This window comes from Prionailurus viverrinus, chromosome B1 (assembly GCF_022837055.1).
Source record: "Prionailurus viverrinus isolate Anna chromosome B1, UM_Priviv_1.0, whole genome shotgun sequence".
Lineage (NCBI taxonomy): Eukaryota > Metazoa > Chordata > Mammalia > Carnivora > Felidae > Prionailurus > Prionailurus viverrinus.
In genome coordinates, this window is record NC_062564.1 from 167,317,230 (window position 1) to 167,544,253 (window position 227,024).

Consider the following 227,024-nt stretch of genomic DNA (forward strand, 5'->3'; position numbering starts at 1 on the left):
AGCAGTTAAATGACCTACAAAAATTTTACAGGAACAAAATAGCACCTCCTTGCTTTCCCCCCAAAGTTCTGTCTATTCTTAACTTTGTCTACGTTAAGAATAGTTAGGTCATTACACTAATATTTTCATGTAGTCATTCAATGTTCCTACTGTATATTTGAAGGAAATCTCTCTATTGCTGCCTCCATGTTTTATTTAGATATCTATAACTTCCACCAAATAATGGTAGAAAAGTCAAAGCTCAAGAGTTCATATTCATCTGCAGAAAGACCAGCATACTAGAATTTGATTTTGAAAAGAATCAATTGTTTGACAATTGGCAGGAAATGATACCTGAATAAAGAATTCAATCTGCTCTTGTTTAATTCAATTTAGTTTTATCTCTGCTTTCAGGTACTTTGGTAAAACTTCAGTCCATGTGAATGATGGTTGTAGTTCTGTTGACTGCATTTGGTAAGTTAAATAGTAGAAATGTTTTAGGACAATTCTGTGACAAAAGAAAAACTGTGCTAAAACACCAGGAAATTCCTACATTGAGTGTAGGTAACAATGCACAGCTGACATCAACACAAGTATTTATAGAATTATCAGGTAGGAAGATGTTTATCTGTACACAACATATTTTTCCACCTCTTCAGGCCAACTTGTTTCAGGATATGACTGATGGCTGGTATAATCATACAGAATATCAATGTTCATTTGACCTAGTCATCCATCCATATACCCATTTATCCATTTTTTCAACAAATTTTTATTGAGAATTCATTACTGTGCTATACAGAAGGGGACACAGAAATAAATCATTCCACTTGAGGAGATGGGTGAACATGTTTTGCCAATGTAGTGTGATGATTTGAGCAGAGGGTGGTATGGGCACAGAGGGGAAGGGCATGCACCAATATGGAGGATGTATACAGACCTTTTATTTTAGTTTTTTGGTACAAATCACACATTCTTTCATCAAACTGTTTGTTGAAGAGGTGGTGACTGGTTTTTTTTTCTGTTTTTAATTTAAAATAAGGCCTACCATAGTGCTTTACATTTTAAAAATTGTACACAAAAATATTTTTCAATTCTTCTTTTGAAAAACAAAAAGATAACTACTTAATTATCCAAATCATTTTTTTGATACTGACTGAACAATATTTCCATAGGAGCTAGCTAGAAAGAAGCCTTTTAAATAGTAATTGTCAAAGGAAGATGTAAAAGAACCATCTTGTTATGCAGTTCAATGTACAACTCTTTCACTTAGTTCACTTAGTTCAGAGGCTGGAAAATTTTTTGTCTTAAAGGATCAGATAGAAATGTTTTAGGCTTTGTGGGCACATGGATTCTATTGCAACTACTGGGTTCTGCCATTATAGCACAAAGGAGCTATTAGATAATACATAAATAAATGTGCATGGCTATGACCCAGTAAACTTTCATACACAAAAGCAGGTGGCAGAACGTATTTGTGCAACAGCTATTTACTGGCTCCTGTCTTAACTAACTAGTACTATGGTAATTACTATAGTACCTCTCATGCTATAAATGTGTGCATGTACAGATATATAAATATTCCTTTAGTTATATATTTAAGTAGAAAACATTTCTCTGAACATACACTTGGATTTATAGGGATAAAGAACAGATGAACAGTTCATTTGACTCAAGACCTTAAGATATAGCAATAAGTGATTCGAAAGGATAATTATCATTTGTAATAAAATTCCTAAGAAAATTAGTCTCTTAGTAGATAAGGAGAATTTTTACAAAATAAGAATATATAAGTGATAAAAGGCATCTTATAGTTCATCCACTGCAACTCCTTCATGACAAAGATCTTATAGAATAATTGTTGATTTTGCATCCACATGGTTCAGCTACAGGGCAGCTAATTAGTCCTATACCCCAGCTAAATAAGAATGCATCATCCCATTCTAGGCAGAGAATACTAAGGCAAGGTTTATTGGAATTCTCTATTCTTGAACACTGGAAAATACATGTATATGGTCTTATCCTTTGAAGTTGAGAATCCATTGACCTCTATAATTACCAAACACCACTGGATAAGCAGAAACAGCCTTCCGTGTTGTGAACCAACACATTGTTAACTTTCTTATCATTTTCTTTTGCTGGTCTACCTTGATCAAACTACTTTCCAGCACCTTGCTATCAATAACATGTACTTTCTTCTCATTTCTCATGACATGTCTTCAGCCATTAATTCTCCATAGACTCTATGAATGTGGCAACAATCCAAGTGACTGAATTGCAGTATTTATTTTCAGGGATATGAAAAATTTTTAAATGTTTTTATTTATTTTTGAAGGAGAGAGAGAGAGAGAGAGAGAGAGAGAGAGAGCATGAGCGGGAGAGGAGCAGAGAGAGAGGGAGACACAGAATTCGAAGCAGGCTCCAGGCTCTGAGCTGTCAGCACAGAGCCTCATGCAGGGCCCGAACTACTGAACTGTGAGATCATGACCTGAGCCGAAGTCGGACGCTTAACCGGCTGAGCCACCCAGGCACCCCTGAAATGTTTTAAAAGTAACATTACACATTTAAACCTATGTGTGCTACACATTCATTTATTCCTTCATTTTTTTTTCACAACAGCTATTTATTGAGTGCTTACTCTAAGTCAGGCAGTGCACTAATTGCAGGGGATACAATGTTAAGTAAAAATAAGCATGGTCTCTGAACTCCTGTAACATATAGCATAGTTGGTTAACAGATGTTAATAATCACACACAATGATAAACAGGGACATGAAAGACAGACAAATCCCCAACAGAAAGTACATATAATAAAAGAATCTAATGGAGACTGGTAGGTAGAGGATATGTCAGGGAGACTTCTTGAGTAAGTGCTTCCTAATTTTTTATACGAAGGATGAACAGGTGTGCAGATGGGCCAGGAGCTTTCCAGCAGAGAGAACTTGTGCTACAATGCCTTATGGCAGGAGAAGAAATGACAGTAGGAAGCCAAGTACATTCCAGGAACTGAAAGGCTGGTGTTTATGGAGCAAAGAAAACAACGGTTCAAGGCCAGGCAGGAGTCAAGGCATCCAGGACAAAGGCCATGATAAGGATCTTCATCTTGACCTTACAAGAAATAGGAAATACCAGAAGGATTTTAAGTTTTGCAGTGATATGAACAGGTCTGTATTTTGGAAAGATCACTCAGACCACTGCATGGAGGCCAGCCTGGAACATCAACATGAATAAGGGGAAAACAGGAGCTACAGTGAACATTTATGAACTCTTTGACACATACTTGCAGTAATTTATTAATTTATTCAATTATTTATCCATTCATTTATTCTTCTATTAACACTTACTGAACCCCTACAATATGAGAAGCGTGGTAAGGGATAGAAAAAAAAAAAGAGAGACAAATCATAGTCCCATCTCTAGTCCCTCAAGAGCTTATTAAAAACTTATATAGTTTTCTTCTCACAATGTGAATGTTAAATTGTTATAGTGGTTTGTATTTGAATGATGTTGATGGACTATCTAAAAGCAGTTTGAACCTAGAAATTTTTGGTCCAGTGAGTTGTGTAATGACAATAGCATAATTCCTATTAAAATCCATGACTAACTAACCTTTCCTACCTTGTTGAAAAAATCTCTGAAAATGGCTTTGAAATTTGCGCACTCTATATTTAGGTCAGAGTCAATTTCTTTTGTTTTTCTTTATGAAATAGAGATAGGGAAATATATTCCTAACATGAATTTCTATTCAGAACCAGTCTTTTTACCCATCTCTCTTCAACTTGAACATCTAGCACTTGCTGGGCCAGTTAGATGTCTTTTTTCACCCCTTCTCTTTTTATCAATTTTCATTCCATTTATAGGACCTGTTGGATGTTTGGCAATGTGAGTTCCTGTTGGAATTTAATGAATACCACCACCCCTTTCTCCTGCCACCACCCCTCTCCCCTCAAAGTCCCATTGCCACCACTTTCAATGTCTGGCCACCATGGGGATAATGAACTATTTTGAACTATTTGTCAAAAATAACCTCAGACTTTGTCTCAATCCCTCTGAGTGCTTAGATACAGAAAGACAGCAAAGGACCATTAAGAGATGGAAACAAATCACAGATATTACCGAAGATCAATTGGTTCAGACTTAAGCAAGTGACCATTTATATGCTGTGATTTCAAGATCTTTAAGAAAGTCTCCTCTGCCTGAAAATATTTTATGTGCCACTCCATCATTCCATAGTTGGTATTTTAAAAAGATACATAGGGGCACCTAAGTTGCTCAGTTGGTTAAGCATCCAACTCATGGTTTAGAATCAGGTCATGATCTCATGGTTTGTGGGATCAAGCCCCACATCAGGCTCTGCACTGACAGCATGAAGTCTGCTTGGGATTCTCTCTCTCTCTCTCTCTCTCTCTCTGCTCTTCCCCTGCTTGCTCTCTCTCTCTCTCTCTCTCAAAATAAATAAATGGAAAATTCAAAAAGAAGAAGTAAAAAGACACACAACGAAATTTCCTTTTCATCTTTCAAAAGTCAGACCAAGTTATTTTGTGATTATATATCACCCCAAATTTTAGAGACTTAAAACAAATGTTTATTTGTAGTTCACACTATAATCCAATGAAGGTCAGCTAGGCCTTTGATCTTTGTTGTCCTCACTCAAGGTCCCACTGAGTGACCGACATATAGAGTTCTCACTGGCCACAAGCAGACAGTAGGGCAGGAGGCAGCACGGTGAATCTGACACTGGCTCATTCAGCCTCCATCTAGAAATGCCCCATGTCTCTTGCTTTTCATTGATCAGAGAAGCAAGTTCCATTGCCACCTGTAATTTCAAGGAGAGTGAAGTAATTCAATCTGTTCATACACCTAGGCTGCAAAATGGCACTGTTTGCTGGGTGGCACTAATGTCTGTCGTAAGTCTCTTTGAAAATATCTCTCTTCAAAAGGAAATCATTTTAAGTATTAATTTGTTATCTCCTAACTCATAATGCCGAGTTCCTTTATTTCTTGCTTCCAAATGAGCAGCATAAGGATACAGATACCGAGAAGTTACACATACACAAAAAGGAAGAGCAGCTTGTAACCATATTTTAATCGAGGGTATGACTAGGACGATAGCAGGAAGCTTCTATGTTGATTACTGACTATGGCTCTCTGCATATTACAGATATGGATCTCTTTTAAACTGAAGATTCAACATAGAGCAATTTCTTTGTTGCAGGCAAACCAGGAGCCCATTCAAAAGAAAAAGTCACCTGACTTTTCTATTCAATTCAAACAGCGAATCAATAAAATACACTTGAGCAGATTTGATACATGACTTACACAGAGACCTACACACCAAAACACAGACAGGGATGCCCATGCCTTGGCAGGGCCGGCATTCACATTTCTATGCCTAAAGAGACACCTCCTTATCCATATCTATTCTTCTAACACACCTTCTTCCATATGCCAAAAGACAAGCGTACACGCAAATGCAGACTTATGCTGTGCATGAATCTTACTGAGAAACGGAGAGGAAAAGGGAACGATAGAGAACTAATAAAAGAGGGACGTGCAGGCCAAGCTGGAATGAAAAGGAGGGCATCGTATACTAAAAAGAGGATGAGGAAAAAAGCGCAGGGAAAAAAAAGAGAGAGAGAGAATGAGGGAAATAATGCATTCATGAGAAAATAAAAGACACCATAAGAGAATGTGGGGAGATGAGGGTTTTGACTGACTGCTCTGCAAAGGTGGGCACGTGAATGTCACTGGGAAAGAGCGGACGGGAACAGATGGAAAAAGATGAGTCAGAAGATTCAATAAATTTAATAGCATCTCATCTCATCTACTACATGTCGAGGCAGTGAACTAACAGCTTTCAAATACTTCAGTAACATCAGCAAACACTGTGTAGTATTGTCTATGATCCAGATGCTGTCCTGTGCACAAATATTAACTTGCAGAGTATTCACAAAGATCATGTGAGGTGGACTCACAATTACTCTTATTCTACAGGTAAGAAAACTAAGGCGTAGCAAAGTGAAGGAATTAATCCAAGGTTGCATAGTGAGTAAGTAGTAGATCTAGGATGTGAACTAGGATGTGAACCTCGCACCAGAATCAGAATTCTTAACGATAACTGCTTTTTTGTACTGCATCTCATTTCCTTGGAAGAAAGTACCATGGTTCTCATGTCCATATGAAGGCACCGATGCTCACGTAGGCACTTATTTATTCATTTGGTTGTTCACTCATTCATTGATTCCTCAAGAATCTCTTGAGAGATGATATATGCCCAGTTCTGTGCTAGACACTTGGTAGGTAAAGATAATTGAGATGAGTTCATTGCTTTAAAAGGGCTTACAGGCTAATAGGGTAAGATAGAAAAGTTAGTAAATATGTTCAATGGGGTGGTCTTTAGGTTTCATGTTAAATGCCTGTACAAAGTCCAGCAGGAGTACAAAGGCTGGGGTGGGCAATTTTATCTGGAAGGGTAAGAAGTAGTTTGTAGGGCTGAGGTCTGAAGTGTCACCATGCAGACAGTGGCATATTCCAGTTGAAAGGGGGAATGGGAACCAAGAGCATGGAGGCATGAAATATTTAGTTGTTGAGAGAAACACAGACATTTTCCTTTGCAGGGAGCAAAGAGGACAGAGTGATGTTGAAAAATTAATGCTGGGGTGCCTGGGGGGCTCCGTCGAGTGCCTGGCTTCAGCTCAGGTCACGATCTCGCAGTTTGTGAGTTCGAGTCCCGCATCGGGCTCTGTGCTAACAGCTCAGAGCCTGGAGCCTGCTTGGGATTCTGTGTCTCCCTCTCTCTCTCTGTCCCTCCCCTGCTTGCACTCTGTCTTTCTCTCTCAAAAATAATAAACATTAAAAATTTTTTTAAAAAAAGAAAAAATAATGGTGATTATGGAGGGTGTATGTGTATACACATGTGCACATGTCTGACAAGATGTGTGCAGAAAGAGCAGAGTTGAGGCTGGAGATATAAACAGTACACTGGTGATATGCAAAGGAGCTCACACCTTATACTTTTATCAAGAAAGGATTTTAGATGATCAAATGACACTATCAAATTGGTTTAGGAAGACTCATGTTGGCCCTATAGAAAGCCAGTTAGAGAAAGCAGAGATTGGAGGAGAGAAACTAGTTAGTAAGCTACTGCTTACTTGTAATGCAGTAGTTCAAGCAAGGAAGGGGCTAAGGCTATGGAATTGGTAATGAAGGGAATGGATCAGAGACAATGGATTGATAGGAGGCATTATCTCAGCAACAGCAAATGAGTGGTGGTGGTGGTGGTGGTGGTGGGTGGGTGTGTGTGTGTGTGTGTGTGTGTGTGTGTGTGTGTCTGTCGACAAAAAAGAGTCTAGAATGACTCTCAGTTTTCAGGATTTTGGTGGCAGGATGGAGCTAAGATAGAGAACACCAGTGGAGATTCTTTTTGAGAAAAAAAAAATGTCTATTGGTGATGCATAGTGAGCTTTTAGAGATAGACAGCTTTGAGACTTTTCAGTAGATATTATAGCCGAGGCTACCCAAGGTCATGCCTCTGGTACCAAGACTCCCAATTTGTATTCTAAAGTGCTTAACTCTACAAAGAAATCAGCAATTATTTATTGTGCATCTATGAGCAAGTCCCTTTGGCAAATACAAAGAGATTTGTAGCAAGGAGAAATGATCTCCATATTATTATTTAAAATCACTTGATATCCATAATTAATTTGCCATGGCATTATTCACTTTTTCTTAGAAGTAATTGGTTTCTATTTTCTCTTTCATGTCTTTTTAACTGACCACTAAATACTCATAGCCTGATTATATTTTTAATTTATTTCTTTGCAATTCATATACTCTCTCTTCCTCTCAAGATGGAATACTTTTGATGCTAAAAATAATGCTATTGAAATAATCCTTCATTTGGGACCAATCTTAGCCCACTTGAAATGTATGTAAATGGGCTCAAATAGGGTCCTGGATTCCTTCTATCCTCTGATTTTGTTGTTTTTGTTATTAGCTTCTTCTGCATAATTTTGGCTGATGAGGTATTATTCAGAAAATATCCATACCATACAGGGGCCCCTGGTTGGCTCAGTCAGTTGAGCTTCTGACTTTGGCTCAGGTCATGAACTTGTGGTTTGTCACTTTGAGACCAGTTCTATGCTGACAGCTCTGAGCCTGGAGCCTACTTTGGGTTCTGTGTCTCCCTCTCTCTCTGTTCTTCCCTCTCTCACACTCTGTCTCTCTCTCTCAAAAATAAAGATTAAAAAACTAAAAAAAAAAAAAAAAGAAAAAAGAAAAGAAAAGAAAAGAAAAGAAAAGAAAAGGAAAGAAAAGAAACCATCCATATAAAACGGGAATTGTTTTCATTCTGGACATGAACTTTCCCAGTCCTGGGAGTTCTTAAGTGTCCTAGAAAATGCTTACTTATGTTCTTAGTAATCATCCATTTATTAATTATTATATGGGAACAACTAAATTTGTAAATCATTAATTAAATGTAAAGCTTCTTTTTCTCGCATTCTTTTTCTTAAGCTGCATGTTACTCCTTAGGGAAGATAGTGTGAGTTTTTAGAGTATATGTAGAAGCCTTGGTCTTATGTTACTTCATGCTTTTCAATTTGCTGTAAGCTCTCTGAGGGTAGAGACCATGCCTTAGTCATTATTATATCCAGAGTGGTACAGAATAGAGTGTCTGGTAAATTGCAGATACTCAGCAAGAATTGTTGAATGAATATTTGGCTATTATTCACAGACTTACACTGCCTTCATAACACCACCATGTTAACAGTTAAATATCTTGCCCAAAGCTTCAATGGTATGGTTGTTAAGCATGGAGACTATGGAGCCGTATTACTGGACTCTACCAGGAGGAGACTTTCAGCCAGATTCAGCTTTCTGTGTCTCAATTTTTCATCAGTGAAATGGGAATAATAAAAACCTAATCCTTACTTGTTAAGATTAAATAAGTAAATACACGCAAAATATTTGGAATGGGATCTATTTATTATACCAGTGAAGATATTTTAAGTTTATTTTTATTATTCATTACTGTAATTTTATAAAACATGCCTCAGAGGGAAAAGCTGCCAATCACATAGCTTCATGAAAGGCACAGTAAATTTTTGTTTTGCGTTACTGGAATGTTATCTTTGTTTTAGGAAGTAGTTGAATAACTTGAGAATAAATTTTATCTATAATTTCACAAAATGAAGGTAAAAGGATTTCCTTACAAATTACTCTTTATAAGTGTTTGATGTAAAGAGTTTTCAAAATCTCAGAAACCACCAGGATGTCCTGAATGCATTATATATTTGATTTGCAACGTAGGTAAGGATCTGCAAACTTACTTTATTAACAGAGTTACTCTGTTTGAAGAAGGTGAAATGCATACTATATCCAAGCTAGTATACATGATATATTTAGTTCGAATGAAATGTGATCTAAATGCATTGGTGTAAGAGAGTAGTTTTGGAATTATTTGTTTATAAGGCTGGTTACTCCCCCTTTCCAGCTGTTTCTTCTTTCAGAAGCTTGGAGTCTAGTGCACACATTAGAACCGTTCATCTAAATTCAACTTACAGGGAAAAAAGGGAGCTTGACCAAACCACAGTTTTGACCTAAGAATTACCAAATTGGTATTCGCTCTAGCTTTTGTTTGTTTGTCTGCTTGTTTTGTTTTTAATGATAATGTGGCCAATATATGAGAACAGACTAGTACTCCAAGCAAACTTTGAAATTAGTAAAGCATTCTGGGGAAACGTACAGGATAGTATTTAATTCTGTGAAAACAGGAAAATTTATGCTTTAGTTCTTAATTTTTCACAAATTTATATTCTCATTCAAATGGATGACACAGATGGGAAGGTGTAGTTAAAGTGTACATAAATTTATTAGAATACATGCTTAGAATAGAATAAATTTATTGTGGAATACATGCTTATATTTTAAAATTTGTAAATATAGTGAGAGGCTATTCTTGCTGAATTCTGGTACTTCTTTTCAAAGTATGTAAAAATCACCCTGATTAAGTTATGTTAGTGAGACTAAATGCATTTTGTTTTTTTAAATTTTTTTTTCAACGTTTATTTATTTTTGGGACAGAGAGAGACAGAGCATGAACGGGGGAGGGGCAGAGAGAGAGGGAGACACAGAATCGGAAACAGGCTCCAGGCTCTGAGCCATCAGCCCAGAGCCTGACGCGGGGCTCAAACTCACGGACCGCGAGATCGTGACCTGGCTGAAGTCGGACGCTTAACCGACTGCGCCACCCAGGCGCCCCACTAAATGCATTTTGTAGAAATGCGTTATATAAATGCTATTCTCATTAAAATGCTTATGCCTATTTTTATGAGTTTAGATACCTATCTTCCTACAGATAAATATCTGTATATCTATATGCATGTATTTGTGTATATTACATATATGTGTGTGTGCATTATATATAATATACACATATTACCTTATGGAACTTAAAGATTTATGAGGTCGCCTAGGGTATAGAGAGTGGTAGTTCCCTGGAACAGTAGTGCAAAGTCTATATAGCTGGGCCCTAAAAGGGAAAACTCCACAGAATGTCTGTTCAAGAGCACAAACGGTTTTATAATGAATTTTAAAACTGTACAATATTGTAAGATATCAGGAAAGAAAAATCAAACAAAACCAAGATCTCGCTAATTCCTTGCCTTTCTTTTATTCTTGTTCCTCATGTGGAAATCCTCTTTCAGATTTGGGAGTTAAAGATGAGGAATATCTAAGAAGTGACCCATACCTCCCAATCTAATCTGTAGGAGGGTAATTCAAACAAATTCAAACAGGAGGTTTTGCACTGCCCTAGCCTGGGCAGGAACAAATTTAGATTTACTGGCAACCAATTAGTTGTCAATTCTTCTACAGGATTGGTTGCCTTAAGACATGCTCCAGAAGGAGTGGGTAGGAAGAGCTTAGTCACGACCTACCCAGGCTGGCTCTCAAATCACAGTTCACTGTGCTCCATCACAGAGAGGAGAAAAAAATCAGACTGGATTTATTAGATATTTGTGGGACAAACCTAGAAGATATTCAGCTGGACTAGCAACACAGTGAAATACCAGTAAAGATACAGCAGTAAAAGTAGAGGTCCACTGCCTGCAATCAGCTTTTCTGATTTTCATGTCCTTTAAGGTGCTTTGAAGTTTAAATCACAGCTACCCAACTTCAGTAAAATTGCAAAACATTTTGTGGGGAAGAACTAAAAATTATGGTTTATTTTGTATTTTAATTTTTAAAATATTTATTTATTTTTGAAAGAGAGAGAGAGAGAGAGAGAGTGCCAGAGGGGTAGGGGCAGACAGAGAGGGAGACACAGAATCCCAAGCAGGCTCCAGGCTCTGAGCTGTCAGCACAGAGCCTGGGCTGGAAGTCATGAACCACAAGATCACAACCTGGGCCGAAGTCAGATGCTTAACCAACTGAGCCACCTAGGCATCCCTAAAAATTACGGTTTATAATGAAATTTTGGAATCTAGTTTTTACTGAGTCTGTCTCAAGTAAGTGCATAGTCAAATCTATAGCCAGTTCTAACATACAGTTAAAAAAGTAAACAAATGGTGAAAATCATCCCAAATAGCACGAACTTTGTCAAGTTCCATGTAAATGGGTCATATGGCAAGGAGATTACAAATTTATTAAGGGCGCTAAAGGGAAAGCCTAATTTTTTAGGACAAATCATTCAAATAGATACAGATTTTGAGATAAAACAAACCTAAATACTGTAACTCAGCATTAGAATCCGGGGGTTGGGGGGGAATACTACAGTGGTAAATATGAAAATAATCTATGAAGGTATTTATAAAAATTGTGACATTGATAAAAGAGTTTTGTTGGAGCATAGCAATTAAGGTCAGGAAGAAACCACGAGCTGTTCAACTTCCATTATCAAAATATAAACAATTTAGTAGGAATGTAAATGGCAAAGTGTTGGAGATCTTAATGAAGACTGACTTATAGAAATGGAAAATGGGAAAATACAGCAGGAAGTAAAGTGTTCACACCAAGTAGATGTTTAGATTCCCTAGTTGCAAGGTTTTAAATGGCAAGCTTTTTATCTTTGTGAATTTCAATTAGATTCTGCAACGGGCAAGTCAGGAAGGGAATATTAATGATGGAGAAAAAAGCTGGGTGGTGTTCCATTCTTCACAGAGCCAGCTACATAAGAGAGCAAATGTTTGTTTAGGCGGTAGCATATTCAATGCTCATTCAGAAAGTGGTGATTAATAGGTTAAAGAGAACAGCTTGAAATATTTACAAGGTAAAGGTTTTACTCTCCTCACATATCTTCAAGGCAAAGCTAAAATTGACTGTAGATTAGCAGTGCCCGTTGTTATAAAAGCTGCACCATCTAGGAAAAACGTCTGAATTTCTGGTTCATAACTAACGAAATTGAAGTGTTTGGCACATATTGACTCCAAATGTAATATGAGAAAAACGTATCAGCATACTTCTCTTTTTTCCCCTTTTAAAGTGTCTAACGTTTATAACAACTTCTTGAAGAGATAAACACCCGCTCTGTTTTGCCTTAGTAAGATACAAGCATAACATTGTTATGTGCAGTACAAAAAGGAAAATGTCTCTCTCTCTCTCTCCTTTTTTTTTTTTTTTGGTTTTTGGTTCAAGTTGCACGTTTGGATTTTATCGCCTCAGATAAAACAGAAGAGAAAGGAGACAGATCAAACACAACGCTCAAAGTGCACTGTAGGACTGGAATTACAACAGGTCCCTCCACCACCAAAAAGCCCTACAGGGGGAAAAACTCAAACCCCACTACACTACATCTCCTTCCCGCCCCCTTACCCCCCCCCCCCCAAAGAATTGCAGACGTAGTAGAAGCACAACAGGTACCTTTTTACTTGGGGTGGTGGTGGTGCGGGGTTGCAGAATGTAAACTTTTTTAGAGCTGTGGATTGAATTTGATCACCACGAAGGGAGGACGCCTGTGAATAGACGTTGGGGAAAAGAATGGTTGAGAGTGAGCGGGAGGTTTCCCCAGGTGCATAATCTGCAGACGGACTTTCCCGACCGGCTGGAGGGAGGTCTCCAGCCCTCAGGGCTTTGTAGGGAAACTGGTGCTGACTGCAGGAGTGTGAAGGAATGAGTGGTGTATCAAGACGGCTCAGGAAATCAAAGAAACTTCCTGCTGTCTGATTCCACGCAACATGCGTTGAACTTGCTCCTGCGTGGATGCGCTGATGACTAAGTACAGGCTGATTAGAGTCCCCTCGCCCTCCAGCGGGAGTGGTATCTCTTTACCTCTCCTCAGCAGCCACGTCGCTCCAGAGCCAGGGGATGTTGGGGGGCGGGCGGCAGGGCGAGGCCCCGGGGATCTAGGGCCGCACAGACACATTGCGTTCCCGACTCTGCACCAACACCCACCGGCAGCCGCCCCCCCCCCCCAGGAACCCCGGGGCCTCGGGGGGAGCCCCAGCGGGCTGCCGCCGGGAGCAGTCCCGGGTGGAGCGTGGGCTCCGTTCCTCCGGCGCGGCGTGGGCGCGGGCAGCAGCGCTCGGGGCGCACCGGGGAGCTCGCCGCCGCCCCGGGCTGTGCCGCTGCAGGTGCCCGGCGGGCGACGGGGCGGTTACCTTGGACTGGGGCGGGGGTGTGGGGGGGGTCCCTGCGTTCCCGGGAACCTCGCTAGCCCTCCTCCCGGGCCTGGCTCCTCCTCCTCCAGGCGTGGGGCTCGTGCCCGCCACTGCCGGCGCGCACCGCGCCTGGGCTCGCGTTCCACCCCCCCCCCCCCCCCCCCGCCCGCTCCTGCCAACGCTTCCCCTCCTCCTCTTCCTCCTCCTCCGCCCATCACCGCCACTACGGACGCCTTCGCCTCCATCTACTCCCCGCGCCGCGGCCGTCGCTCTCCGCGCTCGCTCCGGCTTCCACCAGCCCATCGCTGCCCGCTCGCTCGGCTGCTGCAGTCGCTCTCTCTTCTCTCTCTCTCACTCGCGCTCTCTGTCGCTCTCCCTCAAGTTTCCCGTCTCCTCAGATCAGGGCAAAGGGAGGAAAACACCCGATTCTGCCTGCTGTCTCAGGTAAGGTCGCGCACGTTGGCCCCAGCAGGGACCCCTTGGCGCCTGCCTTTGCCTCGCGTGCCTGCCTCGTCTCCCCCACCCCACTCTCCGATGTTCCCTGCAACCCGAGGCGGTTCAGCTCGCCTCCTCCTCCCCAACACGTTTAAAACATAATTTCGATACTCATCACCAGAAGCGCATCTGCAACTACAATAAGATCCTAGACGCCGGCCCGCCCGCCCGGCAGGCAGCGCGTTAGCCTGGCTCTTTTATAGTCTGCAACTTTGCACACTGTGATTGCCGCTGCCTGCCTGCCGGTGCTGGATCCGGGAGCCTCACGCTCCTGCTCCGATTGTGGTCTCGGCTCCGGAACAGCTGTCCAACGCGTCGTTTCGCAGCAGTTGAGCCGAACCCGGCTGCCTCCGAGACGTGGTCTCGGGCAACTGTGCACGGGCGGGGAGGGAGCTTCTTTTATTTTATTTTCTATTATTTTAGAGGGAGCGAAGAAGTGAAGACGCGAGGGCTGCAGTTCCCTGTAACGAAAAGAATAATAATCGAAAAAAGTGGGCTGCCTGCCCCTTGCTTTTCCCGTTGGGGTTGCGGGGGTGGTCTTGGTTGAGGGGGCTGTGGCACGGGGGACCCATCTCTCCTCCTCCTTTACACTCCCCCCCTCCTCCGGACCCGTTCTCTTCTCTAGCTCCTATGTCAGTCAGTTCAGGGTCCCGTGTGTTGTTGTTACGTGTGTGTGTGTGTGTGTGTGTGTGTGTGAGCACAAAACAGTGTTTGCTGACGATGGGGCTGGGGGAAGTTCCTGGCAGAGCAGTCTGATTATTTGGTCATCTTACTGCCAAGATTAAAAAAAAAGAAGAAAGAAAGAAAAGACTCTCGCCCCCCCCCCAACCCATTCATCACACCCCACACTGCTCCAGTGGAATAATTCAATAGCTTTAACTCCAGTTCTCACACCAATTGACATTCTTTTGGGCTTTCTGGGACTGAATGTAATTTTAAGTGTATTTTTTTTTTTCCATGGCTTTCCAAAGAGCGACAATGAAGACGAAATTAAACACCTACAACATGCATTTGCTTCTTCTTGTTTTCTTGCTGTGGGACCCAGCCAGGTGAGACATTTATTTATTGTATTTGACTTTTTAGATTCAGGGTAAAGGTGTGTTTCTTGAATGTCATCAATGCAGGGCTGGCCTTTGAGAAGCCGAAGTATTTTGAAGAATCAATTCTAATGAAGGGGAGAAAAAAAAAAAAAAGCTTGTATCAAGAAATTGAACTATGAAGTGGGAGAGACTATCAAAAAAAAGTTCACTGCTTCTGGATTTTAGTGATAAAATACGCAAGTGATCAGGAACATTTTCTTACAAAAAGAAAAGAAAATCACCCAAGAAAAGAATATCTTTTGGATGGCATATTTTTGCAAGTTTTGAAGTGGTTAAGTTGTATGCGTTTATAATGACACCAACATTCAGTAAAGAAGCCAACAGTGTTTCTTTAAGCCAAACAGAAAAGCAGAAGCTAAAATGGTTTGGTTGTTGATTTTTTGTTCCTTCCTTCCTTCCTTCCTTCTTTCCTTCCTTCCTTCCTTCCTTCCTTCCTTCCTTCCTTCCTTTTTTTCTTTTCTTTCTTCCTTCTTCTTCTTTTTTTTTTTAGTGGTCTATGCTCTTTAGTCCACATAGAAAACCCAAAGGATGTGTGAGTCTTTAACCTCTAGGTAGAAGTAGTATACAACTTCACAATTACAAACAATAAAACAAAGCTTGATTTATTCATCAACTTTTCATATTACTGATTTAGAGATCTTTTATTGCTAAAGTGGTCACTGTCATAAACAGTACTTATTTTAAACATGTAACTAATTTTGCTTTGCCTGTGTTCTACAAACATAAAATTAATTCTTATTGCTTTCCATAACATCATCTTAGTTGTAGTCTTTTCTGATTTTGTATTATCAATGGGCATTTTTTATTTTGTCTAAACTTAGGATATGATTTTCAAAATATTAGAGGGCTTGAAATATAAATGATAAGAATGTTCATCTAATCATTCCTTTTAAAAAATAATGTCTTTATTATATCTTTATTTGCCTTTTAATTTTTCATTTTCCTGTCAAGTAATTGTCAAAGAATGAAAATATTTTGTGGAATTGAGAAGAAATCTCTTCATAAAGGCTTATTTTTAGTTTGAAAGTAGCTCCTCATTTAACATCTTAATACTGAATTTAGAAAAAGAATTTGACATATGATTAAATACCACTTTTCAGTGAAAACCTCTGTGTGGAACTTTACAATTATTGTAGTGATTGGTTTTAGAATTAGCTTAAGGTAACATAGAAACTTTTGATGCTGGAGTTTTGATAAACTCGTTTGCTGACATAATTTTTAAATGTTTACCTGTATATCGGTGTTTCAGTATTTTCTGTGCTCTCAAGACAATATTTGTTTGAAGTTGGTTACCAATTTTTTAATGTGTTATGACTGTTTCTAGCTGTGTAATCATTTAAATGCAGATTGACTCCGTCAATGATACTTTACACGGTACACCTTGATCAGACAGCTCTCACATATAGTCTTTGATTTTAAAGGAGTGAACCTACCATGGTCGATTAGTAATCACTGAAGGTCCTCAGTGCTTAACCATTATTTCCCTCTACTAGTTTTCTGTTCTATATTTGACCAGTAATGCTCATGCCAGTATTTTATTCTATTATATAAATGATTCTTTTTTGGGGCCAGTAATTTAAATCTCTGAATCATTCTAGGGGAAAAAAAATGGCAGTGAAAAGGGACATTCTGTTTTATGCGCCAAATTGCTGGATGTCACAAAATCAGGTCTCTGGCTTTCTGATGGAGAAATAATGGAGAAAATCACTCTTTCTAACCCTTTTCTGGTGATATTTTAAGACCATTTGTTTTCTCTGCAAATTTATCACACACATACACACACACACACACACACGCACACACACAAGTAGCAAGATTTTTAATCTTTAGGTAACCCTTAGCGCTCTCCTCAGAGACCAGTCAAGAGGGGTATGCCTCCAGGGTTGTCTGTACCCCTGTATGTGCCCCTGCTCCTTTCAGAGCCCACTTCCACCACCTGGCTACAGTGGAGCCTGGAACACAGCCAGTGGAGTTTCCCTGATGTCTATATTGCACTTGGCCATTGGGTGGCGGTATACCCAAAGTAAGGAAATAATCTCTGAAAGAGAAAAACGACATAAAGAAAAAAGGAAAGGCACTTATGAGGAAGATAGAGAAATTTTCTGCCTCCAAGGAGGCAATTTATTCTCCAATTAATATTCAAATCGCTGCAGTAGTATTTCAGGAGTCGTTTTGTTATTGTACCTTTCTTAATGCAGAGTCACATTACTAACAGTGTCAGCATGTGGCCATCTACAATCATAATATATTCTAGGGGACGGATTTTAGAAAATGAATATTCCACACTGGGTGCTAAGTGGCAGAAACCTGAAATAAGTTTGACGTCAATCTTTCTGATAATCTAGTATTTAGTATCCATTTTCAACAACATATTTATCTTCTCCATAGACATGCTGGTATTTATAGAAGTGACCAAAGAAGGAAAATGGGTGGCCCTAATAGCTTAGAGAGACTTAAAATTCAAATCAAGGAAGTAGAGCATGTTGGTACTGGTACAACACACATACGTATATATATGTATATATATATGTACATATATATATATATATCAGCTTCTAAAATTATCTGTTTAGGTTGGTGCTGGCTAACATCCAAGAAGATGAAGCTAAAAATAACATTACCATCTTTACAAGAATTCTAGACAGACTTCTGGATGGTTACGATAATCGGCTTAGACCAGGACTGGGAGGTAAAAGTAGTTTTACTTTTTTTAAACTCTTACAAAATAATGCTTCTAAAAGTTAAGAGTAATATACATATTTTAATACACTCTATCTATGAATGCATGTATTAAATAACTGAATAATAGAAAGTAAGGTATATGAAATAAACATTATTTGTGTTTCTTTTCTACACACACAAAGTGTTTAACATATTTTTGTAGAATGCCTGAAGTCATATAGAGCCCAGACTTTCTGCATGAGGTTTTTAAATTAGTTTATATATAATGGCTAAGTTTTTAAAACTTAAAATATATTAAAATGAAACATTGTCGGGCAGACATGCTCGTGTAATATCTTCACATTTTACAGACGTTTATTTTCACAGCAGTACAGATATGAAGAAATGAGGCACATAATAAAAAGTATGTTAGGGTTATATTTTAACTAATACACAACTTAGGATTCTATGATGATATTTCTTTATCCATGCTTATGGTATTTCTAAAGTACAGCACAGGTTTGGCGTTATTGAAACTCTCAAAGACATTTCAGGTATACATTGGCTGTAGGCCTAAGTTTATTGGACTGGCATAGTTTGATTTCAGATTTAAACATTAACTTTCAATTCAGAAAAACAAATCTGTTTTAATCCATAAAGATAAAGGAAATTAGGCTTGGCTAATATATTAATTTTTTAAAATATGTTAAATTTTAATTAACTTCTATTTATCCTTAGGTGATACTAAGGAAATTAGGTAAAAGTAAAGTAGGTGTGTAATTTCTAAAGGATTCTGACTCAAAATATTGTTACTCTTCAATTATACATACACACATTTCACACGTGTATGTTATACTTATTTGGGTGTTCAGGTTAACCGTTAATTAAAAATAAAGGAAAATTAGTTGGACAATTGGTACTAATCAAAGATTTATATACTCATATAGTTAGCTAGTTTATTATGAGGCTGACAACTTTGTAATATTAAATTGCTTGTAAAGACGCATATTGATTAATGCCTAGGTGTTTATGTAAATACTTTCTTTGAAAAATCTAGGTTGTTGTTAATTCTATATATATTTGCCAGTGTATGGTTTGGATTGTCCAAGAGTCAGAAAAAGTCAGGAAAGACCCAACTTGTTGTTAAATAGTATACTATTTAATGCAGTTAATTTTTCTTGGAATCCCTGAGAGGTACCTCTCATTTTAGGAGAAGTACAGGGAGGAATAATGTTCAGAAATAAGGCCTATTGTATTTTTCAGAGCAAACTCAGTTGTTTATTATATACTTGGTTTTCTAAAAGGAAAAAAAAAAACTAAAAGGAAAATAATGCTTCTTTAGTAATTAATATCTCTAATGAGCATGAATATAAGGAATTAGTCTCCATGTTAGCATATGAAAATGAACTATTGCCAAGCGTAAGGCTATCCTAATTCAGGATGGTGGTTTATGAGGAAGATTACACTAAGGCAGACGTTTGTCCTAAATCATAGATTTTATTTTTTTAAATAAATTATGCACTGTCAAAAATCTCAATATTTGAGCAAGACCTTGAGTTTTGTCTCTGTGAGTTCTTAGGGGAAATATCTACCTTGTGGGTGTGTGGTTGGGGAGTAGAAACTACCTGTTTCAGGACGTGGCTATTGCCACTTAGCTCTTCATATTTTTTTCTGTAATATCTCTTACATTCTTTTTTACTTCCATTGTCACCACTGAAGCATAGATCCTTGTCACTGTATTATTTGCATTAATGCAATAGACTAAGCGGCTCTTCTTGTCTAGGGTCTTCCTCAATCCTTCTCTGATATTGGGCATATGCTAATATCTCCCATTCAGATAGTTTTCTTTTATTCTTACAATGCTTTCCACATATCCCTCTCTTTTCTTGATCATCTTTTCTTGATCCCCCATGTTTTCTGCACCAGATCAACTGTTTTTCATCTAAAAGGGCCATGACACAGCTACCTTTCTGCCTTACAGGATTATTGAGAGAATTCTATAAACAAAAAGTACATACAAAGCCGGTGCCCCATAGTAGGAATTCAACAAAGATCTAGTTCGTCCTTCCTCCCTTAGGTTCCTAGTTTGCCAAGTAAGGTTTTCTACATTCTACTTCCCGGCTTCGTTTGTATTTTGCCTCCCTTTCATCCTGCACTTCGGATGCATTTGTTCATCTTCTCTTGATAATCCATTCACATCTGTTCCCTTGGCCTTTGGTCGTATTATTTCCTCTCACTGGAAGTGTTTTTCTCATCATCTTTGATGATCGAAACCCTTCTTCTATAAAGACCACCTCAACACTGGTGCTCTAGTAAAGATCTTTCTTAAGTGAATTGAAACACCCAGATTCAATTTTCTCTCTGTTGAATTTCTTTAGCAGTTGTTGGCTCTGTATCTCATCTGGAACTTATTATGTGCTATCTTGGATTATTTATTACCTTTTTGTGTGCCTCTTGTTACCTTAACAAGATTGTAAGCTCGTTGAGGCAAGACATTGTATCATAAATCCTCTATTATCTCAGCAACTAAATATTGATTTGCATATTGTGGCCATCAAATAAATGTTGATTGCTTGACTAACTTTTCTATGACCAGTTCATCATCTGTAAAATGGGGTTATCCATATTTGGCCGACCTTTTGGTTAGGAATGTTGAGTAATATGTTGGGCAGCATGCTACAGGAAGGTAACGAGGCTTAGTAAAGACCTAGCTTTAGATTTTGGAGATTTAGGTAAAATCCCAGCTCTGGTCCTGAGCGGTCCAATGACCTTTCAATACTTTGCCTCTTTAGGTCCACATCTGTCATCTATAGAGTGTGATTACTCATACTGTTCTTAGAGCATTTGATGAATATTAAGTACGATGATATATGCTAAGAAGTTAGCACAGTGCCTGGCATATGGTAGAGAATTAATAAATAACAGTACCTAAAAGACTTTCAGAAACTTTCTAAATGTACTGCTGTAAATTTACATCATTATTGTGATTACTTCTGCATCCAAAATTCTTCTCCTGCTTGTTCATATGTCATTTCACATAGAAAGTCCAAGGAAATTACTTGTGTCATTATGTCCCAGAAATTAATAAGAAGGAAAATATGTATTTGATTCAGTTTTAATATATCAAACAAAACATCCCTATTGATGAAAAATCTGGATAATTAATTTCAATTATCATTTCTTTCCTTTATAACTAATACAAATCGCTATATAGGAAAGCACACTCGGTTTTGGACTGCGAGTTAAAAAAAAATTGTTCTTTTCACTTGGCTCGACCACTTACTAGATTTTACCCTGGCCAAGTTCCTTAGACATTCTGAAACTTGGGATTTCCCTTAGGAAAATGGAAATAATGGTTTTTTATGCTGAACGGAGGAAGGTAAATTGAGATTCATATATGTGATGAAGATCATACAATCCACTGAGTGAATGAAAGAGGCACCTGGGTGCTTCAGTCGGTTAAGCGTCTGGCTCTTGATTTCGGCTCAGGTCATGCATGATCTGGTGGTTCATGAGATCGAGCCCCACATGGGGCTCTGCACTGACAGAGTGGTACCTGCTTGGGATTCTCTCTCTCTCTGTCTCTCTCCCTCTTTCTCTGTCTCTTCCCTGCTTGTGCTGTCTCTCTCTGTCTCAAAATAAATAAACATGAAAAAAATTAAAAATACATTGAGTGATAAAATTTTAAGATATTTTATGATTAATAATGGAGTTTCTTTAAAATTTAAGTTGTATCATGCCATTCAACTGCTCAAAATTCTGCAATCGTTTCTACTTCATTCAGAATAAAAATTGGGTTTCTTGTGGTGGTCTCCAAGGCCGTGCATGATGATCTGTCTCCTTATTCTTTCTTTGACCTCACAACAACTCACCTTCTTGCTCATCCTGCTGCAGTCACACTGGCTTCCTTTCTGTTCTTTGAACACACCAGGATACTCTTTGGAGCTTTTCCTCTGACTATTCTCTCTTCCCTGGGTATCCTTTGATCTCTCCTCCTCAATGAGGCCTACCCTGACCAAACAAATAAATACTATAACCTGGCTACCTCTTAATAATTCTAATCTCCCTTACCCAGCTTATTTTTCCCCCTTATTTTAATATATAGAATAATTTATTTCTTTATTACTTTAGTGGCAATTGCTTATTTTTGTCTCTTTTGCTAGAATGTAGGCTCATTGAGGTCAGGGATTCTTGTCTATTTTGTTGCTTTATTCACTGGGGCATCATCTGTTCCCAGCATCTAGAACAGGACCTGGCATATAGTAAGCACTGAAATATTTCTTGAAGGATTTTAATTTTATTCATGTATTTTATTATCATCATTATCATCATCATCATCATCATCATCATCATCATCATTATTATTTACTGTGCTGCCATGAAAAGAATCAACTATAGAACTTACCTTATCCTTAAAATTGGTGGAGCAGTTATCATTTAATTCACACACTGACCTTCCACTGTTAGCATCAGCATATTTTGGGATGACATCTTGGTGAATTAGAGCTATTATAACCCCAGTTACTCAAATCCTGACTTATGTTAGTTGTGATTCTGCCTTTGAACTGTGTGATTTGGGGTGATTCATTTATCCCATATGTGACTTAATTTACTCATCTATGAAATGGCAAGAGAGGATCCACTTATTCTGTTTATATCTCACAGAAACATGATGTGGTTCAAGTAAATTAAAATTCTTAAGAGAGCGTGATGTGACATACAATTGATAAGTGTTAGTGTTGCTAGGAGTACGAGGAGAACTCTTCAAGAAAAACATCTTAGGAGGTAGTGTTCCTTGAAAACGTGCCAAGGAAATATTGGTAGTTCTTGTACATTTGGTAGGCTTACTTCTTTGTGAGCCTGGAAACCTGAGATGGGTTTGCCTTGATATCTTATCTGTTGAGACCATGCATTTAGATTAGCTAGAACTAATAACTGAATCAGTTTTTCCTCTTCATTTTAGTCATTAGAGCTAACAACTTGGAGTATAACACATATATTTTTATATTCCATAAGAAGCTTTCAAACTGTTAACTAAATAAAAAGCAGCATTTGTGTTTTGGACCAATTTTATGGGGTCATTGGAAAAATGAATGTGTAGACAGGCCTTGGACATTTATGACAGCTAGCATCCACAATGCTCAACAGTGACAACTATTAGAAATGACAAGGCTTGGTATCTAAATTATAGATCCAATCTGGAAAATCTAGATTGAGTACCATGCTTAACTGCATTTTGAAAAGCTCTTTCGAAGAGGTCGTCTAGATAGATTTTTTTCTTTCCATGTTCTTGTTTTATACTCTGAAACCTTGAAGAAACGTTATGCTTAAAGCTATGAAAAATATGACGTCAGATCGTAGGCTTAGGGTCTGAGGGTCGGTTTCCAGCTTTGCTCGTGGGTATTTACTGCAGGCTGTAGACAGGTGGATGACAACATGTTTCTATGGATTTTACTACTCTCCAATTTATAAAAAATAAAATATAGGCTATTCAGTGGGAGAAATTAATAAATAAAAATCTGATCTGTCCCAGAACCTAAGAGGGATTCTGTCCTCAAAACAGCATGGTATTACTTTATAAAGTAATGCTTAAGATCAATGCCTCTAGAGACTAACACCTTTGGATTTGAATTCTGTTGCCACTGTAAAATAACTACAAAACTTTCAGGATGCTACTCAATCTCTCCTTGCTTTGGTTTCTTTATTTGTAAAATAGGAGTAAAAATATGTGACTTTTCGTTTTGTTAGAGACTTTTTTTTTTTAACATTTAAATCCTTTGGACAGTATATGGCAAGCAGAGTAGCAACTCAATACTTGTAAGTGTTATTGCTGCTGTTGTTATAATAGAATGCGATACAGGGCATCACTCTGTTTCACTTAATCTACAAAAGCTATGGCTTCATAAAAAAATGATAAGTTTGTGGCACACATAACCCAGTTGTAAAGACAGGAGAGGTTGTATATTTCTTATGTGATTAGTTTCATTTTTGTAGACACACCCTTTGTATATGTACAGAATCTCTGAAAACAAAATCACTCACAGAAGAGGTATGACATATGTATTGCTCTTTATAATTTATTATCATGACATGTAATAATTTGGCATCATCAATTCATGGTGATGAATTTGCCTTTAGGAGAAAAAGATATATTTTACAGAGTAAAACTTTGCTATATAACATTAATGATGATTTTAGGGACATAAAACTGAAAGCATGTCCATCAATCTAACCTGGGATGTGCTAGGTACTTGGATGGCAATTGCTCTGGAGTGGGTCTTGCAGCCACAGAGTATATGTCTGATGCTTGACAGTGTCTTAGGAAGTGACGGGCGGTGGAGCCACTGGGACTGAAAGAACGCACGAAGAATAGTCTGAAATCTCTAGGTAGAATTGGAAGTTGGGGAGGGGGAAAAGTGGATTGCGAGATGAGCAGGAAAAGAGAGATTGCCTGTTAAGAAGTTCTGGTCTCAGATGGAGACAGAGTAAACGCCATTACTGGGGTCTCTGCTCTCTGTAAAGCTGTGATGTTTGGCATTCTCCTCATTCAGCGGCTGTGGTTGGGACCGACGTTCCCAAAGAGGCCTGAGGCAGCTGAGAATCTTATCTCTCTTCCCTTCTAACTCAGGCTCCTGGGGTTCCCTGCAGTGCTGGAGTAGGATATCCTTCAGAATAAGCTGTAGGCAAAAGAAGATTTCAGTCTTTCAGTGCTCTCGGCTACTGTCTTCTCCACTCACTTAAGTTTGCCTGAAGGTCACAGGGAACAGTGCATTTGATTATTTCATGAATGAGAAAATAGAAATAAGTTGGGGAGATTTCACACAAGTGTGGAAAAGAATTTTTGCTAAAAGTGCAGAGGGCCATTATCAATTGTCATTTCCTGTGTAAAGTTATCGGAGGCACGAAACACAAAAAAGCAGAAAGGTACTCGGCTGCCTGAAGTGGGGTGCTATTGGGAGGCTGGAAACTCTGGGTCTGACTTCCAAAATCAGTTCCTTCAATTTTGTTTGGGGTCTGTTTGTAGTGTTCTCCTTCTGGTGTGGACATAGTATGGGCTTCGCCACAATGCATGCTACCTTAAACTGGAAGCATGGTAATGTTATGTACAGGTTTCTGTATTCTTCTCAGTATTTCGAGGCAAGACCGAGGAACATCTTAGCATTTCTGCACACCCTCCCTAACGCTGTGCTGCTTGTCCACTCCCTGGCAGAGAATGCTATCAAGACAGGCTTCTTCAGAAATGGTTAGATTGAGGTAGTTTTGCAGAACTCTTTCTTAGTCCGTTATTTGAACTAGGTACACAGCTTGTGATTTATTTGATAGGAAGGCAAACTGGATACACGGCAGCAGAGGTATGCATTGGATTAGATGGTGGCATTTTCTTCCCAAACAGCATCTCTCCAGCAAAACTCATGGTGACATCACTGAAGTGCATGACCAAGAGAATACTGCTCATGTTTTCGTAAACTAAGGCTTTGTTTTCAACTTAAAACGTACTTGGTTAATAGCAGTTTGTTCTCTCAACCATCACTGCTGGAAAAGCATTGCTCTCAGTCATAATTTTGAGGGACTGTTATTTTTGCTTTTTCAGGCACAAGCATGCCTCTCACTAGCATTTAAGCTCAGGTGCAATCAGTGTTTCTCTTTGTACCCCCTTAACACAGTGGATAAATTGGACCATAAGCATGACCGATCCATTTGTTTTGGTGTTATTTTTTGATTGCTACAGCTCAATCATATTGTAGAAATCTATATTGGTAGTGGAGGTGGCCAAGTGAACAGCTTGGCCAGTCAGCAAATCATTACTTTTCAGTGTGTTAACATGGAAAGAGTCAAATTAAATTATTCTAGTATTCTGTTTCTTAATCCATGTCTATTGAAGGCTGATGATGTGTCAGACATTCTGCAGAATATAAAGATGTACAGGGTGAGGTATTGGTCTCCGGTGGTTGAAGTCCCTTGGAGGACAGATAAGGTAGATATACTATGATTCTTGAAATAGCTTGAAATAGTACAACATATGTTTCATTATAAGAACATGCTATTGAAATTTAGAGATGTAAGAAATCACTTTTCTTGTACTATAACTGGAGTTGGCCAAGTTCTATGTCTATAACATGATTCATGCATTCAACTATTTCTTGCTAACAGCCAAGTATTTTCTGGGTTTTATTTGAAATGCTGGAAATATTTTGATGAATAAGACCTAGACTTTGCGGAAATTCATTTCACACCATATTTGGGGGCTTTCTGCCTTTCAAGTGTTGTAGACATTGGTTTCTTCTTTCCCTGCCTAATTAAAAATACTGTATAACTACTCTGTGTTTTCTTTATTGGACATTATTGTCTTTTCTCATAGTGGCAAGAGTGATTTGGGGTATATTTACTGTCAGACTGAGAATTTTATCTGTAGAAGAGTATAACATCCAGAGAGCATGGCTTTCTGCGTATGTAGCAGAGGTGTTGAGGGTATCTATGTTAAGAAAAGCTTTCTCAGAGGTAGTAAGATAAGTGTTAATTCCAGTTGAAATTTCTGGACAATTCTCAGTTCTCTCTGTTTTGTTTTTTGTTTTTTTTTTTTTTAATGTCTATTTATTTTTGAGAGAGAGAGAAACAGTACCAGTGGGGGAGAGGCAGAGAGGGAGATACAGGATCCAAAGCAGTCTCCATGCTCTGAGCTGTCAGCACAGAGCCTGATGTGGGGTTTGAACCCACGAACTGTGAGATAATGAGCTGAGCCGAAGTCAGACGCTTTTAACCAACTGAGCCACCCAGGGGTCCCTTCTCAGTTCTCTTTGTAGAGAAAACTTTTCTTTCTGCCTTATTTTAATTTCTTTTGAGCTAGAGATGAGTTAAATAATAACTAGACATTTCCTGTGAAATAAAAAAATAAATTACATGATGTGTAATGTGATGAGTATTGTTTATTTCTTTTGAATTTTTAATGGTCCCGACCCAACACAGAATTCTGAAAACTTGTTTTTAACTTGAAATACCCTCATCCCTTGAGGTACAGAACTTATCATTTAAAAGTAATGTATAAGAATACAATTAATGTTTAAATCTAAAAGTATTTCATATAGAAGCTCGTAAAATTAAGGATATCACTTACCATAAAATGTAGATCTCTCAAATTTCCACTAGTTTATTGCATTTTTAGTAACTTCGATTAAGTAGTAATTTGATATCTTTGTATGTTTTCATTTTACCTTTTTAATAAACTGAAAAACTAGCATGTAGAAAAATATTAGTTCCTATGAGGTCTTAACTTGACCTAAGTTGTGATGTTGGTTTTTATTTTATCCTTTTATGTTCCTTCTTGTTTATTTCAATATTTAAAGTATGTCAAAACAAAAAAAAAGTTTTCACGTAAAATTAAAAAAATAGTGCTCTTATGAAAGCATCATTTTCAAAAGTATCTTTATTAACATTTGGGATCTTAGTTCTTTTTTAGGGGAATGAATGCAAAATGTAGTACAAAGATTGTTCCAGGAACATGTGTGGTGACATTCTTTCTGCATAAAAGTATTTCAGCATTCTTCAAGGATATGTTCAGTTAGGGCATTGTTAATTTGCTTTAAAACACAATAAAAGAAAAAGTATGGTTCTTCTTTTGATATAGTAGCCATAGGAAAAATATATGTCAAAAAGAAGATAACTGCTATTTCAACTATTTTGTGGAGGTGGTTAGTACATTGTAATCGATTTGGGGGATATTTCATGATTATGATATAATGAATAGTACAATTGAATTTTGTGTCTGAATAGAAGAGTAGAGTTATGTCACAAGGTTAAGGAAGGTTGAAGAAAGGATAAAAATTATAAACGTTGGGGCGCCAGGTGGCTCAGTCAGTTGAGCATCTGACTCTTGATTTTGGCCTAGGTGATGATCTCAAGGCCATGTTGGGCTCTGCACTGAGTGTAGAGCCTGCTTAAGGTTCTCTGTCTGTCTCCCTCTGTCCCTCTCCTGGCGCATGCTCTCTCACTCTCTCTCTCATAAAATAGTAAATTAAAAAAATATATAAATTTATATATATATACACATATACAGTATCTTTTAATAGCATCCCCAAGCCCATATTTAGATTATGTTTTTTGGGATGCCTATGGTATTTTAGCAAGTATTTGGGAACCATTTGATTTTCATTAAGAAGGTAAAAGGATCAGGTGGTTTTAGAATGGTATATGTTAAAAAGTTTTCTGGGACCTAAAAGATCTCCAAACTTGAACTGGAGGAGTGGTTTGAAGAGGAAGAGGGTGTCACTGGGGGGCTTTTAGAAAAAGATGAAAAGTCCATTTTACCTCTAATTCCTCATAAGAAGATTTCAGCATTTGAAGCAAGATGCTGACTTCCTACTCATATATTTGGGTTGGAGAGTCCAAATATATTCAATTATATGAATTCTTTAGAAGCCTTTACAGTGGAAGTTAAGCAAATCAGCCATAGTCAGAAAATTAGGGTACATAGAAAAAATTCATTTTTGTTACCAAGATTACATAAACTCTCCAATTTCTCAAGAAAGGACAGAGTGGGCTAAAATGCCAGCTAGGTTTACAAGGAAGATTAAAGTTTGGATACCAAGAGAGAGGAAGTCTTAATTAAAAGAAAATGGAATCACATGGCTGGTGTTCAGGTCGGGTAGAGGGGAATATGGGAGGGTAGATTTAATTAGTTATCTAGGGCATGTGAGAAGATAATCATTGAAGCAAAAAATGTGAGGCTGATGATCGTGCTTTGTAGAACAGCAAAATAATCCGTCCAGCAGATATCAGAAGAAGAGAAACTTTACACTCTTAGGAGAGTAAGTGGGCTGGTTTTAGGTGGTGAAAATGTTATAAAAGAATGGGGGTGAATGTAGACCCATTTAAAAAGAAGTCATCATGAGGGCATTGCTGGGAGAACAGCGAGTCCCTCGATACTAAGAATTAAAACTAAGCTATCCTTTCATCATTTTGAGTAGCTTTTGCCTTAATAAGGATAACAGAATTGTAGGATCAAAGATAACTAACAAGAAAGCTATATTTAGAACCATATGATTAGCAGTGCTTATATTAGAGTATGTCACCCTTTAAAATAGTTTAAATATAAAAAAAATGGACTCATTATCCTTGAAACAGATAAATTCGAGTAACAGTGTCTGAATTCTTAAAGGAGAGGACCAGGCAGATAAAGGAGTGAGGGGACTGTGGGTGCAGCCGACTTCTTTTCAACTTTCCTTGTTTCAAGGTTCCCAGATAATCTGAAGGGCTCTTGGAGGTATTTTTGGCTGCCACCAAGCTGATGGAATGACTCATAACTCTAGCAGGCAGGGTGGGTCATTTAAGATTTACATTACTCTCCGTGAAATACGGGGGGGTGATGGCAAGTCCCCTGGGACCCAGCTGCTGACTCAGAAATGCATACATTTCGATGCAGTTCTGTGTGTTACACTGCTGTTGCCCGCCTTTGTCACTCCTCTTTGACTGCTGCCACACCCAATCTAGACCTTGTCATTTTTGGTGACAGCTTCTAATACGGGCATCTTCCTCTCAGACATCTGATTGCCACCAGGTGCAGAGGGCAGCTGCAATTTCTGCTGCTGTTGCTGTTGCCTTGGACCAGCTGGGAGGTTAAGCAAAGTGGGCAGGTGCGTGTTTAAGTGAGTGGATATGAAAGTTAGTGGAGTGGAAAGCACATGTCTCTTCATCACATCCCTTCCTTTTAGGGAACTGTTTTATGGCCTGTCGTTTCTATCATTTGCCCCACCCGGTCAGAGAGGATGGATGACACTTTACGTGCTTCTGCTTGAAGACATTAGAGGAGGATATAGTAATTCCGAGTGGCTTTTTAGGGTGCAGATTTAATGCCAGTTGGAAATAAAGGAAACCTTGCTTCCTAGTGTTGGAATAAAACAATAAAATATAGGTGAAACAATATTATTATGGCCTTTATCAGTTAGGGATGTGTTTGTCGGAAATTAACAGAAAACTCTATCTATGGTGATTTCACTGGGAGTCAGTTTTTCCTCACAAAGGTCTGTAAGTAGGTGGCTCCAAATGAAGACTGAGTTCTTAAGTGATGGCATCAAGAGCCTCAAGAACCCAGATTGTTTTTATTTTACCACTTCCTCTTCCTTAGGGTTGGCTTCTGTCCTTATGCTGTCACCTCGTGATCCCAAGATGGCTGCTGCAGCTCCAGCTATCATATCCATGGTAAAGGCTGGAATAAAAGGAGGGGATGGCACTATCTCTGTTAGTTCCTTTCATTAGAAAAGGAAAGCTTCCCAGGTCTTGCAGCTGATTTCCACATTTATCTCATTGCTATTTCAAGCTAGGAGAGCGTCTGGGAAAATTGGAGATTTATTAAAAAGATGCGTTGGATATTCAGTAGGTATCTAGCAATGGCTGTCACATCTACTGATGCTAATAGAAAAATTAATCTCTTTGTGCCTCAATTTCCTGCTCTGTAAAATGGAAAACATGAGTTCCAATGAGTTGATTTTCCTGAAGTATTTAAAAACTTAATTTGCATATGAATAACTTGGATAGTGATTGTTAAACATGCAGATTTTGATTCCATATGTCCCTGTGGAGCTCAAGATGCTGCATTTGTAACAAGCTCCTAAATGATACCAATGCTGCTGGTCCCTGGGCTGCACTTTGAGTAGCCAGGAGGTACTCATTTATGGCTACCGTGTTGTACAACATTAGGGGCATTCATAAAGAATATAATGCAAGGTGGAGATTCTTTAAGTGCTCATTAAATGTTGTTTTGTTGTTGTTATTATTATTATTACTACTATTACTATTTTCATGCTTCACTCTGACAATTAGAAATTCATAATTTCTGTTTCTAAAGGTTGTGGTGATAAACCTTATTTTTATCAAAAGTATAATCATAGACCGATTTATTCCTTATCATATGCTTTCATAAGATTCCTAGTAAATTATTAGATTGACCACTGATTTCTGTGAATATGCTGCATAATATTAAGTGAAGTGTCTTTATCAGCTATGAGTATACCTTAATTCTACCATAGTCTATAAGTAAGAACGTATCCTTATATTTATTGAAAAATTAACACTAATCTCTGGTAATGCCATGATGATATTTGAACTCTGCTTCATTAAAATGTGTTGGATATTGCAGCACTCACTAGTTGTGGAAAAAATATTATTAATATGAAGGTTGTAAACTAAGGTAGTGTAAATAATTGATTATAAAAGAACTAATTTAATCCTTAATACAGAATTGTGGTAAATAAAATTTTACTACGTGTGTAATCTCCAGGGTAAAAATATAATAGAACCCTCTCCCTGTTGTACGTTCTATTTAAGATGCTTCAAAATTTTCTCTTTGGACAGATAAAAAGTGAGATTTCCTTTAAAAAATATTATACATGGTTTGTATTCTAGTGCCTGACAGAGACAAGGTTATAAACGTGGAGGATCCTAAATTCTTAAATAACTGTTTATATTTTAATTTAATTTAATTTTATTTTTTTTTTTTTTTTAATTTTTTTTTTCAACATTTTTTATTTATTTTTGGGACAGAGAGAGACAGAGCATGAACGGGGGAGGGGCAGAGAGAGAGGGAGACACAGAATCGGAAACAGGCTCCAGGCTCCGAGCCATCAGCCCAGAGCCCGACGCGGGGCTCGAACTCACGGACCGTGAGATCGTGACCTGGCTGAAGTCGGACGCTTAACCGACTGCGCCACCCAGGAGCCCCTATATTTTAATTTTAAAGACACTGAGGGAAAGGGCCTCTGCCTTGATCAGAAGAGGCTGTGATGGCAAAGCAGTGTATAAAAGCATAAAAACCACTATTTATATATGAAAAGCCCCATTTTCTAAAATAAAAGCTCTATGACCTTGAGCAAGCCAGTCATCATCTCTGTGTCTCAGTTTCCCCAACATGAAGAGGGAGAGACTGTAGCTGAGAACGGCACTGGCCCCGCCATCTGAAATTTCTCTCATCTTTTGTGGCTTGTTTCAAGGCAAATAGAGTAGAAAATAAGGTTCTTGGACCAGAAGTCTAAAACCAATTGTTTTCTTTATTGTAGAGAAATAGAGTACGAGCCCGCATACAAGCTAGCCCAATAAGGCTGCTAAACGGCTCCAGTCTGGCCTGCCAAGGAAAAGTACAAAGGCTGTTGGGTTTTCCCACTGCCAGCAATTAGGAGTTTGCACAAAACTAGGTAGTTCCATTGCATGAAAATTTCAATCAAGAGCTTCTCTTAAAGCTGGGTACGGTTTGATGAGGAAGTGACTGCCACAGTGAGGTAGCAATAAGTGTACAAAATTATATTTACCGATACTGTTGTTTACGTTCCTACACATTGCTCTGCACGCTTTGTGTCAGTGATACGAACCGTGGCTCCTTTCAGAGCTCACCCTCTGTGACTTCTGTGCTCTGCTTGATATCATAGATCTGCCCTCTCTTGAAACTCTTTCCTCTTGGTCTCTTTACCCTTCTGGATCTGTCTCATTCTTTGGTTTCTCTTTATTCTCTTCTTAAATGTGCTCCCCGAGGTTCTTTACTTTCAACACCTACTGATTAGCACTTTAATGATTTTCTCAGAACATTCTCATTAAATTCCATATCCTCAAATATTGACCCACATGTAGATTTTTCTCTGGTTCTGACGCTGTTTTCTGACGTGGATTTGCTTGTGATTGTCCAGATGGACTCCCATCTGTGTCCACCCACCACTTTCAGGAGCAAGTCTAGAGCACGTAGGGTAGTCAGTCCCTCCAGACTCTGGCCTCTGATCACCTTTCTGTCCTCATTTCTCACTATAATCACTACCTTTCACAAAGTGGTTTAGATTCACTCTCCTTGTTTCAGTTTTTATGTTTTAATACATTTGGCTTTCCTGAGTCTGTGGACCTTTACACAGGCTGTTATTTCTCTTGGGACATACATTTTCCTTTCTTCAGGCTCTAACGTAGATGTCACTACTTACATGACTCACCCTGTCATACAACACATATCTATGGAACAAGTCATCCATTACTATATTTGGCACAACATGAATGTACTGTTTTGTAACTCGGTGCCCCACCTATTAGAATCTAAGATCTCTACAGGCGAAGATTTGTGACCCCTTGCCTCTTGTTCTAGCCCCAGTACCACATGTAAAGCTTCGAGGAGGGAGATAGTAATCATAGTACCTGTTGCATAGATGATGAACTAATGAGGAACTGATAAACTGTGTCCTTTTGTATGAATTTCTTAAACTTCCAGAAACGAAATGCGAAATTTTGTCACCTAAAACTGGTTTTCATCCTGTAGTTCTTCATGGAGTCCATATTTGTCAATCTACAAGGGCTAAAAATCCATTGAGAACAATTTTTCAAATTCTCTTGACTTCTTTCCAGTCTCCCGGCTCCAATTCTGCTGTCCCCTAATACATAGATATAAACCCAATTGATTGGCTTATTTTTTTGTTTAAAATAAATAATCAACTTAAAGCATTTAGAAATCAGGACATTTCCAATAAAAATGTGGATTTCTGTCTTCTCTTTTAATAATCGCAGAGCTGCTGAGCCCAGGCTGAAATTCCTGATGACAGAAACTGAAATAGAAATTGAATTGATGACAGCAATTGAAACTAAGTAACAGCTTTCCAAATGGTGGAGGTATGTCCTTCACGTTTAGCCAGAGATCTCATTTAGTCCATGTCACTGAGTCAGGTCACCTGCCTGGCCAGTAAATCATGTGCTGTCCCCCCAACCCCAAACACTTGAGTATGTAAACCTAGCCCTAGTCTATCTTCTATATTTCCAGCTTTTTATTTTTCAGTTAAATTTGATTATGGAATTCTTTTGCTCAACATTCTTCAGTGATTTTCCTTTTTCTCACTTTCCGGAATACAATTTCCAATCTATAAACACAGCAGTCAGAAATCAGAATAAAGGAACCAAACTCCATTATTCCCTTGGGCAGGTCAAATAAAAGAATGAGTTGACATTATGAGCGGAGAACTGAAAGAACTGAGGCAGGAGCATGTCTTATGCAAAGGTGGCTGAGTTTTACGTAAGTGTTTTAGATAAGAGCTGCCGGATATTCTAGTTAGTTTTCAAAAGCTGGAAATACCAGTTTTTTGAGAAGTTTCTTAATACTTAAAGGCCAACCAGTTCTAATTCAAATCAAAACAAATAAAATCTTGGTGCATCGCAAACAAAACGCACCTGAGCATTATTAGTTTACAGCCTCTGGCCACACACCAGGATTTTTTATAAAGGTTATGAAGGAATCAGTTGGGGAATTTGTTAAATACCAATTTAGCAAATCCTCAAAGATTTAATCAGCTTTGGCTTAGGTCCAGGAATCTGCATTTCACGAAATGTTCTTGATTCTGATGCAAGTGGTCTGTGTGGACTCACTGTACTGAATCATGCGTCTTCAAGTGTCTGTTTAAAAATGATGGTATCTCTTTCTTTTCTCTCATAGTACTTTTTTGTGCCCTCTTAGTGAAAAGTGAGAAGTCAACGTGTGTAGGAGGATCAGTCTGTTACCAGCATTTTCCTCAATAACTTTCAAGAGGGGCTTTTTTGCACGACTGTTCTGAGCCAGCTCTGTTTTATAGGGTCAGAGACCTCCTTTTGTTTCCTAAGTGTATGAGTCTGAATTAACTGGCTTAGGTGTCATTAACAATGCTTAGCTTAAAACATCAGGTGTTATTCCTCTCCCATTTACCTTGCTCAGGACCTACCGCTGTTCACTGAGGGTGGATGGGTCTGTAGGGCCTGAGCCGTCCGAGACATCAGCCTCACTTAAGGTCTCAGGCTGCTGGACTTACGCCACCTAAAATATTGCTGGACGCTGTGTCAGGGAAAGGACGTGTGGTCCATATTGTTACTTAGAGGTTGTGCCCAGATGTGACACTGTGTCACCTCTGCTCAGATCCTTTGCTCAAAGGCAGGCATATAGACATGCTTAACTTCAAGGAGGAGGGGAAGTACAACTCAGAAGTAGAATCGAAGATCCTTGGCAGCTTCATATTTACCATAACTTGCAAGAAGTACCCATTTCTCAGGGCGCAGCTATCTTCTTCAGTCGTGACACACAATACACCATTTGGTGGCACAGGTCATATCTCCTTTCAAGATGTATAATTTATGAACTGTGTTTTGTGTATAACATACACAGTATGTTTTTTAGTTAATTGTTAATACTTTTTTGACATATTGACTTGATATGCCTTCAGGGCCTCTGCCAGATCCCAGGAATAGAGAGTTTTGCCACTTGGGCTGTAAAACCATAACCTGAATTGCAGGTGTTTAAGAGGAGCTAGTCATTGAAGTGTTAGCCTGAATTCTCAAACCTCTGTGACAGTAATTGCCAGGGAGAGTGCAATTAAATGGGCAAGGAGCAGAGGCCATGTCATTCCAGTTCATTACTAGGTCCTCAGGGGCTGGCATAGTACCTAGAATTCATTATTTGCCAATGATTATGTATGGGAATCCAACACTCATATATATAAAAATACATAGACACATCCTTAGGACAGTTACTTATTTTGGGTTCCCATATACGTTGTAGGCATTTAACAGTCAGTTTTATCTTTAAATTTTAGTGACTTAGACTTCTGACATCCCTTACAATGAGTCATCTTTCTCAGAAACAATGTTGATTGATAAATGGGTTCGGTGGCTATGCCGAACTTTGAATTCAGTAGCACATGAAGTTAGAACCATTAGGATGAGCTTGTACTTAATACGGTAAAGTAGACTAATGTAGTGGCCCTTGCTGTTATTGAATTGGGGACCATATGAGCGATGGTCATGGACAGAAGACGGCATGGGTTCTGTTTTCTGTAGTGCTTGGGGCGCTGCATTCTAAGTCTGAAACCAGAGCTCTGGAAGAGCCACTAGTTCCATAAGAAAGAAACAGAAACAAAACTGCAGAAATGTATTTCAAAAACCTGGGTAGCCTAAGTCTAAAATGTTTTTTGTGTTAAGATTATGCAACAACCATTATTAACATTATGCAGTCTATTCAGATTTCTCAATTGTCTTGTGGAGGTTAATTAAATATTATAAAATATTGCTAATCATAATAAATTACTACTAAAATCTAACATGTTTTGGGTAATAGGTAATATGCTAAGCACTTTACCTGTGATTTAATGCTCATTATTAGTCCCACGAGGTAGGTAATTTGGTGGCCCTTGCCTTCCTAGTAAGAAAAGGAGAACCAGAGGCCAAGTGTTTGCCCTTTGTCACATAATTATGTTGAGATAGTGTGGACATTCCAATGGATACATCTTTCTCCACAGCCTTTGATAAATCAGAAATCAAGCACTCCCAAATCCTGGGGCACCTGGGTGGCTCAGTCCGTTAAGCATCCGACTTTGGCCCAGGTCATGATTTCACAGTTTGTGAGTTCAAGCCCTGTGTTGGGCTCTGTGCTGACAGCTCGGAGCCTGGAGCCTACTTCAGATTCTGTGCCTCCCTCTCTCTCTGCTCATCTCCCACTCATGCTCTGTCGCTCTGTCTCTCAAAAATAAATAAATGTTAAAAAAAAATTAAAAAAAAAGAACTCCCTAATCCAACAAAGGTGCCAAATAGCAATGAGAATATCTCTGCTCTGGAAGCCGGGAGGTCATTGTTTATTACAATCATGCAACCATTAGCTTCTGGATAAGTACCTCTGGAAAGAGAAGGATGGTTTGCAACACTACTCATCTATTTGCTTGGGGGTTCTTATTATCACATTTCTTAGTCAGCCTTGACATTGACATACATCTTGGACTTGGATTTGGCTTTAGATACAAAGAGACAGAAAGAACATTTATTAGTAGAAAATCTCTTAGGGCATTGGTGAATTAAAGCCAGAATCTTTGATTTTCACTGCTGCTTTTACCCCTTACTTGATGTGAGTCAGAATTTTCCCTGTTTCTATGCTCAAGAGTAGCTAATGATGACACGAGAAAAACATGTGGTTTAGGTAGATAATTCAAACGTTATCTGATACATAGTATAGTGGTACTTAGATTATTTGTGCAATTAATGCAATCATTCATACACATTTCCACTTTAATTGGCTTATTGTAAGTTAAATTTAAAGAATATGACATGGTGAAGAAGGTGTAAGTCTATGAAAGCCAAAGGAATGAAGGATTATTACATGCAAGAAGCCTTTTCCTTAGATGCATTTTCTTTTGCCACTATTTGACTCATGTTAATCTTGTGAGGCAGTGCAGCGTACTTTGGAAAGAGATCAGGCTTTGGAGTCTGATAAACCTAGATTTCTATTCTGGCTTTAGAATGTTCTATTTATGTGGTTTTTGTACACATTAGTTACCTTCTCCGAGCCCCAGTTTCTTCATGGGTAAAATAGGTATTAAAATAGGTGCCCTACCATTGGGTGGCTGAGTGATTCAGTTGGTTAAACGTCTGATCCTGAGATCAACTAAGGTCATGATTTCAGTTCATGAGATGGAGCCCCAGGTCTGGCTCTTGCGCTGACCACGTGGACCGGACACAATCTGCTTGGTATTCTCTCTGCCCCTCTCCCACTCGTGCTCTCCCTCTATCTCTCTCTCAAAATAAATCAATTACCTTAAAAAAAAAACACTACCATTCACAGCAATGTTAAAAGGATTAAATGAAATTATGTGTGTAAAGTTCCCATAAAAGTGTCTGGCGTGAGGTAGGTAGGTGTTCCTTGGTGGCCAACTTCCCAGTTGCCCTTTGGTTTTTGCTAATATGTCATCCCATGGAGATTTGTTCACAGTTTAGGAAATAACAAATTTAAATGAGAGATCCTTTAAAAATAGGGCATGAGTAGCTATTTTTTAAAGAGAATTCATGAAGTTGGATGATCTTTAACTAGTTACCCTAGGGTTACTTGTGATTAAACTTTTCCTTTATGGTATACCTTTCCAGTAAAAGTTTCTTACAGAATTAAACTTTAGAAGTTTGTCAGAATCTGTGAATCACATGGTATTTCTTGCCACACATTGGAACCAAATGAAAAGGAATTTCTGGCTTTCAAGATTATGTCTATGGAAGTGTAGAACAAAGCAGGAGAAGAAGGTGTTTCTGGGAAAACATGAGCTGGCAGGTAAAAGGTAGTTTCTTCTGGATTTTCTTTAGAAATTCAAACTCCCATAAATATGTTGTATCTCCTGTGTATAAATATACGTAAACATTAAATTGGTATGACAACATAAGGGGCTTTATTAGGCTTCTCATCCTAATTACCTATTTCTTCGAAACTTAAAGAAAGGTAACTTTTTAAAAAGATTGAAAGTGTTATCCAATAGACAGTTATTAGGACTGTTACCACAACTATGGTGGTAGATAGAATTCTAAGGTGTCCCTCATTATTCCTGTAGCATGTTTTACAAGTCCTTTAAAATCCCTGGGACTGTGAACTTATCAGTCTCATGAGTAGACTTTGTTATATGGCACTTTACCTTTAAGAAAAGACAGATTATTCGGGTGGACTTGACCTAATTTTATAAGCCCTTTAAATCAGGTTCTGGAGGCCAGAGGTGCAGAAGTCAGGGAGAATTCAAACTGGATAGGGAGTTAATGTGAAGGAGAGTCTCCACTGATGGAGTGGAGCACACAGCAAGGAGCATGGACAGCCACTAGGGGATGAGACATGGCAGCCGGCGAGGATATGGGGACCTTAATTTTACAAATGCAAGGAACTGAATTTGGTGAACAATTTGAACGAGCTTGTAAGCTGATCTTTCTGTCCCCCAACTCCAGAAAGGAACACAGCCCAGCTTGATTTCCGCTCCATACACTGAGCAGAGAACACAATTACACCAAGCTGGGCTACTGACCTACACAGCTAAGAAATGTGTGTTGTTTCAAGCTGGAATAATTTGTTATGCAATATAAAATTAATACAATTCCTATTGCTAATTAAAATATACCATTTTTAAGAATTGTTTAAACTGTGCTAGACGGTATACTTTACAAACACCACTTTAGTTAGTTCTTATAAAAACACAGTGAGGTTAGCATTTCTATCTGTAAGAAAATTGTTAACACGTACAATTTAAGTAATGTGCACAGGTCTACAAAATTATTAGTATATAACTCTGATTTGAACTTAGATTTCTCTAAGTTTTGGGATACTATATGTCCACTTATTGTGTAGGAATGGACATTTCATGGAGGTGGTAACATGCCATGGATAGGATGAGATACGCATTGATGTGATACAAGATCTTCAAAATATCTTCTTTATGAAGCCTTAGCAAGAGATAAAGAAATTCCATTTTATTTTTTTATGTGACAAGATTACCAGCTGTAGGTGTTGTAGTTTTAAGCCATTATATGTAATGCATTTTTCTCTTAAAATTGTTCTGGAAAAGTTGAATTAGGTTTAATAATGTTTTTTAGATGTCTGTTGTTGCTCAGAATTGACATTCATCTGAATAAAATGACACCTTCTGAAATGACTGAGTTTTAAAGTGCATTATTGATAATTCATAGTAATTATTTTTATTTTTATCACCCTTGCCTATATTGAATAAATGTCTTTGGAAACCATTTTAAGATTGTTAATGGTTTTGCATCTTTATTAAATATTTTATGAAATCTCAGAATATTAATTTTACAGTTGAAAGGCTAAACTAATGCACATTAGAAATTCTATATAATAAAGTGCATTTTTTTCTTTAAGCATTCCATTGCTAAACTGATCTTTAAATTAGTTAAAAGTCATTATATATTCTCCAGTAGGCCATTATCTTGTCGTGTTATTATTGGTGCGTTTCTTCCTCTTTTCTCTCTGATGACCACTTACTTCTCTTTCTCCTTCCATCCATGTAGATATTTCTTACTCTCATTTTCATTCTTGATGGTGGTCTCGTCTATTCCCAGGGACTTAGCTGCTCTTGTGTGTTCATGTTTCTAAAGTCTTTTCTTAACTTGGAGGCTTCATGCCTTCTGCACCTCTGCAGGTGTAAACATCTCCTAGCTCTGCCCATTAATGCTTACCTATTAGCTATCTCCACTAATTTTTAACACTCTCCTTGCCACCTGTCTCCTTTCTGGCCTTTTGAAATACTTTATTCTTTAATTCCTTATATTCATTATCCATGCTTTATCATTTATCGTATCCATTGCTGCTTCACCCATTTTATTTATTTTTTTTTCTTTTTTTTTTTTCCTCCCTCCCACCCCCCATCAACCCTCAGTTTGTCCTCAGTTTTTAACAGTCTCTTATGCTTTGGCTCTCTCCCCCTCTAACCTCTTTTTTTTTTTTTTTCCTTCCCCTCCCCCATGGGTTCCTGTTCAGTTTCTCAGGATCCACATAAGAGTGAAACCATATGGTATCTGTCTTTCTCTGTGTGGCTTATTTCACTTAGCATCACACTCTCCAGTTCCATCCACGTTGCTACAAAAGGCCATATTTCATTTTTTCTCATTGCCACGTAGTACTCCATTGTGTATATAAACCACAATTTCTTTATCCATTCATCAGTTGATGGACATTTAGGCTCTTAACATATTTTGGCTATTGTTGAGAGTGCTGCTATGAACATTGGGGTACAAGTGCCCCTCTGCATCAGTACTCCTGTATCCCTTGGGTAAATTCCTAGCAGTGCTATTGCTGGGTCATAGGGTAGGTCTATTTTTAATTTTCTGAGGAACCTCCACACTGCTTTCCAGAGCGGCTGCATCAATTTGCATTCCCACCAACAGTGCAAGAGGGTTCCCGTTGCTTCACCCATTTTCAAAAACACCTGATTATGGATGTGTCTTGCAGTTAGTGCATATATAACTTGTTAGACTAGACGAGCCAAGGATGGCTCAAAGGATTTTGACTTAGGCAAATTTGGTGGAAAAAAACTGCTGACTTTTACTTAAATAGGGAAGATCTGAATTATTGTTATTTTTGTACATGCCTTAGCTTCCTGAGAAGATTACGAATTTCTTGACTGTAGGAGCTAAGTCTTCTTGATTGTTTCATCCTTACAGCACTGAGCACAACACCCTGCACAGAGTGTCACTCAGTAAATGTTTAATAATTGAATAAGCCAGTTTAACTTCATCATCTTTGTCTGTTGGCAAACCATAGCTTTGCTGCATGTGAGTCTGCTAAGACTTGAATTTCTCTCTTCTTTTTTTTTTTATTTTTTTAAAAAATTTTTTTTTTCAACGTTTATTTATTTTTGGGACAGAGAGAGACAGAGCATGAACGGGGGAGGGGCAGAGAGAGAGGGAGACACAGAATCGGAAACAGGCTCCAGGCTCCGAGCCATCAGCCCAGAGCCCGACGCGGGGCTCGAACTCACGGACCGCGAGATCGTGACCTGGCTGAAATCGGACGCTTAACCGACTGCGCCACCCAGGCGCCCCTTCTCTCTTCTTAATAATGACCAGCAACCATATGGTAGATGCTTATAACCAGTCATTAAAACTTTAGAAAGAATCCCAAATCATTTGCTTAGTAGCTTTTTATGGTTTTGTTGTGATGATACCATCTAAAGATTTTTGAATCTAGTTCTGTTTGTAAACTGTTTTCTTGTTGGATGGAATATAAGTTAACCTTTACCATACAAAACCTTTTTTATTTTTTAATGAAGTTTCTTTTTTCGAGCTTCAAGGAATGCCATCTTTATTATTGTTGGATTTCCTGAATGTATCGCATTCCCAAAGAGCTCTGAGGCACTGTATCTAGTTTCATTGCTCCAGTTTCATTCATTCACAACTGGTAGGACAGGAGAGGGGACTCTTGTTTTCCCCAGTTTTTCTTCTTTCCACCCCTATCTTTTCAGGGATGCGAATGGAGATCCTACTGCTCTTGAGGTCACTTATCGTTGCATTGTAACGTAAAAATAAAAGTCACTATGTGAGGAGTCCTTTCATGCTGAAAGTAATTACTTTAAAAAAAAAAAAAAGAATTCCCAACAGCAGAAAGCTCATCAGATGTTTTCCAAATATTTCTTGGTTTATTAAAAATATATTAGAAACAGGCAACTGTAGATACGTTGTTTAACATATAGAACACATAACCAAGTAGAGGATAGGACACTTATCGGTTGGTTATATGTGACAGGACTACTACTGCCTTTGTTTGGGTCCTACAGAGTTAAGAATAATGAATATCATGAGTGGCCACTATAAAAAGTGGGCTCTAAAGTGTCAGAAATGTTAAGTCCCATTAAGTGGTAGTTTAAGAATATCTCCTTAAATTTGAAGTATAAGTGGAGACAATGTATAAAAAGAATGTTAGGTATCATAAGGAATTTGTTCCACAATATCTTCTTAAATTTTCAGTGAATTATTTTCATTAGATTTTAAAACATGAATGGCCAGCTTTTGACAAAATTTTTCAGACCAGTGTCTGTACTTTGATAGACTTTGGGTCAGGAGGAACATATTTTAGTGAATGTGTCAGCTACTTATTATCTTTATGACCCCATGTACACTACAATATTCAAGTTCTCCAAGTTTTGATTTCCTGTTTCAAAATGAAGACAAAATTGCAGATCACAACATTTGGAAATAACAACACGAGTCTTGGTGGTTGAACGGATGGATGAAGAAATGAGCTGTGTTTGATAGTTAATCCATTACCTGTGAAAACAATTCATCAGTCCTTCTGTATAGAACATTAGTGTGGCTGATAAATAGATCTGTCACAGATGGTTAAACAGGAATCCAAATGGACGAATTCTAACAAGTAACCAAGCTACTACATAAGATCCTCATAACTGTCATGGCATGTAGATAAAAGGATTCTGAGAGAAAAGTATGCAGAGAGTTCCATCTGAGACAAATCTAGACCAGTTGCATGGGAGAACATGGCTGTACGTGGACCTAAGGTCAGGAGTGTGTTAGTGTAGCCATTTCTATACCAGAACCAACCCCGTATATATGTAAGTCTGGAATCCCTCACTGGCCAATGTGTGTAACTGAGATAATAATTAGAATACTCTTAAAGAAATGCCAGTTCTGTGTGCAAAAGTGCTGGGCGGGATGGCGGGAGGCCCAGGGGCTGCTGAGCTCTGTGATTGGGATGAAGCTTGTGAGAAGGAAGGGGAGAAAATCCATTGAAGCCTACTGACCTGTCTCTGCAATGGCAAAAACAACTTGAATGAACCAGTAATTGTACAAAGGCCTCTGAGATCTTCACCACCCCCCACCCACCAAACATCTTACTTCCTTCTCTCTCTCCTTTCCCTTCCCTTCCTCTCCCCTCCTTCTTTCTCTACACTTCTGCCTGGTTCCTTTGACAGTTAAATAAAGCCCTAGATCATGAGTGTAAAAAAAAGAAATGCCAGCTCTGTTTGTCAACATCCGCGTTGACTGCATGGTTGTGTGTTTATTTAGCAGTGCCCTACTGTCCTAAGGAGACTATGAGAGAATAATTTCTTCAATATTGCCACCACAATCCAATTAAAAGTATGATATACAGAGGATGTTTTACTTGAATGTTGCAAAACAAAACACACGCCAAATGAAAGTCCTGTATTTTCAAAGTCAGAAAAATATTTCCCCTGACCCAGCATGGTATATTAATCAACAGTGTCCTCTAAGGAGCCAAGCATAGGATTTGCAAGTGTAGTTGAGAAATCAGGAGTGAGAAGATATTTTCACCTGAGAAGCATCATTACATCCTGGGGCTCTGAAACTCAGAGATAATCACAGAGAAAGAAGAACGCATTAGTAGCAAGAATTGCTCAGTTAGGGTTGGCATTGCTTCCCTAACTGGAGGAAAGAATATCATCATCATCAAAGAAGAATCCCAAGAAGGCTCCATGGGGTCAGTGCAGGGACCAATATGGGGCTCAATCTCACCAGCCATGAGATCATGACCTGAGCCAAAATCCAGAGTCAGAAGCATGACTGACTGAGCCACCCAGGTGCCCCTGTAGGTGCATCTTATATACTAACCCAGTTAATCCTCATACCGACCATAAGTCATACAGCTATTTCCATTTTACAGAATGAAAGCTCTGTGAATGCAGACATTTTAGTCTGGTTGTTCATTGTTTGTGCTCAGACCCTAAAACCGTGCCTGGCACTTGTTATGTGTTCATTAAATATTAGTTGAATGCACAATTGAGGAAACTGAGGCACTAATTAAGTGAAGTTTCACATTTGGGGTGAAAAGTACATGTAATTGCTCCTGGCCAGCTGTTGAGGGTTTGTAAGGCCAGTATGAAGACTCTTTTTTTCCCCCATCCTAAATCCCAACTCAAAACCGAGACATAAAGAGCACAAAATATCAGTTTTGTTACCGGCAAGTCTAGATTGGAGAATATCGCTTAGGTGTTGGTCATCCTCAGTCTCCCTAATACTCCACCCTAAGGAGTATTTGGGCCTGAGGAGGCACACACATACCCCGGTCACCGTTCCAGGTGTGTAGAACCACCGAAAGTAGAACCAGAAGGGGACACTGTCAGCTGTGTCTCTAGATGACAGGCTTATGCCTGATGTACGCTTGTCATGGGAAGAAAAAAAAGAACACAGGATGTGGCTGTCCCGGGGCAGGTAGATGGTAAACCAGAGAAGGTGGCAGAGCTGATATCTTCAGTTCTTGCTCCCAACCTCACTTGCCATAAAAGTTACTTGTCTCTCAGGGAGGTATGAACACGTAGTGAATGGGGCTGGAAATGTTATTTCCTTCCCCACCCAGTATGCTTCTTTGGATATCGTCATCATCATCATATTTGGGTATAGTTGACACCCATGTTATATTAGTTTCAGGTATAGAGCATAGTGATTCAGCATCTCTACCCTGCTATCCTCACCAGAAGTGGAGCTAAAAGTGGTATTTCAATATTACTCCCACTTGGGAGGGGAACGTCCATGAAAATGTGAGGCATGAGAGATGGGGGTTCCGTCTAACACTAGATCAAACGACCGCAGGGCAGCAGTTTTGTCTTGATCCTCCTGCCTCCCTAGGAAATTAGAATATGCTAATTCAGAAACCATTAGATTTGTCCCTGATTGTCCCGTGACAATCTCTGCAGACCCAGGGTTCACGTAAATCTTGGTGATTTGGATATGCAGATTCCAGATCCCTCAAAGGCATACTTACTCTGATACAGCTGCCACCAGCCCCCTGTGACTGCCTGATAAACATCAAGGAGAGGAGCTGGTCGATTTCATAAATTTGGGAAGCTGGAAAGCAGTGGCCACTTTCTGCTCAGTGGGTTTGGTCGTATCCCCCAGGTAACTGTGAGGATGCTTTGTACCTGGGCAAGCATGTAAAGAATCTGTAGCAAACAGATTCTTGAATGGGAGATTTCAAGAAAGTCACAAAATTGACTAGCTGCCTGGCTTTGGCAGATTCATAGAGAAGGACTGGACAAGATAAAATCAGAAATCAGAGGTCTTGGGAAAAGAGATTACAACTGAGCAAAGGAAAGCAGATTTTGATTTTTAGAGAACTCCAGAATTGTTAACGTTTTGCGAGAAGCATAGTAGAACAGTGGTCGAGGAAATCGATTTTAGGAGCTTGAAAGGTGAATTTGGAAGTAAGTGGTATACTTTCATGAGGATTGATGTGGTCTGGAGCACTGGGAGGTGTGGTCCAGCCAGCAGCGAACAGGGAGATGACGTTGGAGATTTACAGGAAGCAAGAGATGTTACATTCGAGCAGTTTCAATGAAGCTGGAGAGAAGTGCTCATGACTCTTGGAATAGACAATGCATCGGTGCCATTATGAGAATAATGGAAGAGCGACGTAAACAAAAGTGTAACCACATTTAGTTCCAAGTGGTCTAATAAGCTGATGAAGCATATATTTAGAAAGAGCCGTAATGAGTCTTACTGTTGAACTGCCATTCTTGATTGACCTAGTTATATTTTAAAGTGATGCAGAAAATTATAAAGAAATGAAAACAAGGCAGAAAACTTGTAGCATATTAGACTGTGATGTAGTTTCTTCCAGTGGTGTTCTGGTAGTGCTGTGCCGAACATAGTCCTTTGTTCTGGTAGTGCTGTGCCGAACATTGTTGGAGGGTTCTTATGCTCAAGGGGGCATGTTTGGCAGTGGGAAAATCAGGAATCCTGCATATTTAAATGAGCCACCCTGCAGGAAGTGCTGTCGTGAATGCTTTGTACATGTAACAATTCATCTCTTATTTTCTTTAATTTAATAATAACTTTGATTTAAAAAGAAATTTGAGAATCCATTTAAGAAAAGTTATTTGCAATTAAAGGGTCTACTGGGGAGAAAATGGAGCATAGCCTGACCCCAAAGGATGTATTATCTCTTCACTGAGCTTGCGAAGGAAGGGACAACTGCTGTTTAAGGCACCATTTAGAAAGACAATCTGTTGAAGTATTTTTAAAGCATGATGGATGTTTAATCCTAAAAAAAATATTGTTTAGAGCATTGAAAATAGTAGGAGTCTATTGACTGCCATACATTCCTCCCTGTTTCTACTGTAGGAAGTGAACAATTGCAGTTATAAGGACTATTCAAGTTAAGGAAATACTGGCAAAAAAAAGAAAGCAAGAAATTGGGATTGAAGCATTTAATATAAATTGCCAGCACTGATATGACTCACCAGGCAAATGAGAAAGAAAGTGAAGTGTTGGTGTGGGTGGAGGGTGCCTCCGAAGGGAGTAGACCAGGATATTTTTATCAGAATGCACATATTAAGAATCTGCTCCGTTGATGGCTGCCTGTAAGGGATGTATCAAGTGAGTTAGTGTGCATAATTATAGTTAGGCCTCTCCTCCTCCAAGGAATTTTGGGATCTAAGACACAAGTGGTGCCAGGTCTGGCATGGATGGGGCGAAACTGGATGGCAGATTCAAATCTGAAATGAGATCATGTGCACAAGAAGAGGGAAGGTATAGATAGGTATGGGATTCACTGAAGGTCAAGAGCAGAGGTCAAGCATTAGAGAAAGTTAGGAATAATTCCCAGGAGAAAACTGAGAATCAAGATATAAGGAAATGAATTAAAAGGATAACAAATTAAAAATAATTCATGTTCCCAGTGTTTTTCTTGCCTTTTTCTATGAAACATTGTGAGCCAGTGTCTTGTTTTGAAAATTGTTGTAAATTAGGATTAGACTCTGGGAATAACCTATCTCTTGATAATTACTTTCCGCTTCCCAGTCTACGAAGCTTAAATCCTTTCCTAATCTAACAGAGTTTATGATTATGCAGAGCTGAGTAGTGAATCCAGTTGCTATTTTCAGCATGTCACAGTGCTAACATCCAAAGTCTCAGAGTTGGGCATGAGTTTCAATCCCAGCTCTGCCACTTACCTGCTGTGTAACCTTGGACAAGTAACAAACCTTTTTTTTTCTTTAATTTTTAAAAAAATGTTTAAAGTTTACTTATTTTTGAGGGAGAGAGAGAGAGTGGGGAGGGGCAGAGAGAGAAGGAGACACAGAATCCGAAGCAGGCTCCGGGCTCTGAGCTGACAGCACAGAGCCTGATGCAGGGCTCAAACCCACAGACCACGAGATCATGACCTGAGGCAAAGTTGGATGCCCAACCAACTGAGCCACCCAGGTGCCCCAAGTAACAGACTTTTCTACATGTCAGTTTCTGCATTTGCCAAGAGGAGGAATAGTACCTACCTCACGGGGTTTTATGAGAGGAGGCAAGATAATGTATGCAAAATACTAAGCAGAGCACTGGCATAGAGTATGCATTCAGTAAAAGCTATTTTTATTCATTCTTTCATAAATTTAGTCATTCATTTAATAAGTATTTATTGGGTGCCTAGTATTTATTACCAGCAATTGTTTTAATCCATTGGCATACATCAGTGGCAAAACAGATGCCTGCGCCTGCTTACATCTTTGTGAATTGAGCAGAAATAAACAAACATAGAAAATAAGTACAATATATAGTCTGGCTATAAGGGATGAATACTATGGAGAAAATTAAAAACGAATACAAAGTAGAGCAGGGACATGAATAGTGAGAGAAAACTGGGAGTAAGAGAGCATTTTCCAGTTTATACAGAGTCAATATGGGCCACATTGAGATATTGGCATTTCCATGAGGATATCAAGAAGGTCAAAGGAGTCATCTATGGTTACAGCTGGGAAAAGAGCAACTTTAGGATGGGGAAGGGTGCAGTCAGTTCAAAGCCTGTAAGGTGAAAGTGTGCCTAGAGCAAGGAGGCCAAGGTGATAAAGGGGGAAATTACTAGGAGACAAAGTTAGATATGTAATGGGGAGGATGGCTCACATCACTTAGGGCTCTGTTGGCCATCATATGAGCCTTGGCATTTACTCTAAGTGAAATGGGTAATAAATCTCAGAGTTCCAGGAGAAACATGGCAAGATTCCATTTTCTTATGTTTTATAAGATCTACTCAGTGTGATGTGATGAAAGGAGACTCTATGAGGGCAAAGATAGAAGCTGGGGGACCGGTTAAGAGGGCATTATCGTTATCAAGGTGAGAGACAATGATGGGGTGGATCACAGGTGGACAGGTGGTAGGATTTGGGATATATTTTGATGACAGAGCCAACAGATTTCCTCATGGCTGGATGTGGGTATGGAAAATGAAAGTCAAGGATAATTACAAGGTCTTGGCCTAAGCATCTGGAATGGTTACAATAAATACAATGATTATTATTATCTTAAAATTTGTAGCTTCTCGTTTTACACACTTAAAAAAACAGTGAACTCACCTGTGCTTCTTTGCATCTTCTTTGCTGCATTTCACAGCACCATGAAAATGACATGCACAAAGTTGGTGCTGAATAATTGTTGAACCCTTGAGATGTATGGGGGCAGCTCTGTTACTCAGAGAAAGCAGTATGCATGAAAAAATAACAAGGCCTTTTGGAGAAAATTTCTTTATAGCTTGATCTAGGTCCAGCCCTGCCTGTTCATCCCCCGTCAAGTTGTCTGATCCAGGTACTTGCTACAGACAATCTCCAAAATCAATATGGATGCCCACAGCCTTCTTGATTGCAGAAAATAGTCTCCCTTGTTAAGAGCCTTGGTAGTGATCTGGCCTCATTTTTTTATGGCCACACAGAGGCAAGTACTATGCAGTCAATGGAAATGGACAATGGATGAAATTACCTGACTAAATAAGTCCTAAAAAAGTCCATCTAAATTTCCTCCTACATGGGCAAAAGGGGACCTTAGCTCTTCTCTTTATGTGGTGATACATCCTTAGGAACTAAAGAGAACTGCCACAATATTTTCTGGAAATGATGTATTTTCTCTCTGCATTGGATTTATATTCTTGTGAATACTTACAGATGGGATACATAAAAACTTTCACACTGAGAGGAGAAGCAAACATTATTTCTGGGAGGACCAAAGGAAAAATAAATTCTGTAGCTCACTTACTATTTCTGTTTTTTCATCGTAATCAGTGAGTCACAAATATAAGCAGAATGTTGAAGCTTAACAGTTGTAAATAGAGTTCAGAGATGTAGTGTCCGTTCCGACCAGGAGAGCTGTGGGTGAAGAAGCGTATCAGGGCACAAATGAAATACCTTGATTTAGCTGTAACTGTCCCTGTGAAAATAAACCGGCTGTGTTTTTATTGCATGAGGTGCAAAGGCTCATTTGTCAGTGATTCTCTGCCCTTCCAGCAAAGGGCTGAGAGTCCCACATTCTGAGCTCAGTGAAGGCAAACATGGGGTGAATATCTTTGATCTGTTAGCTGGGGTTGTACCACAGCTGCCTTTTAAAACTGTCTGGAGAGTTGAAACAGCAGTTTAAAAGACTACCAGGAACGACTGGAATAAGTAAGGGGGAACAGGGAGAATGATTTTCTGGGAAAACCCCAAATGTACCAACTGACAAATTTATATAACAAATACTTTTAGTGCTGGAGTCTGACTTTAGGGTGGGGTGGGGATCTCCTGTTGATAACATTGTATCAGAGCACAGAAGGAAAAAGGATAAAATTTAAGTGCAAATACAAAAGGTATAAAGCAACTGGAGTATTTACATTGAAATATTTTATGTGAGACATATGATCAGAGCTGAGAAACTAAAAGTATGCTATAGACTAATAAATCACTATTTTAAAATGTCAGTTTTTCATACATAAGTCTTACGTGTTATTATATATGTATATCTTCCCAAGTATTCTGACTTTAAAAATTTTTGGTTGTAAAAAAATTCTGGCATCTCTACATTGCAGTTGTCTAAAATAAAAATATTTTGCTTGTTCTGAAAAATACGCAGATGTAATTAGTATTCAGGGATAGATCTCGGACAGATCAAAGTAAAATAGTGTTGCGAATCACAAAGAATGATGAATTTGGGAGCTTGAATTAAATGAAAAATGAGCATTCCTGACCACATCTAGGTGCAGCATCCAAAACAGTTATAAAGACCACCAGAAAGTTCTAGATCACCTTAATTTCATAGTTAATTTTTAAAAATCCTCCCATTTCTCTCTTGCATCTAGTGAATCATTTGAGCTTCTTCTACTACAGGTTTTTGTACTCATTTTTGAAGCACAAATTCTATAATTCCATAATCTACTTGCCTAATATTTTCTTCCTCAGGAAAAATCCAGGTCTCCTAAAATTTCACCCAAGGGGCCTATCACAAGTATAAATATTTTAGTAAAGGTAATAGGTACCCCTCCCCTTTCTTCTTAGCTTGCAGCTGTGAAGCCCTGTAATCAAATGAGGTGAAGTGATAGAGGGAAAGGCTCTGAGACCAAAGGAAAAAAAAATGAGTAAAAAGAAGCATGCTTTGTAGATAGAAGGATGGCTGGGGCGCCTGGGTGGCTCAGTCGGTTAAGCATCCGACTTCAGCTCAGATCATGATCTCACTATTCAGAGTTTGAGCCCTTTATCGGGCTCTGTGACAGCTCAGAGCCTGGAGCCTGCTTCCAATTCTGTGTCTCCCTCTCCCTCTGCCCCTCCCCAGCCCCCCCCTCTCAAAAATAAGCATTAAAAAAATTAAAAGATGAAAAAGGATAGCTTAAGAAGCCTCCTCTGACTCCCCAGCTCTGACTGCACTGCATCCTGTCTCCTCACCATCACGTTTCCCACATCCTCACGCCGCACCGTAGCATGTTTGACCATCTTTACCGTTTGTGCACACTTCATGGACAATAATCTGTTTATTTGATTCTTTTCCCTCCAAGGTCACAGTGGCCACATAATATGTTCTTTGTCTTTTATCTAAGAGAATAGTGTAACAGGCACTCAATTATGTTTTATTTTGAAGGAAGAAAAATAGGAAGAAAGAAACAAGGCAAGAAAGAAAATTCATGTATCCATTTCTCTGTGGCTTGCTACATATAGCTGTTTTCAGAAGTTCCAGATTTAAGCTAGAATGATATGTGTTTTGATTTCAATATGGGGGCAGTTCAGCACCAAAAGTTATATATTGGTATGTGTACACACAAAGGTACATATAACACATGTTAATATATATATATGTATATATATGTATATAATTATATATACACCAACATGTATATGTTATATATACCATTATATAACACACGCATATAGCATGTATTGTGTATATACATGATAAGATACATATATGATATATACGATAAGATGAAAAACTTATGTGTGTGTCCCATGCATATCCATATAAACTTTTCATATTGAACTTTAAATGACATTATGTTTTGCATACAACTAGCACTGATTACTGAACTGTATGGCAGGTTTCTTCACTGTTATTTCTATATTATTGTATCTTTCTATATATGTATTACCCTGAGGCTCATGTTTGACAGATGTGTAGTAAATGTATATGGTTTGATTATACTGGCACTACTCATGATACCAAACAGTCTGAAACTAAAGGAAAAATCTTTGAATTTTTGAATGACATTTTACTATTGAGTAGTTATGAGCATAAGATTTAAGCTAGAGAAAAATGTTTTAGTGCAGCTCTGTGTCTTATTAGCTATTGAATTTAGATGAAGAATAAATTGAATATAATTATGTATAGTTCATAGGGTGATCCTGAAAATAAATTTTAATCAACTATATATAAAAATTTAACCTAGTCCAGGCATACAGTAAATGCTTAATAGACAGTAAGTTCCTTTTATTATCACACAATGAGAATTCAACAGATAGGACAAGTATTTAAGAGTTGCTATGTAAGTTTCTAAAAGTTTCTAATTATAGGTTAAATGTAGAGTAATCATAATATTTTTCAATGCACATGCCATCAGGAAATAGCATCCAGTAATGGGTGATAAAGTTAATTACTTCAAAAGATTTCTTTTTCCTTCCATTCTACTTTAAGCCAAATTTAGTTTTAAGAAGAAAAGTGATACTATCATCAAATTAGAATATCAATAAGCTCTATGTTATAAGTACAGTTTCTTTTGAGGCTGATCCAGGAGATTCAGGTAAAGATAGCAAGGGTTTGTAATATTGCCAACAAGGCTCCCCATGCATTTAACTCTGGAATGTTGTAGATGGAAAATGTTGGATTTTTGAATGTGAGAACTGCATTCTACTTGAAAAGAAAAGAAGAAAATGAACTGTTTTTAGCATCTAAATCCAAAAGTTTGCCTTAAAATTTTTTCCAAATATGATTAATGTAATTCAGCAATTTTAGCATCATCATAATACTCCTTCCTATGTGTAATTTATTTCAGAAAAAAGTTATCTAAGTTATAAGATATTACTTGATTTATTTCATATTTAAGTGTGTCAGGATTAGTATTGGCCTTATCCTTGATCATAATCTGCTATCCACTTAGAGTTGAACAGGAAGATCAAAATGAATTTCCTACTTAAGCCATATCTCTAAAGAAAATGTAAATTGCATGATAGAAAACAGTGAATGATAAATGACTTAAATGACTGTTGTTAGGATGTTGCTTTATATCATTCTATGATTATCTATGACACTCTATGGTACTCCTATAAAACAAAGTTCTGGGAGTTGTAGAGTGGTGAATTAGAGTATGTAACACAGGATGATCTGATAACTTCTCATGCATTAAAAGTTGCAAGGTGATTTGATTACTTCATTTGAAGGAGTAAAAACTCCTGGAACCAAGAGAAAGACTAATTAAATACCCCAGGGATGGTAAGGGCAGCTTCACTTGAACTGTTATCTGAGCTCAATTTTTAAGAACAAGCATTAATTGAGAGGACATTTTATATAGAGGAAATTGCAAGTGTAAAAAAAAAACAAAGAAAAGAAATGAAGGAGAATGACATGGAGTGTTGTATGGTTAAGGTACTCATTATAGAACAGCAATGGGTGAGAATGGAAATGTGGACAAAGACAGATCATGAATGGTCTTTTGTGCCATGCTATAATCTTCAAACTTGACCCTTAGGTAAAGGAGAGTCATTGAGAAAAAGATTGATCAGATGGTCAGAGAAGAAACATCACAATTTCTACTTGGGCGAGAATACTCTACCAGTATCATGGAGGGTTGATAGGAGTTGGCAAAATGCCCAAGAGGCCATTCCAGAGGTCATTGCCAGTGAGATGTGGATGAAAGGAAAATTCAAGAAATCTGTAGGAAATGTAACTGTCAGAGGCTGGCGAATGATGAAGATGTAGAATATGTGTAAGAAGGTCAGACTGAGTCTAAGAGAGTGACGATTGGCATGGTACCTTTCACCAAGACTGGAAATAGAGGAGGCAGAATTTTGAATATTTGAAAGCCATGTTCAATATAAGCTTTTGAAATTGTTCGGATTGTATTTTTCAACAGTTATACTTGTATTACATTTAAATGCTTCCCTTTTACAAAATAGTGAAGAAAGAACAGAAAAGTTATTTTTCAAGGTGAATGTTATTTTGCTGTTGACAGCAGTATTCTACGGGGATGGTGAAAAGATCATAAAAAAAACCTGTCAGCATGCTTTAACTTATGTACCATTTTATAATAAAGAAAATGAATATAGTAAGATTTTTTCAATTCCATGATGTTAGTAATATATATGAATTATATTTCTTAGTGCATTTAGAATTTTCAATTCATTTTGGCTTATAAAATAATTCACTCTTAAAAAGATAAAAGTTTATCCTTATTGTATATTGGATATGAGAATCCTTATTAATGTGTATTTGGGGAGCAAAGTATAAATTTATATGAGCACAGTTTTTATTTTTAAATTCTCACAGCTTAGTTGTTAATCTCGTTTCTATCAGTACTTAGAAAACAACTAAAAAGCTCCAGGTTACTAACTCAGGAATACTAGATTTGTAACATCCTGTGCCCAGACTCTTTATTTTATGGACTCTTTATTTTATTTCATTTTTTTATTTTACAGAGAGCTGGGAGAGAGAGGGGCAGAAGGAGAGAGAGAAAGAGAGAGAGAGAGAGAGAGAGAGAGAGAGAGAGAGAGAGAGAGAATGAACCCAAGCAGACTCTGTGGTCAGCAGGGAGCCTGGAATGGGATTCAATCCCACAACCCTGAGATCATGAGCTGAGCCAAAATCAAGAGTCTGATGCTTAACCGACTGAGCCACCCAGGTGCCCCTGGAACATGGACATCCCATGTGCTGTGTATGTCATCTTTTACAATCTGAAAGAATGGGGGTCACTAGATTTTTTTCACAAGGGAATAAGTGGCAGTAGTAGCAGTGATATTTTGGAGCACATCTTCTGTCTTTTGCTTGTCAGGGTCCCAGGCTGAGAATGTAGCAATTGCTTGATGAAACATTACCTTGAGGAATGTAAATTGCTTCTGGTGCCATATACAACTTCCCTTCGGAAACATTCTCTCCTTGTCTGTCAGGCTGTGGATGTCTCTGAACTGTAGTTAGTAAACCCTTAGTAGCTGTTTGTTAGTTGGACCAAATGGCACCACTAAACTGATGGGAATCAGGTGTCTTCAGTGTCTCCTTCCCTTTCCTATGTGATTTCTTTTAGTAGTGCTTTGGGGAGAGAGGTGTGGCTTCAGCTTCCTCGCCAGAGTAAGCGGGATCATTAAGTATTAAAGAAAAGACATTTCAAAGAGGGAGAAGGCACTACAAATGTTCTACCTGGCCAGAAGAGTCCCAAACTCTGTTGGGGACAGACTGTACCTACAGGGATCTTAATTCAGGTTCATTTGTAACCCATAATCAGTGACTGTCATGATTGGATGTATTTAGTTTATTTCTTAAGGACTTCTTGTGTCCTCTTCATAAGCATATAGTCATCTTGCTTCTTGTTCAGGATTCTTAAATAGGTAATTTAGAAATTACCTATTAAACTAATGCATTTTCATTAGTAGGAAAAGATCACAGTAAATAAAGTATAAAAACAAACAGAATATATAAAGAAGCAACAGTTAAAAAGCACCAGAGATCTTAACACTGAGAGGAAATTTTATATATTTAATATATGTTGATAATTTAAAATTTCCAAATCCTCACAAAGAATCAAAGACCAAAATGTAAAGCTATAGTGAAAAATGATTGTATTGAAACAGTACATACTGGTTTTATTATTGTTCTTAATCGTCCTCCTTTTAAAGGCATTTTTGCTGACCATTTAAATGCAGCACTGTACTGGCCATCATTCCTTTTTTAAAAATTTTTTATTAATTTTGTTAATGTTTATTTATTTTTGAGAGAGAGAGAGAGATAGAGCATGAGTGGGGAAGGGGCAGAGAGAGAGGGAAACACGGAATCCAAAGCAGGCCCCAGACTCTGAGCTGTCAGCACAGAGCCCGACATGGGGCTCAAACTCATGAGCTATGAGATCATGACCTGAGTTGAAGTCAGATACTTAACCAACTGAGCCACCTAGGTGCCCCACTTTTTTTTAATGTTTATGTCTTTATTTTGAGAGAGAGAACAAGCGAGCAGGGGAGGTACAGAGAGAGGGAGAGAGAGAGAGAGAGAGAGAGAGAATCCCAAACAGGTTCCTTGTTTTCATTGTAGAGCCTGATGCAGGGCTTGAACCCAAAAAACCATGAGATCATGACCTGAGCCAAAACCAAGAGTTGGAGGCTTAACCGAGTGAGCCACCCAGGCACCGCATGTACGGGTCATCATTCCTTTTTATTTTTATTTTTTCAACGTTTATTTATTTTTGGGACAGAGAGAGACAGAGCATGAACGGGGGAGGGGCAGAGAGAGAGGGAGACACAGAATCGGAAACAGGCTCCAGGCTCTGAGCCATCAGCCCAGAGCCTGACCGAGAGATCGTGACCTGGCTGAAGTCGGACGCTTAACCGACTGCGCCACCCAGGCGCCCCATCCCCATCATTCCTTTTTAAAAAACATGTATTGAGTGTCTACTGGGAGGAAGCTGTTGGACAAGGTGCAAAAGTTCCTTTGTGGTAGAATGGCAGCATATTGTATTATCAAATGCAAAGTTTACAGCTTTTAATAGAGAACACTAAATGCCTTATACCCAAGTCACTTAGTATTTGTTGACTTTAAGCAAATTGAATGATGACAAATGGCACATGTAGGTGTGATGGGAATCATCCCAGGAAGCAAAGTGTCTTTGTTGTTGCTGAGAGAGTTAAAGTAAAACACAGCAGTGACTAACTTGTTTTAAAATATATGCGTGACATTCTATTTATGATGCATGGTAAGCAAAATTATTAGTATGATCTAATTTCATCCACAGTTTGATTTTTCTGCCAGTATTGTAAGTTCGTGTCCTTATTAATATCACTGTTAATATCCAAACTACAGACGTAAAGACAGTATAGCTTATTGTTTGGATGGTTAGCTCCAGTGAATACAATTAATGTCTTTCCCATGTCTTTCATTATTATCACTTTTTTCTTCTTAGAATAACTGAATAATTTTGCATTTAGCTTTGGTTTCTCTCAGAAGCAGACTCTCAGATAAGCATTAACTTTGGAATTAGTATCAGGAGGTACTAGAAGAGGAGACAGCTAAGCAACACAGGGAAGAGAAAGGACCCCAAACAGGGTATGCTACCGAGCAGGTTACTGCTGAGGGCAACTGGGGTTTAATTCCCTCTCGCCCGCTGAGTTTTCTAGGAAATGGTGTGGAACAGGACTGAGAGTTGTCTCCAGTGAGGAGGAGTGAAAGCTGCATTCTATGTCCTCCCACTCCCATCAATCAGTGATTGATGGTTGTTCCCAACTTCCCTGCAATTCCAGTCTGGCCTGCACAGCCAGGGAGAGCCGTGAGGCAGAGAATCAAAGGTGCTTGCGTCAGAATACCTTAGCTCTTAGGAGAATTGTCATTGTCAAGGGAGTATGGACAAAGAACTGGCAGCAGACATCACTGTGGTCTTCAATGCATAGGTACTGTTTTAAATGTTGTTACTATAATTGCTGAAATATCAAACTTTTTGCTGGAATCTTTATCTATTATACTGAGAATGAGGTACAGATATTCTGCACATAACATTTCTCTTTTCTCCAGTAACTTACTTTACCCTCCTGCCACCAGACCTAAAAACCTACTTCCATTTATTTCCACACTCTGTTCACTCCCAATGTAATCAAGGATATTCCCTCCTCCTCCTTCTTTCTGTGTATGCGTTGTCAGTCTCTTTTAATGCATGCACTGCCTGCTTACTCAGAAATGTTCCTCTATCACTGATCTTTTCTCTCTACCTCAGTCCCTCCATCTGTATTGCCATCTGCTCAAACATCTTCCACCTTAAACAAGCAAACAAAGAACTGTGTCTTCCCCCTGCACCTTCCTCTGTTGCTAGAGTTCTCTTCCCCTTTACAGTCAAACGTCTTAACAGTTGTTTAAAATCACTCCAGCTTTTTCTTCTTCTCTCCCACTTCTCCTACTCCATGTTGGCCTCTGTGCATATTCTTTCCTCCATGAATGGCCCCCATGTCTCCAAATGCAGTGAAAATTCTAGACCTCAGATTGCTTCGTCTTTCACCAACAGTGACTGTTTATCACTCCCTTCTTCATAGGAGTGTAAATTGCCTAACACTCCTATCTCTAGTCTTTCAGACACCATATTCTTCTCTACTTTTGATTCCATTGCTTCTCTGGATTCTCCTTCCTGGCTAATCATTTTCTTTTAGGAGGAGTGTTTTGTTCTTATTGTTGTGGGATTTTTTTTTTTTTTGGTGCCTCTTAATCTCCTTTTTCTATATTGCTTATCCTTCCACCCACCGTTCCCCCAGAAAACTACCAGTTTGTTCTCTGTATTTGAAAGTCTGTTTGTTTTCTCCGTTTGTTCATTTTGTTTTTAGATTCCACATATAAATTAAATCGTGTGGAATTTGTTTTTTTCCTCTCTGACCTATTTCACTTAGTGTAATACCCTCTAGGCCCATCCATGTTGTTGCAAATGGCAAGATCTTTCTTTTTTACGGATGAGTAATATTCCATTCTTTATATACACCACATCTTCTTTCTCCATTCATCAGTCATTGGGCACTTGGGTTGCTTTCATATCTTGGCTGTTGTAAATAATGCTTCAATGATCTTACAAAAATACTCTAGGGGGATATATTTGTATTGCATTTATAGGACATGAAATTAAATAACCTAGATGAATTGGACAAATTCCTAGAAAGATTCAAACTACCAACACTCACTCAAAAAAATTGAAAATCTGAATAGACCTAAATAAAGAAAGAGATAGAATTAATAATAATAATACTAATAATAATATACAGCTTCTGTCTTAGCAAATTACAAGTTTATATGGCTTCACTGATGAATCTTGCTAAACATTTATGGGAACATTAACACCAATACTCCATAAATTCTCCTTTAAAAATAAGAGAATACTTACCAGCTCATTCTTTTACTCCAGTATTACTCTGATACTAAAATAAGACAAAGGCATTACATGAAAAGAAAACTACAGACCAGTATCCATTATGAACATAGACATTGAAATGCTCAACAAAATAGTAGCAAATTAAATCCAGCAACATATAAAAAATTAGGCACCCAAACCAAGTGAAACTTATTCCAGGAATGTAAATTTGCTTTAATACATAAGAATAAATTGGTGTAATATGCCATATTAATAGAATAAAAAGGGCAAATAATTTATCTGCATATTCCGTAAAAAGTATTTGGCACAACACCGTTTCTTCAGTTTAAAAAAAAAAACAAAACCTTTCTATGAACTAGGAATAGGAAGAGAAGGGATTCTGTTCATATGATATGTCCAGAATAGGCAAATCCATAGAAACTGAAACTGAATTATTAGTTTTGAGAGCCTGGAGGAAGTAGGATAGGGGATGTGTGCAAGGCTTCTTTATGATGTTAAAAATGTTCTAAGGTTAAGCATGATCAAAAAATCATGGATTTTCAGACACCAGGTGAATTGGGTATTTCCAGGAGTCTTATATGCTCTTATAGCATATTATCATGTCAGTAATTGTATATTTATTTGATTTTGCATAGTATCTCTCCTCAATAGGCTATTGCATTATGATAGCAGATGCAATGTCTGCTTTAAATGACTCTGAACTAAGAATGATAATTCATGTATTAATTTATTTGAGAAAAATTTATTAAGAAAATGCACTATGCCAGGGGTTGTTCTGTACTAGGGCTTTACTTTTCTAAACAGGCAGAAGTCCCTGTCTTCATGGAGTTTAGCTTCTAGTGGGAGGATGTAAACCAGTATTATCTGATAGAACTTCCTGCAACAATAGAAATGTTCATCTGGGCTGTGCAATGTGGTAGCAATAGTTACATGTGGATGAAATGTAGCAAGTATAACTGAGGAACCAAATATTTTAACTAATTGAAATTAAATTTAGATAGCCATATTTAGCTTGTGTCTACCCTATTAATGGATATAGACAGTAAACAGTGAACATAAGTTGGTGAACACGGAAAGCCAGGGAGAAACATTGTGGAGCACTTGCACTTTAAAATAGGATGGTAAGAGGGACCTCATTGAGGATGTAATGATTTCCAGTCCTCTCTCATTTGTTTTATGCCCTACAATTCTATGGCAACTGCTCATTTTCAGGTTCTACAGGTCCTTTGTACCAAACAAAAGGTCCTATTTCAGCATCTTTTAACAATACTACTGGGGCACCTGGGTGGCTTAGTCGGTGAGCATGTGATTTCTGCTCAGGTCATGGTCTTACGGTTCTTGAGTTCTAGCCCCACATCAGGCTCAATGCTGTCAGCACAGAGCCTGCTTCAGATCCTCTGTCCCCCTCTCTCTGCCCCTCCCCTGATTGCACTCTCTCAAAAATAAAGATTAAAAAACAACAAAAAAAAAACAGTACTACTTTACAAAACCCAAACTTTATTCTCTTGATTTCTTCTACACTTTCCTTTTCTCAATGTCATGTTTTGTTTTGCTTTGTTTTGTTTTTTCTTTCTTTAGCTACTGCAACATCTCCCAAACTGGATACATTGTCTTCAATCTCCATTGATTCAGGAGAACCACATTAAAAATGTAACATAACATTTCCAGTATAATAACCTTGCAACTAACATTCTCCCAGAGTCCTTCAGTGAATTCCCTGCTGCCATATATGTAGAGAGAATATTCTCATCTTTGTGGCACGTTGTATCTCTTTTGATACAACATCTGTCTTTCTTTACAACTGATACCCCACATTCCTACACATGTTAACTGTCTTCAGGAACCAAACTTAGCTATTTGCAAAGGATTTTAAAAAAGTGAGTTTGGTTTTTATTGTATGCTGCATTACTCAATGAAGAACAATTTTATCAATGAATTTAAGCCCTTCTTAAAACTATTGATATGTTCATTTTGGATAGCCTTCAGGGCCATTTTTGCTATTTTTTATGAAGTATTTCAAACATTCAGTAGAGTATAGAGAATAGTATCATTTATTTCATGTCAAGCTTCATCAAACCTTAGAATTTGCCAAAATTAAGATGAATTTTAAAAGAAGGAAAACAACAGAATATATTAGAAAACCCCCCCTGTAACCTTGTGCAGATTATTCCCTTTTCTCTCCCCAGTGATAGGTGCCTTTCAAATCCTGAATTTGATGATTGTTCCTAAGGATCACACCTTTGTTAACGTTTACTGCGTGCATTCATTATTTCTCCTCAAGTACCTAATATTAACCTCGTGTTGTTTTGCCTTTGGAAAAATCTATATAGAAGATCCTCTTTGGCATATTATTCTGTTGGCATTTCTAAAGCCAAGAATTTAGCTTATAAATAATTATTTTGAGGTAACTCATGGTATACATTTCTGTTAAAAGTCGCTTACTGATCAGCAGTTAAGTCTTTGTTTCCACTAAAATAGTGCTTTCTCTAGGTCTATTCTTCCCTTTTCCTAGATTTAAATTTTCTTCACTGGGATGCAATTTCATATGCTTTCAACCTCCCTCTGTCAGTGGATAGTTTGGGCTCTGTCTTCACTAATGACAGTGCCCATTTAGCTATTCATGGCCATTTGTAATGTTGATGAGATATTTGGGAGAAAGGTGTATAATCTACATGAACTATAATTAGAAATTATTTGTTAATTCAAACATAAAGCACCTAATATGTGGCAGGCATTGTGCTAAGCACTGGTGATAGAACAGTGGGCAGAAATGACATAGTCCTTGTCTTTTTGTGAATCTGAATTGGGTTGGGGAGATAAACCAACCAAACAAACAAACAAACAAAAACCCTAAAAAATGAATACAAAAATTAAGGAATAAAAATAATGACAAATTCTAAAATATCTTATGAAAAAACGAAGTGTAAGAGGGAAAAAATGAGGGAAGTAGACTTTCATTATACAGGGGGCAGAGTGGACCTCTCTCGGAGGAGAGAACATTTAAATAGAGACTTAGAGGCAGATAAGAAGGGAAGAGAAAGAGATAATAGTCAATGTGAAAGCAGTGAGTCAGGAGAGTCAAGGTGGGTCCACTCAATTTGATCAGGACTTGAGAAGGTCTTCATAGTCCTTAAACTGAAGAGACAGGGGTTGCCACCAGATTTTCAGTTCATTTGTTTACTCTAGTAGACATCTGTCCACGTGAATCAGAATATTATAGCAGGTATTAACCACACAATTCAACCCTGTTCTAAATCCATATGGGGAAACAAAAATTAACCAGAAGATACTATGGACTTTGACATATTAGTGTCACAAGATACCAAACTAACTTATACTCACAAAATCTCATTTCTTCGCTCCTCCTCTCCCCTCCCCTTCCTTCCCTTCCCTTCTCTTCTCTTATGGAAAGGCAAATTATAATCAACAACAGCATTTTGAATGTAGAACCTTAGAAAGCTGTGTTAGATGTATTAGATATCTGTAGTCATCACAGCAAAATGTTTTACTGTTTCACGTTTGTCGTTTACAGCTCTTTTCCCACAACCAAGAATCACGTTCTCGATCTCAGACAGCTCTTGGGTATTCATGGTCCGTGTTTGCCTTGCTGATATTCCTTCTTTTGAACTTCCGTAGCAGGAGAATATTCCCTGCAATGCATACGTTCTTTAACTCTGCTTATGAAGTTAATAAACCATGAAATCATTTATTTAAGGTAATTTTGCATATCTGTGTCTTTAGGTGTTGCTCTTACTGCTTAGAGCTTTGAGGGTAATCTTATTTTTCTCTCTTTGGATTCTTAGCTGGCACTTTTCCTGCAGCCACGAGGTACTGATAACACTCTTCTGTACTCTTTCCTTGCCATTTGGCATATAGGGGATATTCCTCATATCCTTAGCATGAATATATTCACACATTTTGTCATCTCTCTTCTCTAACTTGACTACTCCAGACTAAGGAGAGTAATTTCATTTGCCTCTATTTGGCTGAAGACTACCTCAGCATTTACGTTTTTCTTCTCTGGAACATTTTAAATCGATATCTATAGTGACTAAAGTTGTATTCAATTGCTTATTGAATAAATGTGACAGTATTGATTCGGTATGAATAAGAGGAAAAAGCAAAGAAACCTGAGTCTCATTTCCGTAAGTTCTTTCTAATAGCACATATAATTCATGTCTAGGACCAGCTACGTAATTTGTGAGGCCTAGTCCAAGATGAAAATGAAGGGCCCTTTATTCAAAAGATGAGTAAGAAATTTCAGGAGAGCAAAAACAGGACATTAAACCCAAGTGGGTTTTTCTGAGCACAGGGCTGTATGACACTGTAGGAGCTGCATGCCCATGAACTTGACCCTGTTCAGGTCTTTGGGGTATCTGGCGGCTGAGAATTAACTTTATAAATATATTTGTGTCTCATGTGAGTTTTATGGTAAAATTTCATGAAAACAGTTTTGGGAGTCAACTAGGATAGAAAAATAATAAAGCTGAATAAATGCCTTTATTTAGAACACTACATGTTTTTGGTGCAGAGTATTACAGCGAACAGAAAGCTAATGAGAAAACATTTTTAGTTTCAAATGTATTATTGACTGTGGTTAGTGCTTTGGTTTTTACCCTGACGGCTTAGGAGCCTGATTGCTTGGGTTCTAAAACCTGGCTGTTTTCCCTCTACCATGTGTGGTCACTGGGCACATTTCCTTACCTTTATGCATGCACATCAGAGTACATGTATAGTGAGATGACAACAGAGATACTACCTCGTAGGTCTGTCATGCAGGTTATTATCTTTCAAGCCTTTTGAAGCATAAACATTCAAAGCCTCCTCTGTTACTTCAAAATCCTTTTTACTATTAATTTTTGCCTCAGTAGAAACAATACCCCAAACTTTGTTTACTCTCTCTTTCATGGTGGTGACTTAGTGTCCAGCATAATATTAAAAATAGTCTGTGATATTGTTTGCGTGGAATTACAGATTTGACAGGAGAGGAGACACTCAATTCATGATAATAAAAATTAGGGATTTATTATTGTTGTTTTTTTTTTAATATAAGTACCTTGGAAGAATTTTTCTTTTGAAATCTTTTCTTTGAGCCTTTCCCCCATCACCATTTGGCTTATTTAAAGCCAAAGATCTAAATCACCTGGTTAAAAGAACAATCTAGTTAAATGTGTTATAGTTAATAAGTTGCATAACTTTTGAATCTAATTCAATTCAATCTTAGCATTTCATACATTCCTAAGGACATGTAAAGGCAAGTTTGTTTGGAAGTAATCCATTGTGATTAATGTGTTATTTGCTTTTATTTTTAAGGCACTGAATAATTATGCTTTTTATATTAATTTGAACTACTTCTAATGATTAATAATCCATTTTTATGCTTTATTGAGAAGATATACTAGTTTACAATCTACAAACTAAACCTGTACCATCATGAAATACCATCCGAAATATTTACTTTAAAAATAAAATTTAGGACTATATCAAACAGTAACCATACGAACCATACTTTGTTTTTAACACTGATAGTAAATTTATTGTAAACTAGTTAATCGAAGATAGATTCTAAGACTTTACTAATTCTCAGAACTATGTTTAAAACGAAATGCTCTAAATCCAGTGTAGTTTCCAAGTAAGAATGTCATAATACTTCTACGCGTTTAGCATTTATGATTGTGAGAACCTATAAAATAATTGAGCAATGTAGAAATGTTTGTTGTTTGTGAAGGTTGAAAAGAAAGTAAAGGCCAATATTCCTAAGTATCACACAGCCTTCTAATCATTCCATGTACTTGACCCCTTCTCTTTCCGTGGCTCTCATTATGTATTATCTATGTTTAATCTCTTTTTCTCATGCCAGACAGTATTACTGAAGTCTTCACTAACATCTACGTGACCAGTTTTGGCCCTGTCTCAGATACAGACATGGTGAGTTTTTCATTAAATAGTATTTTTACTTCATAGAATGTTCCCGTTATATGGGGGGAAGTTAAAATAAACAAGCAATTTTCGTGTTGTAGAATTATGTGTCTGCCTATTTAGTCTATCCCAATACTTGGAGAATTAAAGATACTTGTTTATATCAATACACTACCCCTGCTTGAGTGTTTATATTAACACTTTGTATTTCATATTCTTTTCATAGCTTGTACCTAGCTACAGTGTGGTAAACAATTAGTTAAATAAAAATAATTATATTACTGAGGACCATTTTCTAGGATTCAAGGACCTGCTTGGAGTTTGATAAGTAAAATCTGGACAGTTTTGTAGACCACTGTCTATTTATTTATTTTTAATGAGATGAGTGTAAGAGGGAAATTGTTAAGTTGGGTTACAAACTGGTGGGCTAGACACATCATAGATAATTATTGATTAAGCATAAATATTTTAGTATTAACTCTTCCAGTTCTACTGCTAACTATAGTGCTCAGTTGCAGAAATTTTTGTTGAAATACTTTTCATCCACCTTCCTTATGGCCCAGGAAGTGAGAATTAGAGGAAATGCCCTTATCCTTTCTTTGTCTGGTTACCCTCCACCATGTCACCCTTCCCTGACTTCTTTCTCTGATAACCCATGGGGAGGGATGCCAAATGTGGAGGTTTTTCATTGGAATAAACACAAAAACAAAGTTTTCCTTTAATGCGGACAATTATAAACGTTAGCCAATTCGTTGGGACCTCTCTACCTTTCCTTCAGGAAGCAGATATGCTACTTCTATCCTTTAAGAAATTTGCTTTGTCTGCCACCAGAATCACTTGTTTGACCTCACAGTACTTTTTAAAATTTTTGATGTTTATTTACTTTTGAGAGAGAAAGAGCACGCACTCTCACCCACATGCACTTGGGGGAGGGTCATAGAGAGGATCCAAAGTGGGCTCTACCCTGACAGCAGAGAGCCCTGGGGCTGGAACTCAGGAACTGTGAGATCAAGATCATAACCTGAGCTGAAGTGAGACGCTTAGCCGACTGAGCCACCCAGGTACCCCTCATGGGCCTTTTCATAAATTGACTTGGACACCTGAAAATGAAAGGTGGCAGAGGGGTAATGATCCCCAGCTTTGGGGATGGGGTTGATACCGAGCACTGGCAAGTCTCTGAAGTTCTTTCGTATTATAATGTGCAGAATTAAGTGCTTTTTTCCCTCTTAACTCCAGGCCTTAGCCACAATTGTACAACAACAGAAAAAAATACTACTCTTCAACATAATCCTCCTCCCTCCCTTGCAGTATCTCTATTGTGATCTGAAATATTAATCTGCCTCTTTCTACGGGTCAATTTTAAGTGTACAGGAACTTGAAAAGATGACAGAGACCTATTTAGCCTGAATACATCTTCCAAACATTACTGGTTGGCTATAAAGACAATATATCTGTACACTTGGTCTCGGTAGATGCTCTCAAATATTAGAAAGAGAGAGAATGAGCACCTGACCTCTATGTGGAATCAGAGTCAGAATTTCATCAAGCACTACACTGAAAAACTAGCAGGATAGTATATAAATGGAGGTTCTTTTAATGTTACTTTTGATGTCTTATTATCAGCCAAATCAGAAAGGCAAATAAGATAGGACCCCAAATATCAAATTTTTCAATGTTGTGGATTTTTTGTTGTGAATATTGGTGCTTACAGTTACTTTTAATGCTTTTGCTTTTTTGTGTTTTTATTTTTGCAAAGTTTATTATTCTAACTAAAAAAATCAAAAATAGAAAAATATATACTTATTTTAGACATATGAAATGTTTATTTTCTGGAGGTTTTCTAAATTTTTTTTAATGTTTATTTACTCTTGAGACAGAGACAGAGCGTGAACAGGGGAGGGGCAGAGAGAGAGGGAAGACACAGAATCTGAAACAGGCTCCAGGCTCTGAGCTGTCAGCACAGAGCCCGAAGCGGGGCTTGAACCCACGAACTGTGAGATCATGACCTGAGCCGAAGTCAGACACTTAACCGACTGAGCCACCCCAAGCGCCCCTATTTCCTGGAGGTTTTAGACACACTCACTCGTATATTTTTGGCAAAATGTTTAAGTTGACTTTTTTCCAGTGGTGACAATGGATTAGACTAATCCTCCTTCTTTTTCTTCTGACCATACTGTGGGATACATTTAGAAAGCAGGGAGCTTCAACTCAAAATGGATTAAAGACTTGTACAGAACACCCAAAACCATAATGACCCTAGAAGAAAACATGGGAGAGAAGCCCTTTAACATCAGTCTTGGTAATGTTTTTTTGGATCTAACAACAAAGGCAAAACTTAACAAGTGGGACTACATCAAACTACAAAGTTTCTGCATAGCAAAAGAAGCTGTCGACAGAATGGAAAGGCAGCCTACACAATGGGAGAAAATACCTGCAAATCATATGTCTGATAAGGTGTTAATAGCCAAAATAAAGAACTGACACAACTCAATAGAAAAGAAGACAAACAGTCCAATTTATAAAGGAAGACCGAATAGACATTTTTACAAAGAAGACATACAAATGACCAACTGGTACATGACAAGTGCCCGACATCACTGAGCATCAGGAAAATGCAAATCAATACCACCGTGAGGTATCACCTCACGCCTGTTAGTGTGGCTGTCATTCAAAAGACAAGAGATAAGGGTTGTTTATGATGTGGAGGAAAGGGAACCCTTGTGCACCATTGGTGGAAATGTATATTGGTGCAGCCACTGTGGAAAACTGTAAGAGGGTTTCTCAAAATTTGAAAAGAGAACTATTGTATGATTCAGCAATTCCCCCTCTGGGTATATACGCAAAGGTCATGAAAACAGGATTTCAAAGAGATTTCTGCACTCCCAGGTTCATTGCAACATTATTCACAAGAGCCAAGATAGGGAAACGTTATATATGTTATACACACATATGTAATTCATATAGATTTGTATATGAATAATATTTGGCCATGGGGGAAAAAACAAAAATCTGGATTTGCGGCAACAATCTGGACCTTGAGGGTGTTATGCTAAGTGAAATAAGCCAGACAGAAGAAGACCGATACTGCATGCTATCTCTTGTATGTGGAATACATTTAAAAAAAATTTCAGGGGCGCCTGGGTGGCTCAGTTGGTTGAGCCTCCGACTTCAGCTCAGGTCATGATCTTGTGGTTTGCGGGTTCAAGCTCCGCGTCGGGCTCTGTGCTGACAGCTCAGAACCTGGAGCCTGTTTCAGATTCTGTGTCTCCTCTCTCTCTCTCTGTCCCTCCCCGACTTGTGCTCTGTCTTTCTCTGTCTCTCAAAAGTAAATAAATGTAAAAAAAAAATTAAAAAAATAAAAATATTTCAACCTCAGAAACAGAGGATAGATAAGTAGTTGCTAGGGGCTAGGGGTGGAGGAAATAGGGAGAGGTTGGCGAAAGAGTACAAATTTTCAGCTACAAGATGAATAAGGTCTGAAGATCCAATGTAAAACATGGTGACTGTAGTTAATAACATTATATTTTATAATTGAAATTAGCTAAGAGAGTAGTGCTTGAATGTTTTCACACACACACACACACACACACAGAGAAATATAAGTTGATAGATGTGTTAATTAACCAAATGGGGGAAGCCTTTCACAATGTATATGTATATCAGTCATTACTTTGTACCCTTAATTGTCTTATAATTTTATTGTCAATTATACCTTACTTAAGCTGAAATTTAGAGGAAAAAAAGAAAAAAGGAAAAGAAACTGTGATCATTTGGTGTTTCATGCATGAATTCCTTGCGGGCATTTGTTGGGAAATTTATGTTTTTTCTTTTTGTTTTTTTTGTTTTTAATTTTTGTTTTTAATTTTTTTTAACGTTTATTTATTTTTGAGACAGAGAGAGACAGAGCATGAACGGGGGAGGGTCAGAGAGAGGGAGACACAGAATCCGAAACAGGCTCCAGGCTCCGAGCTGTCAGCACAGAGCCCGACGCGGGGCTTGAACTCACGGACCGTGAGATCATGACCTGAGCCGAAGTCGGCCGCTCAACCGACTGAGCCACCCAGGCGCCCCTGTTTTTAATTTTTAAATGTTTATTCATTTTTGAGAGGGAGAGAGGCAGAGCATGCATGAGGGAGGGGCAGAGAGAGGGAGACACAGAATCGGAAGTAGGCTCCAGGCTCTGAGCTGTCAACACAGACCCTGACGCAGAGCTCGAACCCACAAACCGCAAGATCATGACCTGAGCCAAAGCCGGACACTCAACCGACTGAGCCACCCAGGTGCCCTGGGAAATTTATATATATTTTTTTTACAAATCCTAAATTCTGGTTCAAGTCAAGTAAGAAAAAAAAATGGAGAAAGCATTACGATTCTCCTGCAAGAATTAAAGCTTAGCATTTGACATAAGGAATCCACGGATGTCAAGTTGAAACCAAGAGCAGGGAGTGCTGACATGTGAAGTTGAAGACTGAAAGGTTAAGGTCAACATGCCCCAGAACTGGGCAGGACCATGTGTGAGTAAAGCAGTCATTATCTGGGAATCATAATCCTAGCAGTTACATGCCTTTGGTTCTGTTTGCTGCAGTCATTCTTAAAAATAAGGTACATATTAACAAGCTGATGCACAAAAGTTAAAAGTAAAAAGCTGGTAGCTGTTGTTAGGTGTGCAGTCATTAGCAACAGAACAAATTTAAGCTCCTTCATCTGAATTGAATTAAAAATTGTGCCCTCTTCAGTGAATCTAGCTCAGGAACTTTAAAACAATTCTAGCCGGCTCCAAATATGCTTCATATATGGGGGGCCCTGCCACACTTTGTATTAAACATTAAAATGCACTCAGGATCCATATGATATAGGTTAAATTGAGTTGAGTGGAATTGAAGTTGGCAAAATTTAAACAAAATTACTTATTTTGATTTTTTTACTTTCCCTTTTCTATTTTGGAGTGTGTATGTGTGTGTGTACATGTCCACTTTTATATGGAGATATTCCCTAAACTGAAGTACATATTTAACATCTAGTAGACTCTTGAGACACTTGAAGGCCCTAGACCTTTTTCCTAATGATACATTTTCCTTGAATTACCTAGCCTATTACGGTCTATAGAATTATTTTGGTTATGTCAGATTTTCTACATTATTTCCATCTTTATTCACCTTGCTTACTTAATCTTACCAATAGTTGGCTTGGAGGAAGTCTGATGAATTGCAAGACCACTGAGAGGGTACATACTTACTCTGTCATCAGACCAGTTCAGTCAAACCAAAGGATCTATAACAGAACTTGAACACACAAAATCTAATAAAATGAATTATTAGCTAGAACAGGTGCTTTAATAATAGAACAGGGTAGGGGTGCCTGGGTGGCTCAGTCGATTGAGCATCCGACTCTTGGTTTTGGCTCAGGTCATGATCTCATGGTTGTGGGATCGAGCTGTGTGTTGGGCTTTGCACTGGGCATAGATCCTGCTTAAGATTCCTTCTCTCTCTGTCTCAAGAAAAAAAAAAAAATATATATATATATATAATAAAACAGGGTAAAAGAAGACTCTAAGCAACACAGAACTAGCAAATTCAGAAAGCAGCATCTACTTCTAGGGGTGAAGCATCATGAACAAGCAAGGAACACCCCCCCCCAACACACACACACACACGTGCACAGATACACACATACTTTCTCACAAAAAAGGGGAGCCTGGATGGGAGCTGAGAGTTGATACACTGATAATTGGTGTACATAACAATGTGTGATATGGGAAGGATTTTGAGAGTCAAGAGGTATTTTTGTCAGTCAGCAGGTGCTGTTTGATATTAGTTCAAATCTAAAGAAAGAAGGTGGGAAAAATTACAGTTGAGTGACCTCTATATGCATATAACACATGCACGTGCGCACGCACACACACACACACACACACACACACACACATTGTAAACCTATTAGAAAAGACAATTCAAAAACATATACGCATTTTATGAAAAGGAATTATTTGGTCTTCATGATAACCAAATGGAATTATTTTCAGTATTGATATTACTTTTCCTGAGAAGCAATATATAAATGAGGAAAAATCTGAATTTGTGTTAGTATAGATGGCAAAGAAATGAAACTTACATGTGACACTCTGAAGAGGAAGACATTTATTATATATGGAAGATGCACTTATATTACTATTACTCATATATACAGGTAGATATGAAGATATTTAACTCATATCTTATAGGAGCAACTTGGTAATGAGAAAAAAAAGTAAAGAATAAGTCTAATTTCACTTATAGTAGCTTAGCTGATACACTCATTTATTTCTATGCAGTGTGCATAGACCCAAACCCTTACGTCCTGTTCAGGTCAGTGATGCAGATTTGTTGTGACATTAGCCTGAGAGGAAAAAGCAGCATAGCAAAAAGAATTAAGAACCAAAAGAACAAACACACATGCACACACACACACACACACACACACACACTGCTAGCTCAGAATCATTAACTAGTGTAATTGTCCAAAGAAAGTTGCATATCTAAATTATAATTAAAGATTCTAATTACAGTGTCTGCAATTAAGTTTAAAAATCTTTTATTTCAACATTTAAAAAATTCATGAGTAAGAAGGTAATTAAAATTGGGAATGTACTAGTAACTGACAGTTGACAAAGTTTGTAGTAGGCATGTGCATTTTAGCAATTTGTAACTCACTCCTCTGTTGTTTTGTTTTTCTTTTCTTCTTGGTTTCTATATAGGTCTTTTTTCATATTAGTAAACATTTTCGCTATATGTGCATATTCTTCAGGTTGAGCTACCAATTACTGCACTAGACTAGAACCTCAGCCCAAACGATAATCTCTTGCAGTGCTAAGTGTTAGCGTTAGAAATTGAACAGTGCAAACTTTGAAGTCACCTCCAGGTTTCTGAGCCAAAGTTTCCCATTAGGCTGTTAAGCAGCAAGCAGTCAGGTAAGCTTTGACCTTGATTTGTTGATCATTTCAGTCCTTTGGTTGGTACTTTTCTGTCTCTATGAAAACAGACTGCGTTGTCTCTTAGACTCCCCAGAAGCTAGTGAGATATAAAGTATTCTGGTAGTTAACATCATAGGGAGGTTGAGAGTTATTAGATCTTGACATTTGGTCAAAAATTGACACCAGACTTAGGTGATAACCCTTATCAACTTGTTATTTGTCAATGTAGCTAGATAAGGAGACCTGTTATAAATGTGGTGAATTCTGTATACCGTATCACAAGTAAAGTAATCATCTTTACTCACTTCAAAGCTAGCGTGTAGAATTTGGTTACTGGAAGGGTATTGATATTTTGAAGGATAGAAATTAGACTTTGAGAGCATTCATTCAGTCAGTCAATATTTTTCAGTATCGTCTTAAAGGTTTATTTGTTTGTGTGATGTTTGTTTTTGAGAGAGAGAGAGAGGGAGAGAGGGAGTGTGTGTGTGTGTGTGTGTGTGTGTGTGTGTGTGACAGAGAGAGCAGGGGAAAGGGGCAGAGGGAGAGGGGCAGCGAGAGAGAGAAAGAGAGAATCTCAAACAGGCTCCAGGCCCAGCACGGAGCCAGACAAAGGGGCTCAATCCCACAACCTTGGGATCATGACCTGAGTCAAAATAGTCAAACGCTCAACCGACTGAGCCACCCAGGTGCCCCTCCTCTTAGAGTTTTTAATAATGTTCCTTAAAATGTTATTCAATAGGCACTTGGATTGGATTGTTTCCTGGGCTCCTTCTACAATCTGTGCGATCATAATTGCTAGTTGTGTGGGATGCCAGTCTGCATTTTAACAGTTTAAGGTATTTGATTTTATGCTGAAGGCAGCAAAAAGCCATTTTTAGGTTGGGGGGGGGTTGGGGTAATACAGAAGGCATGTGATGGAGTCAGATTTTCTTCAATCCAGTAATTTGTATTAGAGGATAGGGAAAGGAAATGATAGTTTGAAAGCTGTTTTATTCCACTCAAGAATGACTCTGGACTGGGCCTGAATTGTGGTCCCAAAGATGGAAAACCTGAAAAGATTTATTAGATCTCCACATGATCGGATCTGTAAGACTGGGTGATCTGTTGGATGTAGGAGTTAAAGGAAAAGCACAGGATGAAGGCCTGGGGCATTGGGTTGATGGTACCACTCACTGGGCTATGACAAACAGCAGGAAAAATTTTAGTTTGCTTTTGTTTTGGTGTTTGGGGAATGAGAACTTATGCCTTGGGTCACCGAGTTAGGGTCTCTGTGAGAAATGTAATTGGAGATGTCTAAGTGCAGGCATATATCCAGAGCTCAGAAGAAGGGCTGGAGTGCAGATAGTTTGGGAAGCCATTTGATGGTAATTGAAACCATGAGCATGCATAACATTGGGCAAGGAAAGAGATTTCAAGTGAAATGGTCATCATGCTTTCACAGAAACTCTAGAATACAAGAATATAAATAAGATTTTGGGGGGGGGCAGAGGGAGATGGAGAGAGAGACTCTTAAGCAGATCCCACTTCCAGTGTGGAGTTCGACATGGGAGTCAATCTCACGACGGTGAATCATGATCTGAGCCGAAATCAAGAGGTGGATGCTTAACTGACTGAGCCACCCTGACACCCCAGAGAATAAAAAAAAATTAAAGGAGACTGAGAAGCAGCCATGGATATCTGTCAACATGAAGGGGGATTCTCTTCTCTGAAACAGACTATGTTTTGATCCTTAACAGCAGAAGTTAGAAACTACTGCCTTTTATTCCGCCTCAGATGCAGTGATGTGCAATAGTCATATATTCGTATCACTTACAGGCTTCTGTCAAGGTAGGATTCTGTATATTGAAGGTGGTATTGTTTGTTCCGTAATGAGAAGGACCCAAGTGTGTTGCTCAGAGTAAAACCTCAGGGGTGTGGCAAAAGTTTCAGAAAAGAGGGCAAATAAAGACGGTGTGACTAGTTTGACTCCATCCTACCTTCTTGCAAGAGGGAGGTTTCAGGAACCAAATACATCAAGTCGCAGGTGTCTTGGCTTCCTAAGTAGAGGGGTATTGCTTAATATTTGCCCATTCCTTTTATAAACCAAATAATAAACAGCTATGATTGCTGAAAATGAGTGATTTTTTTCAATTAAAATCGCTGAGGTCGCGTATTCTTTCGTCAGGTTTCAAGAGTGGAATCTGTCTTTTGGGGAGAGCCACGTAGAACTTGTTTGCCTTGGTCAAGAATAATGGATATTATCTATTGGGGCTACTCCCATACATTTTCCCGGGGTTACCGTTGCATGTAGATTGTTGGCAGACACAGAAGGTCTCGGATCCCATGGTGAAGATTTTCCCAATGGTGTCCCACAACACCAGGAGAAAATAGTTTAATACCAAATGCAAAGGATCAGTGCAAAAGTAGGGAGAGGACAACAGTGTCATGTGTTGTGGTAAAGCCAAGAAAAGGATTCAAATGTGTCATTAGATTAGGAACAAGGAGGTATTTGCTGATCGTGGTAAAAGCAACCAGATTGCAGTGGGTTGAGCGTGTGGGAGGTGAGGAAATGCAGAAATTGTGGAGGCAACATTTTTAAGCAACATGGTTGAGGAGAGGAGGCGAGACAGAGGGCAGTAGCTGTAAGGCATTATAACTATCGGTGAGGATTTTATTTTTAAAGACTACATTGAACTTCTCACTGTTTTCTGAACATGCCATTATCTTTAACAACTCCATGGAGATGTTTTTCACTTTTCTTGTTAGGCTTCCCTTCTCCTTTGCCAACTGGAGATCTTTCATTTATTCAAGGCCAAGCTCAAATTTCATCTTCTCTGGTGTCTCTGTTGGCTACTCCAAGTAGGGTCAGTCCTTTTTGTCCTTGTGTTCTATCACAGGGTGTTCACACGTTTTTATGTCTTTATATACTGGAATATAAAAATCTTTACATGTCTTTCTTCTTTACCACCATCAGAGCGACTACAAGGCATGAGTTGTGTTTGTTCATTTCAGCAAGATTTACTAAGTACATGCTCTGTGTCTGTCACAGTGTGGGAGCTGAAATACCTAAGTATAACCAGTGCTTATCCTCAAGTTGTTCACAGTGATGTGGGGAAACAGCTAAGAAAAGTTATCAACTCTAGAACAGTGGGATCACGCTTTTATTGAAGTACTTATGGATTAATATAGAGCAGAGGGGATGTGGGTATAGGATATCTCTATCTGAGAAGGTTTCCAGGAAAAGAACATAACCAAAGAGGACAAATGAGGGGAGAGTTTTAGCATAAATTGGAAGAGCCGATTGAATTTAGTAAAATGCAAAAATTCAGTGTGACTAGAGCTTGGAATGCTTCAAGGGATTTGGGGTGAGATGAGGCTAGAAAAGAACTCAGAGCCAGATCACGAAGGCCTTATAGCCAATTGCCCAAAAAAGAAAGCTGCAAAACCATCCACAAACGAAACTTTAAAACATAGTAGATCGCTTTTTCCAGAGCATTTGTTATGGCATGGCTTTTTTGAGATGTGCCAACATAACTAAATGTAACTATTGTACACAATAAAGAACTACTGTGGTTATTTTAATATAGTTACACAGACACACACATGTAAACGTGCACACTTCACACTTGTGAAATTAAGGATTGGGGTATCGCATGCAGGTAACTGGTTGCTGCAAGATATCTGAGAACTTTTCTACCATCTGTCTGCTGATGACTTTCTCTTTATAGATTTAGAGTTGTTTTTGCCCAGAATCCTTGTTGCTACGTTTAATTTCTTTTTATTCTTATTTTTATTTTTACTTATTTACTTATTTTGAGTGAAAGAGAGAGATACAGACAGACAGACAGACCGTCCCAAGCAGGCTTTGCGCTCCAACCCACGAACCATGAGGTCATGACCTGAGCCAAAATTAAGAGTTGGACATTTCACTGACTGAGCCATCCAGGTGCCTCAACTACATATCATTTCTAATGATGTCTCTCATTCACTCATTCATGGACTAATTGTTGTTTATTTCCTATGTTCCAGGCGGTTTGTTAGATGCTGGTGATACAGCATTGAAGAATGTGTTCATAGTACTTGTTCTCAGTGTGGAGTAAAAGTTGGCCAAATGTAGGGACTGGCAGGGAAAAGCCGCTGCAGCAGACATCAGTGAGTTTGGGTAGTAAGGTGGAACATGGCACATCAGAGGCAGTATCCAGCATTGCTACAGGCGGAGTGCAGTTGGAGGAGCGACTGCTTAACACCAGGCTAGAGAGGAGAGGGAGGGAGAAATCATGCTGGGACTTGGATGCTGTGAAGAAAGTATCTGGACATCCCCCCCAAGGGCTTTAGAGATTCAACCAACCAAACTCACCAACACTTCATTTTTGGATCTCCTTTTCCCACATCATGACAATATCTTGAGTGTACCCTGTAGCTCTCCATTCACTCAAATATCAAAGGGTCCAAGACAGTCCAATTTAAACATCAGTCTTTTATGCTAGTTAGATCATCTCCCCTTTTCTCAGCCATGTTCACAGCTAAGGCATGTGCCGTGGACAAAAGGCTCTTCCTCTCTTCTTTCTGAGTCTTCCAGAGTTGGGGCAAGGGAAAGAGAGATTATACAAAGGAGGAAAATATGTTTCACTTATAGCTTACTCTGTTGGTGGTTCTCTCTTGGCAATTAGTGCCATTTGTGTCAGTGACATATGCAGGTTCTCTCATGGGACACAGTTGTGATTTCTTTGCAGTTACTTCTTTATTGCCCCCCACACCAAAACACAGGTAGCTTTTTCTTTAATGGGCTTTTTGTGACCTTTTGTGGCTCAGCCTGTGCCCCTGGCACTTTACTTCATGATCTTTTGTTGCTGAGTGTCTCTTACTTGTCCCGCTGCCCTTTTGTTGAGTCTGGGGAATGGGGGGAGAAATAGATTTTGAAGGTGATTCATATCAGGCTACCCCTCCTGATGTCCAAACTGTTTCTAAGAACTTCACACATATTATTTAACTTGATCCTTGTAAGAAGTAGGTTTTATTATTATCACCATTTTATAGATAAGTCAACTGAAATAGTAAGACTAAATAAACTGGTCAAGGTCAAGAACCCTAATCAATCTGACTTCAGAGCCCATGCTCTTAACATCTATTTTATATTACCTAACTTATTATTTTTGTTGTCTTTTTATCTAATGTTTAAGTCAGTTTTGAATGTGGAAAGAAGACTTTGGCAGAGATTCTAAAGCTTCATTTTCAGCTCTGCAACTAAATTCTCCCTATAATCTTCCATAATCTGTGACTCTCATCTGTTTATTGGTCTAAAAAGATGGAAATTTCACTCTGACGTCCTGCCTCCAGTGATTATTTTTATATATGGTACAACAAAAAGAGCGTGGTATTAGAAAGCATAATTGAGTGCAAAGATTAGCATTCTCTCTTTTTTAATGAGTATGGCTTCTGAAGTATTTTCCACTGTGAAATGGGGATATTTAGCATATTTAATAAGGTTATTGTGAAGTTTAAATAAACCATTATATTAAAGTGAATTGCAATTAACTATTATAACTATTAATCATTTTGAATATTTCAATTAGATAGATTTTAACAATCCGCTATCAGATTCTGAATCTTCAGTATCAGTTTTTAATTTTTTCATGAAACTTACCCGGCCTCTGGTTCCAAGTAGAAATCCCAGACATCTATCTTCCTTGCACAGTGGTCAGAAGTTGCGGTAGCTGTGGTATTCTGCAATCTCTGTTTGTGTGAGCTTGCATAGTAGAGTTTTATGGTCTTGTATTAATGGGGTTGATTGGCACTCTGCTGCTCTGTTCTTAAGCTTCTCTGTTTTTTTGTGTGTGTGTTTTTTGTTTGTTTTGTTTTGCTTTTGCATTTTTTGCAATGCTAATAGTGGGCTACATGTGTTGTTCACACCCTTTTGAGTACCAGCTTGAAGTGTTTGAGCTTAACCATTCCATATATTCCAAGGGTATCGTTTCTTTAATAGCTATATACCTGCTTCATAAACCACATTTTTCTCTGTTATAGAAGAAATACACTGGTTGGATTTACTCAGAAGAGACTAGTCTTTATTAGCAAAAAGGGTAAAACAAAATAAATTTTGCTACTTTAAAATACGTTCACTAAATCACAGTAAATGAGAAATCACCCCAAGAGCAGCCTTGCAATTTGGTTATATTTCAGTGAGGAGATATAATTCTTCAGAAATTGGCTACATGCATTGACTTATAATTAATGTAGTCAGGCACTAAAAAATATGCTGCCTCCGCTGACTTAACGTGGTCTTGAAATCATGTTTATACAATGAACTTCAATAAAGAGTGACTTCCTTGTTTGCAATACAAATTATGGAAGCCATACTTATTGGTAGTTAAAATATTGGATTGGAAATTATATCCTTGTCTACATTCTGCCCCTACCAAGCATGGAAACAGGAAATTGACTCAATTTATCTATAACTGTATCTCTAAGAAAAAGAATTTGGATTAAGTTTCCTGTAAAGAATTTTTCAATACTTGAAGTGTGTGGATTCTTCAACTCCTCAGTCTCACCTCACAGTCAGACTCACGTCTCCTGAGCATAGGCCATGGGACAGCTGCATGCTGCTACATCTTTGTGAATTGTTTGTTTTTTTCTAAATTTGCTTCTTAGTTATTTGTTTATTACTTGAGGGATTTTGTAGTTGATCTTGTTATTGTTTATTTCTTTTAGAGTCTCAATTCATGGGTCCGAGTCTTAGGATGTATGAAGAAATTGCATTGTTCTGTACTTCTGGCAATATTCTTGTACACACAAATCAAGCAATTATTTACTCTGTTAGCACATACTCATGGCAAACCTGAAGTTTATTTTAAGGAATCTTTCAAGAATATTTTTTTCATATATTGAGAATGTGCATTTTATATGCATATTCAAATGCAAATAATTTGGAAATCCTTTTTTTCTTAGTGGATATGCAATAAATATTATTTGATTGAAATATTTCCTGGGGTGCCTGGGTGGCTTAGTTAGTTAAACATCCGACTTTGGCTTAGGTCATGATCTCAAGGTTCGTGGATTTGAGCCCCGTGTCAGTTCTGTGCTGACAGCTCAGAGCCTGGAGCCTACTTCAGATTCTGTGTCTCCCTCTCTCTCTCTGCCCCTCCCCAGCTCTCTCTCTCTCTCTCTCTCTCTCTCTCTCAAGAACAAATAAACATTAATAAAATTAAAAAAAAAAGAAATATCTCCTTACTCTGCCTTTTTAATTTAGAAAACAAAACCACAAAAACTAGTGAATCAGTTGTTTTTATTTATATATTTATATATCTTTATGCTTTTATATTAACATATGAAATATTGTGAGATAAGCACTAAAGTAGAAATTGGAATAATATAAAGTTAAAATATATATTATTTCAGAAATAGTTATATTTATTAATAAAATAGATTCATTTTTGCTCTCATTTAAGATTGCTGTTTATAATATTTTAGCAATCTGTTTAAATGGACTTTATTATTTTTAAGTATCTTTCTTAAGTATTTTAAAATAATAGCAATCAAAGTCTGATTCTAAATTTATATTTTAATATATATTTTGATAACTCATGAATGAAAAAGATACATAAATTCAAACTTAAGAAGTACATCATTAGCTATTAGTTACTGAACCATTATGACAATTTTTAAAAAGTCATCCAGAAATTCTAGATGCTTGTCCTTATGTTCTGGATGTTTAGTTTTTAAAACAACTTGCTGTTTGCAACCTTATGGCACAGTAACCAGTATTTCAGGGTACAGCATGTGCTTAAGATGAATGTTAGCATTACAAATAGTGGGTATACCATAAGAAACTCTTAAAAACTGAGAACAATCTGAGGGTTGATGGGGGGTGGGAGGGTGGGTGATGGGTATTGAGGAAGGCACCTGTTGGGATGAGCACTGGGTGTTGTATGGAAACCAGTTAGACAATAAACTATATTAACAAAAATAGTGGCTATAAACTCATAGTTTAAATAGCCTCATTGATAATTATAAATTTGCTTTTGCAGACTTCTTTTTAGAATTGATTTGTTCATCAGTCTTTATGTGGCTACTGAAGAGCTCAGGTTAAGCATAGAACTGACCTCCCTGATTTTGTTGTTGTCGCTTATGCTCGTGTGATTATTTGTCTTTTCTTCAATCCATGGCATCCTGTAGCAATACTTTTTGAAGCCACTTGTCTATTTTTATTAGACTTAGTTTAATCAAAACTAGATGTTGTAACTTGCAAATTCACCCAATTCCAAATCACAGTGCACTACAAGCAAATGAATGAGACATCACTTGACCATTTTCTGTGCCTTCTTTTCCCATAGAATGGCTTATGGGTGCACTGAGAGTGCCAATATCATTCCTTATATTATCTATTAGCTATTATCTATGTGAACTATTAACAAAGTTTCATTTACTTCTTAGATTTGGATAAGAATTTTATACAAAAAAAAAGTATTCTCTATTTTCTTCTTACACCTAAAGGAATGTACATATGCCACTTTGTAAACCACTGCTCTAAGCTGAATATCCTGTTTCTGCTCACAGTCTCTCCCTTCATTTATTACAATACAGCTGATTGTATTATATTTACTGACTTAAAACCAAACTGCCTCCCTGATATTAGGCCCATGTAACTTTCTTTAGAGTCCCTAATGAAGTAAAGTCTCAGATTTTCTCAAACTCTTCATTCATTCACAAAAACCTTTAATTTTCTCCCACATGGGCTGGTGTGATAGGTTGCAGTCATAGCCCCCACTCTTTACTCCTTTTTATGTACACATCTTTTTCCACTTAACTGTATAACGCCTTTCCACTGAGACTGGACCTACTATAACAGGGTGACCTGCTATAACACTTGTCACTGAATTCAGCCATGTGACTTGCTTTGGCCAATGGGATGTTAACAGACATTACTTACATAAGTAAAGACTTAAAATGGCATTGGGTTTTGCCGTTTTGTACTTCTGCCACTGTCATGAGAAAGATGTGCCCGAGGTAGCCCTGTGGCCCCTACAGGAGGATTAGAGGCACATGGAGCAGAGCTGAGTTGCCCCCGTGGCCCTACACAGTGGCAGCCTAGATCAGCCAATGGCTGCTACCACAGGAGCAGAAACAGCTGAGATCAGCAGAGCCCAGGTGACATCAACTGATTCCTGGTCTCATGTCTTCTGAGGTAATAATACATAGGTGCTGTTATAAACTACTGCATTTTAGGTGTTTCTTACACAGCAGTAGCCAATTGCTCTTAAGTAGTCTCTAGATTTTATGGTTAAACTGATTTCCCTTAATGGCATTTACAAACTCAGGAGTAGGGAGAGTACTTTAAGCTTCCCCCATTTGTATCTTCTGTTCATTTCTCAACCCATTGCATTCTGGCTTCTGAACTCTTTTCTAAACTAAGCTCAAGATCTTTCAGCACTGTTAGACACTGTTTATCTTAAGTTATATGTCACATGAAATAAAGTGGTTCTTTAAGTTTTCTCTTAGTTTGGTATTTTCTTTTCTTCTACGTGTGTGTGTGTGTGTGTGTGTGTGTGTGTGTGTGTGTATTCTTTTATGGTTAATTTTCTAGAGTTTTTTTTCCTTATTTATTTTCATCAATCATGAAAAATATCTATATTAGGGGTGCCATCATAATTATCACTTTGTCACTGCTCAAAACAGTATAGCCTGGGGACATGTCTGATATATTAATAATCACATGATATGTAAATGAGCTCAATTACCATTAAAAGACAGAGATGGTCAGATTCAATAATAAAATATCCCAAGATGTTGTTAATAAATTGGAAATGGTATCTTCAGAACATAGTTTCCTGTTACAAATGCAGTAAAATTAAACATCAATGACAAAAAATATGAATAAAAGAAACCAACACATTTGGAAACATAAAAACACTTCACATTATCTCCTACATATAGAAAAAGGAAAGACATAATGGAAATTATAAAATGTCTTTGAATAATAATGAAAATACTATTAATTATGCTTACTAGATAGCTATAGCAATCATGGCTGTGGAATTGATGCTTGGATAGACAAACAATAGAAAAGAAGAGAAATCTCAGTAACATTTTCATACCTATATGCACACTATATACATGAGAGAAATGCCATTGCAGATCTATAGGGAAAGATGGACCAGTCACTAAATGAACTAGAAAGTTGTTTTCTATTTGAAAACAAACAAACCAAGTAGAATCTTTGTTTCATGTGACACATAATAATTCCAGGACCTAAATTTTAAAAAGCAGAACTTTTATCTTTAGAGGAAATGTACAGGGATATATTTGTGATACTTGTATATCTTTATAATCTTAGTATAATTCTTACTGAGTAGTATATTTAATAAAATATATAATATATATATAATATAAATAATTTCTATAACTCAGTAAGAAAAAGATAACCTAAAAGGAAATTGAGTAAATGAAATGAACACTTCATAAAAGAGAAAACTAGAGTACTTAATAAACATACGAAAATGTGGTAAATTTCATTATTAATAGAGAATGGTAGCACTATGAACCATTCACACGAATCTTAAAGGCTAAAATGAAACATTCTGTTTATACCGGGTTGTACAGAAACAAGACTTCTAGGATTTCAACTTAAAAATATCTTGTTGAGGATGCACATATAGTACATTCTAGTAATCCTACTTGTAGATTTATTCTAGAATAGTGGTGGCGTACCATGGTCCATGGGTCAAATTCTGTCAGTTACTTATTTTTATATATAAAGACTTACTGGAATATAGCCACACTGACTCATTTAAGTACTATTTGTGAGGACTTTCACACTACAATAGCAAAGTTGGGTGGTTGTGATACCATATATAAAGCCTATAATGTTTACTTACTGGCCCCTTATGGAAAAGTTTGCTAACCTCTGGCTTAGAGTAACTCTGGGGCCTTTGTCCTAAAAGCATTGTATAATAAGGCTCTTTGCAGTATTGCTTTGCAATAGTTACAGTTTGGAAATAGAAAAAAAAGGAATATAGAAACAGGATGAATATTGTGAAGTATTCTTAAAAAGTCATGCTATGTAGCAATGAAAATGAGTCCAAGTACAAGATACATTGCCATGAATGGATTTCAGTAATATGACTAAAAAGTCAGTGTCAGAAATGTATGCACTGTATAATACCATTTACATAAGTGTTAAAAATGTGATACAGAAACATATACTTATGTAATAAAATTTTAAGCACGTGTAGGAGAATGATAAACACCAAATCCAAGATAATTATTTCCTCAGAGAGTAGGGGAATGTGATTGAGGAGGAATAAACGAGAAAGAAGGCTTCAATAATATTTGTGATGGCATTTCTGCTGGTGATGGTTCCAAGATGTTTATGATATTCTTTATACTCTTGCATATGTCTGAAGACAAGCTAAGATAATACACAAAAGAAAGCCATGGTGCCTTTTGTGAAGATTTGCAAGCTCGTTGGGAGGAACAAACGTACAGTTGCAGTATGGGATCTGAAAGTAATGGAAAGCTTTAGGAGTAATGAAGATACACAGATAGCTGACTGGGTATTTTCCAGGTGTTCGAGGGACCGGGAATGTGGTTGTGAGTAGTTCCCCACTCAGGCAGGTAGGAAACTTGCTTTAGGTGAGGCCTGGTAGTGTGGATTATTAAAATTGCCTACAATATAACACGAACGCCTGGTTAGGGTGGGGCGGGGGAGAAAGAGTCAGAGATTACTCTCTGTAAGAGGTTGGCAGGCACACCTGGGACACCATGAATGCTCAGGAACAAACAGTATTCCCGAAAGCAGTTTTTAAAAAGAACTCACCTGAAACTTACTGTGTATAAAGCTTACATATCTCCTATGTGTTAGATCTGCAGGAAATGATTGCCATAGAAATAGCTTCTGAAACAGATAAAACCTATCCTAGTTTTACAGAAATGGAAAATCTGAATTTGATGTTTTATAAAAGGTTACAAAATGCATTCAGTTTGCCTGGACAAGTAAATATCCTATGTATTCACGTTAGGCTTGGATTTGATGGAACCGTGGTTGGAAAGAAACGTGCATAAAAACTTAAGATAACAAAGACTCATCTCTTAATCTAGATCTTTCTTTAAAAAATTGAGTTACACCTATATGAAATTAAACATTTTTAAGAAAGGACTCACTGAGAGCATCAATTCAACCGTGAAATTTTCTCCTAAGGATCAGGGACACAGCCCAGAGCCTCTCCTTATTTTCTGTTCGTATGTCATGACCTATGGCTGATACCTACTGTCTTCATCCATTCAGGTTTTGAGAGTTCACTGAGAGTCATTTGTTTGATTAAGGTTTGTGCAAATGATTTGATATTTTCATAAGTAGATGGCCTTTTTCATCTATCCTTTTTTACACGCATAATTGTAGTTGAGTGAAACTGCCAATTGCTAAGGTGTTAATTTCAAATGTGATGACTGTGGCTTTGGGCTCAAAAGACAGTTTCTGATTTTCCAATCTCGGCTGTGTAATTGAACATTTTGGTGATCTATCATGTGAGTTTGCACAAACATATTGACAAAAGTTTTAATATCTAAAGATTGTCAGTATTAATCACAATTGTGAATTGTACCTCTTGTCTAAAATGCATACATTCTCTTCTGAGAGAGAGAGAGAGAGAGGAAGTCAGGGAGTGGAGGAATGAGAGAGAGGGCAAGAAAGAGATTGATTAAGCTAACTTAAAGTGTTAGAGAATCATAATATAGGAATTGATCACTAGCTGTCTGTATGAATATTTAAAAGTATGTTTTAACCTGAGGGAGTTTATCTGCAAAATATTTGTATTTTAAGTATTCCAATAACTTGTCAAGTATGTTTTTTATGACTAATTTTATAAAATAAATTCTGTTGAAATAATCATCCCCTAATACTTCTTGCTAGCAATACTGTATCTCACCATTTTTAAGATTAAAAAAGAAATATGATATTTTATAGTTCCTTTGGCAACAGCAGATGACTCATACAGATTTGACAGTGTGTTTAATAGTTGTTTCTTTTTTCCTTCTTTTTTGGGGGGGCGGGGGAGCTACTAAGAAGGCCACCTGCTTTTTCTTGAGATAAATACTTAGAATAATCACCCAGACCCTGGCCAAACATGCCCCCTTTCCTATACTTGGAAACTATAGGATGCAGTAACGCCGTTTAAAACCTTGTTCAGTTTAAAGAAGCCAGATAGATTTATTCTTTTCTTTTAATAGTAATATGTAGCTAATTGTATAAACACAATACTTATCCCATTAAGTGTCAACATTTATTGATAAAGAAATAACCTTTCAAAACTTCTGTCAGTATAGTGTTCCCTCTTTATAAACTATTGATATTATTTTTGGTGGAATTTTATAGTGTCCTTGTATCTGAAACATTTATTATTTTCAAAAGAATTATATTTTATATTTCAGGAATATACAATTGATGTTTTCTTTCGACAAAAATGGAAAGATGAACGGTTAAAATTTAAAGGCCCAATGAACATTCTTCGACTCAACAATTTAATGGCTAGCAAAATCTGGACTCCTGATACCTTCTTTCATAATGGGAAAAAATCGGTAGCTCATAATATGACAATGCCAAATAAGCTTCTTCGAATCCAGGATGATGGGACTCTGCTGTACACAATGAGGTATGTTTTTAAGTTTGATATGTTGCATTTAGGGGCACCTGGGTGGCTCAATCGGTTGAGCCTCTGACTTCGGCTCAGGTCATGATCTCGCAGTTGGTGGGTTCAAACCCCGCATCAGGCTCTGGGCTCATAGCTCAGAGCCTGGAGCCTGCTTCGGATTCTGTGTCTCCTCTCTCTGTTCCTCCCCAACTCATGCTCTCTCTCTCTCTCTCTCTCTCTCAAAAATAAATGAGCATCAAAAAAAAATTTAAATACTAAGAAATCCATGTATTAACAACCAACCAACTTAGTCATCAAGTATTAACACAAGTTGAACATTTTTATAACAGATTATGGAAGTACTCATAGTATGCTTTGTAAATCTCTGGATTTTAAAATAAGGTAAAATAGTATTTATGAGATTGATTCTCATCTTAGTCTTAAAGCTTAAACATTACCTTAATTATTAAGAATTTATTATTTTTGGGGTGCCTGGGTGGCTCAGTCAGTTAAGTGTCAGACTTGGTTTCAGCTCAGGTCACGATCTCATGGTTATGAGATCGAGCCCTGGGTCAGGCTCCTCACTAGACATGGAGCCTGCTTGAGACTCTCTTCCTCCCTCTCCTGCGCCTCTCCAGCATGCACCAAAATAAATAAATAAATAAATTAATTAATTAATTAATTAATTATAAAAATAAAAAGAAAAAAGAAAACGACGAATTGATTATTTTTGGCTATTTCTTTTTGACACTACATTTTAATCAAGTGGAGTTTAAATATCGTGATTTAAAATTTCCTTTATACCAACCTGTAATTTTATTTTTAATATTTCATCAGATATGCCATCAAAATTTTAAGTGATTTTTTTAAGCTAACTTTTACTTAATATTTTGGTCCTCCTTATAGAAGTTACTCTAAAGAAAAAAATATTTTTTAAAGAGGTAGTTTTTATTCAATAAGCCTTACAGGTACCATAATCACATACATTAAGTAATCTGAATTGCCATTTTGTAAATCAAATAATATCATGTAGTGTCAATTTTATGTGATTCAACCTTTCAAAAATCATATAAAGAAATATATAGCTGTTGACTTTAGCAAGTATTCCATTAAACTCTTCTCATGAATTAATCTTTTAAAATAAGTTACTTATATAACAAAACAATCACAAATCTAATTAAGTGGTGTATAATCTAAAATGTAAATGTTTAATAAAGGCTTTGAAGCATTGGTAACTATCAGCATTAAATACAGATTAGTCATGGGTGCCTGGATGGCTCAGTCGGTCAAGCATCTGACTCTTGATTTTGGCTCAGGTCACGATCTCATAATTCGTGAGTTCGAGCCCTGTGTCAGGCTCTGTGTTGACCGTGCAGAGCCTGCTTAGGATTCTGTCTTTCTCCCTCTCTCTTTGCCCCTCCCCAACTTGCACTCTTTCTCAAAATAAATAAACTTAACTAAGTAAATATAGATTAATCATATATTTGAGACAATTGATGTAATATTATTTCATATGAAATGTTAAGTGGTGGATTTCAGTTGTGTAAATTATTTAAGAAGGGGCAATCATAGAGTCCTCATCTTTAAAGAAGAAACTCTTAAGGACTCACTAAATGACCATTGCCTAACACAGAGATGCTAGCTATTCTCTGCCTCTCTCTCTGAATCCTGCAATACAGATGCATTACCCCTGTTGAACGTATACTTTGATCATTCCTGTGGATTAATCCAATGACTGGAAATTTTGGCTTTAAACAAATGATTGGCAGAGAACACACAGTTTTGGAAAATATTGCATGGAGTTCTACTTAAATACTCTCTTAGAAGTATATAAGCTATAATTAAATTGTTGGCCACATTTTTTTATTGTGATGAGAAGTTCAATTTAATACCTTTTCTATACACTTTACCTATGTGAGACATGGAATAATTGATAGTTTTCTTTATAGCAAGTTTGCTGTGATTACTCTTTAATGTGATCATGTAGATGCAGAAAAAAATATTTGTTTAACAATATGTGTCCATAATTTAGCAAATAGTCTAATTTCAACAAGATATTTCTAGGAGGCACAGTCATATATGTACCTCTTTCTACTTCTACATTTAAATTCATGTACCTAAATGTAGTATGTGATACTCATTTTACGTATTTTTGAAGGGAGCTCCTGTGAGCCGATACTGAATTCTTGTATCAGTTTTGCTCTGTGGTTGCTGAGGAGCTGATGGGTGAAAGTCATGTTCTTTTTATAATACAGATTCTTTTCTTTTTTTTCTCTAGGATTTCAAATGTTAATAGTGAATATTATTGTGCAAATAGCCCTTCAAATATATATATATATATATATATATATATATATATATATATATATATAACTTCTTAACAAATCACAGAGTACAAATTGGTTAAGAATATTTGTAAATAAATATTGTTATTTGAGCTCAGATTTTGTATATGCTAATGTCTTCTGAAGGATCACCTAAAAGTGAAAGAACAAAAACATTTCAATGTGAATTAACCTCATACAGTGCTCTAATGAAGATCCCACCTCATCACTGATGCTGTTCCCAACAGTAGGGAGTGATTTGTCGTCACGTGCCAATTTACTTAAACAAAGAGTGAAATTTTCACTTTTAGGCTTACAGTTCAAGCTGAATGTCCAATGCACTTGGAGGATTTTCCTATGGATGCTCATTCGTGTCCTCTGAAATTTGGCAGCTGTAAGTATGGGGATGGAGGTACATATTTTGGGTCTGTATAATCAAGGAGAGCTTGCTGCAATGCTCAACTATAGCGTTTTCTTCTAGTATTGTGAAATGCTTAATATTTACCCAAAAAGATATAGAAGTAAAAGACTTGCTGATTTCCCTCAAGGAACTAATTTGCTAGCCCTGTTGTACTCTCAAATATCATTATATTTTAATCATGGTGTTTAAATTATCCCTTGTTTTACTGCTGATAAAGAACATCATGTGTTTTTATACATGGGAAAAGGTAGTCTAGTAGCTCCTTGTCAAGGTCCAGACCATGTCATTTACCTTCTTTTCCAAGTTCCAGCACACTAAAAATGCAAAAATAATTTTTTTTTGATAACTAGGAATGAATTGTAAGGGTTAGATTCTGTTGTTTATTAAAGCAATAATCAGCGTGTTGCAAATGGCAGGCACAGAAGCTGGATCTGTGCAATTATCTTCCTACTTTTCAACTAAATGGAAGTGATTTTTTTTAATTTCCTAAAATAAATTTGAAGGGGATGATGCAGTTGGATTGCTGCATGCAGGCACCTTCTGTGTACATGAAATATTTCAGAAAAGGCTCTGTGTATTTGGCTATTCTCTGGGTCACTGAGGTTATATCTTGTATGTCAAGCAGAAGCATCCACTCTGCTGGAATAATTGAAAAGAGGGAAGGTCAAATCATCTCCCAAGGCCCACAAAGCATTTAGGGCAGGTTTGGGATAAATTCATGGAGAGGACTGTCACAGCTTCTCTCTTGTGTTAGCCTGTCCCATTACCTAAGCTTTTCAGAAACCTACCTTGCTCTTTCAGGTATCCCCATCTTTGTCCATTCAGGGCACCTTTTGATTTTTCATTCCCTTGAATAGAAATGAAGTGCTCTCACCTGGTTAAAAAGATGCATGATTGAATAAGTGCCTTTACCCTACAGACTGTATCAAGTGAAAGAAAAGGGAAGAAAGATAGCTAATATGAATGCAAACTCCTCTAATTATTTTGATGACCACAGTCTTGTGGACTGAGAAGTTCAATCTCGTTTGTTCTGTTCATTCTGACAAAAGGTGTCAGCTCCCAATTTTCTTTGAGACTCTCTTCTTTAAGTACAAAGCCTTCTGTTATTGTCATGGAAACCATCACTTCAATACTGGCATTTTTTCCAAAATTATTTAAGATAGTCAATCATGTTATACAACATAAACATGATGCTGAAAAAACTACAGCAGATGCAGCAGAGAAAACCTCATTTGCATTACATAAATGGCATTAAAGAGAAAATTGAAAAGGCTTGATACCAAGGAAAGGATTTATTCAAAATGCAGCAACGGCTCAAGAAGGGAAGGAATTTTTCACTGGGCAAGTCAGTACCATTAAGGCACCAAATATAAATGATTTGATGTCTCCATTTTGAATATGCAATAAATATGCTTAAAAATATGTTAAATGAAATTTAAAAATCCCCTGTAGTGTGTCCACAGAGTAGTGAAATATTGCATGCTTGAGAACATGGCTTTCTCCATCTCAAAGTGATACTGACAACACGCAAAGTTTATTGTTAGGCATTCTCTAAGTAATTGCTTTTGGATTTAATTTTCTTCATGTTTGTTTTCTGACACTTTGAATGAACAATTTGTATATTCTTTTACTGATCCTTGACGATAGTAGGTGCCTGATCCATAAGTGTTAAAAGTATGGACATTGAGCATGGTATAACAAACCAACCCAAACCTTAAAATGTTGGCACAACAGATTTTGGCAGAAACAGCCATTTGTTTGTTCCTCTCTTGCTTACAAGCCCCCTTGTCTCCCCTAAAGTGATAGAATTTATGGAAACTTATCATTGTCCTCAAATTAAAGAAGCATCTTTTGTATAAATGTACAATTTTGAATTCATTTTTGTTTTGCTTTATCTCTGTTGCCTTACCTCTTTATATATTTTCTTGCTATTTAAAAGTTCCTGAATGGGAGTCTGGATATATTCTGTCCATTTGTCCAAAGGAGATTGTAAATCATCTTCTGGGATAAAAGTTAATAATTAAAAATAATTTGGGTTTTTTTTCTGGTTATCAAATATTCAGAATCGAGTCAAGGTGCATTTGATGTTTAATGCAGATTAGGACTCAAAAATGGGCTAGTTACCAGAATTAAATGTAATTATTTAATGAAAATCCAATTTAGAGATAGAGTTTATAGTAAAATGTGTAAAACAAGCTATCTTTCTCTCCTTTTTTACACTTTACTGATAAACACTGCAATGGTCTCCTGGTTTACATGTGTGTTTGTGGGCCAAGAATGCCTTTCTGGTCTTTCGTAACTTTCTGCTTTGTCTTCTCTCACCAGTCTCTAAAAACCATATTCCTGTCTGACTAATGAAATGCTATCATTGCTTTTTCATGAAACACATGGGAAGTATCAGTCACTTTCTTTAACAGATTCTTGGGCTCCTATGCAGATTTCCATCTTCTGTAAAATTAAATAACATAAGAAAATATTGCGAGTTTATTGATCAATCTAGCAAGAATGAACCAAGAACTTTTTCTGGGTGACAGCCTCTGTGCCAGGTGCAAGCAGTGTAGACATGAGCAAGATAGAGTCCCTGCCCTTCAGGTTCTCACTAGTTCCTCAAAAGTGTCACTTCACTTGTAGGGTGTTATTTTCTCTTATTGATGTTTAAATGTTAAACATCACAATTCAAAAGTAGAATGATTACACGTAAGAAAACTTCATAATTTATTAATATTCACAACTATTGATGTATATTCATGGGGAAAACAAAACAAGCCACTTGATGATCTGCAAATGGATTGCTAGTTATCCACATTACCAATGTTACTTATTTAATCATAATAGCAGAATCATCAGCGATTAACTAATTGAAATTAATACAGACTTAGACTTTAGAGTAACTAGAATTCATATGCCAACTATAGGAATATAACTGCTATTAAATGTGTATACACACACACACATATATTTAGAATCCTATTTCAAATATTGGTTCACAGAATATAATATAATTATGGATATAGGTGAATATGGAAACAGTGAAAAGAGTATTTCACTGATACTAACATTTAGTAGTAACACTCAGAAACCAGGCAACATTGTAGTATGCTATTAAAGACCACACAGAAAATAAGATGCAAACTCATAAACATTCACTTTATTGTTACTGATGCTTAAGTGTGAATTTATTTGTGATCTCAGACCTTGGATCAACGTAGGTAGCAGGGTCATCCCAGAACAATGTTATCGAACTAGAAACCTTGTCGATGGCATGTAAATGAATTTTCCGGAATCCCAGAGAGCTAGGGGCAGGGATATTGCTGGAGACAGCTAATCCTTTCTCTCTTCTAATTGACAACGTAACTCTAATGCTGAGGTTTGCTCAAGAACCAGGAGTAACTAATGCTTCTAAAACATTCCCATGAGCAAAAGTACATAGAAGTTCTTCAACAGGTCAGTAGTATAACAAGAATTATCTGTTAATTCAACTGCCGGAGAGACTATCTTCATGGAGAGGTCATAACAGCTACACGGGAAATTCCGGGGCCAGAGAAAGGCTAAGACAAGATATGCTGCCTGCCCTCCAGCACTAGAATCATCTAACTTCTGCTAAGTTCTGTATCTTTGGCCAAATAAATCAGAAGGTTATACCGGGTCTGTATATGTTTTGTCTATTGCCAGTCCATAAATTAACTGGGATGCTATAAAAGTATAGTCCAGTGAGATCTATGTGCATTGATTTTAAAATGAACATCTTTTAAGGAGTACATATATCTTGATGAGATTATGGCATTCTGATTTATTTTACATGTTCTGCAATAACTAGTTCTCATTCTTCTAATGAAATACATTGAATCATGAGAGCCAAGTCATTTAGTTCTTAACCAGGGAAAGGTTTTGAAGAAAAACTTACAAAACTAACTACAAAAACAGTCCTTAAACTAAATACAATGCAATTCATCAGTATTCTCATATGGTAATAAGTTACCTTTATGTCCAGAGAGTGCTATCATTTTGAATTATAAACGTTATTTCGTAAGAGATTGCTATTGCTATTTAGAAGCGAGCCATTTAAATGGACTTTGGGTATTTAAAAGCTATTTATTACAATGTCTTCATCTACTGCATTGGAATTATGGAAGATATTTTAACCATCTCAGGGCTCAGTGATTTTTGTAAGCTCTGAAGAGATATTTGCTGTTCACTTCTCAAAGTGATTGCAATGAAAATAGTCTGCGGTCATGATTTTCTCTCTTGATCTGCTTCAACATTCTTCATATTGAAAGTTGTAAATTTCAAAGACTTTTTTTTACTCTATAAAATATTATCTATAAATATCAAGTTTTATAATAAATAGTGTTTCTATGTAATATATAACTTGATGTTGCACTTTGTTGATGGTTCTTAACTAAAGTGCTTAATTTTTTTTTTTTTTCTACAGATGCATATACCACTTCAGAGGTCACTTATATTTGGACTTACAATGCATCTGATTCAGTGCAAGTTGCTCCTGATGGTTCCAGGTTAAATCAATATGATCTGCTGGGCCAATCAATTGGGAAGGAGACAATTAAATCCAGTACAGGTTAGTAAAATAAGCCTAAAAAAGAGCAACTTTTTTTTTTAATGTTTATTTATTTTTGAGACAGAGAGAGACAGAGCACGAGTGGGGGAGGGGCAGAGAGAAAGGGAGACACAGAATCCAAAGCAGGCTCCAGGCTCTGAGCTGTCAGCACAGAGCCCGTCACAGCGCTGGAACTCACAAATTGTGAGATCATGACCTGAGCCGAAGTTGGACGCTTAACCAACTGAGCCACCCAGGTGCCCCCTGCAAAAAAGCACGTTTATAATAAAATTGATGGGTTGAAGTCATTGGAAATACGTTAGTTTGCTTAACAACTTTTGCTCCTGGGCTCAAGAACTAGCAGCACAGATTGTAGGAGCTTGTTAGATATTTACAGTCTCAGACCTGACTTCCTACTAAGTCTGGATCTGCATTTTAACAAGATTCCAAGGAGATTCCAAGGAGGTGTGCATAAAGTTTAGAAACAGTGGTCTAAAATATACTGCCAATTCAAAGAGTGCATGTCTTTTCAGACAAGACAATTTTACCCTCAAACAGTGTTACAATTTCCCTAGTTTTCTAATTATTTTCCTCCTATTTTGGATAATTTATGACTATTCAACTCTTGATTTCTGGATAATTACTACTGGCCTGCATGGGAAAGCTGATGCCTTTTCTTTCTTAGAAAAAAAAAAATTTTTTTACTGTTTATTCAGTTTTGAGAGAGAGAGAGACAGAGCGTGAGCAGAGTAGGGCTAGAGAGAGAGGGAGACACAGAATCTGAAGCAGTCTCCAGGCTCTGAGCTGTCAGCACAGAGCCTGATGCAGGGCTTGAACTCACAAACCATGAGATCATGACTTGAGCCGAAGTCAGACATTTAACTGACTGAGCCACCCAGGTGCCCCAAGCTGATGCCTTTTCTAAGGGCCACACTCATCTAAGAAAAAGCAGTCACATTGAACTAATGATTGTATATCTGTCAGGTGTAACCTCAGAGACCAGAAAGGAAGATAGCTCTCAGGACTGGATAGAAATAATGGTAGTGGATTAGAGTACACATACAACATTGAGACAATCAGAAGACAGGGTCAAAGTGGAAAATTTGGGCCAGAAGACTGGGTCAGTTTTGGAGATGTGACCAGAGACTGGCACTTTAAAAAGCCGGAGAGTTAGAACAATCAGAGCAGAGACTGGAACTTGGTATCAGTGGGGATAAGAGACCTGAGCAAGTAAGATAATTCATGATCAGAGAGCATTTGTGCATCCTGTATCCCCTTGGTCAACAAGCATGACCTGGAGAGAAAGAGAAATGCCGTACCTCAGGCATGTAGTGCAAGTTTCTTGGTAATATTAAAATTCACTTTTAAAAATCCTTGCTATGCTAAAGAGGCATTTAAAGGTTTATACTTTTCATGGCGTATATGTGATAAATTCTTTTTTTTTTTTTTAAATCAGGGACTGTTCTTTCTCAAATCCGTTCCATTTCCAAAATGTTCAAACTATTGACTATTACAGTTCCTTAAGCTTCTTAAATTTTTCTTCTAGGTGAATATACCGTAATGACAGCTCATTTCCACTTGAAAAGAAAAATTGGGTATTTTGTGATTCAGACTTATCTGCCTTGCATCATGACTGTCATTCTCTCCCAAGTGTCATTCTGGCTTAACAGAGAATCTGTTCCTGCAAGAACTGTGTTCGGTGAGTGAATAACTACACACTTTCTTGTACAGCACATTATGTTTTGTAGCAAACTTTCAAAGGCATTATCTCTCTTGATACTCACACCAGTAATTTGTGGTGTGTGGGGCTGGGCATATTGGCTCCTTTTAGAGGTGAGGAAGCTGAGGCTCAGAGAGTTAAATACAGAGTCAGTGCCACCCTGTTAATAAGAGATGTAAACACTACTCAGATTTTCTGGAAGTATATTCAGTCTTCTTTCTGTTTTGCTCTTCTTTTATTGTCAAATTGGTTTCCATACAACACCCAGTGCTCATCCCAACAGGTGCCCTCCTCAATGCCCATCACCCACTTTCCCCTCTCCCCCACCCCCCATCAACCCTCAGTTTGTTCTCAGTATTTAAGAGTCTCTTATTGTTTGCTTCCTTCCCTCTCTGTTTGCTCTTCTTTTCATTTTGCTTTGCAGCATTTGTTTCCATGTTAGCATAAAGAGAATATTCTTAGAGGCTTTGACTTGGAGTATAATAGTACCATATTTCTGGGTTTTCTATGTTTATTTCTGCTTTGTTCTCTTTTTAGATGGACAAAGATGATTTTTGTATTTCAGGTTAGACAGAGAAAGGGAAGAAGAGAAAGAGAAAGAGACCCCTCATTCACTACGACTAGTGTGTTTAATAAAGTAATTTTCTTGATTTTAACGATGCAGGGGAATTACTGCTTTTTGGATGAATCGAAGTAGGCTGAACACATTTTGCGCAAAGTATATTACCTTTGTGTGTTTGTTCCCCTCGTTCATTTAACGTTTTATTGAGGATACACTCTGTTGGATATTGTACCAGGCCTTAGAGCTTAAATACATATAAAGTATAGTCCCTGCATTCAACTAGCTCAGTAATAGCGGAGGGCGACAGAATAAGCAGAAGAGATAATGGTGATACAAGATTAAGGCATTATAAAAGAGGTATATAAAAGTTTTTACAAGAAAGCAGCAAGGATCCTCTCTAAAAGAACTGGTTAAGTAGTTTAGTTAACACTTGAGCTAAGTCTTGAAGGATGATGGGAGTTTCCCAGACAGATGGAATTAGGCAGGAATCCTACCAGAAAGGTAGACTGTGCCATATCATCAAGGGATGGAAGCACATAGTGTGTTCAGTTGCCGTGAACTTCTTCAGTGTTAGTGTAGATACATACAGATAGAAGTATTGTTTGAGGCCTAGATGACAAAGGCCTTGTAACCCAGGCTAGCACAAGGCATCTCTATCTTAACAGGCTACAGCAACTCATTTTAGTATTTTGAAGGCATGTAAAATGTTTAGAACAATGACTGACATTTAATACGTGCTATATGATAGCACAAAAATTGGTTTGATTTTCAACACCAGCAAGTAATCATTCAAAAGGAAATTAAGACAATGATTCTATTTACAATGCATTGAAAAATAATAAAATACCTAGGGATAAATTTAACCAAGTAGGTGAAGGACTTGTCCACTGAAAAACTAAAAAAACTTTGCTGAGAGAAATTAAAGAATACCTAATTAAATGGAAAGACATGCCATGATCATGGATTAGAAGACAGTACTGTTAAAATGGGAATAATCCCCAAAGTGGTCTATAGATTCAATTCAATACCTGTCAAAAGTCCAATGGCCTTCTTTTACAGAAATGGCAAAAGGCAATCCTCAAATTCATAGGGAATTATAAGAGGCTCCAAATAATTAAAATAATATGGAAAAAGAAAAACAAAGTTGGCTACTACACATTTCCCAGTTTCAAAACAGTACAAAGAAAGCTACATTAATCAAAACAGTGTGGTAGTGGCATAAGGATAGACATATAGATCAATAGAATAAAATCAAGAGACAAACAAACATTCATGGTGAATTGAGTGTATTAACACCACTCTAGGGACTTTTGGCAAGGGTACCTACAGCTAAAATACCACCACATACAAAGAAATGAAGTTGGACTCCTACCTCACTCCAGATACAGCAGTGAACTCAAATGGATATAAAACTTTAATATAAAATCTAAAACCATAAAGCTATTGAAAGAAAGCATATGATACATCTTTACAACCTTAGGCCTAGCAATGGATTCTTAGATTTGACACCAAAGGCATGAGTGACAAAGAAAAAATAAATAAATTGGATTCGTGAAATTTGAAAATTTTTGTGCCTCAAGGAACATTATCAAGAATGTGAAAAGACAACTTACATGTGGGAGAAAATACTTTCAAATTGTATATCTGATAAGGATTTAATGTCCTGAATTAATAAAGAACTCTAAGACTCCAAAAAAAAAAAAAAAAACCCTAAGACCAGACTTAAAAAATGGACAAAGAACTTGAATAGACTTTTTTTCTAAAGAAAGTATACAAATGGCAAACAAGAACATGAAATGCTGTGAAACAACATTGGACATTAAAGAAATACAAATCAAAACCACAATAAAATACATTTCACACACATTGGGATGGTAATAATAATATCAAAACAAAACCACAAGAAATAAGTGTTGGTGATGTTGTGGAGAAATAGAAACCCTTATGTATTGCTGGTGGGAATGTAAAATGATGCAACCTCAGTGGGCAGTAGTTTGGCACTTCCTTAAAAAGTTCAATACAGAATTTTTTCCCATATGACCTATGGTTCCACCTTGAGGTATATACCTAAGATTAGCGAAAACATATGTTCCCATGGAAACTTGTATGCAAATGTTTATAGCAGCATCGTTTGTAATAATCAAAAGGTAGAAACAACACAGATTTCCTTCAGAAGGTGAATGGATAGCCAAAATGTGCTTTACACTTAACAATGGGACATTATTCACCGATAAAAGTGACTAAATACTAATAGCATGCTACCACATGGGTGAACTTGAAAAACGTGCTAAGTGAAAGAACGTGGCCACAAAACGTCTTTGTATGATTCCTTTCATAAGAATTATCCAAATAGGCAAATCCATAGAGATGGACGGCATTTAGTGGTTGCCAGTAAATGGAGGCAGGGAAAATGGGGGGTTGGTTGTTCCTTAATAGGAACAGGATGTTCCTCTAGGGTAATGAAAGGGTTTGAAACTAGAGAGAGGTGGTGGTTTGCAGAACACTGTGAATGCATAAATGCCGCTGAATTGTATACTTTAAAATGGTTAATTATATATATATATATATATGTGTGTATATATATATGTGTGTATATATATATACATATATATATATATGAATTTCACCTTAGTAAAATACTTTTTAAAAGTCACGGATTAAAAAAAAAAAAACAGCAAGGAATGATCACATCAAAGATTTCCCAGGATTTAGACTCAGAAGTATCTTCTCAGATACCTATTTCAAAAATTGCAAATTTTTGAGGCAAAAGCAGAAAAAAAAATGATGTGGCAAAAAATAAGAGAAAACTTCCATTCAGATAGTTTAAACAATAAAGGTGCATGATTTTCAGAGCATAAGTAATACAGAAAAAAATTTAGGATAAAATTACATAATTGTTACTGAATTAATATTCCAGAAGGATCTAAATTTATATGTAAATATGTGTCAGATAAAATAGAATGATGAAGTACTTGTTTAATAGAGGTTGTGAAGAAAATAAATTGAGGCAAATAAAGACAGATTTCATAGTATAAATGACATAGATGTATACATTAAAAGAGGCCAACAGGACTCTAATTAAATATACAGGAGAGATATATACATGAATAAATATTTAACTTTGAATCAATGGAATGTGTTAGAGTCAAGGCTGCTAGGTTGGAGTATAACAAATGTACCAAAGCTTTTAACGATTGGTTGTAAAAGTTAACATGTATAAAATTAAGAATCCAGGCTATATTTGAATGTGTACACTTTATGTGAATTATTTACACTGAAGATGTAGGGATCCATCCAAAAGTCAGATGTTCGTATCAATTAAAACCATTAGGTGGTAAGAACATTTTTAGTATTATCTCTACAAATTATTCTGTGTAAAGTTTTGTAATAAATGTAATCCTGTGTGAGTGTATGTGATATGTGCGTGTGCACAAGTAGAAGATAAACAAAAATCTGATGTCTTGCCTCAGTGGAACTTGAAAGCTGCGTAGCCAACCTATTCCACCTTCATTCCACCATTGCCTGTTTTCTGCCTCTATCTGTATCTGAACATCATCATCTGACTGATACAGAGCAGATACCTAAGCCAAACTCTAACCTCTTCAGATCTCTGTCTCTGAAATCATAGTCCGGTTTACAAGCTAGTGAGAGATCATTAAATCATCTGCCCTCCTCATGCTTGTAAGGCCTTCTGTGATGGATAACCCATTCAGGTTAAAAACTATCACAGTTGAGAAATTAATATGCCCTGAGAGACAGAAGTCAAATTTTTCAACCTTTGAGATCTGGCTTCATGCTATGAATAGAATAAGAACAGAGTCTGGAGCCTGATTCAGATCTGTGTCTCCCTCTGTGCCCCCCCCACCCCCCCCCCCCACCAAATAAATAAACATTAAAACAAAAAAGAAAAGAAAAAAAAATAGAGCAAACAAGATAGTAGGCATAGGAATAAAAATTACAATATGGGGGCGCCTAGGTGGCTCAGTCAGTAAAGCATCTTCTGACTTCTGCTCAGGTCATGATCTCACGGCGAGTTCGAGTCCCGCGTTGGGCTCTGTGCTGATGGCTCAGAGCCTGGAGCCCACTTCAGATTCTGTGTCTCCCCCTCTCTCTGCGCCGCCCCCCCCCCATGCTCATGCTCTGTCTGTCTCTGTCTTTCAATAATAAATAAATGTTAAAAAAAAAGAAAGTATAATATGTATCCCTTGGTATTAGAGACTTTGTTCCATTATATTGGGCTTTATCTGTTCAGGTTTTTGTCTATTGCATTCATTTTGTGACTGTAGAGCCAGCTTGATATTTTTCAAAGATCTTTTTTCAAAGGAACTGCCCGTGTATCTTGCGATGACAAAAGCCTTCTTTGATATTTCTCTGAGTGTTCATGCCCAATTCATTCAACACCAGCAAAATACTTACTGAGCATCTATTTATCAGCACTGTTCTAGATCTTTGGGGGATGTACCTTAATAAAAATCAAACACAGCTCCCTTCCTGATGAGGTAACTGCCCCCTGTTGCCAATAGAATAAGAAAGCACTTGGGTGATTTTAACCCTATATCTCAGGCTTTGTGCTTTCAAAGCTCCTGTGAGTAGACAGTACATTTGCAACATACCAACCTCGTTTTGTGTTTGTATAAACATATCTATACATTTCTTTATTTTGTGAAATTGTGGCCCTGGTCCTTTCAGTTGCTTAACATCCTTCAGAACTTTATATAAATGAAAAATAATCATAACAGATTGGTCAATTATTACCTTTATATTTGAATTCAAATCACTTTTCAGATTTATTGATAAGTTTATGCCTATATGACTAAGTTTATATAAAAGTTTATATATGAACATATGAATATATGAATAAGATTATATATAAGAAATATATATTGGTATTTTTGTCTTAATATTATATTCAGCATGGAAAAGAGGGCTTTCTCTATTAAAAACTAAAATCCAATAACAAACATCTGTTAGGGTGTAAGTTTGTCGGGTAAAAAAGTACAGGGAGGTCAAATGCTTTATATTTCATGCTTCATTCATGGTATATACAAGGGCCTTAGCTGCTTGTCTTATATGATGAATTAGGAAATAATTAAAATTCCAAACAAGATATATTTGGATTGCTCATTTTTCTTCTTAGTTCTACAGATTTCTATGATTCAGTTTGACTGTATATACCAGGGAATCCAAAATATAGTGACTGAATATATGAGGGTCTTTTTTTTTCCCATATAAAAGTCTACAAGTAGATGGTCCAAGGCAAGTATGGCCATACTATGGGCATCAGGGACTCAGTTTCTTTCTGTCTTTCTTCTTTGATATCCTTAGCATGGAGTTTTGCTTCATGGGCCAAAAAGGCTGTTGGTGCTACAGCCATCACATTCATATCCAGGAAACAGGAAGAAATAACCAAAAAGGGCAAAAGACCTCTTCATAAGGTTTCCCAGTAGTCCCACCCAATAATCTCTATTTATATATCATTAGCCCAACTAGGTCTCATAACTGAGAATCTGAGAAATTGCCATGTGGAATAAATTCAGTGTTCAAATATTATACTCTGGCTAAATATTGGATTGGTAGCTAGCAGTTTCTGCTACCATAAGAAAAATATAGTAGTTTGCTATAAAGGCCGTAAAATTATTAAGAGCACATATTCTGGAACCATGGTTTCTTGGTTCAAAATCTGGTTCTGTTACTATCAATTTAGGTCACTTCTGGCCAGTTTATTTTTTTTCAATTTCTTTGCACCTTAGTTTCACCCCTCTGTAAAATTAGGATTATGAAAACTCCATCATGACATAGTTAAAGAATAAACACACATACACATATTTGTGCACACATGGAACACTTAGAACAATTCTGGCACATAATAAGTGCTATGCAATTATTTGCATTATTGTTACTATTTATTATCTATGACTTAATTCTCTCCTTCTTGTCAGGATATACATAAAGGATGGTCAGATCTTGCTTTAGTTTTAGTAGCAGTAATCACTTCCCAAGTGGCATATTTCGAGAGTTACGAACTCCGTAAACCTCTGGGGAAGACAGATCTGGGCAGGAATCCAGCTTCTTTGACATCATATCATCAGTGTTTTGTTTGTCTGAAGGGAATTTCAGAATCTTTCATATATGCTAGTGTGTATTCAATTTTAGTCAAGGCTCTTTTAATTACAGTGACGTGAAACACAAGTCAAGCTGGCTTATACCCCTTAGTTAACTTCGTTTGTAATTAACCATGAGCTTGTGTAAGTGTAGACAAAAAACACATCTTAGATGTGCATTCCATCTCAAAATTCCATAACTGAGTCTCATTGGTTTAACACAGTTCACATTCTTGTCCTAATGCATAATCGCGGGCAGGTACACAATTATTAGCGGGACTTGGGTTACAAGCCACCCTTTGAACCAGTGGGTATTGTCAGATCCACTGTGCAAATGGAGAAGGACTAGTTCCTACAGGAAAGAAGAATTGTGGGTTCCTATTAGAAAAAGTAATTCCTCACACATCCTCACACTGCTGTTTGTATCACATTTATATCTCACTTAGCTCTGTGATGATGACCTTGATTTCTACTTCACTGAGAAAACTGAAGCAATTGGAAAGAACCTCCCTAGAATCCCAAAGCCTCATCTATTCAAGCGCCTACACTCACAAACTCTGCTTGACTATGTTTCTATACAATGCTGACCCTTTCACCCGTGCACTATAACTCATCCCTTCTCAGCTGCTTCAAGGACATTATTCCAACAATACCTGCCCATTCTCTCTAACATCAGCAGTGTCTGTGATCCTTTATAATCTCAACAGAAATACAAATAACATGTTATTTACCTCATCCTCAAACCAAATTCCCATGACTCTACTAACCCTCTCTCTGCCACCTCATTTCATTTCTCTTCTTTTCAGTAGTTTTACTTGGAAGTTTATTTAATTAAATATTAAATGTTTATTTTAAACATTTAATTAAATATTAAATGTTTATTTTCAACATGTTAATTAAATATTAAATGTTTATTTAATATCTTCCATTTTTCTTCTCCCATGATCTCTCATACCCACTCAACTCAAGCTTGTCTTTACTGTTTCACCAAAACTATTCCTGTCGAAATCCTCATCATTGCTAAATCCAGTGGCCAATTCTCAGATCAATTTACTTGATCTAATAGCAGCCTTGAAAGGGTACTTTCTTCCCACTAAATGAGAAGACATTTGTTGGAAAGAATTTCTTCATTTGGTTTCCAAGATAGGCATATGGTCTTGAGCTGTCCCTTACTTTTCATGCTTTCTGAGTCTACTTTGCTCCATACTCTTTTCCAGACCACTTAGATATCAGAGGGCTCGAGGGATCAATATTTAGCCATTCTCTTCTCTATATTTTCTACTTTGGGTAACTTCATCCTTTATCATGGTATGCTACAATTTTGATGGGATAATTACCAAATTTATATCTCTGTCCAGACCTCCTCCCTCCAACTGTCTTCCTTACATCTCCCCTTGGATTTTCAGTATACATCTCAAACTCACTATGCACAAAATTGAACTTTCATTCCTCCTCTCCTTAAAACCTATAACCTTGCTTATACCCTAGACTGAACCACCATCATATCTCTCCTTGGTCACTGAATGTCTTAGTCTGCTTGGGATGCCACAACATAATGCCACAGACTGGGAGGCTTGAACAACAGAAATTTATTTTGTCACAATCCTGGAGGCTAAATATCCATCATCAAGGCCCAGCAGGGTTGGCTTCTGGTGAGAGTTTTCTTTCTGGCTTACAGATGGCTACCTTTTCATATGTCCTCACCTGGCCTTCACATGGGGTTGAGGGGGGACAAGGGAAAGACAGGGAGGACATTAATCCTATTGAGTCCTATTGAATCAGAACCCCATCCTTATGACCTCAATTAATATCAGTTACTTCCTTAGAGACTCCATCCCTAAATACAGCCACACTAAGCATTGAGGCTTCAACATATGAATTTTGGAAGAATGTAAACATTCAACCCATAACACTGCACTAGACTTTTTGCTGTTTCTTGTTTCCACTGTTGTGGGACTTTGTTCCCAACATGGTAGCCAGAGGGATACTTTCAAAACGTAAGTCAGATCATGTCACGCCTGTTCTCTAAACCCACTGGCTCACCAATATAGTCAGAGTAAAAATGAAAGGCCCTTCAGAAGTCAGTAAGTCTTTATTCAGTATGAGCTCGCCCCACTTCCAAGCTCTACTTCTGCTACCCTTCCTATCTCCTACGCTTAGCCTAACATCCAGACTGGCCTCCTCCTTATTACATGAACATGCCACTCATTCACTTATGAGCTTTGTCTCTTCTTACTGCCCAGACCTCTCTTACCGCAGATACCTGTGTGGCTCATTCCTTCCATTTCCTTAGGGCTTTTCTAAACTGTCTTTTTCTCAAAGAGAAACACCTAACAGTCTACCTGAACTTTGTAAACAACTTCCCAATCCTATTTCTGTTCCTCCAGCCTACTCTACTTTTTTTCTCCATTGCATATATCATCTTTTGGTATGTTACAGAAAAATATTTTTTATGTAATTTGTCTCCCCCTCTGGAATTTAAATTTAAGGAGTGCAGTTATTTTTGTTTCTTTCTAAATGGATAGGAAATAAGTTGAATTAAGACAATAAGTAAATGAAAACTGATTTTAAATAGGTAGATGGTAGATATAGGTAGACAGACAAGCATATACATTTGTGAGTTCAAAAAGAGGTAGACTGGCAAAACTAAAATCATATAAACTACAAGGTAGTTTCTTAATTCTTTAAATTTTGAAGTCAGAGGGCTACTTCCAAAAGAAGATTGAATGGCTATTGGGAAAGCAATTAATAAAAATTATCCATTGCAATTGATCAGCTAATTATGTTTAGAAGGAACACAGTGCAGAGGGCTACAATCACTCTGACACTAACTGTAAGGTCAAGGGGTTCCCAAGACTAGCCTCAAGTTTGATAACCCGCTAGAACTTATAAAATACACTGAACGCTGTTATACTCACGGTTATGGCTTATTACAGGGAAAAGGTACAGACTAAAATCAGCCAGGGGAAGAAACGCATAGAGTCTGGGCAAAGTTCAGATGCAGAGCTTTGTCCTTTCCACATGGAACATGGGCAGCATTGCTTTCCTGGCATTGATATGTGACTATACATACAGAACGTTGCCCACCAGGAAGGCTCACCTACACTTGAATGTCCAGAGTCTTTGTTGGGGCTCTGTCACATGGGTGTGGTTGACTGGTCTTGTGGCTGATCTCAGTTTCCATTGCCTAGAAGGACAAGCTAATGTGGCATAGTAAAAACAAACAAACAAACAAACAACAAGAACAAAATGCCACCCTGGGGCGCCTGAGTGGCTCATTTGTTTAAACATCTGACTCTTGATTTTGGCTCAGATCATGATCTCATGGTTCGTGAGTTCAAGCCCCATGTCAGGCTCTGTGCTGGCAGCATGGAGCCTGCTTTGGATTCTCTCTCTCTCTCTCTCTCTCTCTCTCTCTCTCTCTCTCTCTCCCTCTCTCTCCCAAGTAAATAAGTGAACATTAAAAAAACATAAAAAACAAAATGTTAAATATCTAATTATTAGATTTTCATTTTGAGTTATCAATATACCTGCTTTCTGCATACTTTTATCAATGTTGTCTCTAGTCTTCTTCCTCCCTTCCCCATTCTTACCTTCCCTTTATCCTGTTTCCCTCATCATTGTCTGATTCTCTCAACATTTAGTCCTACTCTGGGGCATTCCTTTCCCCTCAGCAGCATGTCCAGCAAGTTATTTAATATTAGAAACATCTTGTTTACAGTGGAATTGGTTAGTGAAAAACCTGTTCCTTCCTTTAGTTCTAAAAAGCTATACACAAAATGGGCTCTGTGCACCTGGTATGTGAACATATGAGCTACATACTGTAGGTGGTCATAAAATTGGTACATAAGAAGAACATTCCACTAAAACTTTGGGGAGACCAGTCATCTATCTGGCAGAAAGTTCCTTAATTATGAGGTGTCTGGTGTTCAGTGAATAGAGAATTGTGATCTGAAATAAGGAATATAAATCTTTTTCTTTAATTATAAAGCAGCTAATACTCTTGAGTGCTTACTACATGTTCGAAAAAATACTACACCAGGAGCAAAGAGAGCTTAGCTTCTGTCTCCTGTCAGGTCCTGTCTCCACTTCTAGATTAAACAAGTGTGTAACCTCTCTAAACACGATTTTCTCCACTGTAAATGGATGTAAAATGTGTGTCATCTACCTCATAGAGGTGCTGAGAGGATCCATGAAACAGTATGTGCACAGGGTTTCTTAAGTCTTAAAGTAAACGGATACTTTTATTGCTTTATATATTTAACAAAGAGCAACTTTGATTATTTCCTGAGAACCAAGGATACTGTAGAATGTTCTGTGAATCCAAGTGGGGTGTGTGTGTGTGTGTGTGTGTGTGTGTGTGTGTGTGTTTCTTTCTTGAATTCAAGTTCTTTTAGCTAGAGTTTATAATCTCCGGTTCTGCAGTTTCAACTACTTCCCATATTCATATACAAGACCATTTCTTTCACTTTATCTGAACCGGCTGCTGAATACCGTAGAGTTACATAGGATAAAAAAGATAGTAGATAGATGGCAAATAGATAGACAGATTTTACATATAATATATCTTTTATTATCTTAATGTATGCATATATAATTATGGGAACATATGTATATGTGTAGATGCTAGTCGTTTCCATTGTTTAAAAAAGGGTGATTGTAAAAAATCTGAAAATTTGGTAAAACAGGGACTCGTATTCTTGCATGGCACACTGAACGGGAACTGAGTAGCAACAACCCCTTTGGACATGCAGTCTCTGGTCTGCCACAGCCCCTACTACTCCTCACTGTTGCCCACCTTCCCTATGTATTTTCCCTGTCTAGTTCCTATGGACATAGGAATTTGCAGCCTATGATTAAGCCACAAAGAGATAGGAAAAAGCATTCCGTAAGAACTGGACAAAAAATCAAAAGCAAAGAGAGAGACAGTTGAACTCACAGAAACAGTGGAATGGTGCCTGGCAAGGGCTGGAGGGTGAGGAAAATAGGAAAAGGCTGGTAAAAGGGCACAAACTTTCAGTTATAAGAAGAATGAGGTTTGAAGATCTAATGTATAGCATGGTAACTGTGGTTGATAATACTGTATTGTATTGAAACTTTCTAAGGGACTAGAACTCAAATGTTTTTGCCAAAAGAAGGGGGGGAAAGGTAAATATGTGAGGTGATGGGTCTATTAATTAACTATGGTGGGGATTTGACAATGTATAGCAATTCATCACATGGTACACTTTAAATATGTTACGATTTTATCTGTCAATTTATACCTCAATAAAGGTGAAAAAAAATTTAATTAAAAGCAAAAAAGAGAAACTCAGAAAGTCACTTGGAGCAGCCTTAGAAGGAGACGTACATGGTTTTAAATGGAAAGCAGCAAGAAGCTGGCCAAGGGAGTAGAATGCCTGGGTGGTAACAGGAATTGAAACCAACAAAAGGAAAGCCCGTGCAGGGCAGAAGCAGTCTCTGCAACACGCATTCCAGATCCCCGTCTTCCACAAGGCTTGGGCTGCAGAGTGCTAACAGGAGGCACACCTGGCATCCCAGAATTGACTTTGGCACAAGGCAGCACATGCTAATCAGCAAGCTGCCAGCCCACCAGCCGCCCTCCTTCCCGCTGTCGGCGATGCATCCCAGTCAGCCACTGCCAATTAGGAAAGTGACTGAGGCAAAATACATTAATAAACCATGGCAAGGAAAATTAGAAAGCCTTGCTAGTTCTAGTCTGGAGGCAGATTTAGAAGCTGTTTCGGGAATATAGGTGGCCTGGTTAAGCTTGATTGATGAGAATGACTTATTAGTAAGGGCACGGGAAAAGAGTTAAAAGTGTATCCTATGATTTTGTCGAGTGGTACAAGTATCACTTCAATAGAGTTATAACCATTCAAATAATGAGGGCAGGTTATCCTGTCCCATTGTCTATACCGAAATCTGTGTAATCATAATGATAATGATATATCATTATGATATATATGATATATATGATATTATTATGATAATCATAATGATAATGAGGAAAAAAATACAATAGCATTTATTGTGCACCTTCTGGTCCTCATATACTCTCTTAGACACTTCAGATTTGCTCATTATTTAATTCTGAAAAGAAAACAAAAACCAGAACTCCAGTTAGGAAAGTAATTATCCCCCTTTTCAGACAAGAACATTGAAACCTGGAGATATAAGTGACTATTTCATTATCAGACAGCAGGTCAGTAACAAAGAATTTGACCTTACAGCTCTTTGATTCCAATGCTTTCACATTTTCTATGGCACTGTTATGCTGTGAAACTACTTTTTTCCTTTTTTTCCCTTTTTCTTTTAGAGCCTGAAGTCAGAAATATCCTGGGTGATTTCTTCATACAGGGCTAATTTCTGTTTGAGAGTCAGGCTTACTAAACATAGATCAGAACTTGAGGTGAACCTTCAGATTTGAGTTTGCTAGTTAGCTGTTAGTATCAGTAGTTACTTATTAAGGTATTTCAGATTCCTCGCTTGCCCTATTCCTTGCCCCAAAGTTGATGCAATCTGATTATGGTTCAGCATCTAATATATTAAATGGCTTTTCAAAGTTCAATCCTTCCAGGTGTCATATTCTGCGTTTTTAAGCAGAATTAACTGGGTTAACCCAGGTCTTTAAAAGTATAGCTCCATGAAATAACATCACTGTAGTCATTAGAAACTTCTGTTTAGTCCTAGGTGAAGAATTTGATTACTGCTTTTGACTGCAGTCTATAAAGTCATTTCTCTATAATTTACTTTGTTTTGGAACTCATCCGTGAAAGCTGATACCCTTATAGCATATATGAGGGAGAATTCAGGTGTTTCAAAAGGGGGGCGTTTTGCTTCAATTTTTTTGTAAATATAATTTTTGTTTTCTTCCTTTTAAGCTTTGCAATAACAAAATGGAAAATAATGTCTTTTATAGTCTGAGTATTTCACTGTTCATACAGGTTTAGGTCATTAAATATTTAGTTTCACTAGAGCAAAATTTTGACTGCATACTTATCCTTAGTTTTTAAACTGCCAAAAAAAAAAAGCTATTATTTATTTTCAAAAATCCTGGTCTTTCAAGGAAATGATTTCCACTTGGGCGACTTTTTTGTGATAAAATTTTTTTTTAATAATGTATTATTCATCACAAATAACATACTATCTCCCAGCTAAATCACCTCAGGGAGCTATAAGAAGTCACCAAAACTATTAACATTTGAACAGTCACTCTGCATTTTATGGCAATGCAATTACAAAGCTGAAATAGTAAAAGGATTTGAAAACAATGGAAAGTTTATACAGATGGTGTTTTATGCAGTCTCCTGTTCTTTCATTGTCTTATTGTCATCATACTGGATATATTATTTTTTTAAACTCATGAAATCTGAATATTACTGTTTTAATTCAGGCTGCTTCAATGAAGTACATAGACTGCGTGGCTTGTAGACAAGAGAAATTTATCTCACACGGTTTGGGAGACTGGAAGTCTGGGATCCGGATGCTAGCATGATGGGGTTCTGGTGAGGGCCTCTCCTCAGGTGTGGACTGTTGATCTCTCATTATGTCCTCACATGGCTGAAAGAGAGTTAGCTTTCTGGCCTCTTCTTAGAAGGGCAGTAGTCCCATTCATGAGGGCTCCACCTATATGACCAAATCACCTCCTAAAGGCTCCACCTCCCTAACACTGGGGATTAGATTTCAACATATGAATTTGGGGAAACATAGACATATGAATTGTGCTGTCCAAAATAATTACTGTGACATTTATAGTAACACCAGACTAGATTCTTATTTCTTAAGTAATGAAATAGAGGTTCAGGGATCTCACAGTGCTCCTCCTGACCGGCTGTATTCAACCATTTTTACATCCAGCCTTACTTTCATCCAGAACGTCTACCTCTTTCCTGTTATTATTTGAGCTTAGATGTGAACCATGCTAGGTTTCTTATAAGTCACCTCTCAAATATAATAAATTATGGTTGATGGGCAATTCTTACAAGACATTGGTCTTAAGTCATCATGACACTTCTAAACCCATGTGACAACAAAAGGCTATCAAAATATGCCTAATCAAAGTGCTGAATCATAACCTTTTAGAAATCTAGGAAGAAAGTAGTTCAGTCATGAAAATGATAGGTTAACAAGACCAGAAATTTGTGGATCCACTCTGAAAAGACCTGAGGGCTTTCTTGGAACAATGGAAGAATGGAGGGTAATCCAGTTCAAAGCTTTCCTTTCTCTTGTAAGCCCCATGGTTTCTCAAGATAGGAAATGAATAACTAAAGTAAAATAGCCCAAGGCTTTCTAGGGATCCATTTAAGCAGTGTAATCCTGTGTCTTTTGATTTTACTTAAACCACCACTAGATGGGACTCTTGCATCCTTGGTTTAGATTCTTAGCTTTATCCAAACTTTGGGGGCCTTAATAAACTCCGAAATAACAGGGAAGCTAGTACCCTTTGTCTTACGGGTTCTAAAAGGGACATTCGCTTATATCATTTAATGTTCAGGCATATAAAATATATAATTCCCATTTTAGAGATAAAGTCACTGAGGCTGAGAGAGAGAGCAAAAAGGGAGAATCTAATATTTGTTGAGCAATTCTGTGTACCAGGCATATATGATGCTTCTACAATCCTCCCAAATCCATTAAAAATACCATTTCCATTTTGCAGATTGGGGGAGGGACTGAAGCTTAGGAAAGTCACCTAACTGCTCTGGCAGAAGCAGAATCCAAACTCTTGCCTGATTTTAGTGCACATTTCTCTGTGCATAGCCACTGCTCAAGCAATGTAAATACTTTAATGCATGATATAACTTTAAAATTTCTTAAGATATTAGGGGCTTTAGCAGTAAAATGCAAGGGTTAGAATTCATGATCTTGAAAAATACATGATATGGTCATACAACTGACTTTGAAAGAGGATTCTATTTATAGATTAGGCAGGGTAATGTAGTAGTATGGGTTTTTGAGATTGACTACTAGTTTTGTATCCCACTTCCCCTACTTGGTAACAGTATGAACTTCAGTAAGGTAGTTAACTCACTTAGCCTCAGTTTCCTCAACAGCAAATGAGTATGATGATAGTACTTACAGTAGGTGCTTCTAAGTGACACATTTTATTGTCGTATCTGGAGTAATATAAGAATATGAGACTTGTGTGCAACAGATTTATACTATCTTTACATCACATATATATTACAATGTTCTGATTAAACTTACTTTATTTTAAAGCTTACTAAATTCTTAACTTGTATTTTCCTTCGTATAGAATTACAAATATGGTCCACCGCTGTTACTGTTCAGTTTTTAAAATTAGTTCTTTCAATCAGTGAACCAACAGATAATGAGTATTCACTGTTGCCAGAATCTGAGTTAGGTGGCAGCATTTTCAAAAGACACAATGAGCCACATGCCCACAAGCCGCTCAGAGTGTGGAGGAGTGAAAGAGAAGTAAAGAATTATGGGTGCCAAGAGAGAAGTATATTAAAATAAGGTAAGAGCAAAAAGAAGAAACAATTATATCTGAAGAAGAAGACTTCAGAGAATCCCAAAGGGAAGAAGAATCAAGTCAAGCCTTGCAAATTAGTATGCTGGAAAAGGACATATTCTAAGCAGAGGGTACATAGTTACCAAAAGCAACATGAAGCTTATAGAGAACAACCAATTATTGATGGGTGTGCCTTAGGCGTGGGATTCATTTATTTGTAACGATAGTTAGACAGATGGAGGCCAGTTCCTCTACAGCCTTACATCCCATGCTAAAGCCATGGAAACTGCTTGAAGCGTGTTTTAGCAAAGGAGTAAGATCGATATATTTGAGCTTGGCGAAGAGTCTTATACGGAATATCAGATAAAAAGACTGAAATGGCATGAATGATAACAGGGTGATTATTAAGAGGTAATTGACATCAGCTGGGTGAGAAATAATAAAAGCGTAAAATAGGACAATGGATATTGGTGGAGAGGGAGTTACAGACTTGAGATGTCGACACTAGGGAGGGAGAATATGCAGGACCTGGTGAGTCTGAAGGGTTTGAGAAATGCAGGCATTGCAGAATACCCCTAGATTTCCAACTAAATGACTAGATAAATGTACTGTTCTCCCCTACAATAGAGAATTATGGAAGACATCGTAGGTTTTGGTTCAGTTGTGACAGTTTAAAATTTGAGATTTCTGTGGGACTCCTTTGTGTCGGATTACTATAAAAGTTTTCTCTGCTCTCCCTGTCCCTAATCTTACCTTCCTCTGTTCCATTCTACGCAGTACAGCAAGAGTGATCTTTCTGAAGCTCAAATTTAGTTATATAACCCTCTCCTGCATGAGCCCTTTCTGTGGCTTTACAATGCAACCACTGACAGAAACTTTTACCATGACTACATCTTTGTGAGGCCTCCCTAGCCTAACCCACTCTATTAGCCCCCTTTTGCTATGTTGACCTACATCAGACCTAGTACCATGTTTTTCCTTCAATAAACATATTTCCCAGACTTTACAAATCTCCTTTTATGTCTTGATTCTTCCTGGAAACCTCCTCTTACTCCAAAATGTGAATAGATATCCATAGGGAGTCTTAGAAGACCCTATACTTTTCCAGCATTTGCTATACTATCTGTGTAACATGTCTACAATTATCTGCATCTTCTGGTAGATTATATTCTCCTTGAGCATTTCATTCATGTTTTTATATAGGCATGTCTAACAAAGTGACAGGTATGTAGGAGACTGAATACATCTTTAATGAGGAAATGAATGTCGCATAGGAGATTCAGTAAATCTGAACATTCAGGAGATGTTCAGATATTTGGGACTGGAGCTCATGAGATATATCCTTGAAGATCTTCATGATATGGAAGGAGGTTAGGAAATGGGAATAAACGATACTGTCAAGAGAAAGCAGTAACATAAGAAGACTAGAAAAGCAGCGTGTTGCTTTGTGGAATGTGAACGATTAAGTGATCAGTGGTGAAGGACAGCCCACAAAGAGAATGGAAGAAGAGTAGTTAAAAGACAGAATGTGCATCGAATACTGGTAGCTGTGAAGTCTCTACTTAATGGGACTGCACTGTTTAGAAGTGGGCCTTGGGGCTGTCTTAAGCTGCATTTGCACAGCCATTACATTGGCATGAGTAGCCGGAGGCCAGTGTGTGTCTGTTCAGTTTAGATGTATTTATCAGGTAGTTGGGCACGTTAGAGGGTCAATATAAAACATTCCTTTCTTCCTTTCCTAAATTTTCATAGGAAAATTTCTGGATAGTCCCAAGTGTACATTTGTTAGATGATTAATTGTCTTTTAATAACTTACAGAATACTAGAAATCTTGAGTCTACCAGTGGACTCCCAATCAGGATTACCTTTCTTTGCCTCTCTTATTGCTCGATGTAGTCGTGTGACTAGTTCTCAAAGACATAGGAGCAAAAATTAAGTATAATTTTCCATTTGTAGCCTTAGGCTCAGAAACTTGCCCTTAAAGTGAGTGGATGTGGCTCTCCTCCTTTCCCCTTTTGTTTGCTGAAATGCAGATCAGGTGTTGGCAAGCCCTCTTGAACCTCCAGAATATGGGCAACACCTTAAAAATGGAAAAGAAATAAGAAGGAGGAAGCCTAAGTCTTTGGTACCAAGGCCATCATGTCCTTGGATGTCTTACACCAAAATTGTCAAAGGAAAGTTGGGAGGTGGAGGCTTTCAGTGTATTTTGTCCACTTTCCTACCTGTTCCAGACAATAGTCTTTACCTGGTGCTTAGCTTAATAACTTTCTAAAGCTTAACTAACTGTAACATTATATATGTGTAATATGTATATATACATATATATCTCCACATTATGTACTACATATTCTCTATATTCCATATACACACTATTATATATACAATATTTTGAATGAGGTTATTGAACACAAAAATGTTTCTATAAAAACTCTGTTGCAATGATCATACATACTCTCTGATCTTAAATATTACAAGGCATCCATTTCCTTGGAAATTGAATTCTGGAAAAAATAGCTGGCATTAGGCTATTTTTTTTAATTTTTTTTTAACATTTATTTATTTTTGAGACAGAGAGAGACAGAGCATGAACGGGGGAGGGTCAGAGAGAGAGGGAGACACAGAATCCGAAACAGGCTCCAGGCTCTGAGCTGTCAGCACAGAGCCCAACGCGGGGCTCGAGCTCACGGACCACAAGATCATGACCTGAGCTGAAGTCGGACGCTTAACCGACTGAGCCACCCAGGCGCCCCTGAGTTAGGCTATTTTTATGTATTTATGTATTTAACTCCAAGCACACACAAATATAGGCACTCATTTCTGTTTCTGTACCTCAACAAATAGGTGTACTTGCTTCATAAACTATATTTATTCATTCATTTAATGCAAAAATATGTTCCAGGCACTATGCTACACCTTTCAGATACAAGGTAAACAAGAAAGATATAATTCCTACTCTTCGCAGAGGTTACAGTCTGTCTGAGGAGATAGGAGGGTAAACAATATATATAACATATATTATGATATGTTGTGTTCTGGGAATATGCAGGGTGCTCTCTGGTAACATGAAAGGGGCACTTAACCCAGATTTGGAATAGTAACTGATCCTCATAGCTTGAGGCTGTGTTACTGATTCTCTAGAGTCTCTGAATATTCATATACATTTTCATGTATGTACTTTCACATTCATCATGATTGCAAATAAACTTTAGTCTGTAGCCATGAGCTTTTAACATAGTGCTAATTTAACAGTGTATATAGATGCTAAATTAAGGTTAGTAACATTACCGTATGAAGTTCTTACTTTCAATCTTAAAATATAATTTTGATTTTGCTTATGGGGAAAGAATGAAATAATTGGCCAGATTTCATACATAACATTTTTTGCCAAAAATACAATCAAGGCAGTTAATGTGTGTGTTTGGTGGGGGGTTGGGGGAGTGGAATATTAGGTAAGCTAATTGAATAAATTAAGTGCATAGGATTAAAAACTTGGTTTTTCTTGAATTTTCCTATTTTCCACAAGTTATTTTAAAATGATGTAAATACAGCAATATTATACCAAACTCTCATAATTCATTTTGATTCATGTTTATATGCTTTCAAAGTCCCCCTTTTAACATTCAGTTAGCAGGAACACAGTGAACTGTCAGAGCATCTATGTTTCAAATTTAATTATGCTGGCCGAATTCAGAGATTTCCGAATTTGCCTTATGACTATCAGTCATCTGCTGACATCAGTTCCAGAAGGTTGCCTATATTGTATTGATTGCTAAATGTTCCCCAGTGTTTCTGATTATCTGTCAAGCTCAACTACCCAGAACACAACCAGAAATTCAGAAGTAGAAAAAATAGACATCTGACTAATAACATGGGAAGTTATACAAAATAATGCATTAAAATCAAGGCACTGGGCTTCAGGCTTCAGCACCGACATGTGAAGAGCTTGCAAGTTGTCACTCTTATCCCCGCCACAAGAAAAAGCTGAGCAAACTGAAAATTAAAGACTTTTATTGCATTTGTAAGAGAATTGAGGTGACAGGCAAAGTGCCATCCCAAACTGTGAAGAGGCAGACACATTGAGAGAGATGCAGCTAAGTTTTTTTTTTTTTGTTTTTTTTTTTTTTAACCTGAAAGGGATGCTACTAAAGCATCATGCACTGCAATGATACACTGAGAGCCTCATCTATAACTGAAGCCATGTCCAGGAGAAGGGACAGGGCAGAACCTCATCCCAACCAACAGGAGGGCGATCCTCCCACTCCAGCCCCTCTGCTCGCTCCCTCATCTAAGGGGTGTGAACTCATGAAAACTCAACAGAGATCAGAACTTCAAGGAAATGGATTGGGCATGCGGCAGCCAGGGAAGGGAGTAAGAAGAATGGGGAATAAAACGTACCAGAGGAGACACAGTTGTGAAGATTACAGCCTAAGACACAGGCCCACCGGAAGACTGAGTTTCAATCAGAAGATTATAGAACAGCCCCCCTCCCTTACACCTTCCTGCCACACCAGCAAAGCTCCGGGAGTGACCTAGCCATAGCTTTTAGCAGAAAGATCTGAAGTCTGGGAGGAAAAGTGCTTTGGGAAGTCCAAAGTCAAGAGGGTAAAACCGCAAAAAGAAAATGAAAGGAACTTGGATCCTGTGGCACCTATAGTGATAGCAAACACTAACCCTATAGCCAACACTAAACACTAGTGTTTAGCAAACACTAAACACAGCCACCCTATAGCCAGACTGACATAAATCCTGCACTAAACGTCTGTTTATCTCAGTTTCCATTACCCAAATGAACATGGTCAAAGTTCAACGAGACAGTATCGGGGATGTGTGTCAATTATATCTCAATAAAACTTGGGGGTGGGAGGGCAGATGAAGAAAAATTAGAAGGCATGCCAAAAGGAAAAAATACAAATCAAACCAGTTGGAAGAGGAAAAGCAGACCGCAGAACCAGACTCAGTTATGACAGAGATGTTGGAATGATTAAACAAGGAATTAAAAATAACTAAGATGAATCTGTTAAGTCTGTTAATGTCCCTACTGGAAAAAATAAACAACATGCACGAAGAGATCAGTCATGTAAGTAAAGAATTGGAAGCTCTAAGAATCAAAAGGAGTGATCTTACATAAGAAGTGATCATGCCATTACCCTGCTTAAAATGAACAGTATAATGGTTTCCCATTGCTCTTGATGAGAAGTTAGATTACCTTAACACCATCCAACAGGTTCTGAATGATCTGGCTCCTACCTCCCGCTCTGGCCTCATCTTCCATGAAACTGTAATCTGTCTTCCTGCCTTCCAGGCTTCTTTTCATTTCTCTTAAATGCTTTCCTTATGTCCCCGGCTTCCTATGCATGCTATTTCCCCAGTCTAGCATTATCTTCCCTTGCCTGGTGACCGCTTTAACTTTTCCCCTTATTTCCTTAGCGAAGCCTACTTCAAATTCCCAGTCTAGGTAGATCACTTGATTACAGTCCATCATAGACCTTGCCCAGTTGTGATGTTAGGTTACTTTGTGCTCTTTTAAAAAATATATATATTTTAACTTTTATCTTTTTGTGGCTTTGCTCACATTCCATTCACAGCTCTACCATATGTAGCACAAAATGAGGACTAAATGTTTATGTGTGTTATAAAAGAAGGAATAGATTTCTTGCAGGTATCCTAATGAAGTTAATGCTTATCAGTTGCAGATCATTGGAGACGTAGTTTCAGTAAATATGTATTAATTCATTTAGAAACTATTTGATGGCCTCCTACTCTCTGCTGAGCACCCTTTTACTTTTGGGGGAGAAGACAACGAACAAGGCTCTACTCCATGTAGTTCACTGGAAGGATGCAGTCATGTAAACCAACAGAAAATTCAAGGACACAACGTGATGGAGGTAGCCATAGGACCAGGTCACAGGTGCCTTTAGGGGTGAAATCCTGCAGAATGCATTAGCGGAGTGTGCGCTCTGAAGTGCAGGAATCTTTGCACTCGTGTTCGTTGCTGTGTTCCCAGTGCCTGCAAAAATAACTGGCGTTGAGTAGGCACTCAGTAACGTACTTAGGGAAGGAATGATAATTAGGTATTCTTAAAAAAGAGGGGGAAGGATCCTAGGTAGAGGAAATAATATGTTGCCTAGACTGACAAATTGCTCAAACTGAGAAAACATTCATGTCACTGCAGCTTCAACCTCAAATATGAAAATGGCTTCCTTTAGGTCATAGGGGCCTTTCTCCGAGAAAAATGGCTTCAGGAAGAAAAGGATTGGGTAGAGAGATGTGAGTTTTAAATGTATTAAGTCCAGGATACATTCAGGTAAGCAAAAAAAAAAAAAAAAAAGTTATAATCTTTCACAATATTGTGCACACTAAAAGTGTCCTTTCAGACATCTTCTTCTAGATTATAGTTGATGGTTTCTAAATTCTCACAAATTTTAATTTAGTGGAGTTTGAGTTCATTAGGCTTATGGCAAGATATGTTATCTAAGTTCTCATTTCTGCACCTAACACAAAATTTCAGTGTTTTTATCCTTCAGATGTAGGACAGTCACGAGTTAAAATTGCAACCTTAAAAATAAAATAAGTGCATTTATTACTCTATTTGTAAGTGCTAAAAAAAAAAACAAATCTAGCACTTTTGTTTTCAGAATGTCTGGTTGTTTTTTCTGCCATTTCTGCCAGTAACCAGCAGGTGGTGTCACACAATTTTACATTTGTGTCCTATTGCGGTTGCGCCGTTTGGTTTCCAAGACTTCCACCCCACACCCCAACCACAAACACTCACACACAACATCTGATGGGGATGAAAGTCTAAAGGAGGACTGTATCGTATCGTATCGTATCGTATCGTATCGATTTTGCTTCATTTCATCTTGTTTCATTTCATTTCATTTCATTTCATTTCATTTCATTTCTCTGATTTAAATCTGTCTTGATTTTGCTTTCAGGGTAATATTTTTCTGCACATGCACTGAGGCACCTTTTTATAATAGAGACACTGGTTCACATGCAGTAACTCTTTGGTCACTGTATCAACATTATGGGAAAACACTATTCATAATCTTCACTTCACAAATGAGGATACTGTGGAACAAAGGGGCTGGGGAATGTCCCCCAAGTTCACAAGATTAAGATTTAGGCATCTGGCTGTGGAGCTCACAGTGTCAGTCTCTGTGCTGAAATCACCGCCCCCCCCCCGACCCCCCCGATTTGATTTTATACTCTCAGCACATATTTGCAGCCAACACTTGGTGTTCCTTTACTTTGATGCTATTTGTTCAGCTCCTGAGTTCAGGTCTTGGCACTTAACCTTACATAAGAAATGTTAACATAGAATGAAACCTGAATATCAAAGAACTGTATGTCAGATATTGTCTATGTGTGGGGAATGATGACACATTTCACATATATGCATTGAATTTTAGTGCTAAAACACTGTAAGTTATTTGCCTTTTGTTTCACTGAGAAAGAAACTTAGGCCTCCCAAGGAAGCATTGAGTTATGGTAGTCACACAGAGGAGATAAAGAAAGAGACCGTCTGGTAAAAAATGTGGGAACATTCATTTTTGGAGGCCCTAGTAGGTATAGAAAAATGCCTATTGTTGGCAGACAGGCATGTGGAAGGTCTGAGCTTACCAAGTAAGTGCACCTCTTTTTTTAATGCCCAGATCTTCTATTTATAGTGTCATGGGAACAGGCGAGGCTGAACTAGCAGGCAGGAAAGCTAGCATATGAGAACCACACCCTTCCAGTGAAAAGAAAAAAAGGGGAAGGGGGGGAAAGGTAGAAACTCATAGTCAGTGTTACCAATTTTATTGTCAAGTTTACACAGTCAGATGAAAGAAAAAAATTAGATATAGGGAAGATTTGAATATGGTGAAAAATAACCTCATAGTAGACTCATTGAACTGCTAGAATGTTTTAGTAGTTTGAATGACTAGACCCAGATCTAATTTTAAACTAGCAGTGTAGAATTAGAATCATAGTTAAATTTGTGGTTTGCCATAATTTGAACTTTGCATTTTTTGATTAACCTACTTTAAATTAGTCAACATTCATGTAATGATCAGTCATTCCCAGAAATTCACACTTGAATTATAAATGATAAATGTCATCAGGTATCCCTTCTTTAAATTAAAAATCTTGTATTTTTTTTGTCTTATCGCAAAAACAAAGCAAGTTCACTGCAAGAAAAAAGGAAAAAATAAAAAAATGAATTGCCTCCAATGTTAATTCCCCAAGTAACTAATATTACCGTCTTAGATTATATCCTTACAGATTGTATTCTTTCATGCTTGTCTAGTAAAATACCAAAGAAATGAAACAACAAAAAATCAGTCACAAGTCCATTTTCTATTTTATCCATCCAGACCACATAACACTTTCTTCCCCAAAGTGGTAACTGAAGTGTCCTTTTTCATTTTATGTTCTATTTACTAAGCTCATACAGGTATATCTATATTGATACACAAATCCAAGTGCAGATATTTTCATGAAAATTGAATCATGAACTATTTTTAAGCAAAATGTACGGTAGATACATTTGCAATGAATTAACAGCCCTGCTTTACTCTTTGTAATATTGTTGTGCTATTCCTAGTGTAGGTAATCAACAATTTATTAAACTACTTCCTAATCAATGAATATGCCAATGGTTGCCACCTTTTTACTTTTACAAGGTGTGTTCATGTGAAGAGTCTTGTGTATCATTTATCGTTTTATATTTTCCTGCTGTCATTTCAGTAAGAGACATTTCTAATAGCAGTAGTGATAACAAAAAAGAATTAAAGTAGCTGACATTTCCTGCACACTTATGATGTGCCAGATTTTATGCCAAGTTCATACTAAACCATCACAGCGTACCTCTAAAGAAGGTAGAGTTTATAATTCCATTTTGTATTTGAAGAAAGTAATAGTTGAGGAACTTGCTGTAAGTCACAGAAAAACAGCGAGTATTGGAGCCAGGATTCAAACCCAGGCCATGTGACTGGGAGGCCATCGGAGGACATAACAGTACAGTTCACCGGTATTTTATACTGCCCTGCCCCATCTAGAAGAACTGCTGGGGATCAGGGTAGATACCAGCAAAAATGGTGGAGTACAAAATTCCAAATAAAAGCCTCCTGGTATTAGGGTGAGGAAATGGGGCTCATTCAGAAAGTATTATCAGCACTTTATGGTGCCTCCCTGGAAGACATTTGCAAAAAGCTTGTCTTTGTATGTTACCTGACTCAGAATTCTCCTGGTGCAAAAGTTGCTACCAGGGAGATGTCACTGAAAGTATTTATAGGCAGATGTTTTAGTTGCTTCTGCCTGAGGTGATGGATAACATTTGGGACAAACAATGGTCTAACCAAAGAGTTTGAGAGGAAGGGCTAAGGAAGAATTGTACAAAAGTAGTTTCAAAAGCACTGACATGTATTTTGGAATCTAAAAGTCCACGTGTATACACAGAGCTTTGTAAACACTCAATAAAGACCCGAGACAGTCAGTTAAGCGTCCGACTTCGGCTAAGGTCATGATCTCACAGTCCATGCATTCGAGCCCCGCGTTGGGCTCTGTGCTGACAGCTCAGAGCCTGGAGTCTGCTTCCGATTCTGTGTCTCCCTCTCTCTCTGACCCTCCCCCATTCATGCTCTGTCTCTCTCTGTCTCAAAAATAAATAAACATTAAAAAAAATTTAAAAAAAAAGACCCGAGAAAGCCCTAAACTTTCACCTCTTGAGGCCCTACAGAAGCAGAAGGTGTATGTATGCTAAAGCAGGGTTGTAAACTACCTGGCTGAAAGTTGAAGACATATCCCAACCTGCAAACAGAGCCACTTGGCAAAGACTGAGGAAATTTTTTGTTCCAGGTATTTAAGGAAAACTGTCTAATCATCAGATAGCCACTACGCTAAAACAAACAAAATCCCAAAGAACTCAGTGGCCCCAAACAAAAAGAATCAGACTTTACAGAATAAGTTAAGAAAAGTCACTAGGGGTGCCTGGGTGGCTCAGTCGGTGAGCGTACAACTCTTTATTTCGGCTCAGGTCATGATCTCGCGGTTCACAAGTTGAAGTCCTGCATCTGGCTCTGCCCTGACAGCTCAGAGCCTAGAGCCTGCTTCGGATTCTGTGTCTCCCTCTCTCTCTGCCCCTCCCCTGCTCATGCTCTGTCTCTGTCTCTCTCTCAAAAATAAATAAAACGTTAAAAAAATTAAAATAGTAAAACTAAAATACCTATAAATACATTTAAATAAAAAAAAATTTTAATGTTTATTTTTGAGAGAGGGAGAGACAGAGCGTGAGTGGGGGAGGGGCAGAGAGAGGGAGACACAGAATCCAAAGCAGGCTCCAGGCTCTGAGCTGTCAGCACAGAGCCCAACGCAGGGATTGAACCCATGAACCACAAGATCATGACCTGAGATGAAGTCGGACGCTCAACCAACTGAGCCACCCAGGCGTCCCTAAATCTTTATGACCTTGAATTAGGTAACAATTTCTTAGGTATGACACCAATTTGTAATCCCTATTCAGAAAGGATGCCCATTGCCGACATTCTCTTCAACACTAGCGTAGTATAAATCTTTTGAAGTTTGCTAATATTTTGGTGACTATATTGTTTTAAAAAGGCATCTTGAGGCGCCTGGGTGGCTCAGTCAGTTAAGCATCCAACTTCGGCTCAGGTCATGATCTCACAGTTTGTGGGTTCGAGCCCCGCGTCGGGCTCTGTGCTGATCACTTGCTCAGAACCTGGAGCCTGCTTCAGATTCTGTGTCTCCTTCTCTCTCTGCCCCTCCCCCGCTCACACTTGGTCTCACTTTGTTTCTCAAAAATAAATAAATGTAAAAAAAAAGAAAATTAAAAAAGGCATCTCATTATCACTTTGTTTATATTTCCTCAACTGCTAAGGAAGTTAAATATATTTTCCTGTATTGATTTGTCATTTGCATTGCTATATTTTGCATGTGTGTGTGTACATGTGTGCGCATGCATGTGTTTGTGCAAGCACATGCGTTAGGGAAGATGTGGTTTTGCTTGTGGATATGTGTGGTTTTATCTGTCTTGTTTTCTGTTTAAGTATTCTCCTGTACCCAGTTCTCAAAAGAATACATCTTCACAGTCGTCTAAAACTTTGCACTTTGAGACATGAAAGGGCAGTGTGTTTCTGTAAATGTGTTTTTTAATATTGACTTAGTAGCAGGTGAAGTAAATTTACCTTTCTACCTTTTATTCTTACTACTACCATCATATTCCTAGATGCATTCACTCATGATGAAAGACTCACTGCTATTTTGAATTCCTAACTCTATTGCAGATGAGAAGAAAAAGCTGCTTTATTTATCCTCAGGGAAAGCAAAAAATACAATAGTATACAACTGTAACATATGAATGAACGTTTCTTTAACATTTTAACTCTTTTAATTTAATGTGTCCTCTATGTACGAAATTAAACTTCTATTGGATCTCTGATAAAACAGGTAATTGCAGACATTTGACTGCTGATGTTACAGCTTACCTCCTGAGTTATTGCTTTCTTTTTACTTAATCATTATGACTTCCCTGACTACTGGCAGAAAAGCTCTGCAGTGAAGGGAACTAAATTATTTTTTAAATGAACAGAGTATGGGGCACCTGGGTGGCGCAGTCGGCTAAGCGTCCGACTTCAGCCAGGTCACGATCTCGCGATCTGTGAGTTCGAGCCCCGCGTCAGGCTCTGGGCTGATGGCTCAGAGCCTGGAGCCTGTTTCCGATTCTGTGTCTCCCTCTCTCTCTGCCCCTCCCCCGTTCATGCTCTGTCTCTCTCTGTCCCAAAAATAAATAAACGTTGAAAAAAAAAAAGTTTAAATGAACAGGGTATAAAATATTCCTTAAAGTGTAGTGATTTGCATTTTATAAGATTTAGGGTTTAGTTGCTTGTTTTATTTTCTATAGATTCTAAGCTTCGTTATGAAAGAAATTATGTCCTCATGACGCTAAGCGATCCAGAATTAATTTCATATTTAGGTAGCTATACTTAGAATGAAGAACTTCTTAATCATAGTTCCATTGTGATCACTGGTGTGGATGATTGGTCCATTGCTTAGCGTGTTTTAAATAAACGATGAATAAATGCATGTGAGGCTTTGTGTGGGATTTTTAAAAATAAGGTTAATGCACGATGGATCAATTTAAAGTACCTACTTTCCTCATAGGAAATTCTACTTCAGTTATCACCACCTTTGTACCCTTCACAGTATTCAAAAGAGAAAAAGGAGATTCATAACAACAAAAATGAAAACTTAAAGCATTTCAGAGTTATTACTTCAAGAATTATAACAGCCATTTGTGATAATTAACTTTGCTCTGTTCTTCCAGTTTTTTTTTTTTTTAAGTGGATACAGTGGCAGTGAAAGTAACTTTGAAAAAAGAATATTTCCAATGCTGTCTTGTATCTGTTGATGTTTTTGGTTCCTGTCTTTCTGCAGGAGTCACAACTGTTCTAACAATGACAACTCTAAGCATCAGTGCTCGGAACTCCCTCCCCAAAGTGGCTTATGCAACCGCCATGGACTGGTTTATTGCTGTTTGTTATGCATTTGTGTTCTCTGCCCTAATTGAATTTGCAACTGTTAACTACTTCACCAAAAGAGGATGGGCTTGGGATGGGAAGAGTGTAGTCAATGACAAGGTAAGTGAGAATCCCCTAACAGATTTAGTTTATAACAGACATGTTCCTAAAAATTGACATTAAAAACATTCAAATGTAAATTTTATGTGTGTGTGTGTGTGTGTGAATCATATTTCTTTTAAAGTATGCTTTTGCCTGAAATCCTTTAGGAGTGCTTGTTAGAGTATGACTTCTGTTGAAACCACTCCCTAGCATCTGCTGAGCTCTGACTGTGTGTCAGGCACTGTGCTAAGTTGTTTACATATGTTCTATCACGTAATCTTTACAACTTTATGACTAGTGTCTCTTTTTAATTCTCATTTTTCTGATGAAGGAGCTAAGGCTTAGTGAAGTTATTTACTTGCCCAAGCTCACACAACAAGTTAGTAGCTATATGTGATGGCAGATCTGACCATGAAGTTCATGCTCTGAAATACCACACTGCTTTATAATAAAGAGATTTGAAAAGAAAGTGGACTTTAATTTACCTGTTGTAGAATCTCGGGCTCTATCAGCAGTTGAGTTACTCTTCACCTACCCTCATCGCTGTTGCTTGGATAGAAAGGTTCAAGCGGCATTGTTATCTCTTCCATGTTGTATGGAGTAAGTACTTAGGTGCTGGAATGCTCAGAAAGTTTAAGTCGCTCATGTAGTCTATGAGACTCCTTTGTTTTTAAGATTACTTTCTTTGGGAATTGTTGGTGTCCATTTTTAGGTTTCAAGTACTGAAGCTAGTGGAAGTTTTGAGCATTAATGTAACATCTGTTCCCTTTCTTATTTAATGGATTATTATTCATCTGCATTAAGAGGAAGCTTTGGCTGTATCACAGTGAGATATAAAGTATTCTTAATAGTTAAGTTCTACTTGGAAGGCTCCTTTTTAACAATATATCTATTAAAATGTTTCTTCCATTAAATTTGGAATAACATACTTGGTGATTTTACTTCTTTGTCAGTTATTTAAATATAATTTTTTCTCATTTCTAGAACCATATTGCAGTTTAAGCATACAAATGATTGATGTTATAATTTAAAAGTCTTGCTCTTTTTCCTAATTTTGTAAACTGTAAGTTTTAATAAGTGCTGGTTTATTTCATTTTATAAGCAACGTTTTGCATACTAACAGCCACTGAGTAAATATTAAAGGGAATCCAATTAGCTCTCTATGCTTAACTTCTAGGTTATTTCAGCATTTCCATTACATTTTATTATTGATTTGTGTTTTCATTTTCCATATAGTGTACTGCTTTTTCATTGCTATCTATGCAATTACTTCTTTTTAGTTATATTAGTTACACATGCGCTTTCATACTAACTTTTTTTGAAGGTGAAATGCCAGATGTATTTATAAATGCCAGACATGTTTATAAATATGTCACAAAAGATAAATAGTGGTTTGTGGTAAATTCTCCATATAGATATTCATTGATATATCACTTTTTAATGCTATGAGGGTGCCAATCAAATTGACATTGTGATTTGGCATATCAAATTGACATTGTGATTTGGCATATCAAATAAAATACCTTCTCCCTGTACTTGGAAAATAGAAGTACCTATAAATGCAAAAAACCCATTCATGATGATGCATTCTAAAAACAATTACCTAGTACTGAGGAATGCTGGAATTAAGTCAAACCACATATCAAATCACACAGAGCAAAGATAAATCCAGGACAAAATCATTGATGTTTGGGTCTCATCTGCAAGAAAACAGCTAACAAATGTTGTATTATTTCAGTCCTAAGTGGTTGGAATTCAGTGGTTAATTTAAAGGGAACATTGTATCAGGCACGTTGCTTGTTCTTACTTTTCCATAGCTAGGCCTTTGAGAATTTTTTGTTGAATAAAGAATCTAAGAGTTTCTTTTATGAAGTCTGCACTTGTAACACCAAGGAAAAACTTCATTGCCTTCACGGAAGGAATGTTCAGTCTTTACAATGGTGAATTTATCAGCGGGTACTCAACCCAATTTCATGATTCAAATGAATTTTGGGAGGTGCTTCCTAAACTTACCTTGGAAATAACCACATTCTTAGGACTGAAAGGAAATCGAGTGCCCCAAACTAGCACATCTGCCTGAAAAAAAATTTCAGTGCAGTCTACTTTCAGGCTTCTCTGCTTTAGTTTTCCTTAGGAAGAAATTTTTTTAAGTGGAAAATGATAATTTATTTGAATTATAGAATTTTTGTCCACTGCCCATATCGGTGTCCTTCCAGTTTTATCAGACTGGAAAAAGTCCTCAGCTTTCGAAGTTGGTATCATAAGTCAATGCAGTTCAGTCATCTGTCAATAGAAAGAGCATATGAAAAGTTCTTAAACATTTGTAAACTGGCAAGTATTAATTTGCATCATAAGAATAATAATGACTCAAAGATGCATACCACTAGCGTATGTTTGAAAAAGGAAATACACATTTAACATACAATTTGTATGTAGATTGCACTCTGCTGATCTTGAAAGTTAGTTTTTGCAAATACATAAATCCACTCCATTCATATTCAAGCTACATTTGAGCCCTCTGTTAGAAGACATAGCCTACCTACTGTGCTCTGTGATCTTGGACAAGATGTTTTACTACTTTTAGCCTCAGGTGTGACATTAGATTACAAAACCTTATCACTCTAAAAGTGTAGTGCTGGATCAAATGTTCTATCTCCAGTTGTTATTCCTTTCCATATACAGAAAGTGTCTTATTATGAAATCCCCCAAGTTCTTCTGGAAGCTTCCCTCACAACCAACATTCTTCCACTTGCCCAAGACTAATTCTTCCACTGCAGCTCTCGATCTCTTTCTCTCTTGTTCTTTTCTCAGCCTTGAAGCATCAGTTATTGTTTTCTTCTCATTTCATCAAGGCCATCTTCTCCTTTCCAGCTGCCTCCTTCCTTTCAGTAAGGAGTATGCTTACTCTGTTTCATTAACCATGGAGGCAAGAACTCTCTCTAGATCCTATGTCACCCATTCCCCCATCTTCAGATTCTACCATCTTCTTCTCCAATTCAAGCTTTTTGAAAACCGTGCTACCATGTCTGTGTTCTCACTTTCAATTTAATTCTCAGCCCACTGTAATCTGATTTCCTTTTCATGTATTGTCCTGTAACTGACGAACACCAATAACCTCCACATTTTCAGAACAGATAATAATTTTTCATTTTTCTCAAGGGATCCCCATTCAACCCATTGAATATTGTTGGGCTTCAGAACTCCATTCAGGTGCAAGTCAGCAGCATTTCTTTACAAGAAGCCTTCGAATAGCAACTTCCTGCCCTCAAATCCTGGCCTGGCAGCTGCCTTTATTCATTCTATTCTGAGAGTCCCTGCCCGAGTTCACAGTAGATCCTGTCTCCCTAACATCTGCTCTTGTTTACCCCCAAAGACAGTCATTTGGCTTTATTTTATTGTTTTTGGTTTTACTATTCACTATGTGATTCTCACTTTAAGGGTTTTATAGATAGTATTTGTGGGAATGTCTACAACACTAAACAGTGTCCACCCATTTACTGTCCCCAAATAGATAATCCTACTCGTCCTGAGAACAAATGTCAATCTTCAGGAAATTTCTGAACCCTGCACCCCCGAAATGATTCAGTCCCATTTAAGTGTGTCTAGCACCCTGATTTTTTACATTAAATCCTTTATTACAGTTTGTAATTGTATATAATGCCTCATCTCCTTCACTGATCATTATAACATGTCCGTGTTTATTTCAGTAAATCATTCACTGTTGGCCTTTTGCACTGGGTCTTGTGTGTATCAGTTGCTCAGTAAATATGGTCTGAATGAATAAAATACAGCCCAATCAAATCTACAGCTCATGCTTTTATAGTATCTATAACTGTACCCCATACCTTTCTTTTAAGTTCTGGGATCATATATCCATCCTATTCCCTAGGCATTTCTATATGACTCTACTATCTCAATCTTTACATATCTTTTTTTAAATAAATATACAACAAACAAAGATAAAAGCTTCTAAATTGATTTTGTATATTTCCCCTGCCCACATTTCCTTTTTTAAATCTCTGGCAAAACCTAATCTCACATACCAACAATTTGGAAATACCCCTTAACATCTAACCTGTCATCACATGGTGCCTATTTTCTTGTCCTTTCATGGACTATGCCCTTGCTCAGTGTTCTCTGAGAACACTGTCTCTAATCATGTCTCCCTCCAGTCCATCCTCTACATTAGTGCTAGGGTCATTTTTCAGCTCTTCAGTGAATTGTTGAAATCTTAATGCTAATTATTGAACTCTTTAATGAATTCTTCAAGTTGGTCAGCTGATATCGTCCAAGTACATAACTTTCTCATAAGTTTGTTTCACATGTTGAGTTACTTGTTGTTTTACAGATGTCTATATTTTAGCAAGAGCGTTTGCTCAAGTTATTACTACTATTATTCATTGTGCATTACCACCATGTGCCTAGGAATATCTCTGTGTTAGAAATGAGAAACTGCAGGGACATGTGGGTGGCTCAGTTGGTTAAGCATCCGACTCTTGGTTTTGGCTTCAGTCATTATCTCACTGATTCCTGAATTTCAGCCCCACGTCGACTCCGTGCTGATGGAGCAGAGCCTGCTTGGGATTCTCCTTACCTCTGTTTCTGTCCCTCCCCCGCTCATGCTCTATCCCTCTCTCAAATAAACAAACAAATAAATAAAAACCTTAAGGAAAAAAAAAAAGAGATGAGAAACCATAGATTTGTTCCCATAAAGTTACTTACTCAGGATCACATCTAATAAGTGGTACATCCAAGATTGAACACAGATCTGAAGTCCATGCTTGTGTTCTTCCTCTAGCCATTAACCCATCCCCCAATATCCATGCTGCTACACATCTCCATGACATTAGATTCCTCTTACCAAAATGCCCCCTCCTTCCTTCTGTAACTGATGAATTCCTACTTCTTTCTTAATACCCATCTGATTTTACTTAACACTGAAACTTTCTCAGTGAATCCAATTACTGCCCTCTATTATCTTTCTGCAGTACCTGACACAAATTCATTTTATGTGACCTTAGTAAATTATACTTTTATCATAAATTTGTGTTTCTAACACTAGGTTACATGGTCTAAGAAGATAGTAGTATTGTCACACTCATCATTTTCTCTGCTATAACCTGGAATAATAGTTAGCACATAATTTATTTGAATTAAATTTAAAGAATAAATAACTCTAATCTCTTGAGACTGATTCCATTTCTAAATCTGAGTCAGTGGTTCTACACTGGCCAAGAAAAGCATATTCTCTGCAAACACATCATATATTAAATTACTTAAAACACAGACTTAGTTGGGGCACCTGGGTGGCTCAGTCGGTTAAGTGACCGACTTTAGCTCAGGTCATGATCTCACAGTGCATGGATTCAAGCCCCGCGTCGGGCTCTGTGCTGACAGTTCAGAGCCTGGAGCCTGCTTATGATTCTATGTTTCCTTCTATGTCTGCCCTTTACCAGATCCAATTCTGTCTCTCTTTCTCTCTCAAAAATAAATAAACACTAAAAAATTAAAAAAAAAAGATTTAGCAACATAGTATGCAAACTAACATGAAATGTGCCATTGTTTTGTGATTCACTCCATGCAATCCATAGAAAACATCACATTTCAAGTGTTTTCTTCATTTATTTGCGTTTTTCAACACCCTGCCTTGTTCCAAAAGCATTTCAGGCAGTTTACCAAAAGAATGCATGCACTTAACTATTATAAAATAAAATATAAATAGAAGTAAGATATCAGGATGAAGGAAAATACAATGCAAATGTGTCCACCGTTTGGGCCAGAACATTAGCTATAGTCCATAGCTAGAGGAGTTGAGCTTTAAATTCTGAGCTTCTTGGCTGCCAAAGTAAACCATGGGGTGGGGGGCGGGAGTTACTCTTATTTGTAATCAAAAAATGGAAGCATAGATTTTCTTAGAGAAAATATTTTCCGACATTGAATTCTTTAAAACAGTATCATATGGGTTTTATATTAGGGAAAGCTGGGTACTATTGAAAGTAATGTCAACATTTTCCCAATAAACTCAGTAATGAATTTCATATTGATGTCTCTTGTAGTCCCCTTCAATAAAAGCTGAAGGCATTACATTAACATACAACTCAGTGAAGGCAATTCTTCAAGGAGCTAAGCTAATATGGTCCAAGTATATAGCTTTCTCATGGCCCAATTTAATCCAAGGAAAGACTTTAGAGTACTTAGAGAAGTGGATGGACTGTATAACCTTCAAACAATCTTCTGTAAGTATCACTTTTCTCAGTCAGGATGGTTAGCAGACAGTTAACAATAGCATTATCTGACCCAGGAGCATGTTGTTGCTTTACAAGAAATGGGCTGGCTAGTAGCCACAATGACTGTAAAAAAAGCAACATGGTATATAGAAAGAGCATAGATTTGCCACTCTGGCAACCTTGGGTTTTTTCCAAAGTCTGTCTTATCTAGTGTTACATTTATGAGCGCTCCCTTTCCTTATTCTAAGGACAATATCTGCGATTCTTTCCAATTCTGCAACCATGTGATTATTATTTTTATTCATATCCCAGGTCACTATGCTAACAGATGTCTATATTTTAGCAAGAGCATTTGCTCAAGTTATTAACACGTTATTTTATCTACTACTCTAAGGAAGCTGAAACTGGTTTGCCCCATGGTGTAAGACATTTTGATTTCTACAATCAAGAATTTTCCAGACTTGAAATTTTACATGTGTTCAGACATTCTAATGAAGTAATAAACTCAGAATATTCTGAATCCTATAAAACATTGTTTAAAAAAATAGAAAATGTAATTAGTATGTGCTGTATTTACTTTTCATTCCACTTCAGCTGCAGCATCAACAAATTCTATAGTAGCATATTTTCCTCTTTTTTCCCCAATTAATGTGTAAAAACACATAATCTATTGATTTTGTGATTAGCCATATTTTCCCCTTCCCACTTAATATGAGTCTCAATTACAAGCAAAACAACTTCCACAAACATGTGGAATGGTAAAATTGTGGACTTTCAGGATAATTACATAATAGAATTACAGAACAGACTATGGGAATCTAAATTTTATGAATCTCATAAATACTATACTCTACAAAATAGCTTTATATGTTTGTATATATCATATACTTTCTAAATATATATTTTTTTGTTCCAGTGATCATTCTAGTACATGTCATTCATGATAAAGCAAACATTTTTTGAGCCTCTTCTGTGCCAGGAACTATGCTAGCAGCTCTGCATTGCAGTCTGTGCTCTCAAGCAGCTTACAGTCAAGTGGAAGAAAAAAAATAAGTGAGAGAAGTATACATGCCACTGTAGAGACAGACACTAGGGTGTCGTGGAAGCCCATGGAAAGAGTAATTATTGCAGTAAGAAGTAATGTTTCAATACATGTGATTTTGAGCTGAGTTTGTATAAAATGGATCTAACTAGGGGAACAGCATGGGTTGGTAATCAGCTCCTGGCTCAATTGTGGTATCATGCACAGGTTAGGGAATAAAGGAGAGTGTATAGAATTAGGTTGGGAGTGAAAGTAACCTGTAATCATTTCTGGATATTTTGTGTTTTGATTACCTATGGAATATGTAGATAGAGAAGTCTAATGAAACATAATGGGTGGTAATTCTGGTGAGAGGTATTAGGTCAGTCATCTGCATATTGGTAACAGAGCCATTCAAGAGTCACTTAAAATTATTAGAAAATAGCAGTGGGTAGAAGTTAGCAGTGAATACGGCAAGGTGATATCTTCTGTAATAGCCTAGCATACTAATATTTTTTAGTACGATCAATAGTAGATCTATGAATTACAAAGAAAAGTAATAGAATATATTATGGGGACTTAATCTGTATACTCTGCTTTAGCAGATCTAAGAACTGTAAGTCAGCTATCAATTCAATAGTATTTTTTCTCTAGATACATGATTTTAATTTTAAATAGATAGCAATTTGCTTTACTGTATATTTGTGATAATTACTTTCAAATGGACTGAGGGGAGTTACTTTATAACTTTGTAAGACTTTGTAAGATCTACGCCAGAAAGGCTTTCTTGGGCTATGGCTAAGAATTGAGAAGTTTTGGTACCATGAGAGTGCCCTGCGCTTCATTCAGTGAATTGGTAAGAAATCACAAGTGCCAACCACTGGGTTTTGACTAAACATAGTACTCGGGACTCTTGCACTTTCGCTTGCTATTGGTTCTGAAAATAATCAAGTTTCCAAGTTCCTAGAGAGCATTCTGAAGCCAAGCCATCATCTTGTCAGGTACTAAGCTTGCCTCCGAAGTTCACACTTATATTCAGAAATTGGAGCCATTCTTTGAACAATGAAGAAAAAATAAAATGAAATTGTATTCTTAGTAGTTAAGTCAATAAAAGTTACAAATACACATTAAAATTATTTTTAACACTGCTTATGATAATATCCACAGTATTGGGATGGAAAAAAAAACCCAGCCACATACAAAAATATTTGAGGGTGATATTTGGCTGGTACATTCTGGCACAGCCCTTCTGGGTATTTACAGCCAATGTTTGTTCAGGTTGATCAGAGTATCTGTTTTGTTTTGTTAGGGCCCCTGCTTCAGAGTTTGTTAAATAATTTAGCATCACCTGTGGGTTTGTATACAGTTGAAGGGTGTTAAGTCAGGCAGGAAGGGTGCTGGTGAGAGTACAAAGTCTATCTGTACACCCTTCTTGCAACAAAGGACATTTACATTTATGTTTCTTTGTCAAAATGTCTAAACCTTGCACCATAAATCCTGACCTAACTTAAATGTCCCTCTTCCAAGATACCTTTTTTGGGTTCCTCCATGCAATGTTTATGTCTTCTTTCAAAGATATAAATGGATCTTGTAAGCCAGTAATCAAGATTTTGTAACTGAGTTATACCCATTCCTACTCTCTGCTAAGAGACTGTGCTTTTCAATGTGGCTTGAGTATTCATTTGCGCACTGAATTCTCACAGTGGTTCATTATGGCTTTGGTATAATTATCTCCCTGTTTTCAAACTAGAAGCTGAAGCAGGTAGAGGTTAAAGAATATTCTCATGGTCAGTCCAAATTCTCTATAAGTGCCATTTGAGATTACTTTAAATGATATCTAGGTATATTCGAAATAATGATAATATAAACCCTGTATGTTACATACTTTATGGTTTAAAGGGTCTTTTTAGAAGATTGACCTCGTGATATAAACTAGGAATTTAGGAAAGAGTGTACTCCCAAGTTTCAAACACCTTCTCCAAAGAGTAATATCACATAGTATGATATTTAAAGCAGAGGTTTAAAGTCACACACATGGGAGTTTTTGTGCTTTTTCAGCCACTTAACAGACAGGAGACCTGGTTGTATCACGAAACCTCTTTAGCCTCTAGTTTGAAATTTGTAACATGGGGTTAAGTATCGAACTTACCTCCTACCCAGTAGTGATGTTTTTTTACAAATAATACTGTCAGTCTTAACCCTCCACCTGACACATCCTAGTGTTCAGCACGTGTTACCATCTCTCTGTCAGTTACATACTTGGAAATTCCCCTGCATTTGTAACATGGGAACTTTGTGTGCCATTGCAGAAGAAAAGCTGTTTTATAGCTTTCATAGTGGTAGACCCTCAACCCCTTTCCTTTTATACTCCAGCCACATCTGGAAGAATGCCTTATCAGCTAGGGAAAGAGAGGAGGGAGAAACCTGATGTCAGTAAAGGACAGGAAAACCAGGCCCGTTTTTAGATCTTCTGGGCTCCCTGAGGACCTTTCTTATCTCATTTTACCTGAACATTTTTAGAATTCTTTAAAAAAATTTCTTTAGTGTTTATTTATGAGAGAGAGAGAGAGAGAGAGAGAGAACATGAGTAGGGAGGGGCAGAGAGAGAGGGAGACACAGAATCTAAAGCAGGCTCCAGGCTCCAAGTTATCAGCACAGAACCTGATGCAGGGCTCGAACCCACGAACCGCAAGACCATGACCTGAGCCAAAGTCAGACACTTAACTGACTGAGCCACCCAGGCGCCCCGAACATTTTGAGAATTCTTAATTGAAAATAATTGATATTTGAAATTCTGTTCTAGGCCAATTCGTCCTCTAAATCTGTTGATTTACACTCTTCACTGTTTTGGATAATTCATAGCTGGCTCAATTTTGTTTGCATTTAGATAACTAAGAAGACATTTATGTTAGATAGAAATGCAGATAAATGTTATTTATGTTTCCAGGTTCATTAATTCAGCTGCATATTATGTGCCTACCAGGTAGAAGGCACCATGCTAAGTGTAAGTTTATAATGGTAAACAAGATAGATGTAGCACCAGCCTTTATTGAACTTAGATTCTAATGAGAAAAGAAGACGTCAATCAAATAATCTCACTAGAAAGAATTTATACATTTTGAAAAATGCCACGATGGAAGTAAACTGAGTGCTGTGAAGCATGCATATGGGCAAAAAGACTGTGCTGCATAGAGTGGCTGGGAAGGTCTTTTTGAGGACAAAGACTAAACCAAGACCAAAGTATGAGAGGGGATTGATAACAGGAAATGCAGGATGGAGAGAGGCAATTCAAGTAAGGAAGTGGCATGGCCAAAGGTACCAAACAAGGAAATATTCTGAAAACTGAAGTTATTTCCTGGGACTGGTATATAACAAAGAAAAGAAGCCATGGTAAGAGGTATTGATTTTATTCTCAGGACCTTGAGAGTGTATTTAAGGGATTTAAGCTAAGGAGTGACGTGATCCCATTTGTGTCTTGAAAAAAATCCCTGTGACTACAGTGTGTCTAATGATTGGACAAGGTCAAGCCAAGCTGGGAGAGCACAAAACATTTCATTTGGTCCAGGCAGGAGATAATTGTGAGCCAGATTAGAGCGGGTGGGAACTGAACTGGGGATTATGAGGAGAAACAGCTTGTGGTTGAGCTAGGCAAAAAGCAGAATTTGTATTTTATCTTTGTCCTGTGTTTTTAGTATTTATTTCACTGCCACCCGTATATGGTTAGTTTATCACCAAATGAATAAAGCATTTGACACCAGGGAGAGAAATACTGTTATCTAGTTCAAGAAGATAAATTTCTTTGTTCAGAAATTGAGGTTATATGTTGTAGATGATCATTTCTCTTGTTAAAATATCTCTACATTCCATTTATTCATTCACTCATTCATTCAACAAATATTCGAATAACTACTTGTAAGAGTCAAAATGTTGCATCGTTTATTACATTTATGGTTTTGATTGTTTTCCATGTAAACAACAAAAAAACATGGTTCTTCAGGTAAATGGTATCATTGATTTTTACACTGGGGATTTCCTCATGGTTTTAGGACTCCTTTTATTTATTTTCCTAAATGTCACCTTTCTAATTGATAATGATGTTTTTATCAAGATGCTTTTCTGCAGAATTTGAACTGGAGTTTGGAAAATGTTAAGTGGCAGGCTCAACCCACATTCTGTTAATTCTTGTATTTTTCAATAGAAAAAAGAAAAAGCCTCTGTCATGATACAGAACAATGCTTACGCCGTGGCTGTTGCCAATTACGCCCCGAATCTTTCAAAAGACCCAGTTCTCTCCACCATCTCCAAGAGTGCAACCACACCAGAACCCAACAAGAAGCCGGAAAACAAGCCAGCAGAAGCCAAGAAAACCTTCAACAGTGTTAGCAAAATTGACAGAATGTCTAGAATAGTTTTCCCAGTTTTGTTTGGTACATTTAATTTAGTTTACTGGGCTACGTATTTAAACAGAGAACCTGTATTAGGGGTCAGTCCTTGAATCTAGACACAGGTGATCTTTGGGATGTATAGGAACATACAACTTTGTTTGTTTTGCTATGTACAGTCTGACTAATAACTGCTAATCTGTGAACCAACATGTACAGTATGTATATAGCTATATAGCTTACCAGTAGACCTCTAATGGAGACACGCATTTGCTAACTTGCGGAACCGCAGGCAGAAAGCACCCCGTGCCCAAAGAGCCATTGCCTTTTTTAAAGATTTACCCTAGGAACTCGTTCAAAGTGGATTTCACGTGACCTGATTCATTTCCTACTGTTCTAATTGTGATGAAAATGGGGATCCTATACCACACTTTATGAACTCTTTTGATTTAAGTCTTAAATAGAACTATTTTGTACTGTTGCCTAACGATAACGTAAGATAACGTTTTCATTCCAAGGGGAATTCTTCTAAATCACAGAACTCGTTGTATCTGCCACATCAGTGCCCTTCATGAGTGCTCAGAATCCCTGCTAGTGTAATTGGAAGCTTAGCACACATCAGAAGAAAAACTAGAGATTTGAAATCAGTTTTTAATTACTCTGTATAGCATCTATAGCACATATTACAGCATGACAAGCTCAAATAGTTAAGAGTCACTCCTGACAGAATGTTAATTATGCCTAGAATTTAATAACTATCAGAATGTCATGGCCATTACATTTTAGCATCAGAGTTTATTTGAAAGTAAAATTCAAATCCTACAGAGTATTATAATCATTGGAAACTACCTTAAATTAAAACAATAAAAATTAAAAAAAAGACAAATGTGTCTTACTCTTTCCAGGTATGTGTTGTATTGAAATTGATCAGCTAAATTTTCTTGGTGCTGGAGACTGGAAAAAGCATCCAGTTTGGCTGCTGTGGAACAACATTCACATTGGATTAGAAAATTGTGCCAAAAACTCCCACTGATGAGAATTCATAGGTGTCACAGTATCTAGATGGGCACTTATACGATTCTCTTCTTTCCTGTTTACTGCAAATTCTGCCTTAAGGCTTCTTTTCATCAGGACTCAGAAGCCACTAATTACAAAGGAAAGGGCAGTGAATTGGCACATTTTTCTGTCTTGAAGCAGTGCTTTCAGATAAGAATTATGTAAATCTGCTTTTGTAAATTGCAACTTTAAATTTCATTGACTCAAATTTACAACAGCTTTGTATACCAGAAGAGGTTTTGGTAAGAGTTGAACATTTTTAAACAGAAACTTTAAAGCATCACCAACAGATTGTGGATTAGTTCACATGCACAAATATAAACATGCACACACGTATACACACACACACACACACACACTAACTAAATTAGAGTGCACACACATAGCTAAATTAGAAACCACAATTTTCAATTTTATATAATTACTAAATATTAATGGGTAAAATTCATTTTTCTTTTAATATTTAAAATATACTCTCTATGCCCCTGAAATATGTTAATAGAAGTTAACAATTGTGTCTCATGCCTAGATTTAAGATTTTTGGCAAACCCCAAATCCTTTTGACTCACATCTACATTAGCAGTTATTAGTTGACTTTTACTAATAGATACACCTTTATGATGGTGTTTTTGTAGAAACATAAGTAGTCAAATAGTGGCATTTCTTGCAGTTTTGTACAGTATTTCAGTATAGTGCATAAATAAGTATGTTCATAAAATCAATAAAAGAAGTATCTTATGGAAATAAGCAAAATCACAACAAAAATTGCTATTCCTTTGCCTCGTTTAAATTTATTTTTTTCATTTTCTTTGTTTTAGTGTGATTCTATTATGTGCTTTGCATGACTGTATTAATACCAAGGTCACAAATGCATCTTATTAACAGAATTTGCCGTGAAGACAGGCTTGACATTAAAAGTTCCCTCACAAAAGGTAATCCATAATCCTTAATAAAATAAAATTGTTAACATGAGCTAATAAATGTATTTCTTTAATTCCCTTCCAATTACAGCTTACTTGTCATCTAAATAGTTTTAACACATACACTTTATACATTGAAATGGAAGATTCCCTATTTTCCTACACACTTAAATATAACATAGATCTGTAGAGTTTAGGGAAGTGTGTAAGAGTCTGAGAACATGCACCTTGCTTGAAGGCAAGCAATAAAAATGCTTTGTACGGTATACATTACTTTACACTTTAAAAACATTGTGCTTGTAAGTTCTACATTTCCCCCTTAATATCTGACTCTAAATTATAAATTTATAAATATGTACATATGTAAAAATAGTTGTAAATAGCAGTTTCTGTAAGACAACAGAAGAGACTCCTCTTTACCTTTGACAAAGGGCTGCGCCTACATCGATGACACCAGTTTCATTAAAATTTAAGGTAGAGTGGCCAGAAAAGTTATTCTTGTTATTCTTATTTTTAGTTTGAATTGCCAAAATCTTATTTGAACCTAATAACATCCTGACAGTTCAGATTTTCTGATGATGTGGATTGGGATTTTTGATTATTTCTCTCATGTTGGTGTATTTTTTTACACATTTCTCCAACTTTTAAAATTTATACATCAAAGGGAACTTTTGGTGTTTCTGGAGAGAGGGAGGATGCTGCATGGAAAATTATTTTAAATCAGAACCGTAGTGTTTAAAATTATTCTGCTTTCCATTAACCGTTGTAAAGATGCAAAAGAAAAGTGACACAAATTTATTAAAATAAGACCAAATTTTCAAGAATTACATTTTTAATACACTATCAGAGGTCTCTTTGGCCCACATTATGCCTATTTTATGCAGTTGCACATTGACATAAAGAATTATGGTATGTACAAAATGTAGATAAGTACATGTACATATATTAGAGATAAAGTCTCATTTTTGTATAGCTGCTGCTCTGATTCAGCTAATATTTATTCAACAAATATTTTTTTTTACCTCGTACTGTGTGTCACATCATGATGGTGTTAATAACACTCATACTGCACCCTCAGAATTTAGATGAAAATTAAAGTGCATCTCCTTCTTCTAAAGACTGAAAATCAAAGACGAAATGGAACACGTGAATTAATTTAGCACTGAGAGTTGTTTTAATAAGTTATAAGATCATGAGTGTGCTAAGATAGTGTCTGTTTTGTTTTTTCCTCCTATTCGTGTTCCTATGTTTTAAATACAAAAACGGAACAAATATGACTGGTTAGTAATTATTTTAAACTTCCGTGATTTTTAAAATGCCAGTGTTACTGCTTAGCAATCTTCAGGGATCTCTCTCTTTCGAATTTATCTCAGGTTTGAATAAGTGATCCCCTTGAGCGACATTTCCAATTTTTTTCTTAAATATTTCATAGTTTATCTTATAAACGACACAGATGCTGTTATTTCACTCATATTTTTCTTTGGTGTGTGTGTGTACATATATATACACACATATGTGTATGTATATATACACACATATATGTATATATATGTATACATACGTGTGTGTGTGTGTGTGTGTGTGTGTGTGTATATCTCATGTGTTTATGATGTGGTTCTTTTTATAGTCCTGGCTGAGGCTAAGGGAACTGAACTCTGCCATGATATCGTAGATTGTAGAGGGACACCAAAGCTCTATGGAATCTGTTTCTACTGTATTTGTCTCTACTATATTTGGCATAGCCTATCATTTCAGTGGGAGGACAAGGGAAGTAAATCAAGTCACCTTCTGCAAAATCATGTTTCTTCAGCATCAAAACTTTTTTCAAATGCTTCCTTCTTGATGCCTTAGACAATACCAATGAAGCACTGAAATGTTTATTCTTTAATTTGCGATCCAAGACCATATCAATAGGTTTATTAGTATTAATAACTTTACCAAACACCAAATATTAATAACTTTACCAAACATCAAACCGTATAGGTTGATCCTGTTCTTTGTCTTGTAACAGTCTTACAACCATCTGCATATTTTTGAAACAACTTCCAGGATTTTTTTTTTCATATAAAAAGGTTTGGAATTTTAAGGGAATCAAGCTAACTCATTGTTACCCTGTAGTGCATTTTTCCGTGTAATTGAGGTCTCATGGGAACCGTGGGTTTCCCTCTTATTAATCCAGAGTATACAGAAGCATAACATTTATACTGGGAAGGGCTGGGGCGCCTGGGTGGTACAGTCAGTTAAGCGTCCGAATTCAGCCAGGTCACCATCTCGCGGTCCGTGAGTTCGAGCCCTGCGTCGGGCTCTGGGCTGATGGCTCGGAGCCTGGAGCCTGTTTCCGATTCTGTGTCTCCCTCTCTCTCTGACCCTCCCCCGTTCATGCTCTGTCTCTCTCTGTCCCAAAAATAAATAAAAACGTTGAAAAAAAAATTAAAAAAAAAATAAACTGGGAAGGGCTGTGGTTATTTTTAATATCCATGCTTGGAAGCCAGAGACACTTTATAAAAATCACTCGTAACAGTGTGGACAAGACAAATTATAATCTTTTTCTTTATTGAATTCATGCTTAAAAGATGAAATTCAGTATTTAATGAAATTTTTAATATCCATCTTTCATAATCAACATTTGTATAAAAGATAATAATGTTTTCCATTAGTGTAAGCACTCATATTTTCATCAAGTTCAGAACAAATTCAGGACCTCAAAAATAGTGAAAGAAATATCAAAGAGAAAAACTTCCTGGAAAAAATGAGTCTGTTACTAATTAAACCCAGTGAAGCATTTTCCCTTTTAACGCCCAAGAAAAGGGAGAAATTAAATATGCATAAATATATACAGAAACATTTAACAGTTATGATTCTATCATGGTAAGCACCATGATTAAAATGCTAAAGTAGATGGAGTTCTTGTGAAGGCATGTGGGAATGGTAATCAAAAAATTATTCAAAATCTATCTGTTTCTTATCAGAATTTTGTATCCTCATGTTTTTCTTGAAAATTCTTAAATATCCAACATATTTGGACCACCGTTTTCAACTTTATTTAGTTGAAGTATTCTGTATTTGTCTGTATATGTAAAGAACATCTTCTTATATACATACTAATATACCCCACTTCAAATCACTGTCTCTATGTTGCAGTTTATACATAACATCACTTAATATGTTGCCTGATGGGAAGAACCACTGATAGATGTTTCAGTTTATAGTAGTCTTCCCCAAGAACCCTTAATAAGTTCTTAGCTTTGATTAGAAAAGTGTGTGTATGTGAGTGTGTGTGTGTGTGTGTGTGTGTGTGTGTGTGTGTGTATTTGCAGGTATGAAAGAACATTTTGAGGAATTCAAACAAATTTATACAATTTATTTTATTAATGGGCCCAATCCCAAATGTAGCTCTTATTACTAGCAATTAACTTAGTCAATAGAATAGTTTTTTCAGTAGATCCATAACAAACATACTAATTGGAATTTAGTCTTGAGCCATACATATGGTTACATATATCCTTCCTATAAAAGTTGTTAACATTTTTCTGATGTACTTCTAGTTGGCCCAGATGATTTCACAATTCTGCTTGTAAGGCAAGAAAGAAAATCTTTGAATTCCAAGTTTCTCAATGGGGGTTTGTAAAAGCTTTCATTAAATTAAATATCTGGTTGATCGTATGCAGATGCCAAGTCCTCTCTATATGCATTACTGGTTAGTTTCATACCTTTTTGAATTGAAATGGTCTGAGTTCATTCTAAGCCCTTCACATAGATTACCTCATTCAGTCCTCGCAACAACCGTAAATCACTGTGTGATTCTTGAAGTTCTGGACACCAACATGCCAACCCAACACATATTTTAGACGAAGTAAAAAAAAAAAGCTGTATTTTTCTTTGCTTTAATTCAAATTTATATTCATACATTTTGGGGAGCACCAATCCAATAAAAAGACCACTATCTGGTTTTCTATATGACAAAACCAAGCAAACAGCAAACACTAAACTGTACAGCAACCAAGAATCCATTTTTGTGAAACTAGTTATTAATTAATATCAGTCACAATTTAGTTTCTAGGAATGTGTTGCATTTTTGTTTTTTGATCCATAGGTAATGATAACATATAAAAATGCTTAAAGTTGATTAAGAACACTATTTTGTTTTCTTCTTCATTTTCTTCTCTCTCTCTCTTTTTTTTTTTTTTTGCCAGTTTTGTTGGGGTCAGAGAGGTTTTGTTTTTGTTTACCATATCGTTGGTTTCATGACATTTAAACTCATTGGACTACAAGGATTATGTATTGACTTCATCAGTTTGTTGCAAGTTACTATTTATAGAAAGAAGTCTACAGTGGCCACAAATAAATGCCAGAATTGGGATTGTCAGTGTTGAATTAACTCAGTTTGTGTGAAAATTTCAGTTCTTCATGCTTTGTTTTAGAAGACTTACTTTACCTATAGCATACTGTCAAATTCCAGCCTATGTTATTGAATAAATATGAGTGTCTCCAAAAAAGTTTATTTGTGAGAACAAATCATATTAGGAAAGCAAAACAAAGAAGTTAGGTATAGAATTAGTTTAGACATAATGGGTGATAGATTTGTTCCCATTTATTTATTTATTTTTAAAAATCTTCCACATAGTAATTGAAGCATTTGACTGTTTTAAACTCTACATAATGTGTGAAATTTGATATACGATTAGAATGGTCTAAATGAAACTGAACTTTGAGCCCCAGTTTTTACAAATTAAACTTTACCATCCATGGATAAATCCTCGATTACTTATTGATCTTAGGTGCCTGCTCCATAATTGACTTCACGTTTATTGGGATCCAAATTTTTTTCAAGATTCTTCTGAGCGTATACAAATTCAGGTTTTGGTGGGCTCTAAAATGAGGAATGTGACCTTTCGTGAAATATTCCCTTTGGAGTTGACATGCATGAAAACTTATGAAAGCTTCATATTTGTTGCTAAATTTGAAAAAAAAAAACAGAAATGAAATGTTTTTCCCTTGCTGCACATTAATAATAAAATTACATGCATAGGGAATGCATGATAAAGCTCCAACAGTAAACTTTAATTATTCACATTAGGTGAAATTTGAAATTTTCTGGGTGACAATACACTTGTATGGTAGTTTTTCTCATTTGAGAAAATCATTTGAGAGCTAATAATATTTGTAATTTGTGACCTTGTTGTAATTGGGAAAAGTCACTATTTTTCACATGTGTAAGATAATTTGACCTTTATTGAATGTCATTCAATATGCTGTGTCATTATGCTTGCTGTTTAAAAAAAGGTACTAATCAGTCCCATGCAAATTAATGCTAAACATTATCTTTTTGTACTTATTAAAATTAATTTAAATATATTTGATCTGAAAATTGTGTTTTTTGTACTCTGGTCATTCACTACATGTTTGCTTATAAGAATTGAACTTATTGTAAATGTGACCTTTTTTACATTGGGATATAACACTGATATTTTGTAATAGTGATTTTAAATGTTGTTAGTTTCTTAAATTTCTTTTTAAAATAAAAAATTACAGGGTGACAAATTTTAGGAGGGGTTCATAAATTGCAAATGTCAATTCCTTTAACACTTTAAGAAAGTAGTGCTATGGAAAACCTAAGTTCACCCAGAAAATTGACTGCCTTCTATCATAAAAAGTTCACATTTACGTAAAAGTATTCAACAAAATAAATAAGATTTTCTTTTTGTTAGATAGACTCAAGTTCATCATTCTGTTTGTAAATGGGAAATATTACAGCTTTCTTATTCTTTCAATAATGCAATATTATTTAAATGAGCTCTTTTTATTATTATTGCAAGTAGCACTGATATGATATACTTTTAAAAGTCAAAAAGATATAAGAGCAAAGCAATTTTTATCAACATGGTAAGTTCTCATGCAATATTTCTCAACTCTACCCACATTTTAAAATCACTTGAAGTTAAAAAAAAAAAATTGGTCCTACACTGCTTGTCTATAGCTTTTTGTTTAGTCACTATTAGTAAAGAAAAAAAAAAGAACCATAAAATGAAATGAATGTTACGAGTTAATTTTTAACATCATATAGTGACCTTAAGTGACAGTTTCAAACCTTATATAACAAAGTATGCATTCTGGAAATTTAATAATTAATTAAAATCACTCTTACTCTTAATTTAAATATTTTTAAAAAGTCATTTAGACTAACATGTTTTTGCTACTATTTTCCTGAGGGGAAAGTGTGCTAAATTTAAATACCGAGGTAAGTATTTACATCCTCAAATTCACATCTCCGTAAAATTATAGCCAGCAAAATGCTACATTCTTCAACAGCATTCAGCTCATTTCCCCAGTATCAATAGATAGTCTCAGCGCTGTCAAATTCTTGTAGATGAAAGCATGCTATAAATGGAAGCATTTCTGTCACGTTTGCTCTGAAGAATTCAGGAAAGGAGCAACTGAAGTTTTGTAGGGCTTTCTATGGAGTTAGAAGTTTTGTCCCCCCTTTAAAATGTAAATCCAAAGAAACTGCTGAGAAAGCAGTAAGACTCAAATAACAGTCATACCTGAAGATTGTTAAACTACAACACAGAAAAAGGTTTATATTGTCAGGTCTGTAGTCCATACTAACTCTTGAAGGTTTTCCAGTGCAGATAGGAAACTAGAAAAGTGGAACAACCAGAAGCAAAGAGTAAAAATAGCACTGAATCCCTCAATTGCCCCTTGAGAAAACGTTGAATGATATCCAGTGTCTTTGGTTTAAGAAATCAAGGAAATGAATATTTTTAAAAATTTTAACCTTTCATTAGTGCACATTAAGGAGTTTAATTACTTGGTGTCCATTTACCAAACTCACTCCTGTGGAACACTTTATTCCATTAATGGTTTAAGATTTTATACCTTTCTTCCATGAATCAATAGTCTTATAGAGAATTTCTAAATTATGTCTTAATATGTGGAATAATAAAAACATCTGAACTAATAACTGACGGGTGCCTGGGTGGCTCAGTCGGTTAAGTGACCAGCTGTTGATCTCGGCTCAGGTCGTGAACTCACGGTTCTTGAGACTGAGCCCCAGGTCAGTGCAGAGCCTGCTTGGGATTCTCTCTCTCCCGCTCTATTTCTGCCCCTCCCCCGCTCATGTGCATGCTCCTCTCATCTATCTCTCTCCCTCAAAATAAATCAAATAAACTTAAAAAAAATAAAGTAACTGAAACATACCAGTTTTGAGTTGCTTTTATACTTACTGTTTAAAAGCTAACTTTAATTCCAAACTAAAATGCACATGAAAGGTCAGATAAATGTAAAAATGAAAGCCAACCACTATGAGCACAAAAGGAACCCAGCAAAAGGATATATGACATCTCAGAGTAAGCATTAAAGCACCTGAAGTCAGGGAAGGTAGAACTGGGTTTTTATGGACTTTATTGACGTGTTAGAGTAATAACTCAGTGCTTGTGTAGCTTGATTCAAATTTTTGAGTAAAATAATCTCAATCAGCTGCATCATCTAAAGTAAAGAAGATAAACACAGCCACTCTTCCCCTCTCCCCGCCTACAGAGAGAGAGGCAGTGCCCATTGAAGAGGGGCGACGCTCAGCCTACACCTCAAACATTGGCCGTTACACTCAAAGACGCTTATTGTTCCTTTGGAAAACTCCAAAAAGAAAAACACAATTTAAAAATATGTAAAAAAGGGAGACAAATAAAAATACTATTGTTCTCAATGCTCATATACATACCTTTGTACTTTCCAAACGATACAAATCAACTACTTAAGGATGATATAGTTTATATTTGAGCTGTTAATATGTGTATGTCTGCATAATGTATGTAACATAGAAATACAACTAATTAACGTGTAGGAGAGCAGACAACACATCCAAATCATAGATTTTGTCGCATACGTCTCCATTACCAAAGTCACCCATGCTTAGTCTACACTGGGATGACAAGCCGTCTACTGTATGATACTGACAACTGCCCATCTCAACACGGTCCCTCAAGAAGTATAGAGGTGATTGGTGACTTAGGTAAGTGGGTTGTGATTTAGATGTCAGGTCCTCCTAGAGGACACATATTTTTCATCACGAAAGAAATTTACTAGAAATTATATTCTCATAGAAAAAAATTTGCTGTTGTTGGAAGAGTGAAAAAGAATTATGTTTTCATCACAAAAATGTAGGAGAGAAATATTCCATATGTGTTCTTTCCAGTTTTTTTGATTGTGGTAAATATATATAACATTACATGTACTACCTTAATCATTTTAAGTGTACAGTCAGTGGTGTTAAGTATACTTACATTGTTGTGCCATCACTACCATCCACCTCCACAACTCTTTTCATCTTGCAAAACCAAAACTCTGTATCCATTAAACAATTATTCCCCATGACCCTCTTTCCTTTAGCCCCTGGCAACTACCACCCTACCTTTCCCCCAGCCTTTCCACCACATCCCTGCCTCTGATAACTCCCATTCTACTGTTACTATGAATTCAGGTTTTGGTTTTTTACCTCTTTTAAAATTCTTTTTTTATTTTTATTTTTTTATTTTTTATTTGTTTAAGTTTACATCCAAATTAGGCAGCATATAGTGAAACAATGATTTCCAGAGTAGATTCCTTAGTGCCCCTTACCCATTTAGCCCATCCCCCGTCCCACAACCCCTCCCATAACCCTCAGTTTGTTCTCCATATTTATGAGTCTCTTCTCTTTTGTCCCCCTCCCTGTTTTTATATTATTTTTGTTTCCCTTCCCTTATGTTCATCTGTTTTGTCTCATATGAGTGAAGTCATATGATTTTTGTCTCTCTGACTAATTTCACTTAGCATAATACCCTCCAGTTCCATTCACGTGGTTGCAAATGGCAAGATTTCATTCTTTTTGATTGCTGAGTAATACTCCATTGTATATATATACCACACCTTCTTTATCCATTCATCCATCGATGGACATTTGGGCTCTTTCCATTCTTTGGTTATTGTTGATAGTGCTGCTATAAACATGGGGGTGCATGTGTCCCTTCAAAACAGCACACCTCTATCCCTTGGATAAATGCCTAGCAGTGCAATTGCTGGGTCATAGGGTAGTTCTATTTTTAGTTTTTTGAGGAAACTCCATACTGTTTTCTAGAGTGGCTGCACCAGCTTGCATACCCATGAATTCAGGTTTTTTAATTAAATTAATTTTTGGAGCACCTGGGTAGCTCAGTCAAATGACCAACTTCAGCTCAGGTCATGATCTCATGGTTTGTGAGTTCAAGCCCCACATCAGGCTGTGTGTGGACAACTCAGAGCCTGGAGTCTGCTTTGCATTCTGTGTCTCCCTCTCTCTCTGCCCCTCCCACACTCACACTCTCTCTCTCTCTCTCTCAAAAATAAATAAACATTGTTTAAAAATTTTAATTAAATTAACTTTTTAGATTCCATATATAAAAGGACAACATTTTTATTTTGCTCAGTAGTTTTCAGAAAGGGAGGAACTGAGGTATCAAAGTGTTTTCTATGGAGTTAGAAGTTAGGCCTTCTGTTTCCTTTCCTAAAATTTCCAGAACTAAATAGAGACTAAAGCTGAATGTCAAATGGAAATTATTCCGGCAAGAAATATTATAGAACAATTACAAACAACACATTTCAACTGCAGGAACAATGCCAAAACTAGAGGGCTAAGAGATGAGCGGAATGGAATTGGAACATGTGTTGTAAGTGGAGTCCGTATTGATGACCAAGAATGAGCTAGAAAACCTTGTTTTCATCACCCCAGACTGTATGCTGGGTAACACTAATATTACATAAAATAGGTAAGATGAAATAAAAGTTTTAAGAACAGAATACAATGTTATTTCAATTAGTGGCAGAAACAGAGACTAAATAATTAGTCTTAGAATTTGAGTAAAGGGAAGTAGCCATCAAGATTTGAAGACTTCGTCTTCTCTGTTTCCACACACTCAAATTTGCCATTTACCGTTACTTAAATATTAAATTTTACAGTTAAAATGTGCATGGAGTACATTGCTGCTTCTTTATTCAAACATAATTACTTAGGGCACTTTTTATACCACTTGAGAAATTTTGATACAGATCTAACAGTTGCATCTAAAATTTAATATGTACTTAACTTATTTGATTAGCATATTTCAAGGTAGTACAGTACTAATTTCTGAAGGCACGATTTTACCATTTCACTTTCTACTCAGAAAAATGAAGTTTTGTTTATACAAGGTGTCACTATCAATGACTTGTTAAGCATATATCATTATTAAGCTTAGGTCTTTATAATTTCTATAATACTGAATCCCAGTTAGTACTTTAAATTTGATGGAGCTATAGCTGATATTTTAATAGCAATAGAACTGAAACACTAGATAACAATTTATAATTTTTTTGATTTGAGCACACCATCAGCAAACCTTTATAACACTTCTTAAGCTTACATTAAGTAAAATTAGGCTCCACATCATTTTTTTTTTGTTTGCATTTCTCAGCAATTTCACAAATAGGCATTGCATTGGAGTGGGGGAGTTCTGTTTATGTATGAAGCTCCTACTATTTCCACGCCCTTCCCACTGACCTGGACTGTGCATGAAGCATAAGTCACCTTTGTGGAAAACTTATGCTTGCATGGCCCAGTGCTTATCAGTGGGCTCCTATGTTGCCCACATTTACTAATATATGTTTTCCCTATTAATCTATAATGTTCGGTTTTTTTTAATTTTTTTTTTAACGTTTTTTATTTTTAGGACAGGGAGAGATAGAGCATGAACAGGGGAGGGTCAGAGAGAGGGAGACACAGAATCTGAAACAGGCTCCAGGTTCTGAGCTGTCAGCACAGAGCCTGATGCGGGGCTCGAACTCACGGACTGCGAGATCATGACCTGAGCTGAAGTCAGCCGCTTAACCGACTGAGCCACCCAGGCGCCCCATATAATGTTCGTTTTTTAATATAATTTATTGTCATATTAGCTAACATACAGTATGTACAGTGTGCTCCTGGCCTCTGGAGCAGATTCCCATGATTCATCACTTACATATTACACCCAGGGCTCATCCCAACAAGTGGTTCCTCAACACCCATCACCCATTTTCTCTACCCCCCTTCCCCTCCACTCCCATCAACCCTCAGTTTTTTCTCTGTATTTAAGAGTCATGGTTTGCCTCCCTCTCTGGTTGTAACTACTTTTTTTTTTCCTTCCCTTCCCCCATGGTCTTCTGTTAAGTTTCTCAAATTCCACATATGAGTGAAAACATATGATATCTGTATTTCTCTGACTGATTTATTTCCCTTAGCATCATACCCTTCAGTTCCACCCACATTGTTGCAAATGGCAAGGTTTCATTCTTTTCCACTGCCAAGCAGTATTCCAGTACTCATAGTAGTATTATTTATCCATTCATCAGTTGATGGTCATTTGGGCTCTTTCTATAATTTGGCTATTGTGAACACTGGGCTACATATTCCCCTATGAATCAGCACTCTTGTATCCTTTGTGTAAATTCCTATAGTGCTATTGCTGGGTTGTAGGGTAGTTCTATTTTTAATTTCTTGAGGAAGCTCCACACTGTTTTCTAGAGTGGCTGCACCAGTTTGCATTCTCACCAACAGTGCAAGAGGGTTCCTGTTTCTCCACATCCTCTCCAACATCTGTTGTTTCCTAAGTTGTTAATTTTAGCCATTCTGACATGTGTGAAGTGGTATCTCAGTGTACATTTGATTTGTTTTTCCCTGATGATGAGCAATGTTGAGCATCTTTTCATGTGTCTGTTAACCATTTGGATATCTTCTTTGGAAAAATGTCTATTCGTGTCTTCTGCCCATTTCTTCACTGGATTGTTTTTCAGGTGTTGAGTTTGGTGAGTTCTTTATAGAGTTTGGATAATAACCCTTTATCCAATATGTCAATTGCAAATATGTTCTCCCATTCCATCGGTTGCCTTTCAGTCTTTGGTTGTTTCCTTTGCTGTGCAGATGGTTTTTATCTTGATGAAGTCCTAATAGTTCATTTTTGCTTTTAATTCCCTTGCTTTCAGAGACATAAGTAAGAAGTTGCTGCATCTGAGGACGAAGAAGTTGTTGCCTGTCTTCTCTTCTAGAACTTGAATGCGTTCCTGTCTCACATTTAGGTATTTCATCCATTTTGAGATTATTTTTGTGTATGGTGTAAGAAAGTAGTCTAGTTTCATTCTTCTGCATATTGCTATCCAGTTTTCACAGCACCATTTGCTAAAGAGACTCTTTTTTCCATTGGATACTCTTTCCTGTTTTGTCGAAGATTAGTTGGCCACACATTTCTGGGTCCAGCTCTGGGCTCCCTATTCTATTCCTTTGGTCTATTTGTCTGTTTTTGCACCAATACCATACTGTTTTGATGATTACAGCTTTGTAGTCCAGGTGAAAGTCTGGTATTGTGATGTCTTCAGCTTTAGTTTTCTTTCCCAACATTATTTGGCTATCCAGGGTCTTTTGTGGTTCCATTCAAATTTTGGGATCATTTGTTCTAGCTCTGAGAAGAATTCTGGTACTATTTTGATTGGGATTGCATTGAATATGTAGATTGCTTTGGATAGTATCAACATTTTAACAATATTTGTTCTTTCAATCAATGAGCATGGAATGTTTCTCCATTTCTTTGTGTCTTCCTCAATTTCCTTCATAAGCTTTCTATAGTTTTCAGCAAACAGATCTTTTTACCTCTTTGGTTAGGTTTATTCCTAGGCATTTTATGGTTATGGTGCAGTTTTAAATGGGGTCGATTACCTGATATCTCTTTCTGTTGCTTCATTATTGGTGTGTAGAAATACAACCAATTTCTGTATACTGACTTTCTATATCCTCTTTCTATATCCTGCGACTTTGCTGAATTCATTTATCAGTTCTGGCAGTTTTTTTGGTGGTGGCTTTCAAGTTTTCCATGTAGAGTATCATGTCATCTGCAAAAAGTGGAAGTCTGACTTCTTCTTTGCCAGTTTGGATCCTTTTATTTCATTCTGTTGTCTGATTGCTGAGTCTAGGACTTCCAGCACTATGTTCAACAACAGTGGTGAGAGTGGACATCCCTGTCATATAATATTCTTAATGGCAAGCAGTAAGGCCATCTGACATCAAAGTGTTTGATTGAAATTCAGTGAGAGTCTTTGAACCTGTGGGTTGTTTCTTTTATCAGTTCTGGAAAATTGTCATCCATTGTATCTTTAATAATCCTTCTTTCTCCTTTCTCCCAACCCTTTCTGGAATGTTCATTATGTTAACTCTTATAGTTGTATCCCCCATGTTCCTTAAACTTTCTTCTTTTGTTTTCCATGTCTTTAATTCTACGTGCTGCATTCTGGATAGTTTGTTTTGAGCTAAGGTTAAATGACTTGCCTAAAACCACACTTTTAATATTTTGAATTTCAAATTCCCTGGTCTTGCCATTAAATTACGCAGTCATTCTGTAAGTCTCTTGGCTTGAAAGGAATTAATATGAATATAAACACCTTACATATTTAATAGTATTTCACAAAAATCATATTAGCCCATGAAGAACCTCCAGGCTGAAACTCTGTGATCCGTAGCAGAGTACTAGGAAAGGTACTCAAGGAAACCAGCTCAGTTGGTTGCCCTCAGATCCTAGCCCTGAGAGTTTTGTTTGTTTCTCTTTCTGCATGTAGTTTCAGGCATGGGTAACTAAATGTCATCATTTCAAAATGATGCTTTGTCTATTGTTTTTCCTATGCTCTATTGCAGACTTCAGTTCTTTGTATATACTAAATATTCAATAAACGTGAACAGATTTCCTGACTGAGTAATTCTCTAAAAAGAAATTCTGGTGATTGACTTAGCCAGATTTTACTTGAAATCTCAAAGGGAAGTGACTTTATCTTAATGATGCGGAAACATTCGATCTTTCATCATTGTCTGTGATAGCTGTGCCTTCTATTATTCAATTGAATAACAAAGTAGGCTCATGTTATTAAAGAGATAAATGTCTAGAAAACATCTTCAGATTGCATACATCAGGATGCAGCTGGGGCCATCGTGTTAGTATTTGCTGTTAAAAAAGCCACTTCATTTGTAATTAACAGCTCATAGAAAAACTGCAAGTATCTCCATAAACACTGAAATATGAAATTACTTAAAAATTCAGTGCCTGGAGGGGACAATTACTCAAAGCAGTAAAATCGAACTGAATTGATTTTGATTTTAGGTTTGAAGGAGTCAGAACTATTGGATATAATTTTAGAAAAAAAAACTATAGGAACATGAAGTATATTCTTATAAGAGCTCTGTCATAGTTTGTAGGGCATTAAAGATATATACCTCATTAAAAAATAAATACTTTTATAGAGTAAACTTATGGCACTATATTAATCATACCTCACTTGCCAAAAATAGTCGACCGAGGTATTTTAAGCAGGAACTAACTTATCACAGAGTTTTAAAAATAGCCCATGGGCTTGTTAGGAAGGCTAATAAAACAGAACTTGGGATGAATTTACAGAAAAATTTATAATATCTACACTGGAGGACTGGGCCAAGAAGGCTGTTATCTGTTCTATGATTAAGAGATCACTGATCCGAATCCATATACACTACGGCCACAGTCAAGGAAACTCCTAATCAGAAAGCTAGTATGATATTGCTTGGTCCAGACCCACCTTGTGCTTCCAGTTTTTAGCAACTAAATTTTTACTCTGTGTTCTGCCTCTTAACATCTGTCATGTTAGTGAAAAGAGATGCACAGTCTTCATCTTGCATAAGTCTCCCAAATCTCAGAGAATTGCTTCTGATTGGTCATACATACATCATCCAGAACTTGGGTTATATAATATTTAATAGCTGTCAAACTCCCAAAATGTACGAAGTCACTCTACCATCAGTTTGGCATGTTAACCACAGTTTGCCCATTTGGCAATTCTATTTCGACTAGTACCCTTCCCATACTTAAATTTAGAAAATAAAATAAAATAAAAATAACAATAAGCTTATCTGAAACATAATGAAACCATCACCGAACAGCAAAAAATATATTCAACAATGCTCCAAAAGGAAAAAAAAATATTCTAGAAGCCTTTGAATTTTTCTTTGGAAGCTGTTTAATTTCAATCCTTCATTTGTACAGTCATAATTCTGTGTTGATATTCATAATTTTTTTTCAACGTTTATTTATTTTTGGGACAGAGAGAGACAGAGCATGAACGGGGGAGGGTCAGAGAGAGAGGGAGACACAGAATCAGAAACAGGCTCCAGGCTCTGAGCCATCAGCCTAGAGCCCGACGCGGGGCTCGAACTCACGGACCGCGAGATCGTGACCTGGCTGAAGTCGGACACTTAACCGACAGCGCCACCCAGGCGCCCCAATATTCATAATTATATAAAACTATCTCCACAACTATAGGCTATGTGAAATATGAACCAAAGTGGGAGAGAAACAAAAAGAAAGCTATCAGAGTAGGGCAAGAGAAATTACGAATAAATACTTCTGTTCGTTGTTTTTTTTCCAACTGATGATGAAATATGCTTCATAATTGTAACTTCTCTCCTCTTCTGGCCATTTCATATTTATTTTGTCCTCAGCCACATTGGAAGCACTGCCATCCTGTGCTTCTCTCAACTTATATAGGTCCCAGCTGGAGATCTCTGACAATTGCAAATAACACTTTTTTCCCTAAGGGTATCCCGTGTGCTCCAGGAGTACATTTTTTGCATGGAAACTAGGCACAAACTTTCTTTTCTCCTTAAAACATGGTAAATTGTACTTTAGAGACCTTCAAGTATTTAAGGAAACATTGCCTGCCAGTAGATCATTTAGACTTCAGACCGCAGAACTCTTTCCAAAATGAGGTTATCCTTGATTATTCAAAGGGGCTTCCTGGAGAGATAACTGACTCATTATTTATATGCATCCTGAGGGCAGTTTATCCCTATAATTAGAGTCATCCAATTAGAAAAGGTAGTAGGACATTGGTTTCCTGACTTTATCTGAAGTGATCAATGACACCACCTTGACCCATAAAGACATTCAGCTCACCCTCAACTCACTGGCTGGGGTTATTAGGGATGATAGAATAGTCCTAAGACTAAGTCCTAAGTCTGTGATTGTTAATGCATTCTTTTCTGCATGGATTAATGTGTCAGGACAAGTGGAAAGGTTTATATGAAAGCTTATAGAGAAGATTTCCTGGCTTCCTAAAATAAGCCCTGGTGATTTATGGGATTTTCTCAGCTGGTTGGGTTTGAGAACCTGGGGGACCACCGTTGTGGTCAATACTGCAGGTTTGCTTCATCCTGTTTCTTAAAGTGCCTTGATAATAGGCTTAGTCAAATGCTATATGAGATAAAGTGAACAGATATAATCCAAGCCTCTATCAGTCTGACTTATCAGAGGAATCACTAAGGTGGCATATACCCGTGGAAAAATTCACCAGAAGCCAAGGCAGTATACAAGTAAGAGGGACATCTTTTTGAAACAATTCTCTATGAGTCTTTAATGTTTCTGCACATATGTAAAGGCACTGGCTGCCTTTGTTTCAAATGATCTTTTCAAACATGTTTGTATAGTAAACAGCCCTAAAAGATAAAGACAATAGCAAAATCAAGTTGTTTTAGGTGCAGTATGATAAAGGTAATGTCTCTCTCTGGGGCACAAGTCAGGCTTATTTTCCATACAAAAAAAAACCACAATAACGTAGTTTCCCTGAACTGGAAGATCTTCTCTTATAATATAACCCATTGTGTGTGTGCAGGTGCCTCCTGAATTTCTTCTTGTTGCTCTGTAAGAAATGGACTCAGGAAATGGATGCAAACTTAACGTTATGCTGGCTATTGTTATTGCTTTGAGTATAGAACTGATTTTTGTCTCTGACCCAGGAATCTCATATCTTCTGCCAGTATTCAGAAAATTGTGGCTAGTTCACTTGTGAACAAGACTTCACAGTTCTTGACAAAAACAACCACCACAGCAATAATAGTAACAACGATGATAACAATACTTAAAAAAATAATAACAAAACCACTCCTGCCAGACATCTTTTTAGGCACTTTAAATATATGATTTTATTTATCTTTCTAACAAAGCCACCAGTTTGTACTATTATACAGATGAGGAAATTGAGGCAGGTAATTTAAATTAAATAACTTGGCAAAGATCACACTGCAACTCAGAATTTGAGCAACTTCTTTACCAGAGACTACCTGTGGCCTATCTCATGTTGGTAACTACACTGCCTTTTTAAAACTGAACCAGATCCCTTGATCAACTCCAAATTCTCATTTCTTTAAGAATCTATTATTTTCAAACGCTTTTGCCACCAGCTGTTTTACCAATCGTTGTGAAAGTGTAGACCCCCCCCCCCAAAAAAAAAGAATGGATTTCGTATAGGATATAAATTGTAGAGAGACTCTTTGGAAGATTATGAAAAGAAGGTCTAGATTAGGAAAGTCTCTCAAAGATGTGCTACAGAACAGCTACCAAGAAAACTAGTACCTCCTCTATAATCAGGAAGCCACAGGTTCCAGAACTAACCCCACTGCCACAATCAAACATCATAACCAAGGAAGCGCTGTTATGTAACTGCTGTTATGTCCAGATGCAGAAGAGTGCTGTTCTCCACAATCCAAGTTAGGAGAAGGTCTGTGCCCTGCTTCCAAGTCCTGTGAAGTTAGAAGAGCTATTTGCTATGGCTAATATTGATGGAGAGACTTCCAAATCTTCTAGACCATGCTTTACTAGAATAAACAGAAGCAGGAGATGCCCTTCATTCTTCTGGCTTTCACTTTTCAGGTCTTGTGTAAGTTTCTCTGTTTGGCTGAATCCAGATCAAATCTGGACCTCTTGCCACACAGGAGTCTGAAAAATGAAGATGCCAGCCTGGCTTCTCAGAGTGTGATGTCATGGATGTTAAGAACTATTCCATCAAACTATTCACAAAACATTGATTTCTAATGTGTTAGAAATAAACTCTGCTCCAAGTCAACCACAGCATTTAAAAAAAATCACAATGATATGCAAATACGTTTTGGTTTTGCTTCTTTTTTTTTTTTTTTTGAAAATTACAACCTAGTAAACAGCAGAGAAAGGATTGCACGTAGCTCTCATTTTCTGATGCCTTCCTGCTACTCTTAATGTAGGTAGATGGATTTAGAGCTACCCTTTGATCTCATTAACATAAACTAGTATGAAAAACAAAGGGATCTGAGCTGATTAATGCCCTTTCTTTAAGGCAGAACTTTCATCTGCCACATTGCAGGAAGATGAGGAAAAGAGGAATAATTGTGGGAAGTGGAATCTATATGGTGAGAAAGAAAATTATGTATCAGACACTAAAATATGATAATGTCAGAAGCCAATAGTTTTTCAAATTGGTTTGTTCATCAGCAGTTATATAGGCCTAGAATAAGGCAACTGAGAAGTCTGGGTCAGAATTTTTTTTTTAATGTTTTTATTCATTTTTCAGACAGAGAGAGACAGAGCATGAGCAGGGGAGGGGCAGAGAGAGAGGGAGACACAGAATCCAAAGCAGGCTCCAGGTTCTGAGCTGTCAGCACTGAGCCTGACATGGGGCTCGAACTCACGGACTGTGAGATCATGACCTGAGCTGAAGTCGGACACTTAACCTACTGAGCCACCCAGGCACCCCTGGGTCAGAATTTTTTTTAATGTAATTTGTATACAGACCACAATTGAATCTCTATAAGACTCTTGAAATTGTAGAAATGTTTAGAGAACAAAATGATGAAATGCTTTAGAAATGTACACTAGGCAAATGTGGCAGGAAAATACCCTAAAATTACAGCATTCCTCAAGCTAAAATGACATCAGCGATGAAGTGCTGTACTGGATAAATTTCCGGTGCTGTTATGTGATAATTTTGTGGGTAGTGAAGGGAGAAATTAAGAGCATGGTACAATCTGTCCCTCAGAAGATGCACGGTGAAGTGCTCTCAGGAGAATGAAAAGGGAATGACTGAATGCATGAAAAGAGAGCAGTTTGTGAACCAAAATACCGATGAATAACGACGGGGCAACTCTTGGGAAAGAAACAAAGCCAGGGAAGACAAGTGGATTTTAAACTTCCAGATCAGTTTCTTCCTGAATTATGGGAGAGTATGAATGTGAGGCAACTCCAAAGTTATAATTAGAGGGAAATCTATAACAATCACTCTCGCAAACACTTCTAAAAGTGACAGTGGGAAAGATTTTTAAACAAATAATTTTCAGGCCAATTGAAAAGATAATGAAGTGTGTCGTTCTCTCTTGGCACACACACCAGCTCGCTCTGTCCAGAAAATTATAGGGCAAGCAATACAGGACACTTGGGCTTCATTAAGAAGAGCAGAGTGCTCTGGAGACAGGGAAACAAGGAGATACTGGCACAGAAAGCCAGGAAAGGCATCCACATCGTGCCTATTTGCCACTTCATTGTTGTAAATGTTTAAAATTATTCTCTCATCTCATTCTCTGCAGAAGAGAAAGAAAGTTCTGTTTCCGTAATGAATCCAGCTGTTCACGCAGGTTAAGAATAATGGGATGAGTGGGTATGCATATTTAAAGCTAATGTACAAAGAAAGGGAAGTTATTTATGGTATAACAATTGCAGACTGAAAGTCAGGGAGAATGGGATTTGTCTTGCAGAGGTTCTGAGCAAGCAGATCACGACGGCATGTGTTCTCACTTTTTATGTGGTTCCAATTATTATTCTTAGGCTATTCTAAGAATGACATAGTAAACTCGCATATGGCACGCTGAACATTTCGGTAGGGAGAAATTTGGCTAATCAGAAAATTGACTTAAAATTTTAGAATCAGAATTTTTTTTACATAATTCAAAAGTTAAGGGCTCAATTAGGTATGCACCCCAACTCAAAATGCAGGAAATCAAAGAATTAAATTTGGTCTCAGAGCGTTGAACACAAAAGTCAAAAAAGAAGTTTCAAATTCGCATTTAAGTGACAAAATATCTTCCAGGTTTTACGGACTGGAATATAACCTGATTCCAAGTTTCAACATTTCAAAATAGAAAATTTAAATCGCCAAGTGTTGTTAGTCAGCTGCAGAAGCCTAACAAAGATCCTTGGAAGCAAATGTCTGCAGTGCCCATCTAAGCTCTACCAGAGGAGCAAGAGACTTAGCAAACACATTATTAGAACATCCTGGTCCTTGAAATGGGCAAAATCATCCTTATTGGCAGATGGTTGCATCAGGCAAAGTAAGCCTAATTTAAACTAATATTCAATTTATCATATTTCTTTGTTCTGATTACTTACACACTGAGCTAACTCTTCACCAGTATCTGATTTCTCATTTAGATCTGCCTACAGTGAGATAATGTGTTAAGACATATGGAGTATGTCCTTGCTTCTTTTTTTTTTTTTTTTTAAATGATTTTTTTAATGGTTTTGGTTTTGGGTTTTTTTTTTTGTTTTTTTTTTTTTTGTATTTGTTTGTTTTTGAGAGAGAGAGACAGAGACAGAGCATGAGCAGAGGAGGGGCAGAGACAGAGGGAGACACAGACTCCGAAGCAGGCTCCAGGCCCTAACCTGTCAGCACTAGAGCCCCGCGTGGGACTTGAACTCACGAACTGTGAGATCATGACCTGAGTCAAAGTTGGACACTTAACTGACTGAGCCACCCAGGAACGCCAGAATGTTCTTGCTTCTTTAATAGTTTTTTGTTATTATTATAGATTAGCATCATAATTGTTCCGATTTTATACATTACCTTCACATTTTTATTATTATGGGTCTGTCACCAAGAGAAGAACTGTCAGTAGTCTGTTGACAGTGTCTTATTTCTGAATCAGATATTAGATATTAGGAACAGGTAATTAGGTAAAATTACCAATGTCACAGGTGGACTCCTGAGAGTCTTTTTGAAGGGAAGCCTGTGTTCCCCATCTCTCTAGCACTGTGCTAGGAAGAAAAAAGTCACACATTTATATTTCCCCAGGTCATAGCTTATTGCTATAGTTAACCATAACACAATCACTTCCTTATTATATTTCCTCCATATATGTAATGCTGTTTATATTCATTATCAGATACTACCTGAATTGGATAACATACCGTGCCCAGTACAAGTGGATTGTTCCGTAAATATTAGAAATCATTGACATTCTTCTAGTCATTATTATTATTCTAAATCCAATCACCAGAAGACACTGTTGCCACAGATCTTTATCTCTTCATCTGAGGACTTAAGTTTTGGGAATTAAGCTTTTCATGGTACAATGTTCAAGCGTCATTTCCAATTCCCAGGTCCCAATCAACTAGATCAAGGGTTGTTGTTAAGAATGAATAGCATTGGGGCGCCTGGGTGGCGCAGTTGGTTAAGCGTCCGACTTCAGCCAGGTCACGATCTCGCGGCCGGTGAGTTCGAGCCCCGCGTCAGGTTCTGGGCTGATGGCTCAGAGCCTGGAGCCTGTTTCCGATTCTGTGTCTCCCTCTCTCTCTGCCCCTCGCCCGTTCATGCTCTGTCTCTCTCTGTCCCCCAAAAAATAAATAAACGTTGAAAAAAAAATTAAAAAAAAAAAGAATGAATAGCATTAATATATACTATTAGTATTAATTAGTGGGTCTGGTATATAGTATTATAGGACTTTCTATTTCAGAGGATATATAGATGGTAGAAAAAAGAATTGTCCTGCTCAACTTTCAGGTGGCAGATATGAATAAATGATCCATGTTTTGTTTTAAATAAAGTTTCCATCATCCTTGTAATTAGCAAAAAAAAAGTCTTATGGGAACTAGCCGTAGGTTAACTGTTAGAACTTTTGATTGTAATAGTTTGAACTTTAAAATTTTTACATGTGTGTATGTATAGATGTTTAAATTAAAAAGGGAGAAGTGTGTTGGACCTCACAAATCAGAACCCTGTGTAACAGAGATAATATGTCTACTGCTGACCTTACTCACAGGGAAATCTCTATCTGCTCATCTCCAGTCCTACCTTGATCATAGGGTGAAACTGACCCAATGTTCCATGATCCCCCATGCAGTCGCCATGTCCACATGTTCAGAGGTATTTGGGATTATCTTCCATCGTCAGCTGGTTTCCAGACTCTATCTTGGGAATGAATTCTTCAAGCAACTCGGCCTTGAACCTGCTTCCAGGTTCCCTTGCTGGAGAGGTCCTCATTCTTATCAGCCTCACCGTAGAGTCTACCAGGATCCAGATTTATTTACTTCTTTATTTGCCTTTTAAGTTGTCTCATTTTCTCTTCCTTTCTGCACAGTTCAATTCTTACCAATAATAACATTTAGGGGCGCCTGGGTGGCTTAGTCGGTTGAGCACCTGACTTCGGCTCGGGTCATGATCTCCGGTCTGAGTTCAAGCCCCATGTCGGGCTCTGTGCTGACAGCTCAGAGCCTGAAGCCTGCTTCGGATTCTGTGTTTCCTTCTCTGTCTTTCCCCACCCCTCCACTCTCTGTCTCTGTCTCTGTCTCTCTTTCTCTCAAAAATAAACAAAAACATTAAAAATTTTTAAAGAAAATAATAACTAACATTTATTGAGCTAGGTTTCCTTTGGTAGGCACTACACACATAATATTTCATAAATCCACTTATTTAAGGATCATAGAAAATACAAGGCAAGTACTAATACTATGGCAATTTTACCAGTGGGAAGCCTGAGGCATAGTGGAGTTAAGTCACTTGCCCAGTGTCACACAACCAGGAAGAGGTGGAAGAAGGGACATAAGCACCAGCTTTATTATTATGCAGCACCGGTGACTTACTATTTTCTGAGGGTGGAAAATCTTGCTTATATACATGTATGATAACATTTCTGTCTATTTATAGTCTTTGTGATTGCTCATGAAGTGAATATCTGAAACCTAGTGAATTATAAATGGAACAAGGGGAAAATGCCCAGGAGGAGGGATATACGAAAATCACGTAGATGAATACTTCAGGTTAACTCAGCCACAACTTATGCTACCAGATTCTTACAACCACAAATTGTACTGGATTCTTTGTTGCATAGTTTTGATATATAAATTAAAATACCCTGAATTTTATTCATTTGTCCAAGTCCTGAGTAAGATTTAATCTTTGCATCACGTTTCTTTTTACTAAAATCTCGACAAATTGCTCATGTTCAATGGAGTTAACTCATTTAGCCGTGTTTTGGAAGCTGTCTTAAAATACAGTGATACTCTTAAAATGCTTTTCCTTGGAAATAGTTTTTTTTTGGGAGATGCTCAAGATTTAATTGCATAGATGTATGGTAGTCAAGGAAACCTGGGACAAATGCAAATATGATCATTTAATTTTTGGTTTATATTCACTAATATCATTTACAGTGTAAAGGGAAAAACGTTTTTAGTACACAATAAACATAATTGTTAAGTGCAGAGACACAACTGCTTACAAAGAAGTGACAAATAAGGGCATTTGTGGTTGCCGTGAGGTACATGATTCATCCATTTAACATCTCCTTCTCAAGGGATATTTGCATAACCTTGTAGCACCATCATTTTGGTAATTTCCAGAGTTCCTGTGATGAATGAAGGGCATAACATAAAATGAATTAATCTCTGTTTTTGTGAGGATGGTGGTAATAATGGGTCTGTCACCCTTATTTCAGACTGATAAACTTTGATTTGGATTGCATGAGGCTTTTTATTTACGAATCAATCCCCAAAGGCCCATCTCCAAGCAGCCACTAGTAAAGGCGTGTTGATAATGCAGGACTCACCAAGGAAAACTATTTCAGAGAGGTGATGTTCCTTCATAAAGCTTTGTACCTTGGTAGTCTCTGAAAGATGTGGTCTGTGTAACTTGTGTGACCAATCTGCAACACTTCATATATAGGTGAATGCTTTAGTAATATTTTTTTTGTGGACAAATAATAGTGGTGGCACTTAGGGAAAATGTATATTAAAGGTATCTATATTTATTGTCGTCAACGCCTCATTTTAACAAAGTGGATTTGCCCGAGCAACATACAGTTGACTGCCAGGGTCCTTTAGTGAATGTGGAGTGACGTTCACCTTTTTTTCTCAATTAGTTACACGGGTTTTTGTTTGTTTTGTTTCATCTTGTTTTCTGTGAAGAAGCAATTTCAAAGAGAATGGTATCTGAAAGCCTTTGTGGAAACATATTATTAAGACTTTCATGTGTATGTATGAAAATTCTTGCAACCACCACCCTGTGAATATCTGAGTGGTGGAACCATCCACTCAGAAAGGTCATCTTAGTACTGACCATGTTGGTGACCATCTGTTTCAAAAAAGAATGCTTATCATCACTGTTGTCTCTGGTTTTTGTTCCACTCTCATGTTCAATCCCTCATCAGTTCTTGTGTCCAGTTGAAAAAAAGAAATTGTTGCTTCTTTCCCTGAAACATCTCTTTTATTTCTCTCCTTTTCTTGATCGCAATGCTTCTGCCTTCACTCAATCTCTGTTTCTCTCCTTTGGCTTCTTGAATGACTTCCTCACCTTGTCTCTCTCCATTCCTGTTCATCTTCCATCTCTCTAGTAGAGTTTCCGGCTAAAATCCAGATCGCATCATGTCAGGGTACTATTTCATAGCTAATCATTAGACAAGGATAAAATTCAAACTAAATAGAGATAGTTCTTCATAATATAACTGACCATATCCTAAATTATAGAGCCTAGTTGTCTTTGTCTTTTCCTTCGAGTACTTTATCCACTATCCTCAGTGGAGGATTTCCTGACCTGCAAATGGGTTGTATGTATTTATTCCTTCTTTGTGACTTTGTGTTTCCCTTTTCCTGGGTGTATACCTTATCTTCCCTCCATTTCTGCTTGTTGAAAATTCTTCGAGACACAGCTTTACCTGGGAATTATTCTTATTCTTCTCTTTCTATGAATCACTTTTGTATTTCCCAGAGTTAGTTTTTATACTTAAGCCTCATTAGAACTTTAAATTAAAGACATTATTATGTTTCAAGAGTAAGAATAATGCCTATTGAAGCAAAGTATATTCATTTTGTGTCTGACAGTCTCTTTTTTAGGCTCTGTTCAATGTGTCTGAGGCTAATAGCCTATGGAAGCCTGTGAGTTCCACAGATCATTTTAAATCATGCCTTTCATAAATTCTCAAAGTCCATAATTCTTCACCATCTATACATTATATTGATACGGAATTTTTTTCTATTTCTCTCTTTAATGGAAATAACAAGGAGGTTAAAGCTTATGTCTGTTTCAAGAATCCTCATTCCCCTAGGAATGAAATTGACTCCCACAATCATATATTACAATTTATGATCTTTCTTTGTCTGCAGACTTCCAAGCATCCGAAATTATGCTCATAACCTATCCAATTTAAATCACTTGGCGATGCTAATGAACTATACTATTATGCTATTTCCCCCACCTGGGAAACACAAAAGAGATGTGAATACCCATTAGCGGCAGCAATCTCAGCCAAGCCTGACCACCTCTGTACATTGAACACCACTCTTTGAAAATAGCTTCTGACATACGCAGCTGTTTGAAATCTTATAAGCCATTTAGCATGAAAAAGTTTCAGAAACATAGATTTTTTAAATGTATTTTTTTATGTTTTTGTCAAGATTGTCTTTTAAAACATAGCCAAATGAAAAACCTAAGTAAAATGGTTTAAAAATGTCTGAGGAAGCAGAAAACTTTTAAGACTGAAGCCAGCAGGATATCATTGAAGCGTCAGATTAAGTGGAGATGTGAAGAAAAATGTGAAGAGCAGCATTAAAATATTTTACTAAGGTTTATTAATAATATAGTACAAAAATTTGAAATTGAAAATTTATTTAGTTTGAAGATATGAAGAAAATTGTAACATATATACCTAAATGTATTCTCTTGCTGCAAAAAATATATTTGACTCCCTGTTTCAAATATCAAAGAGAGTTCAGATCTAAGAATTTAGATATAGGGAAGGATAGAGTTTCCTCCACAAGAATCTATGAAACAATATGATTCTATTAGGTTTGTCAGTTCACATGAGTTCGAATGGTGAGGGATGCCTATATTTTTATTAGCATTGTACGTTTACCCTAGTTGCTAAAATAATCTTTTGGGCAATAGTAGTTCTACACTTCAAGAAAACCTTCTGTGTAGCCCTTGGGATCGTGTCTCTCTGAAGATCATTTTCTTTCTTTTTTTGAAATGTTTAAAATTTTTTCATTAAGAACTTTAATTTTATTTGCAATACAGAAGACAACTTGTCCCAATTTTTTGTTCGGTCCTGTTTTCACCAGGACAGGGGGAAAAATTATTAGGAAGAGAAGATAGAAAATCTTGAACTCAATTTCAATAATCATACTTTCTCAGACAACAATCTTCGAATTGTCCACATCTCTTCCCACGTATCTACAAAGTTCTTGAACTTCATTAAGACCTACAACCTACCGACCTCATCATTTCCTCACTTCTTTTCCTTTGAACTGGTCTCAGTCTTGTGCACCATTTACGATAATAAGTACCTGGCAAACACTCTCAACTTTTCGGCATACTTTCTCTCCTTAATACTTTCCCAGTAAAACCTGTATCTTGTTGTTTCCAACTATCTGCCTTCTCTATACTTCAACCCAAACAACTAAACCAGGCTGGAGAAAAGTTATACCACTTGGCAAATTGGTGCAATTTTAAGTCGCTGTCACGATTGTCAGGGGCCCCTGAGAACTCCCCGTTAATACTAGCTTGTTCCCTAATGTATTTATTTTCTGAGATGATTGTGATTATTTTATTTTTTTAATAAGAAATTTATTGTAAAATTGGTTTCCATACAACACCCAGTGCTCATCCCAACAGGTGCCCTCCTGAATACCCATCACTCACTTTCCCCTCCTTCCCACGCCCCATCAATCCTCAGTTTGTTCTCTTTTTGAGTCTCTTATGTTTTGGCTCCCTCCGTCTCTAACCTTTTTTTTTTTTCTTCCCCTCCCCCACGGTCTTCTGTTAAGTTTCTCATGAGAGGCCTGAGAAAATTGAAACTTAAAAGCTTAAGTTATGGGAAACTGAAACCTAACCAAGCTTAACCAGCTTGTTCCGCTTCTGTACAATTGCTTGGCATGCCCATGTATTCCTGATCAATCATTATTGCCTGGCACATCCGTATATTCTTGATCAACCATTGTTACTTGGCACATCCGTGTACTCCTGATCAATCATTGTTGCTTGGCACATCTGTGTATTCCTGATCAATCATTGTCATACCCGTACCCCCGGTTGTGGTCTGACCTAAAGGCAGGAACCAATCGAATACTGTTAAGTGTCCAACTTTAAACACCAACCAATCGCAGCTCTGTAACTGTGGAAAATTCCTGATTTCCCCATGACTTGTTTGTACCTGTCTATAAAAGGGGTGTAAAAACCTCTCTCAGGGCCTCTTGGCGTCACCGGCAACGGGGGCGCAGAGGTCCAGGTTCGAACCTGCAATAAATGACCCTTGCTGCTTAGCTTTGACTCTGGACTCTGGTGGTTCGTTTTGGGGGTCTCTTAGACTCTGGGCGTTTCACTCAGGATCCACATAAGAGTGAAAACATATGGTATCTGTCTTTCTCCGTATGACTTATTTCACTTAGCATAACACTTTCCAGTTCCATCCATGTTGCTACAAAAGGCCATATTTCATTCTTTCTCATTGCCACGTAGTATTCAAGATTGTGATTAGTTTATATCTCGTCTCTCTTTAAAGCTTCATCTCTTCCTCACTCCCCAATTAATTCTCAATTTATGAGTCACCTTTTATTTTTTAATTGAAAAAATAGAAGCTATCTCTTGTTTTTTTTTTTATGTTTTTTAATTTATTTTTGAAGGAGAGAGTGAGACAGAGCATGAGCGGGGGAGGAGCAGAGAGAGAGGGAGACACAGAATCTGAAGCAGGCTCCAGGCTCTGACCTGTCAGCACAGAGCCCGATGCGGGGCTCAAACTCACAAACTGTGAGATCATGACCTGAGCCGAAGCCAGACGCTCAACCGGCTGAGCCACCCAGGCGCCCCAAAGCTATCTCTTGTGATAGTCTTTTCCTTCTACATTTTATCTACATCAGGATTAGTTTTGGATGCAAGTTAATAGTGACTAAAAATAACAGTGGCTTAAGTAAGGTGGAAATACATTACTTTAAAAAAATTTTTTTAATATTTATTGATGTTTTGGGGGAGAGAGTGCAAGCAAGGGACAGAGAGAGAGGGAGACACAGAATCCAAAGCAGGGTCCAGGCTCTGAACTGTCAGCACAGAGCTCCCCATGTGGGGCTACAACTCACCAACTGCAAGATCGTGACCTGAGCTGAAGTCAGACAATCGACAGAGCCACTGGGTGCCCCGAAATACATTATTTTTGTTTAGGTCTGAGGGCGGGCAGTCCAGGGCTAATATAGGGCTTTGCTTTACAGATTTATAGGGTTTCATCTTGTTCTAGCCTATTCAATATTTCAGAGCCTCTACTCCCCAAATCACTTCCTGACTTAACATGGCTAGTCATTCTCAGCCATCATATTTTTATAAGCAAGAAGGAAGGCAAAAAGGCCAAAGCAAAAGGGACATGTGGTATGTGCCAGCTGTCTTTCAAGGAACATTCTTCTTTCAAGGAAGCATTCTTCATGCTTCTTTTCAAGGAACATTCTTAAGTTCTTACTGTTCAGAACTTTATCACATAGGCAAACCAGCTACCAGAGATGCTAAAGAATGTAGCAATTATTCGGGTGACCAAGTGCATAGCCAATAATAGGGATTCTATTACTATAGAACTCTAATGGAAAGTTTGCTAATTTTATTAATATTTTACAAGAAAACATGACTTTTGGCTTTGGTGAAAATTTCCCTAATAGGCATATATTTCTTTTTTTGTTAATTTCTGTGATCTTCATTATTTCTCTTTAGATTCTCAGGTTTCATTCTTGTGTTTTTTTGCTACTTTTTTCATTTAATCATTGGAATCTTGTCATGTTTTGGGGCACCTGGGTGGCTCAGTTAGTTAAGCATCCAACTCTTGATTTCAGCTCAGGTCATGATCTCATGGTCAAAAGATTCTCTCTTTCTCCTTCTTCCTCTTCCACCCGTCCCTCTCTCCATGCTTGTGTGTGCACAGGAGCTCTCTCTCTTTCTTTCTCAAAAAAAAAAAAAAAATTGTCAGGTTTTCTTTTTTTCTTTTTTAAGTTTATTTTCTTTGAGAATGGGGAAGGGACAGAGGCAAGGAGAGAGAATCCCAAGCAGGCCCCACGCTGTCAGCACAGAGCACAGAGCCCGATCTCACCCATCATGAGCTCATAACCTGAGTTGAAATCAAGAACCAGAGGCTTAACTGACTGAGCCACCCAGGTGCCCCAAGAAAAGTCTACTCTTCTAATATAAACATTGATAGCTACGTATTATTTTCGAAATATTGCTTTAACTGTATTTCACAAATTTTCTGTGTAATAGTTTTCATTACTCCATTATATTTAATTTTAAATTTCCTTCAAAATTTCTTTTTTAGTCCTAGTTATGAAGAAGTATGCTTTAAAAATTTCCAGAATAAAGGGGAATTTTTATTTATTTCTTTTTTTTTAATTTTTTTAAATGTTTTTATTTATTTTTGAAAGAGAGAGACAGAGCATGAGTGGGGGAGGAGCAGAGAGAGAGGGAGACACAGAATTCGAAGCAGGCTCCAGGCTCTGAGCCGTCAGCACAGAGCCCGATGTGGGGCTCGAACTCACAAACTGTGAGATCATGACCTGAGCTGAAGCCAGACGCTCAACCGACTGAGCCACCCAGGTGCCCCTCTTTTTTGTTGATTTCTAATAAGTTCAGGAAAGAGGTTCTGTTTGATACAGATTTCTTTTTAATTTGTTGACATTAGCTTCCTGTGTGAGGAGAATGTTTATTCTTCAAATGCTGGGTTGAGAGTTCTAAATATAACTTTTCAAACAAAATTGTTACTTGTATTATTTAAAAATATTTTCCACTTCTTCCTTTTTATTTTATCTTATTTTAGTTTTGACTGAGATATAATTAACATAGTAGTTTCTAAGTGCACAACATAATGATTCAACAATTCTATACATTATTCAGTAATAGGTGTAGTGGCCTTTTCTCACCAAACAACATTATTGCAATCTTCTTGACTATATATTTCCCATGATGTACTTTTCATTTCCATGACTTATTTATTTTTTAACTGGAAGTTTGTCCCTCCTAATCTCTATTATCTATTTCATTCATCCCCCCATGCACCTCCCCTCTAGCAACCACCAGTTTGTTTTCTGTATTTGAGAGTCTGTTTTTTTGTTTGTCTCTCTTTCCCTTTTTTTTTAGTTTTTTCATTTGTTTTGTTTTTTAAATTTCACATATGAGTGAAAGCGTAAGGTATTTGTTTTTCTCTCTCTGATTTATTTTACTTAGCATTATACCCTCTAAGTCCATCCATGTTGTCACAAATGGCATATCACATTTTTTTTTATGGCTGATATTTCATTGTGTGTATATACACCACATCTTATCTATCCATTCATCTATTGATGAGCACTTAGGTTGCTTCCATATCTTGGCTATTGTAAATAATGATGCAATAAACATAGCGGTGCATGTATCTTTTTGAATTACTGTTCTCACTTTCTTTGGGTAAATACCCAGTAGTATAATTACTGGATAATATGGCATTTCTGTTTTCAATTTTTTGAAATTGAATTTTTTGAATCCCTGTACTGTTTTCTACCTTGGTTTCAATTCACATTCCTATCTACAGCGCAGGAGGGTTCCCTTTTCCCCACATCCTCACCAAAAAAGTATTTTGTCATTTCTTATCTTTTTTTTCTTTTTTTTTTCTTTTTTAATATATGAAATTTATTGTCAAATTGGTTTCTTTTTTTTTTTTTAATTTTTTTTTTCAATCTTTATTTATTTTTGGGACAGAGAGAGACAGAGCATAAACGGGGGAGGGGCAGAGAGAGAGGGAGACACAGAATCGGAAACAGGCTCCAGGCTCCGAGCAATCGGCCCAGAGCCTGACGCGGGGCTCGAACTCACGGACCACGAGATCGTGACCTGGCTGAAGTCGGACACTTAACCGACTGCGCCACCCAGGCGCCCCTATCAAATTGGTTTCTATACAACACCCAGTGCTCATCCCAAAAGGTGCCCTCCTCAATACCCATCACCCACCCTCCCCTCCCTCCCACCCCCCATCAACCCTCAGTTTGTTCTCAGTTTTTAACAGTCTCTTATGCTTTGGCTCTCTCTCCCACTCTAACCTCTTTTTTTTTTTTTTCCTTCCCCTCCCCCATGGGTTCCTGATAAGTTTCTCAGGATCCACATAAGAGTGAAACCATATGGTATCTGTCTTTCTCTGTATGGCTTATTTCACTTAGCATCACACTCTCCAGTTCCATCCACGTTGCTACAAAAGGCCATATTTCATTTTTTCTCATTGCCATGTAGTATTCCATTGTGTATATAAACCACATATTGGACAAAGGGCTAGTATCCAAAATCTATAAAGAGCTCACCAAACTCCACACCTGAAAAACAAATAACCCAGTGAAGAAATGGGCAGAAAACATGAATAGACACTTCTCTAAAGAAGACATCCGGATGGCCAACAGGCACATGAACAGATGTTCAGCGTCGCTCCTTATCAGGGAAATACAAATCAAAACCACACTCAGGTATCACCTCACGCCAGTCAGAGTGGCCAAAATGAACAAATCAGGAGACTATAGATGCTGGAGAGGATGTGGAGAAACGGGAACCCTCTTGCACTGTTGGTGGGAATGCAAAGTGGTGCAGCCGCTCTGGAAAGCAGTGTGGAGGTTCCTCAGAAAATTAAAAATAGACCTACCCTATGACCCAGCAATAGCACTGCTAGGAATTTATCCAAGGGATACAGGAGTACTGATGCATAGGGCCACTTGTACCCCAATGTTCATAGCAGCACTCTCAACAATAGCCAAATTATGGAAAGAGCCTAAATGTCCATCAACTGATGTCATTTCGTATCTTTTTGATTCTAGCTATTTTGACTCATGGAGGTGAAATCTCATTGTGGTTTTGATTTTTAGTTCTCTGATGATTAGTGGTGGTTGAACATCTTTTCACGTATCTGTTGGTCATCTGTGTGTCTCTTTTTGGAAAAGATGTCTATTTAGATCCTCTGTCGTTTTTTAATAAAATTATTTGGGTTTTTTTGGTGTCAAGTTGTGGAAGTTCTTTATACGTTCTGGATATTAACCACTTATTGAATATGTCATTCACAAATATCTTCTCCCATTCAGTAGGTTGGCTTTTCATTTTGTTGATGGTTTCCTTCACTATGCAAAAGTTTTTAAATCATTTTTTATTATTCAAAATTTAGAAATATTTATAAAAATTTTCTGTCTTATCAATCAATAACTGAGAAAATTATGAGTGTCACTTTATCATGTTTTCCTGTAGTTTTTATCAATTTTCACTTTCTATGGTTGAGACAATTTTATTAGGAGCATATGGATTTAGAATTATTGTATCTTCTTGGTGAAATAAGTATCTTATAATTTTGTAGTGATCCTACTTACTTTTAATAAATCTTTTTATCTTAAAAATATGTTATCTAAATGTAATGTAATTTTCATTTGTGTGAACATTTTTCCTGATTTAACATTTTCTCATCTTTTTGCTTCACACCTTTAACTATTCATATACTTTAAATGAGTTGCATTTTAAAAACAATGTTTTAAATGTTTTTTTAAATTTATTTTGAGAGAGAGAGTGTGTGTGAGTTAGGGGTGGGCAGAAAGAGAGGAAGAGAGAGAAAATCCCACGCTGACAGTGTGGAGCCTGATGCAGTGCTCGATCTCATAAACACTGAGATCATAACCTCAGCCAAAATCAAAGGTCACACGCTTAACTGACTGAGCCACCCAAGGTGCCCCATGAGTTGCTTTTAAATAGCATATAGCTGGATATTTTCAACCTGCATTGTCAATTTATCCTTAAATATTAAGTTTAATTTATTTTTATCAAGAGTTTTTAAAACTATGTTTGGATTAATTTCTACTTTCATATTTTCTTGATTCCTATTTGTCCCTTCCTTTTTGTGATTTCTATTTTCTTTTCTACTCTCTCTTTTTTTTTTTTTTTTGCAATACTTAACATTTTTTTCTTTCATACCCTACTTTTTCCTTTTTGTATGTTTAGAGATTATACCTTTAGTTTTCTTATGCATTCTATTTTTGTTTTTTAGTTGGTCCCTGTCCTGTTTGTAATCTCACATCTTCTCCAAATTCATTTTCTCATTTCCCCTTTTTCTACATTTTGTAGGAAGCACTTTCTTTTTTTTTTTTTTTTTTTTAATTTTTTTTAACATTTATTTATTTTTGAGACAGAGAGAGACAGAGCATGAACAGGGGAGGGGCAGAGAGAGAGGGAGACACAGAATCTGAAACAGACTCCAGGCTCTGAGCTGTCAGCACAGAGCTCCACACGGGGCTTGAACTCACGGACCGCGAGATCATGACCTGAGCCGAGGTCGGCCGCTTAACCGACTGAGCCACCCAGTCTCCCCGGAAGCACTTTCATATAATTCTACACATAGTCACTTTTCCAAAAATATACTAATATCAATCTTACTCTACTAGTACATGTTTTTCTTAAAAAAAAATCCTCAGGGGCGCCTGGGTGGCGCAGTCGGTTAAGCGTCCGACTTCAGCCAGGTCACGATCTCGCGGTCCGTGAGTTCGAGCCCCGCGACGGGCTCTGGGCCGATGGCTCAGAGCCTGGAGCCTGTTTCCGATTCTGTGTCTCCCTCTCTCTCTGCCCCTCCCCCGTTCATGCTCTGTCTCTCTCTCCCAAAAATAAATAAACGTTGAAAAGAAAAAAATTAAAAAAAAAAAAATCCTCAAACTTTTTATAATGATCCCTGTGTTCTCTGGCTTAGACTGTTTCTGTTAAGAGGTTTGATTTCAATATTATTGATTTCTTTTAGGGTCAACCCTTTGTGTTCAAATGTTTTCAATTTATATAGATTGTTTTTTCATCCTGCTTAGTATATCCTGTGACTTTATGTCTGTGGATTTGTGTCCTTCGCCATTGTAGAGTTTACTCAGTGATTTTTTTTTTCCAATGTCGGATTTCTCCCATTTTCTCTAAACTCCTTTATAATAGTTCGATTAAATATTAGAATATCATCTATCCTTTACATTGATTCATTTTTGTCCTTCTTCTCTTTGTCTCTCTGAATTGCTTTCTGGGTAATTTCCTCAAGTCCTTCAGTTCACTAGAGATTTCTTCAACTGTATCCAACCTGTTATTCATCCATTGATGTGTTTATATCAATATTATGTATATGTTTCTAAAATTCTCTTGCTTCATTTTTGTATCTATGGGAATTTTTTTTTTTTTTCAACGTTTTTATTTTATTTTTGGGACAGAGAGAGACAGAGCATGAACGGGGGAGGGACAGAGAGAGAGGGAGACACAGAATCGGAAACAGGCTCCAGGCTCTGAGCCATCAGCCCAGAGCCCGACGCGGGGCTCGAACTCACGGACCGCGAGATCGTGACCTGGCTGAAGTCGGACACTTAACCGACTGCGCCACCCAGGCGCCCCTATGGGAATTTTTTATATTCACTGATTTCCTACTCATTTTTTATGATTTTGTCTTTTATTTTAAAAATGATTTCTCAATAATTATTTTTATTTTCTATTTTCTCTTCTATGATCTAAATGTTTTAGGGGATTTAAGTTAATTAGGAATGTTTCATCAATATGTTTGTTTCTCTGACCCTAATAGTTCCATATTCTCTTATATGCTCAATGATTTTTGCTTATGAATTCAACATTTTTCATTTTAATATGTGGGAATCTAGGGAATCCATGTTGGGTATCTTTTAGTCCAGATAAAATTTGTATTTGTTCTTACATGGCTCCAAGGGTACTATTTTTCTGAGATGCCTTGTCCCTTGTAAATACAAGGTACACAGGTTTAGTGTTATCACTTTAACCCAGATTCAAGATTGTGTCTCTGAGTTATTATTAGTATTTCCTTCAGGCTTCCACACTTTTTAGCTTACTGGTACTTGTTTGTGTTTGCTTTTTTGAGAAGAGCAAATGTTCCACAGAGATTTTTCTTCCTTGTTTGAATTTCAGATATTAATAATAATGTTTTATGTAGGATCTAGTTATATTAAGATTCTTTTGAGATTTCCTGGTTTATTATATCCCCAGACAATGTTGTCCCATAGTATTTTGTTGTCTTTTGTTTGTGAATGATTTCTTTTTTCAAGTTCCTTATTACTACTTTGACAAAGTTTATAGTTTTAGCTTCTAAAAACACTCAACAATAACTTAAAATATATTATCACTTATAGCATAGTCCGCAGTATATATAATATATATATGTATATATATATATATAATGAATAACCTCTAATGTGCAAAATATTGAATAGTTTTGCTTATTTATTAAATTGTAAATGGCAGTTTCAAGCTAAAATACATGTGTTCTTTAGTGCTCATTGACAGAATGACACGTGAATCTTCATATTAGGAAGAATCTTTTTCTAATTGGGGAAATTTTTTTTGAAACAAATCTTTAATTGAGAAGATACACTCTCAGTTTGCTACAATTCATAGTATATTTAATTTAATCTTTTTTAAATGTTTATTTATGTATGGTGGGTGTGTGTTTGTGTGTGTGTGTGTGTGAGAGAGAGAGAGAGAGAGGAGAGAGAAAGAGAGAGAGAGAGAATGAGTGGGACAGCAGCAGAGAGAGAAAGAGAGAATCCCAAGCAGACTCCATGCTGTCAGCCCTGACCCTGATGTGGGGCTTAAATTCATGAACCATAAGATCATGACCTAAGCTGAAATCAAGAGTCAGACACTTAACCAACTGAACTACCCAGGCACCCCAGTTAATCTTATATATTACAATAAAGCTGTTGAAATATTTAATAATGCAGAATGATTATATCATAAGTGTGCATATATAAAGCTCTGCAAAATTAGTTTCCACAGCAAATTTGTAGATAGAATTAATATTGTGATTTTATAGATGAGGATACTTATACTCAGAAAATTTAAGTAATTTTCCAAGCTCAAACACATGCTGAATCCAAACTAACTTATTTTTCTGTTCCAAGTTGAGTATACAATTCACTGAATCAGAAAAACTATTTTTTTGTCTATAAAACATTAATTTGTCTCAACACCAATCAAAATAGATCATTAGCTTTCATTTTCCTGCATTATCTGCATTGCCTATACCATTTGTTTTTTTTTCTGATTTTTCAGAAAGGTTTACATAAAAAAAAGAAAATTATGTGAAGTCTTTTTCAATTTTTTCTGAGCCAGTAATCTGTCAAATGAAGTAAGACATGCGAATATTATTGCTGATTGAAAATTAATCATCCTTTTTCATATTTGTCCATATTTGTTTCAACTGGGATTTCATGAAATAATTTAAATTGAGCATGCTTTTGGTAAATTACTCAAGTGCATTCAGTATTAGATATCCTGATTAAGTGACAAGAATCATTTCTTGATGAAAGTTAATTTTAATTAACTCAAAAACTGTTTCTATATGTCAGATTGCAAGTGACAATATATTTTCTTTCTGTCTCTAAGGAGCAACTGTAATTGGTCTATCTACTGAAGATAAGAAAATGTAATAGTTTTTATTTCCCATTTATTTTAGCTTATTCAAATGAATGTAAGCTTTCTTCATAGTTTAGCAAAATGTAAATTACATAAATATTTTAAGAGTAACTGTGAAAATGAAGCTCTATGAAGTAGTTAAAAGAAGAAAAATGCACAACACACTAATTGTACTAAGAAGTACATATATGTGTTATGTAGCTATATTTGAAAATATCATCTCTTATTTTCTTTCCTCCTTTAAAAATCCACAGGACAACTTTTGCAGCTGTTCAAATTGGAGCAACAGGGATGTGATTTGCTGTTACATCTGAAAGTTCCAAAAAAATCAGGCAAAATAGATAAAGCAACATTTTTTTTTTAAACATTAGATATCAGGCGATGAAAGACAGTGATCCCTGAGAGACAGGAAACAGATGAAGTGAGGCCCACAGCTTTGAGAGAGTTTAGAATCCACAGCATGGGTGGGGCAACTAAAGCTGAGCCTGGAGGATTTCATAAATTGAGGAGATGAAGCTAACAAAACCAATCCAGTTATAGTTCATTGGACAGACTGCTAGAAATGAGAGAGCTTCACAAAAGGAGAGAACTCTGGAAATCTGCAGAGGGTACCATAAGCATTCTGAAAAATTACTCAGAACAAATGTATGAGGAATCAATGTTAGAAGAATAACCATCCAAAGAGACAGAGAGACTCACACAACACTCACACAGGCTGATATCAATGCCTTATCTCATGAGCTGGATTAGAGAAATTCACAATTCACAAGGCATTGAATAGGGGACTCGGGGTGATCTGGCCTCAATACTCGGGGATAATTAGCCATAGACTGAGCCCTGCTCGGGCCTACCTACCAAATCAGAAGTAAGACTTGAAAGGATCAAATCATTTAGAACTAAATATACTACATCCCAGAACAAAGGTTAAGAAGATTTATAAGAGTGCAAAAATATCCAGCACCCAAGAAGGTAAAACTCATAATGTCTGATATTCAAACACAGCCCACCATGGAGAGAATAATCAATCAATAAAAACTGACCTGTATTTTAGAATCAGCAGAAAAGGATATTGTAACTGTATTACATTTGATCAAATAGTTACATAGAAACACAAAAGATATAAATAAGACACAAATCAAGTATCTAGCAATAAAAACTACAAGAACTGAGATGAAAAATACACTGGGTGGGATTAATGATATTAATGGGTAAAAATGGGTAATTAGGCATGACAAAAGAAAAGTTTAGTGAAATTGGAGACATCGGAATTGAAACTATCCAAAATAAAGAGAGGAACAAAAATTAACTGAAAGAGCAGAAATGAGTTGTAGACAACTTCAAACAGAGGGGTGAGACAAAATTTTGAAGGTGTATGGCTTTAAACTTTCCAAACTTGATGGAAATTATAAATTCACAGGTCGAAATTTTAGGATGTATTTCAGAGGTGCAGCCAACTGGACTACCTGATAAGTTGGATGTGGTGTTTGGGAGAAATGGAGTCAAGTACCATATGATCCTGCAATACTACTTCTTTCTATGTATTTATCCAAAGAATTTGAAATCAAGATCTTGAAGAGACATGAACATTTCCACAATCTTTGCAGCACTATTCACAATATCTAAGATGTGGAAACAACCTAAATATCCATTGACAGCTGAATGGATAAAGAAAAAGTGGTAGATATATACAATGCAATATTATCTGGTCCTTAAAAGGAAGGAAATTCTGCAATATGTGACAACATGAATGAACCTTGAGGATATTATGCTAAGTGAAATAAACTAGTGAAATAACTAAATACTGCATAATTCCAGTTAGATGAGGTATTAAGAATAGTTGAATTCACAGAATCAAAGAGTGGAATGATGGTTTCCAGGGGATGAGAGAAGGAAATGTCTAAGCTCTAGACATCTGCTGCACAACATTGTACCTATAGTCAACAATAACATATACACTGAAAAAAATTTGTTGAGAGTAGGTCTATTGGTAAGTGTTCTTACGATCATAAGGTAAATAAAAGAATAATTTTTTAAAAGAATGACTTAAGTATGATTTTTTAAAATCTGAGCTAATAAAATAATTTATCTTATCTGACATGGGAATTAAGGAGGATAAAAGAGGAGGGGTTTTGTTGTTGTTTTGTTTTGTTTTTAGTTGTAGATACCTTGAGTTTGAAAAGATATCAGATGTCTAGGTAGAGATATCAAGTATGAAGTTATGAAGTTATATATGATCTAATGTCCAGGGCAGAGGTCTAGGATGGAAATATTAAGCTGAGTATTAAACCAAGTAAGTCAGTGTAGAGATGATGAGACTGGGTGGATATCCAAGGGATAGAATCTGGATAGAAAAGATAAACGTTCCAAACTGAATCCTGGGGTGTTAACTTATTAAGCAATTGATGAGGAGAACATACAACAACAACAAAAATAATTAGAAGAAATAATGTTGGGGGAAATAGAAAAATCAAGAGTGTGGTGTATCCCGAAAACCAAGTGTATATAGAAAATGTATAGAGGGACGCCTGGGTGGTTCAGTATGTTAAGCAACTGGCTTTGGCTGAGGTCATGATCTTGGGGTTTGTGAGTTCAAGCCCTACATTGAGCTCTGCGCTGGTGGTGCAGAGCCTGCTTAGAATTCTCTCTCTGTGCCCCTTCCCCACTTGCTCTCTCTCTCTCTCTCTCTCTCTCTGTCTCTCTCTCTCTCTCAAAAATAAATAAACTAAAAAAAAAAAAAAAAGAAAACGAATGTATGGGGAAAAATAAGCAGTTGTCTCTGTTAAATGCTACAGTTTGCTATAACATGGTGACGACTTGAAGTTTACCCCTGATTTTAGCCAAGTGAAGGTCATTGACAATCTGGACAAGAGTAGTTTTTGAAAAGCAGAAAAGTCAAAGCCAGATGAATGAATTTAAGAGAGAAACATTAAGGAAGAAATTGGATAGAAGGAGTATAAACACTTTGCAGAATTTCATTCAAAAGAAGTGTCGATAAATGGGACAGGAACTAGTAGGAAAAGAAAAGGCAAGTTTTTTAATGATTGGGGAGATTTCACCATGTTGTACACCGTTAGGAACTATGTGTTGAGCTGCACAGAGTCAGAAGTAGAGTAGGTGGCATTTAACTAGGCTGTGAATTTTTCAAGGAAGTGTGATAAAGGAATAAGGAACAAGAGGACCATTCTTTAATTGTGAAATTGTATTTTCTTCCTTCGTATGCTTCCCTATTTTGGAATTGTCATCTACCAGAGTTGTTAGCAACTTAAACTTTTTTTTTGTTTCCCCAGATAGTTCTTGGTTTGAATCTATATCCTATTTCTGAAGTGTCTAATGTTGAACAAATTAATTATCTCTGTTCCTCAGATTCCTCTTTGACAAAATAGAGTTAATAGTAATATCTATCTTCACAGGATTATTGGAAGAATTAAATGAGACAATGTGTGTAAAGTATAATGCACAGTGTCTCAAATAGAGCACATGGCAAAAACCCAATTATTGCTGGCTATTTAATATATTAAATATATTTCTGGTTGTTTACTTATTCATTTCTGATGTAATTATATTGTTCTTGCTAATCTGAATGACACATTTATGACTTAAAAATTGACCTTTCACCTTCCACTTGTGTTGTAAATATTTTTTCTTTTTATTTGTTTCAAATTTTTGTTTTACATTACTCTGTATCTACTAAGTTTTAAGTTGTATGTAGTTTAACCTACTGATCTTAATTTTATGTCTTCTTTCTGCTTTTAAATTTAGAAACAATTGTCTTATTGAAGAATTAAATAATATTTACAAATATATAGTTTTTGTTATCTTACCATTTAATCCTTCCTTCTCTATCTTACCATTTAATCAGTTCGGGTGTTCTTTCATAATGAAAAACATCTGTGATGTCTTTAACAGCATGGAAAAGGCCATCTACTTTTGGCTATCACCAACCGTGCCTCCTTTTCTTGTATTCAGAAGAAATCACATTAGCTTATGTGTGACTTTGTTCACTGACAGGTTTTTACTGAGCACATGCTAGATATTAGGTAACATTCCAGATGCTGGAGATAAAGCAGTGAATGACTCAAAGGCTGAATCATACTTTCCTTTGTGGAGTTTAACTTCCATACAGAAAGAAAAACTCTAACAGAAAGTGTCAAAATTGCAACTGAAATGGCATGAATAAAACAAAAGGTAGAGAATAGGAAAATATGGGAATAATAGGAGGAGGGAACTGCTTCCTAAAATTTGGTCAAAATCATATTCTATAGGGTGATGTTGAAAAGAAAGCAGGAAGGATGAGAAGAAATTTTGCAGCAGTAAGGGCACTGCTCACAGAATAGTCACCAGGTACAAACTGGGGGAGGGGTTGAGGTTATTAAAGAAAAGGGAAGAAAACATTATGGTTAAAACAGGGAAAGATGGCAGAAGATGAAGTCATAGTCAGGGGTCACACAGTATGGTAAGAAAACATCATAATTACAGCTCATAATAAATACTTAATAAATAGACGAACAGTTAGAATGTGCAATTAAGCTTTTGGGATTTGTATCACATAACTGAACAGATTTTATGAAATATTATTGAACCTTTAGCTGGCATGTTAAAAATCACTTTTATATTAAATAAGAATGGCCTTTTGATTTTGTAACCATTCCACTTAAAGCTAATGTTTCTCAGATGTACTGATATTATTGTTATGGTGAAAAAAAGTGTCTTTCAAATCTAATACCATAATTTTGTACAATAAAAAAACGATTTTGGAGACAATGAATGATTCAATTCAAAATACAAGTGGAGTGAAATTCTCAAATACTTTATTTCTTGTAGCAAGAAATAAAAACTAAAAAATGAGAAATAGAGACCACTTGACAATGAGAATTAGCCTCATTTGTAATATTGAAGGGCCTTTTCTGAAAGGGATGGCTTATACGATTGTTCATTTTTGGCTCAAGAAAACATTTGTCCAGAGATAATGAATTTTCTTTATTTATAAAAACATTGAATGTTCTAAAATGCACTTATTTACAGGTATTTACTCATCTTAAAAACTACTGACAACACTATTACTACTATTAACATTTATTCGATCAACACTATGTACCAGGCACTGTTATAAGAACTATTTTGTGTGTTTTAACTTATTTAATTATTTAAACATTTTTTTAATGTTCATTTTTGAGAGAGAGAGAGAGAGAGCACACAAGCAGAGAAGGGGCAGAGAGAGAGGGAGACAGAATCTGAAGCAGGCTCCAGGCTCTGAGCTGTCAGCACACAGCCCAACTCGGGGCTCAAACTCATAAGCTGTGAGATCATGACCTGAGCTGAAGTCAGATGCTCTACTGACTGAGCCACCCAGGCGCCTCTTATTTAATTATTATAACAACATAACAACTCTATGAGATGAAATTTTTATCACTTGTTTTCAAGCAAAGACACTGAAATTCAAACTAATTAAGTTACATCCCACATTTGTAGAGCTAGTAAATGTTAAAGTGGGGATCTAAACCTAAGCAATTTGGCAATAACAGAGCGTAACCTCTCTGCTAAAATGTTTATATGTGTTTTTCATTTTTCCTCCTCAATTTGGCCTTGTTGATATTAGATTCATTTTAAATAATCATACAACAGTACTGTTATCTGGTGCAGTGAAAACGAATGGTGACTCCTATCTGTTAAAATCATCCCTAATGATAAAGCATAATTTAAGTTGCAGAAAGATTTTTCTTCTCTTCAGTCATATTAAATTAACAGTAAAGTTAGGCGGCCGTTTTATCACTTTTTCACCACAGAAGTCTTGTAATGAACATAGTGTGTTAAGACTTTCTCGCTCTGCCCTCATACACTGATTTTGGGGTCAACAGTGGTGAACAGTGTTCAGGGAGGGGCTTCTAGAGGCAGGGATTGCTAAACTAAGAGTTGAATGATGAGTAGGAAAGTAACAAGAGGATGCTTCAGAATGATAGTATGTAAAGCATGTGAATTTAAAGAAAAAAAGAGAGAACCATGAGGCTGGAATTATAAATTGATAAAGTAATGGGATTTTATGTTCAACAAATAAGGAAAAGCAAGTCACAAAGAGTCTTATAAGCTAAGGAGACATTTGGATTTAATTCTATGTACTTTGAGGAGATATTGAAGGTTTATGTATGGTAATAAGAGGCCAATATTTTTTTCAAATTTTTTAATGTTTATTTTTGAAGGAGAGAGAGTGTGAGCAGGGAGGGGAAAAGAGAGAGGGGGACACAGAATCTGAAGCAGGCTTTAAGCTGTCAGCACAGAGCCCAATGTGGGGCTCAAACTCATGAGTCGTGAGATCATGATCTCAGCCAAAGTCAGACGCTTAACCGACTGAGCCACCCAGGTGTTGCAATAGGTCAATATTTTCATTCTAGAAGCACTCTGGCTATAGTGAAGACAATGGAAAAAGGAGATGAAGACTGAATGCGGGGATATCACTTAAAGATTTTTGTAGTGATCTTAATAGAGGATGGTGTTTCTTCAAGTAGATTCAGGAAATGTGGGCATATATATATAGATTTAAGATCCAATTAGGAGGTTGAAGAGATCTCAGCAACTGATTAGATATAGGTTGTAAAGGGAGAAACAAGATCTAAGATTAATTGTGTTTCTGGCTTTCAAAACTGGATGAATAATAAGAATGGCACCACTTGGGGCGCCTGGGTGGCGCAGTCGGTTAAGAGTCCGACTTCAGCCAGGTCACGATCTCGCGGTCTGTGAGTTCGAGCCCCGCGTTGGGCTCTGGGCTGATGGCTCAGAGCCTGGAGCCTGTTTCCGATTCTGTGTCTCCCTCTCTCTCTGCCCCTCCCCCGTTCATGCTCTGTCTCTCTCTGTCCCAAAAATAAATAAACGTTGAAAAAAAAATTTTTTAAAAGAATGGCACCACTTACTAAAATGAAGAGAGCATTGGAGGACACACATTTAGTTGGAGTGGGGAGTAAGTTGGGAAAGGAAGATAATGAGTTTGGTTTTTTTGAGTTCGCACTCCTTGAGGATCTGAAGGAACTTACAGCAAACTGAACCAGAGCTAGAGATTTGGAAATAATAGCAAAGTTAGTATTCCCTGAAGCAATGGCTGTGGATGACATCAGGAAAAAATGTGTCTGAAACAGAGAACTGAATTTTTAAGGCCTAACATGATGGAGGAACACTGTCATTTACAAAAGAAACATAAATATAAAAGCCTCCAGATAATACCGAAAAAAAAAAAAAAGACTGAGAGGGTCACTATGTCTTTTACAAATATACTTTCAATAGAAAAATTTTAAGATATTAAAGTTATTCCACTTCACCAACATTCTTGAGTTGACCTTCCCCCTTAGGTAGATGGACTTGGTCTAGAGTTATACCATACAAATATGCTAACTTGGTAGTCTCAGGAAGACAGACAGAAAATGGAATTTTCTGTTCTTTGGGTTCAGCCCCAAAGAATCCAGATCTAGAACAAGTTTAGGAACAAGAGTCCCATTTGTCTGAAATCACAGATCAGATTGGATCCCTGTTACATTAGACACTCAAATTCCTGTATTTTGATATCCGTGGTGTTTCAATCACAAGATACCTAAAGAACAATTATGTTTGGTACTAAACACATCAAGGAAATGATATATTGTGGTATAGACGTAAAGATTCCTCATTAGTCAAAAACTTGAGAAACCTGAGACTCCAAAAGCTATTCTTGCTCTTTTTTTCCTCCTCTTTCAGCAATACACTAGCTACAGTTTTAGAAAATAAAAAAGAAAAATTGTGTTCTGTTTCTGGTTGAAAAAGTGAATATTTAGAAGAGGTTTTTCGATATAATTTAATATCATTAACTGTCTTTTCCCTTACAATAAGTAATCAACAAATAATTTTATATATGAAATTTCCAGCAATATATTATAAAAAAATTTAAATGTTTATTTATTTCTGAGACAGAGAGACAGAGAGAACATAAGCAGGGGAGAGACAGAAAGAGAGGGAGACACAGAATCAGAAGGAGACTCCAGGTTCTGAGCTGTCAGCACAAAGCCTGATGTGGGGCTCGAACTCACAGACCATGAGATCATGACCTGAGATGAAGTTGGACGCCCAACCGATTGAACCACCTAGGCACCCCTCCAACAATGTATTTTTAAAAGTCAACAGTCTTATTGTAGAACAAGTAAGTACCATGCTTCTTGGAATTTTGATCATTTTTTTGGCTCTGTCCAAATCATATGTTTTACAATGGTTTCAACTATCAGCAAAGCAAATAATGGAAGATGAAATGATATTTTCAATCGTGTTTTTCTGAAATGGAAAAAATTTAATCTTTGTGATTACAAGGTATTGTTTGAATTTTATTTTAGTCCAGTCTCATAATGTTTATAAATCTTACCCACCTGAGTTACATCCTTCTCTTCGGTTGAGTGTAATGATAATTCTTGCTGTGATGGAGAAACTGTCAGGTACAGAACGTGTCATGTTTTATTTGTGCAGTAGACTTCAATCGTGTTAAGATCCCACACTGTATGCTTTTCTGTTGGTTTGTTGGGCAGGAGTGTAGAATAAAATGTGACATGTTTTAGTGTGATGAGTCATTTTGTCTCTCTACCTCTAATCTAACACCTTGAACAATGGTTATTTTACCCTTGTCAAGTGACTGTAGGCTATTAAAAAAAAGTCCCGCTCAAGTATCAAAAAAAAATGGAATAAGTAAAGGAGTTTCATATTTATTGGAAGTTTTGTATATACCTCCTGGAGCATGCCACTGATTGTATCACTGAATCCCTGGAACAATACTTCAAGGTAGGATTAACTGTGCCCATTTTACAGATAAGGAAATTGAAGCCCAGGTGGCTTAGGTAATAACTTGAAGCTCCATAGCTGTTAAAGAGTGGAGGTAGAAGTCAAAAACCTTCCCGTTTCCAAGAACACATTACTTTGATTTTCTTTTAGTTTGGAATTTCACAGATAATAGTTATATATTATATTTTAGAAGCATTTGATAATAATTATAATATTAATAATCAGTGCATATATGGTTCTAATTATGTGCCAGGCACTGCCTTTCATAAATTATTTCACAACAACCCTATGGAATATATCCCATTATTCTTTCCATTTCATAAGTAAGGAAGAGAGCATAATCAGTCAAATGTCATCCAGCAAATAAATGGTAGAATTGTGATTCAGTCCCCATAGGTTATTTCGGGATCATGAGTATCTTTAATAATACATTTGCTGCAATACTTTGAAAAACGTTCCAGGAGTTTCTTGATTCTTGGAGTCTACCAAGAACTAAACACTCACAGGAGTCCATCGATCCTGACATTGGGAGGTAGGTCTTAAAGTAACTTTAAAACACAATGAATATATTTATGATAGAACTTAAACTGTGTTATGTATTTTTTAAACATAAAGAATGACAATGGAGTAATGCAATAAAGGAAGCAAAAAATAAAAATGATAATTTAAAACTACCACTGATGGGATCAGCTTGCACCACTAGTGGAGAGTGTTATTTCCTTTTAAGTTAAATGTACTTTTGTTTAAGCAAAATACTTTCATGGGTTCAGTTTGGCCTAAAAGAAGAGACACGTGGGGCCAGAGGTGATGAGAAGAAAAATAGTTTCTCTGACTCAGACTGCACCAAGCAGCCAGGCATCTGAAGATATAAGAAGGGTCTTAGATGTCCAACTGAGTGGATGAAGAGATATTCATTTTATTTGAATTATAAAGGAAAAGTAATCTCAGCAGGCTGGAACACTTGGGCCATTTCAACGTACATTTGTGCTTTTATCGAGAGCAATAATATGGACCTTCTAATTCAGAGGCAGTGCATCTGGTCGGAAGTCCCATCTGATTGAACATCATTGGCAGGCGGCCAAAGAATAGCCTGGATAACATGGAGAGGTTGCCTTATTCCTTGTCACATGTATTTAAGGATTTAACTGTTCAATTTCTCTTTAATCATGATGCATGATCTTGGATTCTTTACAATCCCTCAGGGCAAAGGAAACTAATTCTGCACATATCATGAATAATATAGCATCTCTGAATAAGATGTCAGAATAAGCCCTTTAATGGTCAAGCAAGTTCTAAGTTGAATATGTTGAAGAAGTTTTACATTTGTTGAAAGTTTGGAATAGAAGATTGTACAATAGAACACTGACTCCCACGTGTCAGAATATTGATATGCCAAGACTCATTCCACTATTTGCAATAGATTGTTTGCACCGCATAGTTTTTCAACTGTACATGAGGTTTTTCATAGTGTTTTTTAAAGTACTCAAAAATATGTTTTAAACATTTATTTTTTTTATTTATTTAAAAAAAAAGTTTTTTTTAACGTTTATTTATTTTTGATACAGAGAGAGACAGAGCATGAACGGGGGAGGGGCAGAGAGAGAGGGAGACACAGAATTGGAAGCAGGCTCCAGGCTCTGAGCCATCAGCCCAGAGCCTGACGCGGGGCTCGAACTTACGGACTGTGAGATCATGACCTGAGCTGAAGTCGGACGCTTAACCGACTGCGCCACCCAGGCGCCCCTGTTTTAAACATTTAAAAAATAATTTAAAAACTCAGAACTATTGGGAATAATTAGCTAGTGGTCCAACATGCTCACTACTCAAATATGCATCAAAAGTAGATTGGATAAATAATTATATAGTATTATAATATATATTTTGTATATATATACATGTATATATATACACATATGTATGTATGTATATATATTTTGTATATATATATAGTACACATATAAAGTACATATATAGTCATTTACAGATTGGGAATAATAATGTACAGTAGTGTATGGACTGAGAATAAAAAAATTACATCCAATATTATGGATGAATATATGTGATTTCATTAGTTAAAAAACTGATTAAACTAATCCGTTACGTTAAAAGTACTTAATACTCGTGAAGTTGTAAATTGGAAGGTGGTAGGAGGGAGTCTTCTTGGATTCAGATTATATTCTTTTTGACTTGACTACTGGTTACATATGCATGTTTAATTTGTGAAAATTTATTGATTTGCACACTTGTGATTTATGCGTTTCTGTATGTGTATTCTACTTCATAAAAAGTTTATATTAAAGAAATATACACACATATGTATTCATTACATATAAATTCAACATCCTGAATGTATTGATCTTATTTGAAAAATAGGCAAAACTAATTATTTTGATGTGTTTTGAGAAACATGCTTGCAAATAAGTCATTCTCACCCAAGCTAAAATAACTGGTAGGCTATTTTGTTTTTTATACATATTATAACACTAAGCACTAGCTCATTTTATAAACTTGATCACTTTTATTAGTTGTTCCAGAATTGAGAAAGTGTACATGGCTTCACTTTTAGTTGAAGAGACATTTAGAATTTGTAACAATAGATATCTCTGAAATATTTCATATGTGAATATTAACAATATTTTAAGATGTAGTCAAAGTCTGACACTTTAGATTATTTTTCCAAAGACTATTTTTTAAGTTTATTTATTTATTTTGAGAGAGAGAGAGACAGAGAGAGAGTGGGGGAGGGACAGAGAGAGAATCCCAAGCAGGGTCCACACTGTTACCACAGTACCCAATGCAGGGCTCAGTCTCATGCACCGGGAGATCATGACCTGAGCCGAAATCAAGAGTTGGATGCGTAACCTACTGAGCCAACCAGGCACCATGCCAAAGACTATTTTTTTAAAATGTTATTACACACCGGTGTAGGATAAATAAATCACAAATAAAAAAGGCACAGCATAAGGAAACAGTCAATAATATTGTGATACTGTGGGAATGGGGCCAGATGGTAGTTACACTTGCCGTGAACATAGCATAATGTATAAACTTGTCAAATCACTATGTTGTACACCCGAAACTAATGTAACATTGTGTGCCAACTATACTCAAATAAAAAATTTTGATGTTAATATGTATCTTAAGAGTCACATCAATTATTTGTGGCATAAAATGGGGTAAAAATAAACAGAGATATGGAGTTCTGAAACTACATAGCAACAGGTCAGAAATTTGCCTCAGTTTGTTTCTGAGGTCCTTAAGGAATGGAAAGTTTCCTCACTTTGGAATCACCTACTGTATCTAGCAATATACTCTATGCTTGATAGCTGTCAATAAATAATCGACAGTGAATTAACACTCTTGATCCTTCCATTTGTCTGTAGATGCATATCATGATATAAATCAAGGTTCCATAATTATTGTGATATTCGTGTTCTACAGTGATTAGATGGAAGGGATTGAGTGAAGATACAAAGGAAATATAGAGCAGAAAGAGTGCCTGATCTGAAAAAGCATACTCACTAATTGGTGCTGAATGAACAACACGATTACCCAGATGGTAGAACTTTATAATTATACAGATAGAGAAAGTTTAAAATTACTTTCACTTTTTTCAACATCCTTGGATTACCTCAAGAAAGTTGTCAGGAGCTTTTATTCCTAATATGATTAATTCCTAATTTCATATCATCAGGTAGAAATGAGCCCAATTTTGGTTTTGTTTCTAGTCCATTCTATTAGAGAAACTTTATAGGCTTGGAGAATGCAAGTGAAAAAAAAAGACAAAACTATATATCCAGATAATCCAAGACAATATGAAATAAAAGTATTTATACACTAATAGTTTATAGTTTTCCAGTATATTTTTAGCCTAAAAAATCACCTAAAAATTATAATCATCTTATTCACTATCCTGACAGGTACTTGATTGTAGTACTTTAAAATATGTAAATTAAGAAAAAATCTACTTTCATACGTTATTATAAGGCTGTTAAGAGTTGAATTGTGTCCTTCAAAAAGATAGGCTGAAGTCCTAATCCTCAGTTCCTCAGCAAGTGACCTTATTTGGAAAAAGAGTCCTTGCAGATGTAATTAGTTAAATTGAGGTCACATCGGACTAGGATGGGCCCTTAGCCCAATGAACTAATGAGGAGAGAGAAACATGCAAGGAGAATACCATATGAAGAAGCAGGCACAGAGGTAAGTCAGCCATGTAAAGACCAAGGCAGCTTGAAGTTATGCAGCCACAGGTAGCAAATGCCTGGGTCTACCCGTAGCTAGAAGAGGCAAGAAATGATCCTCCCCTACAGCTTTCAGAGGGAGTGTGGCACCACCAACATCTTAATTTCAGACTTCTATCCTCCAGAGCCTTGAGAGAATAAATTTATGTTGCTTTAAGCCATCTTGTTTGTGATACTTTGTTCTGGCAACCCCAAGAAACTAAAATAAAGAATATGTTAAAAATCATAATAAACAATCTGACCAAAACAAGTACTGGTAAGACATATCCTGAATATAACAATGCTTACTTCTGGTCAGGGGGTTTATGGGTGGGCAGTGAGATTTCTGGGTAGTGGAATCGTGGAGGACCCTTGTGTAGTATGACACTTAAAAGTTCACACTTGGCCCCTTCCATAATTTGGCTATTGTTGAGAGTGCTGCTATAAACATTGGGGTACAAGTGCCCCTATGCATCAGTACTCCTGTATCCCTTGGGTAAATTCCTAGCAGTGCTATTGCTGGGTCATAGGGTAGGTCTATTTTTAATTTTCTGAGGAACCTCCACACTGTTTTCCAGAGTGGCTGCACCAGTTTGCATTCCCACCAATAGTGCATCAACTGATGAATGGATAAAGAAATTGTGGTTTATATACACAATGGAGTACTATGTGGCAATGAGAAAGAATGCAATATGGCCCTTTGTAGCAACGTGGATGGAACTGGAGAGTGTGATGCTAAGTGAAATAAGCCATACAGAGAAAGACAGATACCATATGTTTTCACTATTATGTGGATCCTGAGAAACTTAACAGAAACCCATGGGGGAGGGGAAGGAAGAAGAAAAAAAAAAAAAAGAGGTTAGAGTGGGAGAGAGCCAAAGCATAAGAGACTCTTAAAAACTGAGAACAAACTGAGGGTTGATGGGGGGGTGGGAGGGAGGGGAGGGTGGGTGATGGGTATTGAGGAGGGCACCTTTTGGGATGAGCACTGGGTGTTGTATGGAAACCAATTTGACAATAAATTTCATATATTGAAAAAAAAAGTTCACACTTGGAAATCATTTTAATTTATCTTAACTCTGGTCCTGTGTTCTTGATTAGTTTACTTCATCTTTTCTGAGCCTAAGTTTTCTCTTTGATAGAAAACTAGGTTGCTTTTAAAGGTTACAAGAGTTAAACGTAGAAAATTCTTTAAAAGGAGTCTAGCAACTTGAAAATGTTCAACAAGGATTTGTTCGTATCATTTTATTGTGTTTCTATGTATTCCCTATTTTGTATGAAGTTTTGCGTGTTACTTCATAATTAGGGGGGAAAAGAATAATGAAGGTTATTAGAAAAGATGTTTAACATTTATTGGAAGCTGGTCATGTGCCAAACACTGTGTTAAATATCATGAACATATCATATTATTTAAATCTCACGTGTATTGTATGTATTATTTCTAGTCACATTACATATGAGGCTAGCAAAGTTCAAAGATGTGAAATAAAATGGCCAAGGACTCACAGTTGGCAAAGGACAGAATAAATCTAGACCATTCAAACTTCAAAACTTTGTTGATTACTATGCTGTACAACCTTTTGGGTCTGTCATCAATCTCTCCCCACCACCAAATAATACAATCTTGTGTGAACTGATTATGCTCTGTGTGGTGTAAATAATGTTGATGTAGTGAAATTACTTTTCAACTTACTTTACTGTTCTTTTAAATTGTGACATGCAAGTTAGAAAAGAGTAACCATATCACTTCTGTATGTTACCAGAAAGCCTAATTGTGTGCATTTGCAACCTCAGGAGTTTTCTGGGTGAAAACTGAAACTGGTCCTTGCACACCCAGGTGAAGAGAGACCACAGGAAGTGGGACATTGCAGATTGGTAAGTGGCGGGTTTAATAAGCAAGGGAACCTACATAAGAGGCATGTCTTTGGCAGTCACAAGTAGAGCAGATCTCTAGCCCCATCCACTAGCATCTTAAAAGTTTACATAGAGGTCTTACCTGGGTTCAGTCACATGTTCAGTCCAGATGGTCTCAACAACACCTTACTCTTTCAAGGCCACATCTTTGAAACAGCTGCTAGTATGGGAGGTACATTCCAAGGCCAGGGGAGAGGGTAAGGAGCCTCTGATTACCCAGGTCTAGCTCACCAGCCAATCAGTAGTCACATCCTCTCAATGACCAATTCCAACACTAATCTAGAGCCTATTGTTTTAGCCTCCCCTGTAACCCTTATTCTCTTTATTGACTTCTCATACCATTTCATAGCTTTTATGTAAGTTGCCACCTTTTAGATAGGACTGTATATGGGCTATATTGGGACTAAATGTCAATCTAAAGACCAAATAAGAGGAGCATGTAATGCCCCCAACCGAACCATAAACACCCCTTGCAAAACCTAACTGTAATACTGCATGCAGATCTTTTATTGAATATAAGCAGAAATGAACATGACAATCTTCTCTTATTATCCCAACATGTGACATGAGTGTCCCAAGAGTGTAGAAGTAGGTTAAAAGTAAAACATAATTTTCTTAGTTATGTGAACATATTTCTTACTCCAACAAATGTTATTAATAATTTGTTCTCCTTTCTATTTTCCGATAATCCAATTTTATCTGTTCTTGTTAAATCTCTCTGGCAGTCAATGGTCTGATAATTATAAGAGGGCTGTGTAGCTAGTGCAAAAGATTTATTTTTCCTAAAGGAAGACTATCCTTGAAGGGTTGTGTGTTTGAACACTCAGATGTTTCAGATCCTCTTAGAAATACTTTATGACTTTGTTAACATCACTTTGTTTGGTATTTCAGGAAAGAACCAGCTTTTCCAAATTTTCTTTTTCTGAATTAAAATATAACGCTTGTTTTATCCTCAAGACAATAATTGTTGAAATAAATGCATCAAAAAAATGGCTTACACACATGAAAATTGGATTTCTTACATAAAGTGCCAAATGGGCATTCCTGATGAATGTGGCTTTCCACCGAACGATTGGGGATTGAAGTTTCTTCACCTGTGTCTCCGCCATCTTCTCTACCTTGCTTTTAGGTTTGCAGTGTTTGTCTTCATCAATCTGACGGGTGAGGCAATAATGTGATCATTTGCACCTGGGCATACGTAGGGTTCAGAAAATGATAGAGTCCTCTTTTGCATATCTTATGTTGACTAGCAATAGATAAATCACTAAATCTGTCTGCAGTGTTAGACAGGAAATGTAGCCTCACAATACGCATGGAAAAAGGAGTAAAAGTTTGCTTAATAGATTTGCCAGTCACTCTCACACTCTTGAACTCCCATTACGGTGTAAATGGTCAAGGGCAAAGAATTAGAAGAGGATTAACTCATGCTCTCCTACTCTCACCAGAGAAAGAAAACTTATCCATGTATAGCCAGCCAATGAACGGGGAGATTAGCAACCATCAAAACATGGTCCAAATGAGTCACACCCACAGAAACTGTTGCCAGTTAAAGACATTATGGGGGAAATGCTCTTTTCTCGAGAGGCTTTTGCCTTGGGAGACTGGGAGATTGGGAGAATTGTGGGGAGGGAAAGGATCAGTCTGCTATTTCCTTGTTTTTCCTCAACATTTAAATGAATGGTCCCTTGCCTTAGTGCTGTGATACTCAGTGCTTACTTTGAAACTCACATATGAGTGAATCAGGAAAGAGAATGAAGGAATGGCATCTTATTTCTATATTCCTCCAGTTATTCCTAGGGCATTCCAGAAAAATCAATTGTTCCTTAAAGAGTTAAACAGAAGATTTAGGACTTGTTAAAGAAATATTTTAATCCCTAATATGGGAGAGAATAGTGTAATACACTATTTTTAATATCATTTTTATTGTATAATCATGTGGTACTTAAAGGGAACAAAATAAACTTTCTTCCTTTTAGCCTCTTAAAACAAACTATTCATCCACAAAATTAGTTTAAGATGATTAATACTTAGTTATTGGATTTTGAGACAATGGGCTTTGCTTAGAACAAAGTGTAAGCAAAGCAAAATACCTGACATCTTTAAGCCAGTTGTCGCAGCAGTCAAGAAACAAAGTCTTCGGTTCAAGTGGGTGCATGTGATCACAGTTGATTTGAGGAAGTCTCATCCCTACAGCACTCCTGGATCACAGCCAACATGGGGTTCCCCAGATACTGTTAACCCCATTAACAGGAAGTAACAAACTGTTCACATAGCTGTTCCGAAACTAAGGAGAGTTAACCTTCAGGCTTAACCAGATATACAAGACAATAAAGGATCTGGCCATTGTTTACCGATACAATCTCATCTTACTCCATTCTCAATCTCATAAATGATGGTCATGGTATCTCTTTCTGCTTGCAATTTCCATTCCTCTGGTCTTTTCATGCATCTTTCCTTTTTGTCATGCAAATCTCATTTCCAATCCAATAACATTAGAGAGGTCTTCCCCGACTATCCTGTGTAATATTTTGCCTTTTTTCCCTGTTCCTGAGTCACTCTATCAAATCACTGTTTTGTTTTCTTCATGGTGCTTAACCTACCCAAAATGACTTTACTTATATATTTATTTCTTATTTTTCTCTTTGTATTCTAAGCTTGACCAGAAAAGTAAATTTGTCTATCTTGTTCATTATTGATGTGTTTCTAGACCTGAGAACAGTGATTGACCTATAGTAAGGATACAGTCAATATTTGTTGAAAGAAAAAGACAGTCGGTGTTGATAAGTGGGTTAGAGAAGTTGATATTTGTCCTTCTTAGTATGTAGGGGGGTTCTGAGACTGACCAATGAATTGCACATTTTCCCTGAAATATTGTTTGGGCAAAAGATTCTTCTCATCAAAGCTAAGTGAATATGCAAGGCATTCACCATCTTTTTATGGTTGCTTACCAAGAGAACTGCCCTCTAATATTTTTACTAATTGATCTTGGTAGAATTATATTTATATGTCAGACATCTCTGAATTACTTTGTTAATGCTGGTTCATAAAATTACCTAGTCAGGGTAATAATGCACAAAATAATTCCTTATGAAGATCAATATGTCACATAGGATAATTAGGCCTTGTAATTCTCAAAGATAGCAGTAATAATTAATAATTTATAATTCTCAATAATCTAATTAATAATGAATAGCAATCATTATTAGTTTGACAAACTTTGTGGGTATTTTTTAAGTTTATTTATTTTATTTTTGAGAGAGAGAGAGAGAGAGGCAGAGAGAGAGGGAAAGAGAGAGACGTTCCCAAGTAGGCTCTGATCTGTCAGCACAGAGTCCAATGTGGGGCTCGAATTCATGAACCATGAGGTCATGACCTGAGCCAAAATCAAGAGTCAGATGCTCAACCAACTAAGCCACCCAGATGCCACCGACAGACTTTGTAAACAAAGTTTTATATTTCTTTTACACACGAAAACGCTGAGGGTTAGAGAGGTTCAGTAGTCTGTAGATGGTCATAAATGCAACAATAATGGGGCCACTTTTCCAACACAAGTTGTATTGATGCTAAAGTTTGCACGCCTTAACGATTTCGCCTACTTGTCATTACCAGCAAATGTCTATTGTGTATTATTATGTCATACAGAGTTTGGATATGAACCCGAATAGTTTGATTTCAGAGCCGTGTTTGTAACCAGTATTCTAAGCTATTCCTATCTTGTTTTAAATGTTTCCTCTGGTCTTTAATAGAAATATTTTGTTCTTTTAAAAAGTTATTTCATGTTACATGATATATTTTTAAGGGCTATCTGGCCAGGAAGTTTCAAAATGAACTAAAATAAATTTTGAAAACTTCTAACAGTTATAGATTGGGGATTATAAATCCCATGCATGCTTATTGCAGAAAAATGAAAAAAGAAACGAGGAAAAGTCGTCTATAATCCTCTCCTTACAGAAATAACTACTGTCAAGAAATCGTTAGATCAGAAAACAAAATTGCACTTAGTAGTAAAAGAGACGAAATTTTAGAGAATATAAAACACTTTAAACTCTCCAAACAGTCAAAAAGTGTTCTGATCCTTAGACAACCCATTAAAACTTTCAGTTTTCACATGGTGTTATAGATAGAAACCACCAAAATATGCACACGTATTGTCATGTAACATGGTCACTTAACCTTTTTACACTCAGGTACTCCTTTGAAATACAAAAATAGTGAGCCCTAGCTTATCTGTCTTGTGGATGTTAAGGATAAAATTAGATTGTAAATGTGGCAGTTCTTTGAAATATCTTCTCTTGCTGAGCACTTCCCCATAACTGTGTTCTATTACTCTGCCCTCTGACCTTCATTCTCACTTGAGAATCGCTGTGTCTAAGTCGGGGCTCTCTTTGCTTCCTTTAACACAGCATGGAGAATCACTGGACTACATACTTTCTAGGCTAATTTCTGATTCAGTGCTATGATTCTGGGGAAGACTTAAGTGACAAAGTTGCTAGGTCGGGGGGGGGGGGGAGGGGGAAGACATATAGAAAAATGTTGGAAAATAGTTTTAAGATGTGCCCAAAGTCCAATCCATCCAGGTGTGTGAATCTTCCCTGAGTAGTAAGCTGATTGTCAAATGGGGCACCTGAGTGCCTCAGTCAGTTAAGCAGCCTAATCTTGATTTTGGCTCAGGTCATGATCTCAAGGTCGTAAGATCAAGCCCCGAGTCAGTCTCTGCACCCTGCAAGAGGCCTGCTTCAGATTTTTTTTTTCTCTCTCTCTCACTGCCCGCTCCCACACTCTTTCCCTTTCTCTCTCTCTTAAAAAAAAAAAAAGGTGGGGGGACTCCTGAAGGCTCCGTCGGTTAAGCATCTGACCTCAGCTCAGGTCCGACTTGGGCTCAGTTCATGGTCTCACAGTTCGTGGGTGTAAGTCCCACCTCAGGCTCTGTACTGACAGCTCACAGCCTGAAGCCTGCTTCGGATTCTGTGTATCCCTCTCTCTCTCTGCCCCTCTCCCACTCATGCTCTCTCTCTCAAAAATGAATAAATGTTAACAACAACAAAAGACTGGTTGCCAAGTGATGAAGCATTGAGTTGTTTTCATAACCACTACTTTATTTCTTCATTCTTGGGACTCTCATTCTACCATTTGCCATTCTGTTTTATTTTCAAACTCTCTTTATTCCTGTGTCTTTTCTACCAGCATTTAAATATCTAATTTCTGTGTCATTGTGCCTTGTCTAATATCTTATTTTTATGGATAGTCTCTCCACACTTGTTGGTTTGCACTGATCTACTTACTTCCCTCCTCAAGTATACTTTCTTAAAATCAGTTATGAAAGTAATAGATGCAATAATAAACATTTCAAGGTAAAAGAATGTATAATTACAATCCAGAGTCTCTCAGTCTCATTTCCCAAAGTAATATGTTCAAAGTCCATCTCAGGTCCTAGAGGCCACCCATTGTCCCCCACCTCATGGCCCTTTCACAGTCCCTCTTATATAAGAGGGCTGGAATCTTCAAGATGGGGAGGAAAAATTCTGGTGCTTTGTTCTTTCAAGGAAGGTCTGTATCTTTTTTAAAAATGGCTCAGCCCTTAGATCAGGACAGACTCAAAACCCTTTTTGGTTAACTCAAAGTTGACCATCTGGACCTTAATGAAGTTTGTAAAATCCATTCACCTTTGCCATATTCTATCAGTTAGAAGCAAGTCACAAATTCCTCCTACATTTAAGACAAAAGAATTTACACTCCTATGATTTTCAGAGGCTAGAAATCTTGTGGGCCATATTAAAATTCTGCCTACCATAGATTCCTCAGTGCAATGTTTGCTTTTATGACACATATAACCATTTATGATGGTTTTTCTATAAATGTGTTAAAATTTTATGTAAACTCTATTTTTATCAGTCTTTTTCTATCTTTTGGGTTTATGCCTTATTAGTAAATCTTTCCCATCCTAATATTATGAAATGGCATATATGATTTTTTTCAAGTGCTTTTAAAGCTTTATTTCTTTTTTTTTTTTGTGTTGCATTTTCTTTGACATATCCAGATGTTTCCTTTTCTCCCTTCCTTCCTCCCTCCCTCCTTCCCTCCCTCCATCCCTCTTTGTCTCTCTTTCTTTCTTTCCTTCTATTGTTTTTTTTTTTGTTTGTTTATTTTTAATGCTGTTGCTTAAAGATCTTTCCAGTTGCCTCAGTGCTATTTATGGATTAATGCATTTTTTTTACTTGCTGCCTTTAAATGCTACCTTTATCATAATAAATGTTGTGAGCAGTTCATTCTCTTGCTAAAGTCTCAGTTCTATTTCATGAGTCTATTTTTTTCTGTCCCCAAACTAAATACTTTTTATTTCTGTGGCGTTACACATGTATCTACTCTCTTGGAGAAATACTATCCACTGTTTCCTTTTCTTTTACTCAGAATTTTCTTGGATATTTCCACATGTTTATTTTTCCAAGTATATTGCAGAAACAGTTTCCCTAAATAAAAATAGTATTGGTAATTTTCATAGGGTCATGGTACGCCGTATTAATTTAGGAATAATTTATACTATAACAATATTGCATGTTATAGTGATGAAAAATGGATTTGGTTTAGTTAATTTTTTTACGTCCTTTAACAGTTTTGCTTTCAGATATCTTTATGATTTGGTCCTGCACTCTACTTTCATGTTTGATTTTATAAATGGAATATTTTTTCTTATACTTTTAACAAAAGTTGTTTATTTCCACTGATTCTTATTAAATAACTGGTGTCAAGAATCATTTTTAAATATTTTATTTTTAATAGTTTTTCACTAATTATTTTGAATTTTCCAATTATATAATCAAATAAATTGAAGGTGTTGATATTTTGCCTCTTTGTTTTCAAATATAGTCCTCTATTTTTCCCCCTCTATAAATAACGTTGGAAAATGCAGCCCCCAAAATATTAAATAATGATAATCATAGTGAGTTTTCTCGACTTTTTTTTTTTACCATGTTACTTGTTAGAAATTAAGCATTATGGGGGCAACTAGGTGGCTCAATTGGTTAAATTCAGACTCCTGATTTCAGCTCATGTCATGATATCACAGTTCATGGGTTCAAGCCCCCTGTTGGGCTCTGTGCTGGCAGTGCAGAGTCTGCTTGGGATCCTCTCTCTCCCTCTGCCTCTGCCCCTCCCCTACTTGTGCTCTCTCTCTCAAAATAAATAAATAAACTTAAAAAAATTAAGCATTATGCTAGAATTTTGATATCTCTATATATATGTACGTGTGTGTGTGTGTATATATATATATATATATATACACACACACACATATATATGTACATACATATTATAAAACCCAAATAAATAATCATCTTATTTAAAAAATTTTTTTTCAATGTTTTTATTTTTTTATTTTTTTTTTTTTTTAATTTTTTTTTTCAACGTTTATTTATTTTTGGGACAGAGAGAGACAGAGCATGAACGGGGGAGGGGCAGAGAGAGAGGGAGACACAGAATCAGAAGCAGGCTCCAGGCTCCGAGCCATCAGCCCAGAGCCTGACGCGGGGCTCGAACTCACGGACCGCGAGATCGTGACCTGGCTGAAGTCGGACGCTTAACCGACTGCGCCACCCAGGCGCCCCTATTTTTTTATTTTTGAACATCAGATTGCAAGTGGAGGAGAGACAGAGACAGAGGGGAACAGAAGATCTGAAGCGGCTCTATGCAGCAGCAAGCCTGATGCGGGGGCTCAAACGCACAAACTGTGAGATCATGATCTGAGCTGATGTTGGACACTCAACTAACTGAGCCTCCCAGGGACGCCAATCATTTGACTTATTTTAATGAGCACTTTCTTTTTTCCTTTTTGTAGTTCATCATTTTTCTTATTTTATTTTATTTTTAAATTTTTATTATTGGATTATAGTTCTATACATTACAGAATGGTCACCAGGTAAGTGTAGTTACCATCTGTCACCATACAGTATTATTATAATATTATTGACTATGTTCCCTATGTTGTACTTTTCATCTCCATGACTTATTTATTTTATAACTGTAAGTTTGTACCTCTTAATCCCCTTCACCTATTTCACCAACTTGCCTACCGCCTTCTCCTCCACCAGTTTGTTCTCTGTATTTATGAGTATTTTTATTTTGTTTTGCTTTTAGTAAGTTTTTTTGTTTTTTAGATTCCACATATGAGTGAAATCATATGACATTTATCTTTCTCTGTCTGACTTATGTCACTTAGCACAGTATCCTCTAGGGCTATCCATTGTCACAAATGGCAAGATTACATACTATTTTATTTATGGCTGAGAAACATTATATATATATATATATATATATATATATATATCACTTCATCCATTCATGGACTGATGGACACTTCCATATATGGCTATTGTAAATATGCTGTAATAAATATAGGGGTACATATGTCTTTTCAAATTAGTGTTTTTGTTTTCTTTGGGTAAATATCTAGTAGTGGAATCACTGGATCATATGGCAATTCTATTTTTAGGTTTTTGAGCAATCTCTTTATTATTTTCAACCTGGATTGTACCAATTTACATTCCCACCACTGTGGAACCCTTTTCTCCACATCCTCACCGACACTTGTTATTTCTTGTCTTTTTGATTCTAGTCATTTTGCCTGGTGTGAGGTGATATCTTAATGTGTTTTTTTTTTTTTTTTTTGCATTTCTCTGATGATTAGTGATGCTGAGCATCTTTTCCTGTGTCCCTTGGTCATTTGTTTGTCTTCTTCAGAAAAATGGCTGTTTGTCATTTGTTTATCATTTCAGAAAAATGGCTATTCAAGTCCTCTGTCCATTTTTTAATCATATTGGGTTTTTTTTTGATGTTGAGTTGTATAAATTCTTTACACATTTTAGTTGTTAACACTTTATTATTTTAACTCTTTGTTGATGTTGCATATATCTTCTCCCATTCAGTAGGTTGCTTTTTGTTTTGTTAGTGGCTACTTTTGCTGCAGAAAATATTTTTATTTTGGGGTAGCCCCAATAGTTTATTTTGCTTTTGTTTCCCTTTCCTAAGGAGGCATATTCTTATATAAACCTGTTACTAAGGCTAATATCCAAGAGATTCCTGCCTGTCTTCTTCCAGAAATTTAATGTTTCCAAGACTCATATTTAGGTCTTTGATGAATTTTGAGTTTATTGTTGTGTAAAGTATAAGAAGTGGTTCAGCATCATTCTTTTGCATGCAGCCGGCCAGGTTTCCAACACCAATACCATCTTCCCCTATATACAGACTTGCCTCCTTTTTGTAGATTAATTGGCCATATAAGCATGGCTTACTTCTAGGTTTTCAATCTTATTCCATTGATATATGTGCCAGTACAACACATTTTGATTACTATAGCTTTGTAGTATATCTTGAAATGTGGGATGGTGATATCTCCAGTTCTGTACTTCTTTCTCAAGATGGCTTTGGCTATTTGAGATCTTTTGTGCTTCAAAACAAATTTTAGAATTCTTTGTTGTAGTTCTGTGAACAAGACTATTGGTCTTTTGATAGGGATTGCATTGAATGTATCCATTGCTTTGGGCAGTAACATTTTAATAATATTATTTCTTCTAAATCATGAGCATGGTACATCTTCCTATTTGTGTTGTCTTCAATGTCTTATGTTTTCAGAGTATAGGTCTTCTACCTCTTCGGTTAAATTTATTCCTAGGTATTTTATTCTTTTTGATGCAATTGTAAATGGGATTTTTCTCTTAATTTCCCTTTCTGCTGCTTGTCGTAAGTGTATAGAAATGCAACAGATTTATATATATTAATTTTGTGTCCTGCAACTTCACTGAATTTATTTATAAGTTCCAATAGTTGTTTGGTGCAGTCTTTAGGGTTTTCCATATATATTATTATGTCACCTGCTAATAGTAACCATTTTATTTCTTTACCAATTTAGACGCCTTTCATTTTTTCTTGTCTGATTGCTGAGGCTAGGATTTCCAGTACTATGTTGTGGGGAGATTGGACATCCTTGTCTTGTTGCCAATTTTAAATGTAAAGCTTTCAGTTTTTCACCATAATAAGCATTTTCTTTTTTAAAGTTTATTTTTTTTAAGTTTATTTATTTATTTATTTATTTATTTAAATTTATTTCTTTTGAGAGAGAGAGAGAGAGAGACAGAGAGAGAGAGAGACAGTGCTTGAGTGGGGGAGGGACAGAGACAGAGGGAGAGAGAGAATCCCAAGGAGGCTGTGTACTGTCAGCATGGAGCCCAATGTGGGGCTTGATCTCACCAACTGTAAAATCATGACCTGAGCCAAAATCAAGAGTTGGACATGTAACCGAGTGAATCACCCAGAAACCCCAATAAACATTTTCTTAAAGTATAATTTGATATTGTGCTTTAGAAATTCCATTTTAAAATTCTATCAAGTTGATCATATGTTTATTTTAGCATATTAGTATAGTGAATATTTTATAATATCATTAAACTTCTGTGCTTCACAGTATAATATTTTTAAAGTGCTACTGCTTTATAATAATATATTGAAGTTTTACATTAGGATATATAAGAAAGATTAGGCCTTTTTTTGTTTACATACATAATTCTTTCTCAGTTTGGCCCTTATTAGTGAAATTTTATAGTGTACAATACATAGAGACTTTTTTTAATGTTTCTTTATTTTTGAGAGAGAGAGCACAAGTGGGAGAGGGGCAGAGAGAGAGAGAGAGAGAGACAGAGAATCTGAAGCAGGCTCTGTGCTGTCAGAGTAAAGCCCTATGTGGAGCTCGAATCCACAAACCCTGAGATCATGACCTGAGCTGAAGTCAGACGCTTAACCAACTGAGCCACCCAGGAGCCCCTGAAATTAGGCTATTACTTATTATCCTTCCTATTTTCATATGAAAGTTATGCTGCTTTTAAAAATAGTTTTCCATAGAATTCCATAACTTAGAAGCTTTCATTATCTCCTTATGCTCTAAAATACTTAAATGACACTAGAATGATCTTCTCCTGGAATGTTTGATACAAGTCACTTCTGAAGTATTGTCACCTCTAGAACAATATATACTGAACTTCATAGTGAATACAAGTTACTGAAGATTTTGTTAATATACAGACTGAGTAAGTGTAAAGATTCGGAGGCCAAGATTATGAATTTTTTTTTAATGTGTCTTTATTTTCAAGAGAAAGAGAGAGTACAAGCAGGGTGGGGACAGAGAGAGAGGAAGGCACAGAATCTGAAGCAGCTTCCAGTCTCTGAACTGTCAGTACAGAGCCCGACGCGGGGTTCAAACCCACAAACTGTGAGATCATGACCTGAGCCGAAGTCAAACGCTGAGCCACCAAATGTCCCAAGGTTTTGAATTTCTAACAAGCTCCCAGGTGATGCTGATGAAGCTTGTCTTCAGAACACATCTGAAGTGTCAATATCTAGAGTTTGTTCATGTTGAGTTTTCTGTGTTATTTTCATGACAATTCAGTGCAGTTGCAGCTTTTCCTTTTTTAATTTTTAAGGTTAAACTTAGAAATTGTATTTTCTAAAAAGTTTTCCTTCCATACCAGATTTTCTCATCTATAAGAAAAATATTGGGCAAATTCTTGAAATTCTAAAAAATATTTTGCATCACTGTGGATTTACAGACTCCTTTCTATAATTTTGTGACTTTGAGCTTTCTCTTTTATATTCATCTACTTTATTTTTTAAAAATGAAATGTCTCTAAGATTACTTGTGTTGGCTGGTTTTATTCATCTAATTGATTAATTTATGCTTTTATATTTATTATTTTCCAGTTGAGTATGTTTTTTTTTTTTTGTTTATATATATATATATATATATATATATATATATATATATATTTATTTAATTTTGCTATTTTCTAATTTCTGGAGTTGGACTTTTAACTCAAAGAGTATTAATTCATAATAATCATGTTATTATCTTACCATAACATTACTCTTTTACAATTTTATTGAACTATATTTTACATACACAATGCACACATTTCCAGTGTAATATTTTCAACAGTTATCGATTTTACCACATTGTGCTTCCATTACCATAGATCAGTTTTAGCATATTTCACAATCACAATATAATACTACTTTTTGATAAACAATAGGAGTGTTTGGCTGCCAATTTTCCACTGTACTCTTTAACCTTATACATTTTTTTTCTTAATGTTTTGTTAGGACTTTCTACTTATTTTATAATTTTAATCTTTATTTTTCATTGACCAGTTTTTTTTAATTAAGAAAGAAGATATACTTAATATCTCCATATAACATACTTGGAATTTTGTTTCATATTCATTAAATTAACTTCTATTTTCATTGCATTTATTGTATTTCCCAGGCTTCTAGAACATCACAGTTTTCCTGTATTGTCTACCTCCCTGTGCTATTTCTGGGTTCCTCTAGTATTCTCCTTCCTCTGATCTTCTCTTACATAGTTTGTTTCTTCATGAATTTATTCTTTTCCTTACAATCTTTCTCTCTTTCAAAACATTTTGCCTGGATATCATTCATCCACATGACTTAAGTACTATTCTTTTGCCAATAACCTCATGGCAACATATTCACCTTACGCCCTTTACCAAGCCACACATTTGTGCAACTGTACAGGAACATCTCCCTTGGAATAACACACAGGCACTTAACATAAAATGTTCCGAATAGAGTTTACCGAGTTCTACCTCTTATCCCCTAAGTTTTGCCGATTTGGTGCCAAATAAATCATAAGATACTAACTCTGTTACCGGCTTTGGAACAAGGCTTTTTGTTCTGTACTTTGGGTATACTGGTTTAGAATGTTTAGAACGTACTCTACTACCCTTCCTTCTTCGTTCATTTCCCTTTTCCTGCTATCCTGCTGTCAACTGCTTTATTTACATAGCTTACAGAAAGACATTTCAGTGTGTGGTTAAAGACATGGCCTCGAGCACCAGACTGCCTTCTTTTAAATCTGATTCAGTCACTCAGCTGTGTGATTTTAAGTCTCTCAGTGAACTTCATCTCTCTCTGCCTCATAAAATAGTACATTCATTACAGGGCTGTAATAATGATTTAATCATAAGCATATAAAGTAACCTTGCCCAACAAAATGTAAGAACCCAGTAAATGTTTGCTCTTATTTTAGGTTCAAGATCATCTGTTTCCTCTTTCAAAACCCAAAAAGCTCTGGAAACAAGAAGAGTTTTGGAATTTATTTGGCAAGAAACTTGGACCTAACCTGACCTGTGCTTATTTGGAAACAAGATCTGACTTGAACTAATGTGATGTTATTATTTACTAATTAAAGTGAACATTTCCATTTCTCTGCTGAAATAGAAATATCTTAATACTGGAGTGCTACCATTCCCCGTTAGGGATATTACATGACCTACTATATAATCACCATATTTACCTTACTAAAATGTAAAAAATTCTGAAGTTGGAAACACATCCGGCTCCAGGATTTCTGAAAAGGAAGGGATCATGGAATATATCACACTTTGGACCTTAGATTCAGCATCACCTTCTTGTCAAAGCCTTCCCTGAATTCCAAAACTGATTCAGTAATACCTCTTACTTGTGACTTAAGCTTACCTCTTCATAGTAGTTTTGAACTATTTTATTTGCTTATAAAGTGTGTAGTCTTTTATCCAAAATAGCACCTGGTACCTGGTGGGTATTCTGTAATTATTTATTAGAGATTATCTGAATAAATGTGTTGGTGTATCCCTACACCAAAACAGTCATGTTAACATTTATTTCATGCCTGTTGGGGATTAAATTTGATGCTAGGATTGTAGCGATGAATGAGACACAGAATCTTCCTTTGAGTAAGTTGTAACATAGTGGTTGAAACAAGAATTTCGACATATGATTCTCTATAAACATATTTATGCTTTGTTGATGTGTGCTTTAACCCACAGATGCTTTGGGAACTTTGAGGAAGCATCTTTGGGATCGTGGCAATATTTCCTAGGGAAAAAAAGCACATTTGAACTCAGGGTGAAGGAGGAAAAGTTGTTAGCTCTACAAAGAGAGAGAACTGAGCAGTGAGAGCTAATGAGAAAAACTCGAAAGCATGACACTGCTGGATGAGCTTGAGGAATCAGAAGCAATATGATTTCCTGGAGACAAGGAAGGGTAGGAGAGGAAATTAATAAGATAAGATTAATAAGCATCAATTGATATATATCCTGAAGACTAATTAGTAATAATTTGTAAACAGGAAAGCCCAAGGACAACTGAAACTCTGCCTGAGAAGAATAAACTGTGAATCTGTACTAATTGACTGACTCTTCCAGTGAGGGTCTCAGAACCTGAGATTTTCTTCAAATTTAACTTTTAACTAACTATGATTATTTGATGATCAGGTTCTATAAACTTTGGTTTTCTTACCTGGACATTTTACGACTCAATTTCTGCCTCTCACAAGAATGACATGAGAAGAAGTGCAAAATGATTTTTGTCTAAATATGTGACTCTGAAAAATCTAGGGTCCAATAAATATCAAAATCGTTATCAAGACTACTAAAGATTAGAACATCGTCCATTGAGGGGTGCCTGGGTGGCACAGTCTGTTAAATGACTGACTCTTGGCTTTGGCTTAGGTCATGATCTCACAGTTTGGGAGATCTAGCCCCACTTTGGGCTCTGTGCTGACAGCATAGAGTCTGCTTGGGATTCTCTCTCCCTTTCTCTGGCCCTCCCCCACTCAATCTCTGCCCTTCCCTCTTTCTCACCATAAATAAATAAACTTTTAAAAAATAGTAAAAAAAGAACATCATCTGTTGCAATAATTTTGCTAGCAATATTCTGATATGATATTCAAAAGTTCAAATTACTGTTCTGAGGAAGGTTAAGATTAAGACTTACTAGATAAGCTTTAATATGAACAGCTGGGGTAGCAACTTGTTGCAATAAGAAAGGAAATATGATCAGATTTAGAGTTATAGAGTAACCCTCTATGTTGTTGGCTTTTGTAACCCCTGTATACAAAATGGCAATGGGGTATTTGAGTTAAAGTAGAAAAAATGGCAATGGGGTATTTGAGTAGAAAAAAGGAATGACAAATACAGAGGCTAGCCATTGGCCCCCATTATAACTTCTGGCCTCAAACTTCTATTCTAGAATTGTAGGCCTTTGGCTCATTAATTCAAAATTGAGTAGTGAAAACACGGATTTTTTTCCTGGAATATTTGGAAACTTAATTTCTTTTTGTAAAGACAACAATGAATTGTGTTTTGCTATTTGATTCCTAGGCATAATGGTAGCTTTTAGGATTTCTTTTTCTTTCTTTCTTTCCTTCCTTCCTTCCTTCTTTCTTTCTCTCTTTCTCTTTCTTCTTTCTTTCTTTCTTTCTTTCTTTCTTTCTTTCTTTCTTTCTTTCTTTTTCTTCCTCTCTTTCCTTTTGAGAGAGAAAGAGAGTACAAGCAGGCAAGGGGCAGAAAGCGAGGGAAACAGGGAGTCCCAAGCAGGCTCTGCACTGTCAGCATGAAACCCTATGTGGGGCTTGAACTCATGAACTGAAAGCTCATGATCTGAGCCAAAATCAAGAGTCAGATGCTTAACCAACAGAGCCACTCAGGTGCCCCAACTTTTAGGATTTAAAAAGAACCACAGTCAGAGGCTATGTCTAGGGGATATCAAAGATAACCAGTGGAAAACTGGCTGTATTGAACAATAAGAGAACAAAACTGTGGACAAATGTAGGAACTTCCCTTTTCTGTATTTTTTTTTTTACAATATCTTTTTTGGATGCTTGGGCACTACTCAATATTAAAATATTAAAATGAGGTTATAAGTATAAGATTATGAAAGGCAGAAGGTAAATAGGGTAATTATTTCATTGAAACAGCAAAGGAAGGGTCATTTATTTAGACATTACCTTCAAAGAATTAGTCACCAAAAGTGTGGAGTAAAAATCAGGAAATCAAAAGTTTCATAAATGATTTTTTTCTTTTTAAGTGTACAGAGTTAATAAAATATGAGTTCCACAAGGGCAGTTACTTTGAATGTGTTTTATTACACAAAGAATCCCCAGTGTCTGCATGGTACTTGGAAACTGACATGTGTTAAAAAATAAAATAAGATGCTGAATGAATGAATAAAAAATGACCATAAAACGGGACACTTAATAGACGCAGGAGGAGAGTATTTGCATGTTGACAATTACCTTACTTAATCCTCATAGTAAGTCAGTGAGGTAGATGTTAGTACCCTCATTTTATAAGTAAGAAAATTCAAGCACAGGTGTAATGTACAGCACCCAAGTTTGTATATATGAATTTATATACATATAATATTTATATACATATTATATTATGTATGTTACACAGGTGTGTGTGTATATATGCAGCACCTGTCTATCAGCTATCTTACCTCTTCCCTACCTGTCCATATGCCTACCATCATGTCTAAAAGACAGTAGGTGCTCAATGGATGTAAGTCTGCTTTTCCATTTATTTTATTAAGGCTCTATATTTAATATGCAGATTAAATAAAATCTTACAATGAGTTAATATTTAGCTCATACTATAAGTTCATAAGATGATTTAAACTGCAAAACTTTCTCTCTTTCTCTCCTTCTCCTTCTCATATATATAATAATTTGATTTGTCTAGCTTTCTTTCCCAATGACTTAGAAAAAGATTTTTGTGTCTCAAAAATTATAGCCACCTTACTTGTTCAGAACTTTTATTCGTTTCCATGAAAACCTTGACATTTTTCTATATTTCACACAAATTACAACGTAATATACTTTTCACATTATTTGAATTTGTGTCTAGGGATGTCAAAAGGCCAAGAGCTTAAAAGATAGATACAGTGAATCAGGGAGCTAAAGGGATATAAAATTTAAAGTAATATATTCATTTTGATTGTGCTAACCTTTCCCCACAGACTTGAAGTAAAATTACTTCTGGAAAGGAAGTAGTGTTCACAGGCTTTAAGTTATTGAGCAAATGAGGTCAGTACATAAACAGTGGTTAAATGCATCCATAAAAACGACAACTTGAAATTCTGGTACACTTGAAGGAAGTATTTATCAAGTCATACAGAAGATTTTCTTATAAAACTCAGGCAACTTAACATTGCTCATTTGGGGATTATTTAGAAAGGCGTATTTAAATATCTCAATGTATGATTTTCAGAACTCATTCTTTATAAATAATCCAACTACCTCACTGTGATTTGTAGTCATTTGGAAGAGATTTTGGGTCTTTTTGCCAAATATTGGGCCAAAGGTAGAATCTGATTCATCTTTATTTTTCCAATAAAAAATATTACAGATTTTTAAGAAGAGAAACAGATTCATTAGATAAAGTGTGTTGCTCAGACTGATCACAAACTGTTTACTATTACACCACTAGCCAGAAAATATAGAAATTTTATTTTTTTATATAATACAATGTTTTCAAATATTTTTATACTATTAAATTTAAGTTACTGCAAATTATTTTTAGCCACTCCCACACACATTTTTAGGTCAAGTTGAAGAATTATCTTACATATCTTGGGGCGCCTGAGTGGCTCAGTCGGTTGAATGTCCAACTTTGGCTCAGGTCATGATCTCATGGTTCCTGGGTTTGAGCCCCATGTCGGGCTCTGCGCTGACAGCTAAGAGCCTGGAGCCTGCTTCAGGTTCTGTGTCTTCCTCTCTCTTTGCCCCTCCTCTACTCGTGCTCTGTCTCTCTCTCTATCAACAATAAATAAGCATAAAAAAAGACTTTTTGAATAAAAAAAAGAAAAATTCTCTTACACATCTTTGTTGTGTTCCTTAGGGTTCTTCAGATACAGTTTTCCTTCCAAGTTTGATGTGGCTGTGTGACTTGCTTTGGCTACAGTAATGTGTCTTTTTTTCTGAACGAAAGCCTTCAAATCCAGTGGTTAATTGTATGTTATTCCTTCCACTGCAGTAAACTTGAGAACATGTCAAGGCAGAGTCCTCAGCCCAGGTCTCTGACTTAACAATGACCAGAGCTCCTTTGCTGGCTTTTGTTGCATATGGAACATACATGAGACATGCATATTTGTCCAGTTCTGTGATTGTTTGTTTCTGCAGTAGCATTTAGCATTTTATCACTGAAACACCATTTGGGAAAAATATTTTTTATGTATATAAATGGCATTTGTGTGCATTTAAAAGCATAAAGTTGCACATTAAAATGATTGTTAGTAGTTTTATCTAAAAAAAACCCCTTGATACAATGGTGCCTTGTGCTATAGTAGCTAGGAGTAAATGATTAATCATTGTGAATTATGACTATGTTAATTAAAATCTAGTCTTCAAGGTTGTTGAGAGAATTTAATCTGAAAATAATTGTACGGCTGGTACAGCATGGGGGCATAGTGGGTACACTTATAAAGAACCCCCTTCTTTCTTTAGCATTTAAATGGTAAGGCTCTAATGAGTTTATTTGAAATAAGAATTTTGAACTTGACTAAGATCAACGTGAGCCATGCAAAACTTGAATTATTGAATTCTCAGATTATTGCATTAATAGAAATTCAGCCTTTGCTCCCAAAAGGCTATAGTTTTTTTCTTTTTTCTTTATTTTCTTTATGTTTTATTTTATTTGATTTCCAGTATAGTTTACGTGCGGTATTATATTAATTTCAGATGTACAATAGAGTGATTCAACACTTCCACGCATCAATAGGCTATAGTCTATCATTAAAGCATAAAGCTCTAAATTACCAGTGACCTACTTCTTCTAAAATAAAATCATCATACTAGGTGGATTTGTATGTACCGATCCCTCAAAATTAATATAAATCCTAAATCATATGTGTATATGTGTCATATATGGTTGGTATGTCAGTGTTGGTATATGATATGTGCCATGTCTTGTCGTATCCACATGCTTACACATATGATGTTTAATACATATTCACCAAGTGCCTAATAACCTACCGCATACTATGATCAGATATAGTTGTTTCTTTTCCAGAAATGTTAATTTTGTCCCAAACATTCTGATTTTCTCTATTCAAAAAAGAGACTTCGTTCACAATTTTATATATTTTCATATTCAAAATAGTGTCTGCTACATAGAAAGGACAGAAAGAAGAAACTAAACCTGATTAGGATTTTACTTATTTCCACATTTACATTTTCCTTTGATGAAAGTGGCCATTTATATCCAAGAAATACCCAAAGTCTGGGGCGCCTGGGTGGCGCAGTCGGTTAAGCGTCCGACTTCAGCCAGGTCACGATCTCGCGGTGCGGGAGTTCGAGCCCCGCGTCAGGCTCTGGGCTGACGGCTCAGAGCCTGGAGCCTGTTTCCGATTCTGTGTCTCCCTCTCTCTCTGCCCCTCCCCCATTCATGCTCTGTCTCTCTCTGTCCCAAAAATAAATAAACGTTGAAAAAAAATTAAAAAAAAAAGAAATACCCAAAGTCTGACAAATTTCGACCACATTTCCACCTGCCACTACTTTAATTTTGACCTTTATCGTTTCACAGAAATTACCGCAGTAACTTTTAACTGGTTTACTGCAGTCAGTTCCCCTCTTCTTATTAATTCTGCATTCAATCACTAGAGTAAATCTCCTGTCTCTATTCTGTACAAATAAAACAAGGACAGCGATACCAGGAGACAGCACTCCTAAGATGACCCTCAAATTTCTCCCATACTTCTATATCCAAGTAGTATGAGCCAAACATCAGTTTTTCACCAGAGTGGTCAGTTGCTGGCCACTGTCCTAGTAAGTTTTCATCTTTCCATATGCAGGTTAAGTTCCCCTATTAAGCAAATTTGTTCATTTGTACAAGAGCTATTTGTAAATAGCTTTTAACCCATAAAATTCATTTGGTATTTATTATTTACTGCCTAGTATTATGAATTCCTCTGTATTGTATCCACACATTGTTTCTGTAACTAAATTTTAAACTCAGAGAGACAGAGTTTGTTTTGTATCCTCCCTAAATATCTATGACGCTTAATGGATATTATCAATTTGATTCTAAAAATTGTTATACTTTAATTTTTGAAAAGAACATTGAAAATTATTACATTATCAAGAATTTACATGTGAATTGCCCTAAAAATGATAAATAAACATAAATAAATATGTTCTGAGACTTAAGAAAAATCAGAGATTTTATATTCCCTAATATTCAGAAACTTTTACTAGTGTCAAGATCTCTTTCTGGGAAAACTAGTTCAATGAGAGAATTGGTCTTTCCTCTCCAACGTCCAGCCTTCATCTTTTGGCATTTATAAATAATAATCCAAGCAAGGTGACTTCCATTTTAGTGTGATACTATCTCAAAATAGAGAAAATAAAAAATCTCCAAATATCGTTTAAAAGAGAAATATGATTAACAATAAAAAAACAAAGAAATGAAGAGAAAGAGAAAGAAAGAAAGAAAGAAAGAAAGAAAGAAAGTTTGCTGTTGTCAGAGCAAACAAGAGATAAAGTGGTGAGAAGACTGAATTCGTTAGTGAACAAATGGAGCATTTGTGTTGTGAATTTATGTACAAAAATAAAGATTGAAAAAGATGAGAAGAATTCATAAAATGTAAAGAACGTAAACGGAATTTCAAGCCTAATTTTTACCAGTGTGTGGTGAGTTAAAATTGCACCTTGGAAAAGACCTTGCCTTTCCCACTCTTTTGCACAAAGCTGGGAGCAGGAAGCAGCAGATTATAAATTATAAAGTCTGAGGTGTTTTATGAGCAGAAAGTCAGTCTATTCTCTTCTCTAAGAGTCTGGGAAAGAAGGAAAACTGTCTCAGTTTTCAAAGGCTACAAGTTTACAAAGGCTAAAGTTAAGGATAGCTATCCAATTGCTTAAATACTAGATATTGAAAAGTAAGTCCTACAAATGATCACATAGCTTCTTTCTGTTTTCCAGATCACATTAAGAAATAATAATTTCAGGTTAATATTTATAAAATATTTGGCAGCATGAAGATGGAACTGGTTTTGAGACTTTTAGAGAGACGACTAGAACAAATTAAAAAAAAAAAAAAAAGCTAACTAAATCTAAAACAACAGTAAATGCTTCCAGAGAGGAATTATAAAGGCAACTCTACTGTTTCCCTTTCTCCTGGTATTAACCAAGGACAAGGACAGGATTCAGCTCTGGTGAATCTTGGGGTTTATCAGCTGAAGACCCAGATTTCCCGTTGTCTAGTACACACAGAGAACAAATATCATTCATCTTAGAGATGGTGTTCAGTCATGAGGATGGTATGCTTTCAGAGTTTGTATACAGGATTCCTGCTCTTCCTAGTATTTGGAAGCCTAACTGTTGCCTTTGCTTTACCTCATCACGCCAGATTAAATTTCTGTACTGTGCAGCATTTCCTCTGTCCCTTTCCCCGCCCACCCCCTATCCAGTCTACAACACTCCTAAATTTAGATTGCGTTGTCTTGTTCAACCATAAGTGTTCCTTCATGCCGTGCCCCTATTCTAGAGATGACGGCTTATGTGTCAAACAACACAGGTCTCTAGTCAAGTATTGAGTCTTGTCACGGACGATTAACAGCCAGCAAGTGGACTGCTCAAATAACAGTGATCACTGTGCTTGATAACAGCACTATTTTTTTGCTTTCTTTTAGATGGAAAGAATAATGTATTACTATAAAGGATCTCCCCATTTCCTTATTGTCACAGCTCATCTTTAATAAAAAATATTAACTATAATAGTAGTGTCAGCAGTAAGGTTAATGTTTATGCAAATAATGTGCCAAAATTCGTAAGTAAATGTGACTTTAAATATTTCCACTTGCCCTAAAGAAAATGGAGATAATCCAATCCATTAAGAATGCTGGTCATTAGAGCTGTGCAAATAGTACCTGGGCAAAGTTCATTGGAGTTCCCATACGTAAAAATGGGAGATCGACACTTAATAGTGTGTATTAAATGCCAGATGATGTGGAGAATGCTGTCAGTGCCCTGATCCACGTAGTTATTGCTTTGTGACATAAGTACTTGTATTTGGATCTTATTCTTTCAAGCTCTCATTCACGCTCTTCTTTCTTCCTCTCTCCCTTTCTCTGTCTTTTTTATAAACAGATTCTTGGGAAAACTTTCTTTCTTTTTTTTTTTTTTTACAACAGAGTATGTTTTCAGTTGTGTATGTGTGAATGTGTGTGTGTGTATGCTATGTATCTATTTTTTATAATATAAAAACATTAGCATTTTATATGTTTTCAAAATGTTTGTTATTTCTCAGCCTAAACATCCATAATTTCTATTATCTTTCATAAATCTACCCTAGGCATTGGTCTCACGTTAGTGATTCCTAATCTCTAGATGGCCATTACCATGTTATCTCTCTTTGGGCTTCATACTTGCTCATCCTTAGCCTGACATTCTCCCCTTCAGGTTTAGGTCAATTTTTACTTCTGTTATGCCATGTTGATAATATCCAGAAAAGGAAGGCTATTTTCCCCTGTGTTCTGATGGCATATTATCATTTTTTACTTAAACCATATTAATTATACATAATACTTCTTCGGAATGTGCAAGGGATTTTCTATTTAGGAAAAAAATGAATTTTGTTCACTGTACCCTTTTTTCTTTTTTTTTCTATTGTGTTCAGTTTTTAGTTTTGTCCGTTTTCACTTTTCTAGGCATATATGGCCCTTCCTCCACCACATTTCCACCTCTACCCAGCTATCCTTCTGGTCCATGCATGCTGTTTGCCATTGTTTTTCTCAGTTTTTTTTTTTTAAATGTTCTTCTTACCTTTAATGCATGACATCTGACATATTTACCTGTTGGTTCCATGCTGGAACTTTCTTACCAAAATTTCACCTGCAAAGCATCTTAATATAACAAAGTTTCAAATAATTGTTGCCCATCTAAATTGTGAAACATTATATCCACTGTCATTTTAATTTACATTTGCTTACTTTTATTACTACCTTTCGATTTGACAGTACTATAAAACCTTAGTTTGCAAGCATAATTCATTCCAGAAACATGCTTGGAATTCAAAGCACTTGCATATCAAAGCAAATTTCAAGAACCATTGGCTCAGTTGTGATCATGTGATGTTCAGCAACACGTACTGATTGTATTGTAAGACATTGCTCATTTATCAAGTTAAAATGTATTACAGATGTTTGCTTGTCTTGCAGAATATTTGCAGAACAAGTTACTCACAGTCAACATTTTATTATATTTCTGAATACTTATAAGTTATTTATTGGTGAACTATCCATGTCTGTTAATGTGTTTTTGCAAATTCTTTAACTCTCTATATATTCTGCTACTAATGCATTTTGCATATTTCAAGTATTTTCTTAGAGTCTGTCATTTGTCTTTTTATTTTGTTTAAAGTTTAACATTGGTTTTAGTAGTATTCACATCTTTATGTTTACAAAGACTTCCTATTCCAGAATATAAAATATTCTAATTTATTGTCAAGTTGTCTTATAGGTCCTTAATGAAAGTGTCAACATTATCTTTACATGGGCCCTACACTCTTATTTAATTTAATTTTTTTTTCTTATTTGAGAGAGAGAGTATGTGCATGTGAGTGAGTGGGGGAGGGGCAGAGGGAGAGGGAGAGGGAGAGAGAGAGAGAGAATCCCAAGCAGGCTGCATGCTCAGCATGGAGCCCAGCTCAGGGCCCAGTCTCACGACCTGGGATCATTTACCTAAGCCAAAATCCACAGTTAGACTCTCAATTGACTGAGCCACCCAGGACCCCCTGGACCCTACACATTTATGTTCTATTCCTAGATTTTTCATAAGTTTGTTTTTTTTCTTCATTTTAATTTCTTCTATGTTGCTTAGAAAAGCTATCAACATTTACACATCATTATTTTGTATGGTCACTTTAACACTTATATTTTAAGTATTGCTATATGCAATGCAATTTCTAGCCTCTGAGGACAGAATAGTCCTTGTTCTTATGGAGTTTACACATCAACTTACATGATGTATTTAATGACAATTACAAATCTTCCTTTCCAATAGATATAATGTATGTGTTTTTTATCAAAATACTTCCAAGTTCCCCTCAATTTTTCTGTGAACCTTAAACTGCTCTAAAAATATAAAGCCAATTAAAATAATTCTTCTAGGATGATACTGAATAATAACATCATTCTTATCTAGTCTGACTATAATTTACATGTATCTAATTTTTCACCATCACATTTGAAGTTTTTGATAGATTTCTGATAGATATTTTCTATTAAATAAAAAATTTATTTTTATATCTAAATTTGTTACTATTTCTTTGTAATCATAAGTGCATGTTAGATTTTCTTGAATACTTTTTCAGTGTGTATGAAGATTATAATGGGATTTTTCCATTGTATTCAGGAAGGATAATGAAATTAACCCTCTTTTCATTCCTGAAATTAATCATATTTTCATAATATATGATTATTTTAATCAGTTCTAGATTTTATGTCATAATAATCAACTATTTTAAAATATGAACTGTGATTGATAGCTTAATGTCTTTCATTATGCTTTAGAAGTAATTTAGATTTGGAACACTGGCTCAACCATTTTAAATTGTAGCTAATGTTTATTGTATTCTACATCTATCTCTTTATTTAAATTGCCTTGTAAAAAATTCTGCCTTATATTCTCATAGAATTCTTTAAAAATGCTTTAAATGATAAACTGATGAACTAACAATGATTATTTGAAGAGTAGTTTTTGACTGAAAAAATACATTTCATCTTTCAAAGTTAAAGTATTACTGAGAATACAGCTTTGAGTTGAAGACAAATTTCATTCAGAAATTTAAAGACATGATTCTATTCCTAATATTTAGCATCAAAAAAGAGGAATTTGATGCAAACTTTAATCTTTTTTTTTTGTTAGATTTTATTTATTTCTTTTGACAGAGACAGAGCACACGTAGGGGAGGGGGAGAGAGAGAGAGAGAGACAGAGAATCCAAAGCGGGTTCTGTGCTGACAGCAGTGAGCCTGATGTGGGGCTGGAACCCACGAACCATGAGATCATGACCTGAGCCAAAGTTGGACGTTTAACCAACTGAGCCACCCAGGCGCCTCCAAATTTTATTCTTACTCCTTTACAGTTGATGGTTTATTTCCCTCTGAAAGTTTTTAAAGTCTTTCATCTTAAGATTTCCAGAATTTTGCCACTTTATTAATAGGTCTGTGTTAAAGGAAAGAATGAAATAATGGTTTCTCAGCATCTGATAGACTCTTTCTTTTTGAAAAAAACCTTTTTTTCAAATGTTTTTATTTTTGAAAGACAGAGAGAGATACAGAGCGCCAGCAGGGGAGGGGCAGAGAGAGAGGGAGACACAGAATCCGAAGCAGGCTCCAGGCTCTGAGCTGTCAGCACAGAGCCTGACGTGGGGCTTGAACTCACCAACTCTGGTGAGATCATGACCTGAGCTGAAGTCAGACGCTCAACCAACTGAGCTACCCAGGCGCCCCTGATAGACTCTTTCAATCTGAGGATAGTTCTAGGGAAATTAACCCCCCCAAAAATAAAACAAGGTCAACAACAAACAACAGCAACAACAAAAGCAGCATATCTTTCTCCTCTTCCATTTTCTTTGTTCTCTTCTTAAGGAAAACACATTAGGCCTCTAAATATCTCCTTTAGAATGATGCTCTAGGTTCTGAAAGACTTCGCTGATTTTTCCTTTCAGGTGATAAATTTTATTTTTAGTCAAATCCACACTTACTTAGTTTATATTTTTAAATTGTTAGTGTATCATATTATTTAATACTTTCTCCTTTATCCAAGCAGAACTTTTTCCCCCTGGATTAATTTCCCCCCAAAACTGCTCTGAGAATTTCTAGTACTCAGGATTTTCTTTGGGTCATTTTGTTGCTTCTGGGTTCAGTTATTCTGATCACTCATTTTTTTTTCCTTTTCTTTAGGTTTATAATCTTCAAAATTCTAGGAAATTTATTACATTAAGGAAAGAAAATGCAGATTTATTTATATAGGTACTTAATGTAGGTTTCCATTCAAGTGTTATAGGTTGATTTCCCAAGCAAGTCTCACCCCAGAAATGGGGCATGGGGAGGGAGGCTATTGGCCATCTTCATATTTTGTATAAGAAAGTGAAGTCTTGGGGCGCCTGGGTGGCTCAGTCGGTTGAGCTTCCGACTTAGGCTCAGGTCATGATCTTGCAGTCTGTGGGTTCAAGCCCCGCGTTGGGCTCTGTGCTGACAGCTCAGAGCCTGGAGCCTGCTTCAGATTCTGTGTCTCCCTCTCTCTCTGCCCCTCCCCTGTTCATGCTCTGTCTCTCTCTCTCTCTCTCTCTCTCTCTCTCTCTCTCTGTCAAAAATAAATAAACATTAAATTTTTTTTTTTAAAGAAAGTGAAGTCTTACCTGGCAGGCTGCACTTGACACCATATGGGTGAAACACAGAAAGTCTGGTTATGTGCCTTCCTAATTGCCAAAATAAAGAGTCTTTTATTCTTGGGATATTGATTTTTTTAAGGAGTCCCAAATTTCTAGTTGCCCCCTTTTAGTAGGCCCCACCTCCAAAACACAACACTACTAAAACTCTTTAGACAGCTGTGCTGTTATAACAAATTTAACTTCAAGGAGAGGTGTATTATTAACTAACTAACTTAATAAATAAATAAATTAATTAATTAATTAAAAACTCTGAGAATTGACAAGGAGTCCCCCTTGATCACTTGTTTCTTGATGTTAGTTTGGGAATGTCGTGGAATTACAATAATCTTTGCAGTGGCTTGGTTTGTATTTTAAGTTGTGATGAGTTTGCTTCAATCTTACTTCTTCATCATTTTGATCCTAAAGATCCTCTATCTCCTAAAAGTTTTAAAAAATACATGGCCTACTAATGGTGCACTTTTGTTTTCCAGGGCTATTAGGGGTTTTCCCTGAACAAAAATATTATTTATGCCAATTCCTGATATAGGCCTGGAGGAAATATACAGGTTTTCTTGATCCTCTGCCTTGATTCAACTTTTCAAACAACCAATCTCAATTTGTAAAATAATGCACAACCTTAACACACAAAAATAGTACTTGGGGTGAATTGGCCCACTTGAAACACTTTTTAAACCTCCGTCAAGTGTGCCGAAACTGTCTTTCCCAGTTTCCTAGATTTGGGATCTGGGATCCGATTTCAGCTTTGCCAAACAGATGAATTAGAGATTTGAATTTGGAAATGAGCTAAGTGGTATGAGAGGCGTCCCAAGGACTTTTTATTTTATTTTATTTTATTTTTTGCTAGGAGATAGTGAAATGGCTCTGAATCCAACATTCTAGATGGCAATTCCTAAATCCTGGTTATAACTGCAAACGAGTTGCTCTTGGAGCTAATAATTGCAGTGGGGGCTTTTTGACCCTTTAATTTCCCGGTGCTGACAGAGGGTTAGGGAATCATTCCAAGGGGCTTAGTTTTGAGTCTGCTCCTAAATTCATTTCTGTTTAACATTTTCAAAAATATTAGAACAGTGCCAGGCACAAACTGAGCACTCAAAAAACTTTGAGTATTATTATTAAATGGATTTTTGTTTTTTCCTCGCTATATAGCTTCCACAAAATCAAGGACTGTGTTTAGCTGAATCTTCTACACTAATGTTCCCTTGCTAAATATGTAAGTACAAAAGGAACATAAAACTTATTCAAAACATGATTTTAAATTCACAAATGTATAAAACCTATATTTGGTTTAAATTCTGCATTTGAAACATACAAAGGAGATTTTATTCTATTTCCTTGGCAGTGAATAACTTCAAACGAATGCTTATCTTCCATTTTCATAAAAGGTAAACAATATTTTAAAGTGTATACGTCACGGGGCGCCTGGGTGGCTCAGTGGGTTGAGCATCCGACTTCGGCTCAGGTCATGATCTTGCAGTTGATGAGTTCGAGCCCCGCGTCGGGCTCTGTGCTGACAGCTTAGAGCCTGGAGCCTGCTTCTGATTCTGTGCCTCCTTCTCTCTCTGCCCCTCCCCCGCTCATGCTCTGTCTCTCTCTGTCTCAAAAATAATAAGATAAACATTAAAAAGAAAACTAAAAGAAAAAATAAAGTGCATACATCACGGCACACTATTAATAAAAAGGGTAATAATAGGCGGGAACTCAATATGTATGATCATATTTAGGTCAAGATTATAAAGTAATTATCAAGTAAAACACAACCTACACCACTTTTAAATAATGACAAACCTGTAATAGCAATTTAAAAATTATTTTTCATTAATATTTTCAAGTTATTTTTAGAGAAAATATTTACTATATAATTGTGCACTTATTAAATTCATGAGTAAGGGAATAATTTGATTAGGTTAAGAAAACGGTCTTTACAAAGTAGCTGAAGAGTAAACTGTGGAATTCAAAATGAACCACACATGAGAAAGAATCTTTAATATTGAATTGCTTTCTTATTTTGTATACTTCTAGTACTACAACTGGGTTAGACATTATAAAGCAGGTGTATAGGGATGCCTGGGTGGCTCAGTTGGTTAAGCATCCAACTCTTGATTTCGACTTGGGTCATGATCTCATAATTTGTGAAATTGAGCCCCGCGTCGGGCTCTGTGCTGAGCCCCATGTGGGACGTGGAGCCTGCTTGGGATTCTTTTTCTTCCCCTCTCGCTGGCCCTACCCCATACACACATCTGTGCTCTCTCTCTCTCAAAATAAATAAACATTAAAAATTTATTAAAAAAAATAAGGTATATTAATTAAAAGGGGTCATACAATTATAAAAATGAGAACAAATATGTTTAAAAATAAGTAGAGAAATATTTCATTCCTAACAACTTATTGATCATTATAATAGTTTATAGGAAAGCCCGACGATTGCTCAATCATAGCAAGATGCACCAAGAACGGGGTATGGAGATGGTATGTTACTTTAATTATAAAAACTCTTTTATTATAATTTCTTTGTGTATTTATATTTAATATATGTCATATCTTTTAATATATTATATACTTATCTATATTGTTATTTACACATGCATTCTATAAATATGTCATTTCTTATATCTACTCATTGCTTAACGATCATGTAGTAGAATGATGGTTTTCAACTATACTCTTTACAATTCTCATTTAGGAGATTGATTAAGGATTGTTGTTGTTGAATGATACATGATAACAAATAGGAATGGAAGAAGCAGACAGGGCTCCATTACCTATGTCCCTGATGTATCCAGTACGACTCTACCCTTTTTGTATATTGGGATTTGTGGTGAGTTTTCTTCTGAGAACACACACACAAAAATAAACAAATATTTAAAAGCAACTGATCTAGTTGAGACTCAATGTCGGATGAAGGAATTTAAGCCTTAAAACATGCTTAGATTGGGGCGCCTGGGTGGCGCAGTCGGTTAAGCGTCCGACTTCAGCCAGGTCACGATCTCGCGGTCCGTGAGTTCGAGCCCCGCGTCGGGCTCTGGGTTGATGGCTCAGAGCCTGGAGCCTGTTTCCGATTCTGTGACTCCCTCTCTCTCTGCCCCTCCCCCGTTCATGCTCTGTCTCTCTCTGTCCCAAAAATAAATAAACGTTGAAAAAAAAAAAATTAAAAAAAAAAAAAAAAACATGCTTAGATTAATGCCAAAATCACCATCCAAGACCAATTGTTAATCCATGCTCCAGTCGTCTTTATGCAACGACACATTGTTTCTCTTTATGTTAGTCTTTATTCATTCCACCTTATTGCTTATTTCAGTGAACTTATGATGCCCCTCCTGTATTCCACGCATACATTAAGCACTAGAGAGACACGAAGATGAATAATACACGATTTCCTCCCCTCCAAAATCTCAGTTTATTTAGAAGACAAGCTGTGAATACAGATTTTTCAGAATACACAAGTAAATGGTACTGAGGCGCATCATACTCAAATAGAATTAAGGCTTGTTACAGCAGAAATATTTGAGAAAGTTCTTTTATTCCTGATTTTGTACATTCTGGGAACCAAAATGTTAATTCTAACTTTCAGAAAATATCCACATGGTTCATATATGCGTATGAAACAGGATTTAGATATTTTCTTTTTTGTTTTACTCAGGAATGTTTGAAGTTGACAAAAAGATTTATTAGGCATAAGTAAGTCTACACTCATTTATGAAAACTACATGTAATTTACTGTACCATTATTATACACAGTGAATTCTAAGGGAGTGGCTTTTGTTATTGATTTCTAGTTTCTCTGCATTAAGTAACAGGTAAATAACATTTACCCTTTTTTATAAAAGAGAGGCTGTCATTGAATCTGTGGTGTTTTTTTGCTTGTTCTTCTGGGTGTTCACCCTGTCCTTTTCCACATCTTCCAATCAATCCAGGAATGTTCATATTTTACTTCTTGTTGCTAAAGGCTTTTCTCCCTGTCACTGTAATGACTGATCTCTATCTCTGATCTGAATAATTGTGTCTCTTGAGTCTCCACTGAATCCATGAGTTCCCAAATGTATCAGTGTTCTGTCTGGTAGCTAGAGATGGGTTGTACTTTAAATCCCTTTGGCTACAAGACTTCCTCTGTTCAACATAAAACAGGGCTTGCATTTGCACAGATGACATTCCCAACAAATCATCATCAGGATGATAGCTCAGGATCTGACTTTTTATTCGTGTACTAGTCAATATCACATGTAATGCATGAGGTGAAGCTCAGTGTAGGCTTAATTTATCAGAATTTGCTGCAGACTTCATTGGAAATGGTCCTACAAGGAAATATCATAACCTGACAGAACTCTTCTCTACCTTGAGTTATATATAATACTAGCTTCAAATAGCTTTGAGATATTACCAAGCACCTATTTTATTACCAGACAGTGACTTAAAGATTCAGAGACCATGGCTCATATGCTTATATGAATGATTTTTATTTTCTAGTATTTCTCTGTAGTCACATTTACTGCTTGTACTTCTATACCTGATAAATTATGTTCACCTTTGTAACATTGTGATTATTTAATCTTGTCTCTTAGTAAGCTTATGATCTCTTTAATGAGATGCTATAATAAAGACACTTGAGCTGATGTTGTGAGACTGATTTCTTCATTAGCAGATTCTGATACCCTGAGCTTAATTTACAATCATCAAGTACTGTCAATGAACCCATGCATCTAATAAATTAGAACGAACAAAGAAAAACATTGAGAGGACATCTTTAAATTTAGGTAGGATACATAGTTTTAGTTACTTTGAGTATTCAAGTCCCAAGTTTCTCTGATGATTAAAGAAATCAATGCTTTTTTACCATTGGTATCTAATTTGCAATTTCCTTCTTTGATGTTTTGCTAGCATCATGTTACTTAAATGAAGCAAATGTGCTCTTAGCTTTAAGCAACCTTAAATCCTTTTGATGTATAGTAGAAAGCAACAGGGTTTTACAGTTAGGAAGATCTGAGATTTAAATATCAGCTCTGCTATTAAGTAGCTGTGTAACCCTGGGCAAGTTATTTAACTTCTCTGAGTTTCCATTACTTTGTCTATAAAATAGATATAGTAATATTAAAGTGGAAGACTTCTTCTAGGGATTCAATGAAATGAAAAATCTATGCAAAAAGACTTAACACACATCCTACTAAAAAGTAATTGTTCATTTAATGGCACCTATTGTTAATTTTATATACCAATATAATTTTTCATTGTAATAAAAATACAAATATGTGTATTTTTACAAATCCATGTGTATTTGTATATACAAGTATACAAATATTTTAGAATAATATTGTATCTAATTTCAACTAATTTTTATTTTGAATATTCTAGAAGATTTCAATTAGTTTTTCTAATATAGTTTTTTTTTTCCTATCTCAATCTTCGTCCTCAATTGTGAAATCAACTCTTTATCTCCAGACGAAAGATATTTGACTAGGAAATCAAACCACCGAATGCTAAACCAGTGTCCCAAAGCTACCACATGTTTGTGAAGGAAACATGCCAAGAAGACACTATAGCAACATCATTTTTTATTACAGTGGAGCGTTTTGTAAAACATTCTATAGAATCTTTAAACTGTGAGTTAATCCAAGAAAACAGACTAAAGAAAACAAAAATGAAGATGGAGATTTTATAATTAATCCTAAATATTAATTACCCTTCTTGGAAATTCCCAAAACACATGAAAGCCTTTGAGAATCCCTATAGGATGGGGGCCTGAGTCTTCTTAGTCCAGTATTGTCATATTTATTTGAATCAGAAACAGTTGACCCTTGGACGACATGGATTTGAACTGCACAGGTCCACTTCTATGTAGACTTTTTCAATAAATATAGTACAATGCTGTAAATGTAGTTTCTCTTTATGATTCTCTTAACATTTTCTTTTCTTAATAAGCTTACTTTATTGTAAGAATACAGTATATACTACATAACACATACAAAATATGTGTTAATTGACTGTTAACTTGTAACATCAGCTTATGGTCACCAGTTGGTTTTTAGCAATAAAGATTTGTGGAGTCAAAAGTTTACATGGATTTTTGACTTCAAGGTTATTGGCCCTACCTCCTGCATTTTCAAGGGTCACCTATAACTACTTTTTGGAATAAATTTTTGGAAATGATTAAAATCTTATGGAATTAGTGTTTGTGTGTGAAACACGTTGGCAAATCCCATCACAGGGCTCTGACACCACACCTCTGTGTAGAACATTGAGCTCTGATCAACAGGCTTTTACTCCACATATTTGTATCATGAAGGCAATGTATACTTTTTTCTATGATCTTCATTATGTATACCAAGTTACTCCTTGGCTCTTTTCTTATGGACTCACAAATTTCAATCTTAATTCTTAAGACTTTAATGGCAAGCAGAATAAACTGATGACAAACTCAAAGAAAAGTAAGCAAGCAGCACCAAGTATATTTCTTATCTGAGTATTAAATACCGGTATTATAGTTTTGGCGATGGAGCAGTTAGGTGCAGAAATAGTGGTGGGTCTCTAAATTTGAATGGTGGCAGAGATCAAGAACCTAAGAGACTAGAAAATACAGTTGTTAAAATACATTATTCCTGAGGTCTCCTAAATCTATAATAATCCAGATAATTTGATATTGACATAAGGATAGGCATGTAGATCATAAGACCAGAATAGATAGCCCAGAAATATGACTACATATATTTTATAAATTAATTTTCAACAGAAGGTGGTAAGGCAATTCAGTCAAAAAAGGATAGTCTTTCCAACAAATGGTTGGACCATTTGGTTGTCCATACACCAACTGGACATATAAATGAAAAAAAGGGGATTTGATGCATCATTTGCAAAATAAATAAAAATCAACACAAACTGAATGATAAAATTAAGCACAAAACCTAGAACTGCAAAGAAGTCATAAGAGAAAATCTTTCTGACTTTGGATTAGGCAAGAGTTTTTAGATAGTACAAACAAAGCAGAAACCGTAAAAGAAAACCAAATTGACAACTGTACTTCATCAAAATAAAAAAAAAACTTTTGGTATTCAAAGAACTAAAGAAAATAAAAATGCAAACTACATTCTTGAAGGAAATATTTACAAATTATATATAAGCGTACTTCCGAGATACTCTGGGTTTGGTTCCAGACGACCGCAATAAAACAAATATCACAATAAAGTGATTTAAATGAGTGTTTTGGTTTCCCAGTACATATACAAGTTCTGTTTATACTATGCTATAGTCTGTTGAGTGTGTAATATCATTATGTTTAAAAACACAATGCACATACCTTAATCAAAACATTCTGTGTTGCTGAAAACACTACCCATCATCTGAGCTTTCATCTGAGTTGTTAACTTTTTGCTGGTGGAGAGTCTTGTCTTTTTTTTTTCCTAATTTTTTTTTAACATTTACTTATTGAGAGACAGAGACAGAGCGTGAGCAGGGGAGGGGCAGAGAGAGAGGGAGACACAGAGTCTGAAGCAGGCTCCAGGCTCTGAGCTGTCAGCACAGAGCCTGTCAAGGGGCTTGAACTCAGAAACCACAAGATCATGACCTGAGCTGAAGTCGACCACTTAACTGACTGAGCCACCCAGGTGCTCCAAGAGTCTTGTCTTAATGTTGATGCCTGCTGACATCACAGTGGTGGTTGCTGAAGGTTGGGGTGGTTGTGGCAATTTCTTAAAATAAAACAGCAATGGCAAAAAATAAGACAATAATGAAGTTTGCTATATCTATCCATTCTTTCTTTTATCAATTCTTTCTTTTGTGAAAAATTTCTCTGTAACATGCAATGCTCTTTGACAAGTTTTTACTCTAGTCAAACTTCTTTCAACATTGGAATCTTCTCAAATCATGTCACTGCTTTATCAACTACATTTATATAATATTCTAATTGCTTTGTTGTCATTTCAACAATCTTCACAGAATTTTCACCAGGAATAGATTCCTTAAGAAACCACTTTTTTTTCTCATCCCTAAGAAGCAACACCTCAGTCTTTAAAGTTTGATCATGAGATGGCAGAAATTAAGTCCCATCTTCAGGCTTCACTTCTCATTCTATTTCTCTTGCTATTTCCACCGCATCTGCAGTTACTTCCTCTACTGTCGTTGTGAACTCCTAAAAGTCATCCGTGAGGGTCGGAATCCACTTCTTCCAAACTCCTGTTCATGTTGATATTTTTGCCTTTTCCTGTGAATCACAAATGGACTTAATGGCATCTAGAATGGCGAATCATTCAAGAAGTTTTTCAATTTACTTCACCATCAGAGGAATCATTATCTAAGACAGCTATAGCCTTACCAATTATATATTTCTTAAATAATCAGACTTCAAAGTTGAAATTACTCTTTGATCTATAGGCTTCAGAATGGATGTTGTGTTAGCAGGCATGAAAATAACATTAATCTTGTTGTACATCTGTTTTTTAGGATATCATTTTTAAGTAATCTCCACTCCCAATGTGAGACAAATTCACAACACTGAGATCAGGAGTCACATGTTCTATCAACTGAGTCAGCCAGGCACCACTGAGCAGAAATATAAAGGAATCTTTTTTTGAGCAGTAGATTTCAACAGTGGGGTTAAAATACTCAGTAAACCATGTTGTCAACAGATGTGCTTCATCCAAGCATTGCTGTTCCAGTTACAGAGCACTTAGCATAATTCTTAAACACCCTAGAAGTTTTTGGAATGGTAAATGAGCATTGGCTTCCACTTAAAGTTGCTAGCTGCATCAGCCCCAACAGGAGAGTCAGCCTGTCCTTTGAAGCTTTGAAGCCAGGCCTTGACTTCTCCTCTCTAGCTATGAAAGTCCTAGATAGCATCTTATTCCAATAAAAGGCCATTTCGTCTCTATTAAAAATCTGTTGTTTAGTGTAGTCATGGTCATTAACTATTTTAGCTAGATCTTCTGAAAAACTGCTGCAGCTTCTACATCAGCACTTGCTGCCTCAACTTGAACTTTTGTGTTATGGAGAACGGCTTCTTTCCTTAAACCTCATGAACCAACCTCTGCTAGCTTTAAACTTTTTTCTTGCAGCTTCCTCACCTCTCTCAGCCTTCACAGAATTGGTGAGATTAGCCTTTAGCCTCACGGAATGTTATGACTGGTGGTCTTTTATGCAGACAACTCAAACTTTCTCCATATGAGCAGTAAGGCTGTTTCTCTTTCTTATCATTCCTGTCTTCCTTGAATACCACTTTTAATTTCCTTCAAGAACTTTTCCTCTGCCTTCAAAACTTGGCTAGTTTTTGGTGCAACAGTCTTAGCTTTCCACTGATCTCGGCTTTCGACATGCCTTCCTCACTAAGCGTAATCATTTCTAGCTTTTGATTTAAAGTGAGAGATATGTAGCTCTTTCTTTCACTTGAACACTTAGAGGCCACTGTAAGGTTATTAGCTGGCCTAATTTTAATATTGGTGTATTTTAGGGAGTAAGGAAGCCTGAGGAGAGGGAGAAAGGAGGGGGAATAGCCAGTTGGTGGAGCGGTCAGAACACATACATTTACCAATTAAATTTGCCATCCTATATGGGCATGGTTTATGGTGCCCCAAAACAATTACAATAGTACATTAAAAATCACTGATCACAGACCACCATAACAAATACCACAATAATGAAAAAGTCTGAAATATTGTGAGCATTACCAAAATGTATCACAGAGATGTAAAGTGAGCAAATGCGGTTGGAAAAATGGCACCAATAGACTTGCTCAATGCAGAGTTGCCACAAAACTTCAATCTCTAAAAAACACAGTATCTGTGAAGCACAATATACCTGTATCAATTAAAAGGCTTGTGTGAACTCTCACAATTCAACAATAATGATAATAATAATAATACATCCACTAAAAGTAGAAAAAATGAACAGATTCTTCATTATAAAAGAGATATAGGGGCACCTAGGTGGGTCAGTTGGTTAAGCATCGGACTCTTGGGGTCAGCTCAGGTCATGAGCACAAGGTTCATGAGTCTGAACCCTGCATTGGCCTCTGTCCTGACAGTGCATAGCCTGCTTGGGATTCTCTGTCTCCCTCTCTCTCTGCCCCTCACCCACTCACACTATCTCTCTCTCTCTCTCTCTCTCTCTCTCTCAAAATAAATAAATTTTAAAAAAAGATACGGATGGCAAACACATTCAAGAAGTTCAGTGTTATTATTTATTAGGGAAATGCAAATTAAAACCCAAATGAGTTTTCATTGCACACTTAGTAACATGGCTAAAAAAAAATTGGCAATGCCAAGTGTTGACAAGGATGCAGAACCACTCTTAAACATTGCATTCAGGAAAACAAAATGGTACAGCCACTTTGGAGAGCAATTTAGCACTTCATATATAATATATAAGATGTGAATATTAGTATATAACATAATTAGATATAATATGAAAATAACATAATATAGATAATATAATATAAATAATATAGTACAACAATATAATATGTGGTGAACAATTACCCTCCCAGGCATCCAACTAACAGAATAAAGATATATGTATCCAGTAAAGGACCTATATACAAATGTGTATAGCAGCAACTACATGCATTGGGAAAAATGTACATAAACTGTTGAATGAATAAATAAGTCTTGGTACAGCTCTAAAATTAAATATTGTTTAGCAACAAAGGAACATAAATTGATGAACACCTGATGAGGCAGAATCTTAAATTTATTAAGCAAAATGAAAGACACAGACACAAAAGATTGCATAATTTATGGTTCTGTTTATATGACTTTCTGGAAAAAGGCAAAGTATAGAGTTAGAAATCAAGTCAACAATTTCCAGGGCTGGATGTGACATGACTAACTATGAAGTTTATGGGGAGACCTTTGTAATAATAGGAATATTCTACATCTTCATAGCAACGGTGGTTACATAGCAACGGTGGTATATGTTTGTTAAAACCTATGTAATTGTACACCTACACAGGGTAAATTTACCATTTGTAGATTACATTTCAATAACCATTATTTAAAACAACTGAAATGATGTTCTTTACATTCATTTCTGCATCAAGGTTTTTTTCAAAACTTAATTCTGTCATTCAGCATATTAGGAAGCTTTCTTTCCTAGCCTCCTGTGTTTCACTACCTTACAAAAAAGGCCTTTTAATCTCCCTTCAAGGTGACATTGATCAATTCAATCTATACTGTCCTTGTTTGGTTGACTAAACAACTTTAAACTCACAAAGAGTACAGCTACTAGACAGATTGAAATAATGTGGACTACAAGGACATCAAAACTGTGAACTGTCGCCCTGTCAGCAGCAAGTTCTTGCAATGTAGACAATTGAACCATAGAAGAGGATTGACGAAATTATCTCAAAGCACCAATCTCTATCTTGATCCCTTTATGAAAAAAACAAAACAAAACCAAACCAAAAAAACCCCAAAACTTCTGAGGCTATTCCCTGTGTAAATTAATGTGGATAAGTCTTATTATCTGACTTTTTTTTCTTGATCATACTGTATTCTTTTTTATTCTGAGGATATATGGATTCATGGTCATTTAAAATTTAAATGATGTTGGTGGTGGGCCTAGAGGATATATCAGCACACATGCAAATCAACAGCTATATGAGTACTTTAGGGCAATAGTTCTCAACCTTTGAAAGAGGGAAGTACAGATCCCTGTAGGTAGTCATGTATTTGCTGAATCAATGAGAATGAGATGGAACTTCTTTCCAGAAAAAAAAAGGGTATGCATACTATTTGTGTAAAAAGGAGTTCAAAGACTATGAATTCCATCCATTCTTTCATTATAAGGTCACCAAACCCTAAGAGAAGAATCACTATTATATTGGCTTATAAATGTTTGCTAAATTCCTAGAAATATTCTAACATTTTAGGAAGGTGATAAATTTAGCAAAATATTAATTAGTTTACTTATATATTCATCAAACAAATATGTATCGATTGCATTTTGCCATTATATTTGGTATTAGTGATTTCTTTCTTTCTGTTTCTCCTTTCCTTCCTTCCTTCCTTCCCTCCTTCTTTCCATCCTTCCCTCTCTCTTCCCCTCTTTCTTTCTTTCTTTCTTTCTTCCAATGATTCATATGTTTTATAAGTTTTATCCTTCCTATCTACTCTACCTACAAAATATTTTAATATAAATTTGTTTCTATATTCCTTGCTTCACAATTTGCTTCAGAGACTGATTATCCATACTCCTGGTATATACCACTATCCTGAATATCCAGACAAATATATTCCTCTTTTGTGCTCAAGACACAATTTCCCTCATTAACTTTCAAGTCTTGTTTTGATCAACAAAAATGCAGTATACACAATTCTGAAGGGCTCAGCTTGCACCAAATCCTTGTATCGTCTCTATTGCTTATGAGAAAACTCTACCCTTATTAACCCATATTATTCCATCTTGTGCACCCAAATATAACAAATCTCCAATGCTTGATTATGTTGTTATGACTTAGATGTTGTTCTCATTTCTATAGATGGACATACTGACTGACAGGTAATTCATAAATTCACTCTTTTCCATTCAACAGTTTTACAGGGTGCCCACTATAGCCAGACATTAGGAATACAAAGACAAAAAAAGAGAACCTTTGCCATAGACACTTTACCATTTAGTGACAAACACTATAATACAAAAGAGCAACTGCTGTAAATGGAACACAAATACGGTATAGAAGTATGAAGAAATAGATGTAGATATCTGATAATGATTGCTGTATTATCTGAGATTTGTCCATTAAGCTGTTAATGTAAAAGGGCTTCAATACTGTGAACCAACACATGAGACCTTATTTATTTTCAAGTATTTAGATACTAATATTCTTAGACACTTTGTAATTTGGACTTTTTTTTCAGGTCACCTTTTACTTTTGCTAAAAATGAGTCAGGCTTGTGTAGTTTTGTGGGTGGTGGCAGGACCGAAATGATTATAGGTCATCAAGGATGTCAGTTGTGGGACAAGCAAAAGGAGAGAGTGAAGAAAAACTGGAAGCTGGGGTGTTTTTCACGACCTCTCATCTTGACACCTCAGCTAACTTGCAGAAGAAAATAGCATCCTTGGAAGGGTCCAATTTAATCAATTTGTTCCTGGGTAGATGGTTGATGTCCTTGGGGAATGG

The 227,024-nt window shown here is 36.7% G+C and overlaps 1 protein-coding gene across 1 annotated transcript; it reads left to right on the top strand.

The window, feature by feature from the left end:
* The first annotated feature begins 13,948 nt into the window (after window positions 1-13,948).
* GABRA2 (gamma-aminobutyric acid type A receptor subunit alpha2) lies at window positions 13,949-135,893 on the top strand. The gene is made up of 11 exons (XM_047856131.1): window positions 13,949-14,017; window positions 15,040-15,117; window positions 17,742-17,857; window positions 64,242-64,309; window positions 84,651-84,871; window positions 87,486-87,568; window positions 92,028-92,171; window positions 93,697-93,849; window positions 122,447-122,649; window positions 128,688-128,867; window positions 134,078-135,893. Exons 2-11 carry the CDS (start codon window positions 15,047-15,049, stop codon window positions 134,372-134,374), a joined length of 1,536 nt encoding a protein of 511 aa, XP_047712087.1. The 5' UTR covers window positions 13,949-14,017; window positions 15,040-15,046; the 3' UTR covers window positions 134,375-135,893.
* Window positions 135,894-227,024: the final 91,131 nt, after the last annotated feature.

Excerpts from the sequence above, each read along its gene's own strand:
- GABRA2 (XM_047856131.1), top strand. The coding sequence starts at position 15,047 with ATGAAGACGAAATTAAACACCTACAACATGCATTTGCTTCTTCTTGTT. Across the intron at positions 64,310-84,650 it reads CTGTCTCAGATACAGACATG|GAATATACAATTGATGTTTT; the intron begins GTGAGTTTTTCA and ends TTTATATTTCAG. Across the intron at positions 93,850-122,446 it reads TCCTGCAAGAACTGTGTTCG|GAGTCACAACTGTTCTAACA; the intron begins GTGAGTGAATAA and ends GTCTTTCTGCAG.